The sequence below is a fragment of the Pseudophryne corroboree genome, chromosome 2 (genome assembly GCF_028390025.1).
Source record: "Pseudophryne corroboree isolate aPseCor3 chromosome 2, aPseCor3.hap2, whole genome shotgun sequence".
Lineage (NCBI taxonomy): Eukaryota > Metazoa > Chordata > Amphibia > Anura > Myobatrachidae > Pseudophryne > Pseudophryne corroboree.
This window is the reverse complement of record NC_086445.1, coordinates 695289277-695577634: the sequence shown is the minus strand read 5'-3', so window position 1 is coordinate 695577634 and position 288358 is coordinate 695289277. Positions and strand designations below refer to the sequence as shown.

The 288358-nt window shown below is 46.6% G+C and overlaps 1 protein-coding gene across 2 annotated transcripts; it reads right to left on the bottom strand.

The window, feature by feature from the left end:
- Positions 1 to 98623: 98623 nt before the first annotated feature.
- On the bottom strand, positions 98624 to 215730 carry REN (renin). 2 transcript variants are annotated; one of them, XM_063957271.1, is made up of 9 exons: positions 215601 to 215730; positions 145787 to 145940; positions 143918 to 144041; positions 134988 to 135106; positions 129414 to 129610; positions 125393 to 125515; positions 122423 to 122567; positions 114169 to 114267; positions 98624 to 98851 (listed from the first exon to the last, which is right to left on the bottom strand). In XM_063957271.1, exons 2-9 carry the CDS (start codon positions 145922 to 145924, stop codon positions 98690 to 98692), a joined length of 1107 nt encoding a protein of 368 aa, XP_063813341.1. In that variant the 5' UTR covers positions 145925 to 145940; positions 215601 to 215730; the 3' UTR covers positions 98624 to 98689. The 2 variants fall into 2 exon arrangements, with proteins under 2 accessions (XP_063813341.1, XP_063813340.1); XM_063957270.1 differs by lacking the exon at positions 215601 to 215730 and adding an exon at positions 153415 to 153502.
- Between the last annotated feature and the right edge of the window lie 72628 nt (positions 215731 to 288358).

The window sequence follows — 288358 nt, the reverse complement described above, 5'->3', positions numbered from 1 at the left end:
CTGGATATGACTGTCCAGTTTCTACAAGCCCACGGGTGGCTCATAAACTGGAAGAAATCCTCCCTCGTCCCTGCTCAGAGCATGGTGCACCTGGGAGCGCTATTGGACACTTACAACCAGCGGTTGTTCTTGTCTCAGGAGAAAGTCCTGAAGCTTCAGGACAGGATTCGTTGCTTCCTTTCTCGTCCGCAAGTGTCTATACATTCGGCGATGCAGGTGCTGGGCCTCATGGTATCAGCATTCGACATGGTGGAGTATGCTCAATTTCATTCTCGCCCCCTCCAGAGGCTGATTCTAGCCAAGTGGGACGGCCTGTCTCACCGGATCAGGTCTCACATGATCTCATTGACTCCAGAGGTCCGTCTGTCGCTGCACTGGTGGCTCCAGGACCAACGATTGTGCAGGGTCCGTCCCTTCTGGATATCTGACTGGGTCCTGTTGACGACAGATGCCAGTCTCAGAGGTTGGGGAGCGGTGCTGGAGCAACACTCCCTTCAGGGTCGGTGGACCAAGGAGGAATCTCTCCTCTCGATCAACATTCTGGAATTGCGGGCGGTCTTCAACTCGTTGAGCCTGGTCCAGCATTTAATTCAGAACCATCCTGTTCAAGTACAGTCGGACAACGCCACCACAGTGTCTTACATAAATCATCAAGGCGGCACTCGAAGCCGTTTGGCAATGAAGGAAGTCTCACGGATTCTACATTGGGCGGAACGCCATCTACCGGCCATATCAGCAATATTCATTCCGGGAGTCCTGAATTGGGAAGCGGACTTTCTCAGTCGTCAGGACGTACATGCCGGAGAGTGGGGCCTCCATCCAGAAGTGTTTCAACTCCTAGTGGAAAAGTGGGGCCTTCCAGACGTAGATCTGATGGCGTCTCGACACAATCACAAGGTTCCGGTCTTCGGAGCAAGGACAAGGGATCCTCAAGCAGCATTCATGGATGTGCTGGCGGTGCCGTGGAGGTTTCGGCTGCCGTATGTGTTCCCTCCGGTGTCACTCCTGCCCAGGGTAATTTGGAAGTTCAAGCAAGAAAGAGGAATTCTGCTTCTCATAGCTCCAGCGTGGCCCAGACGGCACTGGTTCTCAGACCTGCAGGGCCTATCGTCAGAGCGTTCAATTCTACTTCCACAACGCCCAGACGTCCTCGTTCAGGGCCCCTGTGTCTACCAGGACCTAGCCCGGCTGTCTTTGACGGCGTGGCTCTTGAAGCTTCCGTCTTGTGGGCTAAAGGTTTTTCTGAGGCGGTCATTCAAACTATGTTGCAGGCCCGGAAACCGGCTTCTGCTCGGATTTACTATAGGGTCTGGCATTCTTACTTTGTTTGGTGCGCATCTAACGATTATGACGCTTCCAAGTTTAGTATAGCCAAGTTGTTGGCCTTTCTTCAGCAGGGCCTGGACTTAGGCCTGCGTCTGGCCTCCCTCAAGGTTCAAATATCTGCCTTGTCGGTGTGGTTTCAGAGAAAGATTGCGACCTTACCTGATGTGCATACCTTCACTCAGGGTGTGTTGCGTATCCAACCTCCCTATGTCCCGCCTGTGACTCCTTGGGACTTGTCGGTGATTTTGGAGGCATTACAAGAGTCTCCGTTTGAACCTCTGGGTTCAGCTGATCTTAAGTGGCTTTCCCTTAAGGTGGTGTTTCTGCTGGCTATTGCTTCAGCTAGAAGAGTGTCGGATTTGGGTGCCTTGTCATGTAGTTCCCCATATCTGATATTTCACCGTGACCGGGAGGTTCTTAGGACTCGTCTCGGTTATTTGCCTAAGGTGGTTTCTTCGTTCCACCTTAACCAGGAGATTGTGGTTCCGGCACTTGTTTCTCCTGATCTGTCTCCCAAAGAGCGGTCTTTGGATGTGGTACGGGCTCTCCGTATCTATGTGAAGAGAACTGCTTCTATTAGGAAATCTGATTCTCTCTTTGTTCTGTTTGGATTTCACAAACGGGGCTGGCCTGCTCACAAGCAAACTTTGGCCAGATGGATTAGAATGGTGATTGCACATGCTTATGTGAGGGCTGGTCTATCAGCTCCTGCTCACATTACGGCCCATTCTACTCGGTCTGTTGGACCTTCTTGGGCGGGCCGCCGTGGTGCGACCCTTGAACAGTTGTGCAAGGCGGCTACGTGGTCCTCAGTGAACACGTTCATAAGGTTCTATGCCTTCGCTACTGCCGCTTCCCAGGATGCTTCCTTTGGACGCCGGGTTCTTGTGCCCGCTATAGTGCATCCCCTCCCATAAGGAACTGCTTTAGGACATCCCCTATGTCTTTCCTTGTGGAGCCCAGTGTACCCCGCAACAGAAAACGAGTTTTATGGTAAGAACTTACCTTTGTTAAAACTCTTTCTGCGGGGTACACTGGGCTCCACAAGGCGCCCACCCTGACGCACTTAGCTTCTTTGGGTTGGTATGGCATTAGCCGCTGACACTTCTCCTGTCGTGAGAGTGTGGTGTATGTGGCTACTAACTGTTGTCGTCTCTTTTCCTGCTACTGCATTGGTCTGGTTAACTAAAAACTGAGCTCCTGTGCAGGGAGGCGAGGTTATAGAGGAGGCGGTGTTATGCATTCTGGGAACAGTCAAAGCTTTTGAGCCTGTTGGTGCCTCGGATCAAGATCCTACTCTACACCCCCTATGTCTTTCCTTATGGAGCCCAGTGTACCTCGCAGAAAGAGTTTTAACAAGGGTAAGTTCTTACCATAAAACTCATTTTTGTGGGATATCACCCAAAAAATCAGGATACCCTAAAAATGTAAATATCCCCTGAAAGTATTACAGGGGTTCTGCAGCAGATATCAAAGATATCTGCTGTGCTTTCCCTGCTTCTCAATTCAATAGTGATGTGTTAACCATTGTAGTCTGTAGGCTACATAACATAATTTACTGGGAGAGGTATAGTTTGAATCCCCCCCCAGTAACAGCCACGGGTACATGTACTGTATAATGATTGCATAAAGTAAAGTCATCCCTGATGCGATTACTTGGGTTTACACATTGCTGGGATGGGCAACTATTGGAGCATCTGTCCCTGGATGTGATTTTTACTACATCTGAGTGAAAATTAATTTCTTATTGCCTGAATAGTGGCAATAAGAAATTCTGTTTATCAAATCTAAACCTCAATAAACAGTAAATAGGCCCCTTAATGTTGTATTTTATTTCTAATACACTATTATCTGCATTCCTCAGTGTGTCCTCTATGCTGATTTTTACATAAATGTGTGTGTATATAGAATAGAGATGAGCGGGTTCAGTATCCTGAGAACCGGACCCACCCGAACTTCACGCTCCAAGTCCGGTTCGGGTTTTCCAGCCAGACTCGGAAACCAGAACAAGGCAAAACGTAATCATCCCGCTGTCGGGTTTTGGATTCCATATAAACTTCCGCTCGTCGCCGCCATTTTCACTCCAGTCCTGGAGAGCATAGCGAGAGCACGTATCTCCTCAGTGTCTGTGCGGGAAAGTGGCGCGGCGCGTGGGGTGGCGAGGTTGTATCAGTCCAGTGGTGGTGTTTGTGCTGCATCAGTCCAGTCACAGTGGTGGTGTCCTGTGCTGCCATAAGTCCAGTGCTGCTGTATAAGCCCAGTCCAGTGGTGCTGTGTTGTGCTGCATCAGTCCAATGGTGGTGTCCTGCGTTGCCATCATTCCAGTGGTGGTGTCCTGTACTGCCATAAGTCCATTGGTGGTGTCCTGTGCTGCCATAAGTCCAGTGCTGCTGTATAAGTCCAGTCCAGTGGTGCTGCTGTATAAGTCCAGTCCAGTGGTGCTGCCGTAAAGGTCCAGCGTTACTGTCCTGTAAGTCCAGCGGTACTGCCGTATAACTCCAGCGGTACTGCCGTATAACTCCAGCTGTACTACCGTATAAGTCCAGTGGTACTTCCGTATAACTCCAGCGGTACTGCCGTATAAGTCCAGTGGTGCAGTCCTGTGCTGTATATTATTTACTCCAAATAAAGGGGTTATTAATATTTAATCCAAATAATTTTTACAGGGTTTGCCCTGTGTGGTGTATGTTCTCCTGTGCTGCATATTATTATAATAACTCCAAATAAAATGGTTATTATCCAAATAATTTTCTCATATACGTCCTAGAAGATGCTGGGGTCCACTTCATGACCATGGGGTATAGACAGTTCCGCAGGAGCCATGGGCACTTTAAGACTTTTCAAAGGGTGTGAACCGGCTCCTCCCCCTATGCCCCTCCTCCAGACCTCAGTTTTAGAAATGTGCCCAGGCAGACTGGATGCACTCCAGGGAACCTCTACTGAGTTTCTCTGAAAAGACTTATGTTAGGTTTTTTTATTTCCAGGGAGAACTGCTGGCAACAGTCTCCCTGCTTCGTGGGACTGAGGGGGCAGAAGTAGGAACCAACTTCCTAAAGAGTTTCATGGCTCTGCTTCTGCCTGACAGGACACCATTAGCTCCTGAAGGGTACTGAACGCTAGCCGTGTCTAGATGCTCACTCCCACAGCGCGCCGTCACCCCCCTCACAGAGCCAGAGGCTGGCGGGAGCGCAGCACGCCATTGCTGCCCATACATACAAAGGCACTGCAGGGTGCAGGGCGCAGGGGGGGGGGATGCCTTGGGCAGCAAATAACCTTGTAAACTGGCTAAAAGGGGGCATAAGATGCCAAGGCACAGCCCTACCCCTGCCAGTATAAATATTATGTGAAAAATCTCTGAGGGGAAATGCGCCATTGCGGGGGCAGAGCTTCCTCAGTCAGCCAGCACACTGCTCAGCGCCATTTTCTCTCTCTCCTCAGCTGCAGAGGCAATGCTGGTCCTCCTCCACTACTGAATACAAGTATCAGGGTGCAAAACAAGGGGGCACAGTGAATTTGGTGCTTTACAGGGTGTATTTACATTATAAAAAGCGCTTGTGTCAGTGGGCATTTTGTGTTCACAGACATTGTGTACTGGCGCTGGGGTTGTGAACTGGCTGCTCCTAACTGTGTCCTTCTGACAGATTTTACTGTGGGTCTGTCCCCTATAAGTCCCAGAGTGTCTGTGGTGTGTGTGTGCACGAGTGTGACATGTCTGAGGCAAGGAGTTCTTCCCCTGAGGAAGCCATTTTAGGGACACAGGGTTGTAATGTGGTGACGCTGCCGGCACACCAAGAGCCTGCATGGGTGAAAGAAATATGTGATAGTGTGCATCATATCAATAGGAGATTAGAGAAGTCTGAATCTCATGCAGAATGCTGGAGAAAATCTGTGAAAGATCAGATGTGATTTTTCAAGGTTCTGTTCTCCCATCCACAGGCGACCCCTCTGGGTCACATAAAAGACCGTTTGCAAATATGGTAAATACTGATACTGACACGGACTCTGATTCCTGTGTCGACCATAGTGACTCCAGGGAAGTAGATCATAAATTGGCGAAAAATATACAATATATGATTGTGGCTATAAGGGAAGTTTTGGAAGTTACTGAAGCCCCTCCTGTACCTCAGGAGAAAGTCTATTTCTATAAAAAAAAGAAATCTAAGGTTGTTTTCCCTCCTTCCCACGAGCTAAATACTCTCTTTGAAGGGGTGTGGGTGAATCCTGAAAATAAATTTTGCATTCCCAAAAGGATTCAGATGGCTTATCCCTTTCCTTTAGAGGAAAAAAAAAATGGGAGTCACCCCCGGTGTTAGACAGTGCCCTGTCTAGATTGACAAAGAAGGTGATTCTCCCTGCACCTGGGACGGCTTTGCTAAAGGAGCCGGCAGACCGCAAAATGGAGACTACATTAAAATCCATTTATGTTGCCAATGGTACGCTGCTCAAGCCCACAATTGCTTGCGCATGGGTGAGTCATGCTATTGAAAAATGGTCAGACAACTTGTCATCAGAAATTGACACGATTGATAAAGATGAGATACTCCTAATGTTAGGTAATATCAAAGACGCGGCCGCATACATGCTAGAAGCGATGAAGGATATTGGACTCTTGGGTTCAACGGCCGCTACCATGGCAGTATCGACTAGGCGGGCATTGTGGATTCGCCAGTGGAACGCGGATGCAGATTCCAAAAAGAATATGGAGGCTCTCCCATATAAAGGTGAGGCCTTATTTGGTGATGGGCTGGATGCGTTAGTCTCGGCGGCTACCGCAGGTAAGTCGACATTTTTGCCTTATGCCACTGCACCGGTAAAAAAGACACATCACTCTCACATGCAGTCCTTTCGGCCCAACAAATACAAAAAGGCCAAAGGTTCCCCCTTCTTTGCAGGTAGGGGAAGGGGAAAAGGAAAGAAGTCTGCAGTGTCTCCAGGATCCCAGGAGCAGAAGTCAACCCCTTCTTCTGCCAAATCTACAGCATGACACTGAGGCTCCCTTGCGGGAGGCCGCTCTGGTGGGGGCACGTCTGTAACTGTTCAGTCAAGGTTGGATTCAATCTGGCCTGGACCCATGGGTTTTACAAATAGTATCCCAGGGTTACAAGCTGGAGTTTCAAGACGTTCCCCCATGCCGATTTTTCAAATCGACCTTGCCAGCTTCTCTTCCAGAAAGAGAGGCAGTAGCAACGGCAATTCAAAAGTTATGTCAGGATCAGGTCATAGTCCTGGTACCCTTGTCACAACAAGGAGAGGGGTTTTATTTAAGCCTCTTTGTAGTTCCGAAGCCGGATGGCTCGGTCAGACCAATTTTATACCTGAAAGATCTGAATCTCTACTTGAAAAGGTTCAAGTTCAAAATGGAATCACTGAGGGCAGTGATTTCCAGTCTGGAGGAAGGGAACTTCATGGTGTCTGTAGACATAAAGGATGCTTACCCGCATGTTCCCATTTATCCTCTTCACCAGGTTTATCTGAGATTCGCGGTTCAGGACTGCCATTACCAGTTCCAGACGTTGCCTTTCGGTCTCTCCACGGCGCCGAGGGTATTCACCAAGGTGATGGCAGAGATGATGGTCCTCCTTCGTCAAAAAGAAGTCAATATAATTCCTTATCTGGACGATCTCCTGATAAAGGCGAGATCCAGGGAGCAGATGCTGCAGAACATCACACTCTCCCTGTCCATACTCCAACAAAGGCCAATATTTACTAATATTCGTGTTTGAGTCGGTTTGTGTAGTGTTTAAACTCGTTTTGTATCGGGTGCATTTTCATGCAACTTTTTGAATCCATATACGCAAAGTTACGAAGCAGTCGACTTTATTGTTTTCGTGTTTTCCGATGTCGATGCCAGTCGTTTTTTTTTGGTACATTTACGGCCGTCATTGTCGTTTGCGTACGTGTTTTTGATGTATTTGCTGGGTTTTTTCCTAAGTTAAACGCGGCAGGGTTTTTTTTTATTCGCGGCCGCATTTTCACTTTCAGTTTCGATTTTCATCCCCGTTCGTGATTTATTGTGTTTCAGATGGTAGGAGTGTCTGTGCGCAACCATATAAATTCGCCCCAAACCGTCTGCACCTCGTGGGTTTAGTTAGTGGTGAGGAGGAGGGAGGTTGTGCTGTGGAGGTAGGTGAATTTGTGGTTTGAAGAGGAGTGGTGGTAGCGATTTCTGAGTGTGGTATTATGTTTGAAAGTCGTCTTGTCATTCTTGTTGTCTTGTATTTTGTGGTTTTGTCTCATTTTTAGTCCAAGTTATTTTTCTTTATAGTCCCTTGTCAGTGTTTGTGTGTGTGTGTGTGTGTGTGTGTGTGTGTGTGTGTGTGTGTGTGTGTGTGTGTGTGTGTGTGAGAGTTGTGTAGTGGTAGTGGAGGAGTGTGTTGTTTGTCTTTTTTTCCCCTGTGTTAACTGTTTACACACACAATTTTGTGTGACTCAGAGGTGGAGGGTGTGAGTGAGGGGGAGGAGGTTGGTCAGGTGGAGGAGGTGAGTGTTAGTGAGGTTAGTGAGGTGGAGGAGGTGGGTGAGGTTGCTGCAGCAGCCTCAAGTGATAGTGACAGTCAGAGTGCTCCGCAGCCACGCACCACTACTAATACTGGGCGGAATGTTAAGTTTAGTTTTGCTGAAAATGTGGCATTGGTGCGTGAGCTGATGAAGTATCAGAGGCAGCTATTTGGCCCGGAGTCCGCCAAGGTGCCAACACGGAGGAAGACGGTGTTGTGGGCGAAAGTAGTTGCTGCTGTCAATAGTGAGGGGGTGGTCAAGCGGACTGAGGACACGTGCCGCAAACGGTACTATGACATAAAGCGACGTGTGTCAAGTCCAAAATGGCCAAGGAGGCCAAGTCGGCTCGGAAAACCGGTGGTGGGCAGCCCTATATTGTAAGTTATCTAGAGTATGAGGAGCCCATGCGGAGTGTAATCCCTCCAGAAGTTGTCTCTGCAACCCATGTCCAGGATTCAGATAGGCCCAGGAAGAATGGTGAGCATGTGTTTTTTTTTATATATATATTTTTTTTAATATTTGTTTTTTTTGGAATGTGTGTCATGTGACGTTGCATATTACTCCCATCTTCTAGTGTGTGTCAGCAAATACATTGTTTTGGTTAATGTTTTATATAAAAGTCAATGTAACCTCTTACTTTATTGTATGTCATGTGTTTTTCAGGCAGTTTTTTTGCATGTGTAGTTTGGACTTGGTGTGTCTCTGAATTGTCCTGCAATAATGTTTTCCTGTTGTTTTTTTTTGGAATTTAAAATTGTGACTATGTTTTATATTTAAGTGATCCATGTGGTTTTGTTTAAAAAAAAAGTGGTTGTGATGTTAGAGGCTGGAGTACTGGAAAGTGGTTTGGGAACCACTTACATGTGTAATGTTATCTTTAGATAATGTTATGGGTTTTTTTTTTTATATTTTTAAAAAAAAATTGTTGTTTGCTTGTATTTGTACCGTGACACCACACCGCAGTGTTTTTTATTAAACAAATTGCTGCATTTTGTTTTTGCTCATATAGTGGTAATGTGTGTTTGGAGTGCCACATCACAGAGCAAATTAGATATTGCATCTGTAATATTTTTCCTACCAATACAAAATGAATTTGTGTTTTTTTTTTTTCATTTTTAAAAACCTTTCCTTGAACTTGTGGCCTATGTCAGTGTCTTGTACATGTTTTCCTGTGTTGATGTTGCCATAGTGCATATGTGTTTTGGTCATTGTTGTTTTTTTAAAAAAAATTTATGTTCCTTTTTTTTTTTTTTTAAAGCCAAGCATTTCTAAAAGAAAAAATGTTTATAAGCATAATGGGTGGATGTATACACAATAGCATGATTTTTTATTATAATTCATTTTATACAGTGTCTGAAAAAAGCAGCACTCCTCGTCGGTCAGTAACTCCTATCACATCTGATGATGATGACGCTGCGGAAGCAGGTAAAGTGTCCATTGTAGTATAGGGTATGCTTGTAAAGGAATGGCCATAACCAAATTGCACTTTCATTAAAAGGTCCATCAAAAGAAGTATGGAGCAGCAGAAGAGGCACTTCTGAAAGACATCACCACAAAAAACCTGTGGCCGAAAAGAAAGCAAGGGCGTATGTCCCGGCCCAAACACAGCAGGCTACCCCGCCACGAAGATTATCGTCCGTATGTTCTGTCCCCCCACTCCAAATTTTGGACACACCTCCAAGGCGTCATCCACACTCCCCTCATCTTGATTGTGAGTATCAAACTGACAAAAATGTGTAAAAATTCAGTACATAATCTAAAAATTTCATAACCGCATTAAGTCGAAACACATCAAAAAAGTAAATACTTACCGCAGTAAGTAAAAGCTGAAATGTAATCCAATCTAAATGTCCTTGTCCACATCCAGTAAAGATATGTATGTCCACTTGAGCCATACAGTTAGCCAATGTGTGTAAGATTCTGCAACAAAAAAGCATGTTTGTTTTTATGAAAAAAGTAAGGTTTTTTTTCAACATTTCACATGTGTGTTTGAGGTAACATTGCAAAATACATACAGTATAAAAACATTACTATGTTTGTTTGAACAAAGCTATAAGGTAAGACATTATGTATTCCAATGTGTTTTTATGGTGGAGTATGTGTGAGCTACAAAAAAAATAAAGTGTTTGCTTTCACAATTAAGTAACCAGACACATTTGCCACAAACAGGCATATGTATGTATTTAAGCTATGAGTGATGATGTTGCTAGCCAGAATAGTTGAAAGCAACAGTGAATCACATGTGTTCCATGTGGTAAATGTACTAAGATGGGCATTCTATTGAAGATGGGATGTTGCCCATAGCAACCAATCAGATTCCAGGTATTATCTTCTAGAAGGTGCTAGATAAATGAGAAGTAGAAGCTGATTGTTTGCTATGGGCAACATTCCATCTTAAATAGAACTCCCATCTTAGTAAATTGCCCCCCATGTGTAGTGATTTGTTTACATTTCTCAAACATATGGCTAGCTAACGGAGATTTAATTAACATTTCAGCTTCGAGTCCTGGGAACAGCATCCCTCCGCAACAACAGCAACACAGTGACATGGAGGAGACAAACATCTTAGAAATGCAGCCATTAATGCAAGGAATGAGCCCCCCAGCACCTGTGAGTACACCACCACAGCAAAGCACACCACCACCACAACACAGCCCAACAACACCAGGAACACAAGGCCCTGATCAGGTGTTTTGGACCATTTGGGCTAGACAGCAGGCCACTAATGAAGATTGCCTACGTAAGCAGACACAAATGTTTGCAAGCCTACCATCTCACCTCAGAAGAATATCAAGAAATCTGAGTAGACAAAATAAGCAAACAACCAGAATAGGCAATACCATGGAACTCATGCGTACAGACATTACACAGGTCATGGGCAACTTACAGCGCATAATGGAAGAACAGCACAGACAACAGCAAAGTTACATGAGCATTTTCCAAAACAATCAAAAGATTAATGAAAGTTTATTCAGAATAGTAGACAATCAAAATGCTGCTACACGTGAACTCAATGCCACCCTCACTAACCTGAATGAAACAATCAGATGCATGCACCAACCGCAAACAAGCAGCAGTTCTGGTACGACTACTCCAAATGTCACGCCAGTTTCATCACCACCAAGACGCTCCACCAGAGCACGACAACATGACAGTGCTAAAGGCAAAGGGCAGGACAAGCAGCCACCAAAAAAAATGTGAAAAAAAAACAAGTTAGACATTTGTGATAAGTAACTCAAAAAAGTTAGCAAGTGTTTTTGTTGCTAAAATAATATAACACTTAGGTCCTTGACCCTTTTTTCAACATCATTAATTATATGTGGCAGTAAAAATTATTATAAATTTTGGACGAACATTTATTCAAAACCATTTTTATTTGGTATTGGAGGCGGGAAATGTTGATGGAGCCACACATACATGTTAGCAGGAAGTAAACTGACCCTTGATTTTTTTCTAATCATTACTCTTTCTAGATACCAATCATTCTCTTTGCCTGCAGATACAATAATTGCCAGCCAGGCAGAATGTCTTTAGCAGGAAGTAAACTGACCCCTTGATTTTTTTCTAATCATTACTCTTTCTAGATTCCAATCATTCTCTTTGCCTGCAGATACAATAATTGCCAGCCAGGCAGAATGTCTTTAGCAGGAAGTAAACTGACCACTTGATTTTTTTCTAATCATTACTCTTTCTAGATTCCAATCATTCTCTTTGCCTGCAGACAATCCAAAATACAATGTTAGTGATACATATCTTAGCTATCTTATCTATACAACATTACAAGAAGAACACAATTGACTTGCGTAAAAAGCTTGTAATATGTTGCCTTTGTTTTGTTTGAAAAACATTGTCCAAATGAATGTCAGTATTGTTGGGACATGTTTGTGTGTGTTTAAAATTATTAAGAATGTTTTGACACGTGTTGCAGAAACAAACAAATATGTAATTTTACAACAAAAAGCACAAACTGTGTATAATAATGTATATGTGTGGCAAACTGTGTATTTACTTACACATCATCAAGTTTACAGCATCAAACATTAGGAAATAAAATATTCCTGATTACAGTAAGTTTGTGTGTCTTAAATATGATGGTGCATCACACATAGGGACACATGTATTCCTCAAGGCTAACATATTATATGTTGAGGAGTGTTTTTTGGGAACACAGGTTCGCAAACTCGGCCCTCAGGAACCCACACAGTGCATGTTTTGCAGGTCTCCTCACAGAATCACAAGTGACATAATTAGCTCCACCTGTGAACCTTTTAACATATGTCTGTGAGTAATTCATACACCTGTGCTTCTACTGGGTTTCGTGAAAAACATGCACTGTGTGTGGTCCTGAGGGCCGAGTTTGTGAACCTGTGCATTAGGACGTTACACACAATGATAAAGTGAAATACTAAATGGATGATGTGGGCTTGTAAGAAATTAGCACTGCAAGTTTACGATCACTTATCCAGACTTAATGCATGCCACTCATAATCTGTTGTTTTGAGATTAAAAATACACACAATACACATGCGACATTTGTTTTTCATATAGCGAGGGTATGTTTGTATGTGTCAAGGAGACAGACACATTCTGAGTAATGGTTTTGGTGAAAAAAAACAAAACATCTATTTATGATTACACAAAAAAAGAAATAAGCAAACCAAGCTTACCTTAGAAATAGCGATTGATGATCTGTTGCCTAACCTGCCTCCCTACATCAGTACTCCAAGTATCACCAGATGTCTCTAATTCCTCTGCTTGCTGGCTGCTTTCTTCCTCCTCCTCCTCCTCCTCCTCAACATGTGGCAGATGTTGTTGCAAACACATGTTATGAAGAAAGCAGCAGCAGAACACAATTTGCGTCACCTTGGAGGGACTATACAACAAAAGGCCACCAGACTTATCCAGACACCGAAACCTAGACTTCAGCACACCAAAACATCTTTCGATCACATTCCGCGTGGACTTATGTGCATGATTGTAATTGTGTTCAGCAGGGGTATCAGGTCGGGACAATGGAGTTAGAAGCCAAGAGAAACAGCCATATCCTCCATCACCTAAAAGACAGATATAGTAACGTGATTCATGTTAAGATACAGAAACACATAAGTAACACACTGTGGGGCAGATGTATTAACCTGAAGAAGGCATAAGGAAGTGAAAAACCAGTGATATGTGCAAGGTAATAAAGGCAGCAGACAATCTGTTCCTAAATGTTAATTTACTTATTGGAGGTGATTGGCTGGTGCCTTTATCACCTTGCACAGATCACTGGTTTCACACTTCCTTATGCCTTCTACAGGTTAATACATCTGCACCTGTATTTGGACAAAGTATACGCAGGCCTACACATATCAAATTACATACCCAGCAGCCATCCATCTGGCATTTGACCGTCCTCAAACTTGTCAAAGAGGGATGACTGAGGATGAAGGAGTCATGGCAGCCCCCAGGGTAACCAGCAACAACACTCATTATTCTGAGATTTGCATCACAAACCACCTGCACATTTGTGGAGTGTTCGAAATGGCGGTTTGTATATATGTGCTGCCTGCCCCTAGGTGGTCTCAGCTGAATGTGTGTGCAATCTATGGCTCCAAGCACATTGGGCATGCCAGCCAGCTCATAGAAATCTACCCTGACGGCATGCCACTGAGACTCCTGGGTAGGGAAGCAGATTGAGGCCTCGATGTGGGGCTACAAAACAGGCAACACCTGTGTGTACATTTTAAAGAACAATAAACATGAGATTTTAGGACAGAACTGGCCACCGAGAAATTAAAACAAACACAAAACAGAAGAGGTCGTTAGGTATACATCACCTGGGTTAAGATTCTGGAAAATGAGGGCTGTGAGATTCCTATGACATCCCCAGACACAGCCTGAAAGCTGCCAGTAGCCAGAAAGTGCAACACAGCCAGGAGTTTGTGCAGGCCTGAGACAGGGCGAGAGCGTGCTGTCTCAGGGTCTAGGCCCAGTTTGACAAGGTCATACAGACGGAAAATGTTGTTTACGATTTAGACGGAACATCTGTATGACCTTATCATCGGACAATGCGTTCAAGTTTAAATGCCCCCTAAAAAAATGAGGCCTGCGCAGCCTCCGCGGAACCTGTACAACCTGCTGACCATGTTCAGTTTCTTGGCCCTGGTTACTTACAGGCTGATGTCTGAGTCTGAGGAATCCCACAGCACACAAAAGATCACTGGCCCACAGTCCTGCTGCCATTTCTTGAGTGTAGGTGTATTGAAATGGGCCTAACATCCTTTTATAGGCATCCTAATTCAGGTGTGAGTGATTTTTAATTTGCAACACATGTAAACACGACTGCCGCTTTTTTTAACGAATCGCAAAAAAATACAACCGCATTTGAGCACTCAGAGACTAACACCCAAATACAAATGAATAGTGAATTCCCGTATTCTATGAAATAACAGCCGCGGTTGACCGATGGTCTATTCATTCGTATTTCGGAACGTTGTCATTCAAACCATTACGAATAGACCAGACACTGCCGAGATTGGTGCTTAGTGAATTCCCGGATTGGGACTTAGAAAAAAAAACACAAATCGGCCAAACTCGGAATTTTAGTAAATACTAGCCAAAGTCTCAGTTGGAACTGACAACGAGATTGTCTTTTCTCGGGATGATACTGGACACAGAAGTACAGAGAGTATTTCTTCCAGTGGAAAAGGCTCTGGAAATCCAGAGAATGGTCAAACAGATACTGAAACCAACCAGTGTGTCGATCCATCAGTGCATTCGGTTGTTGGGGAAGAAGGTGGCGGCCTACGAGGCCATACAGTTTGGCAGATTCCATGCCAGTGTATTCAATGGGACCTGTTGGACAAGTGGTCCGGATCCCACCTACGCATGCACCGGAAGATAATCCTGTCGTCAAAACCCAGGATTTCGCTCCTGCGGTGGCTACACAGTTCTCACCTATTGGAGGGACACAGGTTCGGGATTCAGGACTGGGTCCTGGTAACCACGGATGCAAGTCTCCGGGGCTGGGGAGCTGTCGCTCAGGGGGAAAGCTTCCAAGGAAAATGGTCAAGTCAGGAAGCCTGCCTTCACATAAACGTTCTGGAATTGAGAGCCATTTACAACGGTCTTCTACAAGCGGTACATCTTCTTCAAGATCATCCCGTGCAGATCCAGTCGGACAATGTAACAGCAGTCGCGTACATAAACAGGCAAGGCGGAACAAAAAGCAGAGCAGCAATGGCAGAGGTGTCAAGGATTCTCCTCTGGGCAGAAAGACATGTCAGAGCTCTGTCGGCGATTTTCATTCCAGAAGTGGACAACTGGGAAGCAGACTTCCTCAGCAGACACGATCTCCATCCAGGAGAGTGGGGCCTCCACCAAGAAGTCTTCGCAGAGGTGACAAGTCTCTGGGGCGTTCCTCAAGTAGACATGATGGCATCTCGTCTCAACAAGAAGCTTCAGAGATATTGTTCCAGGTCGAGAGACCCTCAAGCAATAGCAGTGGATGCACTGGTCGCCCAGTGGATATTCCGGTCGGTGTATGTCTTCCCTCCACTTCCGCTGATCCCAAAAAATCTCAGGATAATAAGAACAACAAGAGTTCGAGCAATCTTCATTGCCCCAGACTGTCCAAGGAGGGCTTGGTACCCAGATCTACAGGAGTTGCTCATAGAAGATCCTCGGCCTCTTCCTCCTCGCGAGGACCTGCTGCGGCTACGTTTGACGGCATGGCTGTTGAGCGCCGGATCCTAGCTCGAAAGGGTATTCCCAAGGATGTCATTCCCACTCTTATTCAGGCCAGGAAGGGAGTAACGTCTAAACATTACCACCGTATTTGGAGAAAATACATATCTTGGTGTGAATCCAAGAAGGCTCCTACGGAAGAGTTTGAGTTGGGACGTTTTCTCCATTTTCTGCAGGCTGGTGTGGATGCGGGCCTTAGATTGGGGTCAATCAAGGTCCAGATTTCGGCCTTGTCAATTTTCTTTCAAAGACAATTGGCTTCTCTTCCAGAAGTTCAGACCTTCGTGAAAGGGGTTCTGCATATCCAGCCTCCATTTGTGCCTCCAGTGGCACCATGGGACCTTAATGTGGTGTTGCAGTTCCTTCAATCGAGTTGGTTTGAACCTCTCCAGGAGATAGAGTTGAAGTTTCTCACTTGGAAAGTGGTCATGCTTTTGGCCTTGGCATCCGCAAGGCGGGTGTCTGAATTGGGGGCCTTGTCTCACAAGAGCCCTTACCTAATCTTCCATGAGGATAGGGCGGAGTTGAGAACTCGCCAACATTTTCTTCCAAAGGTGGTTTCATCTTTCCACATAAACCAACCAATTGTGGTGCCAGTGTCAAAGTCTCTTGATGTGGTTAGGGCTTTGAAGATTTATGTCGCTAGAACAGCTCGGATACGGAAAACAGAGGCTCTGTTTGTCCTGTATGCTCCCAACAAGATTGGGTGTCCTGCTTCCAAGCAGACTATTGCGCGCTGGATCAGAGGTATGATTCAGCACGCTCATTCTACGGCTGGATTGCCGTTACCGACGTCGGTGAAGGCCCATTCTACCAGGAAGGTGGGCTCGTCCTGGGCGGCTGCCCGGGGGGTCTCGGCTTTACAACTCTGCCGAGCAGCTACTTAATCAGGGTCAAACACTTTTGCTAAATTTTATAAGTTTGACACTTTGGCCGATGAGGACCTAAAGTTTGGTCAGTCGGTGCTGCAGGGTCATCCGCACTCTCCCGCCTGTACTGGAGCTTTGGTATAAACCCCATGGTCATGAAGTGTACCCCAGCATCCTCTAGGACGTATGAGAAAACAGGATTTTAATACCTACCGGTAAATCCTTTTCTCCTAGTCCGTAGAGGATGCTGGGCGCCCGACCCAGTGCGTACTTTACCTGCAGTTTTGTTTATTAGAGTTACACAAGGGGTGTAATATTAGTTTTCAGCATGTTGCTGTAATTGGTTCATGCCTGTTGGCATGTGTTCTGTCGAATGCCATGTTGTGCGTCATGGTTGAGGTGTGAGCTAGTATGAATCTCACCATTAGTATTAAAGTAAATCCTTTCCTCGAAATGTCCGTCTCCCTGGGCACAGTTCCTATAACTGAGGTCTAAAGGAGGGGCATAGGGGGAGGAACCGGTTCACACCCTTTGAAAAGTCTTAAAGTGCCCATGGCTCCTGCGGAACTGTCTATACCCCATGGTCATGAAGTGGACCCCAGCATCCTCTACGGACTAGGAGAAAAGGATTTACCGGTAGGTATTAAAATCCTGTTTTCTCTTACGTCCTAGGGGATACTGGGAATCCATGTAGTACTAGGAGCCTTGGGCACTTTAAGAATTTGATAGTGTGCACTGGCTCCTACCTCTATGCCCCTCCTACCAGACTCAGTTTAGAAAATGTGCCCGGAGAGGTACTCTGTCACAGGGAATAGAGGCTCTCATACAGGCTATCAGAGATGTTCTGCATATCCCTGATAAGGTGATAGAGGAGAGTGAGGAATCTTATTTTAATATAAAAAATAAATCCTCAGCCACTTTACCTGTGTAAAAGGAACTAAATACCCTGTTTGAAAAACCATGGGTTAATACTGATAAGAAATTCCAAATCCCTAAAGAGTTGATATCATCTTTTCCATTTCCTACTGAGGATAGGAAAAAATGGGAAAATCCACCAATAGTAGATGCATTAGTATCCAGGCTGTCACGAAAAATTGTATTGCCTATCCCAGGTGCAGCTTCCCTGAAAGATGCGGCTGATCGTAAAATTGAGACCACACTCAAATCCTTGTATACAGCTGCTGGGATGGCCCAGAGACCCACTATAGCATGTGGGTGGATTACGCAAGCTATTGCCAAATGGTTGGGTAACCTGATTGAGGGGTTAGATACCTTACCTCAAAGGGAGATTATTTTACTCCTGCAACATATACAGGACTCTGCAAACTTTATGGTGGAAGCCATAAAAGAAATGCATGCACCACTGCTATGACAGTGTCAATGGACTGCTGACGCGGACTCCAGGAAAGCAGTGGAAGGCCTACCCTTCACAGGAGAAGCCTTATTTGGAGATGAACTAGAGAAATGGATCTCCAAAGCTACAGCGGGTAAGTCCACATATCTTCCTTCTGCAGCTCCCCCAGCTAAGAATGCTTACTCAGGTCCCAATTTACAGTCCTTTTGGACTTCCAAGTTTAGGGGAAAACCCAGAGGTTCTTCTACAGTCACCAGAGGCGCTAGAGGTAAACCACGCAAACCTGCAACTGCTGGTTCAAAGGAACACGGCTCAAGCTTTGCTTCCTCAAAACCTTTAGCATGACGGTGGACCGCGATGCCTGGAAGACTGGCAGTTGGGAGCCCGGCTAAAATTCTTTATTCACATCTGGACAAGTTCGTGCCAGGATCCCTGGGTCATAGATCTTATTTCCCAGGGCTATAGACTGGAGTTCCAGGACTTCCCACCTCACAGATTCTTCAAATCAGGCTTACCAGTTTCACAAGAGGCAAGTATAACTTTACAGGACGCCATTCAAAAACTGGTAAAGACTCAGGTCATTGTTCCAGTTCCACCTCATCTGCAAAACAAGGGGTATTATTCCAACTTGTTTGTAGTACCAAAACTGGGTGGTTCGGTAAGACCGATTCTGAACCTCAGGTCATTGAACCAGTACTTTAGTGTTCAAATTCAAGATAGAGTCTCCAATAGCGGTGACTTCAGGTCTGAGGAGGGGGAATTCCTAGTGTCTCTTGATATCAAGGATGTGTACCTTCACATTCCGATCTGGCTGCCTCATCAGGCTTATCTACGGTTTGCACTGCAGGACTGTCACTACCAGTTCTAGGCCCTGCCATTTGGGCTCTCCACAGCACAGAGGGTGTTCACAAAAGTGATAACAGAGATTATGTTTCTACTCCGCAAACAGCGAGTGAACATAACTCCGTACCTGGACGATCTTCTGATAAAGGCACCGTCCAGGGAGCAGTTGTTGGACAGCATTGGTCTCTCAACCAGACTACTCCTGGATCACGGTTGGATTCTGAACCTACCAAAATCTCACCTAGAACCAACACAGAGGCTTCCTTTCCTGGGAATGATACTGGACACAGAGTCTCAGAAAGTATTCCTTCCCTTGGAAAAGCAATGGTAATCCAGTCGATGGTTTGGGCTGTCCTGAAGCCACAGAAAAATATATAGAAAATCTAACCAAGCGCTCTGTCACTCCAATCTATGTGCAGCCAGTGATATAGGGCTACTCACCCCTATTTGGATAAATAGAATAAAAAAAGATAAAAACTGGTATTACAGCGCATATTGATTGGATATGAACAATTTATTAAAACAGATATAAAATTTTTATTTAATATTCATAAACACCGGCCGGTTATTTTTACAACTTAACAATGACATTTATTTAAAAACATACAATGTAGTTTACTATCTGTTTGTCAAAGTTCAATTTAGCAACAGAAACTTCTGAGCTCCCTTAGTTGTATCCCTTTATAGGCAAACACAACAGTGTAGCACCCTGTAATGTAAATTAATCTCTGTTTAGCAACATTCAATTTAGGAACAGGAGCTTCTGCGCTCCCTTAATGTGTATCCCTTTATAGGCAAGCACAACAATGTGGCACACTGTAGTCTCCTAAATGCAGCTGATGTCAGTCACTCTATACATAATTCGAATGCAGGCAGAGACTAACAAACAGTCCATTCATCAAATAGAATCCGCTGAGATAAGCAAAGCGTTTTTTAAATCTGGCCAGACAGATATATAATCTCACTGCTCCTCACAGCACTTGATTGTAGGCGTACTCCCCGGCAGCTGGTGCTCTAACCTTTACATGCAGTCATCTCTGGGGAATCGTAGATGAAAAACAAATAGCAGGTGCTGCAGCTAACGGTGGATGCCTCCGGTCACAGTGGTGAAGGATCAGCAAAGGTGAGTATTTAACGCGTTTCCCTGCCTCCCTCCGGGTTCAGCGGCTTCATCAGAAAATAACCGGCCAGTGGTCATGAATATTAAATAAAAATTTTATATCTGTTTTAATAAATTGTTTATATCCAATCTATGTGCGCTGTAATATCATTTTTTTTTTCTTTTTTGATTCTATTTGTACTAAAGCCAACCCGGATCTCGGTGCATCTCTGCATACGCCTTCTGGGGGAAATGGTGGCCTCTTACGAGGCGATTCCATATGGAAGGTTTCATGTAAGGTCCTTCCAGCTGGATCTGTTGGACAAATGGTCCGGATCGCATCTTCACATGCACCAGAGAATCCGTCTGTCGATAAGAGCCAGGATCTCCCTTCTGTGGTTGCTACAGACTTCTCACCTAATCAAGGGTCAGAGATTTGGGATTCAGAATTGGATTCTGCTAACCACAGATGCAAGCCTCAGAGGTTGGGGAGTAGTCACCCAGGGGGTGCAGTTTCAAGGAAGATGGTCAAGTCAGGAAGTCGTCCTTCCAATAAACATCCTGGAACTCAGGACTATCTACAACGCCCTTCTGCAGGCCTCATCTCTACTTCAAAATAAGTCCAGTCAAGTCCAGTCGGACAATGTGACGGCAGTAATGTACATAAACCGACAGGTCAGAACGAAGAGCAGAGCAGCAATGTCAGAGGTGTCAAGAATTCTCCTCTGGGCGGAAAAATACGGCGTGGCATTGTCGGCGGTCTTCATTCTGGGTGTAGACAACTGGGAAGTAGACTTTCTCAGCAGACATGACCTGCACCCGGGGGAGTGGGGCCTTCACGCGGAGGTGTTCCGGTGGTTGACACGTCGATGGGGATATCCACATGTTGACATGATGGCCTCTCTACTCAACAAGAAGCTCAAGCGGTATTGTTCCAGGTCAAGAGATCCACAAGCAGTGGCGGTAGACGCTCTAACAACTCCGTGGGTCTACCAGCTGGTGTACGTGTTTCCTCCACTTCCTCTCATCCCAAGAATTCTAAAGAGAATAAAAAGGGAAAAGGTTCAAGCAATTCTCATTGTTCTGGACTGGCCGCGAAGGGCCTGGTACGTGGATCTTCTCGAGATGTTGATCGAAGATCCGTGGCCTCTACCTCTTCGCGGGGATCTTCTACAACAGGGCCCGTTCGTCTATCAAGACTTACCGCGGCTACGTTTAACGAAATAGAAGTTGAACGGCTGATTCTAGTCAGGAGAGGGATTCCTTACAAGGTCATCCCGACTATGATCCAAGCCAGGAAGGGGGTAATGTCTAACATTACCACCGTATATGGAAGAATTATGTCTCTTGGTGTGAAAGCTCATCTGGGATGTTTCCTGCTTTTTTTGCAGTCAGGAATGGATGTGGACCTACGTCTAGGCTCCATTAAAGTCCAGATTTCGGTCTTGTCTATTTACTTTCAGAAACAATTGGCTTCTCTCCCTGAGGTCCAGACATTCTTGAAATGTGTTCTGCACATCGAACCTCCCTTTGTGCCTCCCACGGCACCTTGGAATCTCAATTTGGTTCCTACAATCGGACTGCTTTGAACCGTTACAGGAGGTGTATGTAAAGTACCTAACATAGAAGACCATCACACTGCTGGCCTTGGCTTCAGCAAAACGTGTGTCGGAGCTAGGGGCATTGACTTACAAGAGCCCCTACTTAATTTTCCATGAGGACAGAGCTGAACTCATGACTCGTCAGCAATTTCTTCCTAAGGTGGTGTTTGCATTTCACATTAACCAACCTATTGTGGTTCTGATTGTTACGGACCCCTCTGCTACTTCAAAGTCTTTGGATGTTGTGATGGCTTTGAGAGTGTATGTAAAGAGGCCAGCTCGTCACAGGAAATCGGACTTGTTCGTTCTTTATGATCCCAATAAAATTGGGTGTCCTGCTTCAAAGCAGTCAATTGCACGCTGGATCAAGCTCACTATCCAGCATGCTTATTCCACGGAAGGCTTACCGGTTCCAAAATCTGTACAGGCCCACTTTACTAGGTCGGTGGGTTCTTCTTGGGTGGCGGCCCGGGGTGTCTCAGCTTTACAGCTTGCCGAGCAGCTACTTGGTCAGATTCGAATATGTTTGCTAAGTTTTACAAGTTCGATACTTTGACCTCTGAGGACCTTCAGTTTGGTTAATCAGTTCTGCAGAAACCTCAGCACTTTCCCACCTGGTTTGGGAGCTTTGGTACTTCCCCATGGTACTAAATGGATTCCTAGTATCCCCCAGGATGTAAGAGAAAATAGTATTGTAAACCCTAAACTGGCATTGTCAGATCACATGCAACCACGCCACCCCACTGTGTCCCCAAATTTTTGATGAGAAGATCTGTTCTGCAGATGCGCATGATATAATATTTAACTATTTAAAAAAAATACCTTTTAAACTATATTAAATGTAAAAAAATTTAAATACAACTATATGAACAGTTTTATAGGGGAAAAATCATCAGTTAAGTGGTTAATTACCTACCGGTAAATCCTTTTCTCGTAGTCCATTGGAGATACTGGGTGCCCGCCCGGTGCTTCGTTCTTCCTGCACTGTTACTTGGTTAAGTATTTTGCTTTGTTCAGCTGTTGCTGTTCATGTTTCAAGTTTGGTTAGCATGGCTTTCCTCTTGTTTTGTGTGTGCTGGTTTCGTAATCTCACCACTTTCCTTATCTATCCTTCTCTCAAAGTATGTTCGTCTCCTCGGGCACAGTTTCCTAGACTGAGTCTGGTAGGAAGGGTATAGAGGGAGGAGCCAGTGCACACTATCAATTTCTTAAAGTGCCCATGGCTCCTAGTGGACCCATCTATACCCCATGGAACTAAATGGATTCCCAGTATCCCCTACGGACTACGAGAAAAGGATTTACCGGTAGGTAATTAAAAATCCTATTTTTACAGGGTTTGCCCTGTGTGGTGTAGGGGTACGCTGTCCTGTGCTGCATATTATTATGAAAATTCTAAATAAAAGGGTTATTATCCAAATCATTTTTACAGGCTTTGCCGTATGTGTGTGGTTTAGGGGTACGCTCTCCTGTGCCACATATTATTATAATAACTCCAAATTAAAGGGTTATTATTATTCAAATAATTTTTACAGGTTTGCCCTGTGTGGTTTAGGGGTAAGCTCTCCTGTGCTGCATATTATTTTAATAACTCCAAATAAAAGGGTTATTAGCCCAAACAATGTTTACAGGCTTTGCCATGTGTGTGAGGTTTAGGTGTACACTCTCCTGTGATACATAGTGTTATAATAACTCCAAATAAAAGGGTTATTATCCAAATACATTTTACAGGCTTTGTCGTGTTTGTGTGGTTTAGGGGTACGCTCTTCTGTGCTGAATATTATTATAATAACTCCAAATAAAAGGGTTATTATCCAAATAGGGTGGTCTTTAGTATGCCACCGACCGGGATCCCGGCGACCAGCACACCGGTGCTGGGATCCCGACCTCCGGCATGCCGACACATATTCTCCCTCTTGGGGGTCCACAATCCCCCTGGAGGAAGAATAAATAGCGTGGCGTGCATAGCGCGCCACCGTACCCGCAGCGTAGCAAGCGCAGAGAGCCTGCAAGGGGCTCATTAGCACTCGCCCAGCTGTCGGCATGCCAGTGGTCGGGATCCCGGCGCCGGTATGCTGGCCCCCGGGAGTCCAGCCGCCGGTCACTCATACTACACCCATCCAAATCATTTTTATAGGCTTTGCCGTGTGTGTGGTTTAGGGGTACGCTCTCCTGTGCTGCATATTATTATAACTCCAAATAAAACTGATATTATCCAAATAATTTTTATAGGGTTTGCCCTGTGTGGTGTAGGGGTATGCTCTCCTGTGCCGCATATTGTTATATAACTCCAGAAAAATAATGGAGAACAAAAATTTGGAGGATAAAATAGGGAAAAATCATGAACCACTTCCTCCTAGTGCTGAAGCTGCTGCCACTAGTCATGACATAGATGATGAAATGCCATAAACGTCGTCTGCCAAGGCAGATGCCCAATGTCATCGTAGAGGGCATGTAAAATCCAAAAAGCTAAAGTTCAGTAAAATGACCCAAAAAAAGTATTTAAATCATCTGAGGAGAAACGTAAACTTGCCAATATGCCATTTACGACACGGAGTGGCAAGTAACAGCTAAGGCCCTGACTAGTAGTTCAGCTTCACATTTCGATGGAAGCCCTCATACTCCCGCTAGAAAAATTAAAAGAGTTAAGCTGGCAAAAGCAAAGCAAAGAACTGTGCGTTCTAAGATGGTATTACAAATCCCAAAGGAGAGTCCAAGTGTGTCGGCGGTTGCGATGCCTGACCTTCCCAACACTGGATGGGAAGAGGTGGCTCCTTCCACCATTTGCACGGCCTCTGCAAGTGCTGGAAGGAGCACCCACAGCCCAGTTTCTGATATTCAAATTGAAGATGTCACTGTTGTCACACCAGGATGTTGCTGGCGCTGAGGAGGAAGTTGCTGGAAATTGCTGGCGCTGAGGAGGAAGTTGACGATGAGGACTCTGATGGTGATGTGGTTTGTTTAAATCAGGTACCAGGGGAGACAGTTGTTGTCTGTGGGATGAATAAGCCCATTGTCATGCCTGAGCAAAATACCAAAAAAAGCCACCTCTTCAGTGTGGAATTATTTCTCCACAAATCCGGAAAACAGGTGTTAAGCTGTGTGTTGCCTTTGTCAATCCGTAATAAGTAGGGGTAAGGACGTTAACCACCTAGGAACATCCTCCCTTATACGTCACCTGCAGCACATTCATCAGAAGTCATTGTCATGTTCAGAAACTTTGAGTAAGAGCGTAAGCAGTCCACTGACACCTAAATCCCTTCTTCCTCTTGTACCCAAGCTCCTGTAAGCCACACCACCAACTCCCTCAACGTCAATTTCCTCCCCAGTCAGGAAGGTCAGTAGTCCTGCAGGCCATGTCACTGGCATGACTGACGAGTCCTCTCCTAACCAGGATTCCTCTGGAGGATCCTTGAGTGGTATGTCTACTGCTGCTGCCGCTGCCGTTTTTGCTGCTGGGAGTCGATCCTCATCCCAGAGGGGAAGTCGGAAGACCACTTGTACTACTTCAACTAAGTGTACATCATTCTCTATTAAAATACACACAACCAGTAGTTGAAGTGGAAATGTTGAAGTGAGGGTATGGAAAAGTAAAGGTTGTAAATAAGCCTACAGGCGTGGCCACTCAAAAGGGGGCATGTCCTTCAGTGTAGTTTACCACACCATATACCCCTTATACACATTATGCACCACAATAGTAGGACCCCTTATACTATCTAGTACTGGTGACCTTTTCACATTATACCACACAGTATGAGCCCGAAATTCACATTATACCACATGGTATGAGCCGAAATTCACATTATAGCACACGGAATGAGCCTAAATTCACATTATACCACACAGAATGAGCCGCCATTCACATTATAGCGCACACAATGAGCCAAAATTCACAGTATAGGACACATAATGAGCCAAAATTCACATTATAGCACACAGAATAAGCCAAAATTTGCATTATAGCACACACAATGAGCCAAAATTCACATTATAGCACACAGAATAAGCCAAAATTCGCATTATAGCACACACAATGTGCCAAAATTCACATTACAGCACACAGAATGAGCCAAAATTTACATTATGCCACATGGAGTGAGACAAAATTCAGGGCGAGTGACAGCAGGGACATAGGGACAAGGAGAGTGACAGAGGGACAGGGAAAGAGACAGCAGGGACATAGGGACAGGGAGAGTGACAGAGGGACAGGGTAAGTGACAGCAGGGACATAGGGACAGGGAGAGTGACAGAAGGACAGAGTAAGTGACAGCAGGGATATAGGGACAAGGGGAGTGACAGAGGGACAGGAAAAATGACAGCAGGAACATAGGGGCAGGGAGAGTGACAGAGCGAGGGACAGCAAGGGCATACAGTAGGGACTTAAAGAGAGAGAAAGGCAGCAGGGTAAGATGACCTATTTAGCAGCGGCGGTGCTGAGGATGCTGTGGTCTGCGGTGTGGTGCATGAAGAGGCTGTGGTCAGTGCAGGGCAGAGGAGGCTGTGGGTCTAGAAGATGGTGCAGAGGAGGCAGCTGTGGGAGCTGGCAAAAGAGAGGTGCAGAGAAGGACTGAGGGCACAGGTCTATCCAGTTTAGTTCCTCACTGTATGCCCATCTAGAGCAAGGCAATCTATATTTTAAAGCCAGAGAACCTCACCCATACCGATGTTGGCAGAGGAGGCTGAGGGCAGCGCCGTTGCATGAGAGGAGGAGGCAGAGGGCGGCAGCAGTGCAACGGAAGAGGAGGCAGCTGTGGTCATGGCCTTTGGTGCGGCACTGCAGTGTGGCTCCTATGACCACGGCGCTATTATTTCAAATCTGCCACGGACCGGCAGCCAATCAGGAGTGGCCACGTGGACAAGAGAGAGAGGTGAGGACAAGAGAGAGAGAGAGAGAGAGAGAGAGAGAGAGGTGAGGAAAAGAGAGAGGGAGAGGTGAGGACAAGAGAGAGAGAGAGGTGAGGACAAGAGAGAGAGAGAGAGAGGTGAGGACGAGAGAGAGAGAGAGGTGAGGACAAGGGAGAGAGAGAAAGAGAGAAGTGAGGACAAGAGAGAGAAGTAACGACAAGAGAGAGAGAGAGAGAGGTGAGGACAAGAGAGAGGCGGGGACAAGAGCGAGGTGAGGACAAGAGTGAGTAAGAAACAAGATTGAGAGAGAGGGGTGGGGATGAGAGAGAGCAAGAGGTGTGGGAAGAGAGAGAGAGAGAGAGAGAGAGAAAGGTTAGGACGAGAGAGAGAGAGAGGGGGAGGTGATGGCAAGAGAGAGAGAGAGAGGGGTAAGGGCAAGAAAGGTGGGGATGAGAGAAAGAGAGAGGTGAAGACAAGCGAGAGAGAGGTAAGGACAAGATAGAGAGGTGAGGACGAGAGAGAGAGTGGTGGGGACAAGAGAGAGAGAGGTGGGGACAAGAGAGAGAGATGTGAGGACAAGAGAAGGAGAGGTGAGGACAAGAGAAGGAGAGGTGAGGACAAGAGAGAGATAAAGAGAGGGGTGAGGACGAGAGAGAGGGAAAGAGGTGAGGATGAGAGGGAAAGAGAGGTGAGGATGAGAGAGAGAGAGAGAGAGAGAGAGAGAGAAGTAAGGACAGAGAGAGAGAGAAGGAGAGAGAGAAAGAGACAGAGAGAGAGGAGGGGACAAGAGAGAGAGACAGAGAGAGGAGGGGACAAGAGAGAGAGAGCTGGGGACAAGAGAGAGGTGGGGACAACAAGAGAGAGAGGGGTGATTATAACAAGAGAGAAAGAGAGAGAGGTGGGGACAACAAAAGAGAGAGGGGGCAAGAGAAATAGGTGGGGATGAGAGAGAGAGGTGGGGACGAGAGAGAGCTAGAAGTGTGGGCAGAGAGTGAGAGAGGTGAAGACAAGAGAGAGGTGGCGATGAGAGAAAGTGAGGTGAGGATGAGAGTGAGTCAGGAACGAGAGAGAGCGAGAGAGAGAGAGAGAGAGGTGGGGACAAGAGAGAGAGAGGTGAGTACAATAGAGAGAGAGAGAGAGAGAGGTGAGGACAAGTGAAAGAGAGAGAGAGAGGTGAGGACAAAAGAGAGAGAGAGAGGTAAGGACGAGAGAGGTGAGGAGAGAGAGAGAGAGGTGAAGACAGAGAGAGAGAGAGAGGTGAGGACAGAGAGAGAGAGGTGAGTAGAGAGAGAGAGAGAGAGAGAGGTCAGGATCTGAGAGAGAGAGGTGGGGACAAGAAAAAGTGAGGTGAGGACAAGGGAGAGAAACGTCATGAGAGGTGAAGACAAGAGAGAGAGGTGCAGACAAGAGAGAGGGGTCAGGACCTGAGAGAGAGAGAGAGAGAGAGAGAGAGAGAGAGGTGAGGGCGAGAGAGAAAGGTGAGGGCGAGAGAGAGAGGTGAGGGCAAGAGAGAAAGGTGAGGATGAGAGAGAGAGAGAAAGAGAGAGAGAGAGGTGGTGACAAGAAAAAGTGAGGTGAGGACAAGGGAGAGAGACGTCACGAGAAAGAGGTGAAGCCACAGAGAGAGGTGTGGATGAGAGAGAGAGAGAGAGAGAGGTGCAGACAAGAGAGAGGGGTCAGGACCTGAGAGAGAGAAGTGAGGGTGAGAGAGAGGTGAGGGCAAGAGAGAAAGGTGAGGACGAGAGAGAGAGAGACAGTGGTGAGGACAAGATAGACAGCCAAGGCATGTATACTATACACCTGCATTCACCTGATGGGCAGCACTCTCCCTGCAATGCTGATGCTGCAGCTGGTCCTGTGCTGTGGTGCTGCTTGAGCTGGGATCCAGGACTGCGTGGGTAATGGGTCTCCTCACCAGGGGCTCAGTCAGGCAGGCTGCAGGCCGGGCTGCTTGTGGGCGGCCGCGTGTAGTGCCATCACCCAACACCATGCTGCTGCTCCTAGGACTTCTCTCCCCCGCGGCTACTCCCAGAATGCTGTGCGCTGTGACGAGAGATAGAGGGATGAGGACAAGAGAGGGGGGGGGGACAAAAGAGGGAGGTGAGGAGAGAGAGAGAGAGAGGGGGTGGGGACAAAAGAGAGAGGTGAGGAGAGAGAGAGAGAGAGGTGAGGGCAGAGAGAGAGAGAAAGGTGAGGACGAGAGAGAGAGAGAGAGAGAGAGAGACAGTGGTGAGGACAAGATAGACAGCCAAAGCATGTATACACCTGCACTCACCTGATGGGCAGCACTCTCCCTGCAATGCTGATGCTGCAGCTGGTCCTGTGCTGTAGTGCTGCTTGGGCTGGGATCCAGGACTGCGTGGGTAATGGGTCTCCTCACCAGGGCCTCAGTCAGGCAGGCTGCAGGCCGGGCTGCTTGTGGCGGCCACATGTAGTGCCATCACCCAACACCATACTGCTGCTCCTAGGACTTCTCTCCCCTGCGGCCACTCCCAGAATGCTGTGCGCTATGACGAGAGATAGAGGGATGAGGACAAGAGAGAGGGGGGGTGGGGACAAAAGAGAGAGGTGAGAGAGGGGGGGTAAGAATGAGAGAGATAGAAGGATGAGGACAAAAAGAGAGAGAGGGGGTGAGGACACAGAGAGAGGACAGAGAGAGAGTGGGGTGGGAGAGAGAAATAGAAAGCAGAGAGGATAGAGAGAGAGTGAGAGTCAACCAGGGCATCATGATACACCCGCACTCACCCTAGCCAGGGGGACAGCACTCTCCCTGCAGTGCTGATGATGCAGCTGTCTGTCTGCTGTACTGCTGCTGGGGCCGGGATCCAGGGGCAGGGGCTCAGGCAGGCAGACTGGGTGCTTGTTAGCGGGTGGGCGGCCGCGTGACACCATGCTGCTCCTTGTTCTTGCTCCTCGCTCGTTTACTACCCTCCCACTACCGCGCCCGCCCCCAGAATGGTGTGCGGACGAGCGCGATGATGTCGTGCTCACACTGGCATTCTGGGAAGGTGGCAGGGAAGAGGAGAGCAGCCTCACTTTTCTCCAGAGCGCAGCGGCCGGACATAGGCGCCGGTCGCTGAGAGTGTTGAAAGGGGGCGGAGCTACTCGGGCAAGCAAGCAGTCAGACCGGCCCATCTGGCCATCGGCCCTTCTGGCATTTGCCAGTCCGGCCCTGGATGGAGGTAGTGTGTCCCCGGTACCAAATCCCATCTAGATTCCACATCCCAAGGAAAGCGATTCCTTGGCTGTACAGGGACATTAAGAAAAGTGTCCTCAGTGTCCTGAAAAATGTGGTTGTACCCAGTGTCCACTTAACCATGGAAATGTGGACAAGTGGAGCAGGGCAAACTAAGGACTACATGACTGTGACAGCCCACTGGGTAGATGTATTGCCTCCTGCAGCAACAACAGCAGCGGCACCAGTAGCAGCATCTCACCAGCTCGTTCCTAGGCAGGCTACACTATGTATCACCGGTTTATGTAAGAGGCACAACGCTGACAACCTCTTACGGAAACTGAGGGACATCATCGCACAATGGCTTACCTCACGTAGACTCTCCTGGGGATTTGTGATATCGGACAACGCCACCAATATTGTGCGTGCATTACATCTGGGCAAATTCCAGCACGTCCCATGTTTTGCACATACAATTAAGTTGGTGGTGCAGAATTTTTTGAAAAATGACAGGGGCGTGCAGGAGATGCTGTCGATGGCCCGAAAAATTGTGGGCCACTTTGGACATTCAGCCACTGTAAGACTGGAGCGCCAGCAAATACTCCTGAACCTGTCCTGCCATCACCTGAAGCAAGAGGTGGCAATGAGGTGGAATTCAACCCTCTATATGCTTCAGAGGATGGAGGAGTAGCAAAAGGCCATTCAAGCCTATACATCCACCTACGATATAGGCAAAGGAGGGGGAATGCACCTGACTCAAGCGCAGTGGAGAATGATTTCTGTGTTGTGCAAGGTTCTCCAACCCTTCGAACTTGCCACACGTGAAGTTAATTCAGACACTGCCAGCTTGAGTCAGGTCATTCCTCTCATCAGGCTTTTGTAGAAGCAGCTGGAGAAATCAAGGGGGTCATTCAGACCTGATCGCATGCTGCTGTTTTTCGCAGTGGTGCGATCAGGTCTGTATTGTGCATGCGTGCAGGCTGCAATGCGCAGGCGCGTCGTTGCCCGGCGACGTCCATCGCCGGGCAGTGACGGATAGAAAGAGGAAAGCGTTCGCAGTGGTGAATGCAAGAAGATTGACAGGAAGAGGCCGGCCTGGGGTGTCAACTCACCGTTTTCTGGGAGTGTCAAAGAAAACGCAGGCATGCCCAGAGCCGGCCATAGGCATAGGCAAACTAGGCAATTGCCTATGGCATTTGATATGCCTAGGGGCATCAGCAGCTTCTGATTAAAATGATATGCGGCATGCCTATATTCTGTGTGTAGCATTTCATATGCAGATACAGCCACAGTCTCACACAGTATATAGGCATGCTGCATATCATTTTAATCAGCAGAAGCTGCTTGTGCATCCTAGTCACATAGCAATGCGATGCATTTTCATAAAAAAAGGTGCCTGACATTAGCATTGAGGCAAGATTTATGAGGACACATCTGTATCCAAGCAGAGGCAGAGGTCACAGTGATAGTGGCAGTGTGAGTGCTGTGTGCATGTGAGTGGGTTGGTTGTGCAGTAGTGTTCGGAATATGTGTAAGGAGCATTATGTGTGTCATGTAAAAATGCATTAATAATGTGCAACATGTGTAAAGGGGTACTACTGTATGTGTGTCATTATGTGTATAGGGGCACTAATAATGTGCAGCAAATGTGTAGGGGGCACTATGTGTATAAGGGCATTAATAATGTGCGGCATATGTGTAAGGGACATTATGTGTAAAAGGGCATTAATAAAGGTTGTCATAATGTGTAAGGCACATTATGTTTATAAGGACATTAATAATGTGTCTCATATGTGTATGGGGCATTACTGTGTGGAATTAAGTGTATAAATGCATTACTAATGTGTGGCATTATGTGTATAAGGTGCTCTACTATGTGGCATTGTGTATAAAAAGGGCACTACTGTGTCGTCTAATGTGAATAAAGAGCAATAGGGTGTGGTGTAATGTGAATAAGGAGCAATTCAGTGTGATGTAATGTGAATAAGGGGCTCTACTGTGAGGAGTAACGTTTATAAGGTAAAGTGATACTGGGATGTAATATGAATTATGGACACTATCGCATGATAAAATGTGAATAAAGTTGCAGTACTGTGTGGTGTAATTGGAATTGGGATTACTATTGTGTGGCCATGACCCTTGCCAGCAAAAACACACTCCTTTTTGGGCTGTGTGCCATATTTGCGAACTGTTCCTATTTCAAATATAGGGGGTACAAACACCAAAATAAGGACTGCTATGGGTGAGGGGTGATGGTGCTGGGAAAGAGGTGCAAGGTCAGAGGCGGAACCAGCGGTGGTGCTAGGGGGCACCAGCCAAAATCTTGCCTAGGGCATCATATTGGTTAGGGCCGTCTCTGGGCATGTCAGGCCGTTTGCTGGGTGGGATCCTGACGTCAGCTCCAGGAATGATCATCGCAGCGGGTAAGTCTTGAGCTGTGCAGAAACTGCACAAACTTTTTGCTTGTGCAGCTCTCTGCACAGCTGAACGCACACCTGCACAGCTCTAACCCCCTCCCCTTTAGGCGGTGATTACCTGGTCGCAGCAGTGCAAAAAATAGCCTGCGTGCGACCAGGTCGGAATGACCCCCTAAAGGAGGAGCTAATACGGAGCGATTCCACTAAGTATGTGGGACTTATGGATGGAGTGCATGTAAGACTTTGGAGGCCCTTGCACAAACTGCCTTTATTTTACCTTACCTAAGTTGCCCCCCCCCCCCCTTCCCTCCAGTGTGTACTCTGAAAGAGTGTTTAGTGCAGCGTAGGAGGTCACTTCCACAAAATGTGGAGAAGATGATGTTCATCAAAATGAATTATAAATTCCTCCAGGAATCATTGGCAGTCCGGACCAGATGTCAGCTTTCGCTCCTAACTGCCCTGCATCACCACCAGCGGGTGGGCTAGGAAATCTTATCCTTTTCCTTGCAGCCCCAGTGGTGGGAGAAATTGCAGGAGGAGCTGTTGACGGGTCACATTCCGCTTGAGTTGACAATTTACTCACCAGCAGGTCTCTGCACACTTGTATCTGCCGGAAAGAGAGAGTACGATGTAGGCTTTAACCTAGGATCGAGCACGGTGGCCAAAATGTAGTGCTCTGATTTCAACAGATTGACCACCCTTGAATCCTGGCAAAGCGAAATAAGGGCTCCATCCACAAGTCCCACATACTTAGCGGAATCGCTCCATCTTAGCTCCTCCTTTAATTTCTCCAGCTGCTTCTGCAAACGCCTAATGAGGGGAATGACCTGACTCAAGCTAGCAGTGTCTGAACTGACTTCACGTGTGGCAAGTTCAAAGGGTTGAAGAACCTTGCACTAGACGGAAATCATTCTCCACTGCGCTTGAGTCAGGTGCATTCCCCCTCCTTTGCCTATATCGTAGGTGGATGTATAGGCTTTAATGGCCTTTTGCTGCTCCTCCATGCTCTGAAGCATATAGAGTAGGCATGTCCAAACTGCGGCCCTCCAGCTGTTGAGAAACTACACATCCCAGCATGCCCTGACACAGCATTAGCATTCTCTGACAGCAAAACTGTGTCAGGGCATGCTGGGATGTGTAGTTTCACAACAGCTGGAGGGCTGCAGTTTAGACATGCCTGATATAGAGTGTTGAATTCCACCTAGTTACCACCTCTTGCTTCAGTTGATGGCAGAGCAGCTTCAGGAGTGTTTGCTGGTGCTCCAGTCTTCGGCACGCAGTGGCAGAATGTCGAAAGTGGTCCACAATTTTTTAGGCCACCGACAGCATCTCCTGTACACCCCTGTCATTTGTAAAAAAATTCTGCACCACCAAATTAATTGCATGTGCAAAACATGGGACGTGCTGGAATTTGCCCAGTTTTAATGCATACACAATATTGGTGGCGTTGGTCCGATATCACAAAACCCCAGGAGAGTCTAAGTGGGTTAAGCCAGTGCGCGATGATGTCCCTCAGTTTCTGTAAGAGTTTGTCAGCAGTGTGCCTCTTACGGAAAGCGGTGATACACAGCGTAGCCTGCCTAGAAACGAGTTTGGATTTGCGAGATGGTGCTACTGGTGCCGCTGCTGCTGTTGTTGCTGCAGGAGGCAATACATCTACCCAGTGGGCTGTCACAGTCATATAGTCCTTAGTCTGCCCTGTTCCACTTGTCCACATGTCCGTGGTTAAGTGGACACTGGATACAACCGTATTTTTTAGGACACTGGCGACACTTTTTCTGACGTCTCTGTACATTCTCGGTATCGCCTGCCTAGTGAAGTGGAATCTAGATGGGATTTGGTATCGGGTACACAATACCTCCGTCAATTGTCTAAATCCCACTGCACTAATGGCTGATCCTGGACGCACGTCTAACACCAACATAAGTGTCAAGGCCTCAGTTATCCGCTTTGCAACAGGATGGCTGCTGTCATATTTCATCTTCCTCCCAAAGGACTGTTGGACAGTCAATTGCTTAGTTGAAGTAGTACAAGTGGTCTTCCGACTTCCCCTCTGCGATGATGATCGACTCCCAGCAGGCATACCACTCAAGGATCCCCCCGAAGAATCCCGGTTAGGAGAGGACTCGTCAGCCTTGCCAGGGACGGGTGGTATTTATGTGACCGCCGGTCAGCTGACCGACAGACACATGACCTCCTCCACCAGCCCGACGGCTCATTATCCCGATGGTCGGCATGCCGACCAACAGGGACTATTTCCACTCGTGGGTGTCCACGACACCCATAGAGTGGGAATAGAACCCGTGGCGACTGCAGGTCACCACTGAGCCCGCAGCGTGGCGAGCGCAGCGTGGCAAACGCAGCGAGCCCGCAAGGGGCTTGCTGCACTAGCCCCTCCCCGCCGGGATCCCGGCGTCGGTATGCTGCCGGGATCCCGGCATCGGTAAGCTGACCGTCGGTCTCCTGACCGCCGGTCAGCAGTACTACACCCCCAGGGACATGTCCTGCAGGACTACTGACGTTCATGGCTGAGGAGGAAATTGACGTTGAGGGAGTTGGTGGTGTTGGTTGCAGGAGCTTGGGTACAACAGGAAGAAGGGATTTAGGTGTCAGTGGACCGCTTACGTTCTTACCCAAAGTTTCACAACTTGACACTGACTTCTGATGAATGCGCAGCAGGTGACGTATAAGGGAGGATTTTCCTAGGTCGTTAACGTCCTTACCCCTACTTATTACAGTTTGACACAGGCAACACCCGGCTTGACACCTGTTGTCCGGATTTGTGGAGCAATAATTTCACACCGAAGAGGTGGCTATTTTGGTATTTTGCCCAGGCATCACAATGGTTTTATTCATCCCACGGACAACAGGTGTCTCCCCCGTTGCCTAACTTAAACAAACCACATCACCATCAAAATCCTCATCGTCAACTTCCTCCTCAGCGCCAGCAACAACCATATCCTCATGCTGGTGGACTTCAATAGTGATATCTTCAATTTCAATATCAGGAACTGGACTGTGGGTGCTCCTTCCAGCACTTGCAGGGGGCATCTAAATGGTGGAAGGAGGCACCTTTTCCCATCCAGTGTTGGGAAGGTCAGGCATCGCAACCGCCGACATACTTGGACTCTCCTTGGGGATTTGTGATACCATCTTAGAACGCACAGTTCGTTTCTGTGCTTTTTCCACCTTAATTCTTTTCATTTTTCTAGCGGGAGGATGAGGGCTTCCATCGTCATGTGAAGCTGAACTACTAGTCATGAACATAGGCCAGGGCCTTAGCCGTTCCTTGCCACTAAATGGCATATTGGCAAATTTACGTTTCTCCTCAGACCATTTCAATTTCTTTTTTTGGGTCTTTTTACTGAACTTTGGCTTTTTGGATTTGACATGCCCTCATGGCAGACGACGTTGATGGCATTTCATCGTCTATGTCATGACTAGTGGCAGCAGCTTCAGCACTAGGAGGAAGTGGTTCTCGATCTTTCCCTATTTTATCCTCCAAATTTTTGTTCTACATTATTTTTCTGGAGTTATATAACACAGCACAGGAGAGCATACCCCTACACCTCGCAGGGCAAACCCCGTAAAAATTATTTGGATTAAATATTAAAAACCCCATTATTTGGAGTAAATAATATATAGCACAGGACAGCCCCACTGAATTTATATGGCAGCACCACTGGACTGGATTTATACATAATTATATGGATTTATATGGAATTATATGGCAGGATCACTGGAATTATACGGCAGGATTACTGGAATTATATGGCAATATCACTGGAATTATACGGCAATATCACAGGAATTATACGGCAATATCACAGGAATTATACGCCAGTATTCCGAGAATTATACGGCAATATCACAGGAATTATACGCCAGTATCACGGGAATTATATGGAAATATCACTGGAATTATACGGCAATATCACAGGAATTATACGCCAGTATTTCGAGAATTATACGGAAATCTAACAGGAATTATACGCTAGTATCACAGGAATTATATGGCAATATCACTGGAATTATACGGCAATATCCCAGGAATTATACGGCAATATCACAGGAATTATACGACAGTATTCCGAGAATTATACGGCAATATCACAGGAATTATACGATAGTATCACGGGAATTATATGGCAACATCACAGGAATTATACAGCAATATCATAGGAATTATACGCCAGTATTCCAAGAATTATACGGCAATATCAAAGGAATTATACGCCAGTATCACGGGAATTATATGGCAATATCACAGGAATTATATGGCAATATCACAGGAATTATATGTCAGTATTCCGGTAATTATAAGGCAATATCACAGGAATTATACACCAGTATCACAGGAATTATACGGCAATATCACAGGAATAATACGCCAGTATTCCGAGAATTATACGGCAATATCACAGGACTTATACGCCAGTATCACGGGAATTATATGACAATATCCCAGGAATTATACGGCAATATCACAGGAATTATACGCCAGTATACCGAGAATTATACGGCAATATCACTGTAATTGTTCGCCAGTATCACGGGAATTATACAGCAATATCACGGGAATTATACAGCAATATCACTGGTGTTATACGCCAGTAACACTGGATATATGGCAGAGGACACCACCACTGTGACTGGTCACTGGACTGATGCTGCACAAGACACTTCCCCTGGTCTGATGCAAGACAACACAGAAAAAACTGCAAGGGACTTATACAGCAGCACTGGGTACATATAGCAGCAGAGGACACCACCACTGTGACTGGTCACTGGACTGATGCTGCACAAGAGAGACACTACTCTTGGTCTGATGCAAGACAACACAGCAAAACTGCATGGGACTTATATAGCAGCCAGCAGCACTGGGGACATATAGCAGCAGAGGACACCAACACTGTGACTGGCTGGACTGATGCAGCATAAGACACTGACTACACTGGACTGAGCAGCACAAGACAGCACTAGAATCGCCACCCCACTTTCCCGCCCACACAGACACTGAGGATGGAGACACGCCCTTTCACTACACTCTCCGAGACTGGAGTGAAAATGGCCATGACGCGCGGCTCCTTATATGGAATCCAAATCCCGCGAGAATCCGACAGCGGGATGATGACGTTTTGCCTCGCTTTGGTTTCCAAGTCAGGCGGGAAAACCCAAGCCTGACTTGGATCCGGACTCGGGTAGGGATGTTCGGTAGGTTTCGGATCTTAGGGATCTGAACCCGCTTATCTCTAATTGTAAATTATATATATATATTTATATACAGTTCGTACAACCGGCACTCACACTTCTTCATATATTGCCGCGGTGCTCATTCCATAAAGTACAAACGTCCGTCCAACATACGGCACTCAGCGGGCTTAGTCATCCGAAGTAAATAACAATATAGGCAGCATAAGCTTTGCAACGTTTCGGCACTTTATTTGCCTTTTTCAAGCAGCATAACCATTACCAAACAGTATGAAAGTGAATCTTAAATACCCTTACCTCTCTCCATCGCGTCTCGGCCTCCCTCCCGTATCCGGACACGTCATCACGACTTCCGGGTGCAGCACACTTCTCCTTCCGCACACGATACTCCGTATGTTGCCACGGCAACCCGCGTCTATTGCTAGTCGCGCTTGTTGCCAAGTTCCATCAGGAGTTAGCGCGGCTTGGGGGCGCCCCCCCGGATAAGTCACATAACGTTCCATATTACAGGGATAAGAAGTACCCAGGCATCTGAAGAGGGGAAATACCAAAAACAGTGAAAAACAATACATTTAAAATCAATACATATACTTTAAAAACAGATAATACCCAGCTCATGTATATAGATACATTTCATACTGTTTGGTAATGGTTATGCTGCTTGAAAAAGGCAAATAAAGTGCCGAAACGTTGCAAAGCTTATGCTGCCTATATTGTTATTTACTTCGGATGACTAAGCCCGCTGAGTGCCGTATGTTGGACGGACGTTTGTACATTATGGAATGAGCACCGCGGCAATATATGAAGAAGTGTGAGTGCCGGTTTTACGAACTGTATATGGGGTTTGTTCAGATACACCTGATAGATAACCCAGAAAACCTGCAGCACCCACATCCTGTTATATACCCTTCATAAATACCTTGTGGAGGAAAAAGTGAACAGCATTATCAGATTCTGTTTGTCTGGTTGCTGGTACATGTGAACTGCGACAGCTATTTGTTAACCTCCTAACATGGATCAAGCGAGTGGCTTTACATGGACTGATGTCCCCATGGGGGAAATCTTATCTTTCTCTGAAAATGAAACCGAATCAGCATTATTCAAGGAAAGGTTTGCTGATACGGAAGGAACCACTTCTAATGATGATGCATATAATTTACTATTGAAATACAAGAAGAAGGAAACTGATTTCCTAATGCATGGGATCACTCTATCTGAATACATTAGAGAAAAGAAAATCCCTAGAGGTTTTAGGGTACGTAATACCCCTACTATAGGGCGTTATAACAAAGAATTTGTACGCCGCTGGATTGCCATACTCAATAAATGTTCCCTAGACCTAATGACATTGGTGGTGGAGGAGTCGGCTAGGGAACTGCAATTGATGAGGAATAAGATAGAAACAACAGAGAAAGAGTTTAAAGAACAGCTGATGCAAGATCATGCCTGCAACTGGATGGAGAAACTCAGCTCTCAAGTTATGACATATAAAAAAGAACTTATAGCATTCAAGAAAAGAAAATTTGAAAGAGTCAACCAAGATTATGAAGAGATGAATGTGTATCGGTGGCTATCAGGGAGTCAAGATGGCATCTACTCTGGAAGGAGATGGCAAACTAATAGAAGGAACCGTGCTGGTAAAGAATATATGCGATACAGCGATATCCCCTCCTCCTCAGGAGAGGATTCTACAGATCTGGACGGTCCATCTACCTCCAAAGGAAAACCCCCTTTAGGGGTAAAAACCCGTGCCGGGCACAGGGGCAAAGGCAACACACGAGAAGGGGCGGTCAATGCAGGAGGAAGAGGGAGAAAGAATACCAAAGCAAAGAAATAGAGGTTGTCTTTAATTTATCCAATCATATCCTCTCTGAATCTGAAAAATCTATACTGAATAAAGGCTTAGGATTTGTACCGACTACCCCATTTGATTCTTTTGAATGGAAGGTAGAACAGTTCAGATTGGGGAGACAATTGAGACTTCGAGAATTCTTTGGGGAACAATCTGAGAGAGAACTTTCCAACAAAACTTCAGTATTCAAAAGGAAGTCACAATTTGACCTAGTGATGAGCGAGGTTCGGTTTTACTCGGTCATCACTAATTTGACCCTGTGTCCAACAAGCTAGCTATTCAAGCGTTTATGAAGACTCTCGATATTCAGGTCTTAAATGACCAGAAAGCCCCTAAACCCCATAAGAACAATCTTACGAAAGATGAATGGTTAGCCCTGAAGGACTTAAGTAACAATAATGACATTGTAATTAGACCTGCAGATAAGGGGGGGGGGGGGGGGAGTTGTAGTTATGAATGTCGAAATGTATTGTGCTGAGATTTATAGACAGCTAGCGAATACTGAAGTCTATACCCTTTTGTCTTCTGACCCAACTGATCTATATAAAGTAGAAATTGATTTGATATTGGATAAAGCTGTGAAAGATAATGTCATTGATGTTGAGGTTGGAAGCTTCTTGAAGGTTGATGCTCCTAGGGTGCCTTTGTTGTACACTTTACCCAAGATTCATAAAAGTATGTGCGACCCGCCTGGACGACCTATAGTTTCAGCCAGGGATTCACTATATAACAACATATCCAAATTTTTGGATCATTTTTTACAGCCATGCGTACAGGCGGGAAGCACATACTTAAAGGATACAACTGATTTATTATTGAAATTGAACGAGTTGGGTGAATTACCCCGTAACACATGGATGTGTACTTTAGATATCAACAGCCTCTATACCAATATCCCTCATGAAGGGGGGTTGGAAGCTGTTGGTATCACACTGTCTGATAATCCATTGTATGAAGGTCCCGACATAAATTTCTTTTTGGTGTTGTTAGATCTAGTTCTAAGACGAAACTATTTTTATTTCAATGGCAAATACTATAACCAGTGCTCGGGTTGTGCCATGGGATCTCCCGTGGCACCGGTGTATGCCAATACTTATATGTCAGTACTTGAGAAACAATTATTTTTCACTCGTGAAGCACGTGACTATATAGTGTTTTATAAGCGCTATATAGATGACGTCATACTATTTTGGAATGGACCTTACTCGCAGTTGGTCGATTTGATTGAACAAATTAATGGGCGGAACTGTCCAATCAAGTTTACACACTGAGTCGTGAGGAAATTACATATCTTGATGTAAGAATTCAGTTGGATGCTGAGAATAGGATTCATACCAGCATTTATTCTAAAGAAACTGACAGAAATACGCTATTGAGGGCGGATAGCTTCCATCCTCAAGCGACGATTAACAGCCTCCCTTACTCTCAGTTTCTGAGAGCTAAGAGGATCACCAGTGATACAAGCACATTAGAAAGCAATCTTGACACTATGAGTAATAGGTTTAGAGCACGTGGTTATAATGATTATAATCTTAATTCTGCCAGAAAAAAAGTTGCTTTGAGATCGAGAGACAGCACATTTACAAAAAGAAGTACTGACGGGACCAAAGATTCCCTGAACTGGGTCCATAGATATACGGTAGCACACAATAAGATTAGAGAAAGTAGCGCAACTCTATGGCCCGTGATACAGAATGATATAAAAACTCTGAAACATACCAATATCAGACATTGCTATCAGAGAGGGAAAAACATCCGTGATTGGACAGTGCACACTGATATCACTAAACAAATGGCAGCAAAGGAAGGTATTACCAGACGAGTGAATGCTTGTCATAAATGTACTGGCTGTACTACTTGCAGTCATATGATAGTGGGAAAATATTTCTTTCACCCCCATACGGGTCGCAGATATGAGATCCGACATTCACTGACCTGTACCAGTTCCTATATCATCTATTTGATCAAATGCCCATGTGGGCTATGTTATGTGGGGAAAACCATCCGTACATGTAGGGAACGGATGGCCCTACATAGATCAGCGATTAGAGCGACCCTGAATGGTAAGGGGTCGGATCAGCCCATCGCGAGGCACTTCAGGGATGCCAGACATAATATGGCCAATTTGCGCCATATGATCATTGATCATATTCCTAATGATGGGAGACAAGGTGATCGACATAAAAAACTTTTACAGTGTGAAGCCAAATGGATTCATTTATTAGATACAGTGAAACCGAGAGGTTTGAATGACCAATTGAATCTCAGTGTATTCATATGAATTAGCAAGATGTTAACCACGATTAAATGATAGCGCACCGTCCATTTATTACCATCTCCATCTGTATCTTTCTCGATTATCTATATACATGAGCTGGGTATTATCTGTTTTTAAAGTATATGTATTGATTTTAAATGTATTGTTTTTCACTGTTTTTGGTATTTCCCCTCTTCAGATGCCTGGGTACTTCTTATCCCTGTAATATGGAACGTTATGTGACTTATCCGGGGGGGCGCCCCCAAGCCGCGCTAACTCCTGATGGAACTTGGCAACAAGCGCGACTAGCAATAGACGCGGGTTGCCGTGGCAACATACGGAGTATCGTGTGCGGAAGGAGAAGTGTGCTGCACCCGGAAGTCGTGATGACGTGTCCGGATACGGGAGGGAGGCCGAGACACGATGGAGAGAGGTAAGGGTATTTAAGATTCACTTTCATACTGTTTGGTAATGGTTATGCTGCTTGAAAAAGGCAAATAAAGTGCCGAAACGTTGCAAAGCTTATGCTGCCTATATTGTTATTTACTTCGGATGACTAAGCCCGCTGAGTGCCGTATGTTGGACGGACGTTTATATATTTATATATATATATATATATATATATATTGCAAAGTCCATGTCCACCTGAGACAAAGCAAAGTCCAGAAAAACACGGGTAGCCAGCACACCAATTAATATACACTTGAGTGCATATTAATTGGTGTGCTGGCTACCCGTGTTTTTCTGGACTTTACTTTGTCTCAGGTGGATATGGACTTTGCTATTATTCTTCATTTACCGGCACCCACTTTAAAGTTTACGAGTGCGGCTCATACAAGTTTATATATATATATATATATATATATAATATAAAATTTCTTTACTCTCCCATAAGTCCTGGGAGACTCCCAATTTTTCAGGTAGTCTCCACACCCCCAGAAGAGTGTCCGGGTCTCCTGCATCCCACCTGACATAATACCACAAATCTCAGGTCTCCATATTAAGGGGTTGGGCTAAACGGTACAGATTGATAGTTTAGCCCCGCCCCTTGTCAACAGACCAGCAGTTTGCATCTTTTTGCTGCAATGGAGGCGGGACCTAATTACATGGAGACCCCCCCGAAGTGGAAGTTGCAGCTTCATACACACACACACACACACACACACACACACACGTACATAAGTCGAAAGTGAGGAGGACGCACAGGTGTGGTGTGTCTAAGTATGGATGGATGGACCCATCATCCGTCAGACAATTAAGCCACCACCATACAACTCCATCCCCTGCCGTTCATCCCCATACCACAACTGCCTATTCTGTCATAAGCTGTTCTTGGTCCTCTTCACGCCGTGAGTGGGTGCTCTGTCCTGCCCACACTTCGCTGAGGCTTCTCCATAACAACTGGCCTCATAGGAGGGGTGAGTGTACATGAATCGACTGTAATTATTGCAACAACAGCTTTCAATATAAAATGTTATTTTTCACTTCCAGTTGAATTTTCATTTTAGACCACTAAGAACCAAGCTCTAATTGCAGTGAACCTTATTTCAAAGAACAAAGTAAATACTTTGACAAAGGGAACAAATGGAATTTTGGTAAAAGCTAAAAATTCTGTTCAGTAATTCAGCCTAGTGAATCATATTCTTCATTAAAGTTAGGAATGAAAGTGATAACCAGAATTTCATTAAAGTTAGGAATGAAAATGATAACCAGTATTTTTAATTTCTGGCTGCGTAAGCAGCGATCTGCATCCATCTCTAAATGAGCTCGTAAGTTTCTTAGTACCCATATATTCACTGTAATTTCTATAATGGGTGCAATGCTGGGTTTGGGAAGGGGCACAACGCACACACTGCACCCATGTTTTAATATTTAACTTTCCGGAGTCCATCATCAGCTGCGGCATTAACTACACCCAAAATGGCCACCACACATGCACAGTAGTGAAATTAGTCTCTGGAACAAGGTGTGCACAATGCCGGAGCCTACTGCGCTGTGTACAGGAGGGGGCCCACCCGGACTCTCCACATGGACCCTTTCCTTTGTTAAAACGCCCCTGCATATATTGCTAGTTTATTTGTATTTGCATGTTGGAATCAGCAGCGGCACTCCAGAAATAATTTTGGCTGTAATCAGAGGCGGATTTAGACCTCATGGGGCGCTAAGCAAGATATCAGTTTGGTTCCCCCTCTCCCTCAACTGCATGCAATTTTAATCTGCATCTTTGTGTGGTTGCCATAGGGAGACATGCACAGTATGTCTCAGCCATTTGAAAAATAACGACCGCTTGCATCCAATGCAAACGCAGCGTACACCTCTGATTGAGGACCTATATATATCACTATGCTATCTACTCACACTACATCCCTGCACTAGATCACTGAACTGCCTCCCCACACTGCATCACTATGCTACATCCGCTCGCTACCTCTCCATACTACATCCCAGCACTATATCACTGCACAACCTTTACACACTACATACTGTTCTACATCTCCACACTATATGAGTGCACTGCCTCCCCACAATACAGTGCTGTCTTAACAGCAGTGTAGGTCACTGGGCAAGCAATGCACTGGGGCCCCTACCCATCCTCCAGTGGTAGAGGTGTGTGGGGGGGGGGGACTATCAGCGGCAACTTTGATGTCCCGCGGGCGGTAGGGGTGCTCTACCTTCCGCTCAGCATGTAGGACCTGGAGCAATCATTTCTGCTAATTACTCCTTTACTGCACAGATGGTGGGAGATGGGGCAGGAGGGAGAACACTAAACTGTAGAAAGGAACATTGGGCTGAATGATGAGGCCCAGGGTCATGACTTCCAGGGTGGTAGGGGGTATTTAATATGCGGGGGAGGGGGCTTAATATTCATCATTCGGTGAGAGGGCAGTCTGCTTGATTGCAGTTACCTCCAGTGCCTGGAAATAACGAGATTTATGTTAAGAACTTACCGTTGTTAAATCTCTTTCTGCAAGGTACACTGGGCTCCACAGGGAATGACATTGGGGTGTAGAGTAGGATCTTGATCCGAGGCACCAACAGGCTCAAAGCTTTGACTGTTCCCAGAATGCATAGTGCCGCCTCCTCTATAACCCCGCCTCCGTGCACAGGAGCTCAGTTTTTGTTAAGCAGTCCAATGCAGTAGCAGGTAGAGATGAGCGCCGGAAATTTTTCGGGTTTTGTGTTTTGGTTTTGGGTTCGGTTCCGCGGCCGTGTTTCGGGTTCGACCGCGTTTTGGCAAAACCTCACCGAATTTTTTTTGTCGGATTCGGGTGTGTTTTGGATTCGGGTGTTTTTTTCAAAAAACACTAAAAAACAGCTTAAATCATAGAATTTGGGGGTCATTTTGATCCCAAAGTATTATTAACCTCAAAAACCATAATTTACACTCATTTTCAGTCTATTCTGAATACCTCACACCTCACAATATTATTTTTAGTCCTAAAATTTGCACCTAGGTCGCTGGATGACTAAGCTAAGCGACCCTAGTGGCCGACACAAACACCGGGCCCATCTAGGAGTGTCACTGCAGTGTCACGCAGGATGTCCCTTCCAAAAAACCCTCCCCAAACAGCACATGATGCAAAGAAAAAAAGAGGCGCAATGAGGTAGCTGTGTGAGTAAGATAAGCGACCCTAGTGGCCGACACAAACACCGGGCCCATCTAGGAGTGTCACTGCAGTGTCACGCAGGATGTCCCTTCCAAAAAACCCTCCCCAAACAGCACATGACGCAAAGAAAAAAAGAGGCGCAATGAGGTAGCTGTGTGAGTAAGATAAGCGACCCTAGTGGCCGACACAAACACCGGGCCCATCTAGGAGTGTCACTGCAGTGTCACGCAGGATGTCCCTTCCAAAAAACCCTCCCCAAACAGCACATGACGCAAAGAAAAAAAGAGGCGCAATGAGGTAGCTGTGTGAGTAAGATAAGCGACCCTAGTGGCCGACACAAACACCGGGCCCATCTAGGAGTGTCACTGCAGTGTCACGCAGGATGTCCCTTCCAAAAAACCCTCCCCAAACAGCACATGACGCAAAGAAAAAAAGAGGCGCAATGAGGTAGCTGTGTGAGTAAGATAAGCGACCCTAGTGGCCGACACAAACACCGGGCCCATCTAGGAGTGGCACTGCAGTGTCACGCAGGATGTCCCTTCCAAAAAACCCTCCCCAAACAGCACATGATGCAAAGAAAAATTAAAGAAAAAAGAGGTGCAAGATGGAATTGTCCTTGGGCCCTCCCACCCACCCTTATGTTGTATACACAGGACATGCACACTTTAACCAACCCATCATTTCAGTGACAGGGTCTGCCACACGACTGTGACTGAAATGACGGGTTGGTTTGGACCCCCACCAAAAAAGAAGCAATTAATCTCTCCTTGCACAAACTGGCTCTACAGAGGCAAGATGTCCACCTCATCATCATCCTCCGATATATCACCGTGTACATCCCCCTCCTCACAGATTATCAATTCGTCCCCACTGGAATCCACCATCTCAGCTCCCTGTGTACTTTGTGGAGGCAATTGCTGCTGGTCAATGTCTCCACGGAGGAATTGATTATAATTCATTTTAATGAACATCATCTTCTCCACATTTTCTGGATGTAACCTCGTACGCCGATTGCTGACAAGGTGAGCGGCGGCACTAAACACTCTTTCGGAGTACACACTTGTGGGAGGGCAACTTAGGTAGAATAAAGCCAGTTTGTGCAAGGGCCTCCAAATTGCCTCTTTTTCCTGCCAGTATAAGTACGGACTGTGTGACGTGCCTACTTGGATGCGGTCACTCATATAATCCTCCACCATTCTTTCAATGGTGAGAGAATCATATGCAGTGACAGTAGACGACATGTCCGTAATCGTTGTCAGGTCCTTCAGTCCGGACCAGATGTCAGCATCAGCAGTCGCTCCAGACTGCCCTGCATCACCGCCAGCGGGTGGGCTCGGAATTCTGAGCCTTTTCCTCGCACCCCCAGTTGCGGGAGAATGTGAAGGAGGAGATGTTGACAGGTCGCGTTCCGCTTGACTTGACAATTTTGTCACCAGCAGGTCTTTCAACCCCAGCAGACTTGTGTCTGCCGGAAAGAGAGATCCAAGGTAGGCTTTAAATCTAGGATCGAGCACGGTGGCCAAAATGTAGTGCTCTGATTTCAACAGATTGACCACCCGTGAATCCTTGTTAAGCGAATTAAGGGCTCCATCCACAAGTCCCACATGCCTAGCGGAATCGCTCCGTGTTAGCTCCTCCTTCAATGTCTCCAGCTTCTTCTGCAAAAGCCTGATGAGGGGAATGACCTGACTCAGGCTGGCAGTGTCTGAACTGACTTCACGTGTGGCAAGTTCAAAGGGCATCAGAACCTTGCACAACGTTGAAATCATTCTCCACTGCGCTTGAGACAGGTGCATTCCACCTCCTATATCGTGCTCAATTGTATAGGCTTGAATGGCCTTTTGCTGCTCCTCCAACCTCTGAAGCATATAGAGGGTTGAATTCCACCTCGTTACCACTTCTTGCTTCAGATGATGGCAGGGCAGGTTCAGTAGTTTTTGGTGGTGCTCCAGTCTTCTGTACGTGGTGCCTGTACGCCGAAAGTGTCCCGCAATTCTTCTGGCCACCGACAGCATCTCTTGCACGCCCCTGTCGTTTTTTTAAAAATTCTGCACCACCAAATTCAAGGTATGTGCAAAACATGGGACGTGCTGGAATTTGGCCATATTTAATGCACACACAATATTGCTGGCGTTGTCCGATGCCACAAATCCACAGGAGAGTCCAATTGGGGTAAGCCATTCCGCGATGATCTTCCTCAGTTGCCGTAAGAGGTTTTCAGCTGTGTGCGTATTCTGGAAAGCGGTGATACAAAGCGTAGCCTGCCTAGGAAAGAGTTGGCGTTTGCGAGATGCTGCTACTGGTGCCGCCGCTGCTGTTCTTGCGGCGGGAGTCCATACATCTACCCAGTGGGCTGTCACAGTCATATAGTCCTGACCCTGCCCTGCTCCACTTGTCCACATGTCCGTGGTTAAGTGGACATTGGGTACAGCTGCATTTTTTAGGACACTGGTGAGTCTTTTTCTGAGGTCTGTGTACATTTTCGGTATCGCCTGCCTAGAGAAGTGGAACCTAGATGGTATTTGGTAACGGGGGCACACTGCCTCAAGAAATTGTGTAGTTCCCTGTGAACTAACGGCGGATACCGGACGCACGTCTAACACCAACATAGTTGTCAAGGCCTCAGTTATCCGCTTTGCAGCAGGATGACTGCTGTGATATTTCATCTTCCTCGCAAAGGACTGTTGGACAGTAAATTGCTTACAAGTGGTCTTCCGACTTCCCCTCTGGGATGACCATCGACTCCCAGCAGCAACAACAGCAGCGCCAGCAGCAGTAGGCGTTACACGCAAGGATGCATCGGAGGAATCCCAGGCAGGAGAGGAATCGTCAGAATTGCCAGTGACATGGCCTGCAGGACTATTGGCATTCCTGGGGAAGGAGGAAATTGACACTGAGGGAGTTGGTGGGGTGGTTTGCGTGAGCTTGGTTACAAGAGGAAGGGATTTACTGGTCAGTGGACTGCTTCCGCTGTCACCCAAAGTTTTTGAACTTGTCACTGACTTATTATGAATGCGCTGCAGGTGACGTATAAGGGAGGATGTTCCGAGGTGGTTAACGTCCTTACCCCTACTTATTACAGCTTGACAAAGGCAACACACGGCTTGACACCTGTTGTCCGCATTTCTGTTGAAATACCTCCACACTGAAGAGCTGATTTTTTTGGTATTTTCACCAGGCATGTCAACGGCCATATTCCTCCCACGGACAACAGGTGTCTCCCCGGGTGCCTGACTTAAACAAACCACCTCACCATCAGAATCCTCCAGGTCAATTTCCTCCCCAGCGCCAGCAACACCCATATCCTCCTCATCCTGGTGTACTTCAACACTGACATCTTCAATCTGACTATCAGGAACTGGACTGCGGGTGCTCCTTCCAGCACTTGCAGGGGGCGTGCAAATGGTGGAAGGCGCATGCTCTTCACGTCCAGTGTTGGGAAGGTCAGGCATCGCAACCGACACAATTGGACTCTCCTTGTGGATTTGGGATTTCGAAGAACGCACAGTTCTTTGCGGTGCTTTTGCCAGCTTGAGTCTTTTCAGTTTTCTAGCGAGAGGCTGAGTGCTTCCATCCTCATGTGAAGCTGAACCACTAGCCATGAACATAGGCCAGGGCCTCAGCCGTTCCTTGCCACTCCGTGTGGTAAATGGCATATTGGCAAGTTTACGCTTCTCCTCCGACAATTTTATTTTAGGTTTTGGAGTCCTTTTTTTACTGATATTTGGTGTTTTGGATTTGACATGCTCTGTACTATGACATTGGGCATCGGCCTTGGCAGACGACGTTGCTGGCATTTCATCGTCTCGGCCATGACTAGTGGCAGCAGCTTCAGCACGAGGTGGAAGTGGATCTTGATCTTTCCCTAATTTTGGAACCTCAACATTTTTGTTCTCCATATTTTAATAGGCACAACTAAAAGGCACCTCAGGTAAACAATGGAGATGGATGGATACTAGTATACTTATGGATGGACTGCCGAGTGCCGACACAGAGGTAGCTACAGCCGTGGACTACCGTACTGTGTCTGCTGCTAATATAGACTGGATGATAATGAGATGAAATCAATATATATATATGTATGTATATATAATATCACTAGTACTGCAGCCGGACAGGTAGATAATATATTTATTAGGTAATGATGACTGATGACGGACCTGCTGGACACTGTCAGCTCAGCAGCACCGCAGACTGCTACAGTAAGCTACTATACTATAGTAGTATGTACATAGAAGAAAGAAAAAAAAAAACCACGGGTAGGTGGTATACAATTATGGATGGACTGCCGAGTGCCGACACAGAGGTAGCTACAGCCGTGGACTAACGTACTGTGTCTGCTGCTAATATAGACTGGATGATTGATAATGAGATGAAATCAATATATATATATGTATGTATATATAATATCACTAGTACTGCAGCCGGACAGGTAGATAATATATTTATTAGGTAATGATGACTGATGACGGACCTGCTGGACACTGTCAGCTCAGCAGCACCGCAGACTGCTACAGTAAGCTACTATACTATAGTAGTATGTACAAAGAAGAAAGAAAAAAAAAAACCACGGGTAGGTGGTATACAATTATGGATGGACTGCCGAGTGCCGACACAGAGGTAGCTACAGCCGTGGACTAACGTACTGTGTCTGCTGCTAATATAGACTGGATGATTGATAATGAGATGAAATCAATATATATATATGTATGTATATATAATATCACTAGTACTGCAGCCGGACAGGTAGATAATATATTTATTAGGTAATGATGACTGATGACGGACCTGCTGGACACTGTCAGCTCAGCAGCACCGCAGACTGCTACAGTAAGCTACTATACTATAGTAGTATGTACAAAGAAGAAAGAAAAGAAAAAAACCACGGGTAGGTGGTATACAATTATGGATGGACTGCCGAGTGCCGACACAGAGGTAGCTACAGCCGTGGACTAACGTACTGTGTCTGCTGCTAATATAGACTGGATGATTGATAATGAGATGAAATCAATATATATATGTATGTATATATAATATCACTAGTACTGCAGCCGGACAGGTAGATAATATATTTATTAGGTAATGATGACTGATGACGGACCTGCTGGACACTGTCAGCTCAGCAGCACCGCAGACTGCTACAGTAAGCTACTATACTCTATAGTAGTATGTACAAAGAAGAAAGAAAAAAAAAAACCACGGGTAGGTGGTATACAATTATGGATGGACTGCCGAGTGCCGACACAGAGGTAGCTACAGCCGTGGACTATCGTACTGTGTCTGCTGCTAATATAGAGTCTAGACTGGATGATAAATTATTGATAATGAGATGAAATCAATATAATATCACTAGTACTGCAGCCGGATAGGTACTATATATATTTATTATGTAATGACTGATGACGGATCTGCTGGACACTGTCAGGTCAGCACAGCACCGCAGACTGCTACAGTAAGCTACTATAGTAGTATGTATAAAGAAGAATGAAAAAAAAAAAAAACACGGGTAGGTGGTATACAATATTATATATATATATATATTATATACAATTATATATATATATATATATATATTAAACTGGTGGTGATTGATTATTAAACTGGTGGTCACTTCAGGTCACGTTGCAACTTGCAACTAGTACTCCGAGGCCTAAGCAGACAATCACAAAATATATTATTATACTGGTGGTCAGTGTGGTCACAACAATGGCAGTGTGGCACTGACTCTGGCAGCAAAAGTGTGCACTGTACGTTATATGTACTCCTGAGTCCTGCTCTCAGACTCTAACTGCTCCCCACTGTCAGTGTCTCCCCCACAAGTCAGATAATACACTTACAGTCACACTATCTAATCTATAAATATCACTTCAGCAAGTAGTAAGTATAGTAGTATACAGTATAGTAGTACTCCTCCTAATAATGCTCCCCAAAATACTGTGTCTCTCTCTTCTCTAAACGGAGAGGACGCCAGCCACGTCCTCTCCCTATGACTCTCAATGCACGTGTGAAAATGGCGGCGACGCGCGGCTCCTTATATAGAATCCGAGTCTCGCGATAGAATCCGAGCCTCGCGAGAATCCGACAGCGTGATGATGACGTTCGGGCGCGCTCGGGTTAGCCGAGCAAGGCGGGAAGATCCGAGCCTGCTCGGACCCGTGTAAAAAACCTGAAGTTCGGGCGGGTTCGGATTCAGAGGAACCGAACCCGCTCATCTCTACTAGCAGGCAAAAGAGATGACAACTGTTAGTAGCCACATACACCACATTCTCACGACAGGAGAAAGTGTCAGTGGCTAATGCCATACCAACCCAAAGAAGCTAAGTGCGTCATGGTGGGCGCCCTGTGGAGCCCAGTGTACCTCGCAGAAAGAGATTTAACAACGGTAAGATCTTACCATAAATCTCGTTTTCTGCTGTGGGTTACACTGGGCTCCACAGGGAATGACATTGGGGATGTCCTAAAGCAGTTCCTTATGGGAGGGGATGCACTGTAGTGGGCACAAGAACCCAGCGTCCAAGGAAGCATCCTAGGAGGCGGAAGTATCGAAGGCATAGAACCTTATGAACGTGTTCACTGAGGACCACGTAGCCGCCTTGCACAATTGTTCAAGGGTCGCACCACGGCGGGCCGCCCAAGAAGGTCCAACTGACCGAGTAGAATGGGCCTTTATGGTAGCAGGAGCTGGAAGGCCAGCCTGTACACAAGCATGTGCAATCACCATTCTAAACCAACTGGCCAGGATCTGCTTGTGAGCAGGCCAGCCACGTTTGTGAAATCCAAACAGAACAAAGAGAGAATCCGACTTCCTGATGGAGGCAGTTCTCTTCACGTAGATATGGAGAGCCCGTACCACATCCAAAGACCGCTCTTTGGAAGACAATTCTGGAGATGCAAAGGCCGAAACCACAATCTCCTGATTAATGTGGAAAGAAGACACCACCTTAGGTAAATCCCCGGACGTGTTCTAAGAACCGCCCGATCATGGTGAAAAATCAGATATGGTGACCTACAAGACAAGGCACCCAAATCCGACACCCTTCTAGCAGAGGCAATAGCCAGCAGAAACAATACCTTAAGAGAAAGCCACTTAAGGTCTGCAGATTCAAGAGGCTCAAACGGAGACCCTTGCAACGCCTCCAAAACCACGACAAGTCTCAAGGGGTCACAGGCGGGATATAGGGAGGTTGAATCCGCAACACACCCTGAGTGAACGTATGTACATCAGGTAAAGTCACAATTTTTCTCTGGAACCAAACCGACAAGGCAGAAATATGAACCTTGATGGAGGCCCAAGTCCAAGCCCTGTTGTAGAAAGGCCAAAAGTTTGGCCATACTAAACTTGTAAGCGTCATGATTGTTAGATGCGCACCAAGCAAAGTAAGAATTCCAGACCCTATGGTAAATCCGAGCAGAAGCCGGTTTCCGGGCCTTCAACATGGTTTGAATGACCGCCTCAGAAAATCCTTTGGCCCTCAAGATTTGGCCCTCAAGACGGAAGCTTCAAGAGCCACGCCGTCAAAGCCAACCAGGCTAAATCATGATATACACAGGGGCCCTGAATGAGGAGATCTGGGCGCTGTGGAAGTAGAAGAGGACGCTCTATCAAGAGACCCTGAAGGTCTGAGAACCAATGCCGTCTAGGCCACGCGGGAGCGATCAGAAGTAGGATTCCTCCTTCTTGCTTGAACTTCCTTATTACTCTGGGCAGGAGTGACACCGGAGGGAACACGTATGGCAGCTGAAAGTTCCATGGAATTGCCAGTGTGTCCACCAACGCTGCTTGAGGATCCCTTGTCCTTGCTCCGAAGACCGGAACCTTGTGATTGTGTCGAGACGCCATCAAATCCACATCTGGAAGGCCCCACCTGTCCACGAGGAGTTGAAACACTTCTGGATGGAGGCTCCACTCTCCGGCGTGTACGTCCTGACGACTGAGAAAGTCTGCTTCCCAGTTTACAACCCCCGGAATGAACACTGCCGATATGGCTGCCAGATGGCGTTCCGCCCACTGAAGAATCCGTGATACTTCCCTCATTGCCATGCAGCTTTGAGTGCCGCCTTGATGATTGATAGACGCCACCGTGGTGGCGTTGTCCAACTGTACTTGAACATTGTATTAAATGCTGGGCCAAGTTTAGAGCATTGAACACTGCCCGCAGTTCCAGAATGTTTATCGGGAGGAGAGACTCCACCTTGGTCCACAAACCCTGAAGGGAGTGTTGCTCCAAAACCGCGCACCAACCTCTCAGACTGGTATCCATTGTCAGAAGGACCCAGTTGGAGATCCAGAAGGGACGACCCCTGCTCAATCATTGCTCCTAAAGCCACCAGCTCAGTGACAGACGGACCTCCAGAGACAAGGAGATCATTTGAGACCTTATCCGGTGAGGCAGGCCATCCCACTTGGCAAGAATCAGCTTCTACAGAGGGCGGGAATGGAATTGAGCGTATTCCACCATGTCGAAAGCTGACACCATGAGACCTAGCACTTGCATTGCTGAATGTATCGACATTTGCGGACGAGATAGGAAGCATCGAATCCTGTCCTGAAGCTTCAGGACTTTCTCCTGAGACAAGAACAATCGCTAGTTGTGAGTGTCCAACAACGCCCCCAGGTGCACCATGCTCTGAGCAGGGACCAAGGAAGATTTCTTCCAGTTGATGAGCTACCCGTGGGCTTGCAGAAACTGGATAGTCAGATCCAGATGTCGTAGGAGAATTTCTGGGTAATTTGCCAGGATCAACAAGTCGTCCAGATACAATAGGATCCTGACCCTTTGACGGTGGAGGACATTATCGCCATGACCTTGGTGAAGACTCGCGGAGTCGTGGTCAAACCAAAAGGTAACGCCCGAAATTGGTCATGGAGGTTGCCAACTGCAAACCTCAGGTGCTGCTGATGCGACACTGCAAAGGGAATATGCAGGTAAGCATCCTGTATGTCCAGGGAGACCATATAATCCCCAGGTTCCAATGCCAGAACAATAGAGCGAAGAGTTTCCATATGAAACTTGGAGACCCTCACAAATTTGTTCAAGGACTTGAGGGCCGGGAGGACCCATTCGGTTTCGGTACTAGGAACAGCAGTGAATAGTACCCCTTGCCTCTCTGAGCCTGAGGCACCTGTACTACCACTCCTGTGTTCAGGAGGGACTGTACCACCGAATGAAGAGTTTTTGCCTTCACCTGATCCGAAGGGACGTCTGTCAGACAAAATCGATGAGGGGGACGATTCTTGAAGGATACAGCGTAACCTTGAGTGACAACTTCCCGTACCCAGGCATAGGAAGTGGTCTTCAACCATTCCTGGGAAAACCCAAGAAGTCGGCCCCCCACCCTGGGATCCCCCAGAGGGAGACCCGCCCCGTCATGCGGCAGGCTTGTCAGATTTGGGAGCAGGCTGATGGGCAGCCTAGGCCAATTTAGGTTTGGGCTTATTGTGTTTGGAAGTACGAACCTGTTTCGGGTACGCCTGACCTTTTGCTTTCCTTGAAGGTCGAAAGGAGCGAAAGGGAGTACTCAGCCTTCGGCACCGAAGTAGCAGTACTAGGTAGACATGCTGTTTTAGCAGAAGCTAAGTCAGCTACTATATTGTTGAGGTCTTCTCTGAAAAGAATGTCTCTCTTAAAAGGGAGTACCTCCAGGGTTTTCTTACAGTCCAGATCCACAGACCAGCACCGTAACCAGAGAATCCGTTGTGAGCCAAAATGGACGTAGTAGAAGCCTTGGCTGCCAGAATACCGGCATCAGAAGCCGCCTCCTTAATATAATGAGACGCTGTGACAATATATGACAGACATTGTCTAGCATGATCAGAAGCATTGGAAGGCAACTCCACCTTCAGCTCCTGAGCCCACGCTTCTACAGCCTCTGCAGCCCATGTCGCTGCAATGGTGGGCCTATGCGCAGCACCAGTTAGGGTGTAAATTGCCTTTAAACAACCCTCCACACGCTTATCCGTCGGTTCTTTCAGAGACGTGACGGTAGTTACAGGCAGAGCCAAGGATACCACTAGCCGCGCCACCTGCGAATCCACTGGCGGGGGTGTTTCCTAATTTTTACTTAGCTCTGCTGCGAGGGGGTAGCAAGACAGCATCTTCTTGTGAAGCGTGAATTTCTTTCCTGGATTTTCCCAGGACTCCTGACGCATGTCAGCTAAATGGTCAGAATGAGGTAAATCTTGTTTAACCACTTTCTGACGTTTAAACCTGTCCGGTTTCTTAGGGCAGCATCAGGCTCCGGGTCATCAGTAATTTGAAGAATGAGCCTGATAGCCTCCAACAAGTCAGGGACATCCACCTGTGAAACAGCTTCCCCATCAGAAGCGTCAGGATCAGAATCTGTGAGGTCAGTATAAACACCATCCTCATCAGACGAGGTGTCTGGGATGTTGGTGGATTGTGAGGAAGTAATGGCCCACTTAGAGGACCCCTTGGTCTTAGGCGGGCGAGGGTTAGACTTCTGAGTAGTCAGTGATTGGTTCAATTGCTGTAACTGAGCGGACAGTTGATCTGCCCATGGCGGGTTAACCGCGGGGACCACAGGAGGTCCCATAGGGGGCGTTAGTCTAGTTACCAGCGTATTCAATAGCGTGGAGAAGGTAGCCCAAGGTAGGTCATTTTGAACCCCCATTGCTACAGTCCCACTTGGGGGTAAGGATCCCCCAGAACCTGAACCCTCAGCTGCTATGTTTTCCTCAAATGTGTCTGCAGCGTCACCACCATGCAATGTGGGATCAGCCCCAGCACCATTGCCCTTTGTAGCTGACATATCCGAAAGCTCAATGCAAGGCAACACAGTACAATGGGGGTCATTCCGAGTTGTTCGCTCGTTGCCGATTTTCGCAACGGAGCGATTAAGGCAAAAATGCGCATGGTATGCAGTGCGCATGCGCTAAGTATTTTAGCACAAAACTTAGTAGATTTACTCATGTCCGAACGAAGAATTTCCTTCGTTGAAGTGATCGGAGTGTGATTGACAGGAAGTGTGTGTTTCCGGGCGGAAACTGACCGTTTTCTGGGAGTGTGCGGAAAAACGCAGGCGTGCCAGGATAAAACGCGGGAGTGTCTGGAGAAACGGGGGAGTGGCTGGCCGAACGCAGGGCGTGTTTGTGACGTCAAACCAGGAACGAAATGGGCTGAGCTAATCGCAGTGTAGGAGTAAGTCTCGAGCTACTCATAAACTGCTAAGAATTTTCTATTCGCAATTCTGCTAATCTTTCGTTCGCAATTCTGCTATGCTAAGATAGACTCCCAGAGGGCGGCGGCCTAGCGTATGCAATGCTGCTAAAATCTGCTAGCGAGCGAACAACTCGGAATGAACCCCAATATCAGCAGCACACTACCTGACAAGAACCCCCTGTGCAGTGTATCAACACAAACAGGCAATTCAAGAGGTATATAGTGACTAAAAATCACAGAGAAAAATACACACTGAGTATATCCTGCGAACTACCTATATTAAATGATAAACCTGACACACTTAGGCCCTCAGGTTATAGAATACAGTGATAGCAATCTGAGTGAGATACACGAAATGGAGGTCACACAGCAGTTATATGCACACACACAGTGGCGGAACTAGCGAGCGGTGGGCTCAGGTGCGACAAAATGCTTTGCCCCCCCCCCCCATCCCATCCAAGTCCACCCCCTCACCCCTGGAGAGGATCTGGTGAGGGGGACCTGCTCAGGGCCAGAGAAATGGATACCTAGCAACAGTGCCGTAACTAGACATTTTAGCACCATGTGCAAGAAACAGCATCGGAGCCCCACCCCTGAATGCAAAACAGGGGCAGTGCGCGCCGTAGGCGCGTGCAAAAATACATAGGGGTGTGGCTTCATGGGGAAGGGGTGTGGCCACAAAATAAAACCAATTCATAAAACGGTGCACAGTAGTCTCCATTATTCAAATTATGCCGCACAGTAGCACCACTACACCAGGTAGAGACCCTTTTACACCTTACGGCGGACAGATTCCCCTTTTTACACATTACGGCAGACAGCGTCCCCATTTTTACACATAACGGAAGACAGCATCCCCCTTTTTACACATAACGGTAGACAGCGTCCCCTTTTTACACATAACGGCAGACAGCGTACCCTTGTAACACATAACGGCAGACAGCGTGCCTTTTTACACATTACAGCAGACAGCATTACTGGGAGGAGGCCGGGATGTCCCAGCAGGCTCAGCATGGCCACGCCTCCTCCTAGTAATGCATCTGAGCGCTGGCTAGGACAGGAGAACACGGGGCAGCATGCTGTGGTGCCGGAGTTTTGAATCAGATTCTCCACGGTGATCTGGGGGGTAAATGCTCCCCGCGTGGCCTGGGGTGGATAATCGTGGGGGAGCGCCAAAATGTATTTTTTTATATGAACCCCCAGCCAGAACACGCGCCCCCTGCAAATAATCGATCGTATATTGAGGTGTCATGAAATAACCAACGTTTCAGGGCCTATGTGACAAGCTCTAGGACAAATAGGCGGATTTGAGCATAATGAACATCTGTGCACATGTGCATATTCTGGATGTATAACTGAACTATACCATAATGCACAGACTTGTTTTACCCCCCCCCCCCTCCCCCCACACACACACAAAAGTTAGCAACCACAGTGTACACTGCTGCTTTGATGGATTAATTCACCTGCTTTTATGGCTCTTATTGGCAGGGCTAGGAAGGCACTAGGGATCCTGCCTGGAATAATGACATCCCCTCCCCACAGGCCCGCGAATCGTGGGTAAAATGTCGCGAGTGGGCGGAGCCTAATGTAGCGAGTGGGCAGAGCTACGATTGCGACCCGCGGTCAGAAAAAAAATATTTTAAGTTAATCAGGGGGGGTTTCTGGGTACGCGTGCGCCAGTGAGAGGGACAGCAGCAGCAGCGCCTCAACCTATAACACAGCGCTGCTGCGGCTCCATCCTCCACCTCCCTCCTCCTCCTTCCCCCCCGTGTCCGCTGCGCTCCTCTCCTCTCCAGGCGGCTGCGTGCTGCTGGCAGCGGTTGCCCGCAGCACACCGCAGTTTGACTCATTATATGCTTTGGGCCCCTGGACAGTGGCGGGCCCCAGTGCAACGCACTGGTTGCACTGGCGGTAGTTCCGCCTCTGCACACACACATAGTCCCATTGTACAATGCAGAAATTATGACATGCAAAAAAAATGCACTGGACTAGCAATACAGAGTAGTACAGCCAGAGGCGTATCTAGCACGGGGCGAGCAGGGCACGTGCCCTGGGCGCCATGGCAGCCCCAACAGAGGGGGGCGCCACCGGCACCTGCACGGCCCACTCGCCCCATGCTTCAGGGATTCCGCCGGCGTTACCCGCGGCGCTTTCCCTGTCTCCCCGGCTGCTGTGCCTGTCACAATAGACAGGCAGCGGCAGCCAGGAGCCTCCCCCTACTCCCCCCTGCAAAAGTGTCTGTGTGTACGCGATCGCGATCGCGACCGCGGAGGTGCGCGCATGCGCGTGCGCGACCTCGGGGGGGCGTGCGGCCCCTGCCCTGAACAGCAGTAAGTGCAGGTGAGCGGTAAGGGGGTGCGGGACATTTTGTGTGTGTGTGTGTGTGTGTGTTAAGTGTGTGTGTGTCGGACAGTGTGCGTGTGACATTGTGTGTGGGACAGTGTGTGTGTGTTAATTGTGTGTGTGGGACAGTTTGAGTGTGTGTAAATTGTGTGTGTGTGTGACTGTGTGTGTGTGTGGGACAGTGTGCGTGTGTTAATTGTGTGTGTGTGGGACAGTGTGTGTGTGTTAATTGTGTGTGTGTGTGTGAGTGTGTTAATTGTGTGTGTGGGACAGTGCGTGTTTGTTAATTGTGTGTGTGTGTGTGTGTGTGACAGTGTGAGTGTGTTAATTGTGTGTGTGGGACAGTTTTGAGTGCGTGTTAATTGTGTGTGTGTGGGACAGTGTGCGTGTGTTAATTGTGTATGTGTGGGACAGTGTGCGTGTGTTAATTGTGTATGTGTGGGACAGTGTGAGTGTGTTAATTGTGTGTGTGTGTGTGTGTGTGTGTGTGTGGGACAGTGTGAGTGTGTTAATTGTGTGTGTGTGGGACAGTTTGAGTGTGTGTTAATTGTGTGTGTGTGGGACAGTGTGCGTGTGTGTTAATTGTGTGTGTGTGGGACAGTGTGCGTGTGTATCAATTGTGTGTGTGTGGGACAGTGTGCGTGTGTGTTAATTGTGTGTGTGTGGGACAGTGTGCGTGTGTTAAGTGTGTGTGTGTGTGTGTGGGACAGTGTGAGTGTGTTAATTGTGTGTGTGTGGGACAGTGCGTGTTTGTTAATTGTGTGTGGGACAGTGTGCGTGTGTGATATTTGTGTGTGTGGGACAGTGTGCGTGCGTGTGTGTTAATTGTGTGTGGGACAGTGTGCGTGGGTTAATTGTGTGTGTGTTAATTGTCCCGGCGGTTATTGGCGTCTGTAGTGTGCGCCCCATCCTCCTCCGCTGCCGCTGACAGGAGCGGCGGTGTGCGGCTCTTCCCCTCCTCCGCCGGCTCCGTCCTCCCGTCGTGGCCCTGCAGTGTGTGCCGGTCTCCCCGGCAGCAGCAGCAGGTTAGTCTCTTCCTCCCCCCCCCCCCTCTCTCTCTCTCTCTCTCTCTCTCTCTCTCTCTCTCTCTCTCTCTCCTCCTGTGGATTGCAGTTTGTAAGTATCATTTTAATTTTTACAGGTACCCCTATTGAATTCTACTGGACAAGTGGACGTGACCGGCGTGGGATGTAGGTAAGTAATCTCTCTCATTTTTACAGGTACCCCTATTGGATTCTACTGGACAAGTGGACGTGACCGGCGTGGGATGTAGGTAAGTAATCTGTCTCTCATTTTTACAGGTACCCCTATTGGATTCTACTGGACAAGTGGACGTGACCGGCGTGGGATGTAGGTAAGTAATCTGTCTCTCATTTTTACAGATTCCCCTATTGGGTTCTACTGGACAAGAGGACGTGACCAGCGTGGGATGTAGGTAAGTAATCTGTCTCTCATTTTTACAGATTCCCCTATTGGATTCTACTGGACAAGTGGACGTGATCGGCGTGGGATGTAGGTAAGTAATCTGTCTCTCATTTTTACAGGTAACGCTATTGGATTCTACTGGACAAGTGGACGTGATCGGCGTGGGATGTAGGTAAGTAATCTCTCTCTCATTTTTACTAGAGATGAGCGGGTTCGGTTTCTCTGAATCCGAACCCGCCAGAACTTCATGTTTTTTTTCACGGGTCCGAGCGACTCGGATCTTCCCGCCTTGCTCGGTTAACCCGAGCGCGCCCGAACGTCATCATGACGCTGTCGGATTCTCGCGAGGCTCGGATTCTATCGCGAGACTCGGATTCTATATAAGGAGCCGCGCGTCGCCGCCATTTTCACACGTGCATTGAGATTGATAGGGAGAGGACGTGGCTGGCGTCCTCTCCGTTTAGACACTTGATTTACTAATTTTGGGGAGCATTAGGAGTACTCAGTAGTGTACAGTGCAGAGTTTTGCTGATAGTGACCAGTGACCACCACTTTTATTTATAATCCGTTCTCTGCCTGAAAAAAGCGATACACAGCACACAGTGACTCAGTCACATACATACCATATCTGTGTGCACTGCTCAGGCTCAGGCCAGTGTGCTGCATCATCTATATATATTATATATCTGTCTGACTGCTCAGCTCACACAGCTTATAATTGTGGGGGAGACTGGGGAGCACTACTGCAGTGCCAGTTATAGGTTATAGCAGGAGCCAGGAGTACATAATATTATATTAAAATTAAACAGTGCACACTTTTGCTGCAGGAGTGCCACTGCCAGTGTGACTAGTGACCAGTGACCTGACCACCAGTATATAATATTAGTAGTATACTATCTCTTTATCAACCAGTCTATATTAGCAGCAGACACAGTACAGTGCGGTAGTTCACGGCTGTGGCTACCTCTGTGTCGGCACTCGGCAGCCCGTCCATAATTGTATATACCAGTGACCTAACCGTGGTTTTTTTTTCTTTCTTTATACATACATACTAGTTACGAGTATACTATCTCTTTATCAACCAGTCTATATATTAGCAGCAGACACAGTACAGTGCGGTAGTTCACGGCTGTGGCTACCTCTGTGTCGGCACTCGGCAGCCCGTCCATAATTGTATATACCAGTGACCTAACCGTGGTTTTTTTTTCTTTCTTTATACATACATACTAGTTACGAGTATACTATCTCTTTATCAACCAGTCTATATATTAGCAGCAGACACAGTACAGTGCGGTAGTTCACGGCTGTGGCTACCTCTGTGTCGGCACTCGGCAGCCCGTCCATAATTGTATATACCACCTAACCGTGGTTTTTTTTTCTTTCTTTATACATACATACTAGTTACGAGTATACTATCTCTTTATCAACCAGTCTATATATTAGCAGCAGACACAGTACAGTGCGGTAGTTCACGGCTGTGGCTACCTCTGTGTCGGCACTCGGCAGCCCGTCCATAATTGTATATACCACCTAACCGTGGTTTTTTTTTCTTTCTTTATACATACATACTAGTTACGAGTATACTATCTCTTTATCAACCAGTCTATATATTAGCAGCAGACACAGTACAGTGCGGTAGTTCACGGCTGTGGCTACCTCTGTGTCGGCACTCGGCAGCCCGTCCATAATTGTATATACCACCTAACCGTGGTTTTTTTTTCTTTCTTTATACATACATACTAGTTACGAGTATACTATCTCTTTATCAACCAGTCTATATATTAGCAGCAGACACAGTACAGTGCGGTAGTTCACGGCTGTGGCTACCTCTGTGTCGGCACTCGGCAGCCCGTCCATAATTGTATATACCACCTAACCGTGGTTTTTTTTTCTTTCTTTATACATACATACTAGTTACGAGTATACTATCTCTTTATCAACCAGTCTATATATTAGCAGCAGACACAGTACAGTGCGGTAGTTCACGGCTGTGGCTACCTCTGTGTCGGCACTCGGCAGCCCGTCCATAATTGTATATACCACCTAACCGTGGTTTTTTTTTTCTTTCTTTATACATACATACTAGTTACGAGTATACTATCTCTTTATCAACCAGTCTATATATTAGCAGCAGACACAGTACAGTGCGGTAGTTCACGGCTGTGGCTACCTCTGTGTCGGCACTCGGCAGCCCGTCCATAATTGTATATACCACCTAACCGTGGTTTTTTTTTCTTTCTTTATACATACATACTAGTTACGAGTATACTATCTCTTTATCAACCAGTCTATATATTAGCAGCAGACACAGTACAGTGTGGTAGTTCACGGCTGTGGCTACCTCTGTGTCGGCACTCGGCAGCCCGTCCATAATTGTATATACCACCTAACCGTGGGTTTTTTTTCTTTCTTTATACATACATACTAGTTACGAGTATACTATCTCTTTATCAACCAGTCTATATATTAGCAGCAGACACAGTACAGTGCGGTAGTTCACGGCTGTGGCTACCTCTGTGTCGGCACTCGGCAGCCCGTCCATAATTGTATATACCACCTAACCGTGGTTTTTTTTTCTTTCTTTATACATACATACTAGTTACGAGTATACTATCTCTTTATCAACCAGTCTATATATTAGCAGCAGACACAGTACAGTGCGGTAGTTCACGGCTGTGGCTACCTCTGTGTCGGCACTCGGCAGCCCGTCCATAATTGTATACTAGTATCCAATCCATCCATCTCCATTGTTTACCTGAGGTGCCTTTTAGTTGTGCCTATTAAAATATGGAGAACAAAAATGTTGAGGTTCCAAAATTAGGGAAAGATCAAGATCCACTTCCACCTCGTGCTGAAGCTGCTGCCACTAGTCATGGCCGAGACGATGAAATGCCAGCAACGTCGTCTGCCAAGGCCGATGCCCAATGGCATAGTACAGAGCATGTCAAAACCAAAACACCAAATATCAGTAAAAAAAGGACTCCAAAACCTAAAATAAAATTGTCGGAGGAGAAGCGTAAACTTGCCAATATGCCATTTACCACACGGAGTGGCAAGGAACGGCTGAGGCCCTGGCCTATGTTCATGGCTAGTGGTTCAGCTTCACATGAGGATGGAAGCACTCAGCCTCTCGCTAGAAAACTGAAAAGACTCAAGCTGGCAAAAGCACCGCAAAGAACTGTGCGTTCTTTGAAATCCCAAATCCACAAGGAGAGTCCAATTGTGTCGGTTGCGATGCCTGACCTTCCCAACACTGGACGTGAAGAGCATGCGCCTTCCACCATTTGCACGCCCCCTGCAAGTGCTGGAAGGAGCACCCGCAGTCCAGTTCCTGATAGTCAGATTGAAGATGTCAGTGTTGAAGTACACCAGGATGAGGAGGATATGGGTGTTGCTGGCGCTGGGGAGGAAATTGACCAGGAGGATTCTGATGGTGAGGTGGTTTGTTTAAGTCAGGCACCCGGGGAGACACCTGTTGTCCGTGGGAGGAATATGGCCGTTGACATGCCAGGTGAAAATACCAAAAAAATCAGCTCTTCGGTGTGGAGGTATTTCACCAGAAATGCGGACAACAGGTGTCAAGCCGTGTGTTCCCTTTGTCAAGCTGTAATAAGTAGGGGTAAGGACGTTAACCACCTCGGAACATCCTCCCTTATACGTCACCTGCAGCGCATTCATAATAAGTCAGTGACAAGTTCAAAAACTTTGGGTGACAGCGGAAGCAGTCCACTGACCAGTAAATCCCTTCCTCTTGTAACCAAGCTCACGCAAACCACCCCACCAACTCCCTCAGTGTCAATTTCCTCCTTCCCCAGGAATGCCAATAGTCCTGCAGGCCATGTCACTGGCAAGTCTGACGAGTCCTCTCCTGCCTGGGATTCCTCCGATGCATCCTTGCGTGTAACGCCTACTGCTGCTGGCGCTGCTGTTGTTGCCGCTGGGAGTCGATGGTCATCCCAGAGGGGAAGTCGTAAGCCCACTTGTACTACTTCCAGTAAGCAATTGACTGTTCAACAGTCCTTTGCGAGGAAGATGAAATATCACAGCAGTCATCCTACTGCAAAGCGGATAACTGAGTCCTTGACAACTATGTTGGTGTTAGACGTGCGTCCGGTATCCGCCGTTAGTTCACAGGGAACTAGACAATTTATTGAGGCAGTGTGCCCCCGTTACCAAATACCATCTAGGTTCCACTTCTCTAGGCAGGCGATACCGAGAATGTACACGGACGTCAGAAAAAGACTCACCAGTCTCCTAAAAAATGCAGTTGTACCCAATGTCCACTTAACCACGGACATGTGGACAAGTGGAGCAGGGCAGGGTCAGGACTATATGACTGTGACAGCCCACTGGGTAGATGTATGGACTCCCGCCGCAAGAACAGCAGCGGCGGCACCAGTAGCAGCATCTCGCAAACGCCAACTCTTTCCTAGGCAGGCTACGCTTTGTATCACCGCTTTCCAGAATACGCACACAGCTGAAAACCTCTTACGGCAACTGAGGAAGATCATCGCGGAATGGCTTACCCCAATTGGACTCTCCTGTGGATTTGTGGCATCGGACAACGCCAGCAATATTGTGTGTGCATTAAATATGGGCAAATTCCAGCACGTCCCATGTTTTGCACATACCTTGAATTTGGTGGTGCAGAATTTTTTAAAAAACGACAGGGGCGTGCAAGAGATGCTGTCGGTGGCCAGAAAAATTGCGGGACACTTTCGGCGTACAGGCACCACGTACAGAAGACTGGAGCACCACCAAAAACTACTGAACCTGCCCTGCCATCATCTGAAGCAAGAAGTGGTAACGAGGTGGAATTCAACCCTCTATATGCTTCAGAGGTTGGAGGAGCAGCAAAAGGCCATTCAAGCCTATACAATTGAGCACGATATAGGAGATGGAATGCACCTGTCTCAAGTGCAGTGGAGAATGATTTCAACGTTGTGCAAGGTTCTGATGCCCTTTGAACTTGCCACACGTGAAGTCAGTTCAGACACTGCCAGCCTGAGTCAGGTCATTCCCCTCATCAGGCTTTTGCAGAAGAAGCTGGAGGCATTGAAGAAGGAGCTAAAAGGGAGCGATTCCGCTAGGCATGTGGGACTTGTGGATGCAGCCCTTAATTCGCTTAACAAGGATTCACGGGTGGTCAATCTGTTGAAATCAGAGCACTACATTTTGGCCACCGTGCTCGATCCTAGATTTAAAGCCTACCTTGGATCTCTCTTTCCGGCAGACACAGGTCTGCTGGGGTTGAAAGACCTGCTGGTGACAAAATTGTCAAGTCAAGCGGAACGCGACCTGTCAACATCTCCTCCTTCACATTCTCCCGCAACTGGGGGTGCGAGGAAAAGGCTCAGAATTCCGAGCCCACCCGCTGGCGGTGATGCAGGGCAGTCTGGAGCGACTGCTGATGCTGACATCTGGTCCGGACTGAAGGACCTGACAACGATTACGGACATGTCGTCTACTGTCACTGCATATGATTCTCTCAACATTGATAGAATGGTGGAGGATTATATGAGTGACCGCATCCAAGTAGGCACGTCACACAGTCCGTACTTATACTGGCAGGAAAAAGAGGCAATTTGGAGGCCCTTGCACAAACTGGCTTTATTCTACCTAAGTTGCCCTCCCACAAGTGTGTACTCCGAAAGAGTGTTTAGTGCCGCCGCTCACCTTGTCAGCAATCGGCGTACGAGGTTACATCCAGAAAATGTGGAGAAGATGATGTTCATTAAAATGAATTATAATCAATTCCTCCGCGGAGACATTGACCAGCAGCAATTGCCTCCACAAAGTACACAGGGAGCTGAGATGGTGGATTCCAGTGGGGACGAATTGATAATCTGTGAGGAGGGGGATGTACACGGTGATATATCGGAGGGTGAAGATGAGGTGGACATCTTGCCTCTGTAGAGCCAGTTTGTGCAAGGAGAGATTAATTGCTTCTTTTTTGGGGGGGGGTCCAAACCAACCCGTCATATCAGTCACAGTCGTGTGGCAGACCCTGTCACTGAAATGATGGGTTGGTTAAAGTGTGCATGTCCTGTTTTGTTTATACAACATAAGGGTGGGTGGGAGGGCCCAAGGACAATTCCATCTTGCACCTCTTTTTTCTTTTCTTTTTCTTTGCATCATGTGCTGATTGGGGAGGGTTTTTTGGAAGGGACATCCTGCGTGACACTGCAGTGCCACTCCTAGATGGGCCCGGTGTTTGTGTCGGCCACTAGGGTCGCTAATCTTACTCACACAGTCAGCTACCTCATTGCGCCTCTTTTTTTCTTTGCGTCATGTGCTGTTTGGGGAGGGTTTTTTGGAAGGGACATCCTGCGTGACACTGCAGTGCCACTCCTAGATGGGCCCGGTGTTTGTGTCGGCCACTAGGGTCGCTAATCTTACTCACACAGCTACCTCATTGCGCCTCTTTTTTTCTTTGCGTCATGTGCTGTTTGGGGAGGGTTTTTTGGAAGGGACATCCTGCGTGACACTGCAGTGCCACTCCTAGATGGGCCCGGTGTTTGTGTCGGCCACTAGGGTCGCTAATCTTACTCACACAGTCAGCTACCTCATTGCGCCTCTTTTTTTCTTTGCGTCATGTGCTGTTTGGGGAGGGTTTTTTGGAAGGGCCATCCTGCGTGACACTGCAGTGCCACTCCTAGATGGGCCCGGTGTTTGTGTCGGCCACTAGGGTCGCTAATCTTACTCACACAGCTACCTCATTGCGCCTCTTTTTTTCTTTGCGTCATGTGCTGTTTGGGGAGGGTTTTTTGGAAGGGCCATCCTGCGTGACACTGCAGTGCCACTCCTAGATGGGCCCGGTGTTTGTGTCGGCCACTAGGGTCGCTAATCTTACTCACACAGCTACCTCATTGCGCCTCTTTTTTTCTTTGCGTCATGTGCTGTTTGGGGAGGGTTTTTTGGAAGGGACATCCTGCGTGACACTGCAGTGCCACTCCTAGATGGGCCCGGTGTTTGTGTCTGCCACTAGGGTCGCTTATCTTACTCACACAGCGACCTCGGTGCAAATTTTAGGACTAAAAATAATATTGTGAGGTGTGAGGTATTCAGAATAGACTGAAAATGAGTGTAAATTATGGTTTTTGAGGTTAATAATACTTTGGGATCAAAATGACCCCCAAATTCTATGATTTAAGCTGTTTTTTAGTGTTTTTGGAAAAAAACACCCGAATCCAAAACACACCCGAATCCGACAAAAATAATTCGGTGAGGTTTTGCCAAAACGCGTTCGAACCCAAAACACGGCCGCGGAACCGAACCCAAAACCAAAACACAAAACCCGAAAAATTTCAGGCGCTCATCTCTAATTTTTACAGATTCCCCTACTGGGTTCTACTGGACAAGTGGACGTGACCAGCGTGGGATGTAGGTAAGTAATCTGTCTCTCATTTTTACAGGTACCCCTATTGAATTCTACTGGACAAGTGGACGTGACCAGCGTGGGATGTAGGTAAGTAATCTGTCTCTCATTTTTACAGGTACCCCTATTGGATTCTACTGGACAAGTGGACGTGATCGGCGTGGGATGTAGGTAAGTAATCTCTCTCTCATTTTCACAGGTACCCCTATTGGATTCTACTGGACAAGTGGACGTGACCGGCGTGGGATGTAGGTAAGTAATCTGTCTCTCATTTTTACAGATTCCCCTACTGGATTCTACTGGACAAGTGGACGTGACCAGCGTGGGATGTAGGTAAGTAATCTGTCTCTCATTTTTACAGATTCCCCTACTGGATTCTACTGGACAAGTGGACGTGACCAGCGTGGGATGTAGGTAAGTAATCTGTCTCTCATTTTTACAGGTACCCCTATTGAATTCTACTGGACAAGTGGACGTGACCAGCGTGGGATGTAGGTAAGTAATCTGTCTCTCATTTTTACAGGTACCCCTATTGAATTCTACTGGACAAGTGGACGTGACCAGCGTGGGATGTAGGTAAGTAATCTGTCTCTCATTTTTACAGGTACCCCTATTGGATTCTACTGGACAAGTGGACGTGACCGGCGTGGGATGTAGGTAAGTAATCTGTCTCTCATTTTTACAGATTCCCCTACTGGATTCTACTGGACAAGTGGACGTGACCAGCGTGGGATGTAGGTAAGTAATCTGTCTCTCATTTTTACAGGTACCCCTATTGAATTCTACTGGACAAGTGGACGTGACCGGCGTGGGATGTAGGTAAGTAATCTGTCTCTCATTTTTACAGGTACCCCTATTGGATTCTACTGGACAAGTGGACGTGACTGGCGTGGGATGTAGGTAAGTAATCTGTCTCTCATTTTTACAGATTCCCCTACTGGATTCTACTGGACAAGTGGACGTGACCGGCGTGGGATGTAGGTAAGTAATGTGTCTCTCATTTTTACAGCTACCCCTATTGGATTCTACTGGACAAGTGGACGTGACCGGCGTGGGATATAGGTAAGTATGTGTGAGTGTGTCAGGGTGCTTTAATAAATTTTTACTGTCACGGTGTGTGAGTTGTGTTTTTATTTGGGTATTTTTTCTGTTGTAGAACTACAGGTACCGGCGGGCCCGTTATTTCCCTGCATGTTGGTACTTGAGGTTCTCCAAGTACCAGCAAGCGGGGGAGGCTTTCTGAGCCTTGTAGTTCCACAACAAAAAACAATATTCTTTTTTTACTTACATGGCTATCAGCCTCCCATCCACAGCCCACGGATGGGGGGGACAGCCTCGGGCTTCACCCCTGGCCTTTGGGTGCCTGGAGGGGGGGTGACCCCTTGATTTAAGGTGTCCCCACTCCTCCAGGGAACCCCGGCCAGTGGTGACTAGTTGGGGGGGTAATGCCACGGCCGCAGGGACCTACATAAATGTGTCCCCCGGCTGTGGCATTATGTCCCTGGCTAGTGGAGCCCGGTGCTGGTTTTAAAAATACGGGGGGACCCCTACATCTTTTGTCCCCCGTATTTTTGGAACCAGGACCGGACTAAGAGCCCGATGCTGGTTGTCTAAATACGGGGAACCCCTGTCCAATTTTTTCCCAGTATTTAAACAACCAGGACCGGCTCAAATAGCCCGAGGCTGGTTACACTTAGGAGGGGGACCTCATGCAGTTTTTTTTTACATTTTTAACCCATTCAGACCCTTCTCCATTAAGTTAATGGAAACCCTGGACAACAAAATTGCATTCATGTCCTCCTCCCACTCCCTTCCCAGTCCCAAACACTGATTATTATTTTTTTCTATAAAAATGTACAATACAACATCACAAGTATGATGAGCAGGCATGCAGCGGGCATTGGCAACTTTGGACTGAGTTGCAAATTAGTGGCGGAGGGCTGGGTCAGTTGATGGTGGGCGAGTTTGTAAGCCATTGGTGGTGGCATCGGCTCAGAGGCAGTGGCGGGCATTGGCTCGGTGGCGGTAGGGTTCATCGACAGGATTCGGCGGACATTATGGCTGTAGTGCCTCACCGCACGCCACTGACCTCACCGCACGCCACTGGTGTGTGGGACAGTGTGCGTGTGTGTTAATTGTGTGTGTGGGACAGTGTGAGTGTGTTGTGTTAATTGTGTGTGTGTGGAACAGTGTCAGTGTGTGTAAATTTTTGCAGTCCAGTGTGTGTGTGGGGGAGAGGAAAGTATGAGAATGTGTGTGTGTGTGTGTGTGTGTAGTCTGAGTGGGTGTGTGTAGGATTTGGGGGTGGCCAGTCTGTGTGTGTGTAATCAGTGTGTGTGGGATGTACTAATGGCCATTTACCGAAGAGAGATATGTATTAAACCATGGGCACTGAGATGCCCTTCTTACTCACCATCCAGCTGGGTGGGCGAGCCGGGCGGGTGGAAAGCCAGCAGCAGGGGCAGCATGCCAGATATCAGCAGCCGAGGGTGGGGGCTGTAATGCACATGCGGAGCCCAAAGCCGGAGATCAGCAGCATGCTGACCGGCAATAAGCAGCTTCTGCTTCCGCGTTCAACATGCTGCTGATCTCCGGCTTTGGGCTACGCAGGGTTCGGGGGATGGGTGTCCTCTGCCGGTGTACTGCAGCTCCGGGGGTGCGGGCTCCGGAGGCTTTCAGCACTGTTGAATATCCAGCTGCCCCAAGTATGTACAGCCCGCACCCTCTGCAGCTGATATCCGGCATGCTGCTGCTGGCTGTCCCCCCGCCCGGCTTGGCCACACAGCTGTATGGTGAGAAGGGCATCTCAGTTCCTGAGGTTTAACACATATGCCTCAGAAAATGGCCTCTGCGGTAAACGATACTAATGCTTACCGTGACAGTAACAGCGGGGAGGAAGGCGCACATCGGGATCCTGCAGCATGAAACAAGAACCCCTTCGGAGCGCAGCAGGCCACACTGAAAAGGGTGCATACCCGGTGCGGTGCTCTGCATCCCGGGTGGTGCCGAAGATGTGGAGTGTCGGAGGTGGCAGAAGCGCCGCAGCTTGGAGTGAGAAACCGCTGCAGCCCTTCCGCTGCTAAACTCTGCAATTAGTCTATTAAGGGGGTGGGCTCCCCTCATCATAGTGCCCCACAGGCCATGTTAATTCTGGGGGTAGGATCCCCTAACTCTATAATGGGAATTTTGGCTCATATCATGTGCTGTAACGTGAATTTTGGCTAATACCGTGTGCTATAATGTGAATTTTGGCTCATACTATGTGGGGTAATGTGAATTTTGGCTCATTCCGTGTGCTGTAATGTGAATTTCGGCTCATACCGTGTGCTGTAATGTGAATTTCTGCTCATACCATGTGGGGAAATGTGAATTTCTGCTCATACCATGTGGGGAAATGTGAATTTTGGCTCATACCATGTGGAGTAATGTGAATTTTGGCTCATACCGTGTGCTATAATGTGAATTTCGGCTCATACAGTGTGCTATAATGTGAATTTTGGCTCATACCATGTGGGGTAATGTGAATTTCGGCTCATACTGTGTGCTATAATGTGAATTTCGGCTCATGCCGTGTGGGGCAATGTGAATTTCGGCTCATACTGTGTGCTATAATGTGAATTTCGGCTCATACCGTGTGCTATAATGTGAAAGGGACACCAGTACTAGATAGTATAAGGGGTCCTACTATACTGAAGGACACGCCCCTTTTGAGTGACCACGCCCCTTTTCCGGAGCGCACTCTTTCATTCCACCTTCAAAAATTCAACTTCGACCACTGCACCTACATACACATACATACACACCCTGACATCTTTATATGCAGTGACACCGGTGGCGTCTGCACATACTTTCCTTTTGTATTTTTTTTTTCATTATCATTTTATTAATTTATTTTATTAAGAAAAAATTATTTATTTATTTATTTATTTATTTTGGGGGGGGGGGGGCGCCATTATTGATCTTGCCCTGGGCTCCAAAAACCCTAGTTACGCCTCTGAGTACAGCTACTAGTATAGCTATACACTCAATAGATATAACAATGCACAGTAAAGACTGGCTGTATATCACAGGGTACTTGTACTACATAACCCTGACTAAATGCACTCTTTCTTAACTAACACTGTCAGTTGACATGTAGAATACTTAAGTGTCCTGTAAAATGCACAGCGCTGACATGCAGGCGGCTTTACAGAGGAGGATTTGCCCAAACAGTCCCAGGATCAGCCCAGCTTGTCCTAATGGCACCCAAACGCTGACAGGGAGTGAGGGAGAGAGAGAGAGAAAGATGCAGCTCCAGGACGGGAACATTTACTCTAAATGGCGCCCTGGGGCTGGGGGAGGAGCTACAGGTCAAAGCCTTATCCCCCTGCTGGACTTCACCACCAGGTACTGTTGGCTTATATAAATGGTTTATGAGAGAAAACCGACCTGTGCCCTTGCCCTGGTGGTCTAGTGGGGTCCCTGCACTACCACAGTGTCCATGCCAGCGCGCGGCCCACCTCCCACCGGCCGCGCTGGATCGCGATTTACAGCGGGTCCCGCTGGGGGGACCCACTTACCTCCTTCCTGAGTGTGCCCACGCGATCCAGGAGAACAGCGGTCGTGTGTGTGACTAATTGGAAGAAAATCGGAGCCTCCGCTGTAGGTACCCGGGAACCAGGGCACGGGAGTGTACAGTGCCGTTGGGGGAGGTGATGAAGCTGCAGCAGGAGATGTCTGACTGACATCTAACACAGTCAGTGTCTCTGCTGCAGCCCTTGAAGTCTTCATTTTTCTTTGAAAGCTTCTTCTCGGGGCTGCTGGAGCAGCCCCCTGTTGTATGCCTGCTTACTGCATGGCACCAACTACAAAACTGAGCTCCTGTGCACGGAGGCGGGGTTATAGAGGAGGCAGCACAATGCATTCTGGGAACAGTCAAAGCTTTGAGCCTGTTGGTGCCTCGGATCAAGATCCTACTCTACATCCCAATGTCATTCCCTGTGGAGCCCAGTGTACCCCGCAGCAGAAAGATTTCTTAACTTTCGATGGAATAAAAGACTAGAGAGTCCCACCTTTCAGAGGGTTCTGGGGACTTGGGGAATTAGATTTCAGTAGCCAGAGCAATCAAAAATGAATATATAAAACTGATACAAGATGTGTGGAGCTGGAGCAGGGACCAGCAGCTGGAAGGCTGATATCTCTGGTTCTGGGCATAGTAGAGACAAGCTGCCAAGGTCAGCTTGTGGGGAGAGTCCCTGCTTTTGGAGAATACCCTCAGAAAAATACTAAGTCAGACAAAACAGAACCCGAGATATCTGGCTGGGAAGAACAATTAACAGGTTCGGATGAGGACCACTGCTTTGAAGTCGGATATCTCCGGTTCCCCAAGGGCGATTTTCAAAAATCTGGTACCCCTGGAAAAAGGGTCAGCTATCAGCCTAGGGCCCTTATACTGTACTCCTGCCCATTAAGCCCATAGGAAAAGACGGCCCTGCCACACTACAGTACATCAGTACACTACTTCCACACCCTACATCTCTACACTATGGGCCTTATTCAGAGATGGATGCATATCGCTCACATGCTGAGGGCCGCCCAGCGTGTGTGAGGCCGCCTCCCTATACATCTGCAATAGAATGCGCTACACTTGCTCCTTTGGGCACTGCTTCTGCGAGAACCTCTTTTCTTCACTCGTGGCTTCACAGTTGGTGATGGAGGGCAAAGGCACAGGTGCTGAAAGGGGCGGAAGCACAAGTGCTGATGGGGGCAATGACACAGATGATGAGGGGGCAGAAAAACAGTTTAAGAGGGAGGCATGTATAGGTGTATAGTAGGCAAAGGCACAAGTGATGAGGGAGGCAGAGGCAGGAGTGGCTAAAGAGGAAGTGACACAGGTGTGAAGTGGGCAGAGGCACAGGTGTGAAGGGGGCAGAGGCACAAGTTGGGGGGAGGCAGAGAAACAAGTAGACATACATAGGGGTGGAGGGGCACAAATGAAGTGGGGGCAGAGTCACAAGTCAGGGGGAAGTAAGGGGCACATGTGGTAAAAGCAGTGGCACAGGTGCGGAGGGGGCAGAAGCACAGATGTGAATGGGGCAGAGGCACAGGTATGAAGGAGGGCAGAGCAGGTATGTGCGGTGAGGTAAATTTCTCAGGAGGAACTGGTTAGTACCAGAGCCATATTTACACACACTATATGAGCCAAATGGTTCATGTGGGCATTATACACAGGTGCAGCAGTATAAACTCATGGAAATGTGGTGAGTTTTGACCAGAGATGGGCGGAAAAGATAAGCAGGTGCCATAGACTTTTTACTCCAGAGATTTGACTATAAAATTGATCAGAATAATAGAAAGAAGATATTTTTAACATATTATTTGTATTTTTCATATACTTTATCCAGTCAAAACTTTGGCACAAACATTAGTATGACAGGAAAGGCTCTGCCACACATGCCTCACCCCACCGCACGTCACTGGGGCAGAAGCACAAGTAGGGAGACAGAGGGAGTAGAGGGACAGAGACACAGGTGGAGAGGGTGCATAGGCACAAGTGAGGAGGGAGGCAGTGGCAAAGGTAAGCAGGGGGTAAAGGCACAGGTCGGGAGGGGGCAAAGACACAGATGATAAAAAGGTGCAGTGGGACAGATTATAAGGGGCAGTCACTGACATGAATAATGCAGCTGGATTTAAGCAGCTACAGCCGCATTTGATGTCCCAGCCCCAGGCCATTCAGTGCAAATTTGAACATCTCCCCACAATCCGGCACAGTGGTTCCCTGAGTGGTGCCCAGCATCAGTGGCGCTGAGAGGGGGTTACTAATTACCCAGGCCTGTACTGTTGCAGGGGCCCAGGTCCGCCTCCTTCCCCCCTTGAATACTACCACTGGCCGGTGCCATCTTCCCAGACACAACTTCGGGAAAATGGCGCCGCACATTGAAAGCAAACGCTCTAGAACTGTGCCAATGTTTGCTCTTTAGTGTACATGTGCCATCTTCCCAAAAGTCACTGGGAAGATGGCACTGCCACCAGTTGCTGAGAAGGAGTGACCCGCTTCCGAACAAACAAGGTAGGAAGCGGCTGCCCTCCACTGTGCGCTACCTGCCCCCCCTCTTTCCCTAAATAAATGGTACATTACCGGGGCTGTTGTGGTTCTCTACTCCCCTGCCCAGCAGAGAGCATGGGGGGGGGGACTGGGAAAAGGAGCAGCAAAGACCAGGGGCAGTAGCAGAAGTAGGGTCCGGGGCACAGACTATGAATGGCTGTGCCCTCTGTGTTCAGTAAACAGACCATATTGTAAGGCTCCTAGCATACTCAGTAATAGACCACTGTCCATGTCCATGGGGAAAAAAATACAGGTGGTCATAAAAAAAGCAGGGGGGAGTGTATAAAATGCAGGTGGTCACAAAAAAAGCAGAGAGGGGGAGTGTATAAAATGCAGGTGGTCATAAAAAAAAGCAGGGGTGGAGTGTATAAAATGCAGGTGGTCATAAAAAAAAGCAGGGGTGGAGTGTATAAAATGCAGGTGGTCATAAAAAAAGCAGGGGTAAAGTGTATAAAATGCAGGTGGTCATAAAAAAGCAGGGGTGGAGTGTATAAAATGCAGGTGGTCATAAAAAAAAGCAGGGGTGGAGTGTATAAAATGCAGGTGGTCATAAAAAAGCAGGGGGGGGAGTGTATAAAATGCAGGTGGTCATAAAAAAAGCACGGGTGACTGTATAAAATGCAGGTGGTCATAAAAAAAGCACGGGGGAGTGTATAAAATGCAGATGGTCATAAAAAAAAGCAGGGGTGGAGTGTATAAAATGCAGGTGGTCATAAAAAAGCAGGGGTGGAGTGTATAAAATGCAGGTGGTCATAAAAAAAAGCAGGGGTGGAGTGTATAAAATGCAGGTGGTCCTAAAAAAAGCATGGGGGGGAGTGTATAAAATGCAGGTGGTCATAAAAAAAAGCACGGGTGACTGTATAAAATGCAGGTGGTCATAAAAAAAGCGCGGGGGAGTGTATAAAATGCAGGTGGTCATAAAAAAAAAGCAGAGAGGGGGAGTGTATAAAATGCAGGTGGTCATAAAAAAAAGCAGGGGTGGAGTGTATAAAATGCAGGTGGTCATAAAAAAAAGCAGGGGTGGAGTGTATAAAATGCAGGTGGTCATAAAAAAGCAGGGGTGGAGTGTATAAAATGCAGGTGGTCATAAAAAAGCAGGGGTGGAGTGTATAAAATGCAGGTGGTCATAAAAAAAAGCAGGGGTGGAGTGTATAAAATGCAGGTGGTCATAAAAAAAGCAGGGGGGGAGTGTATAAAATGCAGGTGGTCATAAAAAAAGCACGGGTGACTGTATAAAATGCAGGTGGTCATAAAAAAAGCAGGGGGGGGTGTATAAAATGCAGGTGGTCATAAAAAGGCAGAGAGGGGGAGTGTAAAAATTGCAGGTGGTCATAAAAAAAAGCAGGGGGGAGTGTATAAAATGCAGGTGGTCATAAAAAAAAACCCAGGGGGGAGTGTATAAAATGCAGGTGGTCATAAAAAAAACCAGGGGGGAGTGTATAAAATGCAGGTGGTCATAAAAAAAAGCTGGGGGGAGTGTATAAAATGCAGGTGGTCATAAAAAAAGCAGAGAGGGGGAGTGTATAAAATGCAGGTGGTCATAAAAAAAAGCAGGGGTGGAGTGTATAAAATGCAGGTGGTCATAAAAAAAAGCAGGGGTGGAGTGTATAAAATGCAGGTGGTCATAAAAAAAAGCAGGGGTGGAGTGTATAAAATGCAGGTGGTCATAAAAAAGCAGGGGTGGAGTGTATAAAATGCAGGTGGTCATAAAAAAAAGCAGGGGGGGAGTGTATAAAATGCAGGTGGTCATAAAAAAAGCACGGTTGACTGTATAAAATGCTGGTGGTCATAAAAAAAGCACGGGGGAGTGTATAAAATGCAGGTGGTCATAAAAAAAAGCAGGGGTGGAGTGTATAAAATGCAGGTGGTCATAAAAAAGCAGGGGTGGAGTGTATAAAATGCAGGTGGTCATAAAAAAAAGCAGGGGTGGAGTGTATAAAATGCAGGTGGTCCTAAAAAAAGCGGGGGGGGGGAGTGTATAAAATACAGGTGGTCATAAAAAAAAGCACGGGTGACTGTATAAAATGCAGGTGGTCATAAAAAAAGCACGGGGGAGTGTATAAAATGCAGGTGGTCATAAAAAAAGCAGAGAGGGGGAGTGTATAAAATGCAGGTGGTCATAAAAAAAAAGCAGGGGTGGAGTGTATAATATGCAGGTGGTCATAAAAAAAGCAGGGGTGGAGTGTATAAAATGCAGGTGGTCATAAAAAAGCAGGGATGGAGTGTATAAAATGCAGGTGGTCATAAAAAAAAGCAGGGGTGGAGTGTATAAAATGCAGGTGGTCATAAAAAAAGCAGGGGGGGAGTGTATAAAATGCAGGTGGTCATAAAAAAGCACGGGTGACTGTATAAAATGCAGGTGGTCATAAAAAAAGCAGGGGGGAGTGTATAAAATGCAGGTGGTCATAAAAAAGCAGAGAGGGGGAGTGTATAAAATGCAGGTGGTCATAAAAAAGCAGGGGTGGAGTGTATAAAATGCAGGTGGTCATAAAAAAAGCAGGGGTGGAGTGTATAAAATGCAGGGGTGGAGTGTATAAAATGCAGGTGGTCATAAAAAAAAGCAGGGGTGGAGTGTATAAAATGCAGGTGGTCATAAAAAAAGCAGGGGGGGAGTGTATAAAATGCAGGTGGTCATAAAAAAGCACGGGTGACTGTATAAAATGCAGGTGGTCATAAAAAAAGCAGGGGGGAGTGTATAAAATGCAGGTGGTCATAAAAAAGCAGAGAGGGGGAGTGTATAAAATGCAGGTGGTCATAAAAAAGCAGGGGTGGAGTGTATAAAATGCAGGTGGTCATAAAAAAAGCAGGGGTGGAGTGTATAAAATGCAGGGGTGGAGTGTATAAAAGGCAGGTGGTCATAAAAAAAAGCAGGGGTGGAGTGTATAAAATGCAGGTGGTCATAAAAAAAGCAGGGGTGGAGTGTATAAAATGCAGGTGGTCATAAAAAAGCAGGGGTGGAGTGTATAAAATGCAGGTGGTCATAAAAAAAGCACGGGGGAGTGTATAAAATGCAGGTGGTCATAAAAAAAGCACGGGGGAGTGTATAAAATGCAGGTGGTCATAAAAAATGCGGGGGTGGAGTGTTTAAAATGCAGGTGGTCATAAAAAAAAGCGGGGGGGGGGAGTGTATAAACTACAGGTGGTCATAAAAAAAAATCTGGGGCAGAGTGTATAAAATGCAGGTGGTCATAAAAAAAGCAGGGGGGAGTGTATAAAATGCAGGTGGTCATAAAAAACATAAAAAAGCGGGGGGGGGGGGGGAGTGTATAAAATGCAGATGGTCATAAAAAAAAAGCGGGGGGAGTGTATAAAATGCAGATGGTCATAAAAAAAGCTGGGGGGAGTGTAAAAAATGCAGGTAGTCATAAAAAAAGCTGGGGGGAGTGTATAAAATGCAGATGGTCATAAAAACAGCAGGGGGTGCATATGTTACTACAGCAGCTCTTGCTGCTGTATTATCCTCCACTGTCCACAACCTACCCCGGACCATCCTACCCACATCCTCCATGGCTGCAGCCTACTTGGAGAGGTTGGTGGGGTCTTACCGTTCAAACTTAAAGCAGCAGCTTCCAGCGGGGGAGGGGGGTTGCTGTCGTCTGAGGTTGGAGCGGGGGCGTCACCATCGGCGGGTGTTGTTTGTCCAGAAGGGGAAGTGGGAAAGGTGACACCGTCCGCGGCTGGGGTCAGGTGCGTGTGCTATGGAGGCATCCTTATCTGAGCATGAGCAGAGGCGGGCGGCGGGTTAGCTTGCTGACACTGCTGGCGGGTGGCCGCGACACTATCATTGGGAAGCAGTAGTGAATTTACTACTAGTCAATTCGGCACTGACCGGGTCCCCTGGACCTCTCGGGTCCTAGGCAGCTGCTTTGGTTGCCTAGCAGTAAATCCGCTCCTGGCTGTAATGCTGAACGTCTAGCACCCAAAGAGAGAGACAATATGGAACACTGTATGCTTTTAAGTATAGTATAACTTTGGTTATTAAAAGATACACTTGATGTATGTGGCAATATTTCTTTCATTGATCTCCTAACAGTGTTAAGCATTAGATGGTAGGAGATGTTTCTACAATTAAAACATGCAATACTCAGCCACCTCGTTATAGTAACTACAGCAATTTAAAGGGATCAAAGTGGTTTTGAAGAATGAGAGCAGGCCACGCCACTTGTACAGTATATTCTAGTTTTGTGAGTCATGTGTCCCAAAGTTTACCAAAACATTCTTACAGTATGTTGCATAACATAAGTTAACAGAACATTGAGAATCAATAACTATAGTAATGAACATTCTTACAAAGACCTCTGTGTATACTTTGACTAAGAAATCAATTGTGATATTGAGAAAAAAATAACTCAAGAATCAAGAAAGGATCCGGTTGTGTTTGCAAAAATTCCTAATATCGCTCTTACATCCAGTACAGGTTTTGTTCAAGAACGCACCTTGGTGCACAATATTAATCTTTTGGTAGTCTCAAATAGAAAGCCATAAAATGGGTATTATAGTAAGTTGTCACCCAGACAAGGCCTTCAAAAAACATGTCTCATATGCTATGGATTCTCCATTGGCAACAATTTGGCCCAGACTTTATACGTATCATCCAGATGCTTTATTGTCAACAAGCTGCAGTTTAACAATTACTTGATTAAACACTCCTTTGCCCTTGATCTATCATTCAATATTTTATTAGGGAATCTCGTTGGAAGGGTATCTTTGTTTCTGCTCTTGTTGTAATTTAGCGAGCCCAAAGGAGCAGTCCTCCTATTACTAAACACATTGCACAACTTTCACTTAATGTCTGGCTTCCAGATTAACTTTTCAAAAACTGGGGCCCTGACGTTGCAAGCCAATGCCATGATGGGTTAGGGTGATTTATTTCATTCTAAGTGGGCTGAGGGTTCCACCACCTGTTTAGGACTGTGCATTCGGGTCTACTCCTCTCATCTACATTCGCCCATTTTACTGTACTTTACACCATATGCTGGCTGATTTCCAGAAATCTTTGATGTTTCTTAGCATTGTCACGTGGTGTTATTATTATTATTATTATTATTATTATTATTACCAGTTATTTATTTACGTGTTTAAAATGATTAGTTTTCCACTTTTATGTCCATTACATATGCTTCCTTTTTGTACTTACAAAGAGTGACCAATTCTTGATCACTACAATAAATTCACCTGGGCCAATTAATGCCCTCATATACCTCTCTTTAAATTGCAACAGCCTCTTAACCATGACTGGGGAGGGGGACGACGACGACACTTTTCCTGTTGTAGATTTGCAGTTGTCAATGCATGTGTGAAATTAAACAAACAAGTGGTGTCCTCATTATATGCTGAGATGCACTATATACTACTCTATAGAGCTTATTATACTCCTAAACTAAAATGTTTGACTGGAGTCACATCTGACTCAAAGGGGAACATTCAATTACCCGCAGCGACTGTGGGTGTAAAATTATCGCTGGGGGGCTATCTAATTAGAAGCAGCAGAATTGCAGCGCACAGAAAAAGCACAAATCAATGAATAAAATAAAAAGGTTTTTATTTAATTAAAACAATTTATTATAACCTTAGGACGAGTGTGTAATCTTTAAAACACATCACCATCTAAATTATCTGCAGTAAACACTCCAACAAATCTATGCTGCACTCTGCAGCCAAACATATATTAAAATGCAAGAAAAAAGCTCTGATACATCTAATGCTACCTTGTAGCTTATCTTCAAAAAATGTATCAACAATATTGCATTCATAGAGCTATTGCCAGAATTTCATACAGATCAATTAAACTACATTCAGGTGTGAATAAATGGATTAATGGACTTCCTTCTGATGAAATTTTCTTGACAATCAGAGAATTAAATCAACACTCAATTCCTGTGTTTAAAAGTCCAATGTCCACAATTGTACAATTGTATATAATCAGCTGGCCAGCTATTTTAGATATCACTGATGCATTTATGAGCTGTAAACAATGCACACGTCCTCCCCGGCTGCTGGTGCCGTACCTTTTTTTAACAGTCTTTTTAGGGGGACCACGAGACCCACTTTCCACACGTTACGTGTCAAAACCCCCCTTCTCCCCGACTGCTGAGTGCTTGAACCTTACGTGGCAGTCTTTTCTGGGAGACTGAGGTGTAGTGATCCAGACGTGGAGTGGTTTCCCGATGCAGACGTGTCAGTGCAGACTCGTTAGGTAGTGAACGTCTCAAATAAACTTTACGCATTTCTCCGCCTCCTTACGGTCTCAGCGGCTTCTTCAGAATGTGTTTTAAAGCTTACACACTCATCCTAAGGTTATAATAAATTGTTTTAATTAAATAAAACCCTTTTTATTTTATTCATTGATTTGTGCTTTTTCTGTGCGCTGCAATTCTGCTGCTTCTTTTTAGATATTCTACCTACAGGGTTGAGTGACCCCTGTCTATTGACAGCTGCACAGAAATTGCTATTGATTAGCGCCTGGTCAATCTTTTTTGGCTATCTAATTAGCAATTTAGCAGGGATTTCGTTTCACCTGCCTCCAGCAGACGAAAACGGGGCTATTTCACCCGAAAACACACAGGTTTCACTGATCCTTTGTGTTTACGGGTGTAAATGCACTTTTTAATGGACGAGCTAATCGAATAGCCCGTTCGCAGCACCCGAAGAACCACTGGGGGTTTTTACTCCCGATGTCTCTTCGGGGCTAATTGAATATCCCTGAAAGTGTTAAAGTGTGCTCAACCTGATGCCAACCTGTTACATTGTATGTGGTCCTGTGTCAAGGTTTTGGGAATTTGGGCTGAAGGTCCATTACTACATTGCTATTCAAAGCACACAGACTTGGCTCACATTGTGGTGGCTGCAAGAAAATGATATTATCCCAGTGGATTAGTGCAGAGGTAGTGCCCATTTCACTGATGTTCCTCAGGTTGACTTTCCTTTACCAAATGGACTAGATAAATTAGCTCTGGCCTCGAGGTTGAGGCCAAAGCTAATTTTATTCTATTTTTTTTTTTTTTGCCATATGGCTCCATTACTTAACTACACTACCTCTTCCACCCGAGAATATACATAACAAGTAGTCAAGTTGACATTTTGGTACATCTTGAAAATGCTGTCCAAATGGTCTCCCCCTTTTTAATGTTATTGTGTCTGTGGTTCCCTGCGCTTGCACTTTCCTTACCTGCTGCCTCAATGGTCTGTGTTACTGCTGTTCCTACTTCTTACCTTTGTATATTTTCCATATGTCTTTCTGCTTTCGCACTGACCTGATTTGCACTTTTTGGCTGTTAGTTGGAACACCGTAGGACTATTTCTTACATGGTGATTGTTATGCTATTTTGGATGCTGCACTGATATATGACTCTTTCAATAAACATATTTAAAATAAAAAGGTCCAAGTTAATCATAACCCAGTGTTTCTGCTACACGTTTTGGGATGTCTCCCTTGAAAAGGCAAAATGGAACACCACATGGTGTAACTTTTACTTAGTACTCCCATCTCCTAACAGTATTGTGTGGTGGGATCAGTGGTGCTGAGAGATGGGGGGAGAGGTTACAAATTACCCAGGACTAGGTTTGATGGAGGGGCCCAGTGAAGGCCCAGTGGGGGCCCCGGGCCCCCTCCCCCTTACCTGACAGCAGCACTACTGTGTGCTGGGCTGCAGTGTTACCATGAAGGCGCTTAAAATACAATTTTTTCAGTATTTTTTTTAAAGGTACGTGGCCATACATGATTAGACCACGCCCCCTTAAAAGTACCTGGGCCCAGCCAGGCTCTCTACTGCCCTGGGTGGCAGATGTCTCTATGCACATACCATGAAGTTACCATCCAGCTCATTAGGATGACTACAATCATTCCAAATATTCCAGCATAAATACTATCATAATTATCTATACATAATTACAAGCGTAAAAATAACTTGCGGGATTTATGATAGCACTATATGAACTGTCATTTTTCTAAAAACACCTTTTTGGTGTTGTACAGGTCAGGAAAACATAGGCACTGGAGAGTGTCCTTAAATCAAAATAATTGTTGTGACCAATGATTCAAAAATGTAATTAACCCACAATACTGGGCTATTATTGAACGAATGAGGGTCACTTTTTTTTAATAAACAAATTAATCTGGTTTATCCTAGACACAAAACTAGCAGGATTTAAGGACTTTTTCAGCGGATCTTGTACCTCAGTGACATTGGTCAAAAAAATATTTTTCACACACAATATTTTACAATCATACCGCACTGCACAGGCCCAATCCCGCCCGATCTTGGAAGCAAACCGTCCCGGGCCTGGTTAGTACTTGGTGCGAGACCACCTGGGAATACCAGGTTTTGTAGTTTACTGACCATAGGGGAGGACCTATTTTTTGCTGACGGACCTTAATCCATTCCGGCATATTGTTTGGATATATAGTATATTTTCACATTGATCACTCAAAAGTAATACTAAGTTGCATATGGGCCATAAATATATTTTAAAGTATATCTAATAAATGTTAGTTTTTAAATAATTATATTTATGCTATCATAGCTGTTGGTTTTCAGAATTAGAGTGCTCCCCACAAGGGTTATCTTTTCTCTTAGCTGTATTTTCTAAATTAATCATACCAAATTTACAGGAGTTAAATACTATAGATTGAAGTGGCTTTAACCACATAACTGATAATATTTCCCTTCAAAACTGTTCATAACATTGTTTTTTTTTGTTTTTTGTTTTTTTTCCCATTTTTATTTTAATATATTTTAAAAAGTATTACTTTTTTTTAAAATATTATATTATGGAGACTTCCGGTGGGCGGGCCATCCAGCATGGCTGCTTTTTAGCTGGGCTCCAGCTTGCAGGTGGGAAATCCACTATCATCTCCTGCTATCAGCCCTCTATTCTCCTGGGAATCACTCTATAATAATCCCTACAACACAGGGAGCCTGGAGATACCCTGCAAGGGTAGGTGCATGTTTATATGCCCCCGAAGTCCTGGCCCTCAAGGAGAAGGCCTGCATGACCACCAGCGTGGGTTCTGGCGCGAAGACCGGCGGCCCGGTATTAACCGTTCCCCGCCGCCCACGAGAGGACATCCCATTACCTGCAATCCTCTGGTGGTGATCCCGATCTGCAGAGGTGCGGAGACTCCGTGTCATTTTGGCAGCCCGGCGGCCTCTGCTCCCCAACGTATGGATGCCCCCGCTGCCCCTGGACGCCTGTGAAGAATCCCGCGACTGGCTGGGGTGCAACGCTTTGAAGCGCTGGTGAGGTGAGAGCCTGAGGAACGGAGGCTGACAGTTACCTGGGAAGTGGACGCTGCTGCCCTCGACGCCTGGAGTGTGGTGACTCATATCCAGCCATCTGATCCTGGTGCCGGGGTTTGAACGCCCAGAGTACTAGGTGCTTATACAGCTCAACGGCGGTGAGTGCTGCGGTGGGCCCTGTGCCGGCTGGACTGGACCCCTTGTTAGCGGTTCCGACAAAAAGCGGGGAACTGTATTTGGGTGTACACCGGCACTTCTCTGGAGAGGGGTGGTGATTTGGGCTCCTGCCTGTCCCTGACCACTAGCTGCGTGTTCCTACTATCCGGGACTGCAACTTTGCATAAGAGAATTTCACAGCCCCCGTGCACAATGTTTGATGTTTATATGTTGTGTGCCTCTCCCTAAACTTTTTCCCAATGCCTCACACCTCTTCCCAACGGAGGGCTCGGTCTCTCCTGCCTGCTTAAGCCCTTTGGTTTTGAGGTGTGGGAACCCGGGCCTCTCCAATACTCTTCCTTCTGCACCTTGCTAGACTCTCCCCTTAATTTCTATCCTTTTCTTCTTTCCCTATCTGCCCTCCTCTAATACAATAATTATTAATATTGTTGGCAGCTGCTGCATGTGACGCTGATACAAGTGTCTGTTGAAATCTCTGAGCAGAAATTTCTGAGGGTATATCGCCATCTGGTGGCTACCTAGTTTTAAAAGTTAATTAGTTATACCGATCCACTATTGCCTTTCCTACAGCCTTTTCACTGGGGCAATTTATGGTATCTCTCCTAATATTTGTCCCTCAGGGATTTGGCCTTGATTTAGGCTCCAACCCGGAGATTTCAGGGTGCAGGGCCCTTGCACCACCTTTATCTGTATGAGTTAATGTCTACTTAAATTTTATTTTTGTTTCCTGGCTGAGTAGCTCTGACGTATCTTCTGACTCAGGCCCCTACGTGAGGTGTTTTATTATCATATACTGCAGTGTGTTGGTATAAGAGTCCCCAGCTTATTGTAGTTAGTGGTCTACGGACCGGGGGATGGACAAATACGTCCATAAAACTCCAGCGGTTAGATCCTCCCAGTCCTCAATTGCTACAAGAATGAGTAAGACCAAGAACACGGCGGGGAAACTTAACCCCCCTCGCCCCAGGAGGCAGGGAACTCCCGTGACCAAGCTCAGGAGGTGGAGACACTACCTGATCAACCCTCCTTAATGCATATGGCCCAAGAGCTCTCCCGGCTTCTCATACCCCAAATTGACAAGAAACTTGAGAATATCCCCCTAATTGACAAGAGGCTTGAACAGATACAAACACTACTTGACTCGACACTTGCGAAAATTGACCACAACACCTCACGGATCACCTCATTAGAGCAACGTGTTAGCGATGGGGAGGACCAGATACACACATTACAGCAAAAAAGAGATGAGCTTGAAAACAGAGATAGAAGATCGAACCTACGCTTTGTGGGCATCCCCGAAGCAGTTAAGGACAGACAATTGTCAGATTTTGTAACAACTAATTTATTCCAGGCTTTGGGAATTACAGATGCCCCATTCTTATTACACATTGAAAGGGTGCATAGAATTGGTCCTGCTCGACCTGATGCTGAAATAAAACCGAGGCCAGTCATTGCGAAATTCATGGACTTTCGTATGAAGGAACATGTATTACGCTCTTATCGTAAACTCCCGCAATTGGTAGTGCAGGGAAAACGTATTTTGATTTTTCAAGATTTCTCGGCCTCTGTTGCGCAGAAGAGAAGGGAGTTCTCAGATGTTTGCAAAATACTCCATGAGAGCAATACTAGATTCGCGCTGATGTATCCCGCCAAACTACGCATTCATGACAACGGTCGCACATTGATATTTGTTGATCCCGCCACCACACAATCCCATGTGACACACATGCTGAACCCTGGGAATCCTCCACACTAATACTAGACATATTGATGTTATATACTCTAGGCCTGAGTCGGTCTAATTTTCACACGAGAGAGACACTTGGTCTCTTCACATGGTACTTGGCTTGAATTTTAATGTTGCATTTACTTCTGATAGGTTTCTAAACATTATGTGGTTAAGTGCTTTGTGTCAGAGTCGGCATAGACTCTATTTGAGAGAGACATTGGGTCTCTTTACATGCTACTCAGCTTACATTCTAATGTTATATATATTTCTGATAGGCCTCTCGCCAGTGCTACCGGAGGGTTTGGCACTCGCGTGGTCTTTAGTTTGGTTTGGAAAAAATGGAAAATGTTATGTGAAGCAATGTGTGTTTTTTTTATTTTATTTTTTATTTTGTTTTTTGTGTTTGTTTTTGTTGTTCTGCCCGTGCCGTGCCTTCCTCGCCCGATCTTCTCCTAGGCTCAACGACATTGTGTGGTCTCGTTCGTTCCTCTCCGCTCGCTGGGAAGGAGGGGGACGGCGACGTGACATGATATTCCCGTTGGAGAGTCACCCTAGGGTGGGAGTGGGTTGATGGTCAATGACAGATCCTAGGATAGGGGCCTCTTACGCAGATTCTTGTTTTAAACTGTTATCCTGGAACGTGGGCGGCCTTAACTCCCCGATAAAACGTAAGCGGGTTGTCACACACCTGAAGCGGTTTAGACCTCAAATTATATTTCTCCAAGAAACCCACTGGATGGTGGGCGCCTCCTCTGCTCTTCGGGCACCGTGGTTGGATAGCTGTGTTTCTGCAGATAACATGAGGAAGACTAGGGGGGTGGCGATTCTATTTAGCAAACACCTACACTATACTGTTTTAAACTCTGTAGTTGACCCGGGGGGACGTTATTTAATTTTGGACGTAGAAATTTGGGGTAACAAATACACACTGGTTAACGTATACGCACCGAATGGCGAGACAGCTGCTTTCTTCCAAGAAATTAGCTCTCAACTGCTTCAGCGAGATAATTCTCAGCTTATCCTGGCAGGTGACTGGAACACAGTTGACGATCCCACTATTGACAAACGCCCTATCCCGCGCACTGCCGGTTCCCCTTCTTGGACACATCTCCAAACACTGAAAACCTCCCTTCAACTTACTGATATTTGGCGTCTCCTCAATCCCTCTGACAGATCATTTACTTTCTTTACAGGGGTTCATAGCTCCTGGTCCAGAATTGACTCCATATTGGTTGCAGATTCCCTAGTGACGCGAGTCATGAAAGCTGATATACACAACATTCTGATATCAGACCATGCTCCGGTGACATTGACGCTGAAAAGAACTCTTCAATCAGGGGGTTCTAGGATCTGGAGATTTCCAAGCTATCTCTATAACTGTGATGATTTTAGAAAATTTCTGATAACAAGTTGGGCCAATTATTTAGACGATAACTTAGAGCACTGGGACCGCCCAAACATTCTTTGGGGGGCGGCAAAAGCAGTCTTAAGGGGTCAAATTATTGAGTATGTTCATAGATTGAAAAAGAAAAACTTAGCGATTTATACCACCTTACACTCAGATTTGACTGATGCAATGCACCGCCATCTTACCCTACAGTCTGATGAGTCCTTGCAGCTTTATTTACAGGCTAAACAGCTCTTAAACGATCACTTATTAGCGCAAGCAAAACGTGATGTGGTATTCTCTTCCCACAAATACTACAGATGGGGTAATAAATCCGGTAGACTACTGGCAACCATGGCTAGGAAAAAAACGACACGCAAATTCATAACAGCTGTTAGACATCGCGCCTCGGGACAACTCCTTACCAATTCCCCTGACATATTAGAGCATTTTGAATCTTACTTTGCGGACCTATACTCTGATCTCCCCTTCAACGAATCCACCCACACCACACTCTATTACCGCCAATCACGTCCGCACAGTCGGATCTACTAGTGAGAGCTATTACAGAAGAAGAACTGATCTCGGCAATGTCCAAACTCAAGTTACACAAATCTCCAGGCCCTGATGGCCTCTCTAATGAATTTTACAAAATCCTCCAGCCACATGTGGTTCCGACTCTGCTGGAAGTGTTCAATAGCCTTTTACAGCATCGTTCCCCCTTTCACCATTTCACGACAGCACATACTATTTTAATCCCTAAACCTGCGCATGACCCACAATTGGTGACCTCGTATAGGCCTATTACGTTGCTAAACACCGACATAAAACTATTTACTAAGATTCTAGCAGACCGGCTGCAAGTTATTCTCCCCCACACTTTAACTAACCACCAACTTGGCTTTGTTCGCAATACTCATTCGGTTAAAGGAATTAGGGCGGCGATCGCGGCAGTTGTAGCTTCTGCTCAATCGCCCCAATACAGAAATATACTCCTCAGTTTAGACACCACCAAGGCCTTCGACACAGTACTCTGGCCCCATCTATTTAAGGTCCTGGAACGTAGACTGTTTCATCAAGACTTCATTGACACTATTCGATACCTATACGACTCTCCCTCGACTTCCCTTTTGCTTAATGGCTATATGAGCAACCCGGTGGTGATGCATCGTGGCACGCGGCAGGGTTGCCCCTTATCTCCCCTGCTGTTCAACCTAGCCATAGATCCCTTACATCGCTTGTTGTTAAATGATAATCAGTTTCAAGGAATCCAGATTGGTCGCAGAAATCTAAAACTTACTGCTTTTGCCGATGATCTTCTGCTATATATCTCTGATCCGGAGGCTTCATTGACGCATATATTTAATCTACTACAGGCTTATGGTAAAGTTTCAGGCTTTAACGTTAACTGGGCAAAATCGGTGGCACTCAGATTGGGGAATGGTTCATTTTTGAGGCAGGGGGCGATGAATCTACCATTACAATGAAGTTCAGATCACATAACATACTTAGGGATTCGAATATCGAGAAAGCCTGAGCGACTATACGCCCTAAATTTTACCTCGGCCATTCGAACAATTGAAACAGAACTTGAGACTTGGAAAGCTATGCCTTTATCATACTTGGGGAGGGCTAGCTTGATCAAGATGATATCATTCCCCCGTCTGATGTATTTCATTCAAGCCATGCCACACATACTTCTACCTAAAGACGTTCAACGTCTCAATTTTCTCTTTAGGAGATTCATCTGGCAGGGAGGGAGACCGCGTATAGCGCTAGTCAAGCTACAGCAGACTGTAGGGAATGGGGGAATTAACTTCCCTAATATCTTATGGTACTCCCGAGCGGCCCAACTACGTTACCTACATGACTGGATGCAAAACGATAACACATACACAAATACAGACATAGATAGAGAATTTATACAGGAGGGGGATCTCATTACATTTCTACATCTGCATGATCAGGAGGTGTCCGAGGAGCTGAGGGGAAACCCCTTACTGTGGAACGTAAAAAAACTATGGAAGGAAATGCGACATAAACTAAATCTAAATGCCCACAAATCATTACACCTTCCATTTGTGGTTAATCCTAACTTCCAAGAGGGTCAGGCACATTACCCGTTTACTATATGGAGGCTGGGGGGAGTGTCCAGGATTGGTGATTTAGTGGACATGCAGGGCTCGAGGCCGCTCACGTTCCAGGAGGCCACTACTAAATACCCAACTCTGAGGGCCTTTCCTGTAGAATTTCTTTTGGCTCAACACTATATTTCATCCACTATCAGATGTTTTTCACCTGGGGATTGGGATAATCCGATGGATAGAATGTTGAAACAAACCCCTAGGGTTAAGAAAGCAATCTCGAATGCGTATGGGTACTTTCGGAACGTCCTGGACTACTCGAGGGGTCCGGGAGGGGTTATGTCTTGGAGAGAATGTCTTCCGAACGTTGAAATCACTGACCTACTGGCGGCACATGTTAAAACCTGTAAATTCTTTCCCTCTTCTAGATATAAAGAAATGTCTCTCAATATTTTGCATAGGACTTATCTATCGCCCCATAGACGACACTTGATAGGACTTGCTGACATACATACTTGTTGGAAATGTGGCACTCCTCAGGCAGATATGTTTCACTGTCTGTGGACATGTCCCTTAATCAGACAATTTTGGATTCAGATACGAAATTACTTGACGGTCAATCTGGTAAATTATTGGAGGTTGTCTCCGGAGTGGGCGCTCTTTGGTATTACACCACCGAATCAGCGCCTCTCGTTGGGCAGTAAAAAACTGTTGCTGGCAGTTAGTTTGGCGGCTAGAAAAGCCATCCTGCAGGTGTGGATAGCGAAGGATCCACCAACTCTATCATTATTTAAAGCCAAATTATTCTACCTCTTTAGGATGGAGTGGATAAGTGTCCTGCTAGAAAAAGACACCAAGATACACAATTTCTTTGAGGTTTGGGAGAGTTATATAACGACCCTGACAACAGCGGTTAGGAAACAGCTCCACGACTCGTTGTCCAACAGAATGGTTTCTAACTAGAATGGCTGCGGGGGATCCGCCGATTGTACTTTAAAAGTTAATTGACGAACAGGGCGCTGTGGACGGGTTGGGGGGGAAATCGGGTACGGCACGGGTATTGCACATACGTGTATATACATGTGTATGTATATTTGCTTTATATATTTTTTTCTTATTGTAATTTCTTTTTTCTATTATATTCGAAAGTACAAATATGGGTCAGTCGACTGAGTTGGATTTCAGATCAGTAAGACAGATGATCTTCAGAGGTCTTGTTACATACCATGATGATGCTGTTGATTGCTTATAACAGATTTATCTCTTGACTAAGGACTCAAATGTACTCTTCTTGTTCTGTTTTTTTATAATACCCTTATATCAAAGATTTGAAACATACTGAACATCTATGTATGTATAACATGTATTGCTTCAATAAAAAATTTATGTTAAAAAAAAAAATATTATATTATGGATCTGTGGCGGCCAGCAGGGGAAGAGGATGTGCCCTGGAGCTAATTTGCACGGCGTCGGCTATTTTATAGCCTCCCACTGCTGCTGTCCCATACCTATTGCGCTCTATAGCTCCCTGCCTGCCTTCCCGCCGGGCCTGCTATTGGGGGAAACATCTCCGGGAGCTGGCGGCCACTCACGGAGCTACGGAGCGTCGCGGCCTACACCACCTCCGCAGGCCGGGACCTCGAGTGCACCCGCGACCTGCCGCGGACTTCTAGGGTGGCGGAGAGGAAGTGCCTGCTTCGCCCGCGCCCTCGGCTTATCCACCTCCTCGAACTGCTCCCTGGAATGTGGCCACTGACCTGCTCGGTGCCTCCCTGACTCCACCGAGACGCTGGGCAGCTGGGTAGAAGCTTTAATCAGGCTGCACCACAACTCCCCATATACCTGGCGGCCATCTTGGAGACTGAGAGCCGGTAAGCTGGGGCTCCCTGCTGCAGGCAGCCAGCTGTGGTCACTGGCAGGTCCGTGATCCTTGCTGGCTATCCTCCCTGGCCAGATTGGAAACTACTGAATGGGACCTGAGCCCTCATAACCCCTTCTAATTATATCTTTATCTTTTGCATTTGTTTTTTGGGGAAATTGACTCTATTCACATTGCATCTAATATCTCATTTCATTCACTGAACCCCCTCTGCTGGAGGAACATTATATTGCAACTCATATTATTATATAGCTCAAGCTGTCTATTGCCACAATCACTGTTGTATCTATCTCTCTATTCTAATGATGGACAAATTTGCGGCCAAGTCGTGCGTGGGGCACCCGTAGCAACCAGTCGGGTAGAGGCCGAGGCCGTGATAACTCTTCGGTTGATAGCCCTCCTTCACCTCCATTGGGTTCACATTCTAGCCCCCAAGGCCAACCTGTGTCCACATCCGCAATGGATTCTGCAAAATCCTGCACGACTAATGAGATAATGGATATCCTGTCTGCGTTACTAGACCAAAAATTGGCTCCTCTAAAGGACTCGCTTGGCTCCGCTCTCACTCAATTGAACCAATATGCTCAGCGACTCTCCGAGGCTGAACAGAGAATATCCGATTTAGAAGATGATCTCACGACGGCTAAGACGGCTCTAGCTGACCAAGAAAATTTTGTTGCATCTATTCAGGATAAGCTTGAGCACCTTGAAAACCAAAATAAGAGAAATAATGTGCGCCTCATCGGCCTACCAGAGTCGGTGAAACCTCGTGACCTCATGACGCTCGTCTCTCAGTGGCTGCCTAGGGAGCTGGGCTGCGTTTCAAATTCTGGATCCATGATAGTGGAACGTGTACACTGTATAGGCCCTGAACGGCAATCCACAAGAGACAGGCCCCGGCCCGTCATTATGAGAGTTCTCAACTACGCTGACAAGGTCATGATATTAGATGCCTGCAGAAAATGTGTCGACTTGAGATACCAGGATGCTAAATTGCTACTTTTTCAGGACTTTTCTTATATGGTTGCTTCCAAACTGAGAGAATTCTCGCCTATCTGCAAGAGTCTTTTTGAAAAGGGCCACCGTTTTGCACTTCTCTATCCGGCTAAATTGAGAGTCACACATGCTGGGAAGGCCTACTTCTTTGAGAATCCAAATACGGCCAAGAACTTTGTCGATTCACTATCCTCACAAACCTCTGCCGGGATGGACGAAGAGGACTGATATCCAATGGCCATGTATATTTTCATCTTACTGAACAGTCCCCATTCAGGTTCTTAGTAACTACCATAAGTGGGTCATACCACTGGTTGATATATTTTTTGATTATCTTTTTACATGTTGGTACATTGTCACTTATACCCAATTGCATCTCCCGAAACATTTGGTCTCTCTGTGACCGTTTACTCTATTGTTTTCGATTTTTCTTGAATTGTTCTCTACTTTTTCTTGCTTCTTTTATTCCTTTTCTTCTCCAACTATACCTCCCCCCCCCCCTTCCCTTCTCTTATCTGTTATTATTATGTTTGATTATTGGCCCTCATACCGAGTTGATCGCTCGCAAGCTGCTTTTAGCAGCAATGCAAATGCTAGGCCGCCGCCCTCAGGGAGTGTATCTTAGCTTAGCAGAAGTGCGAACGAAAGGTTAGCAGTTCTGCAACTGAAAATTTCATGCAGTTTCAGAGTGGCTCAAGACTTACTCCTAGCTTGCGATGACTGCAGTCTGTTTAGTTCCTGGTTTGACGTCATAAATATGCCCTGCGTTTGGCCAGCCACTCCTGCATTTTTACTTGGCACGCCTGCGTTTTTTAGCACACTCCCTGAAAACGCTGAGTTGCCGCCCAGAAACAACCACTTCCTGTCAATCAAACAAAGAACACTCGAGCGACTGAAAAGCATCGCTCGAGCTTGTGTAAAACTACAATGTTTTGTGTGAAAGTACTTAGCGCATGCCCGCTGCATACCATGCGCATGCGCAAAAATGCAATTTTTCAACCTGATCGTTGCGCTGCGAAAATCAGCAGCGAGCGATCAACTCGGAATGACCACTATTGTACGGTTTCTTGGCTCGATTCACCACTTTACTCATGTTCTAGGTTGGAATTTATTAAGCTTATCGGTGGACCGCTCCATAGACCTCTACTCTTTGGTTCGTATAATACTTAAAATAATTTTGAGTTGGGATATTGATCTAGTTGTTGCTCAAACATACTGTATGTCATTACCATTGTTCTGTTTATCTTTATACTGCTTTGGTACAGGTATTTTACTCGCTAGCCCGCTTGCTGGGACGGGCTGGATGGGTCTCCTCTTACAAGTTACATGGAAATTTTGGCCTAGAGTAGGTATAGGTTAGATGTCATTGAATGCTGCCACCTCCACTAGAGTACAGTCCCATATTAAGTTTGTAACTTGAAATGTTGAGGGTTTAAACACCCCGATCAAAAGGAGAAAGATTCTCTCCTATCTTAAACGTCTAAAGCCTGATATAGCTCTCTTACAGGAAACCCACTGGAAAAATACGGATCCTAATGTTGTGAGAGATTCCTGGGTAGGGGAATTTAAATCGGCCTCCTATTCAGCCAAACGAAGGGGTGTACTAATTCTTTTTAGTAAACGTCTCGCGTATCAAATAAATGATAGTCTGAGTGACCCCGAAGGCCGGTATTTATTTATAAAAATCTCTATTTCTGGAGTTCTTTACACCATAGCTACTATTTATGCACCTAATGGTCCTAACTCACTCTTTTTTTCTAATTTATACATTAAGTTACAAGAATGGGCGGAGGGGGAGATTATTTTAGGTGGGGATTTCAATACTGTCCAGTCTCCTGGTTTGGATAGATCCACCTGTGCTAGATCGCATGTTTCTACACCACCCCAGTCTCTATCTTTATTGACTGATTCACTACGGCTCTGCGATCCCTGGAGATGCCAACACCCTGAGATGCCAACACCCTGACTCCCGCGAGTTCACATTCTACTCCCACCCACATCATTCCTCCTCTTGCCTTGACTATTGGCTGGTCACTGACTCCGTATTACAACGTGTGGCCAAAACTAAAATAGAACCCATATCAGTATCTGACCATGCCCCAGTTTGGTTTACCCTTAACCTACACTCCCCTGTCTCTCAGCCATATAATTGGAGATTTCCAGCCTATCTTATGAAATCCTCTGATTTTTGCACGCATCTAGAACAAACGTTTCGAAACTATGTAGCAGACAATATTACACATGTGGAAGATATCAATTTGTTTTGGTCAGCTTCGAAACCGGTGATTCGAGGCCATATTATGGAGTATGTTTCCAGGAGACACAAGCTACTCGCTATCCAATTACATGACCTTGCTTGTAATCTGACCAAGACTTATGACACACTCTTATTGCAGGATTCACCCGACAACCGGCAGGCCTATCTTGCTGCTAAACAGCTGTACGACTCATTGTATACTGAGCGGGCGAGATTTTTATATGATTTACAACGGAATAGATTTTTTCGAGGGGGAAATAAATACGGGAAATTATTGGCGAATCTGGTCCGATCGTACTCCACTCCTTCTAGTATCCCTCATCTAATTACTGATTCGTCTGCAGTCATTTTTGATACACCCTCAATTTCTGAGGCCTTCCTACAATATTATAGAACTCTCTATGAAGCCCCCTTAGATCATCTGACTCTTGGAATGCAATTCCTTGAGAGGGCGAAACTACCTGTTTTAACGGAAGAGGAAAGAAAATCCTTAACGGAACCGGTCACGGAACCGGAATTGCTTTCCTTGATCAAATCACTGCAAAATGGCAAGTCTCCGGGCCCGGAAGGATTTGGAGCGGAGTATTATCGAATCCTTGCCCCCATTTACTACCCCACTTATTATTATCTCTTTTTAATGCATTGTTGGAGGGTAAACCTCCTCCCATCGGATTTAGTGAAGCCAGAATTGTATTGTTTCCGAAACCGGGAAAAGATCCCCGATATACTCAGTCTTATCGTCCTATTTCATTATTGAATCAGGATTTGAAGCTTTTACAACACTTATTGCAACAAGACTTCAGCCTATATTGAACAGGGTCTTACATCCTGCACAAACAGGGTTTGTCAAAAGTAGAACTTCAGTTCATAATATTCGTACGTTGATTGCAGCAATGTATAGTGCGCAACAATCTGCCTGCCCAAACGCTCTCATTGTAAGTTGTGACGCCGATAAGGCGTTTGACAGCGTCTCCTTGTCTCATTTACTTCGTATTTTTCATGTTCAGCAATTTGGTGTGGAATTCATTCATCTGTTTAGAATGTTATATACACTACCCCAGGCACATTTAACTATAAATGGATTAAACTCGTCTGCTTTTATGTTAGGTAGAGGGACGCGTCAGGGATGCCTTCTCACCCCCTGCTATTCAATTTGGCCCTCGACCCATTGATATGTAATTTTATACAAGATCCCACTTGGCAAGGTATTATGGTAGATAACAACGACGTCAAGGTATCTGCTTTTGCTGATGACCTGTTATTATATTTTGCTGACCCCAAACAGGCATTTCCATCGTTACTAACTACACTACATGATTTTAATTTAATCTCAGGATTCCTTACTAATTTTGATAAGACGGAAGCACTAGCATTGGGAAGGGAGGCTGCCCTGGATTGGGGTGACTTGTTCCCCTTCAGATGGGCCTGCCAATATTTAAAATATTTAGGCTTACGTATCCCACCAATCCTCACTGACCTATATACTGTAAATTTTTCTCACCACGTCACTCAAATGACGGATAACTTTTTGAAATGGCAACACCTTCCTATCTCTTATCTAGGCAGGTGCCATTTATATAAGATGGTCTCCTTCCCTCGACTACTTTATCCAATCCAGATGCTCCCATTTTTATTGTCCAAACGCGTTGTCCATACTATTAACAAAGCCCTTACTAAATTTATATGGGCAAACAAACGTCCCCGCATTGCACTTTTCAAATTAAAACAACCCCCGTCACTTGGTGGTGGTAATCTCCCCTGTCCTGAGGACTACTCCCTAGCCTCCAATTGTAGATATGCTCTGGATTGGATAGGTGATGGTGACAACTTTGTTAATCAAGCTTTGGAACAGGCTTCCTCACCTCAACACACTTTGGTACATTTATTGCATTTTGCTGACAACCCTCCTCAACATGACCGACTCCATAATCCATTGTTATATGCTCCATGTACAGCTTGGCGTATACTTAGGAAATGCTTAGGCCTTTCCCTGACGGATTCTTTATTTCAGCCTTTGTTGTGTAACCCACAATTTCAGGGTGGAGAGGATAATGGGGTTGTTCGTGGTTGGCATCTCCAGGGCCTTTCTTTATTATATCAATTCTTGGATGTGGTATGTTCAGCGATGACTTTATCTCAAGTAAAAGAAAAATACCCCACTCTTCATTTTCCTCTTTTTGCCTATTTTCAAATCCGTAGCTTTGTTATTAGCAAATTATCACGATTGCGCTCTCCTGACCTCACCTTTCCCCTAGATGGCCTGGTACGGCGGTGCCCTGGAGCCCCATATAATACTTCTTTAATCTATTCTCATACTAGGCGGAGGTTGGATGTATCTAAGCTCACAACTGGGATGGCCAAATGGACACCTTCCATGACACTGATCTTCTAACAGTGATTTGGTGGTGTAGCGTACTAAATAAACAATTAGTTACATCTTCCTATGCAGAGATGCACTTTAAAATACTGCATAGAGCATACTACACCCCCAGACTTCGGTTTCTCACTGGAGTGTTTGATAACTCTCTATGTTTTAAATGTAACTCCCCTGAAGCCGATATTATTCATTGTCTCTGAGCGTGCCCAGTGGTACAAACATTTTGGACGGCAGTCCAAACATATATTAATATGGAACTTCATATTTCTTTTAATATTACTATGGTTTGGGCTTTCTGGAACTTTATAAATACCCCAAATTCCAAAGGGACGAAGTTATTGTTGGCTCATGTGGCTGCTGTCGCAAAGAAAACTATTTTGTCCCAATGGATACATATCCCTTTCCCTCATATTGCCGCGTTTAACCTACCTTTATCAAATGGACTGGGTTGATTGTTCCCTGGACGCAGAGTCCCGTTCTCCAAAATTCTTTGCCATTTGGTTGCCCTACTTGCTCACGCTACCTACTGCCACCAGGGAATGTGTGCGCAAAGTGGTTCGATTAACAACATGGTATAATACGGAATCTATCACTAAAGGCTCACCACCCTTTTAAAATTGTTAGACTGATATTACATTATGTTAATTGAACTATATGGTTGACTGTTCTCATAACCTTGTTTATGATATCTCAAATTTTTGTTCAGCTCTTCTATTGGCGAGTTCTGTACCTTGCAGTGGTTAATGTCTTTTCAAGCATTATGACATACGACTTGTATTTATATTGTATGTTCTTTCTCAATAAACATATATTAAAAAAATATATATATATATTATATTATGCACATCTGCAGAACGGATCTCGTAAAAAACTGGAAGATACAGTGGGGCAGCGTTGTCGCATGCAAGTCGACCATGCCAGTTAAGTGGTTAAGGAAAGAGAGCAGGTCACGTCATCTGTGTATTCTTGTTTTGAGATTAAAAGTCTATCCATACTGTATATCCCAAAGTTTACCAAAACTTTTTCATTTGCGTAACAGTTAATCAGAACATTAAAAACCAAGCACTAATAGCAGTGAACTTTATTACAAAGATCTTTGACAAAGCAAACAAATGTGATTTTGGAAAAACTAAAGAGCTCTGTTCAGTAAAACAACCCAGTCAACTCTTATTAATGAAGACAATAACCGGAATTACGGTACGATACTTTCACTTTTGTATGCCTGACTATGTACATAAACTTATATATAGGAAGTGATAAAAACACAGTAATAAACTTATCTTCCTGTTGTGTCTCTTCTCTTCCAAAGAATACTAATCCATCATGCGCACAAAATGATTGTGTTCTTTTTGTTTACAATGAAGGAAATGTATTCAGACCTAAAGCAAGCTTAAGCCCCGTACACACCGGAAGATGTGTGCTGAGTGATCTGTCACAGACCTTTCAGCACACATCTCTCCCCCCGCTCAGCACACAGCGCGATGTGTGCTGAGCGTGGGGGAAGGGGGGGGCGGCAACGAGGCCGCTCATTTCACCCAGCAATAGCGACATGCGGGGCCGCGCATCGCTACTGCTGTGGGGCATACACACAGAGAGATCCGTGCTTAACTTCTAAGCAATCTAATCAGATTGCTTAGAATTTAAGCATGGATCTCTCCGTGTGCCCCCCCCCCCCTTTATGCAACCTTGGGTTCTCCAGTTCTTGTTGTGCTACAAATCTCAGCAGTGTAGGTTAGCTACCTGTCACCTGCCCCCAGTCTACAAAAATACAGTGTTTAAAATAAATATTTGAAGTTTAGTCCGCCTAATTCATGTTTGTACGCAATGGGCGATTATCACGCAACAGAGTGATTATCGGTTGACTGCGCATGTACGGCAGTCACAATGTGCATGCGCAAAGGTTCAGCTGAGATCCTGTTCGCACTGAGGATTTCATTGCAAAGTAATTGACTGGAAGTCACCGTTAGGAGGTGTTAACAGGGAGTTTATGGATAGTGGTTGGGAAAATGCAGTCATGACATTCGGGGCATGTATGTGCTGATGGCTGCGAGCTCGTACATACAACATGGCGTCTGAGTCGCTTATGCTGTGTTCACTCTGTGAAGCCATAGACCAACCCTTAGCTCCAATATTCCTTGTTTTTGCGTGCAGTCTGCTAATGTGTATGCAATTGCGATTGAGCCTGCAATGACTCCGGTGGGCACCTCTTTTCAATCCTGGGAGACAGCAGCACTTGCTAACATTAGCAATTCCGTAGCCTAGAAAATCACACTTGCTTATGCATTAGCGTACAAACATGAATGAGATCCTGTGTTAACAAGTTTGTATAAGTAACACAAATGTGGACTCCCTTCTGCTTGCAAACTAAGAGTTATAAAAGTTATGACTCTTCGTTTACAAGCAGAAGGGAGTCCACATTTGTGTTACTGTCAGGCAAAAAAATGATACATAGTAAATTTTGGCAATTTCAATCAAAGGGCCGTAGCAAATCCAATACGGTTATTGCGCCGGTCAAATTCGGTGTAATACTCTCCTATGAATGTAGCGCCCAAAATCCATATAGGTCCTGTGGGGGGAGGAATGTCCAGACCAGAGAAAGCAACATAACACACTTCTTCTCCAAAATGTGATTGCTGTAAGGAAATAAAGAGCGTGAGCATGGTTACCAAGTACCAGTCATACCATCTCACACAATAGTGGTTACACTGAATAAGTTATTTGTAAAGGGGACCAGAGGCAAATACAGGATTTCTAGAGAGGGTTTTCCAAATGCTTAGTTTTAGAGTGGGTGTGGCCAACCCATGGAGAGTGCAAAATTTGCACTTAACAAGCAATAGGGGGGTATTCAATTGATGACACAGAGATTTTCATATTCAATTGCAGGACTGTAAATGGGACACAGTGAAATCTGTAGAAATCACTGTATCTTTTTTCTTGCACCTCTAGAGCAAGTCTGATTTTTTCCTAAAATTGTTAAATTACTCTGGCACCCTGGTAGCACCCCAAAGAGTACAGATTAAGCTATTGGAAGTCTGCAATTATCTTAATTAGTCTGTAATTACTTACCTTCTGAAGCGATGTCTTCTGCATCCACCATAAGGGGCCAGGTCTTCTGCGTCAGCAGTTAATATGTGAGTGTGTGTGAGTGTCTGCAAGTGTGTATGACTGTCTGTAAAGGTGCCCATACACTAGTGCGATTTTGCCCGTTTTCATCTGATACCAATGTTTCGGGCTGATAAATCAGATGAAAGCGGGCAAATCGCATGCGCGGTCCCGTGAGTATGGGATCGGAGCCCCTAGATCAGAAGTACTGCAGATATGTCGGATCCCGCAGGCCTGGCTGGGATCGCATACAATACATCATATGCAAAAGGACCGCATACCCTGACGCCCGGGCGGTTCAAGGGAAATCTTATGCAGCTTCTCCCTCGGAGAAGTCACATAAGTGTATGGGCACCTTTAGAGTCTATAAGTGTGCATGAGTGTGTGTGTGTAGTACATGAGTGTATGTAACCCCCCGATGTAGTGTATTCCCCCCAGAGGAAGCAGCTGGGAGATGTATTTCTCCCAGCAGCCCTTGAGCCCAGGTGCGGTGAGGTAAATGGCAGAGGAGGCACTGGCTAGCACCAGAGCCAGATTTACATGCAATATATGAGCCAAAGGGTACATGTTGGCATTATATACAGGTGCAGCAGTATATACTACTGGAAAAAAGAAAAGGACCTAGGCGCTGAGTTTATAAAGAAAAATCAATATATTTATAAATGTATACGTGGTGCTCTCGCCGGAGACTAGTCCTGTTGTGAGGGGAGCCAAGGCAAGGCTATGTACACCAGGTAAACGGCTTGTTGGATCAGTTCCAATTGAAAACCAATTTGCGGTAACAAAAAGCCGGCCGGCCGCATCTCATAAGTGCCGTGCAGCGCTGGTAATGTAATTCAAACCTCTGGGTGGCCTCACCGGAGGTATTGCATATAGCAAGTATTCAAGGTGGAAGCAGTAGGGAGGACTCCAGCGAGAGCACCACGAGGGGAACACCTCAGTCAGCGCTGTCTGGCGCTAGATGATAATACGTCCAGCTAACTTCCATCAATGCCAGCGGTCTCCAACTGAAAGTGATCCAGCAGTGCATATGAGGTGAGCACAGCCTGAATCTGGCTCTCCCTCACAACTAGACCAGGTAACCAGCACGGTGGGACGCCACATGTACCTGCTCTATAAACAGCACTTTTATAGTCACCTTTATATGAACATTTGCGAATGGCTAAATAAATTTAAACAAGTGCACTTGTTACAACCTGAATCATAAAAGGGACTTTTGAAGGTTTATTATATATCCATTGAAATTCCAGAGACTGGTTAGCTATTTAGCTACTCAATTTATTCACCTTGCAACAGTGAATTTAAATGGACACATTCATATAATTGATACAGTTATACCGCATATGATACATTGTTGTGTTCACAGCTGGTTATAATTCTATATGCTCTTAATCTTTTCTTTTATAAAATTGTATACTGTGCACAGTTAATATTTTAATGGTACTTAGTTTTTATTGATACTTATACTATCTATGTGCAACATTAATCAGTGTATTGTATTTTTGACACTCAGTGGCTTAGATTTATATATTTTTTTTATTTATCCAACTAATGGTGTATTCACTCATCTGTTAATCCCATGCGCAGTTGTATTTTTCTTTTTCTCATATACTCCTGGAAATTTGGTGAGTTTTGATCAGAGATGTGCGGAAAAGACAGGCGCCATAGACTTTTTACTCCAGAGTTTTGGCTATAAAAATGATTACTAGTATGACAGGAAAGGCTCTGCCTCACCCTGCCGCACGTTACTGCTTGAACCTCCCAGTAGGCCCAGAGACTCCCAGTAGCCCCCAAGACTGCCAGCAGCCCCCTTCCCCAGTGGGGAGACCAGACCACCGTAAAGGTGAGTATAATTTTCTTTAACTCGCGCAGCAGAGTTTTCAGCGCTAAAAATTCACAACTAATTTTTAAAGTTGGATACTGTGGTAATCCAAAATTGGGCATGAGGTATGCAAGGATTTTTACCTCGCTATACCTCACGCCCAATTGAATTCCTCCGATAGTCTGCCTCCTAAAAAGTGCAATGTATGTAATACATCAGACACATACAGGGCCAGTGATCACTGTAACCTATTATATGCTGCAGTAGGGCCAGCTATGCAAAACATAGTTTATGTAATACATCAGACACATGCAGGAGTAGTGACGGTGCTAAAAATCTCCCAGATGTCTCATGAGAAATCCACCTTTTGTAAATACATAGGGGGACATTTATATACAGTAGAAAAAAAATCATTTTTTTTTATATATGATCAGAATATCATAAAACAATGTCATAAACCTCATACAGTCTGAGGATTGTCCGTAACCTTAAACCATAACATCTTAACACCTAACTATAATAAATAAAGACACGGAGACTTGAATTTGGCAGAAAATGTTAGCTATTTATTTAAATGAACTATTAACTGATGAATAATTAAACTAAAGTATGGTGGCCAGAAAGAACGGCTAAAACAACCCTATCCCATGAACAAAAACCTATCTTATTAAACTGACGTAAACGTTCCAACAAACAATAGGTATCCGCTCAACCTCCATCTTGACTACCCACCCGTGAAGGTGATGAGGCTGCCCCCGTGAAGGTGGTCCAGCAGATGTAATACCAGTCAACGAAGGAGAGCGCACCTAAAAACCAACCACCAAACGACCTCCAATCAACTCCTTTAATACAACAAAAGTTAACTTGCCATTCTTTCCCGCCACAACAAAACCGTGACAACCCACAGCACGAAAATAGCCAACGCACACAGCACAAGAAAACAAACACCACCAGTAGGGAGGGGAGGGTGTTATGATTACAGCAGAAGAGGCTGACCCAGCCCCTTTACCAGGCTTAAAAACCCTTTCCACCTACCCCCAACGTTCATTCCTATTGGCTAACAAGAAACTCCCATAATGCCTTACTGTCCTGCCCCCCAGACTAGCTGAAGTTTAACCCACTCCTCTCCTATTCTGTCAATTCATTCTCCTAAAAAAAAAAAAACTGGGTATACTGATAGGAGATTACATAAAGTGGCACAGTGCATCAGGGATTATCAACAGGTTTTTCGGAATTAGTCTCTCACCATAGCTTTGTGCTGCGGTGGGCTAGCTGGTGAAGCCAAAGAGGTCCCAGGCTGAAAAGCTCGACACCACCGCATACCGAAAAACCTGTTGATAATCCCTGATGCACTGTGCCACTTTATGTAATCTGGTATCAGTATACCCAGTTTTATGGTTTTTTTATGACATTGTTTTATGATATTCTGATCATACATAAAAAAAATTATTTTTTTTTCTACTGTATATAAATGTTCCCCTATGCATTTACAAAAGGTGGATTTCTCATGAGACATCTGGGAGATTTTTAGCGCAGACACTAAAACTGATTTTCAGAATTGTTATAAAGTATGCTAATGGGGAATTGAGTGCTCATTCCCAATGTATTTATTGTGGCTGCTTCAAACTCCCTAACTGCTCAGAATAAGGTGCATATAATCCACAAATATTACATGCAGGATTAGTGATCAAAGTACCCCATTATACTGTATGCTGCAGTAGGGACAGCTATACAAAGTGTAGTGTATGTAATACATCAGACACATACTGGGCCATTGCTTACAATCACCCATTATACTGTATGCTGCCCTAGGGGCATCTATATAAAGTCTAGTGTATGTACTGTAATACATTACACACATAAGGGGCCAGTGATCACAGTAACCCGTTATATGCTGCAGTAGGGGCAGCTATACAAAGTGTAGTGTATGTAATACATCAGGCATATACTGGGCCATTGCTTACAATAACCCATTATACTGTATGCTGCACTAGGGGCAGCTATACAAAGTGTAGTGTATGTACTGTAATACATTACACACATAAGGGGCCAGTGATCACAGTAACCCGTTATATGCTGCAGTAGGGGCAGCTATACAAAGCGCATACTTCCCAACTGTCCCAAATACAGCAGGACAGTCCCGCTAATTGGACACTGTCCTGCTGTCCCACCCGCGGGCCACAATGTCCCACGGGCAGGGGGGAGGGGGGGTAGTTGGGACAGTTGGGAGAGCCAGTGATCACCGCTGCTCTGCTCTGCAAAGCAGTCAGTGATCACTTAATAAGTGCCGTGTGCACGTGCACAACATCTATCAGTGCAGGGAGTGGAGCCGGGGGCTGCCCAGCTACTCAGGGAGCGCTGGGCATGCCCCCAAAATGGTGAAAATGAGGGGTCACAGCGTAAGGCCCCATCCCCTCCACTTGAGGCCTGCCCCCTTTTGGTATGACAGTGTAGTGGATATAATACATCAAACACTTACAGGGCCAGTGATCACAGTAACCCATTATACAGTATGCTGCAGTAAAACCAGCTATACAGGGCCGGTGCAAGGTCTTGCGGCACCCTAGGCAAATCTTTTGCCCCTCTCAGATGGGAGATGCAGGTGCCCACTAGGTGAGCTGGGGTGAATTGCATCATTATACATATACAGAGAAATGGGACAACTCTCAAGGAGTTTTAAAGTTTTTGTGACTTTTTTCACAATATACTGTACTTTCACTTTAAAATTCCTTCAGTGCAATCTATTCTTTATCTACTCTATAATACTTTATATGGGATCTGGGGGGGATATTCAGTTGGGATTGGGTACAGGATGCACTGGCCAGAATATCCAGCAGCATCCGGACCACCATAATTCCAAAATTTGAATGAAATTAATTAACCTTACCCTTTACCCTAGCCCTCCCTCACCCCAGCCTAACCCTAACCGTCATACTAACATTCAGGATGCTGGCTGTCGGGATTCTGAATGCAACATCCCATCCGCCGGGATGCCACCTACATCCCTTTAATTGTATGTGTATACATACATATATACACACACACAGAAATACATATATTTCTATGCTCCTTATTGTGTTTCATCCTCCCATCTGTAAGTTCATTACTAACCTGCATACAGACAACATGCTTCATTTAGTTTTTCACTAGATGAATTCAGTGGTGCCCTCCAGTGGCTGGCGCCCCTAGGCAGCCGCCTAAAGCTGCCTAATGGTAGAGCCGGCCCTGCAGCTATACAAAGTGAGGTGGATGCAATGCAACGCACACGTAAAGGGCCAGTGATCACAGTAACTCTTCAGAAGCTGCAGTAGGGCCAGCCTATGTGAGCTGAATGGTTTTTTTTTTAGGATTTGGCCACCATTTCACCATCCAAGTCTCCTGCTTTGCAGAGCATTAGAGTCAAACATGCTGCAGCTTTTGGAGCACAGCGACCAACATCACTGGACTAGATCTGCACATGTGAACTGTGGCTCCTGAGCATGTGCAAATCACTAAACAGCAGAGATTTATGTAAATATTGGATTTATGTAAATCTCTTAATCAAGCTCTTTTACATATATTAATTCATTTATTTTTTATTCATATTTGAGGCATTTATGGCAATATATTTGATCACAAAATTACAGATGATTTATAAAAGTACTTGAATATACAAGTACCTTTAACAAAACTGTTCACAAATTGCAATGTTACTACTGCAATACCTCTTTTCCAGGACGTGGCTCAGTGGAAACGGATCCCCCTTCCACCCCCCACCCCCCCCTAAAAAAAAACCCCAGGGTCTAGTGACCCAGGAATCCAACCTCGGAAGGACTCGGGTTTAGGGGCAGTGTAAACAGGTGACCCAGGTCACCCAACCAAGGTCCCGTTTACAGCATGGGGATTGGGTAAAGAACGGAATGGTGTCTGTGACAGCTGTCACTGGGGAGGGATAGATTACAGCCTCCCCGTATGGTCAGGACCAATCTCTGTATGCCCGTCTTCCCAGTGATACCCTCCTGGATGGGACACCCCCGGCGCCCTGCTGCAGGTTGCCCGTCCGACCTTCTGGTGTCAGGATCATTATGGTTTTGACCCAAATCCAGGGAGATTGGGATTTCCCAGTACTTGGAGATGATGTCCCAGCACTTGGAAAAGGGATATAAGCAATTTGCTCTGGCAAGTGATTTTTAGAATAATACATTTTGATTGTAAAGCTCAGCAAAATGCATTTATTGGTTATATATCTATTAGTAACTACAAGGTTTCTTCCGTTTCAGCGATTATAGCTTGTTTGTATTTATGTCAAAGCATGTCTGTGCAGTAGTAAATAGGCTTCTTGTGTGTCCAACTTTTTTTCTGGAAAGTTGGGTTTGACATTAACTATGCTGCTCTTAGAACATTTTCAGATGGATGCAAACTAACATGGGAGTAATACTACAATCTGTTGTCACTGAGCATATTTCCTCTACCTAAATTTGTAGTTTAAAAAAAAAAACTGTGGGTGTGGTATAATTGCGAAGATGGCAGATGCATTTTAGAAGTGCTCTGTTTGCATTTCCCAGATCCTCCTGCCATTGGCTGTCTGTGGCATCCTCCTAACAGCATTATTACACTACTACTCTACCTGCCTCCTGAGCTTGCAGTCTTGGATCCAGCCCGATAAGAATCAGTGACCCATCTCATGAACCCATCACTTGTATCTGCTCTGCAAGGACTCCACTAAACCCGAATCTTCCCTGCTGAGGTGGCATGTTCTGTACTGCACCACATGCTGGGGATGCTCCATTGTGCAGCCAGCCAGCCAGCCTGAGGGGCATTTCTGATTTGCCAGATGTCAGTGAAGGGGGCGGAGGGGGCAGAAAGAGAACATCTTCTTTGCTTTTCTCCACTCAGCATACTCTTTCAATATGGCAGATATTTTTTGAGAAGCAAAACGGAAAGCTGAGCTCTCTGTGCTTCTCTGAATCGCTCATCCCATACTACTATATGCATACCTCCCAACTTGTCCAGACCAACGGGTCGGTACAAGACACACCGGAGGCGTGACGAAAACTGGGCGGGGCCTCAAGTGGAGGGATGGGACCTAGCGCTGCAACCTCCTTTTTCATCATTTTGGGGGCGTGCCAAGCACTCCCTGAGCTCCCCGGCTCCACTCCCTGCACTGATAGACACGGCACCTATTAATTGATCACCAGCTGCTTTGCAGTGCAGAGCAGCAGTGATCACTGACTCTCCCAACTATCCCCCCCCCCCCCCCCTCGCCCGCAGGACACTGTGGCCCGTGGGTGGGCCAGCGGAACAGTATCCAATTAGCGGGACTGTCCAGCTGTATTCGGGACAGATGGGAAGTAAGCGCTTTGTATAGCTGCCCCTACTGCAGCATATAACGGGTTACTGTGAGCAATGGCCCTTTATGTGTCTGATGTATTACATACACTACACTTTGTATAGCTGCCCCTACTGCAGCATATAACAGGTTACTGTGAGCAATGGCCCTTTATGTGTCTGATGTATTACATACACTACACTTTGTATAGCTGCCCCTACTGCAGCATATAACAGGTTACTGTAAGCAATGGCCCAGTATGTGTCTGATGTATTACATACACTACACTTTGTATAGCTGCCCCTACTGCAGCATATAACGGGTTACTGTGATCACTAGCCCCTTATGTGTGTAATGTATTACAGTACATACACTACACTTTGTATAGCTGCCCCTACTGCAGCATACAGTATAACGGGTTGCTGTGAGCAATGGCCCAGTATGTGTCTGATGTATTACATACACTACACTTTGTATAGCTGCCCCTACTGCAGCATACAGTATAACGGGTTACTGTGAGCAATGGCCCAGTATGTGTCTGATGTATTACATACACTACACTTTGTATAGCTGCCCCTACTGCAGCATATAACGGGTTACTGTGAGCAATGGCCCAGTATGTGCCTGATGTATTACATACACTACACTTTGTATAGCTGCCCCTACTGCAGCATACAGTATAATGGGTTACTGTGATCACTGGCCCAGTATGTGTCTGATCATAGGCGTGCGCAGCACATTTTATTAGGGGGTGCACCGTCGGAGGGGTGTGTCTAGCACCGCCTTTTGGGCGTGTCTAGCACCATCTATTGATGGTCAACGCAATATAAAATATCCACCCTTGTACCAATCCTAATAATACAGATGCATTGTCAGATGTTGTGGTGTGCACGAAACAAACACCCCTGATGGCACTCACTGCAATAACAGTGTTCCTCCTCAGCCTGGTCTGGCTCCCCCTCTCTTTCCCCTGCAAGCTCCAGCAGCTTACTTACAAGTCAGTAACTCACTGACAGTCGCAGACTAGTAGTGCTGCTGCTGGAAAAACGAGTGACGTGTCAATGCTGCTGCCAACCGCCTGCCAGTATTGAATTTGTCTACCTATGAGGAATGCTGGCTGCATGCTGCTCCTCATCAGTGGCTGGCGCTGGCATAGAATAGAAGGAGAGAGGTGGGCGTGAGGCGGGTGTGACGGGTGGACGTGTGAGCAACATGACGTAATCACGTCACGTCACGCTGTTTTTGTACACTGAGATGGAGCCGGGAGTTTGAAAGCCGGTGGCAGTGGCACCCTTGATTAACCCAGGCGTCCGGTCAGTAATGCAGTCCTGACAGGGTGCAACGCAGAGGGGACAGTAATCAGCCTGCTTGGCGATCGGGGTGCCGGACATTAGGGGGTGCCTGTGCGCACCAGGCACCCCCCCTGCGCACACCTATGTGTCTGATGTATTACATACACTACACTTTGTATAGCTGTCCCTACTGCAGCATATAACAGGTTACTGTGAGCAATGGCCCAGTATGTGTCTGATGTATTACATACACTACACTTTGTATAGCTGCCCCTACTGCAGCATACAGTATAATGGGTTACTTTGATCACTACCCCTGCATGTGTCTGATGTATTACATAAACTACGTTTTGCTTGGGAGGTATGCTATTCGGGGAAGCAATATGTACAGTAATTAAGAGCAACGCTGGAGAAATCTGAGGTTCTCTGCTACAACATTGCTTGTGTGCTGCTCTCATTTTGGATACAATACATGCCGCCATTTATAAGATACATATGGAAACATTTAAAGGATGAGAGTCATTTGGCGCCTCAATTGGTGAAAAAACATATTCCAAGAAATTTTCTAAAAAGTTTCACACAGAGAGAAGTGACAAGTAATAGAAATAGCCCTCATAACCCCACTCAAGATTTTGTTTAGCCATAGTTAGGCTTATGCTTTTTGACTATACACAGTGAAGAATACTTTTACTTTGTAGAGGCTGACCCCAATTGTTGGGGGGACCCATGCACCTTGATGAACGCTAGGCAAAGGGATGCCCAAAACCATGTGATTGGTGGTGCGCATCATAAAGAACCTTCAGCATTTCCGATCAAGTTCGGGAACTCCAAGCATCTGAAGTCTTCCCCTTCACACTGCGCTCTATGTGGGTACCTCTCAAGGAACGAAACCTCTTGATGTGTTCCATATAAAACTATATTGTATGTCAATCATACAGGGCAGTGTGTGTAAGCTGAAAGCACATACTGTGCAATTACTGTGTCGTGTGTACTGGTTTTACAAGGTTGTCTTCATTTTTGCAGCAGACAATCTATCGCTTGAAATACTTATTAACTAGAGTTAAATACATCTGGAAGTTAGTGAAAATAATTCTGTAATGGTTTTCTAGTGAGTGCAAAGCTGGCATGTACCTAAACTATGATACAACTTGAGAGGCCAAGGTTTCCATCTGTTTGCTTCACTTCATGTTTGTTTCCCCATCTACACAAAACTGCACTTGGACCCCAAACATATTTTGCAGGTTAATAGAGAAAGTCTATAAAGATTGTTGTACAGGAATGTGGGTTGACCATTTGGAGCTCAAACTCCAACTCAGCTACTTTTTATGTTTTAAAGTTAGAAGTTTTATTTAGTTTTTTTTAAATGTAAAAATAGACCCATGGGGGTTTACTTAATTAGAGCAGAAAAGTGGGTTGGACAATAAATATTTTCCAACTCAAAAAGCCAAGTTATACCGTTTAGAAAAATTGCTGCTTTAAATCTCAACTCAAAAATTGCTGAAAAATAATTCTGACAAAATGCAACTTATTAAATAAAACCCTAATGCCAGGTACACACTAGACCAGGGGTGGCCAACCAGTCAGAGACAAAGAGCCAAAAAAATCTTGTTTTGTACATCTAAGAACCGACATCAAACCAAGGTTGCATGTGTAAAAATAGGGTGTGGCCTTGTTCCTGCTAGGCCACGCCCCTGGTACAAAAAAAAGAAGTTGAAAAAGCTAGATCCACATAAAATACATTTTAAAGTCAGATACAACATAAAATATATATAAAAAAACTACTTCCACATAAAATAATTGAAAAGCCGATCCACATAAAATATATTGAAAAAGACAGACTCACATAATACACTTCAGCTCCACCATGTGTCACTACATCCAGCAACCTTCTGTGTCACTCCAGCCAGCACCCTTCTATGTCAAGTCAGCTCCCCCATGTGTCACTCCTGCCAGCACCCTCCTGCCACTCCAGCCAACTCCCCCATGTTTCACTCCTGCCAGCACCGTGTCACTCCAGCCAGCTCCCCTATGTGTCACTCCTGACAGCCCCTTCCTGTTTCACTTCAGTTAGCTTCCCCATGTGTCACTCCTGCCAGGATACTCCTGCGTCACTCCAGTCAGCTCCCCCTTGTGCAACTCCAACCCACTCTCATATGTCACTATAGTCCCTCAACTCTTGCCATTGCAGCAGCGCCTTATTTGTCCTTTGTTTGCCGGTGGGTGTTTTACCTCTAGTATCTGGCTCCCTCAGTTGTCAGTCCCCATAGTGCTGCTGCATGTCTGGCTGGAGTGCAGCGGTTTCCGGATCTGTTGTGCACCTCGAGTATCGGGAGCCACATTTGAATAAAGAAAGTGCCACATGCGGCTCAAGAGCAACGGGTTGGCCACCGCTGCACTAGACGATAATTTTAACAATGTACCTGATTTCGACAGATCGGAACGAAACTTTGTTGAAATCGTCCAGTGTGTGTGCACCATGTTGCTGACGAATTGCACTCCCATGCGTCATCAGCAACATCCTGTGCCGGACCTACATGCAGACCTGACGTCACCAGCCTGGGCCATGCTGCCGAATGCAGTAAGGTACCCGACGTCACTCTGTTGCTGCCGGTATCAGCAAGTGTGTATGCACGGCACCACCGCTGTGTCCCTTCACCCCCGATATCGCTGCGTATACTCATCATCTAGCATGTACCCAGCTTAAGAGTTATAAGTCTAAGGAGTCTATTTACGAAGCATGAAGTTGTAAATTCCTGCACTTCTGATATTGTGTATGCCCAAAATGTAAAAGAGCAATGCTTTTATCAGCTGTGTCCTGCTAGTAAAAGCATTACCCTTTTAAATTTCAGGCATAAACACGATCAGAAGCACCGGGTTTTACAGCAAGAAACTATGTAAATAAACCCCTAAAACACTCTAATAGACAGTATGAAGTGCTTATCTATTCTGCAGACTCCTCATCTCAGGGAGAAAAAGGTCTATATGCAGCCACAAAGCCAACATAATTGAGTTTGCACTTAGGGGGTCATTCCGAGTCGTTCGCTTGCTAGCAGATTTTAGCAGCATTGCACACGCTAGGCCGCCGCCCTCTGGGAGTGTATTTTAGCTTAGCAGAATTGCGAACGAAAGATTAGCAGAATTGCAAATAGCAAATTCTTAGCAGTTTCTGAGTAGCTCCTACACTGCGATCAGCTCAGCCCGTTTCGTTCCTGGTTTGACGTCACAAACACGCCCTGCGTTCGGCCAGCCACTCTCCCGTTTCTCCAGACACTCCCGCGTTTTATCCAGGCACGCCTGCGTTTTATCTGCACACTACCAGAAAACGTCCAGTTTCCGCCCAGAAACACCCACTTCCTGTCAATCACACTCCGATCACTTCAACGATGGAAATTCTTCATTCGGACGTGAGTAAATCTACTAAGTTTTGAGCTAAAATACTTAGCGCATGCGCACTGCGTACCATGCGCATGCGCATTTTCACCTTAATCACTCCGTTGTGAAAATCGGCAACGAGTGAACAACTCGGAATGACCCCCTTAATGCAAGTAGCTTTTCACATTACTTTCTACACACTGTAACACTGATGTCAGCCAGATGATACATTGGGATTGTGCGAGGAATGGACTGTAGATTGCACAAGCCGCCTCCAAAAATAAGTGCAGAAAAGGCACATACAAGTTATGTACTAGATACATAGGTGCTGGAACAGGGGGGCAAAGTGGCATCTCGCCCCTCCAAATATTTTAGAGGCGCCAGTCAAAGTAATGGGTCGCAGTGTCTACAGTTAACACGGACAATGTCAGGAGGGTGATAATCCCCATTCTGGGCTGTTTCACCTCCTCCCTCCACACAGCCCTTCTCCTTCTGCCTCCAGTACCAAGTGAGCTCCCCTCATTTCCAACTGGGTTCAGCTGAAAATGTACCCTGTAAAGTCTGCACTATGGGGGTTATTCCGAGTTGATCGCTAGCTGAAAATATTCGCTGCGCTGCGATTAAGGAAAAAAATGGCACTTCTGCGCATGCGTATGCGGCGCAGTGCGCACGCGCAATGTACTTTCACAACGGCCGATGTAGTTTCACACAAAGTCTAGCAAAGCTTTTCAGTCGCACTGTTGACCGCAGAGTGATTGACATGAAGTGGGCGTTTCTGGGTGTCAACTGGCCGTTTTCAGGGAGTGTTCGAAAAAACACAGGCGTGGCTGGCCGTACGCAGGGCGTGTTTGTGACGTCAAATCCGGAACTGAATGGTCTGAAGTGATCGCAAGCGCTGAGTAGGTCTGAAGCTACTCAGAAACTGCACAATATTTTTTTGTAGCCGCTCTGCGATCCTTTCGTTCGCACTTCTGCTAAACTAAGATACACTCCCAGAGGGCGGCGGCTTAGCATTTGCACGGCTGCTAAAAACTGCTAGCGAGCGATCAACTCGGAATGACCACCTATGTATGCACCCGTGATCATAAGATTGCATGGCTGAGTACAATCGGGACGCACATGGGCGCAGCTAGTCGCAATCGCAATGCAGCCGCACATGCAACCCATTCGCTACTAAGCTTACGGTGGGCACATCTGTAGATAGATAAATAGATAGATAGAAAGATAGATAGATAGATAGATAGATAGATAGATAGATAGATAGATAGATAGATAGATAGATAGATATCTCTGTCATCAGGTAGGTGGTTTGGCGGGTAAGCACCAAAATTATATCTTGCCCCCCCTTCCCAACCAAAAAGGTTGTGGCTCCCTTGACAAGATACTGTAGAAGATTGGACATTAGAAACAATGAAACATAGGTCAGGGTTTACATGTAAAAAAAGCTCCTTATCGTCAATCTGCAGTGCCGTAACTAGGCATTTTAGTGCTGTGTGCAAGAAACGACATTGGCGCCACCCCCATGCAAGATAGGGGCAGTGCGCGCCATAGGCGCGTGAACAATATATAGGGGCGTGGCCACAAAATAATAGCAATTCATACTACAGTACACAGTAGTCTCCATTATTCAAATTACGCTGCACAGTAGCGCCACTACACCAGGTAGAGCCCCTCTTATACATTACAGCAGACAGCATCCCCCTTTTTACACATTACAGCAGACAGTCCCCCTTTTTACACATTACGCAGACAGTGTCCCCTTTTTTACACATTACGGCAGACAGCGTCTCCTTTTTTACACATTACGGCAGACAGTGTCCCCTTTTTTACACATTACGGCAGAAAGCGTCCCCCTTTTTTACACATTACAGCAGACAGCGTCCCCTTTTTACACATTACGCAGACAGCGTCCCCCTTTTTACACATTACGGCAGACAGCGTCCCCTTTTTACACATTACGGCAGACAGCGTCCCCATTTTTACACAGTACGGCAGACAGCGTCCCCCTTTATACACATTACAGCAGACAGCGTCCCCGTTTTTACACATTACGGCAGACGGTGTCCCCCTTTATACACATTGCAGCAGCCAGCGTCCCCCTTTTTACAGATTGCAGCAGCCAATCCCCCTTTTTACACATTGCGGCAGCCAGGCCCCCTTTTTACATATTACGGCAGACGGTGTCCCCCTTTTTACACATTGCGGCAGCCAGTCCCCCTTTTTATACATTATGGCAGACGGTGTCCCCAAGAGAGAGAGAGAGAGAGAGAGAGAGAGAGATACTTACCATCTCCCCGCTGACAGGCTCCTCGTGCTGGCATCTCCCTCGGTGCAGGCATCGGACAAGGAGGAGGAGGGAGGGGGACTGGTGCCGCAGCAGCGTTATTTCATTGGTAGTTAGCGCCGCTGCAGCTGTCCCCTCTCCTTCCGTATAGGCTGCCCGGCGCTGTTGTGGATGCTGGGATGGAGGAACCACATCCCAGCATCCACAGCAGCGTCGAGCAGCCAATACGGAAGGAGAGGGGACAGCTGCAGCGGCACTTACAACCAATGAAATAGCGCTGCTGCGGCTCCAGTCCCCCTCCCTCCTCCTCCTTCTCCGCTGCCTGGCGCTGCTCTCTCCTCCACAGCGTGGCGGCGGCGCACGGCGCAGACAGCAGAGGTGGCATGTAATGAGTCAATTTGACTCATTACATGCCGCTGGCCGTGTGCCCTCAGGGCAACTGCGCTGTGTGCCAGGCCCACCTGGCACACATGTAGTTACGGCCCTGCCAATCTGTTTTAAATGCTAAAGTCAGTAAAGACCTTTTCTCCTGCAATTATCACAGATTTTATAATTGTTGTGATCTATGACGTAATAAATAATTGTACCAACTTACATCCTCCAATAAACTTCTAGCATAAAGCATATTTGTTTATAATAATCTTTATTGTACTCTTGGGGACTCATGATAGTATATTGATAAATGGATTTTAAACTAAATATTGGTAGATATTTTATTCAGAGTTGTTGTGTCTGTATAACATACATTAGATGTCTATATATTGGCTTACCCGCAAGGTGTATGCTGGTCCTCGCAGGGTATACTCATGTCCTCCCATATGAAATGTGATGCCAGGAAGCTGGGAAATTTGATCACAATCCACAGTGTACTGAGGGAAAATGACACAGCATTAATAAATAAGAAGCAAACATCAGACAAGGGGGAGCCAAATGGCTATCAATAGGGAAACTTACAACCCATCTGAGAGCCATACAATCTGTGTGTGTTCAGGTATAAATTTAGTTTAGAAATAGAATTGCATTTTTTGTATCACCACATTTTTGAAGTACAACACAATATTTATTGTTTAATTATCTACAAGTACATTTTTTTTTCATTTGTGGCGTACTGCACAACAATACTTGGTAAATTATCTTCAATACTCTTATGAGCATTAGAAGTTCTGCATCCTGTATCAGTCAGGTTTTTGAGACTATCTCTGACCTATTAATATAAATGACAGTGTACAGTATTGAGAAAAAATAATAGACTAGGTAAATACTGACCCCTATGGGTAAGTCTTGACATTGTTAGATGTCAATGTTCGATTAATGTTCAAATTTATGGTATAAATAGTAAAATATGTTCCAAAATACAGTGCATCCGGAAAGTATTCACAGCGCGCTTCACTTTTTCCACATTTTGTTATGTTACAGCCTAATTCCAAAATGAAATAAATTATTTTTTTCCCTTTAACATTCTACACACAATACCACATAATGAAAATATGGCAAAAATTTTTTTGAGCTGTTTGCTAATTTATTAAAAATACAAAACTAAGAAATCACACGTACATAAGTATTCACAGCCTTTGCCATGAAGCTCAAAATTGAGCTCAGGTGCATCCTGTTTCCACTGATCATCCATGAGATGCTCCTACAGCTTAATTGGAGTCCACCTGTGGTAAATGCAGTTGATTGGACATGATTTGGAAAGGCACACACCTGTCTATATGAAGTCACACACTTGACAGTGCATGTTTGAGCACAAACCAAGCATTAAGTCAAAAGAATTGTCTGTAGACCTCCGAGACAGGATTGTGTCAAGGCACAAATCTGGGGAAGGGTTCAGAAAAATATCTGCTGCTTAGAAGATCCAAATAAGCACAGTGGCCTCCATCATCTGTAAATGGCAGAAGTTCGGAACCACCAGGACTCTTCCTAGAGCTGGCCGGCCATCCAAACTGAGTGATCGGGAGATAAGGGTCCTTGTCAGGGAGGTGACCAAGAACCCGATGGTCACTCTGTCAGAGCCACAGCATTCCTCTGTGGAGAGAGGATAACTTTCCAGAAGGACAACCATCTCTGCAGCAATCCACCAATCAGGCCTGTATGGTAGAGTGGCCAGATGGAAGCCACTCCTTAGTAAAAGGTACATGGCAACCCACCTAGAGTTTACCAAAATGCACCTGAAGGACTCTCAGACCATGAGAAACAAAATTCTCTGCTCTGAGACAAAGATTGAACTCTTTGGCGTGAATGCCAGGGGGTGTGGTATGCAAGGTCGACCACACTTAGGTCAACAGTGTTTAGGTCGACCACTTATGGTCGATAGTAAGTAGGTCGACATGGTTTCTAGGTCGACAGGGACTCTAGGTCGATATGTACCAGACTAGGTCAACATGACAGAAGATCGACATGAGTTTTTGCACTTTTTTTGGTGTTGTTTTCTCCGTACAGTGACTGGGATCCCCAATTAGTGCACAAGTCCCCTCACATGGCTCGCTTCGCTTGCCATGCTTTGGTCAAGATGCCTCGTTCTGCTACCACTGTGCTTGGCACAGGTTACCGTTCCCAATTGTAGTCCACGTGGATCGTAAAGTATGAAAAAGTCCATAAAATGAAAAAAAAATGTGAAAAGCTCATGTCGACCTTTTGTCATGTCGACCTAGAACACGTCGACATAGAGTCCCCGTCGACCTAGAAACCATGTCGACCTACTTACTGTCGACCAATAGTGGCCAACCTAGACAGTGTGGACCTATGTGTGGTCGACCTAGATACCGGATACCAATGCCAGGCATCATGTTTGGAGGAAACCAGGCACCGCTCATCACCAGGACAATACCATCCCTACAGTGAAGCATGGTGGTGGCAGCATCATGCTGTGGGGATGTTATTCAGTGGCAGGAACTGGGATACTAGTCAGGATAGAGGGAAAGATGAATGCAGCAATGTACAGAGACATCCTGGATGAAAACCTGCTCCAGAGCGCTCTTGACCTCAGACTAGGGCAACGGTTCATCTTTCAGCAGGACAAAGACCCTAAGCACAAAGCCAAGATATCAAAGGAGTGGCTTCAGGACAACTCTGTGAATGTCCTTGAGCGGCCCAGCCAGAGCCCAGACTTGAATTTGATTGAACATCTCTGGAGAGATCTGAAAATGGCTGTGCACCGACGCTTCCCATCCAACCTGATGGAGCTTGAGAGGTGCTGCAAAGAGGAATGGGCGAAACTGACCAAAGATAGGTGTACCAAGCTTGTGGCATCATATTCAAAAAGACTTGAGGCTGTAATTGCTGCCAAAGGTGCATCAACAAAGTATTGAGCAAAGGCTGTGAATACTTATGTACATGTGATTTCTTAGTTTTTTATTTTTATTAAATGTGCAAAAACCTCAAACAAACTATTTTCACATTGTCATTATCGGGTATTGTGTGTAGAATTTTGAAGGAAAAATTAATTTATTCCATTTTGGAATAATGCTGTTACATAACAAAATGTGGAAAAAGTGAAGCGCTGTGTATACTTTTAGGATACACTGTAGATGGAAAGAAATACATGGTCAAGTCACAGTATTGTGACCACAGACTAACAGCCAGTACAGCTTCATGTGCAGCACGGACAGCAGCTATATGGTCTGAACTGTCGCTTTAGACACACGCCCGATTGCCCCCAGGTTTATTTTGACGGTGAGCTGCTCCACTGTAGCGTGTCGGTCTGCCCTCACACACCTTCGTAGCCAACGTTCACCGCAGTTTCCATGTTGGATATTCGCAATGGTGCCATTTGTCCAGTCACGATACACCTTCACCACAGCAGCACGCTGTTGGCCCAACAGCCGATAATCATCCCTTTTTGCAACTCAGATACAGTAAATTGTCTCTTGTACCCATGACTGCAATGAGTGATATGTGTGCAGCAAGCCAGTGCACGACACGTGATGTAGTTCATTGGCTACGTGCTACCGGCACCAAAATTGTAGGTGGTCATAATAACGCGATTCGACCATGTAATTCTAAAATAATATAAAATGCTATTTATGTTACAAAAACACTGGACACTATAAATTATTAAATGAAACTGTGTTGTATTTCACAAAAGATCGTGATCTACAACAATACAGAAGAATTTTAAACATGAAAAATCTCAATTAAAGAGTATGGAAGAGTTTATCTGACAATGCTTAGATTCTGGAGGCATATATATATAAGAATATCATTAATTTTATAGTGATTTACAGGTCAATTTTCTAAGCATTGAATCCATTAAGGGCAAATCCAATATATGCAATATATCAAATTCTCCAAAATGTCTGAAATTAAAATACAGGATTAGCAGTCTCACTTAAATGATTTAGCAAATTGATTGTGTGAATCAGCTAAAATTAGGTCTCATACCATCAAGACTAACTCAAAAGTTTTGAGATTAAAACCAAATTTCTAAGGCATGTAGAAACATTAAAATTAATGGGCCCATTAAAGTGTAGCTTCCAACATTTGGCCTAGGTGAGCAATTAACTCCATTAAAAGGAAAGGGCACATTGAAATTATGTGAAAAATTAATTCTTTGGTATTTTCCTATACTATCCAAACGGTTATAGAACAGGCTGACAGATTTAAACATATCTGGGATTATTCTGTTAAATTCCAAGTGATCCCACATCAACAAATTTTGTTATATCATAGTACTGGGCCAGATGTACTAAGCCGTGAAAAGTGATACATTTCACAGTGATAAAGTACAAACCAACCAGCTCTGAACTGTAATTTTTCAAGCCCAGCCTGCAACATGGCAGTTAGTAGCTGATTGGCTGTTACTTTATCACAGTGCAATTCATTACTTTTCAAGGCTTAGTACACCTCCCCTGCTGTGAAAACTCCCAAAACATTTTACTCTTTTAAATATACGAGAAATCACACTACATAAGACTTTGGGACTCAGCCATATGTACATGAAGCAGTACAAAACAGTGTCTGCTTTAGGGTTACTGCAGACGTTTTTATGTAATATGTTACTAAAGCTGGGTAAGAGTAACACTGGAGCGATATGATGTCTGATCCGGTGAATCAGAACCAACGTTTTGCTCAATTCAGCACATATTGGGCAGTGTGTGTGACTGACATGCGCGCCCGCAGTTGCTAGTGACGTCGCCAGGTTTGATGTGCTGCACATCAAACTTGACAATGGGGGTCATTCCGAGTCGTTCGCTCTGTATTTTTCTTCGCATCGCAGCGTTTTTCTGCTTAGTACGCATGCGCAATGTTCGCACTGCGACTGCGCCAAGTATTTTTGCTATGAAGATAGTTTTTTTACTCACAGCTTTTTCTTCGCTCCGGCGATCGTAATGTGATTGACAGGAAATGGGTGTTACTGGGCGGAAACACGGCGTTTTATGGGCGTGTGGATAAAAACGCTACCGTTTCCGGAAAAAACGCGGGAGTGGCTGGAGAAACGGGGGAGTGTCTGGGCGAACGCTGGGTGTGTTTGTGACGTCAAACCAGGAACGACAAGCACTGAACTGATCGCAGATGCCGAGTAAGTCTGAAGCTACTCTGAAACTGCTAAGTAGTTTGTAATCGCAATATTGCGAATACATCGTTCGCAATTTTAAGAAGCTAAGATTCACTCCCAGTAGGCGGAGGCTTAGCGTGTGTAACTCTGCTAAAATCGCCTTGCGAGCGAACAACTCGGAATGACCCCCAATATTGCTAGCGACACCATATATGTTAATGAAAGATGGAACAGTGATCTTTCCGTCCTTCATTAACATAGCTCAATGAGTACCAAAGTTCTGGTATGTCGGACCGTCGTGATAACATACCAGCTGGGCACGCATCGTTCCAACATGTACCCAGCATAAGTGAAGCATTCGGAAACCTCCATATAGAAATCCTGTTCCAACCTCTCAAATTCAGTGCTGTACTACTAGAGTATAGCTAGAGATAAACTTTATGTGCCATGAATGAGCTGTTAAAAATGTTGGCCATTCACTTTTGGGTGTGTTTTTGTCAGCATGCATAGTAAAGTAACATTTTGTTATATATTTAAAATGGAACCATAAATATGGTTAACATCAAAGTTAAAATGTTTCCAACTTTTCATTTGTTTTGGGGTTTTTTTTCTAATCACATGCCGTATCTCCCTACTAGCCAGTGGATGCTGTTAAGCAGACAGGGTAGAGTACCTGAACAATGGTGGGTGTGGTTCAAAAGATCAACATTAAGATCTTTGATAGTCATTAGGTTGACTCCATATGGTCGACATGCATTAGGTTGACAGGGTCAAAAGGTTGACATGGAAAAGGTCGACATAAAGTGTTGTGCTGTGTGACATTTCTCTACTGATTAGAACCTTAACATTCCAGAGTTCAGGATCCCGGCAATCAGAATATCATTGCCAGAATCCCGACAAGTGTTAGGCTGCGGGAGGGGAAATTTAGGGTTAGGTTGCGGGGAGGGAGGATTAGGGTTAGGGGGAGAGTTAGGATTAGTGTTACTTACCTCCAGCATCGCTGTCGGAGTTTCAGGCTGTCAGGATGTCAGTTAGATACAAAACAAAATTGGCGCTAGAGAGCTGAATGTATTAAAAAATATATCACACAATTTTATTCAGATATTACATCCAATCCTAATGTTGCAACATTCATTTAAAACATGATTCAATCATATAGACAAGGGACTATCATAGCACTGCATTCTATTTATATATTATATATAAAAAAATATATATAATGAATTAAAAAAATTGTGCTGGAACTTAAGTGTCAGGTTCATCCATGTACTATAGCCACAGTCTAGAAACAATTTTGAGCAAGATGGAAATAATTACCAACCAAAGTTGGAGATGAAGACCTTTAAATAGCTTGATTCAGGGATCCACTTGGTCCGATTAAAAGCTCAGGTCCGTTTCTGTAAATATCCAAGTCGCAAAGGGTGGTTCCTATATCTGACTTCAAGGCTTCTTCTTCAGATGGATGAGTTATTGTGTCCAGCTACTCCACCAATGCGTTTCGCTGTTTCCCACAGCTTTTTCAAGCTTTTTCAAGCTATATGATTGAATCATGTTTTAAATGTTGCAACATTAGGATTGGATGTAATATCTGAATAAAATTGTGTGATATATTTTTTAATTCATTCAGCTCTCTAGCGCCAATTTTGTTTTGTATCTATCTGCTTGTGGGGACTAACTATCCCGATATTTATTGGCTGCTTTTAGTAAAACAGCTCACGATCAGCGCCAGACAAATTACTTGGTCATTTATTTTTTGCAGTGTCAGAATGTCAGTGTCTGTATTCTGACTGCCAGTATCCCATGCCCAACCCGTTTTAACTGCTGTAGTATTTGACCTCATTCTGTCTTACATCTATATTATTGTAGTCAGTGCTCGAAGTGTGGTGGTATACAGCAGTATGGCATACCATCATTCAAGCACTGGGCATAATATAATTTTACTTGCACACAGGGCCTATTTCAGAGTCACACAGGCGGTTGGTCCCAGGGGGCCAGGAACCTTCTTGCCACCGCCATAGTTGGGCCATCACATGCGGGAAAGGACTGGGGGTGAAGCTGCAAGAGATGGGGGACATGTACTAAGCAGTGATAAAAGTGGAGAAGTGAGCCAGTGGAGAAGTTGCCCATGACAACCAATCAGCATTGACGTAACATTTATCATTTGCATTCTATAAAAGTATACAGAGCAGCTGATTGGTTGCCATGGGCAACTTCTCCAGTGGCTCATTTCTCCATTTTTATCCCTACTTAGTACATGTTCCCCATAGGAAGATGAGGGTCCGTGGATACCAGAGCAGGTGGGTGACACTTGTCAAGGCGCAGAGCACACCAGGTCTAGGGGTCTTTCTCTAACCTTATTTCAGTAAGTGGTTTCTATGTGTGTTTGTGTCAGTAAGAGTGTGTGTCAATAAGTGGTGTGTGTGTGTGTGTGTGTGTGTGTGTGTGTGTGTGTGTGTGTGTGTGTGTGTGTGTGTGTGTCGGTAAGTGGTATCTGTGTCAGTAATTTTTATCTGTAAGGGATGTCTGTGTATGTATGTGCCAATAAATGGTGTATGCGTCGGTAAGTGTTTGTGTCAGTAAGTGGAATCTGTGTCAGCAAGTGGTATTTGTCAGTAAAGGGTTCCCATGTCAGTAATTGTGTGTCAGTAAGTTGTATCTGTGTCAGTAAGGGGTGTCGGTCAGTAAGTATGAGTAAGTATGATATACTGTATAACTGGTGTCTGTGTTAGTAAAGTGGTTTCAGACAGTAAGTGGTGTCAGTAAGTGTGTCTGTATCAGAAAGTGTGTCTGTATCAGTGTGTTTTTAGGAGCAAGTATGTCATTAAGGGGTGTCCATTCCAGTAAGTGTGAGTCAGTAAGTTGTATATGTGTCAGTAAGGGCGTGTCTGTCAGTAAGTATGTATGTATGTGGCAATAACTGGTGTCTGGGTTGGTAAGGGGTTTCTGTCAGTATGCGGTGTCTGTGTCAGTAAGTGTGTTAGTGTGTTTTGTGTCAGTTTTTGGAATATGATTTAGTGGGGGAGGGGAGAGACAGCAGACTTTAGGACACTAGCGCTATTTGAAAAAAGAAAAAAGACACGATTGCGCTGTTAAAAAAGAGGTCAGCAGACTTTATTTTATCTGGGTATCAGTGTCTGTGTGAATACTGAAAGTTTAATTAACGGCATAAGTTCTTCTCAAACGTCAGCTGTAGTGGGGTGAAAGATTGGAGCATCGGAGGGGGCCCGAAATACCTGAAAGTCTAGGGACCTGGCCATGGGTTAATACGGCCCTGGGTGAATGGACACAGGAGGGGTAGGGAACACAGGTTGGATAAAATGGTTTCTTTTATACTATATATTGTTAAAATTTATCTAAAATTGATTTTACATGATCAAAACCCCTAAGTTTCTGGGGTTCTAGGTGTACCCCAGATCCCCATCCATTCTATTACATTTTCCATACCCCCAATTTGAAATTCCTACTTCAACCACTGATTGTAGTTTAATAAAAGTTATTTTCAAAATATATGTTATCAAGGTTTTTGTTACCTCTCCTTCAGGGAGCTGTGTTGCACCAACAGCTTTCATGAGGACAGATACTGACCCAGCAGGTCCAGTAATGTATGCTGCTCCTGTGTCTATTGCCACTGTACACCCCTCTTTGCAGAATAGGAGTTCTGCACCAACTGACACCCTGCAGAAAAATGATATATTTAGGTTATTTATTGTCAAGCACAAAGATGCACAACATGTGATTGTAAACTCCAAGGGGTGTATTCAATACCTGTTGGATCCAGTCCGACGGAAAGGATCTGACAGGTCAGTATTCAATGAGCGGCCAAATCCGACTGTCAGATTTGGGCGCTCCCGACAACTGTCACAACTAGTACCTGGGGAGGCAGACGCCGCTTAAACCCCGTGCTGTCACGTCCGGCGGGCGGGTCCTCCATGCTGAGCGCCGGTGTCCGTACGTGCTGCTGCTGTTTCCTCTCCTCACCCATCCCCGCTCCGGTCCCCGTCACATGCTCGCCGTCATGACGTGTCCCTACTCCCCCATGTCATCTCCCCGGTTCCGGCAATGTCAAACCGACTTTTAAAAAAGTCAGATTGACATTGTCGGAACCAGGGCCAAAATCTGTCGGATTTGGCCGCGGAACGCGTTGATCCGTGGCTAATCCAACAATCCACGTGTTTTGCGACAAGCCGGGAATTTCCAACTTTTCGGAAAAAAGGGCCCGGCATTGAATAGGTCGGAACCTCTTCCGACCTAAACCTTTCGGAAACTGCCGTCTTTCCGACAAGACGGCAGTTTCCGACAGTATTGAATACACCCCTAAGTGGGAATTAAAATCTGTTATTGGCGTCCCCTGACGGTCAGATATATAAACATCCTATTAGGTGCAACTTGTATGTAATATTTAAATTTCTGTGTTCTGCACTTTAAACTAAGGGGGTCATTCAGATCTGATCACTGGGCTGCTAAGTGTGCTGTCCTGCATTCAGATAGGGGGAGTGTATATTCGCCGTGAAAGTGAGCGATCATATGTGTACGTCAAGCTTGGGCACGCCTGCGTTCTTCCGAACACTCCCAGTAAACAGTCAGTTACCACCCACAAACGGGTTCCTCCTGTCAATCACCTTGCGAACACCCGCGCAAACGGATTTTTCGCACCATCCCTTCAATGGCCAGCGATGCTCTTTGTTGCTATACGACACATGTGCGCATTGCGGTGCATACGCATGCGCAGTTAGTACCTGATCACCCGCTGTACGGAAACGCACAGCAGTGATCAGTTCTGAATGACCCGTGTATACTGTATATTTTCCATAAGGCAGAGTTGTCTATTTTTGATACAGCTCTACTTAAAATTGTATCTACAAAATATATTTATGTTGCTTTCCAGTGCAACTAGTATAAGCATTTCTTTTATGTCCTATAAATATACACCCTCCATACAGAAGGAAATAAGAAAAATACATCAATATATTCAATAATAGTTGCATGAGGATTTGCAGCAGCCAGTACATATGAACATAGGAAACCTTTTTAAGAAAAAAACAATTTCTTCTTGAACTTGTAGTCTTAAGCTGGGTACACACTGAAGTGATGTGTACTTGAACGATATGGCGGCCCACATATCGTTACCGCAGTAAACATTAGAACAATGTCATGATGGACGGAACAATCCCTCGTTCTATCCTTCAATACCTTACATGGTGCCATATGTAAACCGTCCGGACAGCCGGGCAGCTCAGCTAACCGGATATCGCTAAGACCGCAACAGCACGCAGATTGCCCATACATACTGTACAATTCAGCTGATATGTTATTCCGATTCGACCGTAAATGACATATTGGGCTCCGGTGTGTACCCAGCTTTACAATAAGAAATGCTTCAATGAAATGAATACAAAGAAAATCATATTGGTGAAATAAACCAGTACTTCCATATATGGAAGTTCTACAGCTATAAGCAGAGTAATAGGGGTTAAAAAACTAACTTGCACCTTGCCACATCTAAAGCAGTCTTGAATTATTGGATTGATGTTATAGCTGGTGTGCTCAGGATATATGAAGCCGGAAGTAATGACACCCGATTTCGGCGGCTGTGCAGTATGCCGGCCAAACTTGGACATTTTATTAAAGGGGCAGTCATTTACATGGCATGGTTTAGCCTTGTAAATCATGATTGGCGCTTTAAAAAAAAGTACGAGTTTGGCAGGAATCTCGGAGCACCGACTGTCTCGCACCGCATTACATCCAGCCCATTATGTCATATGGGTGATCTTATCATACAACCCATTAAGAACCTAGCAATCTGGTGGACCATTATGCAATAGGTAGCATCTATCCTTGTGTATCAATGCCTATTTCCCTATAGATTGTAAGCTTGCGAGCAGGGTCTTCCTACCTCTATATCTGTCTGTTTTTACCCAGTTTTGTTCTATTACTGTCTAATTGTAAAGAGCAACGGAATATGCTGCGCTATATAAGAAACTGTTAATAAATAATAAATAATAATATGGTACCCATAGAGCAAAATGAACTTTAACTGCCACCAGTGATCTTCCACAATTGTAGTAGGCTATGTTGCAGAAGGTGTCAAAAAAGTATATGAGTATGACTCTACCACTCCAACTGTGGGGTATATTTACTAAAGTCTGGGCTTTTAGAAGAGAAGATGTTGCCCATAGCAACCAATCAGATTCTATCTGTTATTTTCTAGAAGGTGCTAGAGAAATGATAAATAGAATGTGATTGGTTGCTATGGACAACATCTCCACATATAAAAAACTGCACTTTAGTAAATATACCCCTACAAGTCTTTATGCACCAATATTAATGGGGCTTATTTTTGACAAAAAAGAGGCGTACCTAATGAAGTGACCATTATCTGTAAGCATAATTATTTCTCTAACATATATTAATAATAACTATTCTTGATTGTAAACAATGCCAATGCCATTACAGAGACTAAATAAACTAAATAAAAATAAATAAATAGGTATACTTCTCACCCCTTCATGTTAATATGCCAGTGCCCTTGCTTCTTAAGACTGAGATATTGAAAGCTGCCCGAATAATAGGAAGGATCTGAGCCACCAAAGATAATCTCACCTCCAGGATTTAGTTGTGAATCCCTGTGGAGGGAGAGAAATACAATTGTTTAATACCTGTAAAATATATTATACTATTATAATATGATACATGCATGATGGTTTGCCAAGAAATCAGGTACATAACCACACAGAGCTAAGTATGAAGCTTTGGGTAAGGTATGATATACCGGCTGACGGGATGTTGGCTGTCAGTATACCGACAGCAGCATCCCGTCTGCCGGAGTATCGGCGGCGAGGCAGCAAGTCCCCTTGCGGGCTCGCTGAGCTTGCTACTCTGTGGGCCCGGTCGCTACAGGTTCTGTTGCCACTCGGTTGGTGGCGTATTGCCACCAACAGAGTTGGAATTAGGGGCCGGTGTCGAGATGCTGGGCGTCGGCAAAATGCTGTCTGTCGGGATTCTGGTGTCGGTCTCCTGAATGGAGGGATCCAGATCACCGGCATTTTGACTGCATCCCGATGCTTTTACTCAGTAGTGTGGTAAACTGAAACAAAACCTAAATAACTATTCATGTGGTAATTAGCAGGATGTATCACTTATCACTTTCAAAATGTGAGGCTTGAGACAGCCTGCCCTATTTCTTTTTTTAACAACAGTCAAATGCAGGGGTGGGGAAGCTTTGGCCCTCCAGCTGTTGTTGAACTACACATACCAGCATGCCCTGTTACAGTTTTGCTATTTGGTCATGCTAATACTGTTGCAGGGTATGTGTAGTTCAACAACAGCTGGAGGCCGCAGGTTCCCCACCCCTGGTCTAATGAAACATATGGGCATGGGTTACAACACATAAAGAATTACTGTTTGCAAATTTGCATTTATTAAAAAGAGATGAAGCTGCCATGTTACTTACTCAGTCAATGGAAGTAAATAAAGGGGAAGTTGTCAGGATCCTGGTGGTCAGGATCCCGAAGGTCAGTATCCCGACAGCGGAATACAGATGGTCACAAGGCTGTCAGGGAGTATTAGGGTTAGGGTTAGTTTAAAGGTTAGGGTTAAACCAGTGGTTCCCAAACTTTTCAGAATCACGGCACCCTCCAGTAACAGAAATTTGTCACGGCACCCCTAGGCCAAAATTTTCTTTTTGAGAGATTTAGAAAAAAAACATTAAATTGTGTTTATATGTCATCCTTAAGTTCAGGGACAAAATTTGCTTCTGTTTGTCCATATAATTTATGATTGCCAGCCAGAAGCACTGGTTTTGCCTATTACATTGTCCATAAATTATTTTGAATTGGTCCTGGACCACCAAGCCAAGGCACCCCTGCAAGGGCCTCGTAGAACCCCAGGGTGCCACGGAACACAGTTTGAGAACCACTGGGTTAAACACTAAAAGGAGGGTTAGGGTGGCTGTGGAAGGGGATGGGTAGGGTTAGGCTGCAGGAGGGGTGGGTTAGGGTTACAATACTTGCGCAGGATTCTTACCATCGGGATCCTGACAGCCGCCATTTTGTGCCCAACCCAAAAAAGGACATCCAGAGGCCAAGTTATAAAAATGGTGATAAAATCTTTTTGTTATTACTAAGCCATAATACAGTATTTGCACAAAGCATATTTTATAGTTCTCTTAGGTGCACCCAAACTCTCTTTTAAATAGAAACAAAAGAAGACTGACTAAAAGCTGCCAGTTTTTATTGACATACTTATGAAATTGGACTCTGAAATTAAAATTAAGGCACGATATATAGTTTCAGGCCAATTGGAAGATATCGCGTGTGACCTGGTGCAGTGTAATGAAGGACGGAATGAGGGATCGTCATTCATTACATCGTTCTGGTATGTAGCTGGCCTTAGGTGCAAGAAATGTACTCTGACCCAAACCAGAGATATGTAGTGTTGGCAAAGTAATGATTTTATATTTAATCTGATCATAATATTTTTGTTTACTGACAAAATAAATAAAAAAAATGATAGTACTCAAACTGGCAGCATAACAATGGCTAATACCTCAGACACTTAGGGCCTGATTCTGAGTTATACGCTTCTGTGACCGCTTTTCCCTATGACCATGGCATTGTACTCACTTTCATATGCAAATGCGACCAGGCCAAACTAAGTCGCAGATCTGTATGTATAAAAATGCAGACACAACCTTAAGCATTAGTGTCAGCTCTTGCACCTGCCCCATCCTAGGTGCAAGAGATCCGTCATAAACAGGTGTCACTTTCCTGTACGATGAATCAGAAGCTCATGGAGCTGTACATACCAGCCCACGACACTCCCATGATACTTCCATACACACCACTCAGTTGCATACCAGAAACACCTACATGACTTTGGTCTCTGTTCACACAAGCTGCGACACACACGCCCGTTCTTGCGACATAAGATTCAGACACAAGCTCTGTCAGTTTTAAAACGGGAGATGCATCCATTTTCACAGATGCGTTAAGCCTAGAATCAGGTCCTCATTGTGTATTCACAGAATTCTGAGGAATGTGATCCCATAACTATTGTAGTGTTTTTGTGGGCCTACAGTATATATGGCCTGATTCAGAGTTGTACTCTATGCCAATGTTTTCACAATTGAGCGATTATTGGCAGACCGCACATGTACTGTGATCGCAGTGCGCTGGTGTTAAGGTGCCTTGATTGGAAGTGACCGTTTAGGAGAGTTAACCGGGAGTGGCTACAAAAATGCAGGCATGTCATGTCTGTTTTCAGGGTGTGTATATGCTGTCAGCTGCGATCATCTAGGCAGAGAAACATGGCACCTGCACAGCTACTGCAGTGGCCAGTCTGCTTAGCCACAGACCACCTCGAGCAGTCGATATTCCTCGCTTTTGCATTCAGGCTGCAAATGTGTACGCAGTTGCAAATGAGTTACGGTGGCTTCGCTGGGCGTTTAATTTAATTTCTGAGCTAATATTAGCAGTTCCATAGCCTAGAAAATCACAATTGCATAAGCATACAACTCTCAGTCAGGTCCATAATACAATGTGGTTAAGTTCTTCATGCTTCAGGATTGTCTGTGTATTTGAGCTTTCAAAACTATGGTAGCACTAGCCATGCACATATTGGAAGTCTCCTCCTGGACATACTGTATATTGGGCTCCATGGTAAATAATGCTATTGATAGTGATTAGATCTTTATTATTACAGTATGTGCAATAGGTGTGCCTTCTATAATTATGAAATGGTAATTACACCTTGGATGAGACCGTTCCTCTCTGCACTACCTCCTTCCTACGCATACGCACTGCAGAGGTGCAGTTGCTGTTGTTACATACTGTGTAAAGATGTTCTTCATAGCATAAAAAATATACATTTCTTATAACTAGGATGTTCCTTTTAGCTGTTACTAGATGAGGACCAGTTTGAGTAAAATTGTTTTAATTTGTACATAAACAAGAGTCTAATGCAGAGAAGCTCTTGGGCAGAAGGTGAGAATTTGTTACCACATAGGGAACCATGTTAGTGTGAGTGACGTCACTATGAAGGGATTGGGAACTTATCTTCTCACTTGTATTGTCTGCAAAGAAAGGAGATCCCAGTTATCCAAGCAGCTGTGGCCTTTTATCAAAAGGGGCAATAGCAGGTTAGGGGAGAGAAAGAATACGGCAGGATAACATTATACACTACAGTGTAAATTACAAGTTGTGAAAAGGACAAAGTATTTGGGAGGGGAAATGTAACATGCAGCCACTGAATGTGAAGTTCATGAAAACTAGGTAAGGTTTTAGTGGTTCTAAAAAGTAAGGTTTGCTGGGACTGAATAGCACATAATCTGTACTGTGTATTCTGTGATTTATTATTATTTTTTGTGTAAGTGTAGAGAGATAAAGTACTAACCCATAAGTTCCTGTTACTTTTCAAACACAACCTGTAACATGACAGCTAGCAGCTGATTGGTTGGTATTTTATCTCTCTCCAAGGTTTGATAAATCTGCCCCTTAGTATGTTATCTGCCCCATTCCCTCTCACCGGCTGTAATACACTGAGAATACGTCTTCCTGCAGGACTTGCTCAGACAGAATCCGGTCAAAGACAGGTATGATGTCATCAATTGCTTGTGCTGGGAATCCCATTCCTAGCACACCATCAAAGCGGGCAAAGATAAAGGGGAATGCAGGGAGTGCAGTAGCCTCGGCAAAAACCTGGATGACTGGAATACCCGCTACCTGTAAAATGGATGAACAGCAGGAGACAGACAGACAACATATATATTAGTCTGAGACAATGGCCTGGGAGAGAACAGTGATAATGTAGAGGACTAATGCATGAAATGTAATATCTTTTATTTTTCCACAGACATTTTATTGCTAGGCAGGTTCATCTATGCTTGTCATGTGCAGTGTTTCCATCACTGTAATCTGTTCCTTCTCATAGATCTTAGCATTCATGACTTCAGTAATTCAGAAAACTATTCAGAAATACCAGCACAACATTTTCCAGGGATACATTTTTAATAATTGAAATGTTATCTTAAATTACCATGTTAAGGGCCCTACACATTAGGCGATATGCCGCCGAGGTACCCGACAGCAGATAAGGCCGACGGGCGTCCCGGTGGCACGGGGGTGGGGGGAGTGAAGTTTCTTCACTCCCCCCGTCACTCGGCCCCATAGCCCTGCATTCTAATATGGACAAGATTGTCCATATTGGCCTGCATGTATAAGCGACCCGGCACCAATGATGAATGAGCACGGGACCGCGCATCGTTTATTGTTGGTGCATACACACTGAAAGATATGAACGGTATCTTATTCATTAATGAATGAGATCGTTCATATCTTTCAGTGAAATCGCCTAATGTGTAGGGCCTATTAGTTATGCTAAGCTCCCCATTAAATAAATCAGTACTTTTGGGCTTGCATAGATGCAGCCATGTTGTTAATATTGGGTACCACCTCATTTGTCCATGGGGCTGCACAAGTGCTCAAGTACAGTACGTGCCATGACTTGCACACATGCACACCCACACTGGGTCCCAGACTGCAAGAGGGTTACTTGTCAGCACACTTATACTGTCTCTGTCTCTCAGTAACTGATATGATCCATCTCCTACGCTCCTCTTTCACCCTCACAGGCACAGCTGAGCTAATCACTGAGCCCGGCACTGTCAGAAAGTAGACCACTCCATTAATATGGCCTTTAAAGTGAGCTAAGGGGCAATTGAGCTCCAGACCAATTTTTTTTTTTTTTTTTTTAGATGGAAACATCTCTGTCTCTACAGTGACTGTCGCAGCCACGATTAGAGCTGTCAGCAGCTCCTTAGACAGAGCTCTGCTCAACAGAGCTCTCTGTGCTTTGAAATGCACAGGAGATGGCTGAGGGAGCTGCAAGCACTCGATGCTGGCAGGAGCTGCGAGCACTTGATGGCACTGCAATCTGGACATTAGACTGCTGAGCTGGCTTAACCTCTCCTCACAGGGGGCTGTCTCCTGCACTCTGCCATGCCCCTGGTCCAATTGCTCCTCCTTTTTCTCCTTGAACCAATTACCTGCTAGATGGGACTTCAAGGGACAGGCTTTCTGGCTCAATGATGGCTGCACAGATCGAGAGACCCTTGCAGTAGTAGCGCAGACTTCAGGTTACCTGTTCATCCTGTTACATATATATATATATATACTATGTATGTCTGATGTATATTCTATATCTATGGGGGGAATTCAGTTAGCTGCGGTAAATGGGTGTGGGTGAAAAAGGGTGGTAGCCTCAAGCTATTCAATTGCACACCCTTTTTCACCCGACACACTTGTTACTGGGGGTAATTCAGATCTGATTGCTGCTGTGTGTTTTCGCACAGCAGGTGATCAGGTCCTATCTCGCATGCATTTGCACAGCAATGCGCCTGCGCGTCGCACAACAACAATTGGCATCACCGGTCAGCGACTGGATGGTGCGAAAAAGCCGATTGCACCGGCGTTCACAAGGTGATTGACAGGAAGAGGCCGTTTGTGGGTGGCAACTGAGCATTTAGAGAGTGTCTGGAAAAACGCAGGCGTGCCCAAGCGTTTTCAGTGAGGATGTCTGACGTCAGCTCCGGCCCCGATCAGCCTGTTCTCATCGCACTGGAGGAGTAAGTCCAGGGTTGCGCACAGACTGCACAAAGTGTTTTTTTGCAGCTCGGCATACACATGTGATCACACTTGCACGGTGAATTTACACTGCCCCTGAAGGCGGTGACTATCTAATCGCAGGACAGCAAAATTAGCAGCCCAGCCATCAGATCTGAATTAACCCCCTTGTCCATTAAATGAAGGTGTTAACAGGAGTTAACACACAGAATCTATGAAAAGTTCACCAATTCGCGTGTTGACAGGGTTTCAGCACCCATTAAGCCCCTAGTTATCAGGGGGGGGGGGGGGGGGGGGTTTCGTATCAGTTCAGACATGTAAGAAAATCCAAGACAAGTGCTGCCAGCAGGCTCGCTTTGGGGCTAATTGGATAGCCTGGGGAATCCATTAGCCTGATGTAAATTACCATCGCTAACTGAATTGCAAGTAATACAAAAACCAGTGTTCGATGGCGCTGTGTGGATTGGTGTCAGGGAGTGTCTATAGTCAGCAGCCGGCTGGAGAGAGATTTGCCAGTCACTGGTGCCAAAAGAATATAGTGTAGTAGCAGCTGGCGCTTAACCAAGACACACTTTACTTAATAAAATATTTTTAATAAAACTTTTTTAAGATAACAATATAATCACATAAAATATCATGCACACATTATTCAATGTATCCACATTTAAATATAATTATCTTTCTGTACTTATACCTGAAGAAACACCTGTTACAGTGGATTGAATTCAACCCTATATATATTATCTATATACAGTGCATTCGGAAAGTATTCACAGCGCTTCACTTTTTCCACATTTTGTTATGTTACAGCCTTATTCCAAAATTTAATAAATTCATTTTTCCCCTCAAAATTCTACACACAATACCCCATAATGACAATGTGTAAAAAGTTTTTGTGTGATCCTTGCAAATTTATTAAAAATAAAAAACTATATATCAAGTGATCTTCAGCAGCATGGCAGCAAACCAACGGACCAACACATCCTTGTAATAAAGTGTAAAGTGGTTTTTAATTCCATTAAAAGTTTTCCATATCAAACATACTGCATAATACTTTACATGCACCCAGTCAGCAAAGGGTAGACAAAAAGGTGCGTGTAGCACTGAAAACGATATTAGGGCTTCTAGGAGGAATGTCTCCCATGCTGTACCGAGTGCCAACCGGGTGCATGTAAAGTATTATGCAGTATGCATTGCCTTGACCTGAGCATGTTTGATATGGAAAACTTTTAATGGAATCAAAAACCATTTTGCACTTTATTACAAGGATGTGCTGGTCCCTGTACTTTGGTTTGCTGCCATGCTGCTGAAGATCACTTGGTTTATATAATTGTATATGGACAAGGCACTCCACAAATGGCCTATGGATAAGTGTGCATTCATTTATTGCTGATACATATATATATATATATATATATATATATATATATAAGTTTCCAGATGCACAAACAATATTATTTGTACAAACAAAGAGAACATTACATTTTTTAAAAGAGGAATCTATGCAAAGTTGCATGCGCTCAAACCACTTGGTGAAGCAGCTGGGCCAGTACGAAGCAGGTATGTCTTCTACATGCTGGATGAAGGTCTCCACTGCAGCTTTCAGTGAATCAAAATGAATCCAACATATCTTACGCTTGATTTGTGGGATCACAAAGAAGTCACATGGGGCCAGGTCTGTACTGTAGGGCAGATGACCAAGCTCCTGGATGCCAGAAAATCCACCACTTTCTTGGACTTGTGGACGGTGCATTTTCGTGAGAAGGGCACCATGAGTACGAGTTCTTGGACAACGCATGGAAATGGCTTCCAGTACTTGCAGCAGGCATTGGTTGGTTACCGGTCTCCAGTGACAGTACGCTGCTGCACAAGTAGTACGGTAGCTAATTTACCAGTCTTGGCAACAAAACCAGCCACCACCTGATTGGCACGGTGCGCTCACATCAGAACTTCTCTGGCGGCACAACTCCAACTGTGGATCGCTGTTGTTTGGTCTCAAGGTCAAAACTGTAGATCCAGGATTCATTGCCACTGATGATCTACCAGACAGAGTTTGAGTGACCGCCATCTAACCTTGCCAGCATGTTGCGATACCAAGTTACCCGAGCCTTCCTCTGTTTTAAATCATCTGAACAGCACCCAGTGTGCAGAAATCTTGCTTAGGCCAAGCTTTTTGTGGAGTATCAAGCGGATGGCTCCTGATGAGATGCCTATCTCCTTCTCTAACTGGGCCACGGTCACCCTGGCGTCCAACTCAACTATGGTCCACACGGCAGCAATGTTGTCCTCGATGATGGCAGACACAGGTTGGCTGCACCTTTGTGATGGCAGACACAGGTCGGCTGCACAGCTCTTTGTATCTCAGAGACCGTCTCCTGCACCAGAATTCAGCAAACCACTCAAACACAGTGTTTTGGAATGGTGCTTCCAACCCACAAGCAACTTGCAGTTGGTCAAAATTATCTTGCTGTTGCAGACTATTGTAGTCGTAGATGATCATGGCTCTTCAGTGGCCTCTGTTTAGCTCCATAATGAATTTGTGAAGGAAGTGAACATGCTGACTTCTTCGGTGTGCAGTGCTGGTTATATATGGTTCTGTGCCTTGACATTTCACAAGAACTTTAGTCAGAGATTACAGTGCACAACTAGACAGTCAGATTGTGTCTACTCTACCTATGCACTGCACATCCTGAAACTTATTGGCTGTCATGCAAGATTATAAACCTGCCAATAAGGCTGAAACACTGGAAACATTACCATTGGCAAATAATGTTAAAATAAAAATTAACCAGGGCACTTCTATGAGGCATAAAATGAACAGAAGAAAGGTATATCTTAGAAACATAAGGATTGAGGCACCTCCAAAATGTTGCTATGGGGACTAATAACTTCTGGCTACGCACCTGACCACTAGTTTTATTTATTTATGTCCCCAACAGGCAAGCAGGGGTACCGACAGCCGTGCGGAGCCCAGGTATTTGGATGGGGTGTGATCAATGCAGGGAGGTATGGCCAGCCCCCCTCCTTAGGAAATGTCAAAAATATTAGTCTTTGTGTGGCCGTGAAGTGGACATGTGCTACACAGGGAGGCACTGACGTGAGTTCTGATGGGTGCAAGCGGGAGGCAGGTGGCAAGTGGGTGCAATTGCTCACCCCCATCCTCCCCCCGCACATCACACAGGGTGAGAGAGGAGTAACTGCTTCTGTAGCTGCCTCTCTCCACAGCACACAGCAACATGTACTCTCCTCTGTCTCTCCGCCTCAAGTGGCGCTGTCTACAAAGTGGGAAGAGGGGGCAGTGGGACCCGGGGCCTCTCCAGAAGGCCTGGGTAAAGAGTATGTGCCCCTTCCTTTCTAGGCGCCACTGCAGGAAAATACCATATTTGTTCATTGACTGCTTGTGTAATATTACCTTAAATGAGTGAGAAATATCATTATATAGTCATCAAGTAAAACAAACAATGCCAGTAATACTTACAGCTACAACGTCCTGGCTCAGAAAACCTCTTACTTTTCCAGATTCATACTGTATTGAGAAGCCTGTTCCATTCTCAATGTAGGTGTGAGATTTAGAGGAGTCATACTGGTTATGAGACACTGTCATGGGAGAATAATATGTTAAACTATCTAAACATGCAAAATTGACATGCAAAAATAGATTTTTATAAATAGATTTTATATCTAAAGTTTCAAACCACTACAAATGGAACTTTAACAGTGGTGTAACTAGACGCTTGGAGGTCCCTGGCAAATTCTCAAGGTGTGCCTCCTATTTGATTTCTCTAAACCCTTAGGTCTACATGTGTAGCTGCAGCTGTGGAGATACCAACGGAACCAAACAGGGAACAGGCAGACGAGGTGGAAGCAGTAAAGAGAATGCTGGTTTGAGGCACTTCCAGGGACAGACACACCAATGGGCTGCCGCTATACTCAGACCCCAATGACAGAGAAGCCTCCTCAGGCAAGCGGCAGACAGCTGGGGGATAGGAAGGCCCAGCAGGCAGCACTGTATGTTGACAGAACTTGAGGTGATAGACATATTGCTTAAGGTACATTTCCGTTCTGTGGTGGTCATTCCGATTTAATCGCAGCCAGCAACTTTTTGCTGCTGGTGCGATCAACTAGTCCACGCCTACGGGGGAGTGTATTTTAGCTTAGCAGGGCTGCAATCGCTTGTGCAGCCCAGCTAAGCTAAAAAAGTTTTGTGTGAAAGAAGACCAGGGCTGCAGCTACTTACCCTGTGCGACGGCTCCAGCGATGCAGGTCCCGGCTTTGACGTCAGACATCCGCCCTCCGTTCTTCTGACCACGCCTGCGTTTTCTCCACCACTCCCCGAAAACGTCCGCCAATGGTCTGGTGACGCCCAGGAACGCCTTCTTTCTGTCAATCTTCTTGCGGCCGCCACTGCGACCTCTTTCTTCGTAATCCGCGTCGTAACCCGGCGACCCCTGTCGCTGGGCAACGACACGAGTGTGCAGTGCACATGCACATTCCAGACCCGTTCGCACCGCAGTGACAAACCGCTGCGTGCGAACGGGACGGAATGACTCCCAAATTTACAAAAGTGATTATGTGATTGTTTATTTCTTTTTTGCGTATTGTTGACTTTCATCTTATTACACCTACAGGATAATGGGAATTTGCTACTGCAGAATACACTAGAGGCATGTTTATATATTGCAACCCACTTAGACATAGACAGATCTGCAGTTATACTCAGTGTCGTCAGAAGGTGGGTGCAGGGGGTGTGGCTTAGAGGGGGTGACACCAAAATGCCGGCTTCTCCACAGTGACAGAAGCCGGGTGCTGCCGTATGACATTCTCCTGTAGCACCTGACTCCTGTCATAGAGGAGGGCCCGACACTGCAGGCACTGGTCTTTGGGGATGGATATGCTGGGCTGCCCCCAGAGTGTTGTCACTGGGATTCCCACCGAGGCCACGAGCCTTTAAATTAGGCCACATCCCCTTTTTGGTGCATGACGGGGGTATTAGAGTGTGAACCGGGTGTCACCAGTCCCGGTGACGCCGCTGGTTATGCCGATTAGGAGGCATTGCTATTGTGGTTACTGAGTGCTTGTGCCATGATAGACATTTATGATGATGAGTGTCAGTTGCACTCTCTAGCCACTTCTGATTGGTTGATTGCGTATTAACCACTCCATTCAGATGTCTCCCAAATGTACCGGTGAGAGTAGGTAAGTATGCACAAATGCAATTACGTCTCAATGAGCGCTTATATCTACAATTGCAATGTAGCAGAGTATACAGTAAGTTACAGCCTGCTGCTATCTGCAAAAAAAAACGCAGAAACTCCGCCCCCACAATGGTCTCGCCTATCAATCACATTGCGGTTGCATCCATCGGAGGTGCGACTGCAATGTGTATGGCCGCGCCCTGTGCGGCCACTGCGCATGCGCAGTTTTCCGCCACCGGCAAATTGCGCTGTGGGCCGCTATTGTGGCCAGGTCTGAATACCCCCCCCTTTATTTGTCAGTCAGACGCTTCAGCGTCCGTGTGCGCATTTTTTGGGGAAAACACTTATTTCCATTTTACGCTGAGTTGACAGTCAACAGCATGGTATTAATTGCCAAAGTATCAACCGTGTATCTGTCCCTAAAGCATGGACCACACAGTGTATTCTAGAGATGAGCGGGTTCGGTTTCTCTGAATCCGAATCCGCCCGAACTTCATGGTTTTTTTCACGGGTCCGAGCAGACTCGGATCCTTCCGCCTTGCTCGGTTAACCCGAGCGCGCCCGAACGTCATCATGACGCTGTCGGATTCTCGCGAGACTCGGATTCTATATAAGGAGCCGTGCGTCGCCGCCATTTTCACACGTGCATTGAGATTGATAGGGAGAGGACGTGGCTGGCGTCCTCTCCATTTAGATTATAAGAGAGAGAGATTTACTGGAGCTTAGGACTAGGAGGAGTACTGTAGAAGTGTAGAGAGTGCAGAGAGTTTACTAGTGAGTGACCACCAGACAGTGCAGTTTATTTAATATATCCGTTCTCTGCCTGAAAAAAGCGATACACACAGTGACTCAGTCACATACCATATCTGTGTGCACTGCTCAGGCTCAGCCCAGTGTGCTGCATCATCTATATATATTATATATCTGTCTGACTGCTCAGCTCACACAGCTTATAATTGTGGGGGAGACTGGGGAGCACTGCAGTGCCCGTTATAGGTTATAGCAGGAGCCAGGAGTACATAATATTATATAGTGAGTGACCACCAGACAGTGCAGTTTATTTAATATATCCGTTCTCTGCCTGAAAAAAGCGATACACACAGTGACTCAGTCACATACCATATCTGTGTGCACTGCTCAGGCTCAGCCCAGTGTGCTGCATCATCTATATATATTATATATCTGTCTGACTGCTCAGCTCACACAGCTTATAATTGTGGGGGAGACTGGGGAGCACTGCAGTGCCAGTTATAGGTTATAGCAGGAGCCAGGAGCACATAATATTATATTAAAATTAAACAGTGCACACTTTTGCTGCAGGAGTGCCACTGCCAGTGTGACTGACCAGTGACCTGACCACACTGACCACCAGTATAGTTAGTAGTATACTTATATTGTGATTGCCTGAAAAAGTTAAACACTCGTCGTGTGACTTCACTTGTGTGTTGTTGTTTTTTTTATTCTATAAAAATAAAACTCATTCTGCTGACAGACAGTGTCCAGCAGGTCCGTCATTATATAATATATAATATATACCTGTCCGGCTGCAGTAGTGATATATATATATTTTTTATATCATTTATCATCCAGTCGCAGCAGACACAGTACGGTAGTTCACGGCTGTGGCTACCTCTGTGTCTGCACTCGGCAGGCAGTCCGTCCATAATTGTATACCACCTAACCGTGGTTTTTTTTTCTTCTTTATACATACATACTACTACGACATCTCTTTATCAACCAGTCTATATTAGCAGCAGACACAGTACAGTACGGTAGTTCACGGCTGTGGCTACCTCTGTGTCTGCACTCGGCAGGCAGTCCGTCCATAATTGTATACCACCTAACCGTGGTTTTTTTTTCTTTCTTCTTTATACATACATAGTTACATAGACATCTCTTTATCAACCAGTCTATATTAGCAGCAGACACAGTACAGTACGGTAGTTCACGGCTGTGGCTACCTCTGTGTCTGCACTCGGCAGGCAGTCCGTCCATAATTGTATACCACCTAACCGTGGTTTTTTTTTTCTTTCTTCTTTATACATACATAGTTACATAGACATCTCTTTATCAACCAGTCTATATTAGCAGCAGACACAGTACAGTACGGTAGTTCACGGCTGTGGCTACCTCTGTGTCTGCACTCGGCAGGCAGTCCGTCCATAATTGTATACCACCTAACCGTGGTTTTTTTTTCTTTCTTCTTTATACATACATACTACTACGACATCTCTTTATCAACCAGTCTATATTATTAGCAGCAGACACAGTACAGTACGGTAGTTCACGGCTGTGGCTACCTCTGTGTCTGCACTCGGCAGGCAGTCCGTCCATAATTGTATACCACCTAACCGTGGTTTTTTTTTCTTTCTTCTTTATACATACATAGTTACATAGACATCTCTTTATCAACCAGTCTATATTAGCAGCAGACACAGTACAGTACGGTAGTTCACGGCTGTGGCTACCTCTGTGTCTGCACTCGGCAGGCAGTCCATAATTGTATACTAGTATCCATCTCCATTGTTTACCTGAGGTGCCTTTTAGTTGTGCCTATTAAAATATGGAGAACAAAAATGTTGAGGTTCCAAAATTAGGGAAAGATCAAGATCCACTTCCACCTCGTGCTGAAGCTGCTGCCACTAGTCATGGCCGAGACGATGAAATGCCAGCAACGTCGTCTGCCAAGGCCGATGCCCAATGTCATAGTACAGAGCATGTCAAATCCAAAACACCAAATATCAGTAAAAAAAGGACTCCAAAACCTAAAATAAAATTGTCGGAGGAGAAGCGTAAACTTGCCAATATGCCATTTACCACACGGAGTGGCAAGGAACGGCTGAGGCCCTGGCCTATGTTCATGGCTAGTGGTTCAGCTTCACATGAGGATGGAAGCACTCAGCCTCTCGCTAGAAAACTGAAAAGACTCAAGCTGGCAAAAGCACCGCAAAGAACTGTGCGTTCTTCGAAATCCCAAATCCACAAGGAGAGTCCAATTGTGTCGGTTGCGATGCCTGACCTTCCCAACACTGGACGTGAAGAGCATGCGCCTTCCACCATTTGCACGCCCCCTGCAAGTGCTGGAAGGAGCACCCGCAGTCCAGTTCCTGATAGTCAGATTGAAGATGAAGATGTTGAAGTACACCAGGATGAGGAGGATATGGGTGTTGCTGGCGCTGGGGAGGAAATTGACCAGGAGGATTCTGATGGTGAGGTGGTTTGTTTAAGTCAGGCACCCGGGGAGACACCTGTTGTCCGTGGGAGGAATATGGCCGTTGACATGCCTGGTGAAAATACAAAAAAAATCAGCTCTTCAGTGTGGAGGTATTTCAACAGAAAAGCGGACAACAGGTGTCAAGCCGTGTGTTGCCTTTGTCAAGCTGTAATAAGTAGGGGTAAGGACGTTAACCACCTCGGAACATCCTCCCTTATACGTCACCTGCAGCGCATTCATAATAAGTCAGTGACAAGTTCAAAAACTTTGGGCGACAGCGGAAGCAGTCCACTGACCAGTAAATCCCTTCCTCTTGTAACCAAGCTCACGCAAACCACCCCACCAACTCCCTCAGTGTCAATTTCCTCCTTCCCCAGGAATGCCAATAGTCCTGCAGGCCATGTCACTGGCAATTCTGACGAGTCCTCTCCTGCCTGGGATTCCTCCGATGCATCCTTGCGTGTAACGCCTACTGCTGCTGGCGCTGCTGTTGTTGCTGCTGGGAGTCGATGGTCATCCCAGAGGGGAAGTCGTAAGCCCACTTGTACTACTTCCAGTAAGCAATTGACTGTCCAACAGTCCTTTGCGAGGAAGATGAAATATCACAGCAGTCATCCTGCTGCAAAGCGGATAACTGAGGCCTTGACAACTATGTTGGTGTTAGACGTGCGTCCGGTATCCGCCGTTAGTTCACAGGGAACTAGACAATTTATTGAGGCAGTGTGCCCCCGTTACCAAATACCATCTAGGTTCCACTTCTCTAGGCAGGCGATACCGAGACTGTACACGGACGTCAGAAAAAGACTCACCAGTGTCCTAAAAAATGCAGTTGTACCCAATGTCCACTTAACCACGGACATGTGGACAAGTGGAGCAGGGCAGGGTCAGGACTATATGACTGTGACAGCCCACTGGGTAGATGTATGGACTCCCGCCGCAAGAACAGCAGCGGCGGCACCAGTAGCAGCATCTCGCAAACGCCAACTCTTTCCTAGGCAGGCTACGCTTTGTATCACCGCTTTCCAGAATACGCACACAGCTGAAAACCTCTTACGGCAACTGAGGAAGATCATCGCGGAATGGCTTACCCCAATTGGACTCTCCTGTGGATTTGTGGCATCGGACAACGCCAGCAATATTGTGTGTGCATTAAATATGGGCAAATTCCAGCACGTCCCATGTTTTGCACATACCTTGAATTTGGTGGTGCAGAATTTTTTAAAAAACGACAGGGGCGTGCAAGAGATGCTGTCGGTGGCCAGAAGAATTGCGGGACACTTTTGGCGTACAGGCACCACGTACAGAAGACTGGAGCACCACCAAAAACTACTGAACCTGCCCTGCCATCATCTGAAGCAAGAAGTGGTAACGAGGTGGAATTCAACCCTCTATATGCTTCAGAGGTTGGAGGAGCAGCAAAAGGCCATTCAAGCCTATACAATTGAGCACGATATAGTAGGTGGAATGCACCTGTCTCAAGCGCAGTGGAGAATGATTTCAACGTTGTGCAAGGTTCTGATGCCCTTTGAACTTGCCACACGTGAAGTCAGTTCAGACACTGCCAGCCTGAGTCAGGTCATTCCCCTCATCAGGCTTTTGCAGAAGAAGCTGGCGACATTGAAGGAGGAGCTAACACGGAGCGATTCCGCTAGGCATGTGGGACTTGTGGATGGAGCCCTTAATTCGCTTAACAAGGATTCACGGGTGGTCAATCTGTTGAAATCAGAGCACTACATTTTGGCCACCGTGCTCGATCCTAGATTTAAAGCCTACCTTGGATCTCTCTTTCCGGCAGACACAAGTCTGCTGGGGTTGAAAGACCTGCTGGTGACAAAATTGTCAAGTCAAGCGGAACGCGACCTGTCAACATCTCCTCCTTCACATTCTCCCGCAACTGGGGGTGCGAGGAAAAGGCTCAGAATTCCGAGCCCACCCGCTGGCGGTGATGCAGGGCAGTCTGGAGCGACTGCTGATGCTGACATCTGGTCCGGACTGAAGGACCTGACAACGATTACGGACATGTCGTCTACTGTCACTGCATATGATTCTCTCAACCTTGATAGAATGGTGGAGGATTATATGAGTGACCGCATCCAAGTAGGCACGTCACACAGTCCGTACTTATACTGGCAGGAAAAAGAGGCAATTTGGAGGCCCTTGCACAAACTGGCTTTATTCTACCTAAGTTGCCCTCCCACAAGTGTGTACTCCGAAAGAGTGTTTAGTGCCGCCGCTCACCTTGTCAGCAATCGGCGTACGAGGTTACATCCAGAAAATGTGGAGAAGATGATGTTCATTAAAATGAATTATAATCAATTCCTCCGCGGAGACATTGACCAGCAGCAATTGCCTCCACAAAGTACACAGGGAGCTGAGATGGTGGATTCCAGTGGGGACGAATTGATAATCTGTGAGGAGGGGGATGTACACGGTGATATATCGGAGGGTGATGATGAGGTGGACATCTTGCCTCTGTAGAGCCAGTTTGTGCAAGGAGAGATTAATTGCTTCTTTTTTGGGGGGGTCCAAACCAACCCGTCATATCAGTCACAGTCGTGTGGCAGACCCTGTCACTGAAATGATGGGTTGGTTAAAGTGTGCATGTCCTGTTTTGTTTATACAACATAAGGGTGGGTGGGAGGGCCCAAGGACAATTCCATCTTGCACCTCTTTTTTCTTTTCTTTTTCTTTGCATCATGTGCTGATTGGGGAGGGTTTTTTGGAAGGGACATCCTGCGTGACACTGCAGTGCCACTCCTAAATGGGCCCGGTGTTTGTGTCGGCCACTAGGGTCGCTAATCTTACTCACACAGTCAGCTACCTCATTGCGCCTCTTTTTTTCTTTGCGTCATGTGCTGTTTGGGGAGGGTTTTTTGGAAGGGACATCCTGCGTGACACTGCAGTGCCACTCCTAGATGGGCCCGGTGTTTGTGTCGGCCACTAGGGTCGCTAATCTTACTCACACAGCTACCTCATTGCGCCTCTTTTTTTCTTTGCGTCATGTGCTGTTTGGGGAGGGTTTTTTGGAAGGGCCATCCTGCGTGACACTGCAGTGCCACTCCTAGATGGGCCCGGTGTTTGTGTCGGCCACTAGGGTCGCTAATCTTACTCACACAGCTACCTCATTGCGCCTCTTTTTTTCTTTGCGTCATGTGCTGTTTGGGGAGGGTTTTTTGAAAGGGACATCCTGCGTGACACTGCAGTGCCACTCCTAGATGGGCCCGGTGTTTGTGTCGGCCACTAGGGTCGCTTATCTTACTCACACAGCGACCTCGGTGCAAATTTTAGGACTAAAAATAATATTGTGAGGTGTGAGGTATTCAGAATAGACTGAAAATGAGTGTAAATTATGGTTTTTGAGGTTAATAATACTTTGGGATCAAAATGACCCCCAAATTCTATGATTTAAGCTGTTTTTTAGTGTTTTTTGAAAAAAAACACCCGAATCCAAAACACACCCGAATCCGACAAAAAAAATTCGGTGAGGTTTTGCCAAAACGCGTTCGAACCCAAAACACGGCCGCGGAACCGAACCCAAAACCAAAACACAAAACCCGAAAAATTTCAGGCGCTCATCTCTAGTGTATTCCCATATTAAATTGTCATTGTGCCGTTTGTAGGGCCCACCGGTGGAATGCAGTGGTAGGGGCCTATGTTTAGGGGTGAGGCCAGTCTGCAGAGGGGGTGTGGCCTGTCACCTCATTGGTTTGACTAACCATTAGAGAGTACAACGTCTGGGCCCCTTCATAAATATATACAGTAAATTCAGCTGCTGCATGCATGATAATGTACCAGATTAATAACAGTAATGCACTGTAGAAAATACACCATAGTCCAGTATAAGGTAACATATGTATGATGTATAATTCAAGTGCACAGTCTGGAACCTGAGCCTTAAAACAGGAGGTGGGCCCCCAGGCAGTAGGGCCCACTGGTGGTTTCCCCTGTACCCCTGTAAGCCAGTCCAAGCCTAAATCAAAGCTATGCGTAATTACATACCACATGCACTGTAAAGCGGGGAGCAGTGACGGGATGGCACCCACAGGTTGGCAGATCCTGTATCGAATACAACCATGAATGTCTGCGGTGGAGACCCAATACTGATCTCACCAAAATACTGAGTCTGCAAAGACAAAACACCACAGTACTTGTTAAAGATTTGGTTAGGATCATGTTATTTCAAGTTTGCTGCTTAAAATGTATTTAGTGTTGCATTGCATATAAGTAGATATTTATTGTTGGTTTTATCTGTGTTATTTATAATTGATTTCTCAGACCCAGTCATTTGTATGTATCGACAGATTCGACAATATGCTCCTTTATCCTGCAGCTTTCATACATGTGCAGAAACATCTCTACTCCATGGAGTTAAACTCATCAGCCAGTGGTTTCCTGACTTGGGTTCATTCACTAACATTGCATTTAGGTGCACGATTTACACCAAACTCGGTCCACAAAGGGCACTGACAGTTCACGTTTTCCAGGTCACCTTGCACGGGCACTGTGTATCACCAACTGAAACCTTTTAAAATTCAACAGGTGACCTGGAAAACATGAACTGTTACTGCTCCTTCAGGACCGAATTTGGGAACCACTGCATTAAACCATAGCAAGTTAGCAACCATTTGATGTTTTCTTTGTCTAACATGCACTAGTCAGCTAAAGGTGTCCAGGCATGAAAGAATATAAGGTATGCTAGCTGGAACTCCACAAGGATGGGGGCTGCAGCATGCAGATGTTCTAACGGGAAGTGGTCAAAATACCGCTAGTCGGGATCCCGACTGTCACAATGCTGACGCCGGAATCTCGACTAGCTATGGAATGCTGCTGCTGGAATACCGGTGACACAGGTGTTCTCCCTCTGTGGGTGTCCACGACACCCATAGAGGGAGAGCAGAGCCTGTGGTGAGCGCAGTGAGCCCGCAAGGAGTTTTCTAGCGCTCGCCCCGCTGTCTGCATTATGGTGGATGGGATCTCGTTGTCGGGATCATGACAGCCGGGATCCCGCCTGCTGTCAATTCATAACCCCTCGCCCCTGTTTGCTGTACAATCAGCCCTCTTTCATTACAGGCCACATCTTCTCATAGGGTTACTTGGAAGGGATGTGCTGGGGAGTAAGAATGTCCTCCCTCCAATCAGGGAGGTTATTTTGCCAAAGGCAACTTTTAAAGTCATGCCTTTTTATCTGAAGCTATTGGTTGAGCTTATCTTTCCCTCCTGTCCCCAAATAGCTGGTTTCCCTTTATCATCCCGGAACAGTAAGCAGTAGTGCTGTGACAAGCTGCCTTGTATGGCCCTACAGTAGGTAAGAGATTTGTCTACAGCTGTCTCTATGGTAACGCACATGGACAATCCCACGCAGTGTTGTCAAGGACACTCAAGTAGGAAAATAGGGTGTCTGTGATACAGCCAAGAATGCTGTCATTGAGGTCTTGCAGGCACTGTCAGCATGCAGTTTGAGCTGGTGTCCACAGCGCCAACTGTAGCTGCCCCTCCTTTGCGTTCATTTTCCCATAATTTGGATCCTCAATAAATGCTGTAACCTATTTTCTGCCATGCTCATGTGTTTTTCCTCAGTATTTCAAGGTTTTGATGTCACAAGAAGGCAGCAACCATTCAGCACCTTAAAGTGTAGTACTAACAACAAGGTAGAATGGGCGGTCTACTGGGAGCCCCACACATGATGGGGCATTTGTGAACTGGACTCTCTGTATGGCGTAAAGGGGAATTGGGGGCACTACAGTGTGTTTTGATGGGGGTATTTATTTATACATTACACTTTTTAATAACATCTATATATAAAAGATGCACACACTCATATTGTAGATGTTTTTAAATAACATAATGCTGTACTATGTTATTGCTCACATCCAGATAGTTGGTGAGAACTGTAGGGGCTGTTCCATTATTAGGATTCTGTTCCCACAATCCTTTCAGCTTTAATTCTGGGAAAACATCGCCCACTTTCACCTTCATTGCTTGAAGGGTTTCACGGATTGAAGGCATTTTCCGGAGTGGGACCCTGTAACACAACATTTTATTTTTCATTCATAATTATATAGCATGTACACTTATAGTTATGTCAGAATTATGGAGCCACAGTTGTACATGAAAGAGTGCCAAGCTCCCACCATAAAAAAAACAACATTTTCAAAGGATGTGGTTTATCACAAGCTGTCTGTGTGCATTAAGAGGGACATGTACGAAGCAGTGATAAAAGTGGAGAAGTGAGCCAGTGGAGAAGTTGCCCATGGCAACCAATCAGCTGCTCTGTATACTTGTATAGTATGTAAATTCTAAATGTTACATCAATGGTGATTGGTTGCCATGGGCAACTTCTCCACTGGCTCACTTCTCCACTTTTATCACTGCTTAGTACATGTCCCCTTCAGTCGGGAGTAGTGAACAAATAGCATGCTGCACAACTAACCATTTTTTAAATACAATTTTGCAGCCAGACATTTGATCAGTACTCAGTTATACAGCTGTGTGTGACTGTGATATATTATTATGTGCTATCTATATATCACTTCACATGGGTTTAGTATGAATTACCAGTGCACAGGATCATAAACCCGACGACGGAAAGTCCGACAGGGGTGAGTGTGGCGCCTAAACCTACCCCCCCTTTCCCCCCGCGCCAGCCCTGAACGTAACCAACCGGCTATACTTATGCTCAGATGCCAGCTGTCGGGATTCTGGCGTCGGTCTCGTCTCCTGTTCCTTTCGGAGTTCCGGTGTCAGGATTCTAAAGGGTGTCAGGATTCCGGTGTCGGTATTTCGACTGACGGAATCCCAACAGCCGGCTTTCTGACCACATCCCCTTCACATATTATACAGAACTTTACAGAGAATGTTTCAATAGTCATAACACTCCTTGATCCAGTGGAACTCAAAAGTTTGGTTTAGTATCACAGTGATACTAATGCCTGCAATGGGGACCGTACCACTATTGCCATTTACCATTTATACACTAGCGTATATATAATGGGTACAGTGTGTGTGGTGCACACAGGCCTCAGGGGTCCAGGGGGCCCACACTGCACACCCTGCACCTATATTTTCAATACATACCTCCGGAATTCCACATCCGCTGCAGCAGTGCTGCAGAACCCTCTGGGAAAGTGATGCAGCAGCCATTTTCCTGGTGTTTTGCAACTGCCCCATTTTCCCAGTGACTTGCACATGCGCACTAGACTAAAACAGTACAGAATTTTTTTTATTTTCCACAGAGGGGGAATATAAAGCCTAGCTCTCCCATTTGTCAAGATGCGTTTTTTACAGGACTGATTCCGTAGTAAAAATTCCGTTTCAGATGGGTACTACAGTATCGTCACATTGTGTTTGATTTATTTTTTTTATTAATATGTAAACATTTTAAATTGTCAGTAAATATCTGTATACAGTATAAATATATTTGCTCAGCTTGCCACACTATTCAATTAGCCACATGGCTGTGTCCTTGGATGCAGGTTCACTGGCCACAGTTTCGCTGGACATCCTGAGTAACCTGAGGTTTACTCAAGGATCCAATTGTCATGAAGTTTGTCCAATGTCAGACTGGGGCATGAAGGGCCCACCGGGTGAATGTAAAAGTAGGAGCTCATGTATAGTGGTGCTGCCAGCCTCCAAAGCAGCGGGGCTTGGCTAACTACAGTATTAGAGTGCATAATCTGGGCCCCTTTAAAAATATATATATTTTATATTGCTAGTACATGTGTGGCACGCCTGAAAAATGGCGTGTGTTCCCCTGTTAGAGAGTCTGGCTTGCAGCTCTACAGCAGCAGGAGAGGCGCTGGCACAGAAGGAGTTAAGTGTAGCCCTGATACAGTCGTATAGTCTCGTGGAGGAGAGCTGATTGGACATGGGCAGCTGGGAGAAGCATGGCCTGTTGGGAAGAAGAAGGTGGAGCGAGGAGGTGCTGGGAGGCAGGGGAACGCAGAGCGGTAGCTGAATTCAGAAGACACCTGCAGGACGCCGGGCAGTGGAAGTAGTGTTGATGAAGGAGAGCAGCGGGGTGCTGCCGAGGAGCCAAGTGCTGGAAAGCGGGCGTTGAGATGCTGCAGCCGGACACTGGTGAGAGGTGTGGATGCCGCGCTCATCTTGGGACAGCGAGGAGCCATGTGCAGCAGGTGCAGCCAGCATATACCTCCATTCCTTGGGTCTGAGTGAGTACTGTAGGAAAGTGACAACCCAGCATAGGCAAGTGTGCTCTTCAGCCTCCGTCACCCTTGTCACAGACTGAGCAGTGTTTAAAAGGGCGCAGCCAGCAGCGCCATAGTTTGCAAGTTAAAACCCACACAAGGGTGCTAAAAGACTAAGGGGGACATGTACTAAGCAGTGATAAAAGTGGAGAAGTGAGCCAGTGGAGAAGTGAATTGTGTCTATAAACTCCAATGGACACCTGATTACCGTCGGGCTGATTCACCTGAAATCAGTGATTTAGATCTTTATACCAATTGGTCACTCATGCATTTAAATACAGCTCCTAAGCACACTGCACTACCTTCTGATGAAACCGTTGATACTGGGTAACGGAGAAACGTGTAAAGGACCCGCCACGCTGCCTGCATCTCCACTGGCACGTATACCAACAAGTCTCCACGGCTGGAGCTTTCCAGCAGCATCACCCGCTACAGCATTCCAGCTGAGAGCTGCGCCCTCCCTCCCCGCAAACGGACAAAATACCACCGCTCCCACACTAGCCACGGACCCAGCACGCTGTTTGCCAGTCTTGCTGAAGACCTGAATGGACCCAGTGGTGAGCTAAAACTTATCTTGGCGGTTCGGGGAGGTGGTAGCATATTGCATGCTCTACGGGTACTGTCGAGCAAAACAGCTTCTAAATACATGCTCAAACGCTCCTTTGAAGTAATATTGGGATCCCAAGCATTGTTTGCAAACAAATCAAGTGGAGCATTATATGTTTTGTTCATCCACTATGGACTGCAACATCGTGCTGTAGCTGGTAAACACGTGTCATAGTGTGGCAGCGTTTTATATTGTTTTTATGCTTATTGTACTGTATTTTACATTTGAAATCCTCTTTTAGACAATAAATTGTTTGTAAACAAAGTTATCTACAAATAAGCGCTCCCTGGTGATACTTTATATCATTTATTCCAGTGGAGAAGTTGCCCTTGGCAACCAATCAGCTGCTCTGTATACTTTTATAGTATATAGTATGCCCGCGTGAGGCCCGGTGAGATGCGAAAGCATCTCAGGGCTGCTATCGCCTCTGCCTGATTGACAGGCAGAGGCGGTCGCGGGGCGGGAGGGGGCATGCCAACGACATTAGAGCGCTGTTGGTGGGACGCGGTCCGGACAACGCAGGCATGTCCAGACCATTGCAGGGGTGAGCTGCGGTGGCTGCGTGACGTCACACGCAGCCGCTGACCCGGAATGTGGTGGGTAGCAGTCTGCCAGCGCACGGGCGCAGGGCCTGACATGCGGAGCGGACTGTGCCCTTTCAACGGTGCTGGGCGTCCCCCCACATGTCAGAGAAACTGATCGTAGATGTGATAAATTTAGCACATCTACAATCAGGTCTGAATCCCCCCGAGTTTGTTCTATCCAAAAGCCCCTCATTGTGAGTGAGTTGCCATTGTCAGAGGACCCTACCATTCCTATGCTAGTTACAACCTCTTTGAATAAAGAACTGAGTATCACTGACATTTTCCTTACCTAGGATTCCCCCAATATCTGTTAGCCCATTCCCCTATTGACACGCTGTGGCGAGACTGATCCATTATGTAAGTGTTGGTCTTTTGAATTATCTTTGTTTGGCCAAGTGAACATTTGCTGTAATTTGAAAGATACCTTTATGGGCACACGTGAAAGAAATATAATGTAAGTAAGCTTCCGCTAGAGAGAGAGTTCAGCTATATCGGTGTTGGAAACGAGGACTTACATCTTTTTACACTGTTTATTCCATCTCCACACCACCAGTGGATATTTTTCAGCGCTAGTTTCAGCATCTCTTGTTTATACTGCATCCAAAGACTCAGTGGCAGTGACATTTGCATCCACCTCTGAATCAGCCCTAAAACAGGTCCATTTTTTAATATGTTTTAAGTTGAGTCTGAAGGTGCCAAGCTGCTTTTATGTGGAGGGCAGGAAGTTTCATCACTGCCATCCACTTGTTATTCAGGGACCCTGGGACCCTGTACGAGACAAGTGCAGCAGCGGCAGCGGGCCTGGAGCCGGTGTCAGGAAGGCAAGTGCTGAACGTGCAGCGGCGGCGGCCGGCGTTCTCCTCCTCCAAGCTAACTTCAGCCTCAGCATCGGGTGTCTGTCTGCAGCGGAGCCGCGTCCGGAGGCCTCTGCCAAGTGCAGGGACAGCTTGAGGCGCCTGTGGTGAGTACAGCTCTCTCTCTCTCTCTCTCTCTCTCACTCGCCTTTCCCCCCTCCTGTGGGTTGAAGTATGTAAGTATAATTTTCATTTTTACAGGTACCCCTAATGGATTCTACTGGACAAGTGGACGTGACCGGCGTGGGAATGTAGGTATGTGTGAGTGTGTAAGTGTGTTTTAAATAAAATTTTACTTTCACGGTGTGTGTGTTGTGTTTTTATTTGGGTATTTTCTTTGTTGTAAAACTACAGGTACCAGCGGGCCCGTTATTTCCCCGCATGCTGGTACTTGAGGTTCTCAAAGTACTAGCAAGCGGGGAGGCTTACTAGGCCTTGTAGTTCCACAACAAAAAACAATATTCTTTTTTTTACACACATGGCTATCAGCCCGGAACCCACCGCCCAGGGGTGCTGGAGACAGCCTCGGGCTTCACCCCTGGCCCTTGGGTGCCTGGAGGGGGGGACCCCTTGATTTAAGGGGTCCCCACTCCTCCAGGGAACCCCAGCTGGGATTGACTAGTTGGGGGGGTAATGCCACAGCCGCAGGGACCTACATAAATGTGTCCCCCGGCTGTGGCATTATGTCCCTGGCTAGTGGAGCCCGGTGCTGGTTTTAAAAATACGGGGGACCCCTACATCTTTTGTCCCCCATATTTTTGGAACCAGGACCGGACTAAGAGCCCGGTGCTGGTTGTCTAAATATGGGGAACCACTGTCCAATTTTTCCCCAGTATTTAAACAACCAGGTCCGGATCAAAGAGCCCGAGGCTGGTTATACTTTGGAGGGGGACCTCACGCATTTTTTTTTTACATTTTTTTACCAATTTAGACCCTTTTCAGTTACGTTAATGGAAGCCCTGGACAACAAAATTGCATGTCCTCCTCCCACTCCCTTTCCAGTCCCAAACACTTTTTATTTATTTATTTTTTTCTATACAAATGCACAATATATTACAAGTATGATGAGCAGGCAGGCAGCGGGCATTGGCGGCATCGGACTGAGATGCAAATTAGTGGCGGAGGGCTGGGTCAGTTGATGGTGGGTGAGTTTGTAAGCCATTGGTGGTGGCAGCAGGCAGTGGCTCAAGGGTAGTAGCGGGCATTGGCTCGGCGGCGGTAGGGGCCATCGGCAGGATTCGGTGGACTTTATGGCTGTACTGCCTCACCAGCCACTTACCTCATCGCACGCCACTGGAGCACGGGTCGCAGCTGGGCAGCACCCGTGTCAGGCTCCCGGCTGCGACCCGTGCTCGTAGGTGGAAAAGGGGTATAATCTATTTGGAGGGGAGGATCATTAGGATTCAGAGGATTCAAATACACTAATAATAAAGTTTGATGAGATGTGCTTATCAGTGAAAAATGTTATAATGAACAGACATCCTTTCAACACTGCTGTGCACAGCCCCTCTGAGAGCCTCCAGTCATATGCTGCCAGATTGAAATGCCTAGCAAAGTATTGTGATTATGATGCATTAGTAAGTAAACTCATCAGGGACAGAATTGTGTGTGGGACCCATAATGATGTAACTTGTGCACTTTTATGAATTAACACTGGACACTGCTATACACATATGCATGCAGCCTGAGCAGTCCGCTAAAAGTGCAATGGAGTTAAAAAAAGAGTCTGATGTAAGTCACGTCTAGCAACATACACGCTGAATTGCAGTGGTTTTATTGCTTTCAATAAACACTGCAATGATTGTGGCAAACAAAAGATTTTGCTTGCTTGTGCAAGTCCAAGAGTAAAGCTGATGACAGACAACCTTACACTGCACATTCCAACAGTTCGCACTGTGGACACTCTGCCAATAAGCACTCCAGACACTAGTCTCCATTGCAAGAGTATTGACCTCAGGGTCAAAATGGATAAAATATTTACCACCATAATAGATAAGGAGACAAATAATGCCATCAAAATATAAACTGACACTGGCACAAAGCGTAGCATTATATCATATGAACTCTTCCAGTGCAGAAACCCCAAAACACCAATTGATACCACAAATCCATTACGGTAGCTAGGTAATCAAGACCATGGGTGTGGCCATGCTGCAATCCACAAACTTCTTGCTGCAGTTTCTCTGCCAGGTTGTTATGGTCTGAGAGAAGTAACTGGGAAGACTGGTGTGGAGACCTGAGTGCCAGAAGATGATGAGTTGGATGAACTTGGGACGATGTTGATCTTCTGGACAATAACCTCCGGACACCTGACAGTAAAAAATCGTAGAGTGCACCAGCAGGTCTTCTCGCTTATAAGAGCTGCTTTTCCCATAAGGCTAGATGCACCGACCGGTACTGGGATGCCCACCTGGACTTACGCCACTGGCGACAGTACAAGCTTACCCCCGAGATGACCAGAGTTATCTGTTGGTAGAAAAGCCAAGGACAGAAAGAGAAAGACTGAGACCAGGATTAGTATGAGGACTGACTAATAGGGCTGTGACAATTTAAATGGTTAAAAGAGGCAAGGAAGAGAGACTGTAGTGGAATGGGACTGTGGCGATAGAGGCAAATGTGGTGGTTATGTGTGAAGCAGCTATATGGAAATTAGAATGAAAATGGATAGCAAGTGGAAAGACCAAAGATAAGACAAGACAAAGGGGGTAATTCAGATTTGATCGTAGAATAGATGTGCTAAATCTAGCACATCTACGATCCCTTTCACAGAAATGCGGGGGGACGCCCAGCACAGGGCTAGTCCGCCCCACAGATCTGGCTCTGTCATCCCCCGCACAGGTACAAAAGCATTGCACGGCAGCAATGCTTTTGTACTTGAAGAGTAGCTCCCTACCAGTGCAGCTCCTGCGCGCTGGCAGGGAGCTACCCGTCGCTCTCCAGGTCACAGCGGCTGCATGTGACGTCACGCAGCCACCGCGGCCCACCCCCCCGCATGGTCCGGGCATGCCTGCGTTGCCTGGATCGCGCCCCCAAACCGGTGGCCCAACGAAGCCGGCCCGCCTCCTCCCGCCCAGCGAACACCTCTGCCTGTCAATCAGGCAGAGGCGATCGCTGGGCTGAGATGCCAATCACACTGCGCATGCGCAGTTCAGACCTGATTGCCCGCTGTGCGAAAACACACAGCAGCGATCAGGTCTGAATTAGCCCCCAAAAAAACAAATATTGTGTGGAGGAATCCACACTGCACCTGATGCTATGGCAGACAGGATCCTAGACAGGACTAGGTCTTGCAGAGATTCTTTAGCACAAGAGCTCACAGGACTGGCAGTTTCTCACAAGAAGCAGGCACTATGGGGGTAATTCAGAGTTGATCACAGCAGCAAATTTATTGGCAGTTGGGCAAAACCATGTGCACTGCAGGGGAGGCAGATATAACATGTGCAGAGAGTTAGATTTGGGTGGGGTGTGTTCAAACTGAAATCTGAATTGCAGTGTAAAAATAAAGCAGCCAGTATTTACCCTGCACAGAAACAAAATAACACACCCAAATCTAATTCTCTCTGCAAATGTTAGATCTGCCCCCCCCCCCCCCTGCAGTGAACATGGTCCTCATTCTGAGTTGATCGCAAGCTGCCTTTGTTCGCTGTGCAGCGATCATTTAAAAAAATGGAAAACTGCGCATGCGTAGGCACCGCAATGCGCAGGCGCATCGTATAAGTACAAAGAGCATCGTTGCTGTGCAATTGTTCTAGCGAAGAATCCATTCGCACAGCCGATCGCAAGGAGATTGACAGGAATAGGACGTTTATGGGTGTCAACTGACCGTTTTCTGGGAGTGTTTGGGAAACCGCAGGCGTGTCCAGGCGTTTGCAGGGCGGGTGTCTGACGTCAATTCCGGGACCTTCGTCGCTGGATTAATCGCACAGGATAAGTAACTGCAGGGCTAGTCTTGTTTTGCACAAAATGTTTTTGTACCACTTGGCTGCACAGGCATTCGCACACTTGCAAAGCGAAAATACACTCCTCCGTGGGTGGCGACAATGCGTTTGCATGGCTGCTAAAATTAGCTAGCGAGCAATCAACTTGGAATGAAGGCCATGGTTTTGCCCAACTGCTAACATATTTGCATCTGCGATCAACTCTGAATTACCCCCTATAACCAGCGTTTTATGAGGAGTGCACAGGAAAGAAATATAACAGGTGCCTGCACCAATCAAAACTAAGAGGTCATAATGAGAAAACCCTGTGCAACTGCCCTGCTGCACGTCCACAACAAACAACTAATTATCTAGCAACGATCTAGACAGGGGCGGATTGGGATCGAACACCAGCCCGTGAAATTTATGGAAGCAGCCTTAATGGGGGCGGAGTCTGTTGAGGGGGAAGGGCCTGTCAAGAGAACGGGGCCACTCAGAGGTCCTGATTCTGAGATAGATACAGTTGGGGCCTCCTTCGCTTTACGTTATGCTAATGTTTACCTGCGACTTTATGCTTATGCTGCTACATTGTCCTTCCCTGATGTACATCCATACGTCTGAATATACAAGGACTGGTCATGCCTTTAATCTACTTCTGATTTTATTGATTTTTCGTTCTACAAAACCCTTTTTTTTAACCTTATATGTTTCAAAGTACATGGAGGGAGCACACACTACATACAGCACAGTACATGGAGGGAGCACACACTACATACAGCACAGTACAGGGAGGGAGCACACACTACATACAGCACAGTACAGGGAGGGAGCACACACTACATACAGCACAGTACAGGGAGGGAGCATACACTACATACAGGACAGTACAGGGAGGGATCATACACTGCATACAGCACAGTACAGGGAGGGAGCATACACTACATACAGGACAGTACAGGGAGGGATCATACACTGCATACAGCACAGTACAGGGAGGGAGCATACACTATATACAGCACAGTACAGGGAGGGAGCACACACTACATACAGCACAGTACATGGAGGGAGCACACACTACATACAGCACAGTACATGGAGGGAGCACACACTGCATACAGCACAGTACAGGGAGGGAGCATACACTACATACAGCACAGTACATGGAGGGAGCACACACTACATACAGCACAGTACATGGAGGGAGCACACACTACATACAGCACAGTACATGGAGGGAGCACACACTACATACAGGACAGTACAGGGAGGGAGCATACACTACATACAGGACAGTACAGGGACGGAGCACACACTACATACAGCACAGTACATGGAGGGAGCACACACTGCATACAGCACAGTACAGGGAGGGAGCATACACTACATACAGCACAGTACATGGAGGGAGCACACACTACATACAGGACAGTACAGGGAGGGAGCACACACTACATACAGCACAGTACATGGAGGGAGCACACACTACATACAGCACAGTACAGGGAGGGAGCACACACTACATACAGCACAGTACAGTGAGGGAGCACACACAAGTAGTGAAACACAGACACAGGGGACCAGCGCAGCGGAATCTGTCCCAGTGGCCATTCCTCCCCTGATTACATACATAGCCACCACATTCTTACATGAACAGCACCACATTACACGTATAGCACCGCATTACATGTATAGCACCGCACTACACGTATAGCACCTCATTACACAAATAGCACCTCATTACACATATAGCACCACATTACGGCCCTCATTCCGAGTTGTTCGCTCGCAAGGCGATTTTAGCAGAGTTACACACGCTAAGCCGCCGCCTACTGGGAGTGAATCTTAGCTTCTTAAAATTGCGAACGATGTATTCGCAATATTGCGATTACAAACTACTTAGCAGTTTCAGAGTAGCTTCAGACTTACTCGGCATCTGCGATCAGTTCAGTGCTTGTCGTTCCTGGTTTGACGTCACAAACACACCCAGCGTTCGCCCAGACACTCCCCCGTTTCTCCAGCCACTCCCGCGTTTTTTACGGAAACGGTAGCGTTTTCATCCACACGCCCATAAAACGCCGTGTTTCCGCCCAGTAACACCCATTTCCTGTCAATCACATTACGTTCGCCGGAGCGAAGAAAAAGCCGTGAGTAAAAAAACTATCTTCATAGCAAAATTACTTGGCGCAGTCGCAGTGCGAACATTGCGCATGCGTACTAAGCAGAAAAACGCTGCGATGCGAAGAAAATTACCGAGCGAACGACTCGGAATGAGGGCCTACATATGTAGCTACCGCATTACATAAATAGACCCATCATCATGGACAGACATTGGGCAGCTATAGGGCTGAAGGACTTTGCATTAGAGATTGTCCCAGGGCTGGCTGTGAGTGCAGCCTGATCAGCTGGCATCCTGAGAACAAGGTACATCCTGCTCCTGTCCAGTCCCCAAACCATACACTGTGACCGGGGATGCCCTAACCCTTACACCATCATGATAATGCAAATAATGTAATTAAAAATAACCTCCCTGCCGGTTCCCCTTCAGAGCTCAGTCGCCGCTCTGGCCAGTTCAGTGAGAGTGCGGGAGCTAGGGTGGCGGCGGGTGTAGTGAACCCGGCTCTGACCATCGCTATGCTGCTGCTCCTTGGGCTCATTGAAGAGACATTTGGCCAGGACCAGAGAGAGGATGCTGCTAGGCTGGTTAACTTTCTCCAGGTCCCCCATTGGTAGAACCGCTTCACCACTTTTCACGGCTAGAGGCACCTGGAAGTGGCCGCTAGCCTAACTTCTGGATTGCATTCCAATGAACCGCAAGTACTGGAAGCAGTGTGAGCCAGCCCAACCTGAGTGTGAATCGGCCTGGCTGAGGAGGATATCGGACCAGCCCATCGAAATCTGTCATGGTATCCTGGTGGGCCAATCCGCCCCTTGATCTAGATAATTAGTTGTTTGTTGTAGACGTGCAGCCCCCGGCGTCCCCGTTGCCAAGTGCCCAGTGACTCCCAGGCATCCCCACGGCAGCGTTGCGTAACCCGGAAGCTCTGGCAGCCGGAAGAGGCGCAGCGTCCCGGATGCCTCGCATTGGCCAGGACCTGCGTCCTCCCTGAGCCACTTTGCGGCTCCTAACGCTGCTAAAGAAATCCAAGAAGACACAACATTGGTGGACAGAGACGTTTCTTGTGGCGGGCGAGACGTGCCGTCGCATGGGGCGCCAGCCACGGCTCTTGGTGGTTCTCTTGGTGCTCCCCCTCCTCCTCATCATTACTACTCCGCTCTGGGGGCGGAGTTGCATGTAATGATGCATTTGCATCGAGAAGTCATGACGCAAATGCATCATTACGCAAAACTCTGCCCCCGGAGAGGAGTAGCAGTGACATGGAGGAGGGGTAGCCAGGACACTGCCAGGACACTCACAAACAGACGGGCGGGCGGCACAAATGGATAGGCGGGTGGGCACAAACGGGCGGACGGCACAAAGTAATTCTCTCTGCATTTACTAGCACATAGTTTTGTAAATTCCCAGAAATGAACTCTTGGGGGTAAACCAACATGAAAAAATCATCTCCGTTGAAATAAGTGGCAGTGATGAGAAGAACAAAATAAACCAAGCCAAAATTCTCCCACAAATGCTTGCTTGTCGTCACTGGTCTGCAGTCCTTGTTTTTTTATTGGCTGCCACCATATCTGAAAAGAAGGTCAGCTCGCTGCGAGTTTCAAGGTTACAATAAGGCAACTTTTTGTACTGTTTGCTTTTTAATTTCCTAGTATAATGTTAAGGGTAAAGTAAACTAGCATGACACCTATTCCAGAGCATGAAACCCCTGGCAACCAGCATGGATCCCAGAGCATGAAACCCCTGGCAACCAGCATGGATCCCAGAACATGAAACCCCTGGCAACCAGCATGGATCCCAGAGCATGAAACCCCTGGCAACCAGCATGGATCCCAGAACATGAAACCCCTGGCAACCAGCATGGATCCCAGAACATGAAACCCCTGGCAACCAGCATGGATCCCAGAACATGAAACCCCTGGCAACCAGTGTGGATCCCAGAACATGAAACCCTTGGCAACCAGCATGACACCCAGCACATGAAACCCTTGGCAACGAGCAGGTAATTTGAAAGCAATTAGAAGCTTTACTGTAGAGCATAATGTATCAAAGGCATTGCAGTGTGTGGAATAATATGGTGCAGGGGGCATTATTGTGTGGGTCTTAATATGGTGGATTTTTTTTTCCTGTGGTGGTCGTGATCTGTTGGTGCAGGGTCAAAAACTGGGGTATAAGGTAGTCTATGCCCATTTTATCAAGGCCACGCCTATTTTAGTGAGACCACATCCCCTTGTATTTTTTTTATATATCTATGGGGCGGGGCACTTTTTTTGTGTCAATGGGGGGGAGGTGGCGCATTTTTAAATCTTGTACTGTGAGCCAAATTGGCTAGAAACAGTCCTGTTGGTGGGTTTTCATGGTTACAGCAAGCCATTTAAAAGTGGAAGAAGGATCGGCCCCTGAAACCCTGAGGAAGCCCTCAGATTGGGTGAAATGCATTGGAAATATACACTGCCCACTACACACCACCAGTGAGCAGACACCGACAGACAAACCGGGAAGAAAACCTGCTTCCCTCTCTGAAGTGCACAGTCATCGATAACCTGCTCAACACTTGAGTAGATACAATTTCTACTACAGCTTTTTCATCAAATCTTATAAGGGGACCCTTGATCTACCTCCCCTCCTATTCATATGCAAGAGTAGAACAGGTATTTGTTTTCGACTTTAGACTTTGCTAACCTAATCAATTGTAATACTATTGGGAAATTCCTAGCAACATATGACATGCATTTAAACGAGGCTGTCTCTGACACGGGTGGTCTTCTGTATGCCGGCGGTCGGGCTCCCGGCGCTCAGTATACCGGCGCCGGGAGCCCGACAGCCGGCATACCGACACTTATTTTCCCTCGTGGGGGTCCACGACCCCCATAGAGGGAGAATAAAATAGTGTGGCGCGCGTAGCGCGCCACCGTGCCCGTAGCGTGGCGAGCGCAGCGAGCCCGCAAGGGGCTCATTTGCGCTTGCCACGCTGTCGGTAAGCCGGCGGTCGGGCTCCCGGCGCCGGTATGCTGGTCGCCGGGAGCCCGACCGCCGGCCAGCCGTAGTGAACCCCTCTGACACATTATGTGTTCCCAGACATGTGCCGCTTGCCATAAAAGAGGAAATGATAGCAGTATCAAATTGCATCACAGCATCGGGCATCATTGCTCCAGTGGTAGAAGCCAATACGTGGATGTCAGCTATGATTTGCTGCAGTAAAAAACAGATGATTCAGTTTGCATCTGCATTGACCATCACTCTCCTGGGAATTGTGGAGAAAGTAATAGCTAGTATGCCAAATTCTAAGACATTTACCTCTCTGCATGCCAAATGTGGATTGTAGGCAGATCACATTGGAAAAGGAATCATTCATGCTCACCACATTCATGACATTAATGGGCAGGTATGCCTCCCTCAAATTGCCTTTGGCAAATGCAGTGGCAGTGACATATTCCAAAGTTGCATGGAGCGTTTCTTTGAGGGACGCCATTGTGACATAATTGTGGATGACATTCTAGTTTGAGGCCACACCATGTAAGAACATATTGTGCCTTCTCAAGGTCCTCCAAAGAATTTGTAAAATCAACATGCAGTTAAACCCCAACAAGTTTAATTTCATGTATGTTGACCACCTCTTAACTTCAGAGGGTGTTAACCTGGATCTTGCCAAAACAGGCTATCCGTTACATACCAACCCCTCAGATAAGTTGAGTCGCTTTTTGGGTATAACCAACTAGCTTTTTAAATTTCTGCCACACTACAGTGAGGTCACAGCTCCACTCCACCAGCTCCACTCCACAGTGTTGAATGGTGTTGGTTGGGCGGCCATGCTGCTGCAAGGCTATGCCCGCATCCCAGATTCAAACTTAGTGTTTGGGACCCACCAGAGATGAGAACACCCAGACGCTGGTTAGTGGGCTAGCATTTTATGGCCAAAAAGTATACCAAGAACATCGAATTTGCTCTATGTTAGATTGCAGAGTTTACTGTAGTTATTATGACTAGCAGTTCTTGGTATCGTGGTATATTCTTATGCTCACTTACAGTCTGGTGCTCAAATTATTGATGTGTGTGTTGGTCTTGGTGCTCTTTGTCTGCAGCAAAACAATCTCAACAGTTCTGTTTCCAGGGCTCTTACACTGAAATTAAAGAGGAACTGTTGGTTTTAGTCTTTGCTTGTCAAAAGATCGCCTATGGGCATCCAGTCCTGGTTAAGACAGACAATCAACCCCTGATCACCATTCTTCACAAACCACTGCATACTGCTTCCATACTGCTTCCAACATTTCATGCTCAAGCTCCAAAGGTATAGTATCATCTGGATGTGGTATACAATTGTGGAACAGATCTACATGCCTTTTCACAGGCTCACCTCCAGGACTCAGGTGTCCATGATGCTGATGATGACCTGGATAGAATGGAATTTGATGTTCTCTCCCCCACAAGCATGGAGGAGCTTTGTGATGCCACACACAGGTATAACCTCTGCCAATGGTTGTCTCATGTTGTCCTGCATGGCTGGCCTTCTTCCTCCAAGGAACTGTCTAGTAACCTCAAGTCTTTCTTTACCTTCTGTGATAAACTGACCTTCTCAGATGGCATCCTCCTGTGCGGTCTTTGTTTTGTCATACCTTATGCCCTTCAAGGGATTGTGTACGTTTTACCGATAGAATGCTAGCAGCAGAGCGAGCGCTAAGAGTCCCCTTGCGGGAAGGGTGGTACGCTGCACTCTCCACATGATCTATTCCCACTTTATGGGTGTCATGGACACCCACAAGTGGGAATAGCACTGATGCGCCGGGATTCCGTCTGTCGGCATTGTCGGCTGTCAGGATTTCGGTGTCAGTATCCTGAATGCTGTTCCTGACAACTGGCATTTTAACTGCAACTTCCCTTCAACGCTTCTATACTCAGCAAGCCCACCATATGGCAGGCTATAGAGCTCTTGTTTTGGCCCTCTACGGCTGCTAGAATTGAGCAGGTTGTCTATGCCTGTGCCCACTTCTGTGCTTTATGGGCCCATCCTGCCAAGGAACTGATCACTCTCCATGAGATTCTAGACCTCCCTTGATTCACCATTTCTGCAGATCTCTTTGAATAGAGAGGGAAAGAGCACCTTGTGTTGGCTTGAGATAGATTACTTTCCCAAACTGAAAAGTGCCATAGTCATCAACAAAATCATTTACAAAATGAAAAGACACTTTTGTGCACACGGCATACCATGCAAACTACTTACTGACAATGCCGTACAGTTCAAATGAGATGAGTTACAGAATTTCACCATTGAATGGGACATATCACGTCACTAGCAGTCCTCTCTATCCCCATTCCAACAGACTAGCAGAAAGGGCTGTACGTTCTACGAAGCACCTGTTAGATAAATGCTATAGAGATGGTTCATGTTTGTGGTGTTCTTCAATTTGAAAAAAAATACTCAGAGAGATGAGATGAGCCTGCATCATCATTCCCATCACCGAGTTCAAACTTAGACCACATTTGAGATCAATGTGCAAGATGTTCGCAGAACTCCACGTTGTGACTCAAAGCCACTCATAATTAAACATTCCATCACTGAAGACTGTTGTCCTCTTCTTTTTTCAGTTTATGTTTGTTCTTTGCTGCATACTATCCCTGCATCCAACACTTGTGACACTGTCTTATACCCAGGCACCTGTTTATTGTTTCATTATGTTTGAAATGTATATGCATGCTGTGTTGCTTTAATGTGGAGGGCAGGAAGTTGCATCACTGCCATCGACTTGTTATTCAGGAAGTGCCTCTGCAGCCATTGTTCAACAAGAATGGGGCAAGTAAAGTTACACTTCTGCAGCTCCTCAGAGTCCAGGGTGCAAACAAACCACTTAACAGATTTGGCTATGGGTAATGCTTCTGCAACCAGTAATCCAAGGAATATGAAAAAATATTCCAGCAATTGGAGTGCTCTTATTTGTGTAAGCATCTAAAGTATTTCCTATATAGTTCATTGCATTCATAGAACCACAATGATGCTATATAAAAGGCTTCAATAAGCATTATTGAGACCTATAGACAACCAACCACAAGAGACAGCTCAAGCTTAATTTAGAAAAGGCTTGTGGTGGATCCCCTTTTTTGGTATACATTGTGGTAAGAATTATATAAGAAGGGTTTATCTAAAAGACATATTTTCAAAATAAAGATTAATTTGGCTATAGTAAAAAAATAATGAAGGACATTTAATTGAGATATCCTTATTGTATGTAATGCAGATGGCTGCAGAATCTGTAAAATGTAACTCCTACACTTTCACCAGTCCATATGTAGGGAAGTGCATTGTAGTGTCATTAGATTCATCTGTATCAAAAGATGCAACTGTATCAAAAGATTCAAGGAAGGCCGCAATTATGTCCAACTCAGAATCAGACCCTACGAGGTGGAATCTATCGCCCACAACAGACCCCACCCCCATTAGAGCTGCTTCCATAATTTCTCCAGGCTGGTTACCGCCCCTGTAAAACTGCATGTAAAACGCATGCACTTTTGACCTCCATTGGTGACAAGTGCTTGCTATTGTGATTGAGACATTCACAGGTACAAATGCTAATGGGTATTGTGTAAATGGAGCTAATGATTACCAAATATATATATACCAAATATATGTACTTGCTGTCATTAAATTAAGGCTTTGAATCCAGTGAACAAGCAGCACTCTTCTTATTTGCATTCGGAGGAGGGGGTGTTTGCTGTAAGGTCACTCGCGTGTGAAATTTATGATGTATTCACTTATTGGTTGTGTACGGAATACTGGCAGTCAGGATGCCAGAGGTCAGAATACTAACACCGACATCCGGACTGCCTAAAATCCTGACAAGGGCACTCAACTAAACTAACCCTAACCCCCCCCCCTCTCCTCCTCGCAGCCTAACCCCAACTATTCCTTTGCACGGTCTAACCCAAACCCTCCCCTCCTGAAGCCTAGCCCTCCTTCCCAGCATCCTAACAATAACCCCTGCCAAACCCCCCACCCTGCATGTCAGATTCTGACCACTGGTGTCCCGTGTGTTGTGATGCAAGCAACATCCGTGCTAACACACATATAAATAAATAATGATAGGATCTTCAAAACATGAAATCAGCACATATGTGATGTAAAGCATAATAATAGTAGTAATAATAATAATAATAATAATAATAACTTCTAAATATGTTAACTTAAACAGAAACTAATTGTTCTTATACTTTATAAAATGTACAGCACATTTTTTTCCAAATGTTGCCCCATCATAAAAAACATTCTTAAACAAAAATAGCAATTAATAATGCACCATTAATTTTAATTGAGAACTCTTTTTAAAATGAAGCAATCATTTATGCACTGAGATATTAAATAACAGCATTTCCTACACAATAGAATTATCAGTGTTATCTGCCTTCTTATTCAATATATGTATAAGTTTGACCTCATTATAGGCTTGACCCAGAGGTGCACTCAAACTGCAGGCAATGCCTGATGTTCATACAGTTGAGTAATTATTTGCCAGTGCACATGCACAAAAAACTCCCCAAATCCCCTTTATGCATGTGTTACACTGACTGTGTGCACAAAGGGGCTACTGCATACTGTAGAGCTGCTAGTAGAACTCGAGAGGCAAAGCGATGGGCTTTCCTGGGAGGTGGCCTGAAGGAAGGGAATGGGAGTCTTGCGGAAATGTCACTGCAAGCAGACTCCATTCTCAGAATCTTAGCTGCTTCCACATCTTCAGAGGGAGACACAGCAGCTGCCTTAGGCAGGTGCAAGTGTTGGTGCTAAATGCGATGATGCACTGGTGGTGGACTGCATGCAGAGGTGCAGAAAATAGGCATCTCAGGGTTTGCACATTCCAGCACACGCTAGTACACGAGGAGAAGGCTGAAGCTAGCATTTTATATAAAGAGGATGGTTCAATAAGTAAGAGCACATAAGCAGCTGGAATTCATGGCCAACTTGTCCAGGTGTACAGTAACAATGTCATGTCACAGAAACAGGTTTACTGCCTTTGGTAAACGCAGGGCAGACTTTCAAGGCAGACTTTCAAGATGAGCTGTGATCTGGCCGGCCAAACCATCCATTAAATGCAGTGCACCAATACCAAACCTGTTTCTGTGACATAGCATTATCAGTGTATACTACGACAACTTGCCAATGAATTTTATCTGAGGATGTGCCCTTTAGATGCAGAGGTCTGATCACACTATGCACCTCAATGTGTGAGCATGTCTACACCAGCCTTGCCATCTCACAGCTGATGTTGGGACAGCATGACTGATACAAAGCGCAGACTAATGGCCATGAGGGGAAGCAGTGGTCTACTTGCTCTGGCCTTGCAGGAAATTATAATCAAAATAGAGAACATTACACACGTAAGAGGTCTTGTTACCTTACTTATTTTTACCACCCTTGTAGCTCACCCACAGCTCTGTCAGTGAGTGCTAGAGCGGATGCAGCAGCATCAATCTGTGAATCAGGCCTTATGTGTATTGTGGTTCCTCACCTTCTGTCCAGATGGATGCAGCAGTTTTGCAGTGGTTTTTATCACAGTGTTATGGAGGATTTGCTCCAAATCCCAGGAAACAAACACTATATAACCGCCATAAAACACATTCACATTAACAGTTTAAAAACCCAATCTAAACAGGTCAGTAGTAAATTCAGTTGTTTAGTTTACTCTGCTGGCTGTGTACATTGGTTCCAAAACCCCAGCAAAATCATCACTTAATAAACATACAACCCAAGTGTCCGTTCTCATAAGGTGCCTACACACTTAGCGATATAATAAACGATATTGCTAATTTTTCCCCTCCTGAGCGATATAGTTTACTATATCACCCAGTGTGTATGCAGCTGACTACGAGTGATACACGGCCTCATGGGTCGTTAATGACCCTCGGTCTCTGCTGTGCATGCAGCTCAATTTGGGCTGCATGCTCCAGCCGGCCGCGGTATGATGTCACTGTGCAATATCGCATAATGTGTATGCCCGCCGTTGGGCGGCCTGGCCCGGGAGGGGAAACACTAGGCGATGTCACACACCGAACACATCGCCTAGTGTGTACCCACCTATAGAATTTGCTAAGTCTCTTTTAAAAAGTAGCCCAGTAATTCAACTGTTTCTTTTTGCTGAAAATTTTTATTATTGCAATCCTTTTAAAACATACTGTACCTCTAGCTATGTACAGATTATAGAGAACAAATCATCTGAAGTGTTCCTTAGAAGCAGATGTTGTCACACTCATATCACTAGATATTTGCCCAGGTAATGAGAAGACATCATTCTGTAAGAAAATGCCTCATGCTAGTAACATCCGAAGACAAAAGAGAAAGGAGTAATTGGCAAGGCACTGAGTATGTGAGTGATAAACTGAAAAAATGGCGAGTACTGAAACATATTGTTGCTTATAGAATGTTCTAGTCTGCCTTTGTTGATAGAGTCCCTCAATATTTGAAAATTAATAGCAAATGACATATCCAGCAGCAGTAAGAAATGTCTTCATGAAACTAATTTTAATTTAGCAAGCATGTAATAATTTAATTTAATACTACAGTATATATTACAAAAAAAAGCACATTATACAGTATTATCCCTTCTTGATACATATTTACATTTTCTTTTAACTTATATAGTATAGTAGCTATAATCAGTCCAACACCCAGCTAGCATGGTATTTTTAAAAATAAACAGACGAGGTTCTATACGGAAGTACCTAGGTCCAAAGTATGCTTTTGGGTCTTACCTTCTGAGTCCATCACAGGATAGTATGAAGAAGGCAAGAAACAGTACACGCATGATGATAGCTGGCATGTGTATCCGATCTTGCTGGAGCAAAAACTCTTCTCTCTCTTTCTTACCGGGTCACTTCTAAACCTCACTGTTATAACTAATGTAACTTATTCTTTGCCTTGGGTTTCTTTCTACGCCCTACCTCTACTTTTTTATGTTTGTCTGTATAATGCAATGTTGTTTATCTTAGTTATCCTTTTTCTTAATTGTCTGCTTTGCTGTCTTTCACTATATATATATATCCTACTGTCTTTGGTCGGCTTCACTTGTTTCGTGGCTTTGATGCTGCCTATTTCTACACATGCATTTCTCTCTAGCCCCTGCTGTTTGCATTTTCTATCATTACCCCCTTAAATATGAGTGGCTGACTTTAGTGCAATGTCTGGGATTGGTGGAATATGTTCCTGTCTTCTCTACAATCTGGGGTCTTTCAGTGATGGATTTAACCTTTTAGTTACTTTAATAAAACATACGTCAAAAGATCACATCCATGGGAAAAAACTAAAAAGTTTAAAGAACAGGAGGAGAGATGACATCACAAAACAGCCACAGGTCAAAGCGTCATCCCAGTAGCCCTATATATTACTGTCATAACAGCCCCTTACTATATGCTTGTAAAACATAACTCACCAAAAGTAATGACGAATGTGATCAATAAGATAACAGTGGGGTTTTTTTTTTCTAAATATGTTGCATTGGTTAATTGTGATTACAAAAATGTATCTACAAAAGAAATATTGTGATATTTGATATTTATACAATGCAAAACTAAACTGAATATGTATCTGAGTGACATTTCACACAACTATAGATACATAACATTTTGTTGAATTTATGCCATAAATATTTATTATAAAATGATGCTTAGATAAAGGTCAAAACATGGAAACACCTGAGTAAGAAAGGCATACCAAGCATATTGAAGCAATGGCTATAACACAGATTTCGCTCATGTGTTAAGCAGATAACATACCAGCATGGTCAGCATTTAATTAACATGGTTGGAAGAGCTCAGTGACTATACATTTAAATGTGTGTTAGCCCTGAGGCTCAGGAGTAGTTATAGCCAGTGCGAATATAGTTTTCCAGTGACGGTTTCTAGTCCCGTAAAGCCTTGTCCTGTATTCTAGCCGTAGCCAGAATCCTGTACCTTGTCTGCACCATATTTCAGAGACTGTTACCCTTGCCATTGATGTGTTTCTCCAGGTGAAGTTAACCTGCCTCTGTGCTCATTTGTTCATTCATCTACAATATTATCAAGTTATCCTGTATGCCTTTTCTGAAATTCTCTCAGAATACAGTTTTATTTTGAATGATCATCCTAGCATCTGTCGTCTGTTCCACCCCAGCAGTTATCCCAGTCTTGCAGTTCACCTGTCTGACATTATAGGCAGGTGAACCATAACATAATGTGCCTTCAAGAAAATATGGCTTACACTTATCTCATTCCCAAGTTGTGAGTCAGAGCTATAGGACAAAGGTTGACTTCTACAGGCTCACATGTCTCCCAAATGTCCTTGGAGACATAAATTGTACCCATATTTGGCTCTGAGTACCACATTTCAGGGGGAAGTGTATGCGAATAGGCATCATTACCATTCCCTGAATATGCAGGTGATCTGTGATGTTCACCAGCGATTTCTCAGTGTGGTTTCAGGTTATTCAGGATCTTGTCATGATGCCTATATCCTATGCCAGTCAGCCCTATGGAAAAGTTGAAGGTGGACATATGCCGGAGGTCTGGCTATAAGGTATGTAGTACTTGCTGTTTCTAATAATTATTTCTGCAGCAGGGTACACTGTGTTCCACAGGGAATACATTGTGGTGTAGAGCTGTATCTTGATCCAAGGCACCAACAGGCTAAAGCTTTGACTGTTCCCAGGATGCACTGAACCGCCTCCTTCATAACCCCGCCTCCAGACACTGGCGCTCAGTTTGTAAGTTTGTGCCTGCAGAGCAGGTCACTAACAGGTGGGGCTGCGCTGGGCAGCCCTGAAAAGAACTTTTTAAGAAGACTTCAAGGGCCGCAGCACTGTTTATGTCATTCTGACATTCTGTGCTGTGGCTCCATCACCTCCCCAGCAGCGCTGCATACTCCCGCGATCGGGTTCCCAGATACTTGCGGCGGAGGTGCACCGGTCTTCAGGCACACCACCGCTGAAGCTCTCCTGGATCGCGTGGCTGCACATCAGGGAGGAGGTAAGAAGGTCTCCCAGGTGGGACCCGCCGGTAAATCGTGGTCCGGTCGCGGTCCCAGGAGATGCACCGCGCCGCTGGCGTGGACACTGTACTGCACAGGGACCCCACTATATCCATCAGGGCAGGAGCACAGGTCGGATTTAACAAAGATCTGTTTTACATAGGCTCCACAGTACCCGGTGGTGAGGAGCAGCATAGGGGATAAGACGCTGACCTGTAGCCCCTCCCCCAGCTCCGGGCACCATCTACTGCTGGTGTTCCCGCCCTGGAGCTGCATTTCACTCTCCCTCACTCCCTGACAGAGATTTTGGCGCCATCTTTACAAGTAGCTGCGGCTGGTCTCCGGCACTGCAGGGCATTGTGTCCTCTGTAAATCTGCCTGTCTCATCAGCGCTGTGATTTTACAAGCACTTAAGTATTCTACATGTCATTTCAGACAGTGTTAGTTAAGAACAAGTGTACTTCTACCTGAATATTTAGGTATATATATATATTAGAGATGAGCGGGTTCGGTTCCTCGGAATCCGAACCCGCCCGAACTTCAGTTTTTTTTACACGGGGCCGAGCGACTCGGATCTTCCCGCCTTGCTCGGTTAACCCGAGCACGCCCGAACGTCATCATCCCGCTGTCGGATTCTCGCGAGGCTCGTATTCTATCGCGAGACTCGGATTCTATATAAGGAGCCGCGCGTCGCCGCCATTTTCACACGTGCATTGAGATTGATAGGGAGAGGACGTGGCTGGCGTCCTCTCCGTTTAGACCAGAGTACTAGAGAGAGACACAAATTTTGGGGAGCATATTATTAGGAGGAGTACTACTTGCTGCTGATAGTGTGACCAGTGACCACCAGTTTAATTAATCCGTTCTCTGCCTGAAAAAAAACGATACACAGTGTGACACAGTCACATACCATATCTGTGCTCAGCCCAGTGTGCTGCATCATATGTAATACTGTATATCATTATCTGACTGTGCTGAGTGCTCACTGCTCACACAGCTTAATTGTGGGGGAGACTGGGGAGCAGTTATAGCAGGAGTACATATTTTAAGTACAGTGCACACTTTTGCTGCCAGAGTGCCACTGCCAGTGTGACTGACCAGTGACCACTGACCACCAGTATTGTGATTGTCTGCTGACCACCAGTATAATTGTGATTGTCTGCCTGAAAAAGTTAAACACTCGTCGTGTGGTGTTTTTATAAACGCATTCTGCAGACAGTGTCCAGCAGGTCCGTCATTACATAATTTATACCTGTCCGGCTGCAGTACTAGTGTGATATATATATATATTTTAATTTTATCTCATTATCATCCAGTCTATATTAGCAGCAGACACAGTACGGTAGTCCACGGCTGTAGCTACCTCTGTGTCGGCAGTCGCTCGTCCATCCATAATTGTATACCACCTACCCGTGGTTTTTTTTTTTTCTATCTTCTTGATACTAGTAGCTTACTTTAGGAGTCTGCAGTGCTGACAGACAGTGTCCAGCAGGTCCGTCATTACATAATATATACCTGTCCGGCTGCAGTACTAGTGTGATATATATATATATATATATTTTAATTTTATCTCATTATCATCCAGTCTATATTAGCAGCAGACACAGTACGGTAGTCCACGGCTGTAGCTACCTCTGTGTCGGCAGTCGCTCGTCATCCATAAGTATACTAGTATCCATCCATCTCCATTGTTTACCTGAGGTGCCTTTTAGTTGTGCCTATTAAAATATGCGTCATGTGCTGTTTGGGGAGTATTTTTTTGAAGGGCCATCCTGCGTGACACTGCAGTGCCACTCCTAGATGGGCCAGGTGTTTGTGTCGGCCACTAGGGTCGCTTATCTTACTCACACAGCTACCTCATTGCGCCTCTTTTTTTCTTTGCGTCATGTGCTGTTTGGGGAGTGTTTTTTGGAAGGGCCATCCTGCGTGACACTGCAGTGCCACTCCTAGATGGGCCAGGTGTTTGTGTCGGCCACTAGGGTCGCTTATCTTACTCACACAGCTACCTCATTGCGCCTCTTTTTTTCTTTGCGTCATGTGCTGTTTGGGGAGTGTTTTTTGGAAGGGCCATCCTGCGTGACACTGCAGTGCCACTCCTAAATGGGCCAGGTGTTTGTGTCGGCCACTAGGGTCGCTTAGCTTACTCACACAGCTACCTCATTGCGCCTCTTTTTTTCTTTGCGTCATGTGCTGTTTGGGGAGTGTTTTTTGGAAGGGCCATCCTGCGTGACACTGCAGTGCCACTCCTAGATGGGCCAGGTGTTTGTCGGCCACTAGGGTCGCTTAGCTTAGTCATCCAGCGACCTCGGTGCAAATTTTAGGACTAAAAATAATATTGTGAGGTGTGAGGTGTTCAGAATAGACTGAAAATGAGTGGAAATTATGGTTTTTGAGGTTAATAATACTTTGGGATCAAAATGACCCCCAAATTCAATGATTTAAGCTGTTTTTTAGTGTTTTTTTTAAAAAAACACCCGAATCCAAAACACACCCGAATCCGACAAAAAAAATTCGGTGAGGTTTTGCCAAAACGCGGTCGAACCCAAAACACGGCCGCGGAACCGAACCCAAAACCAAAACACAAAACCCGAAAAATTTCAAGTGCACATCTCTAATATATATATATATATATATATATATATATATATATATGTTGTTTTACTTGTCCAGTGCAGTTTTATTGTTTATCTGTAATAACTTCTGTATTAATTATAGCTGTGAATGAGTGTGCCTGTAGCTGCTGTGTGGATTTCATTCTCGTGTAGCACACTTCTTGCTATCACTATATTCTTTGCCCTGGGTGGCTAGGTGCCTCAGGGTCTCATATATATATATATATATATATATATATAGATTTCCAGAAAGAAACAGCGGCACTCGAGGATTTAATGAAAAGTACAAAGTGTATTCAAAAAAGATTACAAGAAGCCGACGTTTCGGGGCTCACATGCCCCTTTGTCAAGGTGTATAACAGTGTCTAGGTGTGCGTGCTTACCTTATATCCCCGTGGAGTCCGTCAGTGTGCAGGTGTGTGGCCGGAGACGCGACGGAGCCGCCGTACTTCCGGTCGCGGCTAAGTGACGTCATGGTGAGTGCGCCCGTTACTATGGCAACTGGGACGCCAAGTGCCGTGAACAGCAGCGGTGACAGAACTGGCAACAGTGCCAGGAGAATGTGATGAAGTGTAAGTGCAAGTTATTAAGAACCATGACACCTGGGGAACCTAACACCTCCGTGGGGCTCGATGTGACCCGGGTGCAGGGGGACAGAGTGATGCATGGTATATGGTAGAACCCGGTGGATGCTGGACACCCCATGCCTGTTGGATGTGAGAGATCCAAGAGCCTGAAGGGGGATGTCTGCAAATAAGTCAGACTGTAAGTATGAATGGTGGCTGCCGATCGTGCCGGACTGGCACTGGAGCTGGTGGTGCTCACTTGGGGGTGAATGCTGCTGGCTATGCCCGCTGGGGCTGTGGTGTGACTCCATATGAGAGTTGCAACACCATGGAGACGACTATAAGTATGGGCCATGCGGCCAATTGAATCGAACCTGCATCCACCGCGTCCGAACCGGTGTCCCCACCTGGAGTGCCTGTGCTCGTGCTGTGTGACAAGCAAAGAATGGATGAATGTTCCGATGGTGTCGTGCAGTGGGTGGCAGGGCAACCATGCAATACAATATAGGACAGTTCATCGCTGGGTTATAGAAATATATTCCAGGAGAATTTCTCGTTCAGACCCCCTGGGCTGATGGTGCCGAGTTCAAAGATCCATTTGGATTCGATGTGCAGTAATCTTCGATCTCTGTCTCCCCCTCGGATGCTGCGGGGCACGTGATCGATGATCTGATGTTTTAAATCGTTCAATGAATGGCCCATCAGCGCAAAGTGTCTGGCCACGGGTTGTTCGGAGGGTTTGCCCGTAAGTGCCTGCTTAATTGCGGACCTGTGAAGAGCCATCCTTTCTCTAAAAGTTCCAATAGACTTGCCCACATATACTAGATGGCACGGGCAGGTGAGTATATACACAATGTGTGTAGTTGTGCATGTCACCACATGTCTGATCTGATAGGTCCTTTCTTTATGGGGGTGTTTGAAAAATGACCCAGTGGTCATGTTGTTGCATGTGGTACACTTGGGGCACCTGTAGCAGCCAGGAGCCTTAGTGAGGAAAGTGGAGGGTCGTTGTACCTCGTTTTGGAACCCCGTGATGTCCGAGTGTACGATGATGTCCCTTATGCTTCTGCCTCTGGTGAAGCATAACATGGGGCGCTTTTCTCTGAACACTGGAAGTTTAGTATCTGAGGCCACTATAGGCCACAGGGCTCTGGCCGCTCTCTGAATTACTGGGCTTGCTGTGTTGAACTGGTTCACAAATGGTATGACCGCTTTGTTCTTGCGAGCTGTAGGCGTCAGTAAGGCTTCCCTCGGTATGGCCATGATCTCTTTTTTCTGTACCTGTAATTTGTGGTAGTCGTACCCCCTTTGCGTGAACTTGTCGACCATGGTTTCTAATTCTCGGTCTAGACTGGAACGGTCACTGATGATCCTTGATGCCCTGATCATCTGTGATCTAAGGAGTCCCTCTTTGAGGGGTCTCGGATGATGGCTATTGGCCCTCAGTAAGACATTCTTGTCCGTTGGTTTTGAGAACAGGCTGGTGGTTAATGTGCCGTCCTTGACAGTTATCTTGACGTCTAAGTAATTCACGGACTCGCTGCTGATGGTATAGGTGTACTTAATTGTGGAGGGTCTGTTATTGGCTTCCTCTATGAGTTGTTCAAATCGTGCCGTGTCTCCTGTCCAGAGCAAGAACAAGTCGTCTATATATCTGACGAACATCAGGATATGCTGCGCTACAGCTTGATCGTCAAAGAACACCGCCTGCTCCTCCTGGAACATGAAGACGTTGGCAAATGATGGGGAGACATTGCTCCCCATCGCGCATCCTGTTCTCTGTCGGAAGAATCTGCCGTTGAACATGAAGAAGTTCCTTTTTAAGGTCAGCGAGAGAAGTTGCATAAAAAGCCCGATGTCAAGGGTGTCCATCTTCTCCTTTGTGAGAAAATCATGCATGACTTGCAGACCATCCTGGTGGGGGATGCTGGTGTAAAGGCTCTTCACGTCTATCACACACATTAATGTCCCTGGAGGAACCTGCCCGATGTTGTTGATCCGCTCCAGGAAGCTGGTGGTGTCTTTGATGTAATTGTGGTGTTTAACGATCAGCGGTTGCAGGATCCCATCTAAAAATGTGGAGATGGGCTGAAAAATAGACTCCCTTGCAGCAATGATTGGTCTGCCAGGCGGGGACGTGGCGTTCTTATGGATCTTGGGTACCACAAAAAAGAGGGGTACAAGTGGGTGGTCTTGCTTGAGTGCCTCACAAAGCCTTCCTGTTAGAAGACCGTTGGACTTGGCCTGATCGAGAAGATGCTCCAGTTCCTGCTGGTACTCAGGAGTTGGGTCATGAGACAGTTCCTCATATGTCCCAGGCTCTGCCAGTTGACCCTCAATTTCTTTAATGTAGTCGGAGAGGTTAAGGATGACCAATCCCCCTCCCTTATCCGCAGGACGGAAGATTACATCTCGGTATGCCCCCAACTGTTTGAGGGCTACTTGTTCAGCCTTGGAAAGGTTCCGATGTACAACAGGTGTCGCTGCTGTGTATTTGACAACCGAGTCATCCAAGAGTCTGGTGAATGCTTGTATGGAAGGGTTGGTTGACGGGGGATCAAAGGTGGATTTGTGCCGTGTCTGATAGAATCTATCACAGAGTGAATCACTAGTTGAATCCTGTGGGTGGGAGTTTTGGAAAAATTCCTGCAGTCTCAGCTTGCGCGAGAATCGATGCAGGTCAACTTGCCACTGGAGTTTATTGAATGGATTAGTGGGCACGAAAGAAAGACCCTTCTCCAGAACTCTCAGTTCTATATCCGAGAAGGATCTGCTGGACAGGTTGAAGATTAGGGATTCTTTTTGGCTGCACGCCCTTTTAATTCGCGCGCACTGCTTGCCCCTGCGGGTGGGCGTCCTCTTCTGCCTTGTTCCACTGGGGTGGCCGCAGGTGTCCCTAAAGGGACCGGCTGTACCCTAGATGACCCGTCCGAGTCCAGGAAGGCACTCTCACTGTCACTGTTTGATGTACCGGCAGTGAACGACTTCTGTTCCCGTCGTCTCCTCCAACCTTGCCGGCCTCTGGCATTATAGGTGGTATTTTGACCACCCTCTCCCCCCATCAACCACCTGTATACTTTATTCAAGTCATAATCCTCTTTGACTACTTGTTGTTTATTGCGCTTGAATTTGATCAAATCCTTCCTGTAGTCATCGCATTGTTTCTGTAGTTTGGTAAGCCAGTCATGATTACAATCCGCCTGCAAGACGGTCTTGTGCTCTGTCTCAATTTTGGAGATCTTATCTCTGGTCTGTCTCAATTCTCGGCCCGATTCTTCTCACATCCAACAGGCATGGGGTGTCCAGCATCCACCGGGTTCTACCATATACCATGCATCACTCTGTCCCCCTGCACCCGGGTCACATCGAGCCCCACGGAGGTGTTAGGTTCCCCAGGTGTCATGGTTCTTAATAACTTGCACTTACACTTCATCACATTCTCCTGGCACTGTTGCCAGTTCTGTCACCGCTGCTGTTCACGGCACTTGGCGTCCCAGTTGCCATAGTAACGGGCGCACTCACCATGACGTCACTTAGCCGCGACCGGAAGTACGGCGGCTCCGTCGCGTCTCCGGCCACACACCTGCACACTGACGGACTCCACGGGGATATAAGGTAAGCACGCACACCTAGACACTGTTATACACCTTGACAAAGGGGCATGTGAGCCCCGAAACGTCGGCTTCTTGTAATCTTTTTTGAATACACTTTGTACTTTTCATTAAATCCTCGAGTGCCGCTGTTTCTTTCTGGAAATCTGCATCTTCACCACAGAAGGCACCGGGGTCCCTGACGCCTGATAGGAGAGTGCCAGTCCCATTTGGGATATCTATATATATATATATATATATATATATATATATAGTGCTACACAGTATATACTGTTTTGTATTTTTTACTGTGTATTTCAGTCACCTCATATCGCTTTAATTCTCTGTGTCCTGTATTTACTGTCACATAAATCAGGGGGTTATTTGCAGGTATTGTGTTTGTCTGGCTATATCGTACTGCTACGCTCCAAGGCTACATTCCCTATAATGTCTGCAAAACAGGGCGGGAAATCACCAAGAATTTACCTGATGGGGAAGTTTTAGCTGATGGTTCAGGCACTGGGTGCCATACCTCTCCCAGTCAGCCCGCAGCACATGTGGCCAATCAGGAACCACCTTGGGCAGCGTTCTCAAGTATGCTGAATACACTTGTGACACGTCTTACGCCCCCTGTGCCATTACAGACACATATTGTCGCTGTAGTTAATCTGCCCTGTGCTGACACTCTGTCTACCCAGATACAACTATTAAATCAATCTTTGGTTAGACAAAAATCTACCCCACGCCCTTCTGGGGTCAAGGGGTTATCTAAGCGGGCCACTTCCTCCTCACAATCCACTAATATCTGAGATAATTTGTCTGATGAGGATGGGAAATATACTGATCCGTCAGACATTGATACAGTAGCTTTTGACAAGGAAACTATAACTCAGGTTGATGTTCCTGACCTAGTGGAGGCTATTAAGCTGATGCTTCAAATTGATGATGAGATAGATCCCACTACTGCATCTAAGAAACTTGATAAATTCAAACATCAGAAAGTTACTAAAGTACTCTTACCACATTCTGACCATTTAATTGACATAGGTCAGGAATCCTGCTCGTCTCCAGGAAATAAATTTTCCCTGTCTAAAAAGATGCTAGCTCATTATCCTATCCCTGCAGAGTTGAGTAACAAATGGGAAACTCCACTGCCGGGGGACTCTCATGTCACCCGTCTTGTGGTGTCATCTACTCTGCCTGTCACGACTTACACCTCACTGAAGGAGCCGACGGATAAGCGTGTGGAGGGATTCCTGAAATCTATTTACTCTCTTACCGGTGCTGTACATAGACCCACTATGGCAGCCTCCTGGGCCGCAAAAGGAATTGAAGCATGGGTTCAGGCATTAGAAGAAAAGCTACCTCAGGATATTTCTGTCACTGCCAGACAATATCTGTCTCATATTACCACAGTCAGCCTCCCACTATATTCAGGAGGCATCCTCTGAGGCAGGTGTAATGGCGTCTACTACGTCTATCCTGGCTCGACGAATTCTGTGGTTGAGGTCCTGGACGGTGGACCTGGACTCCAAAAAGACCTTGGAGGTGCTCCCTTTTAAGGGAGACATCCTTTTTGGGGATGATCTGAATAAGATTGTGACGGATTTGGTGACTACTAAGACTGCGTTTCTCCCAAGTACTAATCCTTCTGCACCGAATGCAAAGAGTACCACTTTTCGTTCCTTTCGACCTCCAGGGAAAGCAAAGGGTCAGGCGTACCCGAGACAGGTTCATACGTCCAAATCCACTAAGCCCAAATCTAAACAATCCTGGGCTGCTAGTCAGCCTGCTTCCAAACAAGACAAGCCTGCTGCATGATGGGGCGGGCCTCCCCCTGGGGGACCCCAGGGTGGGAGGCTGACTTCTGCAGTTCGCCCAGGCCTGGTTACAGACCACTTCGGATGCCTGGGTGCGGGAAGTTGTCTCTCACGGATACGCAATCTCTTTCAAGAACCGTCACCCTCGCCAGTTCTGCTCGACGTTTATCCCTTTGGATCCATTAAAAGTGCAAGCTCTACACTTGGTTATGCAATCCCTTCTGGACACAGGAGTGGTAGATACTATTCGATCCTGTTTCTAGTCCTGAAAACAAATGGGTCCTTCCGGCCTATACTCAACCTCAAATCATTGAACAAATTTGTGAGGGTGTCCAAATTTGGTATGGAAACCCTGCATTCTATTGTACTGGCCATGGAACCCACATAGAAAATTACACCACTGTTTACATAATCGCTTACTGACAAAAAAGGAAGATTTTTTTCTTTCCTTATGGCTGCTTGTTTGTCTACATTCGAGTAGACCACCTTTTCTGGTAGGAGTCAGATACCGTCTCCCCCAATTCTTACTTAATAGAATAATACCATCTGTACTATTTTGTGTGTTTCTTTTATTTAAGGAACTTAAAATTCAGGAAGGTTATTAAGGAAAGAAAAAAATCTTCCTTTTTTGTCAGTAAGCACCTATGTAAACAGTGGTGTAATTTTCTATGTGTGTTTTATGTTTGAGGTTTTGGTGTTACCTTATCCACTGGCTGTGGGCTGCTTCTATCTTAAGCGCATTTTATTCCTTTCCATCATTTCTTTTTACTGCCCATGGAACCGGAGGACTATATGGTATCCCTGGACATACAGGATGCTTACCTGCACATACCTATTGCCATTTTGCATCAGCAATATCTGCGGCTTGCTATTGGCAACCTACATTATCAATTCCAGGCTCTGCCATTTGGACTGGCCACGGCCCCTCGAATTTTCACCAAGGTCATGGCCATTATGACGGCCCTTCTCCGTCGTCAGGGAATCAGGATCCTGCCATATCTGGACAACTTGCTGATTCTGGCAAACTCCCAAGATGTTCTCCTCAGTCATCTGGAAATGATAGTCCAATTCCTACAAGCCCATGGGTGGCTCTTCAAATGGAAGAAGTCCTCGCTGGTCCCTGCTCGGAGCATGGTGCACCTGGGGGCACTGCTGGACACACACAGCCAGAAACTGTTTCTGTCCCCAGAGAAAGGCCTGAAACTTCAGGACAGGATCAGATACTTCCTATCTCGCCCAAGAGTGTCAATACACTCGGTGATGCAGGTACTAGGCCTCATGGTGTCGGCTTTCGACATGGTAGTACGCTCAATTTCATTCCCACCCTCTGCAGAGGTTAATCCTCTCCAAGTAGGACCGCCTGCCTCATCGGATCAGGTCTCAAATGATCTCCTTGACTCCGGAGGTTTGTCTGTCACTGGGCTGGTGGCTACAGGACCAACAGTTGAGCAGGGGCCGCCCCTTCTGGAACTCTAACTGGGTCCTACTGACAATGGATGCCAGTCTGTGGGGTTGGGGCGCGGTGCTGGAGTACCACTGTCTCCAGGGTCGGTGGACCGCAGAGGAATCTCTCCTCCTGATAAACATTCTGGAATTGTGGGCAGTGTTCAATGCTTTGACCCTTGCCCTGCCTCTGATACAGAACAGGCCTGTTCAAGTACAATCAGACAACGCCACAATGGTGGCATACATAAATCATCAAGGCGGCACTCGAAGCCGCATGGCAATGATGGAAGTGTCCAAAATCCTTAGTTGGATGGAACAGTATCTGCCAGCGATATCGGCAGTGTTCATTCCGGGAGTCCTCAACTGGGAAGCAGATTTCCTAAGTTGTCAGGACGTGCACGCCGGAGAATGGAGTCTTCATCAGGAAGTCTTTCAACTCCTAGTGGACAAGTGGGGTCTATCAGATGTAGACCTGATGGCGTCTCAACACAATCAAAGAGTTCTGGTCTTCGGATCAAGAACAAAAGGATCCTCAAGCAGCGTTCGTGGATGCACTGGCAATTCCATGGAACTTTCGGCTGCCATACATGTTCCCTCAAGTGTTACTCCTGTCCAGGGTGTTATGGAAGTTCAAGCAAGAAGGAGGAATACTACTTCTAGTCGCTCCAGCGTGGCCCAGATGGCATTGGTTCTCAGACCTGCAGGGTCTATTGATAGAGCGTCCTCTTCTACTTCCTCAATGCCCAGACCTCCTCGTTCAGGGCCCTTGTGTCTACCCATACCTGGCCAGGCTGGCTTTGATGGCGTGGCTCTTGAAGCTTCACTCCTGATGGCCAAAGGATTCTCTGAGGCAGTTATCCAAACTATGCTGACGGCACGCAAACCGGCTCCTGCAAGGATTTATTATAGTGTCTGGAATTCTTACTTCACCTGGTGTGCTGCTACGAATTACGACACATACAAGTTCAGCACTGTCAGACTTTTGGCTTTTCTGCAACAAGGCCTGGACTTAGGCCTTCGTCTGGCCTCCCTCAAGGTTCATATCTCTGCCTTGTTGGTGTGGTTTCAGAGGAAAATTGCATCTATTCAGGACGTTCATACTTTCACTCAGGGTATTTTATGGATTCAGCCTCCCTATGTCTCTCCTGTGGCTCCATGGGAACTGTTGGTTGTCTTGAATGCCCTGCAAGAGTCTCCATGTGAACCTCTTGAGTCTGTGGACCTTAAATGCCTTACGCTTAAGGTCATCTTTCTGCTGGCTATTGCCTCTGCTAGGAGGGTGTCGGACCTAGGCGCCTTGTCCTGTCGTCCACCCTTTCTGATTTTTCACCGTGACTGGGCAGTTCTCGCCCCGGTTATCTACCTAAGGTGGTATCGTCCGTATTTATGTGGAGAGGACTGCCTCTATCAGGAGGTCAGATACCCTTTTTGTACTTTTTGGTTTTCACAAACATGGCTGGCCTGCGAATATGCAAACCTTGGGCAGATGGATAAGAATGGTGATTGCACAAGCCTGTGCGCAGGCTGGCTTCCAGCCCCTGCTGCTATCAAAGCCCATTCTACTCGGTCTGTTGGACCTTCTTGGGCGGCCCGCCGAGGCGCGTCCGCTGAACAATTGTGCAAGGCGGCTATGTGGTCCTCAGTGAACACGTTCATTAGGTTCTATGCCTTTGATACTTTCACCTCCCAGGATGCTTCCTTTGGACACCGGGTTCTTGTGCCCGCTACGGTGTGTCCCCTCCCATGAGGAACTGCTTTAGGACATCCCCGATGTGTTCCCTGTGGATCACAGTGTACTCCGCTGCAGAAAAGAAGATTTATGGTAGACTTACCATAGTTAAATCTCTTTCTGCGAGGTACACTGGGTTCCACAGGACGCCCACCCTGACGCACTTAGCTTCTTTGGGTTTGTATGACATTAGCCGCTGGTCTATTTTCCTGTCGTGAAAATGTGGTTCTATGTGACTAACATCTGCTGTCTTTTTTACCTGCTACTACATTAGACTGGTTAACGAAACTGAGCTTCAGTGTCCGGAGGAGGGGTTATGGAGGAGGCGGTGCAGTACATCCTGGGAACAGTCAAAGCTTTAGCCTGTTGGTGCCTCGGATCAAGATCCGACTCTACACCCCAATGTATTCCCTGTGGAACCCAGTGTACCTCGCAGAAAGAGATTTAACTATGGTAAGTCTACCATAAATCTCCTTTTCCTTTGTAGCAGGTGTATGAAAGTTTGTGACTGCAGGGTCCCTAATAAGTAATAAACCAAATATACTTTATGTTTCTATTTGTTGTATGTGTGTGGGGATTCATGTTTGCCCACCAAAATGCTATTCCTGTGATGTATAGCTTACTAGTTAACTTGTTACTGTTTTATTAAGTTCCACCTTAAACATGGCTGGTGTTCATGTATTCAATGTAAAGGCTATGTAGTTATTTTTATTTTCTCCACCTCTTGAAATTCCCCAGGTGAATCGAATATAGGTATCAAACCTGGCTCATGACACCTCTCTCTAAGCCACATGGCATGGCTCAACAGCAATACAATGCTACTCTTATCTCCACATCAACATTAGAGAGTGCACCTTTGGCTTTTGAAGAACAGGTTCCGCTGTTTGGATAGGTGGGGTGGAATTCTGCTACATGACCCAAAAAAAGTTGGTTACATCATTACTGCCTGCTGTATGCTCCATAACCTTGTCCTGGAACAAGATAGGCCTGATCTTAGGGACATAGAGGCATACAGTGAGGAACCACCTGACCCATCACTGTTTCAGGATGTCATCAATATACAGGGGGAGGAATTAGGTTCATGGAAGGATCTTACGACAATATTTCAAATGTGAGTTTGTGATCATTTACGTCGGTAAATGGTGATATGTAACACAGTTATGAGTCTAAGAATATTCCTGAAGGTATCCAGTGACCAGCGGTGGCTCCTATCTGGATGGAGGAGGGGCTGCTGCTTGCAGTGCTGCCTGGTCCCTGTCACCTTGTCCCCACTGCCTGCTCCCACCACAGGTCGGGTCCCGGCACCTGTACCAAAGGCGTAGCTACAATAGGTACAGGGAGTGTGGCTGCTATTTGGCACATGCTGCCTTTGTGGCCTGGCCTTCCCCCTGCACCTATCTATGCTGCCATTTTTTTCCCTTAGCAGTGTGCTACCAGCACATCTGCTGTTCCAGGCGGCTTGGTCTCACCTCACTGTCATTGATGCTGGGAGCAGGCGTGGCTGAGCCTGCAGCGACATCCCCCGACCACGGCCATGGGGGGGGGGGGGGAGGTTTAGAGCTATGGGGCCTCCAAAGGTATAGCTATGCCAATCACTTGTACAATGCAACTGACATGCAGCGGCGGTACTGTGCTTGCCCAAAACCCAGCTTCTATAGACTGCATTGGCTTGGGCTAAAATGGCCGGGAGTGGCTTCCAACAGGAAGCCAGCTCTCTGCTAATCGCAGCCTGGTCTGGCAGTCCCAAAGGGAGTACACACCGCCCAATAAGACTGTCTGTCCTGCAAATGACTGCCAGGTAGGACTTCCTATAGGAAGTCACTGCCAGTCACAGTGTAGCCTGTGCAGTTTCCATTATGAGTAGAAGCATCTGTACCAGAATACGCATACTTTTCTTTAACAAACAGTTATCCTTATTTGTTGTTGCCGTTGCAAATAAATACTAAATGCTGTATTTTTTAACAACATTGTACACATTTACAAATGTCAGTTCCTCTGCTATGCTGCTGTAATATTGGGGGTCATTCCGAGTTGATCGCTCGCTGCCGTTTTTCGCAGCATAGCGATCAGGCTAAAAACTGGCAGTTCTGCGCATGCGTATGGGCCGCAGAGCGCACGCGCTAAGTAATTTCACACAAAACAAAGCAATTTTACACAGGGCCGAGCTACGAGCTACGCTTTTCAGTCGCTCTGCTGATCGGTGTGTGATTGACAGGAAGTGGGTGTTTCTGGGTGATAACTGAGCGTTTTCCGGGAGTGTGCTAAAAAATGCAGGCGTGTCAGGCTAAAACGCAGGAGTGGCTGGGGAAATGGGGAGTGGCTGGCCGAACGCAGGGCGTGTTTGTGACGTCAAAGCAGGAACTAAACGGACCAAGGTGATCGCAATCTAGGAGTAGGTCTGGAGCTACTCAGAAACTGCAGGAAAAGATTTTCGAGCAGTTCTGCTAATCTTTCGTTCGCTACACTGCTAAGCTAAGATACACTCCCAGAGGGCGGCGGCTTAGCGTTTGCACTGCTGCTAAAAGCAGCTAGCGAGCGATTAACTCGGAATGAGAGCCATTGTGCACTACAGTTACAGTATACATTCTGAAACGAATGACAAAATAATACAATGCATTCAGAATGATTTTTGTCTAAACACTTTAAACATCATTTCTCTTACGTCCTAGAGGATGCTGGGGTCCACATTAGTACCATGGGGTATAGACGGGTCCACTAGGAGCCATTGGCACTTTTAAGAGTTGGAGAGTGTGGGCTGGCTCCTCCCTCTATGCCCCTCCTACCAGACTCAGTTTAGAAACTGTGCCCGGAGGAGCCGGTCACAGCTAGGGGAGCTCTACAGAGCTTCTTTAGTAAAAGTTTATTTTAGAGTTTATTATTTTACAGGGAGGTTGCTGGCAACATCCTCCCTGCATCGTGGGACTAAGGGGGGTAGTAGTGTCCGCTCTGCGAGGTCTGAGCCACTATCTCCGCTGACAGGACACTGAGCTCCTGAGGGGATAGAACGTTCCCCGCCACAGGGGATTGCTCACCCCGGCAGCATGCCGCCACCCCCTTACAGAGCCAGAAGATCAGTGGCGAGTGAGTCACCGGCCCCCCTAGCAAGCGGGGAGCCAGTGTGAAAGTGTCGGCAACAGGGTATGGAGCGCAGTACTAACTGCGCTCCGGGGCTCAGCAGTACAGAGTGCGACGCTGTGAGGGGCGCCCTGAGCCAGCACCTACACCCTACACTGGTCACACAGCCTGTCGGGGTTCCGGGATCTCTGCCAGCATAAATCCTCAGGCCAGTATAATCCTATGAAGAGCGGGAAGACAGTGCCATTAAGGGGGCGGAGCTTCTCCTCAGAGCGGACCCAGCAGCATTCAGCGCCATTTTCCTGCCTGCAGAAACGCAGTCAGTGATGTGCAGTCCCTCCAGAGCAACTCCAGCTATCTCTCACAGTACCAGGGGGTTGTAGAAGGGGGAGGAGGCTGTGTAAAGACTATGTAACCTATTAAGGTACACAGTCAGCGCTGGTTTAGGGTCTCCCTATACCTGGAAAAGCTGTGTGTGGGTTGGCTCCAATCTCTGTGTCTCTCTTGACCATTCTTGGGGGTGAAACTCTGTCTGCCCTCCCCTGTGTGTGTGTGGAGTGTCTGTGGTCTCCATTAGCTATGTCCAGGGACTCTGTGTCATATGCTGCAGAGGATATGTCCTCTCAGGATGATCCCATTCCATGTAATCAAGATTGCACTGTTTTAGCACAGATACCAGCAAGGGAGCCGGAATGGTTATCCTCTATCAAATCCATGATTTCTCAGATTTCTACTAGGGTTGCACAGAATGAATTTGCAACTCAGGTTTTACAGAACTCTATGGCAGTTTGGTCCGGTTCTGTTACCTCAGGGCCCCCTCAGGAGGTTCCCATAAACGTGCTCTTGCACAGATTATGCAGGATGACACGGATACCGACTCTGACATGGCAGACGGTGATGGGGATGTGCTTAGGGGGGCCGCATCTCTTGCTAAAGGGGTGCAGTTGATGATAGAGGCTATAAGGGATGTGTTGAATATTGCAGATACAACACCAGAGCAGGTTGAGGAGGCTTACTTCATTGACAATAAGAATGCCCCGCTAACCTTCCCTGCGTCCAAAGATTTAAATGCTATATTTGAGAAAGCATGGGAAAACCTGGTGAAAAAATTCCAGATCCCTAGAAGGGTTCTGGTTGCTTTTCCCTTCCCTGAGGAGGATAGGAAAAAATGGGAAAACCCACCCATAGTGGACGCATCTGTATCCAGACTCTCAAAAAAGGTGGTTTTACCTGTTCCAGAATCTACCGCCTTAAAGGAGCCGGCTGATCGCAAAATTTATACTACGCTCAAATCCATATACACGGCTTCAGGGGCGATACTACGGCCTACTATTGCCTGTGCATGGATTTCCAAAGCTATAGTAAAGTGGTCAGGCACGTTACTTGAGGAATTGGATATTATGGATAAAAGTGACGTAGAATTGTTTTTACGTAACATTCAGGATTCTGCAGGATTTATGGTGGAATCCATGAAGGACCTGGGTTCAATGGCTGCAGGAATTTCTTCCATGTCTGTCTCAGCGCGTCGAGGACTGTGGCTGCGCCAGTGGTCTGCCGACGCGGAATCCAGGAGAGGTGTGGAGACCCTACCCTACACAGGTCAGGCTCTCTTTGGGGAAGTTTTGGATGCGTGGCTCTCCACGGCTACAGCGGTTAAGTCTCCTTTTCTTCCCTCAGCTGCACCTGCTGCGAAGAAACCTTTTCCTTCAGCGACATCACAGTCCTTTCGTGTTAATAAAACAAGTAAGGCCAAACCTTCCAACACCTTCTTTAGAGAAGGTCGGCCAAAATCCAAGAAACCTGCTGACGCATGTTCCCAGGAACAGAAACCTGCTTCTGGTACACCAAAGTCCTCAGCATGACGGTGGACAGCGCAGCCTGGAGGTAGGACCGGTGGGGGCAAGACTCAGACATTTCAGTCACGTCTGGGTGTCGTCCGGCCTGGATCCCTGGTTAGTAGACATTGGCCCTCATTCCGAGTCGTTCGCTCGGTAATTTTCATCGCATCGCAGTGAAATTCCGCTTAGTACGCATGCGCAATATTCGCACTGCGACTGCGCCAAGTAATTTTACAATGAAGATAGTATTTTTACTCACGGCTTTTTCTTCGCTCCGGCGAACGTAGTGTGATTGACAGGAAATGGGTGTTACTGGGCGGAAACACGGCGTTTTCGGGGCGTGTGGATAAAAACGCTACCGTTTCCGGAAAAAACGCAGGAGTGGCCGGAGAAACGGGGGAGTGTCTGGGCGAACGCTGGGTGTGTTTATGACGTCAAACCAGGAACGACAAGCACTGAACTGATCGCAGATGCCGAGTAAGTCTGAAGCTACTCTGAAACTGCTAAGTAGTTTGTAATCGCAATATTGCGAATACATCGGTCGCAATTTTAAGAAGCTAAGATACACTCCCAGTAGGCGTAGGCTTAGCGTGAGCAACTCTGCTAAATTCGCCTTGCGAGCGATCAACTCGGAATGAGGGCCATTGTGTCCCAGGGGTACCAACTGGAAATTCAAGATCTCCCTCCTCACAGTCTTGCCAGCTTTGCCGCTGGACAGGTCTACCCTACAGGGAGCCATCCAGAAGCTGGTGGAGACACAGGCTATCGTACCAGTTCCTCCCCAGATGCAAAACAAAGGTTACTATTCGAACCTTTTCGTGGTACCAAAACCGGATGGTTCGGTCAGGCCCATTCTGAATTTAAAATTACTAAACCCCTTTCTGAGGGAGTTCAAGTTCAAAATGGAGTCTCTAAGGGCAGTGATATCAGGTCTGAAAGAGAGGGAATTCCTGGTATCCCTGGATATGAAGGATGCGTACCTCCACATTCCGATTTGGCTACCGCATCAAGCTTATCTTCGATTCGCACTGTTGGACTGTCATTTTCAGTTCCAGGCCCTGCCATTCGGCCTCTCCACAGCGCTGAGGGTATTCACCAAAGTGATGGCGGAAATGATGGTTCTCCTCCGCAGACAGGGGGTGAACATAATTCCATATCTGGATAATCTGCTGATAAAAGCATCATCCAAGGAGAAGCTGTTACGGTCCATAGCTCTCACGACCCAGCTTCTCAGGGAACATGGTTGGATCCTGAATCTTCCAAAATCACATTTGGAACCAAGCAGGAGGTTGTATTTTCTAGGAATGATCCTCAACACAGAAGTGCAGAGGGTGTTTCTTCCAGAGGAAAAAGCGTTGGTGATACAAACAATGGTCCGGGATGTCCTGAAGCCAACCCGGGTGTCGGTTCATCAGTGCATTCACCTTCTGGGGAAGATGGTGGCCTCTTACGAGGCTCTGCAGTACAGGAGGTTTCACATGCGGTCCTTCCAGCTGGATCTCCTGGACAAGTGGTCGGGATCCCATCTACACATGCACCAGGGGATACGTCTGTCGCCAAAGGCAAGGATTTCACTCCTCTGGTGGCTGCAATTACCTCACCTTCTGGAGGGCCGCAGGTTCGGGATTCAGGACTGGATCCTTCTAACCACGGATGCAAGTCTCCGCGGCTGGGGCACAGTCACTCAAGGGGAAACCTTCCAAGGAAGGTGGTCAAATCTGGAAGCCGGTCTGCCGATATACATTCTGGAACTAAGAGCCGTCTACAACGGTCTTCTCTAAGTGGCCCATCTTCTGAGAAATCGGGCCATTCAAGTGCAGTCGGACAATGTAACGACAGTGGCTTACATAAACCGACAGGCGGAACGAAGAGCAGAGCTGCAATGTCAGAGATGACAAGAATCAACCTATGGGCAGAAAAACACGCGTTGGCGCTGTCAGCAATCTTCATTCCGGGAGTAGACAACTGGGAAGAGGACTTCCTCAGCAGACACAATCTCCATCCAGGGGAGTGAGGTTTCCATCCGGAGGTGTTCAAGGAGGTAACAGATCTTTGGGGCATACCCCAAATCAACATGATGGCCTCTCGTCTCAACAAGAAGCTTTGGCGGTATTGTTCCAGGTCGAGGGACCCGCAAGCAGTGGCGGTGGACGCACTAGTGACTCCGTGGGTGTTCCAGTCGGTGTACGTATTTCCTCCACTTCCACTCACTCCAAGAGTTCTCAAACTCATAAGGAGAACAAGAGTTCAGGAAATCCTCATTGCTCCAGACTGGCCAAGAAGGGCTTGGTACGCAGATCTTCTGGATCTACTGCTAGAAGAGCTGAGGCCTCTTCCTCTTGGGGAGGACCTGCTACAACAGAGGCCGTTCACCTATCAAGACTTACCACGGCTACGTTTGACGGCATGGAGGTTGAACGCCAGATACTAGCTCGGAAGGGAATTCCGAACAAGGTTATTCCTACCCTGATACAGGCTAGGAAAAGAGTAACGTCAAAACATTACCATCGTATTTGGAAAAAATATGTATATTGGTGTGAGTCCAAGAAGGTTCCTGCAGTAGAGTTTCAACTGGCCCGTTTTCTCCTCTTCCTGCAAACAGGGGGGCCTCAGGTTAGGATCCATAGAGGTCCAAATTTCGTCCCTATCCATTTTCTTCCAAAAAACAGTTGGCTGCCCTCCCTGAGGTTCAGACTTTTTTGAAGGGAGTTCTGCACATCCAACCTCCCTTTGTACCGCCTACGGCGCCTTGGAATCTTAACGTGGTTTTGCAGTTCCTCCAGTCGGACTGGTTTGAGGTTGAGGTCAAGTTTCTCACGTGGAAGGCTGTCACTTTGTTGGCCTTAGCTTCTGCTAGATGTGTGTCGGCGTTGGGGGCTTTGTCATGTAAAAGCCCATACTTGATCTTCCATGAAGACAGAGCTGAGCTTCGTACATGTCAGCAGTTTCTTCAGAAGGTTGTGTTGGCATTTCATATCAACCAACCTATTGTGGTGCCAGTTGCGACTGGCTCCTTAATTTCATCAAAGTCCTTAGATGTTGTAAGGGCTCTAAAAATCTATGTGAAGAGGACTGCTCGTCACAGAAAATCGGACTCTCTGTTTGTCCTGTATGATCCCAAGAAAATTGGGTGTCCTGCTTCTAAGCAGACGATCTCTCGCTGGATCAGGTTCAATATCCAGCATGCGTATTCTACGGCAGGCTTGCTGTGTCCTACATCTGTTAAGGCCCACTCTACTCTTAAGGTGGCTTCTTCCTGGGCGGCTGCCCGGGTGTCTCGGCCTTACAACTCTGCCGAGCGGCTACTTGGTCGGGGTCGAACACGTTCGCAAAGTTCTACAAGTTCGATACTTTGGCCTCTGAGGACCTAAAGATTAGTCAATCAGTTCGGCAGGAGCCTCAGTGCTCTCCATCCCGTTCTGGGAGCTTTGGTTCATCCCCATGGTACTAATGTGGACCCCAGCATCCTCTAGGAAGTAAGAGAAAATAGGATTTTAATTACCTACCAGTAAATCCTTTTCTCGTAGTCCGTAGAGGATGCTGGGCGCCCGCCCAGCGCTTCATGATCCTGCAGTGGTCATTTAGTTTAGTACTGCTTAGTTCTAGGTTAAGTACTGTTTTGTTACTTGGTAAGTAATCTTGTTCAGCTGTTGCTGATGTTTCAAGCTAGTTAGCTTGGTTTGCCTTGTGTGTGAGCTGGTGTGAATCTCGCCACTATCTGTGTAAAATCCTTCTCTCAAAGATGTCTGTCTCCTCGGGCACAGTTTCTAGACTGAGTCTGGTAGGAGGGGCATAGAGGGAGGAGCCAGCCCACACTCTCCAACTCTTAAAGTGCCAATGGCTCTTAGTGGACCCGTCTATACCCTATGGTACTAATGTGGACCCCAGCATCCTCTACGGATTATGAGAAAAGGATTTAATTAAAATCCTATTTTTTTATTCTTACTCACCAGTTGCTGTTTGGGTGGGTGGATGGTCCGTGTCCTCAATATGGGTGCCAGGTAGAGTTTGAGGTGGTATAACTTGCTTGAGATCCGCCTCAAAGATAGTGGGCCACCCGCTGTTTTCCTGCTTTCATGGCGCTCCTCAGCCATTTTAGATTTGAGAACCCTCTTGACATCCGAGAAACGCTTTTTACAGTTCTCCACACAGCACTTGCAAGGCCTCACAGCATTCACTGCATCACATACCCCCTGCCATGAACCCTTTTATGGGCCAGGGATGTGCAATTTGTCTCTGCACCTAGCAGCCTCTTATGAATTGTGCCAGTGCACAGTTTTCCTCATAAGAGCAGCACACATTGGGGGTCATTCCGAGTTGATCGTAGCTGTGCTAAATTTAACACAACTAAGGTCAGGCACTCAGACATGCGGGGGGGCGCCCCGCATGTCAGTGCCGCCCCCCTTCCCCCCCGCAGAAGTGCAAAGGCATCGCACAGCGGCGATGTCTTTGCACTTCAAGAGTAGCTCCCGACCAGCGCAGCTTTAGCGTGCTGGCCGGGAGCTACCCGTCACTCCCAGGCCCGCAGCGGCTGCGTATGACGTCCCGCAGCGGCTGCGTATGACGTCACGCAGCCGCCGCTCCCCGCATGGTCCAGCCACGCCTGCGTTGGCCGGACTGCATCCACGAAACGGCGGCTAAATGCCGCCGTTCCGACCCCTCCCGCCCAGCGACCGCCTCTGCCTGTCAATCAGGTAGAGGCGATCGCAGCCCAGCTACGGCCTTCGGCCGTCTGGCATGCGCCGGTGCACTACGGCACCGGCGCATGCACAGTGGGTACCCGTTCGCTCGGCTGCGATAAAAAGCAGCGAGCGAACGGGTCAGAATGACCCCCATTGCTCCCAGTTTTTATCTTGCCTGGGGCACACACTGCAGCATTACCTCCTCATTCTCCTGTCCACCCTTCTCCACTAACTCTGGGGGCTCAAACACAACATTTTCTTCTCACTGCTTATCTGATCCTCAATCCTCTTCCTAGAAGTCACCCTGCACCTGACCAACACGTTGCGAAACCTGTTCTCCAGCTTCTCCAAAAACTCAATGATAACATTGCAAAAGTAAAACTTTTATTATAAGGCAAATGTGGACAGAATTATACAACTTTGAAGGACCAATGACTACACCACTTTCAAAGCCAACACACCACATGTAATGAAAGTTGCTTTGTGATTTGTACGTTTTTCGCAGGTGTCGCATGCAAGTTATGTATGCACCTTGAAACTCACAGGTTATTACATACTGCAAGTATCAGAAGATTCTTGCAACAAACTTTCACCGAGTTTTGCAAAGTTTTATCTTGCGAAGGAATCGATGTCTGCTGATCTGGCGCTTTTGATTGCCGATAGGTGGATTGTATCAGCGTAAGCAGTATGGGCAGGGCCGGCTCCAGGCCTACTAGCACCCTGAGCGAGAAAATGTAAAAGCGCCCCCCCCCCCCCCCTTCGGCGCGCGCGTTCCCGGAAAAGTGGGTGTGGCCTCTGGAAAGTGGGCGTGGCCTCAACTTCATATCATCAAACTATAAACATATTTTCACACAATTAGCAGCCTTACACATAGTCACAGTAGTGTTCCTTACACACAATGTCTCCAGTATAGTGCCAGATACACATAATGTGCAGTGCCAGATAGACATGACATGCCCCCCAGCAGTGCCAGCTACACATGACATGCCCTGCAGCAGTGCCAGCTACACATGACATGCCCCGCAGCAGTGCCAGCTACACATGACATGCCCCACAGCAGTGCCAGCTACACATGACATGCCCCGAAGCAGTGCCAGCTACACATGACATGCCCCGCAGCAGTGCCAGCTAGCCAGCTACACATGACATGCCCCGCAGCAGTGCCAGCTACACATGACATGCCCCCCAGCAGTGCCAGCTACACATGATAGTGTTCACTTTTTAGGGCATGGTGCTGATCACAGGGAGGGCACATTTTTAAGTTAGGAGGGCAAAATGATGTACATACTGCTTGTTGTTCCCATACCTATATGACAAAGAATGGACAGTGCGCGCCGAAGGCGCGCAGCAAAAATTAAGGGGAGTTACTTCGTGGGGAAGGTACGTGGCCACATAATAGTGGCAATTTGCATTACACCACACAGTAGTGCAGCTAATACACACTGCACCAGGTAGAACCTCCTATACACTTTGCGTCAGGCACAGCACTGAGACACATTGCACCAGGGAGAGCACTGAGACACATTGCCTAGCCACAGACGCCTAGCGGGAACACTACATGACATGCCCCCCAGCAGTGCCAGCTACACGTGACATGCCCCCCAGCAGTGCCAGCTACACGTGACATGCCCCCCAGCAGTGCCAGCTACACGTGACATGCCCCCCAGCAGTGCCAGCTACACGTGACATGCCCCCCAGCAGTGCCAGCTAAATAAATGGCCACACAGTGCCAGATATGCACCCACAGTTCAGATACATAAATGCCCCCAAAGTGCCAGATACATAAATGCCTCCACAGTGCAGATATGCCCCCCACAGTGCCAGATACATAAATGCCCCCACAGTGCCAGATACATAAGTGCCCACACAGTGCCAGATACATAAGTGCCCCCACAGTGCCAGATATAAAAATGCCCACACAGTGCCAGATATGTCCCCACAGTGCCATATATAAAATTGCCCCCACAGTGCCAGATATGCCCCCACAGGGCCAGATACATAAATGCCCCCAGTGCCAGATACATAAATGCCCACATTGCCAGATGCATAAGTGCCCCCACAGTGCCAGATGCATAAGTGCCCCCACAGTGCCAGATAAATGCCCCCACAGTGGCAGAAATGCCCCCCACAGTGCCAGAAATGCCCCCACAGTGCCAGAAATGCCCCCACATTGCCAGAAATGCCCCACATTGCCAGATATGCCCCCACAGTGCCAGAAATGCCCCCACAGTGCCAGAAATGCCCCCACACAGGGCCAGATAAATGCCCCCACAGAGCCAGATATGCCCCCAGTGTGCCAGATATGCCCCCAGTGTGCCAGATATGCCCCCAGTGTGCCAGAAATGCCCCCAGTGTTCCAGAAATGCCCCCACGGTGCCAGAAATGCCCCCACATTGCCAGAAATGCCCCCACAGTGCCAGAAATGCCCCCACACAGGGCCAGATAAATGCCCCCACAGAGCCAGATATGCCCTTAGTGTGCCAGATATGCCCCCAGTGTGCCAGATATGCCCCCAGTGTGCCAGAAATGCCCCCAGTGTGCCAGATATGCCCCCAGTGTGCCAGATATGCCCCCAGTGTGCCAGAAATGCCCCCAGTGTTCCAGATATGCCCCCACGGTGCCAGAAATGCCCCCACATTGCCAGAAATGCCCCCACAGTGCCAGAAATGCCCCCACAGTGCCAGAAATGCCCCCACACAGGGCCAGATAAATGCCCCCACAGAGCCAGATATGCCCCCAGTGTGCCAGATATGCCCCCAGTGTGCCAGAAATGCCCCCAGTGTGCCAGAAATGCCCCCAGTGTTCCAGATATGCCCCCACGGTGCCAGAAATGCCCCCACATTGCCAGAAATGCCCCCACAGTGCCAGAAATGCCCCCACACAGGGCCAGATAAATGCCCCCAGTGTGCCAGATATGCCCCCAGTGTGCCAGAAATGCCCCCACGGTGCCAGAAATGCCCCCACATTGCCAGAAATGCCCCCACAGTGCCTGAAATGCCCCCACAGTGCCAGAAATGCCCCCACACAGGGCCAGAAATGCCCCCACACAGGGCCAGATAAATGCCCCCACAGAGCCAGATATGCCCCCAGTGTGCCAGATATGCCCCCAGTGTGCCAGATATGCCCCCAGTGTGCCAGAAATGCCCCCAGTGTGCCAGAAATGCCCCCAGTGTTCCAGATATGCCCCCACGGTGCCAGAAATGCCCCCACATTTGCAGAAATGCCCCCACAGTGCCAGAAATGCCCCCACAGTGCCAGAAATGCCCCCACACAGGGCCAGATAAATGCCCCCACAGAGCCAGATATGTTCCCAGTGTGCCAGATATGCCCCCAGTGTGCCAGATATGCCCCCAGTGTGCCAGAAATGCCCCCAGTGTGCCAGAAATGCCCCCAGTGTTCCAGATATGCCCCCACGGTGCCAGAAATGCCCCCACAGTGCCAGAAATGCCCCCACACAGGGCCAGATAAATGCCCCCATTGTGCCAGATATGCCCCCAGTGTGCCAGATATGCCCCCAGTGAGCCAGATATGCCCCCCACAGTGCCAGAAATGCCCCCACAGAGCCAGATATGCCCCCACAGAACCAGATATGCCCCCAGTGTGCCAGATATGCCCCCAGTGTGCCAGATAAATGCCCCCACAGTGCGATCCATAAATGTTTGACCCCCCCCCCCCCCCACCAAATACCTGAGGCGCTGAGTCTGAGAGGGGGAGGAGGAGTGCTGGCGGGAGTGCTGGCGGGCGGGAGAGTGAGGATCCGAGTGCGGGTGGGCGGGCGGCCACTTGTGTGCGCTATGCGCGGCGCCGGCGTCTGACGTTAGACACCGGCGCCGCGCAGCGCACGCCGCACACACGGACGGCGGGGACAACGCTGCGCTGCACACACACACAGGGCCGGCTCCAGCTTTGAATATGGCGGCGCCAGCGCGCGGCGCCCATTAAGGGTGGCGCCCTGCGCGGCCGCTCTATTCGAACATGCCTAGAGCCGGCCCTGAGTATGGGGAATGTGCGTGTAGATGTACGGGCCCCATTATACTTCTTGATATCTTCACTCATATGGATATCCATCACATCAAGCCCTCTAATCTACATTCTTTTAGGACTGACTGACTAACTCAGTTATTCACCTGGCCCAATAGAATTCCAGCACAAAATTAGCTCAGAACAATACTCTTTGGAGGCTGTTCACAATTAATTTCGATGTAATAGACCTCCTTATATGTTGGGCCACCCTGAGCTTTGCAGTTCATTAAAATCCTTTTTCACATCTGGCCAGGCTAGAGACTGAACACTAAATATCTGCCAGCACTCTCTCTGATGAGCTGGCCACACCACCACTTCCTATCTTTCCAGCAAGAACTGTACCATAATCTTAAATTGAGGTATTTCTGGCCATGTGGTCTAGGTATTCTGTACCACAGCGGCTTAAACAAGCTCAATGCTCACATCCAAAGTGATGGGGGTCACCTGCACATATTCTATAGAGATATGCAAGAATTTACATAAAAATGTGCATTTTTTAGTCTGCATTAATCAAAACAATAACATACCAGACATATATCAACACACTTAATAAATCAGAATATAAGGGCCGATTCAGACCTGGACGCTGCTACGGAAGCAGTCGCAGGCTGAAGCCCAGTGAAGTGTGCGCATGTGCAGTAGCCACACTTCACGTGCGCACAAGTGAGGCATCTCACTTGTGCGATCGCTTCTGCCTGATTGACAGGTAGAGACGGTCGCGGGGCTGGAAGGGGCATTGCAGCAGCATTGGGGTATGAACAACGCAGGTGTGTCCAGACTGTTTGCTGGGGGCCACGGCGGCTACATGACATCACACGCAGCCAATGAGACCTGAAACATGCCGGGTAATCGTCTGCCTTCACAGCTATGCTGCACAGGCAGAGGGCTACACTAAACATGCAAAAGCATCACCGCCATGCGATGCTCTCGCATATCTGGGGGGAGAGGCTGGATCCGGCATGCGGGGCGGACTTGCCCTGCGCTTGGCGTTCCCCCGCATGTCAGAGTAATTGATCTGAGATGTGCTTTTTTTAGCACATCTACGATCAACTCTGAATCGGCCCCATATTCCTATATGAGGATAACTTATCCTGTATTTGGTAATGAAAATACAGCGTAAAAGTGCTAATTAGGAAATGTGCATAAATATGCAGCAACTCTTATCAAGTGTAGCAGGTGTGATAATAATAATTAACTTATTGCAAGTGCCACTCATAAATACTGTAAGTGCCGTCAAACCACTTTACCTTGATATTCTGCAGAAGCAGGTCTGCTATTTGAGAAGAAATACCATAGCTAAATATCGGTGCATAGTATCAGCTATGTGACTAATTGTGTTTTACTGGTTTATATATGTCTGTGTTAAAAAAAAATAAAGATTATTATTCATAACAAATGACAAATCTTGTCTTTACCTCTGCGTATACTAATTCTATTGTCTACTTTATTTATAATAACGGGTTGCAATTAGCATCCTGGCAGTCGGGATGCCCACGGAAATGTGACCGACGCCAGAATTCCTTCACCACTCGGAATCCCGGCACCGGAAAACACTGACTGCCGACATACCAAAGGTAAGTATCGAGGTCACTGTTAGGGTCAAGCACTAGAGGAAGGGGCTAGCCATAGCTGTCTTAGTCCTAGCCGCCACCCCAGGCGGGTAAGGGTAGAGGACACGGGAGGGGTAAAATAATGACCCCGTCCCCCATCAGAATTCTCAGTGTTGGGATGCTGGTGTTGGTCATGTGACCGTAGGCATCCTGACAGCCAGGATCCCATACCAAACCCATAATAACATTGTATATATGTGTTGAAAAATCTGTGTAGACTCAATCATGCATGAAATATATATTCACTAGAAGAAAAAAATACACTTTTCTTACGTCCTAGAGGATGCTGGGGTCCATTTTGGTAGGAAAAAACAATGTGTTCCCTAATGCACACCGAGTGAAAAATATTTTACTACATAATAGTCAGATAATACGGAGATCTTAGTTGCGTATATCTGCAGATATAGGGTTAAGCCCCCAGGCCGATCGACAAGGCTTCTCCGTCACTGGGGGTCCCTAATACTAGGTATGGGTCCGGGGTGCAGGACCCCATAACGTCGGCACAGGTCGGCTACCCCAGGTCAGCACACAGGTGAGAATTAATAAGGGTTAATAAGAAGCACAGAAGTGCTATGTAAGTGGTGTGATTAAAATAATACAAAAATATATACAAAGTGATAGGGAAAATCATAAGTGTTAATAAAGTGTTAGGGTGTGCCGACCTGAAGCAGCCCAGTCATACCGACACAGGGGCCACCGCACCCCACACCCACCCCATAAATAATTACAAATATGTCTGGGTTAAATTCCCAGTGTAAGGCCACATGGTAATGGCTCCTACAGCATCTGAGAGCCAGCTTACCTGGAGATACGCCTAGCTTCTCCTATGGCACTCTGGAGTCAGCAATCCCTCCTAATGATGACCCATCCATGCCTCTCTAAATACAATGCACAAAATGGTAAGCTGCTCAATCAGATTGTGATGTCACTCAGGTGCTAAAAGGGAGGGGTAATTCTGTGTAGGAAAAAACAATGTGTTCCCTAATGCACACCGAGTGAAAAATATTTTACTACATAATAGTCAGATAATACGGAGATCTTAGTTGCGTATATCTGCAGATATAGGGTTAAGCCCCCAGGCCGATCGACAAGGCTTCTCCGTCACTGGGGGTCCCTAATACTAGGTATGGGTCCAGGGTGCAGGACCCCATAACGTCGGCACAGGTCGGCTACCCCAGGTCAGCACACAGGTGAGAATTAATAAGGGTTAATAAGAAGCACAGAAGTGCTATGTAAGTGGTGTGATTAAAATAATACAAAAATATATACAAAGTGATAGGGAAAATGATAAGTGTTAATAAAGTGTTAGGGTGTGCCGACCTGAAGCAGCCCAGCCATACCGACACAGGGGCCACCGCACCCCACACCCACCCCATAAATAATTACAAATATGTCTGGGTTAAATTCCCAGTGTAAGGCCACATGGTAATGGCTCCTACAGCATCTGAGAGCCAGCTTACCTGGAGATACCCCTAGCTTCTCCTATGGCACTCTGGAGTCAGCAATCCCTCCTAATGCTGACCCATCCATGCCTCTCTAAATACAATGCACAAAATGGTAAGCTGCTCAATCAGATTGTGATGTCACTCAGGTGCTAAAAGGGAGGGGTAATTCTGTGTAGGAAAAAACAATGTGTTCCCTAATGCACACCGAGTGAAAAATATTTTACTACATAATAGTCAGATAATACGGAGATCTTAGTTGCGTATATCTGCAGATATAGGGTTAAGCCCCCAGGCCGATCGACAAGGCTTCTCCGTCACTGGGGGTCCCTAATACTAGGTATGGGTCCAGGGTGCAGGACCCCATAACGTCGGCACAGGTCGGCTACCCCAGGTCAGCACACAGGTGAGAATTAATAAGGGTTAATAAGAAGCACAGAAGTGCTATGTAAGTGGTGTGATTAAAATAATACAAAAATATATACAAAGTGATAGGGAAAATCATAAGTGTTAATAAAGTGTTAGGGTGTGCCGACCTGAAGCAGCCCAGCCATACTGACACAGGGGCCACCGCACCCCACACCCACCCCATAAATAATTACAAATATGTCTGGGTTAAATTCCCAGTGTAAGGCCACATGGTAATGGCTCCTACAGCATCTGAGAGCCAGCTTACCTGGAGATACTCCTAGCTTCTCCTATGGCACTCTGGAGTCAGCAATCCCTCCTAATGCTGACCCATCCATGCCTCTCTAAATACAATGCACAAAATAGTAAGCTGCTCAATCAGATTGTGATGTCACTCAGGTGCTAAAAGGGAGGGGTAATTCTGTGTAGGAAAAAACAATGTGTTCCCTAATGCACACCGAGTGAAAAATAAGATTTTACTTACCGATAAATCTATTTCTCGTAGTTCGTAGTGGATGCTGGGACTCCGTAAGGACCATGGGGAATAGCGGCTCCGCAGGAGACAGGGCACAAGAATAAAAGCTTTAGGATCAGGTGGTGTGCACTGGCTCCTCCCCCTATGACCCTCCTCCAAGCCTCAGTTAGGATACTGTGCCCGGACGAGCGTACATAATAAGGAAGGATATTGAATCCCGGGTAAGACTCATACCAGCCACACCAATCACACCGTACAACTTGTGATCTGAACCCAGTTAACAGTATGATAAAACGAAAAGGAGCCTCTGAAAAGATGGCTCACAACAATAATAACCCGAATTTTTGTAACAATAACTATATACAAGTATTGCAGACAATCCGCACTTGGGATGGGCGCCCAGCATCCACTACGGACTACGAGAAATAGATTTATCGGTAAGTAAAATCTTATTTTCTCTGACGTCCTAGTGGATGCTGGGACTCCGTAAGGACCATGGGGATTATACCAAAGCTCCCAAACGGGCGGGAGAGTGCGGATGACTCTGCAGCACCGAATGAGAGAACTCCAGGTCCTCCTCAGCCAGGGTATCAAATTTGTAGAATTTTGCAAACGTGTTTGCCCCTGACCAAGTAGCTGCTCGGCAAAGTTGTAAAGCCGAGACCCCTCGGGCAGCCGCCCAAGATGAGCCCACTTTCCTTGTGGAATGGGCTTTTACCGATTTTGGCTGTGGCAGGCCCGCCACAGAATGTGCAAGCTGAATTGTACTACAAATCCAACGAGCAATCGTCTGCTTAGAAGCAGGAGCACCCAGCTTGTTGGGTGCATACAGGATAAACAGCGAGTCAGATTTTCTGACTCCAGCCGTCCTGGAAACATATATTTTCAGGGCCCTGACAACGTCAAGCAACTTGGAGTCCTCCAAGTCCCTAGTAGCCGCAGGTACCACAATAGGTTGGTTCATGTGAAATGCAGAAACCACCTTAGGTAGAAATTGAGGACGAGTCCTCAATTCTGCCCTGTCAGAATGAAAAATTAAGTAAGGACTTTTATATGATAAAGCCGCCAATTCTGACACACGACTGGCTGAAGCCAGGGCTAACAGCATCGTCACCTTCCATGTGAGATATTTGAAGTCCACAGTGGTGAGTGGTTCAAACCAATGTGACTTTAGAAAACTCAACACAACATTGAGATCCCAAGGTGCCACTGGAGGCACAAAAGGAGGCTGTATATGCAGTACCCCTTTTACAAATGTCTGAACTTCAGGCATTGAAGCCAGTTCTTTCTGGAAGAAAATCGACAGGGCCGAAATTTGAACCTTAATGGACCCTAATTTTAGGCCCATAGATAGTCCTGTTTGCAGGAAATGGAGGAAACGACCCAGTTGAAATTCCTCTGTAGGGGCCTTCTTGGCCTCACACCACGCAACATATTTTCGCCAAATGCGGTGATAATGTTTTGCGGTTACGTCCTTCCTGGCCTTGACCAGGGTAGGGATGACTTCATCTGGAATGCTTTTTTCCCTCAGGATCCGGCGTTCAACCGCCATGCCGTCAAACGCAGCCGCGGTAAGTCTTGGAACAGACAAGGCCCCTGCTGGAGCAGGTCCTTTCTCAGAGGTAGAGGCCACGGTTCGTCCGTGAGCATCTATTGAAGTTCCGGGTACCAAGTCCTTCTTGGCCAATCCGGAGCCACGAGTATAGTTCTTACTCCTCTCCTTCTTATGATTCTCAGTACCTTTGGTATGAGAGGCAGAGGAGGGAACACATACACTGACTGGTACACCCACGGCGTTACCAGGGCGTCCACCGCTATTGCCTGAGGGTCCCTTGACCTGGCGCAATATCTGTCTAGTTTTTTGTTTAGACGGGACGCCATCATGTCCACCTTTGGTTCTTCCCAACGGTTTACTATCAGGTGGAAGACTTCTGGGTGAAGTCCCCACTCTCCCAGGTGGAGGTCGTGTCTGCTGAGGAAGTCTGCTTCCCAGTTGTCCACTCCCGGAATGAACACTGCTGACAGTGCTATCACATGATTTTCCGCCCAGCGAAGAATCCTTGCAGCTTCTGCCATTGCCCTCCTGCTTCTCGTGCCGCCCTGTCTGTTTACGTGGGCGACTGACGTGATGTTGTCCGATTGGATCAATACCGCCTGACCTTGAAGCAGGGGTTTCGCTTGACTTAGGGCATTGTAAATGGCCCTTAGTTCCAGAATGTTTATATGAAGAGATGCTTCCATGCTTGACCACAAGCCCTGGAAATTTCTTCCCTGTGTGACTGCTCCCCAGCCTCTCAGGCTTGCATCCGTGGTCACCAGGATCCAATCCTGAATGCCAAATCTGCGGCCCTCTAGTAGATGAGCACTCTGCAGCCACCACAGAAGAGACACCCTTGTCCTTGGCGACAGGGTTATCCGCTGATGCATCTGAAGATGCGATCCGGACCATTTGTCCAGCAGATCCCACTGAAAAGTTCTTGCATTGAATCTTCCGAATGGAATCGCTTCGTAAGAAGCCACCATTTTTCCCAGGACCCTCGTGCACTGATGCACTGACACCTGGCCTGGTTTTAGGAGGTTCCTGACTAGCTCGGATAACTCCCTGGCCTTCTCCTCCGGGAGAAACACCTTTTTCTGGACTGTGTCCAGAATCATTCCTAGGAACAGTAGACGTGTCGTAGGAATCAGCTGCGATTTTGGAATATTTAGGATCCACCCGTGCTGACGTAACACTACCTGAGATAGTGCTACTCCGACTTCTAACTGTTCCCTGGACCTTGCCCTTATCAGGAGATCGTCCAAGTAAGGGATAATTAAGATGCCTTTTCTTCGAAGAAGAATCATCATTTCGGCCATTACCTTGGTAAAGACCCGAGGTGCCGTGGACAACCCAAACGGCAGCGTCTGAAACTGATAATGACAGTTTTGTACAACAAACCTGAGGTACCCTTGGTGAGACGGGTAGATTGGGACGTGGAGATAAGCATCCTTGATGTCCAGAGACACCATATAGTCCCCTTCTTCCAGGTTTGCTATCACCACTCTGAGTGATTCCATCTTGAATTTGAACCTCTTTAAGTAAGTGTTCAAGGATTTCAGATTTAAAATTGGTCTCACCGAGCCGTCCGGCTTCGGTACCACAAACAGCGTGGAATAATACCCCTTTCCCTGTTGTAGGAGGGGTACCTTGATTATCACCTGCTGGGAATACAGCTTGTGAATGGCTTCCAAAACTGCCTCCCTGTCGGAGGGAGACTTTGGTAGAGCAGACTTCAGGAACCGGCGAGGGGGAAACGCCTCGAATTCCAGTTTGTACCCCTGCGATATTACCTGTAGAATCCAGGGGTCCACTTGCGAGTGAGCCCACTGCGCGTTGAAATTCTTGAGACGGGCCCCCACCATGTCTGAGTCTGCTTGTAAAGCCCCAGCGTCATGCTGAAGACTTGGCAGAAGCAGGGGAGGGCTTCTGCTCCTGGGAAGCGGCTGCATGGTGCAGTCTTTTTCCCCTTCCTCTGCCCCGGGGCAGGAAGGAATGGCCTTTAGCTCGCTTGTACTTATGGGAACGAAAGGACTGAGTTTGAAAAGACGGTGTCTTTTTCTGCTGATGTGAAGTGACCTGGGGTAAAAAGGTGGATTTTCCAGCCGTTGCCGTGGCCACCAGGTCCGATAGACCAGCCCCAAATAACTCCTCCCCTTTATACGGCAATACTTCCATATGTCGTTTTGAATCCGCATCGCCTGACCACTGTCGCGTCCATAACGCTCTTCTGGCAGAAATGGACATAGCACTTACTCTTGATGCCAGGGTGCAGATATCCCTCTGTGCATCACGCATATATAGTAATGCATCCTTCAAATGCTCTATAGTTAGCAGTATATTGTCCCTATCCAGGGTATCAATATTTTCAGTCAGGGAATCCGACCACGCGACTCCAGCACTGCACATCCAGGCTGAAGCGATTGCTGGTCGCAGTATAACACCAGTATGTGTGTATATACTTTTAAGAATATTTTCCAGCCTTCTATCTGCTGGTTCCTTGAGGGTGGCCGTATCAGGAGACGGTAACGCTACTTGTTTAGATAAACGTGTGAGCGCCTTATCTACCCTAGGGGGTGTTTCCCAACGCGTCCTAACCTCTGACGGGAAAGGATATAGTGCCAATAATTTTTTAGAAATTAGCAGTTTTTTGTCGGGGGAAACCCACGCTTTATCACACACCTCATTTAACTCATCTGACTCAGGGAAAACTATTGGTAGTTTTTTCACACCCCACATAATACCCTTCTTTGTGGTACTTGTAGTGTCAGAAATGTTCAATGCCTCCTTCATTGCCGTAATCATGTAACGTGTGGCCCTACTGGACATTACGTTTGTCTCCTCACCGTCGACACTAGACTCAGTATCTGTGTCTGGGTCTGTGTCGACCCACTGAGGTAACGGGCGTTTTAGGGCCCCTGACGGTGTCTGAGACGCCTGGACAGGCACTAATTGATTTGCCGGCTGTCTCATGTCATCAACCGTTTTTTGCAAAGTGCTGACATTATCACTTAATTCTTTAAATACGATCATCCAGTCAGGTGTCGACACCCTAGGGGGTGACATCACTAACCCAGGCAATTGCTCCGCCTCCACATCATTTTCCTCCTCATACATGTCGACACACACGTACCGACACACAGCACACACACCGGGAATGCTCTGATAGAGGACAGGACCCCACAAGCCCTTTGGAGAGACAGAGGGAGAGTCTGCCAGCACACACCAAGCGCTTATAACCTTATATAAGTGTTATTCCCTTATAGCTGCTGTTTATATAATTTTTAGCTGCCAATAGTGCCCCCCCTTCTCTTTTTTACCCTGATTCTGTAGCAAGTCTGCAGGGGAGAGTCAGGGAGCCGTCCTTCCAGCGGAGCTGTGAGGGAAAATGGCGCTTGTGTGCTGAGGAGATAGGCTCCGCCCCTTCACGACGTCCTTATCTCCCGCTCTTTTCTGTAATAATGGCAGGGGTTAAAATACATCCATATAGCCCAAGAGCTATATGTGATGTATTCTTTTGCCAACCTAAGGTATCATCTGTTATATTGCGTCTCAGGGCGCTCCCCCCAGCGCCCTGCACCCTCAGTGACCGGAGTGTGAAGTGTGCTGAGAGCAATGGCGCACAGCTGCGGTGCTGTGCGCTACCTTAGTCTGAAGACAGGATCGTCTTCTGCCGCCGATTTCACCGGACCTCTTCGCTCTTCTGGCTCTGTAAGGGGGCCGGCGGCGCGGCTCCGGGACCCATCCAGGCTGAACCTGTGATCGTCCCTCTGGAGCTAATGTCCAGTAGCCTAAGAAACCCGATCCACTCTGCACGCAGGTGAGTCCGTTTCTTCTCCCCTTAGTCCCACGATGCAGTGAGCCTGTTGCCAGCAGGACTCACTGAAAATAAAAAACCTAAAATAAACTTTTATTCTAAGCAGCTCAGGAGAGCCACCTAGCCTGCACCCTTCTCGTTCGGGCACAAAAATCTAACTGAGGCTTGGAGGAGGGTCATAGGGGGAGGAGCCAGTGCACACCACCTGATCCTAAAGCTTTTATTCTTGTGCCCTGTCTCCTGCGGAGCCGCTATTCCCCATGGTCCTTACGGAGTCCCAGCATCCACTAGGACGTCAGAGAAAATATTTTACTACATAATAGTCAGATAATACGGAGATCTTAGTTGCGTATATCTGCAGATATAGGGTTAAGCCCCCAGGCCGATCGACAAGGCTTCTCCGTCACAGGGGGTACCATGGGGTATAGACGGTTCCGCCGGAGCCTTCGGCACTTTAAGACTTTTCAACAGTGTGAACTGGCTCCTCCCTCTATGCCCCTCCTCCAGACCTCAGTTTAAAAATTGTACCCGGGAGACTGGATGCACACCAGTGGAGCTCTAGAGAGTTCTGCTGGAAAAGACTTTGTTAGGTTTTTTATTTTACAGGGAAGCTGCTGGCAACAGCTTCCCTGCTTCGTGGGACTTAGTGGGGGAAGTAGGAACCAACTTCTCAATTAGTTCAATGGCTCTGCTTCCGCTGACAGGACACCATTAGCTCCTGAAGGGTACTGAACACAGCCCTTGCCTGGCTACAGCTCACTCCCACAGCACTGCCGCCACCCCCTAACAGAAGTCAGAAGGCTTGTGAGTATTTACCGGAGACCTGCGGAGAGGGGTCCTCCGGTCATCGTGGCGGTATAAAGGTACCAGCGCAGCGCGGGACGCTGCGCAGAAACATGTCTCTCAGCACAAGGGTGCAGAGCGCGCGATGGGGGGGGGGGCGCGCTCTGGGGGACATGTTAAAATCCTTACTCTCACTGGCATAGCAGTACATACATGTGAGCCGCTGATGCACATACCCTGCCAGTATAAATATTTTAATCACTGAGGTAGAATCGCACCATTACAGGGGGGCGGGGCTTCTCCTCAGACTTGCCAATAACACTCATTGGGCGCCATTTTCTCCTGCAGAACCGCCAGAGTGCTGATCCTGAACGCTGCTTCTCCTCACACATCGCTGATACAAGTACCAGGGTGTTACAGAAGGAGAGGGGAGCACATATTGCATTAGGTCTGCGGACTTAATATTGGAAGACAGCGCTGTGGTTGTGTGTACTGTATGCAATACATATAGGGCGCGTGGTGTGGACTGGCAAATCCCTCTGGGTCCCTCTGACAGACGTTAGTGTAGGTCTGTCCCCAATAGCTCCCCTGTGTGTGAGTGGTGTGACTGTACACGTGTGTACCATGTCTAGAGAAAGCTCTTCCCCAGAGGAACCCATTTTGGATGCACAAGAGTGTTCTGAGCCTGTGTGGGTGAGAAAGCTGCAGAGTAATATGTCTAAGCTAGCAAAGAAATTCTCTGAGTATGAACAACAGACAAAGTATTGGAGACAGTCTGTGGAGGACAGACTGTTTGCTGATCCCTCCACGTCATCCACTCGGGACCCCTCCAGTTCCCAGAAAAGGTCTCTGGCACAGATTATGCAAAGGGACACTGACACAGATTCCGACACTGAGGTCGACACTGGGGATTTGAGAGGGGTAGACCCCAAACTAGCCAAGAGCATTCAATGTATGATAGTCGCTATAAAAGAGGTGTTAGAATTAACTGACACAACACCTGCACCTGAGGAAAAAGATTATTTTAAATTAAATAAAAAACAGGTGGTGACTTTTCCTCCATCTAAGGACTTAAATGCATTCTTTGTAGAATCCTGGTCTAAGCCAGAACAGAAGTTTGCTATTCCTAGAAGGTTGCATGTAGCGTACCCTTTCCCTGAAGAGGACAGGCGTAAGTGGGAGTCACCCCTCCCCCCCCCCCCCCCCCAAAATGGTAGACAACTCAGTCTCTTGGCTGTCGAAGAAAATAATTTTGCCTGCCCCAGGTTCAGCTTCATTAAAAGAACCTGCTGACCGCAAGTTAGAGATGACTTTAAAGTAGTGATGTGCACCGGAAATTTTTCGGCTTTTGTGTTTTGGTTTTGGATTCGGTTCCGCGGCCGTGTTTTGGATTCAGACGCGTTTTGGCAAATCCTCCCTGAAAATGTTTTGTCGGATTCAGGTGTGTTTTGGATTTGGGTGTTTTTTTTTTACAAAAAACCCTCAAAAACAGCTTAAATCACAGAATTTGGGGGTCATTTTTATCCCATAGTATTATTAACCTCAATAACCATAATTTACACTCATTTTCAGTCTATTCTCAACACCTCACACCTCACAATATTATTTTTAGTCCTAAAATTTGCACCAAGGTCGCTGGATGACTAAGCTAAGCGACCCAAGTGGCCGACACAAACACCTGGCCCATCTAGGAGTGGCACTGCAGTGTCAGGCAGGATGGCACTTCAAAAAAAAAGTCCCCAAACAGCACATGATGCAAAGAAAAAAAGAGGTGCACTAAGGTCGCTGGATGGCTAAGCTAAGCGACACAAGTGGCTGACACAAACACCTAGCCCATCTAGGAGTGGCACTGCAGTGTCAGGTAGGATGGCACTTCAAAAAAATAGCCCCCAAACAGCACATGATGCAAAGAAAAAAAGAGGTGCAATGAGGTAGCTGTGTGACTAAGCTAAGCGACCCTAGTGGCCGACACAAACACCTGGCCCATCTAGGAGTGGCACTGCAGTGTCAGACAGGATGGCAGATTTAAAAAATTGTCCCCAAACAGCACATGATGCAAAGAAAAAAAGAGGTGCACCAAGGTCGCTGGATGGCTAAGCTAAGCGACACAAGTGGCCAACACAAACACCTGGCCCATCTAGGAGTGGCACTGCAGTGTCAGGCATGATGGCACTTCAAAAAAATAGTCCCCATACAGCACATGATGCAAAGAAAAAAAGAGGTGCACCAATGTCGCTGGATGGCTAAGCTAAGCGACACAAGTAGCCGACACAAACACCTGGCCCATCTAGGAGTGGCACTGCAGTGTCAGGCAGGATGGCACTTAAAAAAAATAGTCCCCAATGCATCATGCATCATGTAGTCCCCCACATGATGCAAAGAAAAAAAGAGGCGCAATGAGGTAGCTGTGTGACTAAGCTAAGCGACCCAAGTGGCCGACACAAACACCTGGCCCATCTAGGAGTGGCACTGCAGTTTCCTAGCGAGAGGATGAGTGCTTCCATCCTCATGTGAATCTGAACCACTAGCCATGAACATAGGCCAGGGCCTCAGCCGTTCCTTGCCACTCCGTGTCGTAAATGGCATATTGGCAAGTTTACGCTTCTCCTCAGACGCTTTTAATTTTGATTTTTGGGTCATTTTACTGAACTTTTGTTTTTTGGATTTTACATGCTCTCTACTATGACATTGGGCATCGGCCTTGGCAGACGACATTGATGGCATTTCATCGTCTCAGCCATGACTAGTGGCAGCAGCTTCAGCACGAGGTGGAAGTGGATCTTGATCTTTCCCTATTTTACCCTCCACATTTTTGTTCTCCATTTTTTAATGTGTGGAATTATATGCCAGTATCAATAGCAATGGCCTACTACTATATATACTGCGCACTACTGAAATGCACCACAGGTATGGATGGATAGTATACTTGACGACACAGAGGTAGGTAGAGCAGTGGCCTACTGTACCGTACTGCTATATACTATATACTGATGGTCAGCAAACTGTGCAAAACTGAAATGCACCACAGGTATGGATGGATAGTATACTTGACGACACAGAGGTAGGTAGAGCAGTGGCCTACTGTACTGTACTGCTATATACTATATACTGGTGGTCAGCAAACTGTGCAAAACTGAAATGCACCACAGGTATGGATGGATAGTATACTTGACGACACAGAGGTAGGTAGAGCAGTGGCCTTCTGTACCGTACTGCTATATATTATATACTGGTGGTCAGCAAACTGTGCACAACTGAAATGCACCACAGGTATGGATGGATAGTATACTTGACGACACAGAGGTAGGTAGAGCAGTGGCCTTCTGTACCGTACTGCTATATATTATATACTGATGGTCAGCAAACTGTGCAAAACTGAAATGCACCACAGGTATGGATGGATAGTATTCTTGACGACACAAAGGTAGGTAGAGCAGTGGCCTTCTGTACCGTACTGCTATATATTATATACTGGTGGTCAGCAAACTGTGCAAAACTGAAATGCACCACAGGTATGGATGGATAGTATACTTGACGACACAGAGGTAGGTAGAGCAGTGGCCTTCTGTACCGTACTGCTATATATTATATACTGGTGGTCAGCAAAATTGTGCACTGTACTCCTACTATATACTACAATGCAGCACAGATATGGAGCGTTTTTCAGGCAGAGAACGTATAATACTGATGGTCACTGGTCAGCAAAACTCTGCACTGTACTCCTCCTATATAATACTGCTGGTCCCCAGTCCCCACAATAAAGCATTGTGAGCACAGATATATGCAGCACACTGAGCACAGATATGGAGCGTTTTTCAGGCAGAGAACGTATAATACTGGTGGTCACTGGTCAGCAAAACTCTGCACTGTACTCCTCCTATATAATACTGCTGGTCCCCAGTCCCCACAATAAAGCAGTGTGAGCACAGATATATGCAGCACACTTAGCACAGATATGGAGCGTTTTTCAGGCAGAGAACGTATAATACTGGTGGTCAGTGGTCAGCAAAACTCTGCACTGTACTCCTCCTATATAATACTGCTGGTCCCCAGTCCCCACAATAAAGCAGTGAGCACAGATATTAGCAGCCACCTGAATAAAACTGAGAAGACGCCAGCCACGTCCTCTCACTATCATTTCCAATGCATGAGTGAAAACTGGTGGCGACGCGCGGCTCCTTACTGTATATAGAATCCGAATCTTGCGAGAATCCGACCGCGGGATGATGATGTTCGGGCGCGCTCGGGTTAACCGAGCAAGGCGGGAAGGTTCGAATCTGCCTCGGAACACGTGTAAAAAGGGTGAAGTTCGGGGGGGGGGGGGGGGGTTTGGATTCCGAGGATCCGAACCCGCTCATCACTACTTTAAAGTCCATCTATATAGCTACGAGTACGTTACTCAGGCCCACAATTGCTTCTGCGTGGGTAGGTAACACAGTGGAAAAATGGGCAGACAACTTGATTGTTAATATTGACGCTGTCGATAAAGATGATATGCTTCTAATTCTAGGTCATATCAAAGATTCTGCATGTTACTTAGTTGAGGCTATGAAGGATGTTGGTTTACTGGGTTCAAGATCCTCTGCTACGGCAATTTCAGCCTGCAGGGCACTCTGGATACGCCAATGGAATGCTGATGCAGAATCCAAAGGAAATATTGAGGCGCTCCCTTACAATGGTGAGGCCCTCTTTGGAGACAAGCTGGATGCCATGATATCAACTACTACATCTGGCAAACCAGCATTTCTGCCGTCGGCAGCTGCACCGGCTAGAAAAGTGTATCATTCTCATACTATGCAGTCCTTTCGGCCCAACAAGTACAAAAAGGCAAAGGCTACCCCCTTCTTCGCAGGAAGAGGTTGAGGAAGAGATAGGAAACCTACAACACCATCAGGCTCGCAGGAGCAGAAGTCAACAGCTACTTCTGCTAAAACCACAGCATGACGCTGGGACTCCCCTGCGGGAGTGCGAGCGGGTGGAGGCGCGTCTACTGTTCTTAAGCCAGATCTGTGTTCACTCAGATCTGGATCCTTGGGTATTACAGATAGTTTCCCAAGGTTACAAGTTGGAATTTCAGGACCTTTCCCCATGCCGATTTTTCAAATCAGCCTTACCAGTTTCTGTTCAGGACAGAACAAAAGTGCTGAACGCAATACAGAAAATTACGCCAAGACGAAGTAATTTCCTTGGTTCCTACCGAACAACAGAACCAAGGATTTTATTCAAGCCTGTTTGTAGTGTCGAAGCCGGATGGCTCGGTCAGACCGATTTTAGACTTAAAATCTCTGAACCTTTTTTTGAAAAGGTTCAAATTCAAGATGGAGTCCCTGAGAGCGGTGATCTTCAGCTTGGAGGAAAAAGAATTTCTGGTGTCGGTGGACATCAAGGGTGCTTATTTTCATGTTCCCATTTTTCCTCCGCATCAAGCATGCCTGAGGTTTGCGATTCAAGACTGCCACTACCAGTTCCAAACATTACCTTTCGGGCTCTCCACGGCTCCGAGAATATTTACCAAGGTGATGGCGGAGATGATGGTTCTCCTTCACAAGAAAGGACTCAAAATAATTCCATACTTGGACGATCTCCTCATAAAAGCGAGATCCAGGGAGAAGTTAGTCCAGGACATAGCACTATCCCTGACGGTGCTTCAACGGCACGGTTGGATCATCAACTTTCCAAAATCACAATTGGAACAGACGATGAGGTTATCATTTCTGGGAATGATACTGGACACAGAGAGTATTTCTACTGGTGGAAAAGGCTCAAGTGATCCAGAGCATGGTTAAGCAAATTTTGAGACCAGAACGAGTATCAGTGCATTCGCCTGCTGGGGAAAATGGTGGCGGCTTACGAGGCTCTACAATATGGCCGATTCCATGCCAGGGTGTTCCAGTGGGACATACTGGACAAGTGGCCTGGATCACATCTACACATGCATCAACGGATAATCTTGTCAACGAAAGCTAGAATTTCGCTCTTGTGGTGGCTACAAAGTTCTCACCTCCTGGAGGGACGCAGGTTCAGGATTCATGCCTGGATCCTGGTGACCACAGATGCAAGTCTCCGAGGTTAGGGAGCAGTCACGCAAGGGTAAAGCTTCCAAGGAAGATGGTCAAGTCAAGAAGTACTCCTTCACATAAACATTCTGGAATTGAGAGCTGTGTACAACAGCCTTCATGAAGCGGCACACCTTCTTCAAGGTCGTCCCGTACAGATCCAGTCAGACAATGTAACGGCAGTAGCTTACATAAACCGTCAAGGCGGAACAAAAAGCAGAGCGGCAATGGCAGAGGTGACAAAAATACTCCTCTGGGCAGAGAGACATGCAAAAGCTCTGTCGGCAATTTTCATTCCGGGAGTGGACAACTGGGAAGCAGACTTCCTCAGCAGACACGATCTCCATCCAGGAGAATGGGGCCTCCACCCAGAGGTCTTTTCGGAGGTATCAAGTCATTGGGGCGTTCCTCAAGTAGATATGATGGCATCACATCTCAACAAGAAGCTTCAGAAATATTGTTCCAGGTCGAGAGACCCACAAGCAATAGCAATAGATGCACTGGTGACTCAGTGGGTGTTCCAGTCGGTGTATCTGTTCCCTCCACTTCCACTAATACCAAAAGTTCTCAAGATCATCAGAAGAACAAGGGTTCGAGCAATTCTCATTGCTCCAGACTGGCCAAGAAGGGCTTGGTATCCAGATCTTCCGGAGTTATTACTGGAAGATCCTCGGCCCCTTCCTCTTCGCAAGGACCTGCTTCAGCAGGGGCCGTTAGTTTATCAAGACTTACCGTGGCTGCGTTTGACGGCATGGCTGTTGAGCGCCAGATCCTAGCCCGTAAGGGTATTCCCAATGAAGTCATTCCCACACTTATTCTGGCCAGGAAAGGTGTAACGTCCAAACATTACCATCGTATTTGGAGGAAATACGTATCTTGGTGTGAATTCAAGAAGTCTCCTGCGGTGGAGTTTCAATTAGGACGTCTTCTCCTATTTATACAGGCGGGTGTGGATGCTATCTTGAGATTAGGGTCTATCAAGGTCCAAATTTCGGCCTTGTCCATTTTCTTTCAGAAACAGTTGGCTTCCCTTCCTGAGGTCCAGACGTTCGTGAAAGGGGTTCTGCGCATCCAACCTCCCTTTGTGCCTCCTGCGGCGCCATGGGATCTTGATGTGGTGTTGCAGTTCCTTAAATCGGACTGGTTTGAGCCTCTGCAAGAGGTGGAGTTGAAGTTTCTCACTTGGAAAGTGGTCATGATGTTGGCCTTGGCTTCAGGCAGACGATTGTCTGAATTAGGAGCTCTGTCACACAAGAGTCCTTATTTGATTTTTCATGAAGATAGGGCTGAACTGAGAACACATCAGCATTTTCTTCCGAAGGCTGTGTCTTCTTTCCATATCAATCAACCTGTGGTGGTGCCAGTGGCTTCTGACACCTTAGCCGTTTCAAAGTCCTTGGATGTCGTCAGAGCGTTAAGGACCTATGTTGCAAGAACGGCTCGGATAAGTAAAACAGAATCTTTGTTTTTCCTCTATGACCCCAACAGGATTGGGGGTCCTGCTTCTAAGCAGACTATTGCGCGCTGGATCAGAGGTACCATTCAGCATGCTCATTCCACGGCTGGATTGCCGTTACCGACTTTGGTAAAAGCCCACTCTACCAGGAAAGTGGGTTCGTCCTGGGCGGCTGCCCGGGATGTCTCGGCATTGCAAATCTGCCGAGCTGCTACTTGGGTTATGTTAAAGGCCATGTTAGGCGGCATGGTTTTTTTTGTATGGTGTGAGCTGGTGTGAATCTCGCCCAGAGGCGTATCTAGCACAGGGTGAGCAGGGCAGGTGCCTTGGGCGCCATGGCAGCCCCAGCAGAGGGGGGCGCCACCGGCACCTGCACGGCCCGCTCGCCCCATGCGACAGGGATTCCGCCGGCGCTACCCGCGGCGCACTCCCTGTCTCCGCGGCTGCTGTGCCTGTCACATAGTACAGGCAGCGGCAGCCAGGAGCCTCGCCCCCCCCCCCTCCGCAAAATCTACATTTTGCGTGCGCGACCGCGGCGCACATCCGAAGGGAAGAAAGGTCACCACATGAAGCACATGTGGGAGCAGAACGGGGAGCCGCGAGTGCTTTCAGAGAGTGAGGGCGGGCTCTAGCAGTGCACACTGTTGCCTGTCCCCTCTCTTTCTCCTCAACGCTGCAGGTAAACATAAAAAAGAACTGGCACTAAGGGGCAATGTATCTGGCACTGCGGGGCAATGTAACTGGCACTGTGGGGCATGTATCTGGCACTGTGGGGCATTGTAACTGGCACTGTGGGGCAATGTAACTGGCACTGGGGCATGTATCTGACACTGTGGGGCATGTATGTGGCACTGTGGGGCATGTATCTGGTACTGTGGGGCAATGTAACTGGCACTGTGGGGCATTGTAACTGACACTGTGGGGCATTGTAACTGGCACTGTGCGGCAATGTAACTGGCACTGTGGGACATGTATCTGGCACTGTGGGGCAATGTAACTGGCACTGTGGGGCATTGTAACTGGCACTGTGGGGCAATGTAACTGGCACTGTGGGGCATGTATCTGGCACTGTGGGGCATGTATATGGCACTGTGGGGCATTGTAACTGGCACTATGGGGCAATGTAACTGGCACTGTGGGGCATGTAACTGGCTCTGTGGGGCATTTTCAGTGACCCCACCCCTTCTGGTGCATGGCCACACCCCTTCTGGTGCGTGGCCACACCCATTTTCCGACGCGCGTGCCTTCGGCGCACGCACATACTCCTTTTGGTGGTTTTTTTTTTTTTTGGGGGGGGGGGGGGGGGCGCCTCTCTTCATCTTGCCCTGGGCTCCGAAAACCCTAGTTACGCCTCTGATCTCGCCACTAGTTTAATTTAAATTCTTCTCTCGAAAATGTCCGTCTCCTCGGGCACAGTTCCTATACTGAGGTCTGGAGGAGGGGCATAGAGGGAGGAACCAGTTCACACTGTTGAAAAGTCTTAAAGTGCCGAAGGCTCCTGCGGAACCGTCTATACCCCATGGTACTAAAATGGACCCCAGCATCCTCTACGGACTACGAGAAAAGGATTTACCGGTAGGTAATTAAAATCTTATTATTTAAATAATATAGGCCCTCATTCCGAGTTGTTCGCTCGCAAGCTGCTTTTAGCAGCATTGCACACGCTAAGCCGCCGCCTACTGGGAGTGAATCTTAGCTTAGCAGAATTGCAAACGAAAGATTCTCAAAATTGCGAATAGAAATTTCTTAGCAGTTTCTGAGTAGCTCGACACTTACTCTGCCACTGCGATCAGTTCAGTCAGTTTCGTTCCTGGTTTGACGTCACAAACACACCCAGCGTTCGCCCAGACACTCCCCCGTTTCTCCAGCCACTCCCGCGTTTTTCCCAGAAACGGCAGCGTTTTTTCACATACACCCATAAAACGGTCAGTTCCCGCCCAGAAACACCCACTTCCTGTCAATCACACTCCGATCACCAGAACGAAAAAAAAACCTCGTAATGCCGTGAGTAAAATCAAATTTACTTGACGCAGCCGCAGTGCGAACATTGCACATGCGCAGTTAGCAGAAAATCGCACTGATGCGAAGAAAAATAACGAGCGAACAACTCGGAATGAGGGCCATAGTGTACTTTAGCACCCAATACTCCTGACCATCCAGCATAAGGCACATGCAGCAACATGCTGCATAGTAAATGTAAGTGTGGGTATGCTGCTGGCTGGATCTCAGTGCAGCACTCTCATCATTCATTATCAGTGATATCAGCTCAGTTGTGCCTGTGTTCTCGGCACAGCAGAGCTGAACTGGATCCAAAGATCCCTCTCAGCAGAAGACCTGACGTTCACCAATATATGTTGCCTGTGCATTCCATTTTGGGTGCACAAATCCACATATGTTGCCATTTTGGATACAAACAGTGCTGAAGAAACAGATTGACAGAGGCCAGGCAGTTAGCTGGTAGTAAGGGGGGTACACACGGAGAGATCTGTACTTAATTTCTAAGCAATCTGACTAGATTGCTTAGAAATGAAGCACGGATCTCTCCGTGTGTATGCCTATAGTGATAACGATGCACGGCCCCATGCATCGCTATCACCGTTACTAGATTGGCCTACATGCAGGCACAATCTAGTCAGGTCGCTTACTTCACTTCTGTGTGAAGTGACCGCCCCCTCCCCTCCGTTGTGTATCCCCCAGTAGAGTCTGTGCAGTCTGAGTTGTAGTAGAGGAGGACATCATGTGATGTAGGCTAATCAAAGTGCAAGAGGTTATTAGGTTAATGGGGTGATTGAGGCTGCATGAGGACATATATGTTAATGCTCATTTTAGTTGCTAAATATTCACCTTTATGCTACTCTATGAAAATCATTTTTCACTGTCCCATGCATGACAGGCATACATGTTTTTATTGTATTTTGTGCCATGCTTATGTGGTCTAACCACATAAAACTTAATTGATACAGTTATGTTTATTGTCACATCTTTGTTTTACAAGCACCAGCATCATCTAGCATTCATCAGTATGCTGGCTCTTAGTTATTGCTTCCCATGAGTGTTGTGTCTGTTGTCTTGAAGTCTTGTAGGTTATAGCCCGTACACACTGGCCAATTGCCGGCCGAAGTGCGCGATGGCCGATACGGCCGACGGACACCCCGGCGGCGGTTGGGAAGGGGGGGGGGGGGTGAAGTTTCTTCACTCCCCTCGGCCCCATAGCCCTGATATTGTCCATATTGGCTTGCAGGCATAAAAAAGCCGGCACCAACGATGAACGAGCACGGGACTGCGCATCGTTCACCGTTGGTGCATACACACTGAAAGATATGAACGATATCGTTCATATCTTTCAGTGTAATCGGCCAGTGTGTAGGGCCCATTACTTGGATTCCACTTGCGATGTAGAGCTGCTGCCAGCTGTCCAGGTGGCTGTTGTAAGAGGCAGTGATAATGAAGATGAGCCATGAGAAGGTAGATGACTATGAAGGCTATCTGGTATGTGTACATGTCCTGCTATTGTTGTTCTAAATAGAATACTTCATTATTACTGAATAAAATAGAACACAAGTGAGTAGGTTTTTTTTTTTGGGGGGGGGGGGGGGTTTGTACCTCAATTGCAAATATGGGGACAAAATATCAAAAGAAGATTTCACCACAGCAGTTACTGGGAAATCATTTTTAGAATCAACTTTTCATTGATATATTTGTTAGAAAATGCTGTAAATGTACACATGGAGAGCCAGGATACCATGTGTGTGTGATAAAATTACTTTTAGCAATGCGTAGTTAGCAATGCAGTAGTGGTACTGAAAAGGTTACTTTTTCCTGCATCTTCTTATGAGCAGAAATCTGTGTGAAACCATTTTAGGGCATTGAAGACCTGTCTGCACTCTGTATGTCCTCTCCTTCTTCCCATCTCTGGCTGCTCAGTGTAGATTTAATAGTTTGACCCCTAGGTCAAGAGGCTATGACTGCTTCTCATTGGCTGTATGGTACTTTCCCACACTGTGCCCATGTGTTGAACTCAGTATGAACATAGCAAAAACGTTCCCAAAACTGGAACAGGACAGGTCCTGTGATGCTCAGCATACGGGAGCAGAGGTCGATGAGTCTGTGGAAATTGCATCATACTCTACATTTAATAGATTTTTGTTCTTATTGGTTTTGTGGGAGTAATTAGTAGTATCACTTTCAATGTATAATGCACTATATAATTAGGAGACTGTTGATTCACTAAAAATGTTGCCACTATGGCACTCGTACAGTTGAACGTACAACAGTGTTTTTGTTTTGCAAATAATATATACTTCCATGCAGATGTGCTCCAAAAATGCATATGCATACAGACGTATCTTATGCAAACTGTCACACACCATCAGGCCCGAGGACAGGGGGGGTACAAAGGGTACACCCGTGCCGGGCTCCGAGGTTCTAAGGGGCCCAAAGGTTGGGAGGGGTACTAACTATAGTTACGGCATCTGGTAGTGCATCAAATAACAGAACGGCGGGCATCTGCGGACGGCGGTGCAATGCTGACCCTCCGGTAACAGAAACCCCATGGTCACCTGATCCGGTCCCCAAACTGTGTGTATGTGGGAATGACGTCATGACGCAATGCGCTGTGCCCGTCCAACCCCGTCCACCCTTCCCCGTTCTGTCCCTGCCGTGCATACACTGCATGCAGTCTTAATAGAGGAGCAGGGGAATAGGCATGACTGACTGGAGCTGGTGCCAGCGCCGGCCAGCATATCGGCGCTACCAGGCTGTTGGTGGTAACAACTTGGTTCAGTGTGCTATATTATATTTAATTATATGGTAATTTATTAAATATATTTTTATTATAGCTATTAAATATATAGTTAAATTATATATTAGTATTTATTGGCACATGCATGGGGGATTTGTGGGTCTGGGGTCATGGGGTCAAGAGGGAGAGGAGGTGGGCCCAGACATGTCAGTGTGATTTATGTTGCCGGCCCTGCACACCATACATTTACATTGTATGTCTTGCAGGTGCTCGAGGCAGAGCTGAATTATCGCTTTGGGGGCCAGGGCACTTTAAATCGTAAACACTCGGGTTGAAGTCAGTTATAATGGAAGTCGGGTACCTAGGGTTTTTGGATTTTGGTAATATATAGGTTGGGGAGGAGGTTGTTGGAAAAATGTGTTATTTGTGAAAAAAATTTGATTGTGCGTATTTCAGCAACTTTTCTTTCGTATCACGAGTCAACAATGCGCGCCCTTCTACCTACATCACTGCCACGACCATTTGAAATTTTTTTCCAAGGCATTGTGAAATCTCAACAAAAATGTAATTGACTTACATTTATAGATGTTATTGACGCTTACCTATGAATAAGTCTATCACGTTACACAGTACAGTACACATGTGCTGTGATGTTCTGCTCTGCGCTATTGAAGCACATACTCCTGACATTGGGGGTCATTCCGAGTTGTTCGCTCGTTGCTGATTATCGCTATGCTGCGATTTGTTGCTAATTGCGCATGCGCAAGGCACGCAGGGCGCATGCACTTAGTTATTTAACTAAAAACTTAGCAGTTTTGCTGTGGATCCTGCGGCGCTTTTCAGTCGCACTGCTGATCGGTGAATGATTGACAGGAAAGGGGCGTTTCTGGGTGGTAACTGAGCGTTTTCCGGGAGTGTGCTAAAAAATGCAGGCGTGTCAGGGAAAAACGCGGGAGTGTCTGGAGAAACGGGGGAGTGGCTGGCCAAACGCAGGGCGTGTTTGTGACGTCAAACCAGGAACTAAACGGACTGAGCTGATCGCAATCTGTGAGTAGGTCTGGAGCTACTCAGAAACTGCAAAGAATTATTTATTAGCAGTTCTGCTAATCTTTCGTTCGCAATTCTGCTAAGCTAAGATACACTCCCAGAGGGCGGCGGCCTAGCGTGTGCAATGCTGCTAAAAGCAGCTAGCGAGCGAACAACTCGGAATGAGGGCCCTTGTCGACTTGCCGAAAGCAGTGCAGGGGACCCCTACCCATTGTGCTCCGTCCACAGCCCCATGACACCCCATTGTGTTGTTATTTTGCCTAAAACCTGCTTGGGAAAATGACCTACACAATGGTGAAAACCACATTGTAATCTGTTCAGTGGTTTCGGAGTTTATCAGACAAACATACAAACAGATATTCTCATTTTTAAGATGTATAGAAGAAGATGGGAAGAAGAGATGTATAGAAGAAGATACAGAAGAAACAGGAAAATAAGAAGATGATAAAGGAGGAGAAGAAGAAGATGATGATGATGATGAAGAAGAAATATATTTCAAGGGATATTTTCTTAATTCACAATAACTTGTATTTTGCTAATACCACTACAAAGCCATTCTCTGATGTGCAACTGTGTCTCCAAATGTGCAAGGACTGAGTTGCTCATATTTACCTCTTGGTACATCTGCAGACACACCATGCACCATAGAAACTTACACCAGCCCTATGGCAAGTAGTGATGTGCACCTGAAATTTTTCGGGTTTTGTGTTTTGGTTTTGGGTTCGGTTCCGTGGCCGTGTTTTGGGTTCGGACGCATTTTGGCAAAACCTCGCCGAATTTTTTTTGGCGGATTCGGGTGTGTTTTGGATTCGGTGTTTTTTTCAAAAAACCCTAAAAAACAGCTTAAATCATAGACTTTGGGGGTCATTTTGATCCCATAGTATTATTAACCTCAATAACCATAATTTCCACTAATTTTCAGTCTATTCTGAACACCTCACACCTCACAATATTATTTTTAGTCCTAAAATTTGCACTGAGGTCGCTGGATGGCTAAGCTAAGCGACCCTAGTGGCCGACACAAACACCTGGCCCATCTAGGAGGGGCACTGCAGTGTCACGCAGGATGGCCCTTCAAAAAAATACTCCCCAAACAGCACATGACGCAAAGAAAAAAAGAGGTGCAATGAGGTAGCTGTGTGACTAAGCTAAGCGACCCTAGTGGCCGACACAAACACCTGGCCCATCTAGGAGTGGCACTGCAGTGTCACGCAGGATGGCCCTTCAAAAAAATACTCCACAAACAGCACATGACGCAAAGAAAAATGAAAGAAAAAAGAGGTGCAAGATGGAATTGTCCTTGGGCCCTCCCACCCACCCTTATGTTGTAAAAACAGGACATGCACCCTTTAACGAATCCATCATTTCAGCGACAGGGTCTGCCACACGACTGTGACTGAAATGACTGGTTGGTTTGGGCCCCCACCAAAAAAGAAGCAATCATTCTCTCCTTGCACAAACTGGCTCAACGGAGGCAAGATGTCCACCTCATCATCATCGTCCGATTCATCACCCCTTTCACTGTGTACATCCCCCTCCTCACAGATTATTAATTCGTCCCCACTGGAATCCACCATCTCAGGTCCCCGTGTACTTTCTGGAGGCAATTGCTGCTGGTGAATGTCTCCATGGAGGAATTGATTATAATTAATTTTAATGAACATCATCTTCTCCACATTTTCTGGAAGTAACCTCGTACGCCGATTGCTGACAAGGTGAGCGGCGGCACTAAACACTCTTTCGGAGTACACACTGGAGGGAGGGCAACTTAGGTAGAATAAAGCCAGTTTGTGCAAGGGCCTCCAAATTGCCTCTTTTTCCTGCCAGTATACGTACGGACTGTCTGACGTGCCTACTTGGATGCGGTCACTCATATAATCCTCCACCATTCTTTCAATGGTGAGAGAATCATATGCAGTGACAGTAGACGAATTGTCAGTAATCGTTGGCAGGTCCTTCAGTCCGGACCAGATGTCAGCATCAGCAGTCGCTCCAGACTGCCCTGCATCACCGCCAGCGGGTGGGCTCGGAATTCGTAGCCTTTTCCTCGCACCCCCAGTTGCGGGAGAATGTGAAGGAGGAGATGTTGACGGGTCGCGTTCCGTTTGACTTGACAATTTTGTCACCAGCAGGTCTTTGAACCTCTGCAGACTTGTGTCTGCCGTAAAGAGAGATCCAAAGTAGGTTTTAAATCTAGGATCGAGCACGGTGGCCAAAATGTAGTGCTCTGATTTCAACAGATTGACCACACGTGAATCCTGGTTAAGCGAATGAAGGGCTCCATCCACAAGTCCCACATGCCTAGCGGAATCGCTCTGTTTTAGCTCCTCCTTCAATGCCTCCAGCTTCTTCTGCAAAAGCCTGATGAGGGGAATGACCTGATTCAGGCTGGCAGTGTCTGAACTGACTTCACGTGTGGCAAGTTCAAAAGGTTGCAGAACCTTGCACAACGTTGAAATCATTCTCCACTGCGCTTGAGACAGGTGCATTCCACCTCCTTTGCCTATATCATGGCCAGATGTATAGGCTTGAATGGCCTTTTGCTGCTCCTCCATCCTCTGAAGCATATAGAGGGTTGAATTCCACCTCGTTACCACCTCTTGCTTCAGATGATGGCAGGGCAGGTTCAGGTGTTTTTGGTGGTGCTCCAGTCTTCTGTACGCGGTGCCTGTACGCCGAAAGTGGCCCGCAATTCTTCTGGCCACCGACAGCATCTCTTGCACGCCCCTGTCGTTTTTTAAATAATTCTACACCACCAAATTCAAGGTATGTGCAAAACATGGGACGTGCTGGAATTTGCCCAGATGTAATGCACTCACAATATTGCTGGCGTTGTCCGATGTCACAAATCCCCAGGAGAGTCCAATTGGGGTAAGCCATTCTGCGATGATCTTCCTCAGTTGCCGTAAGAGGTTTTCAGCTGTGTGCCTATTCTGGAAAGCGGTGATACAAAGCGTAGCCTGCCTAGGAACGAGTTGGCGTTTGCGAGATGCTGCTACTGGTGCCGCCGCTGCTGTTCTTGCAGCGGGAGGCAATACATCTACCCAGTGGGCTGTCACAGTCATGTAGTCCTGAGTCTGCCCTGCTCCACTTGTCCACATGTCCGTGGTTAAGTGGACATTGGGTACAACTGCATTTTTTAGGACACTGGTGAGTCTTTTTCTGACGTCCGTGTACATTCTCTGTATCGCCTGCCTAGAGAAGTGGAACCTAGATGGTATTTGGTAACGGGGGCACACTACCTCAAGAAATTGTCTAGTTCCCTGTGAACTAACGGCGGATACCGGACGCACGTCTAACACCAACATAGTTGTCAAGGCCTCAGTTATCCGCCTTGCAACAGGATGACTGGTCAGACTTGCCATGCCAGTGACATGGCCTGCAGGACTATTGGCTTTCCTGGGTAAGGAGGAAATTGACACTGAGGGAGTTGGTGGTGTGATTTGCGCGAGCTTGGTTACAAGAGGAAGGTATTTACTGGTCAGTGGACTGCTTCCGCTGTCGCCCAAAGTTTTTGAACTTGTCACTGACTTATTATGAATGCGCTGCAGGTGACGTATAAGGGAGGATGTTCCGAGGTGGTTAACGTCCTTACCCCTACTTATTACAGCTTGACAAAGGCAACACACGGCTTGACACCAGTTGTCCGCATTTCTGTTGAAATACTTCCACACTGAAGAGCTGATTTTTTTGGTATTTTCACCAGGCATGTCAATGGCCATATTCCTCCCACGGACAACAGGTGTCTCCCCGGGTGCCTGACTTAAACAAACCACCTCACCATCAGAATCCTCCTTGTCAATTTCCTCCCCAGCGCCAGCAACACCCATATCCTCATCCTGGTGTACTTCAACACTGACATCTTCAATTTCACTATCAGGAACTGGACTGCGGGTGCTCCTTTCAACACTTGCAGGGGGCGTGCAAATGGTGGAAGGCGCAAGCTCTTCCCGTCCAGTGTTGGGAAGGTCAGGCATCGCAACCGACACAATTGGACTCTCCTTTGGGATTTGTGATTTCGAAGAACGCACAGTTCTTTGCTGTGCTTTTGCCGCAAGTCTTTTCTTTTTTCTAGCGAGAGGATGAGTGCTTCCATCCTCATGTGAAGCTGAACCACTAGCCATGAACATAGGCCAGGGCCTCAGCCGTTCCTTGCCACTCCGTGTCGTAAATGGCATATTGACAAGTTTACGCTTCTCCTCAGACGCTTTTAATTTTGATTTTTGGGTAATTTTTTTACTGATCTTTTGTGTTTTGGATTTTACATGCTCTGTACTATGACATTGGGCATCGGCCTTGGCAGACGACGTTGATGGCATTTCATCGTCTCGGCCATGACTAGTGGCAGCAGCTTCAGCACGAGGTGGAAGTGGATCTTGATCTTTCCCTATTTTTTTAACCTCCACATTTTTGTTCTCCATATTTTGCGCACAACTAAAAGCCACCACAGGTATACAATGTAGATGGATGGATAGTATAGTATTATATTACTTATGGACGACGAGTGACGACACAGAGGTAGGTACAGCCGTGGCCTACCGTACTGCTGCTTATATATATAATATACTGTATAACGGACCTGGTGGACACTGTCAGCAGACTGCTAAACTAGGATGAAGAAAAAAAAAAACACCACAGGTATACAATGTAGATGGATGGATAGTATAGTATTATATTACTTATGGACGACGAGTGACGACACAGAGGTAGGTACAGCCGTGGCCTACCGTACTGCTGCTTATATATATAATATACTGTATAACGGACCTGGTGGACACTGTCAGCAGACTGCTAAACTAGGATGAAGAAAAAAAACCAACACAGGTATACAATGTAGATGGATGGATAGTATAGTATTATATTACTTATGGACGACGAGTGCACTGACGACACAGAGGTAGGTACAGCCGTGGCCTACCGTACTGCTGCTTATATATATAATATACTGTATAACGGACCTGGTGGACACTGTCAGCAGACTGCTAAACTAGGATGAAGAAAAAAACAACAATACAGGTATACAATGTAGATGGATAGTATAGTATTATATTACTTATGGACGACGAGTGACGACACAGAGGTAGGTACAGCCGTGGCCTACCGTACTGCTGCTTACATATATAATATACTGTATAACGGACCTGGTGGACACTGTCAGCAGACTGCTAAACTAGGATGAAGAAAAAAACAACAACACAGGTATACAATGTAGATGGATGGATAGTATAGTATTATATTACTTATGGACGACGAGTGCACTGACGACACAGAGGTAGGTACAGCCGTGGCCTACCGTACTGCTGCTTATATATATAATATACTGTATAACGGACCTGGTGGACACTGTCAGCAGACTGCTAAACTAGTATGAAGGGAAAAAAAACACCACAGGTATACAATGTAGATGGATGGATAGTATAGTATTATATTACTTATGGACGACGAGTGACGACACAGAGGTAGGTACAGCCGTGGCCTACCGTACTGCTGCTTATATATATAATATACTGTATAACGGACCAGGTGGACACTGTCAGCAGACTGCTAAACTAGGATGAAGAAAAAAACAACAACACAGGTATACAATGTAGATGGATGGATAGTATAGTATTATATTACTTATGGACGACGAGTGCACTGACGACACAGAGGTAGGTACAGCCGTGGCCTACCGTACTGCTGCTTATATATATAATATACTGTATAACGGACCTGGTGGACACTGTCAGCAGACTGCTAAACTAGGATGAAGAAAAAAAAAACACCACAGGTATACAATGTAGATGGATGGATAGTATAGTATTATATTACTTATGGACGACGAGTGCACTGACGACACAGAGGTAGGTACAGCCGTGGCCTACCGTACTGCTGCTTATATATATAATATACTGTATAACGGACCTGGTGGACACTGTCAGCAGACTGCTAAACTAGTATGAAGAAGAAAAAAAAAACACGAGTGTTTTTCAGGCAGACAAACGTATACTGGACTGGTGGTCACTGTCAGCAAAACTGTGCACTGTACTCCTGCTATAACTGCTCCCCAGTCCCCACAATTAGGCAGTGTGAGCAGAGCAGTGCACTCAGCACAGATATATCATGCAGCAGTGCAGCACACTGAGTGAGCACAGATATGGTGGTCGGAGCGTTTTTTTCAGGCAGAGAAACAAAGGATTAAACTCACTGGTGGTATAATCAAAACCCTGCACTGTACTCCCTAACAGCTGCTCCCCGTCCCCAATCCTCCCCACAATTATAACTAACTAAGTCACTCTGTGTTCTACTATAACGGAGAGGACGCCAGCCACGTCCTCTCCCTATCAATCTCAATGCACGTGTGAAAATGGCGGCGACGCGCGGCTCCTTATATAGAATCCGAGTCTCGCGAGAATCCGACAGCGGGATGATGACGTTCGGGCGCGCTCGGGTTAACCGAGCAAGGCGGGAGGATCCGAGTCGCTCGGACCCGTGTAAAAAAAAGGTGAAGTTCGGGCGGGTCGGATTCCGAGGATCCGAACCCGCTCATCACTAATGGCAAGTGCAGATTATCTAAGTGAATATGGCCTCCTTTATAAACAAATCTGTATCTCTGTATGCAACATCTGTCAGCAATACGGCCGTGACACTGCTGTAAGACACGACATCTCAGTGCATCTGATTTGCCACCCCCTCCGCCAGGAATGCCCCATACATTTGTAATATAATTCTGCTACTATAAACTATTACATCTTTTGCGGGCTGTGTGCTGTGGCATAGCGTATGGTAGCGGGGAGTGTGCATACAGAAGCTTAGAATAGGTGTGATGGTGGCTACGGGAGGCTGTGCTATGCCATATGGGACATGCTGCCTCCCGCAGCGATATACAAGGATACATCTGTATGCATCTAAATCCTGTACTGTAACTCTCTACAAACAGAATCAGAACACATGTGCGGTGCGGCTCAGGTGCATGCGCAGAGAAAAACCATCACTCCACTGTGTCTGATAATACCACTGCATCCAACTCCGAATCAAGCCCTGTACGTGCTACCAGGGCCGGATTAACAATGGGGCGGATGGAGCTGCAGCTCCAAGCCTCCCATTGAAAATAGGCCTACAGATCCCCTGCAGTGCAGCCAGCGCTGACAGGAGAAAAAAGATCCTGTCATCACCAGCTTCTCACTCACCTCCACCCCTGATCGGCTGGCCAAAGTCCGACTCCCGTCAAGCGACAACCCCAGGGATTATCCAGAAGGGGCTGCTTCCCCTGTCTGTATCTGCATAAGGCTCCGCCCCCCTGTCCCGTCCGAGGCTCCGCCCCCATTCTGCCCGAAGCTCCGCCCGCACTCGATGTGTCACTGGCAGCACATATGAAGCCTCTTCAGTTTGCCCTGTCTGGTGTGCGGCTGCTGCACATAATAAATAGAACAGTAGGACAGCAGAAGAGCAAGGTAGGTGGTGGGGTGGGGTGTCATAACTTCAGTACATATATAAGAGAACAGTGGGCATAAGTTAAATAATTATATTGTAATAAAAGGGGGGGCAGGAAGTTCAAGTTACACAAATATATAAAAGGGGGGTTAGTGGGCATAAGTTAAATATAAGTAGGAACAGGGCCACAATTTTAATATAAAGGGAGTCACTCAGGAAGCACAACTTAAATATAAAAGGGCGGATATGGGTACAAAGTAAATATATATCGCGAGGCAAGTGACAATATAAATACTGTATGTAAGGGGGCATGTGGCATAAATTAATAAAATCATATCTTAATATATTATTTAAGATGAGGTAGCGGCATAAGTTAAATATATAAGAGGAGGATGGGCACAAGTTACATTTATATATTATTGGGGACAGAAGGCACAACTTAAAAATAAATGGGGGGGACTCAGGTGTCAGAACAATATTATCTAACAATGGGACAGTGGCATAAGTTAACTATTACCCCTTTTCCACTAGAAGTCTTGGGTCTGACCCGGGATCTGGAACACGTTTACACTGCACCCGGGGGCAGTGTCGTCTGGCCGGTGCTTGGGGATAACGTCATCTCCAAGTGCCTGGAAAACCAGCAGATCGAGACCCTCGGTGCATGGCCTCGGTCCCATTAGGCCACGCCCCCAATGTGTTGCTGCCCACTGTCACGCTGCTCCCAGCCAGCGCTGCTGTCTGCATAGCAGGACAGACAGCAGCACTGATAGCATACTCTTCCCCCCCAACCGCCTGCGGGACACTGCAGTCAGGGAGGAATGGGCTCAACATGCTGTAAACGGGTCCTGGGTCGGATGACCCGGGTAACCCGTTTACACTATACCCTTACCCGGGTCATTCCCGAGTCCAACCCAGGTAGCTACCCGGGTTGGATTCCCGAGTCACTTGATCCGGGTTTTTTCAGAGGGAGCCGTTTTTACTACCAAAACACCCAGGTCAATGTGTGCCCCCATGCAAAAACCTGTTTTTTTTTGAGCTAGTGGAAAAGGGGTATAAATAAGAGAGAACTGGAAGCTCACAATAAAAATATATGGGTGTGCAGGGGACACAAATTGAATATGTAAGAGGAGACTGGGGCTACAACTTAAATATATATATATATATATATATAAATATGTAAGGGGAGGGCATGTGACATAAATAAAGTACACATTAATTAAGCATAAAAGGGAACAGGTTGCACACATTAATGAGACATTATGGGCCTGATTCAGTATCATTAGCAGAGGTGCAGAAATCGCTATTTGGCGATTTCCGCACTTCTGAGAATGCACATCGCTGTGGGCATGCGTGAGGTGTTAGATTGCGATCGTACGCAATCTAAGTCCCGGTGTGGGCGGCGTTTTGGGGTCGGCGATGCAGGGGTGCAGTGCGGACAACGGAGGTGGGTCCAGACCGTTTGTGGGGCAGGCTGTGGTGGCTGCGTAATGTTAAATGCAGCCACTGCGATCCAAAACATGGTGGCCCGGAAACTGGCAAGGGGCTTCCCTTAAAATGCGATTAGCGAAGGACCCGGCATGCGGGGCGGCCTTGCCCTGTGCTGGGTGGCCCCCCGCATGCTAGAGAAAGTTTTAATTTTGCGATTTTTCGCAAGACTACAGCACAAGCTGAATCCATGCCTATATAAGGAGTGAAGGCAGGTGGCATATAAGAATTAAATACTGTATAAATATTTATTTATAGGGAAATTACACAAAAATGAAAATGGTTCATGTTATTTAACCCCAGGTATTGGCAGAGTTTTGGTATGAGTCCAACTTAATGTAGGATGTGCTTGAGGGTGGTATTCAGTATGCCGGCTGTTGGGATCCCGGCGCTCAGTATACCAGCACTGGAATCCCGACACCCGGCATATCGACAACTATTCTCCCTCCACGACCCCCCTGAAGGGAGAATAAATAGTGTGGGGCGCGTGTGCCCGCAGCGTGGCGAGCCTGCAAGGGGTTCATTTGCGCCTGCCCAGCTGTCGGTATGCCGCCGTTCAGGATCCCGGCGCCAGTATGCTGGCTGCCTGGATCCCGTCCGCCGGCATACCATACTACACCTGTGCTTGGTATTGCTCTCATAGAACGGAACTTGTGTCAATAATCTGAAAATGTATTATAGAGGGGTGGAGTTCTCTCATATCAAAGGTTATTTATGTATAATAAAGTTACAGATGACTCAGCTTATTCACAGCACTGAGGTTGTGGGTTTGATTTCTACAATGGTTCTGTGTGGAGTTTGTATATTCTCCCCATACTTGTGTGTATTTCCTTTGGTCGCAATGTTCATCTGTGACTGCAGGCTAGTAAGCCTGAGTTTACCCAGACTAGCAGACGTTGTGCGGCTTGCGTGGCCAAGGAAACTGCGTCTGGGACATAGCCCTTGGCCTCGCCACTCCCTCTGAATGCCCCTGCCTGTCAATCAGGCAGAGACGTTAGCATCCCTGCAAACACACCAGGATCGGGGGTCTCCTCTCCCATATTTAAGTGGTGTCTGTGTCAGTAAGTTTATCTGTGTTTTTTGTGTCAGTAAGTGGTATCTGAGTAAGTATGTGTGTGTCAGTAAGGGGTATCGATCATTTAGTGGCGTCTATCTCAGTAAATGGTATCTGTGTCAGTAAGTGATGTCTGTCATGTGTGTCAGTAAGGTATGTGTGTCAGTAAGTGGTATCTGTCAAGGGGTATCTGCGTCAATAAGTGTGTGCATCAGTGTGTCAGTAAGTTTGACTGTTAGTATGTTTGTCAGTAGCTGGAATCTGTGTCAGTAAGGGGTGTCTGTGTTAGTAAGTGGTATCCATAAGGGGTGTTTGTGTCAGTAAGTGTGTTTGTCAGTAAATGTGTATGTATCAGTGCACCATGTCAGTAAGTGGAATCTGTTTTATTAAGGGGTTTCTGTGTCAGTAAGTGGAATCTGTTTTAGTAATGGGTATCTGTGTCAGTAAGTGGAATCTGTTTTAGTAAGGGGTGTCTGTGTCAGTAAGTGGAATCTGTTTTTGTAAAGGGGTGTCTGTGTCAGTAAGTGGAATCTGTTTTAGTAAGGAGTGTCTGTGTCAGTAAGTGGAATCTGTTAGTAAGGGGTGCCTGTGTCAGTAAGTGGAATCTGTTTTAGTAAGGGGTGTCTGTGTCAGTAAGTGGAATCTGTTTTAGTAAGGGGGGGTGTCTGTGTCAGTAAGTGGCATCTGACAGTAAGGTGCGTTTGTGTCAGTAAGTTGTATCCGTGTCAGTAAGGGGTGTCTGTCATTAAGTATGTGCCAATAAGTGATGTCTGTGTCCACAATGGGTACAGTATCTGTCAGTAAGTGGTGTCTGTATCAATAAATGTGTGTATCAGTATGAGTTTGTCAGTAATGTACTGTATGTCAGTATGTGTCAGTGGTGTGTGTGTGTGTGTGTGTGTGTGTGTTCTATATCAGTGTGTTTGTGTCAGTAGGGGGTGTATGTCAGTAAGTGTTGTCTGTGTTGATAAGTGTGTCACAGGAGCCCTCAGTTCCCTGTCTACTCTGTATTGCCCCCATCTTTTCTAATCTTTCCACATCTACTCTGTTTTGCCCCATCATTGCCCTTCATCCTTCTTTGCATGTTATATGGTGGTCACTGTGATGCTCCATGCTTGATATTGTGGTCACAGAAGTTCTGTATTATATGGTGGTCACAAACTTTTTCTTGTTATAGTTAACTATGAAGTGGTAATAGGTAAACACTAGCTATGATCTTCATGGAGATAGCCACACTCATGGCACAGGCCACACCCCCTATTTAGACCACACCACACTTCAAAGGTACACAATAGGCCCTTCATAAATTTCAGCTCCAGGCCCATGCGGACCTTAATCTGGCACTGCGTGCTACGACACTTGTCACTGCAGGACACATACTTTACAGGGCAATCAAACACAATGCTCAGAAGACTTACAAATGCACTATAAATGTGGAGTACTTATTTATTTCAAAGGGTAATTTTACAAGATACAGAGAATATATCCTTCTCTGATGGCTTCTCCTGTCTGTGGACAGACATTAGAAATGATCATGGAAATTATAGAGCTTACATTTATGTACATTATATATAATAGAGACCTTGGGGTATATTACCTAAAAGTCGATTTTGGTTTTCAGTCGATTTTGTGTGACAGGTATTTATAAAAGTTGACACAAAATCGACTGAAATAGACATTTCCACTTAAATAAAACAACAATAGAACCTTCAGTACTTTAACATAGAGTTCAAGTCCTAACCCATATTTACTAGTAGTCGATTTGGAAATCGACTCAAAATCGAACCAAAAATCACAATTTTCAGTAGAACCATCAGAACTAGTTTGGTTTGATTTTACATCATGTACAATTGTCTGAACCCTCAGTATGATGGAAAATCATAGCTATGCAAACTAGCCCAGGAATGAAGGTGTTTGTGAGTAATACAGTGCATGTGACCTGTTTTGGCTAATAGAAATGCTTTTGTATAATTTTGTCTGTTTTGGGTTAATTTTTTTATTGATTTTTGACTGATTTTTATTGATTTTGAGTTGATTTTTGATGAATAGAACACTTCTAGAATTCAAATAGAACTCACATCACACAGCAATTTTTAAAACGAACTCAATATCAACTTTTCGTAAATGAGTTATTTGGAATAGAAACACTGGGGTATATTTACTAAGAATCGTATTTTCCCGTTTGAGGTCAAAGTTCAATCACGAATGACATCGCAAGTGTAAATTTGCAACTTTTTGAATTTATTACGGCTAATTTACTAAGCTGTCGTATTCTGCATTTTCCGTTTTACCGATGTCGATGTCATTCGTTTTTTTTGGCAGTGTTTTACGTGAGTGACTTGTAAAACACTGCCGACTTTAATACAATGAATGTCGGCCGGATCTGAGAGATCCGTGCTGGGCTTCATTGTGCACTTTTTAAAAAAAAATAATCAGTGTTAAATTTAAAAAAAAAAAATGCGTGGGGTCCCCCCTCCTAAGCAAAACCAGCCTCGGGCTCTTTGAGCCGGTCCTGGTTGCAAAAATATGGGGGGGAAAATGATAGAGGTTCCCCCATATTTCAACAACCAGCACCAGGCTCTGCGCCTGGTCCTGGTTCCAAAAATACGGGGGACAAAAAGCGTAGGGGTCCCCCGTATTTCTGAAACCAGCACCGGGCTCCACTAGCCAGATACATAATGCCACAGCCGGGGGACACTTTTATATAGCTCCCGGCGGCCCTGGCATTACATAACCAACTAGTCACCACTGGCCGGGGTACCCTGGAGGAGTGGGGACCCCTTCAATCAAGGGGTCCCCCCCTCCAGCCACCCAAGGACCAGGGGTGAAGCCCGAGGCTTTCCCCCCACATCCATGGGCTGCGGATGGGAGGCTGATAGCCGTTGTGTAAAAAAATGAATATTGTTTTTAGTAGCAGTACTACAAGTCCCAGCAAGCCTCCCCCGCAAGCTGGTACTTGGAGAACCACAAGTACCAGCATGCGGAGGAAAACCGGGCCCGCTGGTACCTGTAGTACTACTACTAAAAAAATACCCCAATAAAAACATAAGACACACACCTTGAAAGTATAACTTTAATACATACATACACACCTCCATATACACATACTTTACCTTATGTTCACACGAGGGTCGGTCCTCTTCTCCATGTAGAATCCATGGTGTACCTGTGGAAAAAATTATACTCACAAAATCCAGTGTAGAAGCCTCTTCTTCTTTTAATCCAGTTGTAATCCAGGTACTTGTCAAAATAAAAAAACGGACACCCGACCTCGCACTGAAAGGGGCCCCATGTTTTCACATGGGACCCCTTTCCCCGAATGCCAGGAACCCCCTCTGACTTATGTCTAAGTGGGTTCCATCAGCCAATCAGGGAACGCCACGTTGTGGCATCCTCCTGATCGGCTGTGTGCTCCTGTACTGTATGACAGGCGGCACACGGCAGTGTTACAATGTAGCGCCTATGCGCTCCATTGTAACCAATGGTGGGAACTTTGTGGTCAGCGGGTGACCGAAAGTAACCTCACCGCTGACCACAAAGTTCCCACCATTGGTTACAATGGAGCGCATAGGCGCTACATTGTAACACTGCCGTGTGCCGCCTGTCATACAGTACAGGAGCACACAGCCGATCAGGAGGATGCCACAACGTGGCGCTCCCTGATTGGCTGAAGAAACCCTCTTAGACATAAGTCAGAGGGGGTTTCTGGCATTCGGGGAAAGGGGTCCCATGTGAAAACATGGGGCCCCTTTCAGTGCGAGGTCGGGTGTCCGTTTTTTTATTTTGACAAGTACCTGGATTACAAATGGATTACAAGAAGAAGAGGCTTCTACACTGGATTTTGTGAGTATAATTTTTTCCACAGGTACACCATGGATTCTACATGGAGAAGAGGACCGACCCTCGTGTGAACATAGGTAAGTATGTGTATATGGAGGTGTGTATGTATGCATTAAAGTTTTACTTTCAAGGTGTGTGTCTTATGTTTTTATTGGGGTATTTTTTTAGTAGTAGTACTACAGGTACCAGCGGGCCCGGTTTTCCTCCGCATGCTGGTACTTGTGGTTCTCCAAGTACCAGCTTGCGGGGGAGGCTTGCTGGGACTTGTAGTACTGCTACTAAAAACAATATTCATTTTTTTACACAATGGCTTATCAGCCTCCCATCCGCAGCCCTTGGATGGGGGGGACAGCCTCGGGCTTCACCCCTGGTCCTTGGGTGGCTAGAGGGGGGGGACCCCTTGATTGAAGGGGTCCCCACTCCTCCAGGGTACCCCGGCCAGGGGTGACTAGTTGGTTATGTAATGCCAGGGCCGCCTGGAGCTATATAAAAGTGTCCCCCGGCTGTGGCATTATGTATCTGGCTAGTGGAGCCCGGTGCTGGTTTCAGAAATACGGGGGACCCCTACGCTTTTTGTCCCCCGTATTTTTGGAACCAGGACCAGGCGCAGAGCCCGGTGCTGGTTGTTTAAATATGGGGGAACCTCTATCATTTCCCCCCCCATATTTTTGCAACCAGGGCCGGCTCAAAGAGCCCGAGGCTGGTTTTGCTTAGGAGGGGGGACCCCACGCATTTTTTTCCCCTAAAAATAACACTTTCCCATCCCTTCCCACTGATAAACATGCACGGTTCTCATGGATCCGTGCATGCCTATCCAAACACGGTAAAAAAAAGCAGGTCTGTTTTTTTTTAGCACTTTTTCACGAATTGTATTTCAGCACGGCAGTGTTTGGCTATTGTCGGCAGTGTTTGTGATTTGCACTTTTTAGTAAATTCCCGATTTCTACCAAATTGCAGGCGTATTTGACCGATGGTGTATTGATTCGTGATTTTATCCTAGGACTTCCAAAATATCACGAATGCCCTCATCACTGCCGAGATTTTTGCTTAGTAAATTCCCGACATGACACTTTGAAGAAAAAACGGCATCTCGGTCAAAATCGGGAGCTTAGTAAATATACCCCACTGTAGTCAATTTTGTGGGGTGTTGGTTCTATTCTCGTCAATTTTAAATAGACTCAAAATCAACTTTTAGTAAATATACCCACTTGTATTCACTGTCCCTGGGTGTGGTATGTTAGGTCGACAGCTATCATTTCAGCATGCAACAGGTCGACATGATTGTGACATAGTTGCAATGTCAGCATGCAGCATGTCAACATTCATCATGTTTACATGGATGACGTGTCAATGTGCTAGTATGTTGACCTAATGTCTCTGGTGGTCAAGCAGATATTACCTCGTCCCGGCGACTCCAGTGTGGTTTCCTGATCCTGGCAGTCATGTGATCATCACTTCTGACACCTCTGATGGAGTGGTGGTTTTGGTGAGTATTTTAATCCTAACCACAATCCCTAAATGTAAACCTTAACCTTCCTCTAATGCCTAAATGTACCCTGAACCTCCCCATCCCCACCACACACACACATCCTAACCCTATCATCCTCCTAGTGCCTAACCCAAACCCTCTCTCAGCAGTGCCAAAACCTAATCATCAGCATTCTGAGAATGTGTGTGTATATGTATATGTGTGGGTGTATATATGTACTGTATATGTATATATATAATCCCGGTAAAAAAGACAGGTGCACTCAGCTACGGCCCCGAAACGTTGATATTTTGACTTTGCATCATTACAGTTTTTTTTAGAAAATCTCTGAGTGCCCTGTCTTTTTTATCGGGATAACAATTATTTACAGAGGGCACCTGACTCTAAGTATCATTTTGTATGTCAGAGGAGTGCCGGACCGCCGGACCTACACATACAGTAGTATACATACATATACACACACACTATACAGAACACATACACACACACACACACACACACACACTGGCCCTCATTCCGAGTTGTTCGCTCGGTAATTTTCTTCGCATCGCAGCGATTTTCCGCTAATTGCGCATGCGCAATGTTCGCACTGCGACTGCGCCAAGTAAATTTGCTATGCAGTTAGGAATTTTACTCATGGCATTACGAGGACTGTTGTTCGTTCTGGTGATAGTAATGTGATTGACAGGAAGTGGGTGTTTCTGGGCGGAAACTGGCCGTTTTATGGGTGTGTGTGAAAAAACTCTGCCGTTTCTGGAAAAAACGCGGGAGTGTCTGAAGAAACGGGGGAATGTCTGGGCGAACGCTGGGTGTGTTTGTGACGTCAAACCAGGAACAAAACTGACTGAACTGATCGCAGTTGCCGAGTAAGTCTGGAGCTACTCAGAAACTGCTAAGAAGTGTCTATTCGCAATTCTGCTAATCTTTCGTTCGCAATTTTACTATGCTAAGATTCACTCCCAGTAGGCGGCGGCTTAGCGTGTGCAAAGCTGCTAAAAGCAGCTTGCGAGCGAACAACTCGGAATGACCACCACTATACAGAACACATACACACACGCTATACATGGACACAGCATACATGCACACACAATACAGCACACATACACAGTATACATGCATGCAGGATACATACATACATACAGATGGAGCCATGCTAGTCGTGGCTCTATCTGTGACTAGGCGCGCCTCCCACCAAGAGTGTCTCCGGCCAGCCGGGCGCGCGCACCCGTGTTGGAGACGCGCCCTATTCACTTGAATGGGAGCATCTTTGTGCACTCCCGGCATGACTAGGCGGACGGATCGCCTAGTCATGCCGGGAGTGCACGCCTGCGATGGAGCCACCTCAGGTGAGTGCGGCTCCATCTGTACACACACACACACACACACAGTATACATGCATGCAGCATACATGCATGCAGCATACATACATACATACACTATACATGCAGCATACATACATACACTATACATGCAGCATACATACACACACACTGTATACATACATACACACACACAGTATACATGCACACAACATGCATACATATATACACACACGGTATACAGACACACAGTATACATGCACATACATGCACACACAGCATGCATACATAGTATACATGCACACAGCATACATACACAAACAGTATATATGCCATACATACACACGCAGCATACATACATACATACATGCATACATACTATACATACAGTACACACACACACACACACACACACACACACAGATACACACCATACAGCACCGCTCACCCATCCACATGCTACTCACAGAAACTGCTCCAGTAATAGGAACAGCATGTAATTCTCCCAGCCAGCATGTCTTATTACAGACCACCGGCCTCTCCTTGAACCTAACATATTTAACACGCACCTCCTGGAGTCAGTGAGAGTACCGGACACATCCACTGCTTGCCCAGTGCACTGGCCCCTCATACACTGCAGCCTTGTCTCTCTCAATATCTCACGTACTGCCTGAGAGGAGCCGCGTAGCTCCCTCTACAGGCACCCAGCAGCAAGCTTCTCTGACTGCAAGTGTAAGTATGGAGCTGCTGCAGCCTCGTGGGTGCAGCCTGCCTGAGCTCCTCCTTACACTGCACGTGCGTTAAAAAAAGATTGGTTAGCAGCGCTGATGGATCGGCGGCCAGGGGAGGTTTCTAGGTACTCGGAAACCCCCCTGTGTGCGCGTATGGGGGAGGTCAGTAGGTGTTCATGTGCAGTGTTGTGCCCCAGTATAAAGTTATTAGATGTTCTGCCATATTGAACTGAAAGGTTCCCCTCCTTAGCCGCATTACCATGCTAATAATTTATTATTATTATTATTATTATTATTATCCTTTATTTACATGGCACCACAAGGGATCCGCAGCACCCATTACACAGTACATAACCAAATGAGCAAACAAGAAAACAGCACTTACAGTACAAGACAATATAGGACAGGTATAGAAAACCTTGGGTTAGGTGCCATCAAAGGGAGTATGGAGTATAAGATAGTGTAAGTAAGAAAAGGAAAGGCACATGAGGAAAGAAGTCCCTGCTCTTGCCAGCTTACAATCTAAAAGGTGAGGGGCTAACATATTGGAGTGACACAGAAGGGCTAGAGAGTGAGCATAGACAAGAGGGTTATGAGGATAGTTGGCTGGGTTTGGTGAAGAAGTGGGTATTGAGAGCCCATTTGAAGTTTTGTAGAGGGGTGGAGAGTCGGATTGGAGAGGTAGGGAATTCCAGAGAAAGGGAGCAGCACGTGCAAAATCTTGTAGGTAGGAGTGGGAGGAGGTAATCAGTTGGCAGGAGAGATGACGTGCATTAGCAGAGTGAAGAGGACGGGTGGGAATGTAAAGAAAGATAAGGACAGAGATGTAAGAGGGAGAAGAGTGGGTGAGGGTTTTGTAGGTGAGTGTGAGAAGCTTGAATTGGATTCTGAATGGGAAGGGTAGCAAGTGAAGGTCCTGAAAGAGAGGGGATGTGGATGTAGTACATTTGGTGAGGAAGATGAGATGGGCAGCAGCATTGAGGACAGATTGAAGTGGAGAGAGGCATTTTTTAGAGAGGCCAGATAGGAGGAGATTGCAGTAGTCCAATCTGGAGATGACCAGTGAGTGGATGAGGTTCTAAGTAGCATCCTGGGTGAGAAAGGGTCTAATCCTGGAGATATTTTTCAGATGGAAATGGCAGGTTTTTGAGAGGTACTGAATGTGTGGTTTGAAGGAGAGGGAGGAGTCAAGTATTACTCCAAGATATTGCACTTGGGGGCTAGAGGAGATAGTTGTGCCAACAATGGATAATGAAATTGTGGGAGGTGAGGTTATGCGGGAGGGAGGGAAGATGATCAGCTCAGTCTTAGACATGTTAAGTTTACGAAAGCGCTGGGACATCCAGGAGGAGATAGCAGAGAGACAGTTGGAAATACGAGTGAGGAGAGCAGGGGAGAGGTCATGGGAGGAAAGGTAGATTTGAGTATCGGCAGCGTAGAGATGATATTTTAAGTCAAAAGAGCTAATGAGCTCACCTAATGAGGATGTGTAGAGAGAGAAAAGGAGAGGCCCAAGAACAGAACCTTGGGGGACACCTACTGGTAGAGGAAGTGGGGGGGAGGTGGAGTCATGAGAGGAGACAGAGAAGGAACAGACAGAAAGGTAGGACAGCCAGGAGAGAGCAGTATCATGCAAACGAAGGGAGTAAAGGAGGAGAGGGTGGTCTAGTAGAGATGAGCGCCTGAAATTTTTCGGGTTTTGTGTTTTGGTTTTGGGTTCGGTTCCGCGGCCGTGTTTTGGGTTCGAACGCGTTTTGGCAAAACCTCACCGAATTTTTTTTGTCGGATTCGGGTGTGTTTTGGATTCGGGTGTTTTTTTCAAAAAACACTAAAAAACAGCTTAAATCATAGAATTTGGGGGTCATTTTGATCCCAAAGTATTATTAACCTCAAAAACCATAATTTACACTCATTTTCAGTCTATTCTGAATACCTCACAATATTATTTTTAGTCCTAAAATTTGCACCGAGGTCGCTGTGTGAGTAAGATAAGCGACCCTAGTGGCCGACACAAACACCGGGCCCATCTAGGAGTGGCACTGCAGTGTCACGCAGGATGTCCCTTCCAAAAAACCCTCCCCAAACAGCACATGACGCAAAGAAAAAAAGAGGCGCAATGAGGTAGCTGTGTGAGTAAGATTAGCGACCCTAGTGGCCGACACAAACACCGGGCCCATCTAGGAGTGGCACTGCAGTGTCACGCAGGATGGCCCTTCCAAAAAACCCTCCCCAAACAGCACATGACGCAAAGAAAAAAAGAGGCGCAATGAGGTAGCTGTGTGAGTAAGATTAGCGACCCTAGTGGCCGACACAAACACCGGGCCCATCTAGGAGTGGCACTGCAGTGTCACGCAGGATGTCCCTTCCAAAAAACCCTCCCCAAACAGCACATGACGCAAAGAAAAAAAGAGGCGCAATGAGGTAGCTGTGTGAGTAAGATTAGCGACCCTAGTGGCCGACACAAACACCGGGCCCATCTAGGAGTGGCACTGCAGTGTCACGCAGGATGTCCCTTCCAAAAAACCCTCCCCAAACAGCACATGACGCAAAGAAAAAAAGAGGCGCAATGAGGTAGCTGACTGTGTGAGTAAGATTAGCGACCCTAGTGGCCGACACAAACACCGGGCCCATCTAGGAGTGGCACTGCAGTGTCACGCAGGATGTCCCTTCCAAAAAACCCTCCCCAATCAGCACATGATGCAAAGAAAAAGAAAAGAAAAAAGAGGTGCAAGATGGAATTGTCCTTGGGCCCTCCCACCCACCCTTATGTTGTATAAACAAAACAGGACATGCACACTTTAACCAACCCATCATTTCAGTGACAGGGTCTGCCACACGACTGTGACTGATATGACGGGTTGGTTTGGACCCCCCCCAAAAAAGAAGCAATTAATCTCTCCTTGCACAAACTGGCTCTACAGAGGCAAGATGTCCACCTCATCTTCACCCTCCGATATATCACCGTGTACATCCCCCTCCTCACAGATTATCAATTCGTCCCCACTGGAATCCACCATCTCAGCTCCCTGTGTACTTTGTGGAGGCAATTGCTGCTGGTCAATGTCTCCGCGGAGGAATTGATTATAATTCATTTTAATGAACATCATCTTCTCCACATTTTCTGGATGTAACCTCGTACGCCGATTGCTGACAAGGTGAGCGGCGGCACTAAACACTCTTTCGGAGTACACACTTGTGGGAGGGCAACTTAGGTAGAATAAAGCCAGTTTGTGCAAGGGCCTCCAAATTGCCTCTTTTTCCTGCCAGTATAAGTACGGACTGTGTGACGTGCCTACTTGGATGCGGTCACTCATATAATCCTCCACCATTCTATCAATGTTGAGAGAATCATATGCAGTGACAGTAGACGACATGTCCGTAATCGTTGTCAGGTCCTTCAGTCCGGACCAGATGTCAGCATCAGCAGTCGCTCCAGACTGCCCTGCATCACCGCCAGCGGGTGGGCTCGGAATTCTGAGCCTTTTCCTCGCACCCCCAGTTGCGGGAGAATGTGAAGGAGGAGATGTTGACAGGTCGCGTTCCGCTTGACTTGACAATTTTCTCACCAGCAGGTCTTTCAACCCCAGCAGACTTGTGTCTGCCGGAAAGAGAGATCCAAGGTAGGCTTTAAATCTAGGATCGAGCACGGTGGCCAAAATGTAGTGCTCTGATTTCAACAGATTGACCACCCGTGAATCCTTGTTAAGCGAATTAAGGGCTCCATCCACAAGTCCCACATGCCTAGCGGAATCGCTCCGTGTTAGCTCCTCCTTCAATGTCTCCAGCTTCTTCTGCAAAAGCCTGATGAGGGGAATGACCTGACTCAGGCTGGCAGTGTCTGAACTGACTTCACGTGTGGCAAGTTCAAAGGGCATCAGAACCTTGCACAACGTTGAAATCATTCTCCACTGCGCTTGAGACAGGTGCATTCCACCTACTATATCGTGCTCAATTGTATAGGCTTGAATGGCCTTTTGCTGCTCCTCCAACCTCTGAAGCATATAGAGGGTTGAATTCCACCTCGTTACCACTTCTTGCTTCAGATGATGGCAGGGCAGGTTCAGTAGTTTTTGGTGGTGCTCCAGTCTTCTGTACGTGGTGCCTGTACGCCGAAAGTGTCCCGCAATTCTTCTGGCCACCGACAGCATCTCTTGCACGCCCCTGTCGTTTTTTAAAAAATTCTGCACCACCAAATTCAAGGTATGTGCAAAACATGGGACGTGCTGGAATTTGCCCATATTTAATGCACACACAATATTGCTGGCGTTGTCCGATGCCACAAATCCACAGGAGAGTCCAATTGGGGTAAGCCATTCCGCGATGATCTTCCTCAGTTGCCGTAAGAGGTTTTCAGCTGTGTGCGTATTCTGGAAAGCGGTGATACAAAGCGTAGCCTGCCTAGGAAAGAGTTGGCGTTTGCGAGATGCTGCTACTGGTGCCGCCGCTGCTGTTCTTGCGGCGGGAGTCCATACATCTACCCAGTGGGCTGTCACAGTCATATAGTCCTGACCCTGCCCTGCTCCACTTGTCCACATGTCCGTGGTTAAGTGGACATTGGGTACAACTGCATTTTTTAGGACACTGGTGAGTCTTTTTCTGACGTCCGTGTACATTCTCGGTATCGCCTGCCTAGAGAAGTGGAACCTAGATGGTATTTGGTAACGGGGGCACACTGCCTCAATAAATTGTCTAGTTCCCTGTGAACTAACGGCGGATACCGGACGCACGTCTAACACCAACATAGTTGTCAAGGCCTCAGTTATCCGCTTTGCAGTAGGATGACTGCTGTGATATTTCATCTTCCTCGCAAAGGACTGTTGAACAGTCAATTGCTTACTGGAAGTAGTACAAGTGGGCTTACGACTTCCCCTCTGGGATGACCATCGACTCCCAGCGGCAACAACAGCAGCGCCAGCAGCAGTAGGCGTTACACGCAAGGATGCATCGGAGGAATCCCATGCAGGAGAGGACTCGTCAGAATTGCCAGTGACATGGCCTGCAGGACTATTGGCATTCCTGGGGAAGGAGGAAATTGACACTGAGGGAGTTGGTGGGGTGGTTTGCGTGAGCTTGGTTACAAGAGGAAGGGATTTACTGGTCAGTGGACTGCTTCCGCTGTCACCCAAAGTTTTTGAACTTGTCACTGACTTATTATGAATGCGCTGCAGGTGACGTATAAGGGAGGATGTTCCGAGGTGGTTAACGTCCTTACCCCTACTTATTACAGCTTGACAAAGGGAACACACGGCTTGACACCTGTTGTCCGCATTTCTGGTGAAATACCTCCACACCGAAGAGCTGATTTTTTTGGTATTTTCACCTGGCATGTCAACGGCCATATTCCTCCCACGGACAACAGGTGTCTCCCCGGGTGCCTGACTTAAACAAACCACCTCACCATCAGAATCCTCCTGGTCAATTTCCTCCCCAGCGCCAGCAACACCCATATCCTCCTCATCCTGGTGTACTTCAACACTGACATCTTCAATCTGACTATCAGGAACTGGACTGCGGGTGCTCCTTCCAGCACTTGCAGGGGGCGTGCAAATGGTGGAAGGCGCATGCTCTTCACGTCCAGTGTTGGGAAGGTCAGGCATCGCAACCGACACAATTGGACTCTCCTTGTGGATTTGGGATTTCGAAGAATGCACAGTTCTTTGCTGTGCTGCTTTTGCCAGCTTGAGTCTTTTCATTTTTCTAGCGAGAGGCTGAGTGCTTCCATCCTCATGTGAAGCTGAACCACTAGCCATGAACATAGGCCAGGGCCTCAGCCGTTCCTTGCCACTCCGTGTGGTAAATGGCATATTGGCAAGTTTACGCTTCTCCTCCGACAATTTTATTTTAGGTTTTGGAGTCCTTTTTTTTCTGATATTTGGTGTTTTGGATTTGACATGCTCTGTACTATGACATTGGGCATCGGCCTTGGCAGACGACGTTGCTGGCATTTCATCGTCTCGGCCATGACTAGTGGCAGCAGCTTCAGCACGAGGTGGAAGTGGATCTTGATCTTTCCCTAATTTTGGAACCTCAACATTTTTGTTCTCCATATTTTAATAGGCACAACTAAAAGGCACCTCAGGTAAACAATGGAGATGGATACTAGTATACAATTATGGACTGCCTGCCGAGTGCCGACACAGAGGTAGCCACAGCCGTGAACTACCGTACTGTACTGTGTCTGCAGCTAATATAGACTGGTTGATAAAGAGAAGATGTCTATGTAACTATGTATGTATAAAGAAGAATGAAAAAAAACCACGGTTAGGTGGTATACAATTATGGACGGACTGCCTGCCGAGTGCAGACACAGAGGTAGCCACAGCCGTGAACTACCGTACTGTACTGTGTCTGCAGCTAATATAGACTGGTTGATAAAGAGAAGATGTCTATGTAACTATGTATGTATAAAGAAGAATGAAAAAAATCCACGGTTAGGTGGTATTACAATTATGGACGGACTGCCTGCCGAGTGCAGAGACACAGAGGTAGCCACAGCCGTGAACTACCGTACTGTGTCTGCTGCGACTGGATGATAAATGATATAAAAAATATATATATATCACTACTGCAGCCGGACAGGTATATATTATATATTATATAATGACGGACCTGCTGGACACTGTCTGTCAGCAGAATGAGTTTTATTTTTATAGAATTAAAAAAAAAAAAAACACACAAGTGAAGTCACACGACGAGTGTTTAACTTTTTCAGGCAATCACAATATAAGTATACTACTAACTATACTGGAGGTCAGTGTGGTCAGGTCACTGGTCAGTCACACTGGCAGTGGCACTCCTGCAGCAAAAGTGTGCACTGTTTAATTTTAATATAATATGTACTCCTGGCTCCTGCTATAACCTATAACTGGCACTGCAGTAGTGCTCCCCAGTCTCCCCCACAATTATAAGCTGTGTGAGCTGAGCAGTCAGACAGATATATAATATATATAGATGATGCAGCACACTGGCCTGAGCCTGAGCAGTGCACACAGATATGGTATGTGACTGACTGAGTCACTGTGTGTATCGCTTTTTTCAGGCAGAGAACGGATATATTAAATAAACTGCACTGTGTGTCTGGTGGTCACTCACTATATAATATATTATGTACTCCTGGCTCCTGCTATAACCTATAACTGGCACTGCAGTAGTGCTCCCCAGTCTCCCCCACAATTATAAGCTGTGTGAGCTGAGCAGTCAGACAGATATATATAATATTATATATAGATAATAGATGATGCAGCACACTGGCCTGAGCCTGAGCAGTGCACACAGATATGGTATGTGACTGACTGAGTCACTGTGTGTATCGCTTTTTTCAGGCAGAGAACGGATATATTAAATAAACTGCACTGTGTGTCTGGTGGTCACTCACTATATAATATATTATGTACTCCTGGCTCCTGCTATAACCTATAACTGGCACTGCAGTAGTGCTCCCCAGTCTCCCCCACAATTATAAGCTGTGTGAGCTGAGCAGTCAGACAGATATATATAATATTATATATAGATAATAGATGATGCAGCACACTGGCCTGAGCCTGAGCAGTGCACACAGATATGGTATGTGACTGACTGAGTCACTGTGTGTATCGCTTTTTTCAGGCAGAGAACGGATATATTAAATAAACTGCACTGTGTGTCTGGTGGTCACTCACTATATAATATATTATGTACTCCTGGCTCCTGCTATAACCTATAACTGGCACTGCAGTAGTGCTCCCCAGTCTCCCCCACAATTATAAGCTGTGTGAGCTGAGCAGTCAGACAGATATATATAATATTATATATAGATAATAGATGATGCAGCACACTGGCCTGAGCCTGAGCAGTGCACACAGATATGGTATGTGACTGAGTCACTGTGTGCTGTGTATCGCTTTTTTCAGGCAGAGAACGGATTATAAAGTAAACTGCACTGTCCTCACTAGTAAACTCTCTCCACTCAGTCTCTACACTTCTACAGTAACAGTACTCCTCCTAGTCAGCTCCAGTAAATCTCTCTCAGTCTCTTATAATCTAAATGGAGAGGACGCCAGCCACGTCCTCTCCCTATCAATCTCAATGCACGTGTGAAAATGGCGGCGACGCGCGGCTCCTTATATAGAATCCGAGTCTCGCGATAGAATCCGAGCCTCGCGAGAATCCGACAGCGTCATGATGACGTTCGGGCGCGCTCGGGTTAACCGAGCAAGGCGGGAAGATCCGAGTCTGCTCGGACCCGTGAAAAAAACCATGAAGTTCTGGCGGGTTCGGATTCAGAGAAACCGAACCCGCTCATCTCTAGTCTACAGTGTCATAAGCAGCAGAGAGGTCAAGGAGAATAAGCAGAGAGTAGTGGCCCTGGATTTAGCAGCAAGGAGGTCACTGCAGACTTTCATGAGGGCAGTTTCAGTGGAGTGCTGGAGTGCTGAGGACGGAAACCAGACTGGAAAGGGTCAAGCAGTGATTGGGAAGAAAGAAAGACAGTGAGGCGGTCGTAGACAATACGCTCAAGAGAAGAGAGATGGGTCGGTAGTTGAAGAGATTGGTTGGATCAAGGGTAGGTTTTTTAAAAACAGGGGAGACAAGCATGCTTGAAGGCAGAAGGGAGGAGTGCCTGATGAGAGTGAGAGATTGAGTAGATGGGCAAGATGGGAACAGGCAGAAGAAGAGAGGAATCGGAGAAGGCGGGAGGGAATAGGGTCAAGTGGGGAAGTGGAGGGGGGTGAGGACTGGATGAGGACCATGACTTCCTCTCCAGATACAGGGAAGAAGGATGTCAGAGTTGGTAGGAGGGAAGGAGAAGGCGGGTTGAGAAATGGAGGAGGGGGGTTGCTCAGGTTCTGGTGGGATGTTATGTCCTGACGAATGGAGTCAATTTTGGATGTGAAGTAGGTGGCAAAGTCAAGAGCAGAATTTAAAGAGGGGAGTTGAGGCGGGTATGGGCAAAGGAGCGAGTTGACAGTGGCAAAGAGGCGCCTGGGGTTTGAGTATTGGGAGGAGATGAGGTATTTGAAGTAAGATTGTTTATTTAGAGAGGGTAAGGGCAGCAAAGTAGGATGAGAGCATAAATTTGTAGTGGAGGAAGTTGGGCTTATTGCGTGATTTCCTCCACTGTCGCTCAGCAGTACGTGAGCATTTTTGCAGATATCTGGTGAATTTGGTGTGCCAGGGTTGAGGTGTCGATCTGCGAGCGTGAATAGTGGTTGGTGGGGTGACAGAGTCAAGAGCAGAGGTAGGGGATGCATTGTAAAGGGAAGTAGCTTTTTCAGGGCAGGAAAGAGAGAGAATAGGAGAGAGCAATGAGTCAAACAGGGAAGATAGGGAAGTGGTGTCAATAGCCTCAATGTTACGCCTAGTGATGGTAGTCTTAGGTGGTAAAGATGGAGAAGCAGATAGAGATAGGTTAACAGTGAGCAGGTGATGGTCAAAGAGGGGGAACAGGGAGTTATAGAAATCAGAAAGATCACAGCGGTGAGTGAAAACCAGATCCAGTGAGCTTCTACTCACATGGGAGGGGGAGGAGGTCCACTGGAAGAGACCAAGAGAAGAGTTGAGGTTAAGGAGTTTAGAGGCAGGTGATTTTGTGGGGTTATCGATAGGGATGTTGAAATCACCTAGGATAATGGTGGGAATGTCAGAAGAGAGGAAGTGAGGAAGCCAGGAAGCAAAGTTGTCAAGGAATTTGGAGGGCATGCCAGGGGGCGGTAAATGACAGCTACTCGAAGATGAACAGGTTGGAAGAGGCGTATGACATGGACCTCAAATGTAGAGAATGTAAGGGATGGTTCTGGTGGTATGAGTTGGTATGAGTAGCTAGAGGGTAGTAGGAGCCCAACCCCACCACGGTGGCGACCCCCAGTTCGGGGGCGGGGGTGAGAATGTGAGACCCCCTGCAGAGAGAACAACTGTGTCAGAGGGAGTAATCCAAGCTTCAGTGATGGCTAGGAGATGCAAGGAATTTGAGATGAAAAGGTCATGTCCTGAAATGCTGTATCAAAGAGGGTTCAGAGCACAGCTCCCCGCACTGACTGTGACATGCTGCAAGTATATGATGTTTACCCTGAGTCAGGTTTATGACTATATCCATGCTGCTATATGTTTATGCTGCTAACAGGATGATTAAATAAGTGTTTGGCTATGTGCAAAGGTTTATCCCTGCAAGTTCCAGGAAGTGGACTGTTTGGATCTATATATATATATATATATATATATATTTATTTCAAAAAAAGAGTTTTAGATCAGTGCGCTTATCTGTAGTAGGTCCTTTACTTATAAGGTCCAGTCCACGGACCACCATCCGATATTCCGGTCCAAATACACCTTCCTTTTTTCTTTTTAGGCGGCTGCTCAGTCCCACAAAGGCAGGTATAAAGCCCGAAAATCTGTAGACGAAAGGAAAGAAGGGAACAAGCGCCTATGGTGTAGTATTTCCAGGAAGGTAACTGCGTACCAGATAGTAAAAAAACTGCATACCAGATAGTAGCTTATAACCAAGGCACATCAAATCTCCGTCTTGTCTTTCTCGTACAATACCGGGATCTTCACAGCATACTTGCCTACCTGACCCTGAGGGTGATTTGATGTGCCTTGGTTATAAGCTAGTATCTGGTACGCAGTTTATGTGGATAAAATGTCACTAAATGCACAGAGCTAAAATTACTACACCACAGAGTTTCCTTTCTCGGACTTGTACATTCCGGCATCATATGAGGAACACAAGACAGTGAATTGATGTGCTTTGATTACAAGCTTCTATCTGGTACGCAGGTTATTGTGGGTAAAATATCACTACCCCTTCCTGGAAATACTACACCAAGGGGGTAATTCTGAGTTGATCGCAGCAGCAAGTTTGTTAGCAATTGGGCAAAACCATGTGCACTGCAGGGGGGCAGATATAACATTTACATATTTTGAAGTTGATGTATCAAGCAGTGAAAAGAATGGAGAAGTGGATCAGTGGAGAAGTTGCCCACAGCAACCAATCATCTTTCAGGTAGCATTTATTAAGCACATCCTATAAAATGATAGGTTAATGATGATTGCTATGGACAATTTCTCCACTGGCACACTTCTCAACTCTTCTGCTTGATACATCAAACCCTATATTCTTGCTCACATGTGAAAGTCTCTCACATTGCCATAATGGACTTAATTTTTCTAAGATGAACAGAAACATGCCTTTGGCATAGTGTTTAACAAATAGAATGCAGAGATTGGCATCTTGAGCCATGTACCTTGAGTGAGTAAAGATGGCACATTGAGTTTCATTTACTGTAGTTGGGCAGATACAAAATATGTGTGATTCCGAGGTGGAGCTATTGCAGTGTCCACCTAAAGACAGCTGTGGTGTCTTTATGCTAATGCTGTGGCCTATTGAATGCTCACAAGTTGCCTATGTGTGTACAAAGGAACACTATCAGCACATTCCACCTGACCTATGGCAGGTGCAGAATGTATGACTGTATATGGATGCCGGAGTCAGACCAACTGCATCTTTAGACGCAGTTACTGACACTGACCGTGTTGGGTGTCACCCCCACGTTACCACCTAGAAGCACCCATTGAAATGGAATGGATCTGCATGCAATTTGAATCTGCATCTCTGTGCAGTACCCACCGGGAGTCATGCACAGTGACGCTCTGGAACAATTACACCCACTGGCTTTCCTGTGTCCTTGTCTGAATCACCCTCAGAGTCTGACATTGGTCATTGGCAGTATAGTTATATGTGCTACTAACCCTTTTACAGGCAGGATCAGGTGCAGAGAAAGGAGGAATGTTTCAATAATTCAATACTTTTTGTTCTATCGAGTCATAAAGAAATTGTCACCAGCTGTGACCGAATGGAAGACAAAGAGAAGAGAAGTGGAATAACAACAAGAACCCTTAGGAGCTTTGTCTCTGGCTCTAGTGAAGGGCCCAAATACTTACTGTCAATTTATTATAAAGTTTGAAACAATGTGTCTTGTGGATAAAAGTCACTTGGAATTAATAGAGTAGAAACAATTTTATCTATAACACAGAGATGCCATTTTTGGTGCTTCCTAAGAAATTGTTTTAGATTAGTCTTCAGTCTTTGGAAATTCATCTATCAATAAAATGCTAGGTATTGCCAGTAATCAATGTATTACTGTTATATTCATAATCATAAGTATTACTATTGTTATTTTATTAACCTTTATTTAGTATAAGTATAAACATATTCACAGTGTTTTAGAGAAAACTTTGTATTCATTGAACTACAGTATCAGCATGGTTCTGGACTAGAAGAAGTTAGAGCACTCAGAGGAAATCCACACAATCCATGCAAACTCCACACAGACAGTTGAAGAAAGTTCTGATTTGACACTGAACCCCATCAAAGCAGTTCTAATCAACTAATTGCAATCCATGGGGGTAATTCCAAGTTGATCGCAGCAGGAATTTTGTTAGCAGTTGGGCAAAACCATGTGCACTGCAGGGGAGGCAGATATAACATGTGCAGAGAGAGTTAGATTTGGGTTGGGTGTGTTCAATCTGCAATCTAATTTGCAGTGTAAAAATAAAGCAGCCAGTATTTACCCTGCACAGAAACAAAATAACCCACCCAAATCTAACTCTTTCTGCACATGTTATATCTGCCTCCCCTGCAGTGCACATGGTTTTGCCCAACTGCTAACAAAATTCCTGCTGCGATCAACTTGGAATTACCCCCCATATCCAGACAGCTATCCATACTTATTGGGACCTATTTGTGGCTTTCTACTTTGGTGGATAGATATTCCAACTTTTTGATTAGCATTTAAGTGGAGTCAGAAATACACGTACATCATTACAAACTCTGTGAGTGCACAGTAACGCATAATGGAGAGCTCCAGAATGTGAGTATTTGTATAGTGCGGTGGTCAGACAGAGCCTGACAAAGTGCACAGTCTGCTCTTAAGAAGCCCAACAGCCCATTCCCAGCTCTCTTTGTGATCTTGTGTGGGTGACTACACAGTCACCCACACATGGATGTCTGTAGCCACCTTAACAACAGATGTGGCCCTTGGAGACCCCTAGGGGTTAATATACAAAAGCTTCTAAAAATGAAAAGTGATAATGTTGCCCATGGCCAGGGGTGTATCTAGGGGTACCTAGCGCCCCTCCCTACACACATTTGGAATAAGGTGTGAGTATTGGAAATGGGGCATGGTCTTGTGGGGGAAGGGCGTGGACACAATAGTATTTCCAATTCAAATTATGCCACACAGTAGTGTCCCTTATTCGCATTACACCGCACAGTAGTGTGTCGTATTCACGTTACACCATCCCTCCCCCCTAACCCATCTTTTCCACAGCCTGACCTTAACCCGCCCCCCCCCCCAAAAAAAAAAATGCCTCTTCAGTGGTGCCTAACCCTAACCCACCCTTCCTAATCTCCCTCCCTGCAACCTAACCCTAGCTCTCCCACCCTCGCAGCCTAACCCTAGCCCTCCCACCCTCGCAGCCTAACCCTAGCCCTCCCACCCTCGCAGCCTAACCCTAACCCTGCCACGTGGCTTGCCAGTGGAGACTTTGGCACCAACTCGATCCGGATTTTGGCATTCTGCATCACTATCTATGTTGGGATGCCAGCATCAGCATTCCGAGCAGTTTCGGGATGCTGGCATCAGCTTTCCGACCGCCAGGATGCCAAACGCCGGCATCTTGACTGCATCCTGAATGAAATGCTAATGAGCTGATGTGAGATGAGCCTCAAATGGACCCAGCCATTAACCAAACACCATTAGTTAGATGGTAGAAGGGCTTCCTGTTCGAAAAAACATCAGGGTGCCATCACTTCCAAGATAAAATGATCAATTATACAATTAACTGATATACATTTCCTTGAACATGGCCTTGAAATAGGTAAGATATGTATTTTCTTTATTACACTCAACAAGTTAAAGTTTTCGCTTACTTACTACTGACTTACATCTAACATGCATGAAAATCATGTAGTTTTCCAGGTACTACAGTCCCTTCTCCCAAACACTGACACTTTATTATTATCTTCAACAACAAATAGACCTATAGCCCTGTGCTATATAACAATTGCTGTGTACCTGGTGAGAGTCTGTTACTGCCGGCGCGGCGCTGGTGTCCATCAGCACCGCACTGCACTAGTGATCAGACTCACAGTAAACTACAGTTCCCAGCAGCTCTTGCTGCCGGAAGCTCCCAGCAACAAGGGCTGCTGGGAGCTGTAGTTTATTTTGAGTCTGATTACAAGTGCGGTGCTGCCGGACACCAGCGCCGCTCCAGCAGTAACAGACTCTCACCAGGTACAGTCTGACAGTACTGCTTTTCTATCCTCTGGCCGTGGGTGGCACAGCCAGGCGGCGCCCCCTCCTTGCTTGGCGCCCCTGGCGAGTGCCATCCTGGCCAATAGGTAGATACACCCCTGCCCATGGCAACCAATCAGATGCTATCTGCCATTTTCTAGGATGCAAAAGACAAATGAAAGATAGTAAATTTAGTAAATTTACCCCCTAAAGCAGCGTTTCTTAAACTGTACGTCGTGGCTTCATTAGTGATGGAGTGCCTTGCCTGCCTCTCATCTTCTCCCAATGCAGCTGCATGTAAGATTTACTTAAGAGGAGTAGAGGTAGACAGGGGAGGGCAGCGGATGAACGTAAGCGCCTCCACTCAGGGACCCGCAATTGGTCGCATTCTGGACTATGAGGACCCTGGTCTTGGGGCACAGCTCAGAGTGGCACACTGGGGTAGAGCTAGGGAGAAAGCAGGTATGAGGAACGTGGGTGAGAGCTAGGGAGAGAGCAGGTGAGAGGAACGTGGGGGGAGGGCTAGGGAGAGAGCAGGTGAGATGAACGGGAGAGAGCAGGTGAGAAGAACGCAGGGGGAGGGCTAGGTAGAGAGCAGATGAGATGAATGCGGGGGGAGGGCTAAGGAGAGAGCAGGTGAGAGAAACGCGGGGGGAGGGCAAGGGAGAGAGCAGGTGAGAGGTATGCGGGGGGAGGGCTAGGGAGAGAGCAGGTGAGAGGAACGTCAGGTGCCAAAAGGCTATGTGGGCGCGCATGATCTGACATCACGCCTGGCGTTGAGGAGCGCAGCTGAGGGGAGAAGGGATTGGTGAAGGACATGCTCAGCCTCCTCCCCCAAGATCAGCTGCTGCCGGGTGACAGTCCTCGTCCTCCAGGCTCCACACCGAGTCCACGTAGTAATGCTGGTGAACGGTGCAGCCCAGTCTGGGGCGGGGAAGGAGAAGGGGTATGTAGAGCAAACGTGCTCCTCGGCAGCGCTGCAGTTACCTAGCGGCGATGGCGGGCGGTAGTGTGGCGTGGCCAGAGCTGGATTAAGACTTTGGGGGTTCCGGGGGACTTAAAACAGGTCTAAAATAAAAACCACGATACAAATGTATATATATATATATATATATATACATACAGTATATTATATATATATATATATATGCATATATACATATATTTTCTATATACATATATAATAAGAATTTACTCACCGGTAATTCTGTTTCTCGTAGTCCGTAGTGGATGCTGGGAACTCCGTAAGGACCATGGGGAATATACGGGCTCCGCAGGAGACTGGGCACTCTAAAAGAAAGATTAGGTACTATCTGGTGTGCACTGGCTCCTCCCTCTATGCCCCTCCTCCAGACCTCAGTTAGGGAAACTGTGCCCGGAAGAGCTGACACAATAAGGAAAGGATTTGGAATCCCGGGTAAGACTCATACCAGCCACACCAATCACACCGTACAACTCGTGATACTATACCCAGTTAACAGTATGAATAACAACTGAGCCTCACGAACAGATGGCTCATAACAATAACCCTTTAGTTAGGCAATAACTATATACAAGTATTGCAGACAATCCGCACTTGGGATGGGCGCCCAGCATCCACTACGGACTACGAGAAATAGAATTACCGGTGAGTAAATTCTTATTTTCTCTGACGTCCTAGTGGATGCTGGGAACTCCGTAAGGACCATGGGGATTATACCAAAGCTCCCAAACGGGCGGGAGAGTGCGGATGACTCTGCAGCACCGAATGAGCAACTCAAGGTCCTCCTCAGCCAGGGTATCAAACTTGTAGAATTTTGCAAACGTGTTTGATCCCGACCAAGTAGCAGCTCGGCAAAGTTGTAAAGCCGAGACCCCTCGGGCAGCCGCCCAAGAAGAGCCCCCTTCCTCGTGGAATGGGCCTTTACAGATTTAGGATGCGGCAGTCCAGCCGCAGAATGTGCAAGTTGAATCGTGGAGCAGATCCAGCGAGCAATAGTCTGCTTAGAAGCAGGAGCACCCAGCTTGTTGGGTGCATGCAGGATAAACAGCGAGTCAGTTTTTCTGACTCTAGCCGTCCTGGAAACATAGATTTTCAGGGCCTGGACTACGTCCAGCAACTTGGAGGCTTCCAAGTCCCGAGTAGCCGCAGGCACCACAATAGGTTGGTTCAAATGAAACGCTGATACCACCTTAGGGAGGAATTGGGGACGCGTCCTCAATTCTGCTCTGTCCATATGGAAGTTCTTGGATTTGCTGTGGTGCGCTCCCTGGGTCAGCTAACGACAGTTTATGGTAGGATCCAATGGCACGGTACTATGTTCATCCACCCTTGATCAGCGAGAGTAAGACAGACGTGGGGAAATTCTTATATCTTCTCTCTGAACACTCCACCAATTCACCATCATAGGTATCCCCAAAAAAATAGAAGTTCGCATATAGTGAAGTACAATTTTATTCTAATTGGTGTGCAAATTAGCGTAAAGTATTCAGTGCAAATAAAGTATTCAGTGAAAATAAAAATTCATGGGGTATAACTTCCCATATATTACATCACATAACCACAATGGGTAGGAATAGCAGCAATAGATACGGTAATTTCAGTGCAATTCAAGTTAATTCATGGGGTATCGCTTCCCACAATCAAAATAGTATACCACAAAGGATATAAATAGCAGCAATCAATAAAAATAATATAAAAATCCACCACTGATTAGGCGGACCTGCGTACCAGATTTCATGGGGTGTCAACTAGCCCACCCAAATTCGCATGGAAGGTTGCCTCCCGGGATTAGCAGCAACGGTCAAAACATGCAGATTCACGGCTGATTTTGCTCCCCTCTGGTCATGGAAGGTCCCTCCAATCAATCACCAACGCGTTTCAGCTCTATATGTGAGCCTTCCTCAAGGCTCACATATAGAGCTGAAACGCGTTGGTGATTGAAATCTGGTACGCAGGTCCGCCTAATCAGTGGTGGATTTTTATATTATTTTTATTGATTGCTGCTATTTATATCCTTTGTGGTATACTATTTTAATTGTGGGAAGCGATACCCCATGAATTAACTTGAATTGCACTGAAATTACCGTATCTATTGCTGCTATTCCTACCCATTGTGGTTATGTGATGTAATATATGGGAAGTTATACCCCATGAATTTTTATTTTCACTGAATACTTTATTTGTACTGAATACTTTACGCTAATTTGCACACCAATTAGAATAAAATTGTACTTCACTATATGCGAACTTCTATTTTTTTGGGGATACCTATGATGGTGAATTGGTGGAGTGTTCAGAGAGAAGATATAAGAATTTCCCCACGTCTGTCTTACTCTCGCTGATCAAGGGTGGATGAACATAGTACCGTGCCATTGGATCCTACCATAAACTGTCGTTAGCTGACCCAGGGAGCGCACCACAGCAAATCCAAGAACTTTCTAGTAACTTTAAAGGACTGAGGTGACTGTCCTGTCTGTCTGGTTGCTGCACCTTTGAAGTGAAGCGCCATCTTTGCATTTTTTCTTTTCTGTCCATATGGAAGATCAGATAGGGGCTTTTACAGGACAAAGCCGCCAATTCTGACACCCGCCTAGCCGAAGCCAAGGCCAAAAGCATGACCACTTTCCACGTGAGATATTTTAATTCCACGGTCTGAAGTGGCTCAAACCAATGTGATTTTAGGAAATCCAACACAACGTTGAGATCCCAAGGTGCCACTGGGGGCACAAAAGGGGGCTGAATATGCAGCACTCCCTTAACAAACGTCTGAACTTCAGGCAGTGAAGCCAGTTCTTTTTGAAAGAAAATAGACAGGGCCGAAATCTGGACTTTAATGGAACCCAATTTTAGGCCCATAGTCACTCCTGACTGTAGGAAGTGCAGAAACGACCCAGCTGAAATTCTTCTGTGGGGGCCTTCATAGCCTCACACCAAGCAACATATTTTCGCCATATGCGGTGATAATGCTTTGCTGTCACATCTTTCCTAGCTTTTATCAGCGTAGGAATGACTTCAACCGGAATGCCCTTTACCATCAGGATACGGCGTTCAACCGCCATGCCGTCAACGCAGCCGCGGTAAGTCTTGGAACAGACAGGGCCCCTGCTGTAGCAGGTCCTGTCTGAGAGGCAGAGGCCAAGGGTCCTCTGAGATCATTTCTTGCAGTTCCGGGTACCAAGTCCTTCTTGGCCAATCCGGAACGATGAGTATAGTTCTCACTCCTCTCTTTCTTATTATCCTCAGCACCTTTGGTATGAGAGGAAGAGGAGGGAACACATAAACCGACTGGTACACCCACGGTGTCACTAGAGCGTCCACAGCTATCGCCTGAGGGTCCCTTGACCTGGCGCAATATCTTTTTAACTTTTTGTTTAGGCGGGACGCCATCATGTCCACCTGTGGCCTTTCCCAACGGTTTACAATCAGCTGGAAGACTTCTGGATGAAGTCCCCACTCTCCCGGGTGGAGGTCGTGCCTGCTGAGGAAGTCTGCTTCCCAGTTGTCCACTCCCGGAATGAACACTGCTGACAGTGCTATCACGTGATTTTCCGCCCATCGGAGAATCCTTGTGGCTTCTGCCATCGCCATCCTGCTTCTTGTGCCGCCCTGTCGATTTACATGGGCGACCACCGTGATGTTGTCTGACTGAATCAGCACCGGCTGGTTTTGAAGCAGGGGTCTTGTGTAGGGAAGCCTCCTGACTCGACCATTGTCCCTGGAAGTTTCTTCCCTGAGTGACTGCCCCCCAACCTCGGAGGCTTGCATCCGTGGTCACCAGGACCCAGTCCTGTATGCCGAATCTGCGGCCCTCTAGAAGATGAGCACTCTGCAGCCACCACAGCAGAGACACCCTGGCCCTCGGGGACAGGGTGATCAGCCGATGCATCTGAAGATGCGATCAAGACCACTTGTCTAACAGATCCCACTGAAAGATCCTTGCATGGAACCTGCCGAATGGAATTGCCTCGTAAGAAGCTACCATCTTTCCCAGGACTCGCGTGCAGTGATGCACCGGCACCTGTTTTGGTTTCAGGAGGTCTCTGACCAGAGATGACAACTCCTTGGCCTTCTCCTCCGGGAGAAACACCTTCTTCTGTTCTGTGTCCAGAACTATACCCAGGAACAGCAGACGCGTCGTAGGAACCAGCTGCGACTTTGGAATATTCAAAATCCAGCCGTGCTGTTGAAGCACTTCCTGAGATAGTGCTACTCCGACCAACAACTGCTCCCTGGACCTCGCCTTTATAAGGAGATCGTCCAAGTATGTGATAATTATATCTCCCGTCTTTCGAAGGAGTATCATCATTTCGGCCATTACCTTGGTAACTACTCTCGGTGCCGTGGACAGACCAAACGGCAACGTCTGGAATTGGTAATGGCAGTCTTGTACCACAAAATGGAGGTACACCTGGTGAGGAGGGTAAATGGGGACATGCAGGTACGCATCCTTGATGTCCAGTGATACCATGTAATCCCCTTCTTCCAGGCTTGCAATAACCGCCCTGAGCGATTCCATTTTGAACTTGAACCTTCTTATATAAGTGTTCAAGGATTTTAAATTTAGAATGGGTCTCACCGAACCATCTGGTTTCGGTACCACAAACATTGTGGAATAGTAACCCCGTCCCTGTTGAAGGAGGGGAACTTTTATTATCACCTGCTGGAGGAACAGCTTGTGAATTGCCGCCAGCACTACCTCCCTGTCCGGGGGAGTAGCTGGCAAGGCTGATTTAAGGTAACGGCGAGGGGGAGACGTCTCGAATTCCAGCTTGTATCCCTGAGATACCACTTGTAGAACCCAGGGATCCACCCGTGAGCGAACCCACCGGTCGCTGAAGTTCCGGAGACGGGCCCCCACCGCACCTGGCTCCACCAGTGGAGCCCCAGCGTCATGCGGTGGATTTAGTGGAAGCAGGGGAGGATTTCTGTTCTTGGGAACTGGTTGTATGGTGCAGCTTTTTCCCTCTACTCCTGCCTCTGGGCAGAAAGGACGCGCCTTTAACCCGCTTGCCTTTCTGGGGCCGAAAGGACTGTACCTGATAATACGGTGCATTCTTTGGCTGTGAGGGAACCTGGGGTAAAAATGTCGACTTCCCAGCTGTCGCTGTGGAAACGAGGTCCGAGAGACCATCCCCAAACAATTCCTCACCCTTGTAAGGCAAAACCTCCATGTGCCTTTTAGAATCCGCATCACCTGTCCACTGCCGAGTCCATAATACTCTCCTGGCAGAAATGGACATTGCATTTATTCTAGATGCCAGCCGGCAAATATCCCTCTGTGCATCTCTTATGTATAAGACTACGTCTTTAATGTGCTCTATGGTTAGCAATATAGTGTCCCTGTCAAGGGAATCAATATTATCAGACAGGGAATCAGACCACGCTGCTGCAGCACTGCACGTCCCTGCTGAAGCAATAGCAGGTCTCAGTATAGTACCTGAGTGTGTATACACAGACTTCAGGATAGCCTCCTGCTTTCTATCCGCAGGCTCCTTTAAGGCGGCCGTATCCTGAGACGGTAGTGCCACCTTTTTTGACAAGCGTGTGAGCGCTTTATCCACCCTCGGGGATGTCTCCCAACGTACCCTGTCCTCTGGCGGGAAAGGGTACGCCATTAGTAACTTTTTAGAAATCACTAATTTTTTATCAGGGGATGCCCACGCTTCTTCACACACTTCATTTAACTCATCTGAAGGGGGAAAAACCACTGGTTGCTTTTTCTCCCCAAACATAATACCCTTTTTAGTGGTACCTGGGTTAATGTCAGAAATGTGCAACACATTTTTCATTGCCGTAATCATGCAACGGATAGCCTTAGTGGAATGTACATTTGTCTCGTCGTCGTCGACACTGGAGTCAGACTCCGTGTCGACATCTGTGTCTGCCATCTGAGGTAGCGGGCGTTTTTGAGCCCCTGATGGCCTTTGAGACGCCTGGGCAGGCACAGGCTGAGAAGCCGGCTGTCCTACAGCTGATATGTCATCAAACCTTTTATGTAAGGAGTTGACACTGTCGGTTAATACCTTCCACATATCCATCCACACTGGTGTCGACCCCGCAGGGGGTGACATCACATTTATCGGCACCTGCTCCGCCTCCACATAAGCCTCCTCATCAAACATGTCGACACAGCCGTACCGACACACCGCACACACACAGGGAATGCTCTGACTGAGGACAGGACCCCACAAAGTCCTTTGTGGAGACAGAGAAAGAGTATGCCAGCACACACCACAGCGCTATATAATTAGGGATTTACACTATTACAGAAAGTGATTTTTCCCTATAGCTGCTTAACATGTATAGTTTGCGCCTAAATTTAGTGCCCCACCTCTCTTTTTAACCCTTTGAGCCTGGAAACTGCAGGGGAGAGCTTGGGGAGCTGTCTTCCAGCGGAACTGTGAAGAGAAAATGGCGCCAGTGTGCTGAGGGAGATAGCCCCGCCCCCTTCTCGGCGGGCTTATCCCGCTCTTTTATTAATATTATGGCAGGGGATTTTTACACATATATAGTTTATTAGACTATATTATGTGTTTTTTTGCCATGTTAAGGTACTCTAATTGCAGCCCAGGGCGCCCCCCAGCGCCCTGCACCCATCAGTGACCGGAGTATGTGGTGTGCATGGGGAGCAATGGCGCACAGCTGCAGTGCTGTGCGCTACCTTAAAGAAGACCGGAGTCTTCAGCCGCCGATTTTCTCCTCGGAATCTTCCGTCTTCTGGCTCTGCAAGGGGGACGGCGGCGCGGCTCCGGGACCGGACGACCGAGGCTGGGCCTGTGTTCGATCCCTCTGGAGCTATTGGTGTCCAGTAGCCTAGAAGCCCAAGCTAGCTGCAAGCAGGTAGGTTCGCTTCTCTCCCCTAAGTCCCTCGTAGCAGTGAGTCTGTTGCCAGCAGATCTCACTGAAAATAAAAAACCTAATAAATACTTTCTTTACTAGGAGCTCAGGAGAGCCCCTAGTGTGCAACCAGCTCGAGCCGGGCACAGATTCTAACTGAGGTCTGGAGGAGGGGCATAGAGGGAGGAGCCAGTGCACACCAGATAGTACCTAATCTTTCTTTTAGAGTGCCCAGTCTCCTGCGGAGCCCGTCTATTCCCCATGGTCCTTACGGAGTTCCCAGCATCCACTAGGACGTCAGAGAAATGTACACAAATACACACACATATATCATATATATATATATACATATATATATAATCACAGAAAGAAGGCGGCACTCAGAGTCTCGAGAACTTGGTGAAAAACCAACCCGTGTTTATTTCAACGTTTCGGGGGACGGACCCCCGTCTTCAGGAAACACAAAACAAGTGTATCACACTGTGTACAAACTTAAATAACTCACCCCTCCATGAAACGCCAGCCTCCGGTGCGAAGGCGCCGCCCGCGGCTCCGGGTCCCGAACTTCCGGACACGTGACTCCTCTGTTCTCGGAAGCCACGTCACCACGTAGCCCGACGGCGCCCTGCAGCGGCTGTTGGCATGGAAACATGTCAATAAAAACATTAAACACTTCTACACATCGTGAAAATGTACAGCACAACTCCGTGCAGCCCGTTAACATATCGGGGCTGGACAGACATAAAACAGTGTCATTAATCAGACTGTTAGTCTTCTATAAAAAGTGATAAATAGTGCAGATGTAAGACACACTGGCTATAAAAATTCCAGTGTGAAGCATAGTGAAAGTAAAATACAATAAAATGAACATGGCATCACACATTGTGACCCCATGGCATCACACAGGTGACCCCTTGTCTTACGTACTACAGTGCGAGAATTACGACACATTAAGCTTCTCAGACATTGAAGCTGAACAAATACTCATTAAAGAACCTATGGGTGATGAGGATACCACTGTCACGAATGATGAATTGTTCCGCGAGTTATTCAAACTACGTAAGCGGGAGATTGACTTCATGTACCACGGAAAGACCCTTTCTGATTATTTCAGAAATAAGCAAATTCCAAGGGGTTTTCGCGTACAGAACACCCCCACCATTGGGCGTTACAATGCTCTATTCTGCAAGCGATGGATTTCGGTCCTGAACAAATGCGCAATGGATCTGATGTTGCTTGTCATCGAGGAGTCGACCCGGGAAGTCAATCTCACAAAGGAAAAACTACGCCTATTTGAAGAACAACATCTACAGACACTAGTGGAGGATAAATCCATAAATTGGCTGGAAAAACTGAAATCACAGGTGGACACCTACAGAATTGAACTTACCAAATATAAAAAAGAAAAGCTACGTAAGGTGCAGGCTGATTACGAACAACACAGAGTCTATACATGGCTAGCTAACACTGCCAGCAATCAAGGTGGCTCACGCCCAAGTCGGGGGCGCAGATGGAGAACATCCAGACACCCACAAAGCACATCAGCCAGTGACACCGACGACACAGTCGCCTCAGAAATTGTCTCCACTTCTAAGGAAGTCCCTTTAGGGGCCATCACCCGGGCAGTGGCCTCGGGAAAAAGAAAAAACCCACAAGGCGGGGCGGCCAGTCGAGGAGGCAGGAGGGGCGGAAGACCTCCCCGGTCGCATCGGACTTAATCTTTAACCTGTCCACTTCCCCTCTTTCCCCAGCTGAAACATCTGTGCTTAGTAAGGGCCTCTCATACATACCCACCAATTTACCGAGTAAATTTGGGTGGAAGGTTGAGACATATAAGTTTAACAGGACGTTAAAACTAAAAGAACATTTCGGCAAAACCACGGAGAAATCCACTGAGAGTGCCCTGAAGCCACAGATCAGGAAATTGGGACAACCTTCGCAATTTGATCCAGTATCCCAGCATCCCTCAATTAGAACTTTCGCACGCATGATGGACTCCTTACAGGATGAACCAGCCCCGATGGTGTATAAGAATCTTACCAAAGAAGAAAATCTCGCCCTGAAGTCCCTTAGGGACAGGCAGGACATCATCATCAGGGGGGCGGATAAGGGGGGTGCCATTGTAGTGATGAATACAATTGATTACATCAAAGAATGTGACCGGTTATTATCTGATAGTGATACGTACCTAGCATTGGATAATGACCCCACCACGGCCTTTAAGGCCGAACTTGACTCCATATTAGTGGAGGCCAAGGGGGAGGGGCTCATTTCATTAGAAATTTACAACAAATTAATCTGTTTACATCCTGTGGTACCTGTGTTCTACATCATCCCAAAAGTTCATAAGGATGCCAGAAATCCTCCAGGGCGACCGATTATATCGGCCAGGGGTTCCTTATGTGAACCAATATCGGTCTTTCTAGACACGTTTCTGCAACCGTGTGTACAGGCCACCTTCTCACACTTGAAAGATACAAACATGCTCCTCAATAAATTGCTATCCTTAGATAGCATACCACCCGGGATGACCATGGCATCCATGGACGTAACAAGCCTATACACATGCATTCCCCACCAGGCTGGCATCATGGCAGTTAAGCATTTGATCTCTAATAATGCCGCCTATGAGGGGCCTGATATTGAGTTATTTGTGCAGTTATTAGAGTTCACGCTAACCAAGAATTATTTTCTATTTAATGGGCGTTTTTTCCAACAAATCGCCGGATGTGCCATGGGGTCGGCAGTGGCTCCATCTCTGGCTAATGCGTACATGTGGGAGGTGGAGAGACAACTGTTCTTTACGAACACGTCCATCTCCACACATGTAATATTGTATTACAGGTACATTGATGATTTACTGCTGTTCTGGGATGGGGAACCAGAGGCCGTCAGATCCCTGGTTGATAAACAGAACGCCTCGGACAGTCCAGTGAAACTCTCTTTAGTTATGGATGAACAACAAATTTGCTTTCTAGATGTGAAAATTATGATCAAACATGGTAAGATTCAGACATCCATCTATACTAAACCCACAGACCGCAACACTTTGTTGCGGTTTGACAGCTTCCATCCTCCAGCCACAGTCAGAGGTTTACCTTTTTCACAGTTCCTCAGGGTCCGCAGGATTACTAGTGAACCCGAGGAGCTGGAGTTACAATTAAATATCATGACAGAGAAATTCTTACAAAGAGGATATCCTCTGAAATTGTTACAGACAGCGAGAAAGAAAGCCACTGCTAAGAGTTGATTGGAGTTACTCCAAGGCCAATCAGCTAAATCCTCTGACAACAGGATTCCATGGGTAAACGAATTTAATACAGCCAGTCGTAGAACGGGTAAACAAATGAAACAGCTGTGGCCGATGGTGGCATCGGACCCCAGTCTACCCACCTTACAACACAAAACAATCATGCCATGTTACACCCGGAGTGCAAACCTTAAAGATCTATTGGTAAAAAGTGATGTCACAGGGTTTACTAGTACACCATCTGCCACAGATTTCTTGAGCCGTAAGCCAGGTTGCTATAAGTGCCTGGGATGCACGACCTGCAGCTATATGCTGACAGGGAATTATATATCACATCCCCATACAGGAAAAAAGATCCCAATTAAAAGGCCACTGACATGCAGCTCCAATTTTGTAGTTTATGTGCTCACTTGCCCCTGCAGTGCCTACTATGTAGGTAAAACACAATGTCAATTTAAGGAGCGGATGGCCCAACACAGGTCGGCCATCCGGGCAGCACTACAATCGGGAGTAAGCGAACAGCCAGTGGCACGGCATTTTGCCCATGCAAGACATCCATTAGCCTCCCTACGATACAAAATTGTAGACCAGGTCCCAGCATCCCTTCGGGGAGGAAACAGGGCAAAAAAACTGCTACAACTTAAATCGCGGTGGATCTATAAATTAAACACCATTACCCCCAGAGGTTTGAATGACGGCTTAGGGCTGAGCTGTTTTCTTTAAAAGTAGTGAGTTAAATATAGATTAGCAACACAGGTAATATGCACCAACCTGAGGGCTGGTGTGTGCCTCACCGGAATGTGTGACTGGATTCGTGACACACAAAGAATAGGGCAGAGTCTGGAGCCATTAGAATTGGTGCTATGTGCTATTTAATACTGATATATATATATACAAATAATGCTTCATAAATAAAGGTAGCAGGCTCTTGCAGGACCCAATGTGTGATGCCATGTTCATTTTATTGTATTTTACTTTCACTATGCTTCACACTGGAATTTTTATAGCCAGTGTGTCTTACATCTGCACTATTTATCACTTTTTATAGAAGACTAACAGTCTGATTAATGACACTGTTTTATGTCTGTCCAGCCCCGATATGTTAACGGGCTGCACGGAGTTGTGCTGTACATTTTCACGATGTGTAGAAGTGTTTAATGTTTTTATTGACATGTTTCCATGCCAACAGCCGCTGCAGGGCGCCGTCGGGCTACGTGGTGACGTGGCTTCCGAGAACAGAGGAGTCACGTGTCCGGAAGTTCGGGACCCGGAGCCGCGGGCGGCGCCTTCGCACCGGAGGCTGGCGTTTCATGGGGGGGTGAGTTATTTAAGTTTGTACACAGTGTGATACACTTGTTTTGTGTTTCCTGAAGACGGGGGTCCGTCCCCCGAAACGTTGAAATAAACACGGGTCGGTTTTTCACCAAGTTCTCGAGACTCTGAGTGCCGCCTTCTTTCTGTGATTGTATTAGGAGTATCACTCCTTGAGGAGGGCACCCGAGCAAATTCCCAGGTGGAGTGAGAGTGCCGGACTGCAGTGAGGAGTATACATATATATATATATATATATATGTATATACACACACACACACATACTGTATATACACTGTATATGGGCACAACTTGCTGGCAAAAACTCACACAGTAGAAGAAGAGCTTGAAGTTCTTTTCTCTGACGAGCTGTGGCTGTGTGCACGTTAGTAATCAGTGCTTTCCCTGGCTGGCGAGTGACAGCTCAGCTGTCCAATGGTGTGTTCAGCAGCAAACTGCAGCTCCGTGATTGGCTGGAGCACAGGCTGCAGCTGCACACACCATTGGACAGCTGAGCTGTCACTCGGCAGACAGTCCAGGAAAGCTTTGCGGCGCCGGCGGCTAGCAGTCACTCAAGGGCAGATTTATTAAGCCTGGTGAAGTGATAAAGTGTTCAGAGATAAAGTTCTAGCCAGTCAGCTCCTAACTGTCATTTTTCAAACCCATCCTGTTACATGGAAGTTAGGAGCTGATTGGCTGGGACTTTATCACCTTCCACTTTATCACTTCACCAAGCTTAATAAATCTGCCCCTCAGTGCGGTATCAGAGGGGAGCGCGGTGCTGCCGCTGCACATCAGATCAGTAACACAGATCCGCTCTGTGGCTGGTGGCATGGGGGCCCTTTCAGATTGGGGGTGCCCGGGGTACTTTATCCTGGAACTCCCCCTTAATCTCGCCGTTGCCGTCGGGTGACTGCGGAGATTTTTCCGCCTCACAGCGCATTGCGCTGTGTGCAATGCCCCTCTCGCCACTAGCTAGTTACGGCACTGGCATTGTGGTCAGTATGGGCCGCATTTGCCACCAAAACACCTATACTGTACTTTGGCTTACCTGCACCCTCCAACCTCTGCCTCATCCCCCAGTGTAAGGGGTTATAAGCACGAAATGCACCTTGGTCGGTATGTATGCATAAGAATGTTTTGTGCTTGTAGCGTTAGAACACCAAATATTCACTCTGTATAGGTTTAATATTGGACAGCAGACACTAAACAACTGTTACTTCCAACTTCCAATAACTTAAGGATGGTACACACCAGTGACGTGCGGTAAATCTGGCTCTGGTGCTAGCCAGTGCCTTCTGAGCCATTTAGCTCACCGCACGTCCCTGGTACACACGAGAGAGGTATGCTTTATTTCTAAGCAATCTGACTAGATTGTGTATGCACAATGGGGGTCATTCCGAGTTGTTCGCTCGTTATTTTTTTCTCGCAACGGAGCGATTAGTCGCTAATGCGCATGCGCAATGTCCGCAGTGCGACTGCGCCAAGTATGCAGTTAGGAATTTTACTCACGGCATTACGAGGTTTTTTCTCCATTCTGGTGATCGTAATGTGATTGACAGGAAGTGGGTGTTTCTGGGCGGAAACTGGACGTTTTATGGGAGTGTGTGAAAAAACGCTACCGTTTCTGGGAAAAACGCGGGAGTGGCTGGAGAAACGGAGGAGTGTCTGGGCGAACGCTGGGTGTGTTTGTGACGTCAAACCAGGAACGACAAGCACTGAACTGATCGCACTGGAAGAGTAAGTCTCGAGCTACTCAGAAACTGCACAGAGAAGTCTTTTCGCAATATTGCGAATCTTTCGGTCGCAATTTTGATAAGCTAAGATTCACTCCCAGTAGGCGGCGGCTAAGCGTGTGCAAAGCTGCTAAAAGCAGCTTGCGAGCGAACAACTCGGAATGAGGGCCCATGTTATGTTTGTATCCTGCACTGACCTCACAATGTAATTGAAAGCAAAAACCAGCTACATCCCTTATACCCCTCACTTGGATTAACCATATTTAGAGGCTGGAGGTGCTCCAACAATCATGAGCCAAACTCATTAATATTTATCCATTGGCAGATGCCAAAAAAAGTAGATTGCCTTTTTTTTTTTTTTTTTGAGCACTCTTAAAACTTTTTTGTCGTCTGCCAATAGATAAATATTAATAGATTGTGTATGCCCCATAGCAATAGTGATGCACGTTCCCGCGCGTCGCTTTTGCCAGTTCTAGAGTTGCATGCAGGCACAATCTAGTTACATTGCTCACTTCCAGGCTGGGTCATCGCGCTGTGTGCTGAGCGGGGGGAGAGATGTATGCTGAGCATTCTGTGATAGATCGCTCAGCGCACATTTCCCCGTGTGTACCACCCTTTACTATTGAAAAAATTGCCACCTGTCAGTCACATATATGACAGACAACCACATTGGAAGGTGTTTTCTCTGTCTGGAACTTCCAGGCCTGGCTGCAATTAAAAGAGAGTGTGCTTCCAGTAGTAAGCCACTCCCTGTCTCAGGGGTGGATTGGGATGGAAAACCAGCCCGGGAAATTTATGGAAGCAGACCTAATGGGGGTATTCTCTGATGAGGGGGTGGGGTCTGCCAAGGGGGATGGAATCCCTTCTCATAGGGCCTGATAGTATGCAGTTGGGGCTTCCGTGAGTCTTTTGCTGCAGTTGTGTCTGAGATTAGGGGCAGTATGGGAACTAAAAGAGACCCTGTAAAATTTTGTAGAAGTGGCTTGAGATGGGCAGCCCAAGAGTTATAACATACCGTGTAGCCATGGTAGCATCACCGGGTGGCACAGTTGCTGTACTGTCGAGATGGAATAACAGAATGAATGGAGACAATGCAGGTTACTGAGTGTGGTGGGCTGCCTGTCATGTGGGGCATTGGGTCACATGACAACACATAAAACAGGCCCCACACTACATGTTGGCTTAACAGAAATCTTACTGGTGAGCCCTGTGGCCAATCGGCCCCTGGTACTGTCTAGTTGCCTGCAGCTGAGTGAATTGATGTCACAGTAGTACTGTCTAGCTGCATGCAGCTGAATGCATTGTGATGTCACAGAGGTACTGTCTAGCTGCCTGCAGTTGAAATCATTGTGATGTCACAGAGGTACTTTATAGCTGCATCCAGCTGAATGCATTGTGATGTCACAGAGGTACTGGTTAGCTGCCTGCAGCTGAATGCATTGTGATGTCACAGAGGTACTGTCTAGCTGCTTGCAGTTGAAATCATTGTGATGTCACGTGGTGCTGTCTAGTTGCCTGCAACTGAATGCATTGTGATGTCACAGAGGTACTGTCTAGCTGCCTGCTGCTGAATGCATTTTGATGTCACAGAGGTACTGTCTGCAGCTTAATGCATTGTGATCTCACAGTGGTACTGTCTAGCTGTCTGCAGCTAAATGCATTGTGGTGTCACAGAGGTACTGTCTGTCTGCACCTGACTGCATTGTGATCTCACAGAGGTACTGTCTAGCTGCCTGCAGCTGAATGCATTTGGATGTCACAGAGGTTCTTTCTAACTGCCTGCAGCTGAATACAATGTGATGTCACAGTGGTACGGTCTAGCTGCCTGCAGCTGAATGCATTGTGATGTCACAGAGGTACTGTCTAGCTGCCTGCAGTTGAAATCATTGTGATGTCACAGAGGTACTTTATAGCTGCATCCAGCTGAATGCATTGTGATGTCACAGAGGTACTGGTTAGCTGCCTGCAGCTGAATGCATTGTGATGTCACAGAGGTACTGTCTAGCTGCTTGCAGTTGAAATCATTGTGATGTCACGTGGTGCTGTCTAGTTGCCTGCAACTGAATGCATTGTGATGTCACAGAGGTACTGTCTAGCTGCCTGCTGCTGAATGCATTTTGATGTCACAGAGGTACTTTCTAGCTGCCTCCAGCTGAATGCTTTGTGATGTCACAATCAGAGACCCCGGAAGTACTTGCATCGCAAAGGACAACTCCTTTTGGTAGATCTGTCCTTTCTGATTTTGTATTCAAGCATATGGTGTCGCTAAATATCACTGTGTTTTCGATGAGTCGCGTGATGCATCTCATGTAATGTTTGATGCATCCTGCCCTTTGTGTTATAATGATATGTCACTGAGGGGTGGTCTACTGGTTGCCGACTGTTGGGATCCCGGCGCACAGTATACCAGCCCCGGAATCCCGACAGCCGGCATACCGACAGATTTTCTCCCTCGTGGGGGTCCACGACACCCCTGAAGGGAGAATAAATAGCGTGGCACGCGTAGCGCGCCACCGCACAATCAGCGTGGCAAGCACAGCGAGCCTACCATGGGCTCATTTGCGCTCGCCACGCTGTCTGTATGCCGGCGGTCGGGCTCCCTGCGCCGGTATGCTGGTCGCTTGGAGCTCGGCCGCCGGCATACCATACTACACCCGTCACTGAGCTAGGACACCAAACAGCCCAGATGATTACAACAACAAAGTAGTTGCACCCGTCACCCCCACCCCACACGCGTATGAATGCACAGTCACAGAGCACTGGGCAGGTGCAAGCGGGGTGCGAACAGTGCAGTGAGTGTGCTGCTGTTTGCCCAGAGGTGTCCTCCACCTCCCCGCGACCTGCCAACTGCTGCAGCAGGCGCCAGCAACCACCTCATTTTCCCCAGGCTTCATCATGTGTACATCTTTTCCGACCATCACCGTGGAGTGGGGAGTCAGCATCAGGACTGGTACCCGGGCAAACCCTGGTTATTAGGTTTATGCTCTATCCATGCACAGCAGTAACAGTGTTGAAAGACAGGTAATTATGGATCCCATTGCACTGTATAAATGTGCCAATGTTATTTGAAAATATGTAGAATCACTAATATAAAATGTGATTTGACATTTTTCTATTGCAAGTTCTTGGGTGGTGGTTTTTAGCTTTCAGTGTGTCAGCCTTTAAGGTCCCTCTAATTGCCAATTGACATTGTGATCATCATTTTCTATTACTATCTGTGGTAAGTGAGTGTGAGTGTTTCAAATGCGAGTCCAGTTCCTCTACACATCAAACTACTCCAGTCTGAGTAACCCAGACACTTATAACTTAAATCTGTGTTAGGAACGCGGCAATACCTTTCCACTTCATCCGCAACTACTCAAATTTATGTCTATAGCTTACCAAAGACATATGAATTCTCACCTGTACCAATGTTATCTGTCTTTTTAAGCTATGAAAAGACATCCCTAATCTGCTCACTACAGTTCTCTCTTATGCAAACTCATGTATGTTTTTTGATGTAATGATTTGCTTGTAATTGGCATTGCATGTGTGGGGAAGTTGCTCAGTGAAACATAGTTTATTTTTGCATGCTGTCTGGTGTTTACCTCCTTTGATCATTTGCCCATTTGTGGTCAGGTGTACTATATATTTACATTTAGTGAGGAGTAGTCATGGTGTAAAGGAAAAAAAACAACTGCCAAACACTGAGCAACATCACCAAACAGGTAATTTCAACTTTAAACTTGTCATTTATTTTGTACTGTCTGGACATGGCTACTAATAACAGATGCACAGACAAAATTCTTAAAGCTATGTGTGCAAATGCTAGGAGCTTAGGAGACAAAATTCCAGAGCTAACTGCAATAATGACAAGGGACAACCTGGATATTGTGGCAATTACAGAGTCATGGTGCAATGAGAATCATGACTGGGACATAGCTATACCAAGATACAATTTATTTAGGAAGGATAGAATGGGAAGAATAGGAGAAGGGGTAGCAATGTATGTGAAAAAAGCATAAATGCTACTTTAATACAAAATATTGAAGACAAAACTGAGGCCCTTTGGTACACCACAGAATCCGAGGAGAAGGACATTATTCGCATTGTGGTGATCTACAGACCACTAGGCCAGGGGCAGGATTTGGACAGAAACCTATTGTTAGACATTACTAAAATGGCTTTAAAGGGAGAAGTCATAATCATGGGAGACTTTAATTTACCTGGTGTAAATTGGCAGCGGTCTTTTGCAAGTTCATCTGCAAGTGGCAAATTTCTAAATTCCTTACAGGGAGCATCTCTCAAGCAATTGGCGAGGGAGCCCACTCGCAAAGATTCAATATTAGATTTAATTCTTACAAATGGTGACAGGATATCAGACATATATGTGAGTGAGCACCTGGGATCCAGTGATCATCAAGCAGTATGGTTTAGTATAAAGACAGGATCCTGTCACACAAAACAAAGGTAATGGATTTTAGAAATGCTGACTTTGCAAAAATGAGAAGATGTTTAAGTGAGTCATTGGCGGACTGGAGGAACTTGGAAGGAGTGCAGGAGAGGTGGGGCAAACTGAAAAGTGCACTACTAAGGGCAACAGACCTTTGTATCAAAAGGGTTAGGAAAAGCACCAGAAAAAGGAATCCAATGTGGTTCACAAAAGAAGTATCAACTAGTGTGAAAGCAAAAAAGATGGCTTTTAGGAAATACAAACAGACTCAAAATAATAACGAGGTGTATCTTGACAGACGGAATGATGCTAAGAAAGTGATCAGACATGCAAAGGCAGAAGCTGTGGAGAAAATGGCCCAGTCAGTAGAAAAAGGAAACAAAACTTTTTTTAAATATATAAGTGAAAGGAGAAAATCAAATGGAGGAATAATACGATTTAAGACAGAGAGTGAGCATTTGGTGGAGGGAAACAAGTCAATAGCAGATCACCTAAATTGTTATTTTTGCTCAGTATTTACTACAGAAGGAGAAGGGAAGGGGCCACAGTTAAGTTGCAAGGACATTCATAACAATGAGGTAGATGAAAGTACATTTACAGAGAAGAAGGTCCTAACAGAACTTTCAAAACTAAAAGTGGATAAATCAATGGGACCAGATGGGATACACCCAAGGATACTAAAAGAGCTAAAATATGTGCTGGTGACACCTTTAACAGAATTATTTAACCAGTCACTAAATACAGGTGCCGTTCCAGAGGACTAGAAAAGAGCAAATGTAGTTCCACTACACAAAAGTGGAAGCAAGGAAGAAGCAAGTATAGACCAGTAAACCTTACATCAGTAGTAGGGAAAGTAATGGAAAAACTATTGAGAGTTGTGGAATATCTTAAATCAAACAATTTACAGGATCCAAAACAGCATGGATTTACTGGTGAGAGATCATGCCAAACAAATCTTACTGACTTTTTTGACTCTGTGACAAAAATAATAGATCAAGGGGGATCTGTAGATGTAGCATATCTAGACTTTAGTAAGGCATTTGACCCTTATCACAGACTGTTAAATAAACTTGAAAACATAGGGGTGGATTATAAAACAGTTAAATGGATAAGAACCTGGTTGCAGGATAGGAAACAGACAGTTGTAGTAAATGTAGTGCAATCTATGGAGGGAAAGTATGCCTTTTTGCAGATGATACAAAGATATGCAATAGGGTAGACACAGGGTAGACACACCGGGAGAGGTATAACAAATGATTGATGAGAAATGGTCAAAAACATGGCAACTACAGTTTAATGCTAAAAAATGCAAAATCGTGCACTTGGGTCTCAAAAACCCAAAGGCCAAATATAGTATCAAGGGTACTATAATGGAAACTACTGTGAGGAAAAGGATTTAGGAGTCACTATTTGTGACCTAAAGGCAGGAAAGCAACGCAACAAATCAATGAGAAAGGCAAGTCAGATGCTTGGTTGCATATGGAGAAGGAATCAGTAGCAGGAAAAAAAATAAGAATTTACTCATCGGTAATTCTATTTCTCGTAGTCCGTAGTGGATGCTGGGAACTCCGTAAGGACCATGGGGAACAGACGGGCTCCGCAGGAGACTGGGCACCCTAAAAGAAAGATTAGGTACTATCTGGTGTGCACTGGCTCCTCCCTCTATGCCCCTCCTCCAGACCCCAGCCAAGGAAACTGTGCCCGGAAGAGCTGACACAACAAGGAAAGGATTTGGAATCCAGGGTAAGACTCATACCAGCCACACCAATCACACTGTACAACTTGTGATAACCATACCCAGTTAACAGTATGAACAACAACTGAGCCTCAGTAATAGATGGCTCATAACAATAACCCTTTAGTTAAGCAATAACTATATACATGTATTGCAGAGAGTCCGCACTTGGGACGGGCGCCCAGCATCCACTACGGACTACGAGAAATAGAATTACCGGTGAGTAAATTCTTATTTTCTCTGACGTCCTAGTGGATGCTGGGAACTCCGTAAGGACCATGGGGATTATACCAAAGCTCCCAAACGGGCGGGAGAGTGCGGATGACTCTGCAGCACCGAATGAGCAAAGGCAAGGTCCTCCTCAGCCAGGGTATCAAACTTGTAGAACTTAGCAAATGTGTTTGAACCCGACCAAGTAGCAGCTCGGCAAAGCTGTAAAGCCGAGACCCCTCGGGCAGCCGCCCAAGAAGAGCCCACCTTCCTTGTGGAATGGGCTTTTACCGATATTGGATGCGGCAACCCTGCCGCAGAATGAGCTTGCTGAATCGTGTTACAGATCCAGCGCGCAATAGTTTGCTTTGAAGCCGGAGCACCCAGTTTGTTGGGTGCATGCAGGATAAACAGCGAGTCAGTTTTCCTGACTCCAGCCGTCCTGGCTACATAGATTTTCAAAGCCCTGACTACGTCCAGCAACTTGGAAGCCTCCAAGTCCCGAGTAGCCGCAGGCACCACAATAGGTTGGTTCACATGAAACGCTGATACCACCTTTGGGAGAAATTGGGGACGAGTCCTCAATTCTGCCCTGTCCATATGGAAGATCAGATACGGGCTTTTACATGACAAAGCCGCCAATTCTGACACACGCCTAGCTGAAGCCAAGGCCAACAGCATGACCACTTTTCACGTGAGATACTTTAGTTCCACGGTCTTAAGTGGTTCAAACCAGTGGGATTTCAGGAAATCCAACACAACGTTAAGATCCCAAGGTGCCACTGGAGGCACAAAAGGGGGCTGAATATGCAGCACTCCCTTAACAAACGTCTGAACTTCGGGCAGTGAAGCCAGTTCTTTTTGAAAGAAAATAGATAGGGACGAAATCTGGACCTTTATGGATCCTAATTTTAGGCCCATAGTCACTCCTGACTGTAGGAAGTGCAGGAATCGACCCAGCTGGAATTCCTCTGTAGGGGCCTTCCTGGCCTCACACCAAGCAACATATTTTCGCCATATACGGTGATAATGTTTTGCTGTCACGTCTTTCCTAGCCTTTATCAGCGTAGGAATAACTTCATCCGGAATGCCCTTTTCCGCTAGGATCCGGCGTTCAACCGCCATGCCGTCAAACGCAGCCGTGGTAAGTCTTGGAACAGACAGGGCCCCTGCTGTAACAGGTCCTGTCTGAGATGCAGAGGCCATGGGTCCTCTGAGATCATTTCTTGTAGTTCTGGGTACCAAGTTCTTCTTGGCCAATCCGGAACGATGAGTATAGTTCTTACTCCTCTCTTTCTTACTATCCTCAGTACCTTGGGTATGAGAGGAAGAGGAGGGAACACATAAACCGACTGGTACACCCACGGTGTCACTAGTGCGTCCACAGCTATCGCCTGAGGGTCCCTTGACCTGGCGCAATATTTTTTTAGCTTTTTGTTGAGGCGGGACGCCATCATGTCCACCTGTGGCCGTTCCCAACGGTTTACAATCTACGTGAAGACTTCTGGATGAAGTCCCCACTCTCCCGGGTGGAGGTCGTGCCTGCTGAGGAAATCTGCTTCCCAGTTGTCCACTCCCGGAATGAACACTGCTGACAGTGCTAGCACGTGATTCTCCGCCCATCGAAGAATCCTTGTGGCTTCTGCCATCGCCATCCTGCTTCTTGTGCCGCCCTGGCGGTTTACATGGGCGACCGCCGTAATGTTGTCTGATTGAATCAGCACTGGTTGGTTTTGAAGCAGGGGCTCTGCTTGACTCAGGGCGTTGTAAATGGCCCTTAGTTCCAGTATATTTATGTGTAGGGAAGTCTCCTGACTCGACCACTGTCCTTGGAAGTTCCTTCCCTGAGTGACTGCCCCCCATCCTCGGAGGCTTGCATCCGTGGTCACCAGGACCCAGTCCTGTATGCCGAATCTGCGGCCCTCGAGAAGATGAGCACTTTGCAGCCACCACAGCAGAGACACCCTGGCCCTTGGGGACAGGGTGATCAACCGATGCATCTGAAGATGCGATCCGGACCATTTGTCTAACAGATCCCACTGAAAGATCCTTGCATGGAACCTGCCGAAGGGAATTGCTTCGTATGCAGCCACCATCTTTCCCAGGACTCGCGTGCAGTGATGCACCGACACCTGTTTTGGTTTCAGGAGGTCCCTGACCAGAGATGACAATTCCTGGGCCTTCTCCACCGGGAGAAACACCTTCTTCTGTTCTGTGTCCAGAATCATGCCCAGGAGAATTAGACGCGTCGCAGGAATCAGCTGCGACTTTGGTATATTCAGAATCCAGCCGTGCTGTTGCAACACTTCCCGAGAGAGTGCTACGCTGACTAACAACTGCTCTCTGGACCTCGCCTTTATAAGGAGATCGTCCAAGTACGGGATAATTATAACTCCCTTCTTCCGAAGGAGTATCATCATTTCGGCCATTACCTTGGTAAATACTCTCGGTGCCGTGGACAGACCAAACGGCAACGTCTGGAATTGGTAATGACAATCCTGTACCACAAACCTGAGGTACTCCTGGTGAGGTGGGTAAATGGGGACATGCAAGTAAGCATCTTTGATGTCCAGCGACACCATAAAATCCCCCTCTTCCAGGCTTGCAATAACCGCCCTGAGCGATTCCATTTTGAACTTGAACTTCCTTATATAAGTGTTCAAGGATTTTAAATTCAGAATGGGTCTCACCGAACCGTCTGGTTTCGGGACCACAAACATTGTGGAATAGTAACCCCGTCCCTGTTGAAGGAGGGGAACCTTGATTATCACCTGCTGGAGGTACAGCTTGTGAATTGCCGCCAGTACTACCTCCCTTTCCCTGGGAGCAGCTGGCAAGGCTGATTTGAGGTAACGGCGAGGGGGAGTCGCCTCTAACTCCAGCTTGTATCCCTGAGATACAATTTGTACAGCCCAGAGATCCACCTGTGAGCGAACCCACTGGTTGCTGAAGTATCGGAGACGCGCCCCCACCGCACCTGGCTCCGCCTGTGGAGCCCCAGCGTCATGCGGTGCACTTAGTGGAAGCGGGGGAGGATTTTTGTTCCTGGGAACTGGCTGCCTGGTGCAGCTTCTTTCCTCTACTGTGTTTTTTAGAATCAGCATCACCTGTCCACTGCCGAGTCCATAATACTCTCCTGGCAGAAATGGACATTGCATTAATTCTAGATGCCAGCAGGCAAATGTCCCTCTGTGCATCCTGCATATATAAGACGACGTCTTTTATATGTTCTATGGTTAGCAAAATAGTATCCCTGTCGAGGGAATCAATGTTGTCTGACAGGGTATCAGACCATGCTGCTGCAGCACTACACATCAATGCTGAAGCAATAGCAGGTCTCAGTATAGTACCCGAGTGTGTATACACAGACTTCAGGATAGCTTCCTGCTTTCTATCCGCAGGCTCCTTTAGGGCGGCCGTATCCTGAGACGGCAGTGCCACCTTTTTTGATAAGCGTGTGAGCGCCTTGTCCACCCTAGGGGATGTTTCCCAACGTAACCTGTCCGTTGGCGGGAAAGGGTACGCCATCAGTAACCTCTTAGAAATCACTAGTTTCTTATCGGGGGAACTCCACGCTTCTTCACGCAATTCATTTAATTCATCAGATGGGGGAAAAGTCACTGGCTGCTTTTTCTCCCCAAACATAATACCCTTCTTGGTAGTAACCGGGTTAACATCAGAAATGTGCAATACATTTTTCATTGCAGTAATCATGCATCGGATGGCCTTTGTATACTGTACATTTGTCTCATCCTCATCTACACTGGAGTCAGACTCCGTGTCGACATCTGTGTCTACCATCTGAGCTAGCGGGCGTTTATGAGCCCCTGATGGCCTCTGAGACGCCTGGGCAGGCGCGGGCTGAGATCCCGGCTGTCCCAAGGCTGCTGCGTCATCGAACCTTTTATGTAAGGAGTTGACACTGTCTGTTAAGACCTTCCACATATCCATCCAATCCGGTGTCGGCCCCGTCGGGGGCGACACCACACTTATCTGCCCCTGCTCCGCCTCCACGTAACCCTCCTCATCAAACATGTTGACACAGCCATACCGACACACCGCACACACACACACAGGGAGTGCTCTGACTGAGGACAGGACCCCACAAAGTCCTTTGGGGAGACAGAGAGAGAGTATGCCAGCACACACCACAGCGCTATATAACACAGGGATTTACACTATAATGAGTGATTTTTCCCAATAGCTGCTTATTATCCTATTTGGGCCTAAATTTATGTGCCCCCCTCTCTTTTTTACCCTTCTTGTACAGGATACTGCAGGGGAGAGCCTGGGGAGCGTCCTTCCAGCGGAGCTGTGAAGAGAAAATGGCGCTGGTGTGCTGAGGAAGAAGGCCCCGCCCCCTCAGCGGCGGGCTTCTCCCGCGTTTTGTATAACTTAATGGCGGGGTTTTTTACACATATACAGTTTTCCAGACTGTATTATGTGTATTTAGTGCCAAAAGGTATTATAATTGCTGCCCAGGGCGCCCCCCCCCCCCAGCGCCCTGCACCCAACAGTGACCGGAGTGTGTGGTGTGCTGTGGGAGCAATGGCGCACAGCTGCGGTGCTGTGCGCTACCTTAATGAAGACAGGAGTCTTCAGCCGCCGTTTTCGTCGTTTCTTCTGTCTTCTGGCTCTGCAAGGGGGACGGCGGCGCGGCTCCGGGAACGGACGATCGAGGTCAGGCCCTGTGTTCGAACCCTCTGGAGCTAATGGTGTCCAGTAGCCTAAGAAGCACAAGCTAGCTGCACGCAGGTAGGTTTGCTTCTCTCCCCTCAGTCCCACGTAGCAGTGAGTCTGTTGCCATCAGATCTCACTGAAAATAAAAAACCTAACAAATACTTTCTTTCTAGCAAGCTCAGGAGAGCCCACTAGGAGCACCCAGCTCTGGCCGGGCACAGATTCTAACTGGGGTCTGGAGGAGGGGCATAGAGGGAGGAGCCAGTGCACACCAGATAGTACCTAATCTTTCTTTTAGGGTGCCCAGTCTCCTGTGGAGCCCGTCTGTTCCCCATGGTCCTTACGGAGTTCCCAGCATCCACTAGGACGTCAGAGAAAGAAGTAATAATGCCACTGTATAGGTCATTGGTCAGGCCCCATCTGGAATACTGTGTCCAGTTCTGGAGACCATATCTCCAGAAGGATATAAATACATTAGAGAGTGTACAAAGAAGGGCAACTAAAATGGTGCATGGCCTACATCACAAAACTTACCTGTAAAGGCTAAAAGATATTAACATGTATAGTTTGGAGGAGAGAAGGGAAAGGGAGGACATGATAGAAACTTTCAAATATACCAAGGGTCTTAACAAAGTTCAGGAGGGAAATATTCTTCAAAGGAAGAGAAGTATTAGAACTCGAGGACGTACACTGAAACTGGAGGGCGGCAGGTACAGAGGGAATTTAAGGAAAAATTACTTCACAGAAAGGGTAGTGGATAAGTGGAATAGCCTCCCATCAGAGGTGGTAGAGGCTAAATTTGTAGAGCAATTTAAACATGCTTGGGATAGGCATATGAATATCCTTACAAAGAATTAAGGTTCAAAAAGGGATGAGATTACCTAAAGGATAAAAAAAAGGGGCAGACTAGATGGGCCAAATGGTTCTTATCTGCCGTCAAATTCTATGTTTCTATGTAAGTGGTAAGTTTGACAATTAATTGCATGTATCCCTCAAGCACTGCTTAGCTCTTACCACACACTGTAGGCAGGACAGTGGGCACACACACCACAGCAACAACCGATGTGAGTAGCAGGAAAAAGCTATCAGTCGCTGTGGTCTGATGAGAGGGATGGGGCAATGCCACTCAAGGCAAAACCTATACCAAGGCATGGAGGGGGGGGGGCTCCCATGCTGTAAGTGTGCTGAGAGCGCTAAGAGCCTGGAGCTGGGGAGTGGAGAGACTGAGCGGTGTCGGTATGAACACTCATTAGGTCGACCACTATTGGTCGACACTGACATGGTCGATAAGGACAAATGGTCCACATTTGAAAATGGTCGACACGTGTAAGGTTGAAACATGAAATGGTCGACATAAGTTTTTTTACTTTTTTGTGTCATTTTCTGCGTAAAGTGACGGGGAACTCCAATTAGTGCACCGCGTCCCCTAGCATGCGCTCGGCACAGGTTACCATTCCCAATTGTAGTGTACGTGGATCGTAAAGTATGAAAAAGTTCTAAAAAAAGGAGAAAAAAAAAAGGAAAAACTCATGTCGACCTTTTCATATGTCGACCTTTCATGTGTCATCCATTTTCATGTGTCAACCATTTGTCCATGTCGACCATGTCAATGTCGACCATTAGTGGTCGACCTAATGAGTGTCGACCTTAACATTGTCGACCATCTGAACGGATACCAGACTCAGACTGAGCCAGGTGCACTGACAGCAACATACAAAACAGCAAGCACCCGGCAGATTGTGGCTGTAAGCAGGGGTGTAGCGAAGATGGCTCCAGTGGAGCACGAGCTCCGGGCGCTGGAAAAGTTAGAGGGTGCGTCGCCTTCCCCTCCCTCCGCCCACTATACCACAGACTGCTGTACAGGCAGTCGCAGAGCAGGAGGAGGAGAAGCAGAGGGATGCACACTGACTTGGACTTGGAAACTAGGTAGGGAACAGGGAAGGCCACAGACGACAGCAGTAGACACTAATAGCCGGCACATTCCGGAGCTCTGCCGCCCTCTTTATATATCCTACTGTCTGCTTGCAGCTGTGATACTTCTGTCCTGCTACACCACTCCCTGCCCCCACTGCTGCAGCACCTCTCTCTGCAGGGACAGATCTAGAATTTTCTTTAGGGGGGGCGGTTTACTGTTTAATCTTGACTCCTCCCTCTACAGTCCCAACTCCTCCCATCTGTAATTCTAACTCCTCCTCTCTCAATTCTGACTCAACTTTTTGAGTAAGACTGAGATAGAGCTTTGTGATTGTTCTATGTACATGTGACTGTGCTATGGGGTAATTGTATTTATTAGCCCTAGTACCCACACACCAGCAAGTGAGGGGCAAATGCTCTGTAACCCTTGCTCTCCTGGCTCCTCTGTGCTGCTGTGGTATAGGCTGCAGCACATCATTCTGCCTCAGGCTCTCCCAGGAGAGCTCTCTTCTGCTCAAAAGTGGGTGTGGCTATGACTGTTAGGGGGGGGGCGGTCGCCCCCTTCGCCCCCCCCCCTAGATCCGGCCCTGTCTCTCTGTCCCAGCTTCTGCAGCACCTCTCTCTGCCCCAGCTGTTGCAGCACCTCTCTCTGTCCCAGCTGCTGCAGCACCTCTCTCTGCCCCTGTTGCTGCAGCACCTCTCTCTGCCTCAGCTGCTGCAGCACCTCTCTCTGCCCCAGCTGTTGCAGTATCCCTCTCTGACCCAGCTGCTACAGCACCCCTCTCTACATTGATGATGCAGCACCTCTCTCTGCCCAGCACCTCTCTCTGCTTTAGAATCTGCAGAGTAACATGTATAAGCGGCTCTACTGTGGCATAACGTGTATAAGCGGCTCTACTTTGTGTCATAAAGTGTATAAGGGGTACTACCGTGTGATGTAATCCGAATTGGTACTATTCTGTGGCCAAGCCACTTCCCATTGAAGCCACGAACCTATATTTTTGTTGCATGCCTTTGGTGTGCACTGTCCCTGTTTTATACGTGTAGGGAGCTTAAAGGTACCTTTTACCCTAAGCGCCACAAGGTCTAGAACCGGCACTGTCACCAATTTAGGATTTTTAAATATTTTTAATTTTCAAATGTAACAAGCAATACAGTACAGGAGAAGGCACTGGTATTTCTATAATGGGTGCAGCTGCACCCATTTTCTGAATACTCACCCCTCCGGAGTACCGCGGCGACATCCACGGCGGTGTTAAAACTCCATTTTCACGGAGTTCTGCACATGCGCAGTAGAGAAATCTCAGGGAAAATGGCTGCCGCGCCATTTTCACAGAGATCTGCGCATGCGCAGTAGAGTCTGAGCGCTCTAGTGCTCAGACTCTCAGCACTGCCATCAGAGAGGAGGGGGCCCGGACGGAGGAGGCTGCACCCGGGCCTCCTTCTCTCTTAAAACGCCCCTGGGAGAAGGGAAGCCGAAACATACCCTTGCTCCGGGCACCATGGCACCTAGCTACACCTCTGGAGTGGGGTAATTGCCCACCTTGGGATCCACCGCTGAAATCCACACTGCCAAGTTCTGGATAAATTGACTTTCCAAATATCAGATAAGGCATTTTTATCTTTTTTTAATGTACAATTTTACCCTTCCTCCCCCAATATATCCTTGGTGGGCTTCTGAGGAAATACACATTGTGTACTGCTCCTATTACTTTTTTTTTTTTGTATAATTGTTTTAGGCCTATGATGTATTATAATTCTGTAAAGAGATTAGACAGAGTACTGTAAACTTTCTGGATGCATCTAATCTGGTGTGAATATGTTCATGCTTGGTATCTCATTCCTCAGTAAATGTAGCGCCAGTCATTCTCACTGTATAAATTATTCCCAGACTTGATGCCTATCACAGAATACATTTAGGCACTCTTCTCCCAACATAATATAAGCATACAAACACAAAAATGTGCTCAATGCTCCCTCACTCCATCATTCATGTAAGACAGGGGTGGCCAGACTTTTTGAGTCGGTGATCTACTTTGAAAGCTGAAAAGCTTTTGTGATCTACCTAGGTAGGATAATAGGAAAAAGGGAGCGTGGCATAACAAAAGGGGGTGTGGTATAACAAAAAGAGTCGTAGCCTTGTTGCACAGGGTGTAATGACTGTCTCGCGCGAAATCACGCATTGGCCCCCACAGGTAAAAACCTCAAACACATATGCCCCCACAGTGCCAGAAATGCCCCCACAGTTCCAGATACACATATGCCCCCACAGTGCCACATATGCCCCCACAGTGCTATGTGCCCACAGTGCCAGATATGCCCGAGAGTGCTAGATATGCCTCCACAGTGCCAGATATATGCCTCCACAGTGCCAGATATGCCCCCACAGTGCTAGATATGCCCCCACAGTGCCATGTGCCCACAGTGCCAGATATGCCCCCACAGTGCTAGATATGCCCCCACAGTGCCATGTGCCCACAGTGCCAGATATGCCCCCACAGTGCCACATATGCCCCCACCTTGCCATGTGCCCACAGTGCCATATATGCCCCCACAGTGCTAGATATGCCCCCACAGTGCCACATATGCCCCCACAGTGCCATGTGCCCACAGTGCCAGATATGCCCCTATAGTGCTGCTCACCATAATGCTGCTGTGGTGAGGAGAGCGCAGGTAGGAGAGGCGCAGGTAGGAGAGGTGCGCACTGCGCTCTCCTCACCACCACCCTGCCCCGGGCCCTCAGTCCAGTCTCCGGCAGTGAAGGCAGCGTGAATATCTCAAATCAGGCGCTGGTCCGTGAGCTCTGATTGGCTAATGATCCAGCGCCTGATTTGAGATATACACTCCGCCGTCACCGCAGGAGACCAGACTGAAGGACAAGGCGGCAGGCAGGAGAGGCGCGCGCTGCTCTCTCCTCACCTCTGTGGATGGTCGGCAGATCGCGATCGTCTGGTTGCATGTCCGCGGTCGACCAGTCGATTCCGATCGACTGTTTGGCCACTCCTGATGTAAGACATAACTGAAGATAAGCTAAACAGTATTTTAGAAGTAAAATGGAAAAATAGTTAATGATGGCATGGCACTAAAGGCCCATACACACTGGGCGATTTTGAGCTGAAAGCATCTCACTTTTGGTGTTTTGAGCTGCTTTCAGCTCAAAGCTGCCCACTGTGTATGCCCCGGCGATGAGCGATGAGTGCTGATGCGTGCCCCCGCTTAATCGCCGTTGGCAGCCGTTCATCTGCTGGTATCACCAGCAGATGAACGGTGGGATGAATGGCTTTCCATAGCGTCCTGCTATGGTAAGCCGTTTACCCCCACTGACATCGCTGGGCAGGGGGGGAAATAGCTGTGTGTATGCACTGACCACTTTTCAGCCCAGCGATGTCATCGTTCATCACTGTGCATACACGCCCAGTGCCCAGTGTGTATGCACCTTTAAGCTGCAGTGATTTGAACTTCAAATAGACATTTCACTTTTTCCACCATTTAGATTTGCATGTTATAAAGGACTTTACTGACAGATCTGTGCTGATTGCATCTGCAGTTAGGGCAGGAGACACCTACCAAAATGCTCGAATTTGTACTTTATGTAATTACGAGAGTCTTCTAATTAATGTCATTGTGTAATTTCTCTTACACAGAAGAAAACATTAAGTGTTTATACGTCAGTAATACGTTTGTTCCTTGATTTCTCCTGAATGGGAAAGAGTTACTGTGTTTAGGAAGCAGTAAAATCTGGTAGCAGTAACTTTCCCATGTCAGCGGTAACTTTTGTAACTAACCTTTCTGATGCAGCAACTGATTGTAGCTCATTGCAATTCATGAGAACAGATAAAATAGAAAAAGGGGAAGTTGGGAAATGAACGATGTTTGTATTAAAGAAATGGAAAAGAGGCCTTACTGGTGGTATCAGGTCCTTAGGGCGACAGTACTTATGTCGACAGTCATTAGGTCGACCACTATTGGTCGACATGCATTAGGTCAACGTGGTCTATAGGTCGACATGGTCACTAGGTCGACATGAACAGGGTCGACATGAGTTTTTCACATTTTTGAGCTTTTTCATACTTTACGATCCACGTGGTCTACAGTTGGGAACGGTAATCCTGCCCAAAGCATGGTGAGCGAACATAGTGCACTAATTGGGGTTCCCAGTCACTTTACCAAGGAAACAACACCAAAAAAAGTAAAAAAAAAACCCTCATGTCGACCTTTTTCCATGTTGACCTTGTTTATGTCGACCTAGTGACCATGTCGACCTATTTTAGGTGTCGACATAGTGACTGTCGACCAATAGTGGTCGACCTAGTGACTGTCAACCTAGTTACTGTCTATGCTATAATCCACACCCCTTTCTGGTATAGAGCTCCATCTGTACATAAAAAGGCCCTTGTGTCTTACTATTCTCCTCACTTGTTGGATATCACACTGGAGAATGTGTGTTCTTTATTTTCTACTTTATCACGGCAACCTTACTTTCCACAAGGTGCAACCCAATTCTTTGTTATATATACTGTAATATCATCCATCAAAACTAATTTGAGGCCAAGTTTGCAATTGTGGCATACAAAATGGTGCACTATATTCTATATATGAGAAGCAGTTACAATACCGCTAGCTGGGATCCCAGATGTCACAGTGCTGACACTAGAATCCCAAATAGCGGTGAAATACCGCTCCTGGAATCCTGGTGCTGCAGACTTTTCTCCCGCTATGGGTGTCCACGACACCCATAGAGATAGAATATAACCTGTGGCAAGCGCAGTGAGCCACCGTACCTGCAGCGTGGCGAGCGCAGTGTGCCTGCAAGGGGCTTTCTAGCACTTCACCCCCAAATTAAAGGTCTTGGTCCACAGATTTGCAGAAAAATATTGATTTGTAATTGGTTGCTTCATTTCAGAGTTATGTGGCAAGAGTCTGCCTGCCATTTACAATGCATCACTGTTGTGCTCTGGAAAATGTGACAGTTGATTAACTCTCCCTGTGCACCTGCTGGGTGACCTGGATCCATAGCCAGATTAAAGAGGGGATGCAGGGCATACTGTACCCCGGGCCCCCTTTTGTCAGGGGGCCCCCTGGTCAGAGCACAATGACATCCCTAGCTAAATTATCTTATTTTTCTATGTGTATTTTAAGGTTAAGTTGTATTAGTTCCACTACAACAATTTTTTTAGAAAATAGTTGTCTTTCAATTAGGTGGAGCTATAAACAGTACCCAGGCATTATTAAACTATTAGTTAACATTAATATACACCATTGTTTTCAATTTAATATACACAATCCATACCTCCCACCATGACCCATTCCAGGAGGGACAAAATGCTCTCTACCTGGACGTCCTTCTTAATTTATGATTGCAATCACCTGTGCTGAAATACCTTTCTTTTCAATTAAATAGTTTAACACAGGTGACGCCAATCATATATTAAGTGGGAAGTCCAGGTAGAGAGCATTGTGTCCCTCCTGAAATGGGTCATATTGGGAGGTATGCATAATTTAATATACATGTACATCCCACATCGGGGATGTCCATCGGGGCCCTCCTGTCTTTAGTGCCCCGGGCAACCTCAAGGCTTAATCCGGCCCTGCCTGGATCATGTGACCCGCTAGGTGGTCTAGAAACTGTGACAGTTATTTGCAGCCACCCACTAAGCACAGATTTTTTTACATTTGACTCCTAGGGGGGCTCAAAAGGGGTCAAATATTCTGCCCAACAAACCTTTGCACGGTTGACACCAGGCACATCAGATAGTATATATTTAATAACAGTTTTTAAATGTGTATGTTTTAGTTTTGACATGGTTAAGCTTCAGTTTAATATGTCTAGAGATAGTCAGGATCTGTGCCCAATTTGGCTACATACACTGGTGACCAAATTGCTAAGTTCTGTGCTGCATATTTCTCATTTGGGACTCACCTCACACAAAGCAATTACTACAGTTAAATCATTGCATAAATAACCAGTTTAAGATAATTTCTCATGTCTCCATTGACACAAACATCCTTTTAATTACTTGAAACTACAAACCTTGATTATGGAAAAGTCCAAACTAGCATACTGTACACGAGTTACTATAGTTTAAGTAATAAATATATACTGCCAGCTGTGTACATTCCAGGTAACAAATTGGTGTAATGCATGTACTAAGATGTGAGATAAAGAAAAGCTGGTCCCGTATTTTCAGTGAAGCACTGGCCACATCCTGAAAATAACACATTTTATGTAACACTCTTGCTCACCAATGGGGTTCGGTGGTTTGGGTAGGATGGTCTCTCTGGTAGTCACTCCATCCCCTTCCTTGGCAGAGAGGTAAAGGATCTCCCAAACCCAGAAACAATAAACTCACCATATATAAATAATTTTTTATTTATTTATCAGGCTGCGTTTGGAGACAGCATATGGCTCTGGTGTTAGGTGATGCATAAGTTATTTAAGTTTAACATTAACACTTCCCATATACATGCAATGGCAACATTTAAACATTCCCTAAGTAGATACCTTAAGATCAATATTTTAGAAATATCCTCTCCTTAGGGGTATTAAACCTGGTTTAAAGTGAACCTTATAGCGGATTCAGAAACACAGCGACAGGCAAGCATTCAATATACACACTTCTAGGTGAGGATACTTTAAAGATATAATATCAGCATATGTTTTTCTATTATGCAACATAGATTAATCAGTTTCACAGCAGTAGTGAATATTTATATGTTATCAATAATTACCAGCAGTCCTTTGATAATATGAATCATAAGGTACTGTACATCTGTTCAGGTGTCAATATACAAAAACCACTTTGGAGTTCAAAAGTACTTCCTAAGTGAGTGAACTCTGAGCTTACACACTCACTTGTACTGAATTAGCTTACTCTCCTATGAAGCTAAACAACTGTAACCATACTGTACGGATAATTACTTAGTCCAGTTGCAAAATGTTTAACCTCAATAAACTGCAAAGATGAGTACTGTAGATTCAGCGGTAAAGAAGTTGCCTCCTGAAAAGAATTGCTTGCCTGATCCTTATGGTGTATCAGGTTATACACAGTGGTGCATTTACAATCAGCCCTATTTGGAGCTTCCGTTGGTGCATTTACTTTACAGTATAAAGTTGTAGGTGCTAGCAGAGGGTGTGTAATGTGGCCACTGTCTCTAGAGCAGTGTTTTTCAACCGCTGTGCCGCGGCACACTAGTGTGCCGAAAGCAGTTGCCAGGTGTGCCGCCGTCTGCCAGAGATGCCGCTGCCGCCCGCCAGAGAGACCAGCGCTGCCCGCCAGAGAGACCAGCGCCGCCCGCCAGAGAGACCAGCGCCGCCCGCCAGAGAGACCTGCGCCGCCCGCCAGAGAGACCAGCGCCGCCCGCCAGAGATTTCAGCACAGCTGCCGCTGCAATCAGTAGCCAGTTCGGCAGTGCTGTGCACTTCCGCTACCCACCCATGACCTATGGTGAGTCATAGGTCACGCACGGCCCACCCACTGCTGCTCCATGCTGCTGCTGCTCCATGCTGCTGCTGCTGCTGCTACGTGCTGTTGCTGCCACTGCCTTGTCCATCCCCTCAGTGCTCGTCACTTCTCCCACCACTGGGAAAGATTTAACAGCTATAGGTTATTTATATTATTTTTTTCCATTATGTATGTGTGGAATTACTATGGGGTGGGGGCAGACATTGCGTTGAATTACTATGGGGGGGGGGGGGGGGGGCAGTGTGTGGAATTACTGGCGGGGTGCAGGTGGGGAATTTTAGACGTGGTCCTGATGACTCCTTCTGCATTATACAGTTATAAATAATAAGATTTTACTTACCGATAAATCTATTTCTCGGAGTCCGTAGTGGATGCTGGGGTTCCTGAAAGGACCATGGGGAATAGCGGCTCCGCAGGAGACAGGGCACAAAAAGTAAAGCTTTTCCAGGTCAGGTGGTGTGCACTGGCTCCTCCCCCTATGACCCTCCTCCAGACTCCAGTTAGGTACTGTGCCCGGACGAGCGTACACAATAAGGAAGGATTTTGAATCCCGGGTAAGACTCATACCAGCCACACCAATCACACCGTACAACTTGTGATCTAAACCCAGTTAACAGTATGATAACAGCGGAGCCTCTGAAAGATGGCTTCCTTCAACAATAACCCGAATTTGTTAACAATAACTATGTACAATTATTGCAGATAATCCGCACTTGGGATGGGCGCCCAGCATCCACTACGGACTCCGAGAAATAGATTTATCGGTAAGTAAAATCTTATTTTCTCTATCGTCCTAGTGGATGCTGGGGTTCCTGAAAGGACCATGGGGATTATACCAAAGCTCCCAAACGGGCGGGAGAGTGCGGATGACTCTGCAGCACCGAATGAGAGAACTCCAGGTCCTCCATAGCCAGAGTATCAAATTTGTAAAATTTTACAAACGTGTTCTCCCCTGACCACGTAGCTGCTCGGCAAAGTTGTAATGCCGAGACCCCTCGGGCAGCCGCCCAAGATGAGCCCACCTTCCTTGTGGAGTGGGCCTTTACAGATTTAGGCTGTGGCAGGCCTGCCACAGAATGTGCAAGTTGGATTGTGCTACAGATCCAACGAGCAATCGTCTGCTTAGACGCAGGAGCACCCATCTTGTTGGGTGCATACAATATAAACAACGAGTCAGATTTTCTGACTCCAGCTGTCCTTGCAATATATATTTTTAATGCTCTGACAACGTCCAGTAACTTGGAGTCCTCCAAGTCACTTGTAGCCGCAGGCACTACAATAGGCTGGTTCAGATGAAATGCTGACACCACCTTAGGGAGAAAATGCGGACGAGTCCGCAGTTCTGCCCTGTCCGAATGGAAAATCAGATATGGGCTTTTGTAAGATAAAGCTGCCAGTTCTGACACTCTCCTGGCCGAAGCCAGGGCTAGAAGCATGGTCACTTTCCATGTGAGATATTTCAAATCCACCTTTTTTAGTGGTTCAAACCAATGAGATTTTAGAAAGTCCAAAACCACATTGAGATCCCACGGTGCCACTGGAGGCACCACAGGAGGCTGTATATGCAGCACTCCCTTAACAAAGGTCTGGACTTCAGGGACTGAAGCCAATTCTTTTTGAAAGAAAATCGACAGGGCCGAAATTTGAACCTTAATAGATCCCAATTTGAGACCCATAGACAATCCTGATTGCAGGAAATGTAGGAATCGACCCAGTTGAAATTCCTCCGTCGGAGCACTCCGATCTTCGCACCACGCAACATATTTTCGCCAAATTCGGTGATAATGTTGCACGGTTACTTCCTTCCTTGCTTTAATCAAAGTAGGAATGACTTCTTCCGGCATGCCTTTTTCCTTTAGGATCCGGCGTTCAACCGCCATGCCGTCAAACGCAGCCGCGGTAAGTCTTGAAACAGACAGGGACCCTGCTGAAGCAAGTCCCTCCTTAGAGGTAGAGGCCACGGATCTTCCGTGATCATCTCTTGAAGTTCCGGGTACCAAGTCCTTCTTGGCCAATCCGGAACCACTAGTATCGTTCTTACGCCTCTTTGCCGTATAATTCTCAATACTTTTGGTATGAGAGGCAGAGGAGGAAACACATACACCGACTGGTACACCCAAGGCGTTACCAGCGCGTCCACAGCTATTGCCTGCGGATCTCCTGACCTGGCGCAATACCTGTCCAGTTTTTTGTTGAGGCGAGACGCCATCATGTCCACCATTGGTCTTTCCCAACGGGTTACCAGCATGTGAAGTCCCCACTCTCCCGGGTGAAGATCGTGTCTGCTGAGGAAGTCTGCTTCCCAGTTGTCCACTCCCGGGATGAACACTGCTGACAGTGCTATCACATGATTCTCTGCCCAGCGAAGAATCCTTGCAGCTTCTGCCATTGCACTCCTGCTTCTTGTGCCGCCCTGTCTGTTCACATGGGCGACTGCCGTGATGTTGTCCGACTGGATCAACACCGGTTTTCCCTGAAGCAGAGGTTCTGCCTGGCTTAGAGCATTGTAGATTGCTCTTAGTTCCAGAATGTTTATGTGAAGAGACGTTTCCAGGCTCGTCCATACTCCCTGGAAGTTTCTTCCTTGTGTGACTGCTCCCCAGCCTCTCAGGCTGGCGTCCGTGGTCACCAGGATCCAATCCTGTATGCCGAATCTGCGGCCCTCCAATAGATGAGCACTCTGCAACCACCACAGAAGAGACACCCTTGTCCTTGGAGACAGGGTTATCCGCAGGTGCATCTGAAGATGCGACCCTGACCATTTGTCCAACAGATCCCTTTGGAAAATTCTTGCGTGGAATCTGCCGAATGGAATTGCTTCGTAAGAAGCCACCATTTTTCCCAGGACTCTTGTGCATTGATGTACAGACACCTTTCCTGGTTTTAGGAGGTTCCTGACAAGCTCGGATAACTCCTTGGCTTTTTCTTCCGGGAGAAAAACCTTTTTCTGAACCGTGTCCAGAATCATCCCTAGGAACAGCAGACGAGTTGTCGGCATTAACTGGGATTTTGGAATATTCAGAATCCACCCGTGCTGTTTTAGCACTTCTTGAGACAGTGCTAATCCCATCTCTAGCTGTTCTCTGGACCTTGCTCTTATTAGGAGATCGTCCAAGTATGGGATAATTAATATGCCTTTTCTTCGAAGAAGAATCATCATCTCGGCCATTACCTTTGTAAAGACCCGAGGTGCCGTGGACAATCCGAACGGCAGCGTCTGAAACTGATAGTGACAGTTTTGTACAACGAACCTGAGGTACCCCTGGTGTGAGGGGTAAATTGGAACGTGGAGATACGCATCCTTGATGTCCAAGGATACCATAAAATCCCCCTCTTCCAGGTTCGCTATCACTGCTCTGAGTGACTCCATTTTGAACTTGAACTTCTTTATGTACAGGTTCAAGGACTTCAGATTTAGAATAGGCCTTACCGAGCCATCCGGCTTTGGTACCACAAAAAGAGTGGAATAATACCCCTTCCCTTGTTGTAGAAGAGGTACCTTGACTATCACCTGCTGAGAGTACAGCTTGTGAATGGCTTCCAAAACCGTCTCCCTTTCGGAGGGGGACGTTGGTAAAGCAGACTTCAGGAAACGGCGAGGTGGATCTGTCTCTAATTCCAACCTGTACCCCTGAGATATTATCTGCAGGATCCAGGGATCTACTTGCGAGTGAGCCCACTGCGCGCTGTAATTTTTGAGACGACCGCCCACCGTCCCCGAGTCCGCTTGAGAAGCCCCAGCGTCATGCTGAGGCTTTTGTAGAAGCCGGGGAGGGCTTCTGTTCCTGGGAAGGAGCTGCCTGTTGCTGTCTCTTCCCTCGACCTCTGCCTCGTGGCAGATATGAATAGCCCTTTGCTCTCTTATTTTTAAAGGAACGAAAGGGCTGCGGTTGAAAAGTCGGTGCCTTTTTCTGTTGGGGAGTGACTTGAGGTAGAAAGGTGGATTTCCCGGCTGTAGCCGTGGCCACCAAATCTGATAGACCGACTCCAAATAACTCCTCCCCTTTATACGGCAAAACTTCCATATGCCGTTTTGAATCCGCATCGCCTGTCCACTGTCGCGTCCATAAAGCTCTTCTGGCCGAAATGGACATAGCACTTACCCGTGATGCCAGTGTGCAGATATCCCTCTGTGCATCACGCATATAAAGAAATGCATCCTTTATTTGTTCTAACGACAGTAAAATATTGTCCCTGTCCAGGGTATCAATATTTTCAATCAGGGACTCTGACCAAACTACCCCAGCACTGCACATCCAGGCAGTCGCTATAGCTGGTCGTAGTATAACACCTGCATGTGTGTATATACTTTTTTGGATATTTTCCATCCTCCTATCTGATGGATCTTTAAGTGCGGCCGTCTCAGGAGAGGGTAACGCCACTTGTTTAGATAAGCGTGTTAGCGCCTTGTCCACCCTAGGAGGTGTTTCCCAGCGCTCCCTAACCTCTGGCGGGAAAGGGTATAATGCCAATAATTTCTTTGAAATTATCAGCTTTTTATCAGGAGCAACCCACGCTTCATTACACACGTCATTTAATTCTTCTGATTCAGGAAAAACTATAGGTAGTTTTTTCACACCCCACATAATACCCTGTTTAGTGGTACCTGTAGTATCAGCTAAATGTAACGCCTCCTTCATTGCCAAAATCATATAACGTGTGGCCCTACTGGAAAATACGGTTGATTTGTCACCGTCACCACTGGAGTCAGTGCCTGTGTCTGGGTCTGTGTCGACCGACTGAGGCAAAGGGCGTTTTACAGCCCCTGACGGTGTTTGAGTCGCCTGGACAGGCACTAATTGATTGTCCGGCCGTCTCATGTCGTCAAACGACTGCTTTAGCGTGTTGACACTATCCCGTAGTTCCATAAATAAAGGCATCCATTCTGGTGTCGACTCCCTAGGGGGTGACATCCTCATATTTGGCAATTGCTCCGCCTCCACACCAATATCGTCCTCATACATGTCGACACACACGTACCGACACACAGCAGACACACAGGGAATGCTCCTAACGAAGACAGGACCCACTAGCCCTTTGGGGAGACAGAGGGAGAGTTTGCCAGCACACACCAAAAGCGCTATATATAACAGGGATAGCCTTATAATAAGTGCTCCCTTATAGCTGCTTTATATATATATAAAAATATCGCCATAAATTTGCCCCCCCTCTCTGTTTTACCCTGTTTCTGTAGTGCAGTGCAGGGGAGAGACCTGGGAGCCGTCCTGACCAGCGGAGCTGTGAGAGGAAATGGCGCCGTGTGCTGAGGAGATAGGC

Bases quoted from the DNA above. Each gene is read 5' to 3' on its own strand.
- REN (XM_063957271.1), bottom strand. From the start codon at position 145,924: ATGCCTTCAATCCGTGAAACCCTTCAAGCAATGAAGGTGAAAGTGGGC. The intron at 125,516-129,413 runs GTGAGAGGGAAT...CTCCCTCCACAG, and splicing joins TTCTCAGTGTATTACAGCCG to GGATTCACAACTAAATCCTG. The intron at 98,852-114,168 runs GTAAGCCAATAT...ATTTCCTTACAG, and splicing joins GACCAGCATACACCTTGCGG to CAATCACATTTTGGAGAAGA.